General features: G+C 40.3%; 3 protein-coding genes across 14 annotated transcripts; 2 read left to right on the forward strand and 1 right to left on the reverse strand.

The window, feature by feature from the left end:
- Positions 1–12,397: 12,397 nt before the first annotated feature.
- SNRK (SNF related kinase) lies at positions 12,398–54,857 on the forward strand. Of its 3 annotated transcripts, none has more exons than XM_031052362.2 (7): positions 12,398–12,676; positions 23,942–24,040; positions 25,388–26,081; positions 42,237–42,378; positions 44,874–45,086; positions 46,172–46,306; positions 51,024–54,857. In XM_031052362.2, the coding sequence occupies exons 3-7, from the start codon at positions 25,493–25,495 to the stop codon at positions 52,237–52,239; spliced, it is 2,295 nt and encodes a 764-aa protein (XP_030908222.1). In that variant the 5' UTR covers positions 12,398–12,676; positions 23,942–24,040; positions 25,388–25,492; the 3' UTR covers positions 52,240–54,857. The 3 variants fall into 3 exon arrangements, with proteins under 3 accessions (XP_030908222.1, XP_030908224.1, XP_030908223.1); XM_031052363.2 differs by lacking the exon at positions 12,398–12,676 and adding an exon at positions 20,477–20,495; XM_031052364.2 differs by lacking the exons at positions 23,942–24,040; positions 25,388–26,081.
- A 6,048-nt stretch (positions 54,858–60,905) lies between these two features.
- Positions 60,906–200,676, reverse strand: ANO10 (anoctamin 10). Of its 10 annotated transcripts, XR_004081104.1 has the most exons (14): positions 179,864–179,990; positions 176,919–177,071; positions 173,000–173,182; positions 170,913–171,047; positions 169,132–169,251; positions 166,072–166,641; positions 163,768–163,823; positions 163,157–163,231; positions 161,874–162,056; positions 159,418–159,609; positions 156,821–156,949; positions 99,631–99,747; positions 77,312–77,476; positions 60,906–62,127 (listed from the first exon to the last, which is right to left on the reverse strand). XR_004081104.1 is itself a non-coding variant. In XM_005152855.3 (13 exons), the coding sequence occupies exons 2-13, from the start codon at positions 177,055–177,057 to the stop codon at positions 62,092–62,094; spliced, it is 1,935 nt and encodes a 644-aa protein (XP_005152912.1). In that variant the 5' UTR covers positions 177,058–177,071; positions 179,864–179,990; the 3' UTR covers positions 60,906–62,091. The 10 variants fall into 10 exon arrangements, 9 of the variants coding, with proteins under 9 accessions (XP_005152912.1, XP_030908371.1, XP_030908368.1 ...); XM_005152855.3 differs by lacking the exon at positions 77,312–77,476; XM_031052508.2 differs by lacking the exons at positions 60,906–62,127; positions 77,312–77,476; positions 179,864–179,990 and adding exons at positions 96,890–97,846; positions 200,591–200,676.
- Positions 200,677–200,824: 148 nt separating this feature from the next.
- On the forward strand, positions 200,825–231,727 carry ABHD5 (abhydrolase domain containing 5, lysophosphatidic acid acyltransferase). Its single transcript, XM_005152854.3, has 7 exons — positions 200,825–200,985; positions 217,433–217,518; positions 217,824–218,196; positions 220,975–221,129; positions 225,696–225,807; positions 226,346–226,532; positions 228,742–231,727. The coding sequence occupies exons 1-7, from the start codon at positions 200,852–200,854 to the stop codon at positions 228,829–228,831; spliced, it is 1,137 nt and encodes a 378-aa protein (XP_005152911.3). The 5' UTR covers positions 200,825–200,851; the 3' UTR covers positions 228,832–231,727.
- Positions 231,728–288,358: the final 56,631 nt, after the last annotated feature.

The raw sequence follows: 288,358 nt of genomic DNA on the forward strand, positions 1-288,358 counted from the left end.
ACCAGGCAGGGTAGACAGCTGCTCAATTTCCTCAGTCTCCAAAGCAGCAATACCAAAAACCCATCAGTACCCTTTTGGGTCTTTGAAGTACCCTCTCCTGAGGTAGTCTATGCCGAGGATGCATGGAGCCTCTGGACCAGTCACAATGGGGTGTTTTTGCCATTTCCTCCCAGTCAGGCTGATTTCAGCCTCAGGTACAGTCAACTCTTGAGATACTCCTGTCACTCCAGAAATATAGATGGGTCCCACCCCTTGACAGCTTGATGTCATCATGGTACACTGTGCACCGGTATCTACTAGAGCCTTATATTTCTGTGGGACTGATGTGCCAGGCCATCTGATCCACACAGTCCAGTAAATACGATTGTCCCCTACCTCCACCTGGCTGGAGGCAGGGCCCACTTAATAGTCATCGTCATCACAATGTTGGACACTTAAGTTGTGTTGGAAGGGATTATTCTTTCACAGCTGCCAAAAGCCACCTCCAAAGACTGAGGGACTTTTTCTCTCTTGCAATTGCTTTGTCAATTCCCTCTTTTCTAGCAAGTGATCCCAGCTGCTTGGCTTCTGTGCCTTCTAGTTCATGATCATCGGCCCCATTATCCCAGCATCGGAGCAACCAGGTGATGATGTGTTCCCCTGGTTGATGGGTAAAATCTTTTTGCATATTCCATAGCTCAGTTGAGGTCCAAGGTCGAGAAGTCACCTCTTCTTCTTCTTCATCATGTGATGATGACTCCTGATCAAACGCTGGACCAGGTGGTGAATACATTGTTTCTTCATCTTGCCTCACCCTTATTGCCTCTTTTCTGTTTTTTCTCTTGCGTACAGGGGCAACTGATATTGGTATGAATTGGTCCTCTGGTTCAGCTGCAGTGATTATCACTGTGGTTTGAGTAGCGACTGTACTTGTCGCTGGGATAGCTGCGCTGTCTGTTGCAGCCAAAGTCTGGGTAGCGACTGTACTTGTCACTAGGGGTGGTGTAGCCGCTGTGCTTGAGCTGGAGCAGCTGTGCTGACTCTTGCTTTGCTCTCAGATCCAGGGGCATTTTTTTCCTTTTGAAGGTGCTGGATAGTGTTGAACAAGGCTCTGTAGGCATAGGCCAAGGCCCAGCATGTTGCTATGATTTGTCCATCTCCGGTATGGCCAGAATGACAACACACCTCATTTAAGTGTTTTACTAATTCTTCCAGATTTTGCACTTGTTCGGTAGTGAAATTCCAAAGTACTGGGGGGGTGACTGACCTAGATACTTGCCCATACTATCCCACACCATGCCACTCATGGCTGTCCAGCCTCGGGGAAAATCTCTTGGTCCTCCTATATCATCGTTTAACCCCAGAAAAAGCCCAAACCTGACTCCGCTTAACTCTTGAAATCAGACGAAATGGTTGTGGGCAAAACACACTCTGTATGTGTGCTAACATGGTGATCCCCATCACAATCAGCAGACAGGCATCAACAGTATTAAAAGGCCATTCAAAAACTTCAAAGCTCTTAAATGATGCTGTAAACTGTCTGGGGGGGGGGGGGGAGGACAATGACTGGGAAGGTAAAAGAATGTCTGTTTTCACAGTGTCATGGGTTCAGCAGTAGCTCATGCTCTGCCAGGGAGGAGGGAGAGATAGGGCGCCTGGTCTGGGCTAGTCGGGGAGGTATTCCATACCACAGCACGTCCTGCTCGGGGAGGGGACTGGAAGCTGGCCGGGAGGGAAGGAGTTAACACACCGGGCTGGGCTCGGGCAGGCAACGGGAAGCTGGCTAGGAGGGGAGGGGGGAAGCTCTCTCTCTCCTTCCGGGGCTGGCCTCGTGGCGGCGGGTGGTATCGTATTCTCTCTCCCTGTTTGTCTCCTCTAACATTGATTTGTTATTGGTACCGGTAGTTATTTCTGTTATACCTTGACTGCTGGACTGATTTTACCTTGATCCGTGGGAGTTGTATCCCTCTGGCTCTCCTTCCCATCCCTCCAGGAGTGGGAAGGTGAGGGGGGGGGGGAGGGGAAACAAAGGGGGAACTGTGCAGATTTAAACCACGACACACAGGTTGATCACCCAAGAAGGAGAAAAAAGATGTGTAATTGCTAAGCACTTTTATTATATACCTCCCAAAATATAAAGTTGGTGACCACACTGGGAACATAAGCCATATCAGTTTCATGATCAATGATTCTATTGTATTAAAAGTCATTACCATAAAGTAGAATGAGACAAGAACCTTAGCCCAAGCCCCCCAGCTGATTAACATGGCAAATACTGGTTGTAAGGTATGATATACTGAAACTGTGAGATCAAGAGAAACAACTTTGAGAGCCAATAAATCAGCACTGTGCCAAGTGACTATTAATCAGGTCAGACCTGTCATTATCTCAACCCCTTGTGCCCCACGTTGGGCATCACAAAGAACTGTTGTGGTTTAAAACCCAACCCCTGTCTCTCCCTCACCCCCCCATGTCTTTCTTTCTCCACCCCCCACCCCCCCTCCCCACTCCCAGAGGGATGGGGAGGAGAATCGAAAGAATGTAACTCCCATAGGTTGAGATAAGAGCAGTCCAGTAACTAAGATATAACACAAACCACTGCTGCTATCACCAATAATAATAATTACAGAGGAAATAACAAGGGAAGAGAATACGATACCACCCACCAAAAGGAGCCTGACCCAGAAGAGAGAGAGAACCCTTCCAGGCAGCTCCCAGTTACCTCCCCGGGCATGACGTGCTGTGGCATGGAATATCTCTTTGGTCAGTTTGGGTCAGGTGTCCTGTCTCTGCTTTCTCCCGGCCTCCCCTCCTCCCTGGCAGAGCATGAGACTCACAAAGTCCTTGACCAGAGTAAGCATTTGAGCAGTAACTAAAAACATAGGTGCTACCAGCACTGTTCCCAGGCCGAAAGTCAAAACACAGCACTGCACCAGCTACCAAGAAGGAGAAACAATGACTGCTACTGCTGAACCCAGGACAAGGGGAGATTTAGGTTGGATATAAGGAAGAAATTATTTAATGTGAGAGTGGTGAGGCACTGGAAGAGGTTGCCCAAAGAAGCTGTGGATGTCCCATTCCTGGCAGTGTTCAAGGCAACCTGGTCTAGTGGAAGATGTCCCTGCCTGTGGCAGAGGGGTTGGAACTTAATGATCTTAATGACCTTAAAAGGTCACTTCCAATCCAAATCATTCTGTGATTCTATGATTCTATGATCTTTGATGACCAAGATGCAATCAGCTGTTAAATGAAGTAAAATAATCTGTTGGAGCTTGTCAATTTTTCAAATGGCACATTGCGTACATTACAGTGATCAGTGGGAGCAGTGAGCAAGCTGTAACTGCACTAGTCTGTCAAATCCTCAGTTTGACTTATAATCATGGGGTTTAATTAACATGAGAGTAAAACAGAGCAAAACATATGTGCATTGTGAGTAATATAGACTCATTTATAGATGACAGTAGTATTAAATAAACAGTTCTTGATAATCTTCTAAAATAGTTCCCCAGTGAATGTGGTTCTAGTGCCAAGGAACAAATGCTGCTTCACAGGCAGTGATCAAACACAGAGAAAAAAAAATAATTCAACCCTTCTGTTTTTCCCTTGAGTTTCCACTCCTCGTACTGGTGGAGTGAAGAAGGGAGTTTAAACAGATCACATTTTCCTGCTGTAGGCCTAAATAAAGACTAATTTCTCTGGAATGGAGAACAAGCACAACAGTGGTTTCATGACATAACTTGATTAGTTTCAGTCCTCAAAGAATCTGGTCCCTTTGATTCTGGGTTAGACTCTTTGCAGAAAAGGGCTCAGTAGGACTTCAAGAAAACGTCAACATAGTTTCAGAAATGTCAGTGACAAATCCATCTCATTTCTGGTAAAGTTACTGCAGGAACACAGAGAAATCCATGCTTTTGTCTTGAACTCTCACAACCCTTCCATGTGAATGTTCCAATTAGGAACCATGACATCCTATTTCTTTTTTAAATACATTAGTTGTAAAAGGACAACAAATATTATTTACCAGTGGTTAAGCAAGAGAATGTCATTGTTTTAACATGGAAATGGAATTTAAAGTTCTGCATTCAATTATGTTTGGGGTTGCCTCTCATTTGGAGTTAAACGTGGATATTTAAAAAAATGTGGCTCCAGTATTGTTTCTCTTTGTGAAATGGGAAGAATGCTAAAGAGCATATAGAAGGTGCCTGTAACAGCACAAAGATTGCCTAAGCCGTTGTAAACCTCTTAGTTGTTCAAATAATCATACATTGCATAAACATTAGTTATTTTGCATTGTTTGAGTTTCCAACCAATACATTATGTGACAGATCTTATAAACCAAAAGCTTGTGCAGTCTCATTTCTATTTCTTCTCTTGCCTTTTTCTAAAATAGGTTTTCTGTGAAAATTGGTTCTTTATCTATTCCGGAGACCCCAGTTTCTGGTGCACTTATTCAGTTTCAGAAGCAAAATTATTATAAGAAAACCACTTTTTGTATGTGTGTGTGTGTTCCAGACTGAATTGAGAAATTCTATACATCTGCTACTAAATCTTAAATCAGAAATCTGATAATTAAACACACAGCAGTCTTCTCAGGCCATCTAAAGAAAAGGAAGACTGAGCACAGATAGAAAGACTGAGTGAAAGTGAAAAAAAAAAACAACAAAAGAGGTCTCCTGGACTATGAGGCACAAGCCAGATAGAAGATGGGGAGCAGGTGCATATACCATTTCTGCAGCACTGGTAGGGAAGCATGGGCCAGGGCTGGAGCTATGAATTTTTGGCAATGTGCAGCTTAAATCTACTGACCTTGGAAAACTGCCCTGCCCTTCTCTCTTCATTCCAGGGGGTGAATTTAACTACACAGCTTTAACCATTGGCTTTTACTGTGCACACAGAGGTCATTTTGACTGTAATTGCTGCAGTGCTACAAGCAGATGTTCAAGAATTCAGTTTGTCATTCATCAGAATTTAAAAAAAGTCGAACACAAAATCCTACCCCCAAATCCTTTGTTGCCATGGACTTTTAAAATGTTTAATTTCAAAAATAAAATGTTGCACTTGTAAGAATAGCAACATTATAATTTTAGGTGAACATCACTTATTCCAGGGAAATGTATTTTGCTGTGTAAAACATGATTACTACTGTTTCATGACTATAATTGCCCTCACAAGTGCAATTCTCAAGCTTTCCTTCCAATAAATTGCTTATTTTTAAATCCATGGCATTATGTCCTTGAGATGAGGTTTTACAGGTCTCCACATTGCACCTTGCTATTTTCTGCAGTGCACTGGATGCAGTTCTCTTGTAAGTGCATGGAATTTCTGTTAAATCAGGGGTATGTATTAAGGACACTTCATTGGGTAATATATGTTTGAACATACTTAAAAATAAATAATAATAATACTATAAAAAGGTTTTGCATATTTCTTTCTAGAATGTGATGGACTCATTCATTTGAAGTGGCAGGATGGACTACAGGTAATATCCTAGCCATTAGCACTTATGTTTCAGTAGCAAATACTGGGGTTGAGTAATGTCACGTGATCAGAATTCTAATTTTGATTTTAACACAAATTAATTGTGTATTTTTTTCCTGTGGGAGCAAATATATGACTGATTTTCTACACTTCCTACCATGTAGTGTATTCAAACCCCATAAATCCTAGAGAAACTGAAAGAATCCTTTCTACTATTTATTTTTAGAGAGTCTCTCACCATTAGCTTATTCTTCAGAAAGACTATTTTTCTAAATCCTGCCTTCCCTTCTTCCTACCACGTTAATGCTGCATTCTTCTAGCCTGGCAAGGTGATGAGGGATTTCAAGAATCCAGTTCAGGCAACATCTTCCCCACACCCAGAGTGACACTTACATGAGGAAACCTGGCACTCTGTCCAACACAAAGGCCTCCCAGCCTCTCCCAGAACAGAGAGACAGACAGTACTTCTGAGTTAAACTCCTGACTACTATAAAGTATCACGTTAGCACTAAGGAAATTTATTTTCTGGAACTGACTCACTTTTTCCTACCCCAGCTCTCCCACAGGCATTACTCAGAATCCTTAAAGAACTTGGGCCAAGCCCAAAACCATAAATGAAAAGGAATGCAAATCACCAGCCTTAGAACCACTCCTAATTTCACCATGTTTAATTAGTTTATCACCTAAACCACTAATGGCATGTCCACAGATCTTGTGCCTCTATCTTCCGCTCCAGATTCACACATCTTAATCCTTTCGAATCAAGGCATTATTAGGTTATATCACACACGACTTCACCCATCATTTCTATGCTTGATGTTCTTTTAATATCCTGTTCCTGTCAGAGTGCAGCAGGAACTTGTGAACTGTGTCATCAGCTCAAAGAAATGTGTGACAAAGGTACCATAGGAAAGGTGAAGTTTCTGCACTGTTTCTGTGCTAACTAGGACTCAGAGAGACTGCATGCTAGGTCTCAGACTCGTATTTTTGTTCCCCTTGCTTGGGGTAATTCAGGTTGGGCCACATCCCAGGTTTCCTATCAGTATGAGGGTCCCTTACTCTCTTCATCACTGCCCCTGCTATGCATGTCACCAGCTGGACTGGTTGTGTTGACTAAAAAGTGAGTGAGGAGTTAGGGGACATGCTATGTGCTGCCTTCACAGTGGGTAGCAACTCCCTAAATGGTTCTTGGCACCAGTGGAAAATGCTGCTCTCCACCCATAGCAGGAAACACACACCTCCTTCCTCTACAGTGCTAATACAAGCCTCGACTTCCCTTGTGTCTCTCCTCCCCTGCTAGAGGCTGTGGTGGGTGTTGTGCCCCTTTTCCTTCCTGGGGGGAGAACTTTTGGAAAGACCTGCAGCATAGTGCTGCAACTATATGGTGGTGGAAAAGCACAGTATTCCAGATGTGGTCTGAGTACTGCATAGAGAATGCTAATCGCTTCCCTACCTCCTGGCTGTGCTCCTGCTCAGTCCAGTGTGCTGTTAGCCTTCATTGCTGGCTTGGGCTTGCCTAGTTGTCCCCAGGACAGCAGGCCCTTTCCTGCAGAGCTGCTCCCCACACCAGTATCCTGCCTGGTGTTAGTCCGTTCCAGGTACCATTTGCCCTGGTTGAATTTCATGCGGTTCTCGTCATCCCATGTCTCCAGTCTGATTCCCTCTGAATGGCAGCTCTACCCTTGACCATGTTGACCAGTCCCACCAATTTGCTATCATCTGCAAACTTGATGAGAGGGCCCTCTGTTATCACCTCTAGGCATCAATAAAGATGTTTAACAGGTCATGTCCCAGGATAGACCCCTACAGTACTCCACTTCTTACAGGCCTCCAGGTAAGAGTAGAGCCCATTAACTGCTGTCCTCTGAGCCCTATCATCCAAACAGGTTTTTACTCATGTGATTGTCCGTCCATCTATCCATCCAACCAGCCAGCCAGCCCACCATAATGTCCTAATTCAGATACAAGATTGTGGTAGATGGTGTCCAAAGCCTTGCAATTGGTGAGGCATGATTCACCCTTGGTAAATGCATGCTGGCTATTCCTGATCACCTTCTCTTTCCTGTCCCCAGAAACGTGTGCCAAGATGACATAGATTTCCACATGCACTGCAGTGAGGCTGATCAGCCGATAGTTTCCCTTGGGGATTTTTTCAAGATGGGCACAATATCTGCCTTTCTCCAGTCACTGGGGACATCTCCCAGTCTCCATGAGTTTTTGTCGTGGTATAAGCCCAGCTGGCAACCCAGAAACCATGCAGCCATTCGCTCACTCCCCCCCTTTTCTCCCCCTGCTCCTGAGGGGTGGGGAGGAGAAACGAAGAATTTGACTCCCATGGGTTAAGAACAGTCAGTAACTAAGGTATAACACAAACCACTACTGCTACCACCAATAATAATAATTATAAGGGAAATAACAGGGGAAGAGAATACAACTACTCACCACCCGCTGACCCATACCCAGCCTGACCCAAGCAGTGATCTAACCCTTCTAGGTAACTGCCCCCTGTTTATATAGTGGGCACGATGTGCTGTGGTATGGAATACCTCTTTGATCAGTTTGGGTCAGGTGTCCTGTCTCTGCTTCCTCCCAGCTTCCCCTCCTCCTTGGGAGATCATGAGACTCAGAAAGTCCTTGATCAGACTAAACATTACTAAGCAGCAACAAAAACAATCGGTGTTACCAGCACTGTTCCCAGGCTGAAAGTCAAAACCACAGCACTGCACCAGCTTCTAAGAAGGAGAAAAATGACTGCTACTGCTGAACCCAGGACAGCTTTCAAAGACAGAAATGCAGCCTTGCAGTGACAACAGCCACCTGCTTCAGCTTTCTCACATGCAGCTCAGTTGACCCTATGCATGTTTATGGGTCAAGTTCTCCCATGTAATCCCTAACTTGATCCTCACTCACTGATGGCAGTTCTCCTCTTTGAATCCTAAGCACAGAGATCTGGGAGACCCTGATGGCAGATCCGAGGCAAAGATGGCTCTGGGTACCATAGCCTTACCTGTTCCCAAGGTTACTAGGTCATTTGCCTCATTCAGGAACAAGCCCCCAGTTTCCTTTTTCAGTCTTTTCCTCTTGGAGTTGTGGCAGAAGCTCTTCTTGAGAACCCTTCAAAATTCTAGTTGAGCTTTGACCTCAGAAAGAGACTGTATGTGACTCCTTTGGACATATGCAGCAGTTTCTGCATTAGCTCGGAAACCTGAGTTAGCTACTCTGATGGTGGAACTGTACAGAATGACAAGCACCAAGGCTATTAAGAAATGTAGTATCTGAATGCCCTGCATAAGCTTCGGTATAAATTGTTCTCTTCTATATCTGTCTGAAGGCAACTGCTTTGTTCTGCTTTGTCAGGGAAACTGCTAATAATTTAATAATGAAAGGGAACTAATGAGGCCTATGGATTTGAGCCTCATGTTCAGATTATCCAGTGTCTAATGAAGTGTTTTTACTGAAGCTTTTTCCACCCTGAGGGGAAAAAGCCACTCTCATCCATGCGGACTCTCCTGTGACTAATAAAGGGTGTGCTCACACTGCAGTTTTTGCTGTACAGGGCAATACAGGTAAGGTGAATAGCTTACCAGTACCTAGCCCTAGTTTAATGACCTTAGGAAAAAATATAACTCTGGAGATATCTACCCTCTAATTCAGATTTGACCAGAGCGCTTGGGAATTATTAGGGAGAATGGGCAGACTGACAAAGGCTGCTCCAAAGTCATTATTTAAGCCTCATGCACTTTAAAACATCACAACTTTTTTCTGCTTTGCATTTCAAACACATCTCATTGGAAAGGTACACAATAATTTACATTATTAGCCTAATTTTTGAAACAGGTGAACCGTAATGATTCATCTTTTGAAAAACATATTACTCCTCAAGTACTGCAGACTAACAATTTCACATATGTGCCATACTTTTCACAGATGGCTTACATGTTTAGTATCTTATACAAAATAAGGTTGTTTCTAATGTAAGCCAGTAAGACTTCTGTAAAAACAAATTTTATCTACCATTTTCTTTCTATAGTAGACTAAGCTTGGATTTAGCAAAGAGGAATGTTGTCTGGTCTGATTTGGATGTATATATGCCATGAGCAACCTCTTCAATGCATGCATGAGGCTGCTGCTGCCACCTTTTCCAGACAAATACATTCAGGCCAATGACTGATGAATGAGGTGTGTTTTACTGTGGCAAAGCTAACATGTTATCATGTTTTAAACCAACACAAAGGCATTTCTATTGTGAAGTAAACCAGGTGAGGCCAACCAATAGCAGCAGCAGCATAGGGCTGACCTCCTCTAGCAACCCAGCTGCAGCTTTTCTGATTTTACAGACATGTAGCTACCACATTAATTAAGTTTTCACTGTGAAAAACCTCACAAAACCAAAACAAGGCCCTATGCCACTGAAGACAAAGCACAGTGTAAGTGGCTGTATATGTTACAGGAGATTTATGCTGGCCTGGTGGGGAAATGGTATCATTTTCACCCCAGCAGCATGTGGTTTAATGTAAGTAGTAATAAAACTGCCTGAAGAAAGGCAAATAAGCCTGTACTGAATTCCAGCCGACTGAAACTATCAGACTCCTTCTACTACCTGTGGTCTCCCCTTGAGTGCTGCAAGTATCCTTCTTAGTCTCTTTTACCTCTTCTTAGTCTCACATGCATTTGTCTACAAAGACTCATCCTATTGAGTAAAGGAACTATTGAGCAAGTAAAAGAACTAAAGAACAGGTGACCTAAAGTATCATACCTCACATCACCTATATCACAGGTGAGAACAGTCTTCCCCCAAGCCCCCCCCCCCCCCCCCCCCCCCCCGGGAAAAAATGTATCCTTTTCCATCCACCTGTCCTCCCACATAAGCAAAGACACACGCAAGCATCCTAAATGGTTGAGTATGTTTGAGTGTGATGTCCTGTGTGTCACTGCAACAGATGATGTGATCTCTATCAAATATAAAAAGGTCCTTTGCGCCAAAATATTTTGCAAAGGGAGACTTAGTAGCACTGAACTGAAGAGGCACAACATTCATATGTATATAGCCTCTGTAAGATGTGCTGTTTCCAACATGCAAATGAAACCCAAGCAGAAAAGCAAGTGGAAATCATAGCTATTATTAACTAGGAAGTGAGAGACAGAATCTACTCCTAAGTTCCAGCAGACAATAAACATTAGGTGTAATATGACTGCAGTAGTCTCAGGAATTCAAGTGGCACATGCTACACACCAGTACAAACTCAGGCTTGAGAAATCACTGATGACCAGGCAGAGGTGATGGGCAGGTTATTGCAATCTCTTGCATCAGACTCACTTTGTAAATTCACCAATCAGTCATGCTTTATTGGTGTAAATATTGGGAATCAGGCCTACTGAATGGTCCAAATGACAACAAAATGAAGACATTTTCATTCTCATTAGGAAACAGTGATCAGAATCAATACATCCTGAAATCTTGTTTTTTTCTATTTCTCTTTTGAAACCTTAAAATATGAAATCATAAAGTCCTTTCAATTATTTATGATCACACTATATCAGTTATTACCTGAACTGTATTTTCTAGTTTATTCACAAATTATTGGTTTCAACCTAGAAATCATAGAATCATAGAACAGTTAGGGTTGGGAAGGACCTTAAGGTCATCTAGTTCCAACCCCCCTGCCATGGGCAGGGACACCTCACACTAAACCATATCACCCAAGGCTTCATCCAACCTGGTCTTGAACACTGCCAGGGATGGAGCATCCACAACCTCCCTGGGCAACCCATTCCAGTACCTCACCACCCTAACTGTAAAGAATTTCTTCCTTATATCCAATCTAAACCTCTGCTGTTTAAGTTTCAACCCATTACCCCTTGTCCTATCACTACAGTCCCTAATGAATAGTCCCTCACCAGCATCTCTGTATGCCCATTTCAGATACTGGAAGGCTGCTCTGATGTCTCCAGGCAGCCTTCTCTTCTCCAGGCTGAACAGCCCCAACTTTCTCAGCCTGTCTTGATCGTCGGCCATTTCTATTAAAAAGAAAAAAAAAAAAAAGGACTTTGAAAAGCGCTACTTTGAAATATTTCCTTTCCCTGGATATTCAAACATTTTCTTTCCTTGATATCTGGAGGAAAGTCTTGCATTATTTCTGATGCTCCGAGCAACTTCTTTGCTCATACTCCTTAGTACAATAGGAGCCTGAATACTTCTGTGGCACGGTGGTTCAAGGTTTTTCCTTCCCCTTCACTACATGTACGGCTGTTTCCCCCTGAAATACTTGCCAGGCTCATGCCCTGCCCTATTTTCTCCTACTAGTCTCAATGTCACCCTTTTCTCTCACTAGCCCCAGCTGACCCCCTTCCACCACCCGCCTTCGACCCCGTCCCCACCACCACAGCGGAACACAACGCAGCGCACCTCGCTGCCCGCACACCATCGTTACCTGGGAGAGCTGCCCAGGACGCAAAGGGCACCTTCCCTGTACTCTCATTAATAGCCTATTATTTCTACCCCTTTCACTTGCGCACCAGAGGTTGGCCATTTCACTGCGTTTAATTAGCCCACCAGAGGAAGTGGAGCAGACACCACCCAGGCGGCGATCCTGCGAACTTCGCCCTCTCAGACTTCCATCGGTCCTCCCTCCTCCGAGATCTTATTTGTGCCATTTCCAGGCCGAATTGCTCAGGACACAGAGGCAGCCAGAAATCACGCAGTGCCCAGAACTAACCATCTCGCTAACTGCCTCCTGCTTTTCCCTCAGGCTACCGCTCCTCACCCCTCCCGCCGTCATCTAACTCGGCTTCCCCTCCCACACGCCATTGGCCCGCCGTGACGACAATGGCGCGGTATCCCATCCGCGCACGCGCAGCGCTGCCCGGCTCGCGAAGGTGTCCGTTGCCCCGCCTCGCCCCCGCTTCCCCCCCCCCCCCCCCCCCCCCCCGCCGCCTTACAACGTCTCCCCGCGAGCCATCGCGGGTGTTGTTGTCGGTTGCGCCTCATAGCCGCTGCAGCGGCAGGGCCCGGCCTGGCGGAGTGACGGTCAGACAGGCGCGGAGCAGGAACCAACGCGGCACTCCCAAGCTTCCCCACTGCGGTCTTCGACCCTTTCCCTCCCTTCACGCCCCTCTCCCCGTCCCCGCTCCTGAGGGCAGTCGCGGCGGGTGCTGCCCATGCAGGGGGCGGCGCGGGGCGCCGCGGCCAGAGGAGGAGACGCCGCCGCGGCTGCAGGCAGTAAGTTGCGGCGGGATTGGACCGGGTTCAGCTTGGGCCTGGCCGGTGGGGTGTGTTGGGTTGTCTTTCTCCTGGAGCCGACGTCGCCAGCCGAGCTCTTCCTGGCTGGCCCAATGGCGGCCTCGGCCCTCGGCGGTGGGGGGGCGCTTCTTGGTCGCCGAAGGTCGGTGTGTCGGTGCCGCCCAGGGCAGGAGGAGCAGAATTTGAGGGGGAAGAGGGAGGAGAGAAGCGGATGTTACTGCAGTGGGGACGGTAGGATCCTGGCGGGAGCTCCTGGTGCCCCCCACGCGAGCCTTGCCCTCCTCCTCGGCAATAGCGCGTGTGGCCGGGTCCTCGCTCTGCAGCTGAACCTGACTGCCCGCCCTGGAGCAGCGCACCGGGGGTCACCGCTGCACCCCCCGCCCTCCCCCTCGTACTTCCTGTCGCTTGAGTCAGAAAGAGTTAACAAGGGAGGCGAAAGCTCTCCTGTTATGGAGTCGGTCCGGTCACGGGTGCGCTTGCGGGGAATGACTGTGCATCTTGCCCCTCGGAACCAGGTGCGTAGCCAACAGGTTCGCTCTGAATGCAAGGGGGTGGCTGGCTGCGCGGAGCTGGAACGTGTTCCTGATGGAGCAGTTATACCACAAGTATCTTTGTGGATACATGTATTACTTCCGTCAATACACTTATTGTACTGAATTTGCTGCCTTTGGATCCTTATAGAATCGGTGGGATGAGTAGGTGAGCCCTAGACAGAGGTCTTGGTACTTTCTGCTATGTATGTTTTGGCACCCAGATGGTACTGCGCAGGTTAAATTTATGGAAGATGATGTTTGTGGTTGATGTACAGCCTTGGTAATAGCTGAAGGGCAGACGTGTGTGGTTCAGTTTGGTAGGGGATTTTGTTTGGTTTTCTTTATTTTTTTTTTTTTTTTTTTTTTTCCTCTGGTAAGCATGCTGGATGAAGTATTGGAGACTGTCCACCAGGAAAAAGCTTGTACTGACCAGAGGGTGGCTGGAGACAAATGTGACCTATTTTCAAATTGAATAGCTTTATTCGTAAGGGTTTAATTTAAGGCCCCTGCCAACCCAAACCATTCAGTGATATGATTCTATGCTGAAACACCTGTGAAGGAGAACCCTTTACAAAGGCATATGGGCATATAAAAAGCTTTGGGTTTTTGCTTACATGAAGATAGTTTCTTACTGGTCATCTTGCTTTCAAGGGCTTATTTAGAGCAAATATGCAAAGAAGTGGTTTCCTTAATGGTACCATTGCAGTTCCTGGAGCTGAAGTGTATTATATGGTTTACAGCCATCTAGCATGAATGAATTGCATGTTAATCTGCTTACACCGGCCATCAGTAGTGCAGTCACTACTTAGTCATATAGGCTGCTTTTTGAAGTTGTTTATTATGGATATATTTAGATTGTCAGGCTCTGGGGAAGGACCAGTTTAATGAATCTCAGCAAAATGAATTCTGTATAAAAGTGTTTACAGGCAAATATTTATTAGGTTGGAAATAAGCAGGTCTTGCAAGGCATGCACCATTAGGAACTGGGTTAATGAAGGGTTGGGGTTTTTTTGATCGCTGTATATCGCAGGAAGTGGGAATTTGGCTGGTAGTTTTGTGCTGTCCTTAGAACGAATCTTAAATAAACTGCAAGAGTTAACAGCCATTACTACAGAATGTAATCAGATTTTACCTTATGGAATATGTTGAAATGTTAATTTAAATAGGCTAATAGCTGACCCTTTTACTTCTAGTGCATGAAAACATCCAGATTTAAAGACTTAACCATTCAGGTTAAGGAGAATGTCCAGTCTTGTCTTGCATTTTTCCAGAATAGTGTAAATGACCAAGAGAGTGGTAGAATGATTTTTCAAATGTCTGGGAAAAGAAACTAACCTGAATGCTGGCATAATGCCTGGGAGCCCATGTATCATTTAAGACAGCAAATTTATCTGTCTTTTTTAGGAGAATTTTTGTGATCCACACCTGAAGCTTCCAACAGAAACAGGGAAGAGGGAAGATGACATCTTAAGTGGACTTAGTGATAAACTGTTCTTGGGTTATGTGTGGGGTTTTCTGTTTGGCTGTTTTTTTGTTTTTGCACAATTAAGAAGCAAGAAAGTATAGATACTTTTGTACAGGTTATTGCTGTTCTTTGAGTCGTCTGGCTGTGAAAACTAATATTCTTATGTGCTGTGGGTGGTTGCACTGTAGATACATAGTCTGCTCTCTGAATATTCTAAACAAATAGCATGTGAAGAGTATGCGTGTTAATAGGCTACTGCAGATACTTTTCTGCTTATAATAGTCTTCTTCCTTGCGCGGTGTTCTGACCAGCCTGGTCTCTTCTAAAGCTCTAACTTGCTGCCTTCAACATTGTATTTGAATAATTTTGCAGTCTACACCTTCAATGTATAATGGTACTTTTTATTCTACTAGCAACTGTAATGCCAAACCAGTGCCTTTGTCTTGCTTTGCCTGCCTTGCTTTCAAGGGCACAAGATCTTGGTACAGCTAGGTTTTCCTCAGAATCTCTCATGAAAGAATGCATTTTTGCTTGGATTTTCTCTTTCAAAATTCCACTGAAATGCTGTAACTGTATTGATGAACTGTCCATTTCTACTTAATAATGTTTTCTAATTATGTCTTAAAATAAGAAATGGATGAAATGTGGTTCAGATCAGGGACGCTACCTTTTGTATATCGGGTTGAACTGTAGTTTATTATGATATAGTAGTATTAAATTTCATGTGCTCTTCACTTTAGTAACCTGTGAGGTTCTGTGCATCTTTCTTGTCATGCTGTTTTCAAGCACTGAACTGGAATGCTGCAGCTTCTGTAATAATGTAATGCAGCTGTTGTTTTAATACACATAACAGTGTTATGTAAGAGCTTAAGAGGATTTGAAAAACTGTATGTTCACTTGCAATTCTAGGATAACTTACCCTGGCAGAGTTCTAGTATATGTAAGTTGATAAGTCACCAATGTTAAAACTGAATGAGGGAAAAGTGCTGTGTACTTTTTTTTATACTTGTGAAATATAAAACAGAGCATGTTCACTTTCTGAGAAGCTGAATCTCTCAGTTTACAGTGATCTTCAACAGTGTTGGGACACCAGTGCTGCACTGAATTTGACAGCGTGGTTGTTACTCTTAATGTATCATTCTGTGTTTTCTGCAGCAGTCTACTAACTAGTTACTGGCTGGACTTAAAACTAGCTTTACTTGAGAGATAAAAGGATAGCCTGGACTTCTATAATTTTAGTTCATGCTGAATTGTGGTTAATTTCAGGTGTCTGCCAGTTCCTAACTGGCATGGATGCTATAGGATTAGGATGCTATAAATGAGGATGAAGTATTGACTGGAGGTTGGAGTCGATCTGATTCTTAAGGTTTAAGTAGTTTGTATCCTAAATGAAAAATGTCAGTATCTCAGTGGCAAGTTAAGTCAATTCTGTACTTAAGTTTTATGTTACCAAATGTATTGCAAAACAAATGAAGCCATCTTGATACTTGAGCTCAGAAATTGTTCTTAAGAAATTTAATAGGAATTATTATTGCTTGTCATGGGAGGGAGCCCAGCCAGGACAGCTGACCCAAACTAGTCCAAGAGATATTCCATACCATAGAATGTTATTCTCGGTTACAGAAACTTGTGGAGAGTTGGCCAGGAGCCACTGATTGCTACTCAGGGACAGGCAAGGCATTGGTTAGCAGGTGCTGAGCAACTGTATTGTGCATCATTTGGGGTTTTTTGTTTGTTTCTGTCCCCCACACCCCATTTCCTTACATTTTTGTTGTTGAACTTTTATTTCATTTCAGTTATTAAACTGTTGTTACCTCAACCCATGACTTTTTACCTTTTTCCCCAATTCTTCTCCCATCCCATGGAGAGGGGGGAGGAGTGAGTGGCTTCATGGTGCTTAGTTGCTGGCTGGGGTTAAACCATGACATAGTTATTAACAGTATGTATACATGTTTGCATCTGAAAACTCATATTTGACCTAGCATTTGATGCTTTCACCTCCCTTGACACAGAATAAAAACTATGTTTGTGATTCTGAATTGACACACAGATGAAGTTAGGTGTTACAACAGTGTAAGATGCTAAGCCACACTGAAGTTTTCACTGATTAATGTGGAATGTTTAGGGCTTCTGTTAGTGGTCTCTGATGCATTGTCTGGCATGAGAAAACAATGTGGTCATGTCAATAAATAGACATTTGAAAGAGGCGAAACAATTTTGAGGATTCATGAACGTGGAGTAGATGAGGCAATTCCTCTAAGAGAGTCGAGATTGGAGGAATAGGAATCAAGAGTTGTCTGTTTTTTGTGAAGTTCCTGCAGTAGGTTTTCTGGAAATAAAGGTGTAGTGTTCTGTCTAAAAGATGGTGATACTGTCAGGAATCACAATAATGATTTTTGCCTGATACGGAAAGTATTTCAATAGTTTCATGCCCCTAGTATTTGGTTTTGTTGTTGTTTGGGGGGGGTGGGGGGGGGAGAAGAGTGGCATGGTTAGCCCGGCAATGCAGCTCGCTCTCTCACTCCCCTCTTTTCTCCCCCCCCCCCCCCCGGAGGGATGAGGAGGAGAATCAAAAGAATGTAACTCCCATGGGTTGAGATAAGAACAGTCCAGTAACTAAGGTATAACACAAACCACTACTGCTACCACCAATAATAATAATTATAAGGGAAATAACAGGGGAAGAGAATACAACTACTCACCACCCGCTGACCCATACCCAGCCTGACCCAAGCAGTGATCTAACCCTTCTAGGTAACTGCCCCCTGTTTATATAGTGGGCACGATGTGCTGTGGTATGGAATACCTCTTTGATCAGTTTGGGTCAGGTGTCCTGTCTCTGCTTCCTCCCAGCTTCCCCTCCTCCTTGGGAGATCATGAGACTCAGAAAGTCCTTGATCAGACTAAACATTACTAAGCAGCAACAAAAACAATCGGTGTTACCAGCACTGTTCCCAGGCTGAAAGTCAAAACCACAGCACTGCACCAGCTTCTAAGAAGGAGAAAAATGACTGCTACTGCTAAACCCAGGACAAAGAGTATATTCATAAATGAACATTCTTGACTGTTTAAACAGGCTTTGAAGGACTAAGTCAAATCCAGTGGCTTTTTGTACTTGTCTGTATTGAAGATGATTTTCACAGAAATGCCAGCTATCTAGCAAGGCTCTGCAACACAGTTCTCATATTTTGGTTTGCTCTTTGCTGGTGTTCTGCAGACCACTCATGACAGCTTTGTAAACCTGTGTGAAAGAGGAAAGCTTAAACTTTCTGTGCTTGATGTGACTGTACTAATCTTCAAGAAATTAGAATGGTAGACAGCAATCTGTATATCTCAGTGTTTGGAAATTTCTTGTCTAAGAGATAAGTGTATTCTCTAATTGGTGATATCGTGCATTGTAAGTTTAATTTTTCTTGTACATCGGAGCTGCCTCAAAGTCTTGCTCTTAGATCTCAGGTAATGCAGGCTTTCATAATTTTCTGTTACAAAATAACATTAGTAACTTATTTCTTCTCAAATCTATAATGCTACCCCTCTCTCCCGCAGCCTTTTGTTTATAGGTTGAGGAGCAATGTTGTATTAAGTTTATTGACCTGTCAAATATTTCTGATGCTGGCTCTTCACTGCAAAATGGACCTTAAGGGTTGAACATTCTTGTTAGGGCTTTGTTTTTATTTCTGGATTTATTTTTATTTGTTTTTATTTCTGGAAGTGTTAAGGCTAGGCATCAGTAGCTCTCATGCGTGCAATACCTTCTGAAACAGTGAAAAACTGACATTTCACTCCAGGTTTCCCAAATGTTTAATGGCAGAACTTCTGCAATTGGCAGCTCTCATATCATTCAGAGCAAAATTATGAAAGCTATTTAAAAGTAACGAATACAGTTAAATCTTGCAGGTTAATTCTCTCTTTTATGTTTGGAGCATAGAACTACTTGGGAATTCTTCGGCATTTTAGCTGTAGCCATGCTGAATGGTAGAGAGATTTGCTGATAGATACATCTTGTTATTTTAGTAATGTAATATGAGGTGGATGCTGATGCTGTGGCTAATATGAAAAGAAGTGCATGTACACCTTGAAAAGGTCTAGTGTAGTGTTTTATTATGGAACTTGTCAGGAGCAGGAGAGCTTATGGGGTTTGTAATCGGTGAAGGGGAAGATACGTGTGTATGCTTGGTGCAATGTGGTATGTTCTGCACAGTTCAGTCTTGCAACACTTTGTACCAATTTCTAGCATATTGGTTTTCCCTTATATAAAAGTGATCAAAAACCCTCTTGGGGAAAGCCGTTTGACACACTGGCGAAGTCATCATCATATATAAGAGTGGCTCATATAGTAACAAAGATAGACTGTTTTTAAAGGCTCATAGATTAGGTTGTGGAGGTATTTTACAGTAGGATGGCAGATAAAAATTGATAGGAAATATTAGAAAAAATGTGGAAAATTACACTTGCACATTTTATCTACTGAGTTGATATTTGCTTCAGTTTACTTTCACATTCTAGTGGTCTGTACAAATTGTTTTCAAAGTAAAAAATTGCTTCTGGATCTGTGATCAGTTTATGTCAAATTTTGGTTTACTATTTCTAAGATGACTAGCAACATAAGTCTTACTCTTACCATATAATTGTGTAGTAAATGAATAATTGCTATAGGTGCTTTTACTCATCTGGGACAAAAGAGAGCAAAAGGAGAACCAGAGTGAAAATTATTTAATGTCTTATGAATGTGTATAGGGTATGCATCCACTGAACTAGTCATTCTAAACTCCTGTTACAGAAAATGAAACTGTGCTTTTAAGAAATGATTAATTTGATTTATTTAGCTATCTGCGTCAGAATGCAATTTGTTTTATCATCGACTCTTTATCTGTGTTGACTGAATCCCCATTTTTCCTGAAGGGAGACAGGAATGGTTAGCTGTGGACAGATGAGTCCCAGTGAAGATTACTTTACCTTTCATGTCTGTTAGCCTGATAATGCAGGGAAGTTTTTACACTGATAGTATTATAACATTTTGTTGAAATGGCACCCTGAATTTTAATTTCCTAAGGTAAGAAGCTAATACACACATTCAAGTAAGATGCATTAGGCTGGTCTTATATGTAATGTATAATGCAATAAAAATTTTTGGACAGGATGAATTGCTGAAAGAAAAACTAGTGTTTCTGAAACGTGCTGTTTTTCTAAACAGATCCATTAGAGATCTATTCATCCATCTTTTAAAGATGGTTGAGTCACAGTACTGTTAAGCTTCTTAACAGTATGCATGTGATACTACAAAACAGCTTCTGCAGATCTGTTACAGAAGCTGTTTGAAGTATTTTGTGAGATAAGGTATTTGAGTGTCTATGAAAGGAATGATATGTTCTGGAGCTGTTTACTGGCAAATATTGACATTGCATAAAATGAGTATGAAGGGCGTAGCTGCATTCTGGTATATTTAGGGAAAATGACATTAAAAAAAACCAAACCATAACATAATTAACCACATGGATTAAATGCTGCTAACGGTTAGTAATCTCACCAACTAAAAAACCCAGTGCCGAAAAATGAACTCATAAAGGACTTGAGATAATGTGAATAAAAAGAAAGGCAGATATTTTTTGTGATATAACTGTCTCTTAAGTGTTTTTCCTCAGGCTGTAGTTCTGCTTGCTGGCAAAGGATGGCCGATTGAAATTTTGTTGTGTGCTGGAGTTTGCAGCTCCTTCATTTAGTAGAAATGGACATGAGATCAAACTGTAAACTGGATCAATGAAATGATCTGTCATTAAAGCTAGCAGTTTGGAGTGTGATGGTAAGTAGATGTGTTAAATCTGGAAGTTTTGAGTAGTTCCATTTATATTTTGCTCCAAAAGTTTTACTGATGTATCTAAGGAAACAGCTGCAAAGAAAGGGTCTTAAAGAGGCTTCAGCTTGAAAACTGGTACCTTGTGAAACTGCACTCCTGGTTGATCCTTAAGTGCTTTCAAAATTCTGCTTGCTTCTTCCAAAGAGCAACTAAGAAAAAGAAATTACTTCTCTGAAACGTATTTATATTGCAAGTGTGATCCTTTAAGTAGCATACTTAAATTGTGATCAAGCTTGTATCTATGCACTGTGACAGCTTTGCATCCCTTTCCTACTACTGAACTATTCTTAATTTTGTATGTTCCCTTCAAACCATATGTGGGTGTGAGATTTTTGTGTTTAGCTGTGGGAGATTAATTTCTGAAGTTTTATTTTAAACCCACAGAATTAAAGGGTAGTTGGTCTGTTATTGTGGAGACTTTAGCATAAAGAGTTGTCCTGGGTTCAGCAGTAGCAGTCATTTTTTCTTCTTGGTAGCTGGTGCAGTGCTGTGTTTTGACTTTTGGCCCGGGAACAGCGCTGGTAGCACCTATGTTTGTAGTTATTGCTCAAATGTTTACTCTGACCAAGGACTTTCTGAGCCTCATGCTCTCCCAGGGAGGAGGGGAGGCTGGGAGGAGGCAGAGACAGGACACCTGACACAAACTGACCAAAGACATATTCCATACCACAGCACGTCATGGCCGGGAGGTAACGGAGAGTGATCCAGAAGGGCTACTGCTCTGGAGGGTTGGAGGAGGTGCTCAGTCGGGCAGGGTGGGGTGAGTTATTGGTTGGTGGGTGGGGAGGTGTTGTATTCTCTTCACTTGTTATTTCTTTTATCATTATTATTATTGGTAGTAGCAGTAGTGATTTATGTTATACCTTAGTAAACTGTTCTTATCTCAACCTGTGGGAGCTACATTCTTTGGTTTCTCCTCCCCAACTCTCCGGGAGCTGGGGGAGCAAGGGAGTTGGAGTGAGTGAACGAGCTGTGTGGCTGGGTTTAAGCCGCGACAACTGTTGATGAATCTGTATTAACTTTTTTTCTGCTAATGGGGCTGCAACATTAGTGACCATAGTTTTATGTTCCATTTCTGTGAGCTTTTATCCTATTGAGTACTGTATGAAGACAGGCTGAGAAAGTTGGGGCTGTTCAGCCTGGAGAAGAGAAGGCTGCCTGGAGATCTCTGAGCAGCCTTCCAGTATCAGAAGGGGGCCTACAGGGATGCTGGTGAGGGATTATTCATTAGGGACTGTAGTGATAGGACAAGGGGTAATGGGTTGAAACTTAAACAGCAGAGGTTTAGATTGGATATAAGGAAGAAATTCTTTACAGTTAGGGTGGTGAGGTACTGGAATGGGTTGCCCAGGGAGGTTGTGACTGCTCCATCCCTGGCAGTGTTCAAGACCAGGTTGGATGAAGCCTTGGGTGATATGGTTTAGTGTGAGGTGTCCCTGCCCATGGCAGGGGGGTTGGAACTAGATGACCTTAAGGTCCTTCCCAACCCTAACTGTTCTATGATTCTATGTATTGCTCCATGGCTTAAGTGTAACTGATTTTTGCTGGGATTTTGTGCCAGCAGTGTTGCTGTTTATTCTGTCATTTAGAGAGAAATCAGTTGTTGTGCTTGTACAAAGATGGTTGAGAATATGCCAAGTGGACAAAATAATTAGTGTAAATCCTTCCTTACTGCTGAGTATTGTAGTTACTTCTGTTCAGACAAGTTGCATTCTGTTACATCTGTCTGGGTTTACTCTCTCCTTTTTGCTCTGCCAGGGATGGAACCTTCTTGAATTTAAGAAAGAACAGCAAAGTCAAAATTGTTGCTTTTTTACCTGCATCTTCCTTCTCTCTTTCAGTAACTTTTTTTTTTGCCATGCTCTAAAAAAGCTGTCTTGCCTGCAGGTGTTCTTTTTGAATCCAAGACTTAACAGAAAATCTCTCTTAAAGCCATGTCTCCTCAGAGAATAAAGGTGTTTCATGATAACTTGGTAACTTCAATTGCACAGGGATCAAGTGTCTGTTTTTTACACAACTTTAAAGTTGTTTTTTAAATTTTAAGTGATGCTAAATGCTAAACTGGAGTAGTTTAGTATAAGGTATTGAGTATAGAATGCATTATGGGTAAAACAGATTTGTAAGGATGTATGATGTCCTAATGGCAGTTAAAAAAGTTGTCTTTAATTGCTCTTTTTTCTTTCTTTAGAAGCTGTGAAGAATCTGATTAGCATGCTGTGAAGACAGGAGTTTTATAAAGCATGTTTCTGTGGGGGAGAGTGTTTTTGTTATTTTGGGGTTTTTGTTTTTTTTTGTTTTTTTTCCTGTAAATGTTTGCAGTCTTTTCAGGATTGAGACTTGGAGTCACACAACCATATGTGGCACAGCTGATTAATACCTCCCCTATTTCTTCATACAGGTTAAGGTTAGGTGGTTTTTGCGTGTACATAGAATATTTTTCATTAGCCTGCATTTTGGAGGTTAGGTCAGTAGGACAGAATGTTGTAAAACAATAATAAAACATGGAGTGAAAATATCATGTCAGTGCTCAGTAGTAGTAGAAAAAAGAGTAACCTCTGTAAAAGGAGTGACAGACTGGGACTTGAACAAGATTGAACTGAAGCTGGGAAGAGAGGAAGCTAAAACTGAGTTGCTTGAGGCAAGGTAAACAAGAGTAGATAGTTCTTGTTTTGGAACAGACTGTGAATGAGAAGATGCACAAGTTATCAGGGGATTAAAAACAGGAAGTGATTCTTCTCACACCATGTAGTTAAGCTGATAAACTCCTTGTCACAGGATGTTCTTGGTACTGAAAATTCACATGCCTTAATAAAGCACCTGCCCAGTTTCATGAGGGCTGGTGTGGAGTCTGTTGAGCATTATTAAACACAAAGCTACTGTGCTCTGATGTAAAGAAGGTTTTAAATCTTTTACAGATAAGGAGTTTCATTGTTTATCGTGTTTGCCTTTGTACTATGTTCTTCCCTGTGCAACCTCTAATGGATAGGATAGTGTTTGACATGGGTGTTTAGTTTAATGTAGCATGTTCTAAACTAGTTTTGTACTTTCTGAAATAAGGATGGGATGGTATTACATGATTCACTGGGAATGGTAGGGGAAACTTTTTATGATGAGCAGTATGGGATACAATGGGAAGCACATAATGCCAACTCGTTTTGATTCTGTGGCATCTTCCAGTGAAATGGTTTTTGGAAGAGCATCTGAAGCACATAGAGCTTAGTAGCAGAATGAAAGGGTACAGTAACACAAAACCCGGTGACGTTTTTTAAGGCATGATCATAATCTTTAAAGAAAAACTCCACAGCCCAGTGTTTGCAGTTGTTACACTTAGCCTGTTCTTTGCCTAAGTTATGAGGTTTCGGAAGTTGATTGATTTCATTCAAATTTTACAGGGGTGGAGGTCTCAAACTGAATTCCCATGGACTTAATGAAAGTAGAGAGCTGCACAGAAAAGAGGTTACACCATGGCTCCTGCTGAGAGAAGCAGTAAGGTGAGATTGCTGAACATCAGAGAATCCTCATAGGACCCCTAACCTTGTAATTGACCCTATATGGAAACCAGGTTCATTAGTTTCACTGGCTGTGAAATAACTTGTTTAGCAGGGAGTGGTTTTAATCTAATGCTTACATTTTGGCTTGAGAATAACTAATGTAAGGGTCTGTTTGCCAGATTCATTTTCAGATATTTTCTTTCTGAAGTTCTGTTTTGAAATGGAAAATACATGCTAAAGAGCTGTTTTCTGTGTTTTGAGTTGGCAATAAGCCCTCTAATTCTAATATTTCTAGCTACTTTGCACTCAAAGTGGGAGAAATGGTTAGCTTTTTGATAGCTACAGATTTTTATGTAAACCTCAATCTAAGTTAAAGATGCAGGAAAAGTTTTGGGGAAGTTTTGTGTGTGAAAGAAAGAAAAAAAAATGGCAATGGGACATAAGACCTTAAAAAACAGGTTTGAATATGAATGTTTTATAAGTTGGATCTTGTTTGCTTAAATGCCAAATTAACTGGTAAGAGGTAGTTCAGCATAAGTAAGCTGAACCTTTTGAGTTCTCTTCCCTTCCTTCACACTTTTTTCCCCTTATCCTGACTCATACTCTGGAGTGCTCAGCATATGCAGCCTACATGCAAACTTTTTATCACCAGTTCTTATAACTCCAGTCAAAATATTTAACAAGACATTTTTGTTTAGCACTGAGTACATACAACCCTAATGTTTCATTTCAGCTTATAACTCCAGTCAAAATATTTAACAAGACATTTTTGTTTAGCACTAAGAGTACATACAACCCTAATATTTCATTTCAGCCTATAAAGCTTTGTTTGTTGTAATTACAGTATTGATTGGTAATGCTCAAACTAGAGCAACAAAATTAAGCTTTCTGTGTCAGTCTGAGCTTTGCTAAACAAGAAGCTGTTAAAAGGGAAAAAATATTCAAAACTTTGTATTACTGCTGTTTCATGCTACAACATGAAGGAAAATGTCAAAACTAAGTAAATTAAGCATGTTCATCTTGTCAATGTTCTCTGCTGCCTGTCTGGCTTCTGAGGTAGCTGTAAAAGTTACATATTTCAGATTTGCCAGTTTACACAGTCTTCATAATGCTGACTTTTTCAAGTGTTGCTGGCAAGGTTTCTAACTAAAAAGCATGAAGGCCACTGTTTAAGAGAAATTTTAATTGTTGCACTGTTGTGATTTCAGAAATTTGTTGGTTAACACAAACCCCTGAAGAATTTAATAAGTAATCTGTAAAAATGTGCCAGTATAACTTTAGGAGAATTACAGGGTAATAATTTTGCTTATTTTTACACAAACTCATAATCTTATCTTTTATTTTTAGGTATGCTTGGCAGTGACAATGGGCTATTTATTTGCGTCAGATACTCTCGTATGAAAAGATCGCACTTCTAAAGAGCTTAAATATTATATGATTTTCTGAAACAGAATGGCAGGCTTCAAGCGAGGATACGATGGAAAAATTGCAGGATTGTATGACTTGGATAAAACTTTGGGCAGAGGCCATTTTGCTGTGGTCAAACTTGCTCGGCATGTCTTTACAGGTGAAAAAGTAGCGGTAAAAGTAATTGACAAGACCAAACTAGACACTTTAGCCACTGGACATCTTTTTCAAGAGGTTAGATGCATGAAACTAGTGCAACATCCCAATATAGTACGGCTGTATGAAGTGATTGATACCCAGACTAAGCTTTATCTTATCTTAGAGCTAGGTGATGGAGGAGATATGTTTGATTACATCATGAAACATGAAGAAGGCTTGAATGAGGATCTGGCAAAAAAATATTTTGCTCAAATAGTTCATGCTATATCCTACTGCCATAAACTGCATGTAGTTCACAGAGACTTAAAGCCAGAGAATGTGGTCTTCTTTGAAAAACAAGGACTTGTGAAATTGACTGATTTTGGATTCAGCAATAAATTTCAGCCTGGAAAGAAGCTCACCACAAGCTGTGGATCTCTTGCATATTCTGCTCCTGAAATTTTACTTGGGGATGAATACGATGCACCAGCAGTGGGTATGTCCTTTTTGAATTCAACTATTAATCTAAACTTAAGTACTGTGGTGTTGTAGCACTCTGTTTTCTGTTTCAAGATAATGCAATATGTGAAAGTCGGCTAACTGGCAAGAAATAATTTTATCTGGATGAGTTATGGATGAATTAATGTTGGAGCAGCTCCATTCGAAGGAGGTACTCGAACATTTGCAAAAATGCTTAAAAGTTCTTTGTGTATGAAGTGATGCAATTGTATGCATTGTAATTAACTTTGCTACTAAGAATGTGAATGCACTGTATACTTGTACTTGTTAAGAGGACCCATCTCCTTTTCAGAAATGTTCCTGGTTTTGATTTAATGTCCATTGTTCCCCCCCATTGCTGCTGAAAAAAAACCCCAAACACCCAGAGTGATTTTCCTTGCTCATTTCAGCCATATGACAGTGTGAGTCCAGGCTGCTTATGTCTTCTGCTGTGAGGTGGTGGGAATCAATTTCTAATAAATACTAATTTGGCTAAACCTAATCAGAGGAGAAGATGGGGAGTTAAAGAAGGCTTTAACTCCCCCTTCTCTGCCCTTTTCTTGTCTGAGAACTGAAAGCAGAGTTTCTAGTTGCTCCCAGTTGTTTGAAAGGTAGAAGAAATAGTAGTGTGTGAATTTGTCTGTATGTTTCTAGCTGGAAAGTGTGCTAGGCAGACTGCAGATAATTCTCTTGCTCTCTCTGTTAGATCTACTGCATATGATACTAGGATTAACTTAGGGTTTTTTCAAATAGTCATAAGCATTGATAAGAGTCACTAGATAATATTCTGTAGTCATACAGGTTACTCCTGTCTGTTGATTGAAATAGAACTTACCTCTCCAATAAATTCAGTTCCAAATGATGCTTCAGAAATACCTTACTGTAGTCAACATGCCTCTGGTTCTTGGGTGCCCAGTATGTGATACTTATACTATCTTAACACCCATTAAGGTTCTGACACAGCTCTGTGTGTGTTTTGCTATGGTTATAGTAGTAGCTGTGGTGATGGTTTAAATTAAGACTGACTTGTCCATTCTCTTGCCAATCTACTGGAGGTGAACAGTGTGCTAATTTTACATGCTGACAAAGTATTCCTGCAGGCTAGTGACCTAAAATTCTTGCATTTTTTTAATATAAATATTTTTAGCTAGTAGAACTTGTGATTTTTGCTTAAACGTTTGAATGTTACTTCATGGCTTCTGACTTTGAATAGGTGTTTTACCGTGGGCTACTTTCTCAAGTGTGCTATAATTAGGGATTTTAGAGGTCTGTGCTATTTGTGGTTTTGCAAATCCATGGTAATGCTGAAGTGATGCTTGACAAAATGATTTCTATTTAGAGGCCAGTGTTAGATGAGTTAGTTCTGGTTTTATTAGTGGCAAATCAGGGATCCTAACTCCTGAATTTTTCTGTGTTGTTCTTTGTCTTTTTATGTTAAGAATTTCTTGAAGCATGAGCCCTGAAGCATGCAGTGCCCTCCAAAGCTACATGAAACAGTACATTTGTTAAGTATTCTATACAGTGTCTTATGTGAATTATGTTTTGAAAAAGAGTAACAGTCAGATCTTGGATGCTGAACAAAACCTGAAGCTTTGTAATTGCTGCCCAACTGAAGATGCTTGGAATTATGAATAAATTAGACATTTTCAAAGAGGAGAAATTATATCAGTTATATTTTGGTGCTAGTAATTTGCAAGGTGTGTATATATATATCCAGACATTATGGTGAATTGCTGTGAACTCATTCAGTTGTTGGCTGAATAGGGCTATTAAATTTGCAGTAATGACTGGCAATGGCAAAGATTTTTTGCATTAAGATGAAATTACATTATAGCTGAACCAATTTAAAAGTTGCTTATGAGAAAGGAGGTTATGCTTTCTCCAGTGCAACTACATGGTCCTGCCCCTTTATGAGCATCTGGTCACTTGAAAAACAGCTTGATTTACTAAAATGCCAAATTAAAAAGGAATGCCCTGCTTATACGCTGTGCATGTTAAGGTATTCATTAAATATTTTTTAAACCTGCTTATGTTTATCCAAAGTTGTTGCTGTATTTGCAAAAATTAGTGCAAGAAAAACTGATCAAGGTATATGGTGGGTTTTTCTTGCTGAAGATCTTTCCTACAAACATGTCCTCTCTGGTGTCTTATGAATAGTATTAGAATGAGATATAAAGGATACATTTGTTTGCTGCAAAGAGCTGAAATATTCAGGGCAAGTCTTTTATTATGTTTTATGCTTCATAAATATAATGGAAAAGCTTGCTTTATGAAAACATAATTATTTCAGCCAGTTCAGGGATTAATGTCCCCTTTGTGATGCTGCTTTAAAGTTTTTGCACTTGAAGAGAGACTATTTAATTTAGGTCTCTAATTTCCTTTTGTGTTTAAGGCTGTAGTTAAAATGAAGCAAGAGGAATATTAGGCAATGATCATACACTCCCATGCTTTTGAAAAAGCTGAGTTAGATAATAAGTTCTGTTGCCTGTAGTTTCCCATGTTTTTTTCCCCACTCAATTAAGATTTGTTCTGGTCAGAGGGAAGAAAGTGAGAGGACTGTTGTTGCACATAAAGTTCATTTTGTAAATCAAATGGACATATTTTAGATCAGGCTGAGTTCTGTCTAGAACAGTGGTGCAATCCAGTGAGCTCCAGCAGTATTCAGAAGTGCGTAACTAGAGGTGAGAAAAAATAAAGCATGCTTCTGGTAATACTTTTGCTCTACCAGCAACAGAGATTGGATCATTAAATGAATAGAAATCACCTCTTTCCTAGGTGATAAAGTTTAATTACAGTTCTTCCAGATGAATTGGTTCTTTCAGAGGAGAGCAAATTCTATTTTAACTGCTTGGCATCTCTACAAAGTATTAAGTGCTGTGTGGGCTACAATAATTCTGGAAGACAGTGGCACTTCTGATAGGTTTTATTATTATAGTCAGATATTCTGTATGTGGTTTTGTAGCTGCATGGAAACATTTGCAGAGTGAATTCATCCTTCTGGGGATGAGAAATGGGCAAATTCAGGTTCTAAGATTGTGATTGTTTCTTTAGCAGTTGAGTGCAGGCCTGTAGCAAAGTAATGTAATACACAAATAACATTGTGGGTACCATCACAATTACTTAGCACTGTGGTTTGTTGTCACAGCAACACCAAGAGAATGGTGGCAACATATTCCTCATAAAAGACACGACTAACAAGAATATTGTGGTTACTGTGGCTCAGTGATATACTGCAGCTGGCAGTTTGTAGTCTAAATCCAGTTTGCTGCTGCCTCAGTTGCAAAGACCGCCCACTTGGATAACATCCATTGCTTTCGTAGTTAGATGGTGGCTTTTTTGTGCAACCCAGACTTGAGTATCCTGTTAAAGAAAGCAGAAGATTTGTCATACATACCTTTTGCTTTCCTGAGATCATTATACTGCTTTTAGACCCACTGTGTCTTTTGTTGGAATGATCACAAATTCTTTTTTTTTTCTTTTTGCATCAAATTTTTGCATTCTTACTTGAATATAGTGTGGCTGGAATGGGTTTTCAAAGCTTCAGCCACATTTATCTGGTGCTTGAGCCTTATCTGGCCTCTGGAGCTAGTGTTGATGTTTCTGTGTGGGTATAGCATTTTATTCACAAACCAAATGACTAATGTAAGCATAATAGCCGGTGTGTATAGCAGTAACCTTTTGCGCAATAAAAATGCTGAATACAAGATTTCCCAGGCTCGAGTTAAAAAGTCAGTAAAATACTTGCAAACCATATACAGTATTGAATCCTTTAGCATACTTGACAGCATTCTGGAGTTTCAGTATGCTCAAATCAGATTATAACCCAGTTTGACAGAAATGAAAAGCAAAAAGTCCTGCAAAAGCTTTCACTGATTGTTCTGTTTTGAAAATCTCCCTTTTTTATGTTGTAGTGCAACACTGTAAAAGATTTATAGACATACTATAGAAAAAGCTTGAAGATACAAGGGTGCAGAAAGCTAGAAGTTTAATACTTAGCTGCTTCCAGCATGAAAGGTCTTCCTTGTTTTGCTTGCACCAGTGCAGAGCTTACTCCTCATGTGCTGCACTCTATTCCGTGACTGACCATTTGATGAATTGTTTTTATCAGCTCACTGGACAGAAACCTTTTCTGCCTTACCAGAAGGCTTACCTTCTGCCAGGTTAGCAGAACTGGCTGTTCCCTTAGCACTGAGTGGAAGAGCTGGTGCCAATGAAGTGAAGGGAGCATGCAGTTTGGATTAGAGCACTCAAAGAAGATGGTAGGATCTGCCCTTTTTTTGTGCTAGCAAGTTCAGGTTTGATGAACTCAGCCTAGTTTATTTATTTTCAACTTCCATGTAAGAGAATCTCATTAAGTATCCAAAGTGTGGTTTTAGGAGAATTGTGTGCTCTACTTTCCAGCTTCAAATGTTTCTTGAAGCAAAACAGAAGGAATTGGTGTGAGTACACAGTATTTCCATGCTGTGCTTTCCTCCTGTGTCCTTGTGTTAGCAGCCACGCTCTTCTGCCTTCTCCCTGTTGTGCTGTGTTTCTCACTACTGAAAAAAAAAATCAAATTAAAAAAATTGTCAGAAATTGAGCTTTTTATAATTTTTAGAAGAGGCAAATGCAATGAATTGGTTGTTAGATCATGTTTAAGAAGTTCAATCTTGAGGTTATTCATGCCATGTTAACAAAGAATTTAATTCTATGCTGATTCGTATGCAGGTAGGGGAGTCCAATTTTTGTGTAGTATGTTATCCTTTGATTCTGCTTTTTACTCTCAATCCAATTACTTATTAACAAGAAAGTACTCTTAATGCCTCAAATTGATGGTGTTGTGCTACAGGTTTAGGAGCCTTGTATCCAGAAGTGAAGTTATGATGTGATGGAGCTGTAATGAAGGGTGGGAGTCTGTGATCCTAATGACTTCTCAGTAGATCTATGCTGGCTAATATTTGTAAAGTATGATTTATGTTCCGTTCTGGAATACTTTATGCACAACTTTTAATGCATTCACCAGTAAATTACCGAGTGAAGCAAAGAATAATTTATCCAAGTGAAACTACAAGGGAGAACCTGTCTAGACAGTCTTCAGTTACTACCATATCAGCTAAACTGTAACTTAAGTATAGGGATGATTCTTAGTCATCTCACTGTGTTCATGAGGGAACTGTTTTCATAATATTTCAAACTGCTGTTGTGGAACAAGATTTCATTATGACAAATTTCCACAGCCAGGAAGCTTCATGTATCTTGCAAACAAATACTCAGATTACTTATGTTCAGCCCATGGCTGACTAATTTGGCAACATGATATGGTGGGACCTAAGTCAGTGGTGTACTATTTAGTTATAAACCAGATGCTCAAGCTTTGCATTCACCCATGTAAAGCTGTACTAAGACCTAATTTTTTTATAAATAAACTGCTAATTATACATTCTACAGCTTACACCTCTAGGCAGAGATAGTCGATCAGAAAATATTAAGCTTTTTTTAGATACCAGGAGCAAACTCATTTTAGTATTTATATACAAAAGAGACCAAAAACGTTGCAGTGAAACATGCATAAGCTGTATGTGCTCTATAGACTGATATGTCCAGTGATTTTGATAATGTTTTATGTCTAGAGAAAACCTTCCTTTTACGGTTAACTAATTAGTACTTGTGTTTATCCTGGCTAATTATTTCCTGGAGCAGGAGTATTGGAATTCACGCAGAAAATGTTGGTTTTGTTTGTGTTTTTAATGTAGACTCAGTAACTTCTGAAATGTGAATAAGCAACAGAAACCAAAGGAGATAGAATGCACTTCTAAATACAGAATTGATGAGTCAAGCAGGCTATTTTGGAATAAAGGCAGTGGCATGTGTTCAGTAAGTCCTTTCAAGGGTGGTGGTTTTTGTCAAAATATCCTTACTGAAATTTGAGAGGCAGTAATTACTAAAAAAAAGGAAGAACTTTTTTTTTCTATATTTTAATAGTTTTATGCAATCAGCAAAACCCATGCTATTGTCTTCAGGGAAAACTAAGTACTAGTTGCCAGACTGAAAATACGTAACACTTCCAAAGATAATACTGGTTACTGACAATCATGTTTTAGTCAAATAACATCTATAGAGCAGACTGTTTCATCAGACAGATAAGCTAATTATGAAAATAAATTGCTAAATGCCATTTGCTGTTCATGCTCTTTTGGATGGATGGGGGAAGGAAAAGATTTCTCCTAATTCACTTGTCTATGTGCTCTAGTAGCAATTTTAATTGTATTTGTAGTGCTTTAAAACAAGGAGAAAACCCAGTTGTGCCTGTTAATTTTGAAAATGTTAGCATTGATTGCAGATGCTTTCTGCAAGGAAAAAATAAATTACACTTTACAAAGACCAAAAAAATAGCTGAATTTAAGGTGGTGGTATCCCTGAAAACTATAGAGAGGTCACAAGTTTATTCAAAGCCTTTTTCATTAAAAGTTAAAGAATGGAAGAATAGTTCAATCACTTAAAAACTGAATATCTGTGAAAAAGTAATCTTTGTTTTTACCCATACTGTTCAGATTTCACAAGTGGTCCAGTTTGAGCATCTTCCAGCAGTCTGTGCACATGGTAGTGTAAAAATACTTGTGATACACAGAAATGCTGAAATAATTAACAGTTGCTCTATATTATCTTGCTACTGACTTTTTATACAAGACATGCAATTTTTTAAAGCTTTTTAGCTTATATAGGAGTGGAAATATTTTTCTTATTTTCCTTTTGAAGCACAAGTATATCAATAGATGCTATCCAAACAATTCAGTATTATATTAGCTTTTACCCTTTTATACTGTAGGATGTAATTTTTCATCACTTTCTAATAGAGGTTTCATTTTCTGCAATGTTTAACATGTCATATAAATTTTTACTCTTAAACTGTGTTCTGGTTCTTCAGACTATTATGTGAATCTATGCTAAAAATTTGTTCATTCTGTTTTCCATAGCCTATGCTGTGAACAGGATCTTAAATTTCAACTAGCAAAAATCATTCTTACCACTGAATTATGAGCTTGTACCTACTCAGAGCCCAGTGAAGGTTCCACCCCTAAATTACAACCCAAATAAAGCAGGTCATAATAGGGTTTTGTGTCTGGAGTTTAAAACAGCAGTCTTTACATACTGCTCAGTTGCTGCATAGCCCAGAGTGTGCCCAAAGTACAGAGATGCTGATGATCTTTGCATTGGATTTTGCTTTTTAGCTCTACATAGAAGAACTTGATATTTAAAAGCTGATGTGTTGAGTCTTTTAAGTTTCTAGGGATTTGGGCTTTCTTCCATAAACCTGTTTTGAAGCAGTGGTGATGACATTCTTTAATGTCTTAAGATGGCGGTTAGAGTAATTGCCCATGATGCTGGAAATTGGTGTCCATTTCCACCCATCATTTATCCACAGTCTGTTGATACTGCTGCAGTGGCAAACTAAACATGTATGCATTTCTATCATCTCCATAAAAGATTTGTTTTCTTTTTTGCTTCTAGTAGAAGATAACTGTTACCGTAAACATTACAATGAGAAATGCATAAAACCTGACTAAATGTACTCAGTGTTACAAATCACTTTTGAAGAAGCAGACTTTCTGGAGAAAGATCTGTCTTACTAACTGAGAAATATACACTGTATAAACTGTTAAGCAGTTCTACATTTAAGCTAGAAGAAAAAAAAAAAACCTCACCTTTTTCCTGTCAGGGACCAAAATAAACAACTTTAATAAGCAGACTCAGTTAACACTAGGTAGTTAAAAGTGAAATGTGTTTATTTCAAAATGAGTATGTGTTTTAGGCTGCTTAAAATCACAAATTCACATAGCATATACAAAGCATGACACATTTGACTTCTGAGGAATGGTAGAAATTTGAATGAATCTTAAGGTATAAGAATCCCTTATGTCACATAAACTAACTTTCTGAAATCCATAGTGCTTATTTTAGGAGTAAATGAGGAACTTTAGAGAGCAGTCAATACCTAATGAAATGGTGAAGCTCCAGTGGTTAAGCAGAGGAATATGGATATTCTTTGTGCAGTGCACAAACCTGAGCATAACAGATGTTTGACTGCCCTGTATTAAGGCAGGCGTAGCATAGACAGCTAATGATGTAGTTTGGTTTCTATGGCAGTGACTTCATGTTATGTAAGGAAGCTGTGTATACAAAGCCCTGGTTGTCATGGTTCTGGGAATTCTGCTTCAACAGTCCTTTCCTGTTCAGCTTTATTTAATGGCTTTAAAACCAATAAAATATTCTCTACTGCAGCTAGCTACTACTCCTTTTAAAAATCCTAATCTCACTTATTTTATTATTGTTATAGCAATGGCAGTTTCAAGTTACTGTTATGCAGTTTAAAGGCTAAACTGCATCTTGAGGTCTTCACTGTGCTTTTGAAAGAGACCTAGACTTAGACTGCTGCAGTATACCTGTGCCTTCCTTCACCATAGTCCTTGGCAGGTCTAAAGCATGCTCAATGCAGCATGTCACGCCTAAATTCTAAGTTCAGTTTTCTGAAGAGGGCAAATTAGATGACCCTTTAAGGGGAGGAGAGCATTAATCAGTTTCCAGAAAGCCTCCAGCTTCTAAATTACTAAGAATAGTAAAATAACTTGAAATTGTTAAATTCTTTGTTAGATCTGCTCTGCTAAAAGTGCATCTCTGTAGCCCTTGTCTTCCCTGTGCTCCTTCTGTTAAAGAGTCTCAAATCTAGAATTGGCAGTGGCACCTCAGTTCTGAGCTGTGATAAGGGAATATAACTGAAAATGTATGTTGAGTCATTGGCCCAGGGCAAGGAGTTCGGCTTACAAAACCTGCTCCTTTATCTGGTTGCACTATCCAGCAGTACATTTATTACAATATCTAAAAGTTTTGTCTTAAACCTGATTAAATTTTCTTTTTTTTTCAGCATTAGTATAGCATTATAGCTAATACAGTATCTTAAAATGGTATGCAAGGGGAATAAAGTACATCTCTGCAGAGTTTTTTACTGTGTATCCTTTATGTCAAACCATATTTGCATTGAACTGAAGGGAAACAATGCTGTATCCCATTTAACAGGTCTCAAAAAAGCAGTCTTACTCTGCGCTCAGATCCTGCCCATATATTTCTGCACATTCCTTTGTGTTTTTTTGATTTTGGTGCTTGTGTAGCCCTTTAGTGACCTAGTGCCATTTAGTGAACGGGTAAAATGGAAATAGATGTTGTCATCTTTGCTTTCAAATGTGTATCTACAGCTTCTAATGGTGTGTAAAGGCAGAAAACTGTCTCGGCTAGGATTTTTCCCCTGAGTTGACATAATGTGTCAACATACTATAGGGGCTCTCTTCACTTAAAAAAAGCTATGTTTTTGCAACCGTGTGGAGATATAAAGATAAACATCTGTTCCTTAAAATTGAGTATTTATTTTTCTTCCTCCTTTTCCCAGTTATTAGCAGGTTTAATAAGAGACGCTGTTTCTTTCTGAAAGCCTTGCTTTGATGAAATGTCTAGCTTTTCTCTCATTGCTGCTCTGACATCTTTCTAATCTGCTTATGCAACTGTCCTGTCACAGTTGATGCTTTTGACCAAATAAGATCACTAGATCTTGACTGAGGCTTTCACTCAGTTTGAGTGAACTCCCCTGTTTAATAGGGTAAGAACAGTCTTTGGAATTTACAAATGGAAGATCAAGGTGTCATTTTCTGCTGTGGTGGTGGAAGTGGTCTCCCAGCAGGAGGAGTTATTCCCATTTTTGACACCTAGGATGTGAGCAGAAATGGTCAATAGTACAGAACAAGAAGGAGCAGCATGTACTGACCAAGTGTTGGTCAAAGCACCTGATCAGCTGAGTGCAAACCTCCATCTTCTGTCTTCCTTGGGATCCAGAGGACAGATAAGTTTTCTCTGTTAATACGAAAGAATAATAGAGCAGCGCTGATTGTGACAGTGCAAAACTGAATGGCAAAGAATGTTCCTGTTGTGTGGCATTGTGTATTGTTTGGGGAAATAAAAATCTTGTAAAAATGTACTATAATAAAATAATCTGATTCTCCTTTACTAATTTCTCAGACAGCCATGCGTAAAGATCTTGCATCTCTTAGCCAGATGGCACTATCCTGGAAACAAATCTCCAAAATGTACCGTAGTTATTGCATTAAATAGGTGAACAAAAAATTGTGTCTTAGAAACAATTTTCATTTCTTTAAACCTTTTTTTTTGCAGTATTTTTCTGAATTTGACAGAAAAACATGCAGTTATGAATCTCCAGTAGAGAAAGGTGGAAAGCACAGATACAGGATTGATTTTTGCATATATAGAATGGCTTAAAACTAAAAATTTGGGTATAAACCTAGCATTTCTTGAATGTACTATATAGTCATTTAACTGTTGCTCTTTTAACTGTTTCAAAATGTTATGTGGGTATTAACTCATTTTGGAATATCTGCTTTGAAATCTGCAGTCTAAATCTTGGATTTGAGGTTACACTGAAGGCTGGAAAACCAGCATGTTTAAACTTATTTGCATTCTGAGAGTGTAGGTCACCTACGTAAATTAAGAAGAGATGTTTGCAAACAATACTTTTAACCCTCAAATTTATGGATCCTTTTTACAAAGATTATTTTCCCCTTTTTGATAGTACTATCTATGTCAAACTGTGTCTTCAAAACATATAAAATAAAAACTTTATAAAGCAGAACTGGAAAGATATCTGTTGTCCTGGAAACTGAGATAAGGAGGACATGAAGCTATTGGAGCAAGTCCAGAGGAGGGCCATGAGGATGATAAGGGGACTGGAATGCCTCCCAAATGAAGACAGGCTGAGAAAGTTGGAGCTGTTCAGCCTGGAGAAGAGAAGCTGTGTGGAGACCTCATAGCAGCCTTCCAGCATCTTAAAGGGATTACAGGGATGCTGGAGACTCTTCATTAGGGGCTGTGGGGATAAGAAAAGGGATGATGGGTTTAAAGTTAAACTGGGGAGATTTAGGTTAGACGTAAAGAAAGTCTTCCTTGTGAGGGTGGTGAGGCACTGAAACAGGTTGCCTGGAGAAATTGTGGCTGCCCCATCCGTGGCAGTGTTCAAGGCCAGGGTGGACACAGGGGCTTGGAGCAACCTGGTCTAGTGGAAGGTGTCCCTGCCCATGGCAGGGGGTTAGAGCTAGGTGATCTTAAGGTCCTTTCCAATCCAAACCATTCTTTTATCTGCCAGTAAAAATCCAAGTTTTTATTTAATCCAGCGTGTTGTGTGTGTCTTGGAAAAACTGCATATATGAAATTTTGTGGTAGGTTGAGAAGGGCAACATACTATTGTTACTGTTCTTATTTTGTTTAGAGTTGCACACAGCTATTGTCTGAGTAATGGTGGTACTTTGAAATACCGCTGAATAATCCACTTTTAAAATACCAGTTCCATTTTTCCTTTGTTCTTGCTGGGTTTGTATATTTCAAATTAAGGTACTTGAAAATTTGTTTAGTGTTTCCTGCTTCCTGTCAGCTTTTTTTACCACTTCCTTTACACTTACCATGCACTTACTGTACACTTTACACAGTGATGTGAGAAGTGAAGAATAATTGTGTTATAGTGGAGCTGAGATAACGCTGTGCTGCTTTAAATGAAGCATTCAAGTTCTGTGTGTTCACACTATCAATGCTGGTTTCAGTTCTTGCTATGCTGTCATGCTTTCAGTTTCTCAAACACCTAGAATGTGCTGCTTCTCATGGGCAAAATGAAGTACAGTTTTACTCTTGGTGCTGGGAGGGTGTCTCTGAAAGTCATCTGGTGTAATCCCCCTGGTCAAGGAGGAACACCTAGACAGATACTCCAGTCCCTTCATCACTTCCATTGGGCTATCTCCAGTATGTCCGTATCTCTGTTGTACACTGGAGCCCAGAACTGGACACAGTGCTTCAGATGTGGCCTCAGATGTGCTGAGCAGAGGTGAAGGGTCTTCTCACTTGACCTGCTGGCAACACCCCTCATAATTATTGTGATGCATGATTATGATGGTTACTTATGTATTCATCACTCTTTTTAAGCAAACTCTCATAGATCGTTGCCTGAAATGCTGGATGGCAAAACGTAGTGAGCTTTGTCATTATGCAACTTTTGCAGTCAAAGACCATCAAAAACTTTTGCAAACACCTGTAACCAAAGATCTGTAGGCTGATCTCTGGTCACTTGTATATAGGAAAAAAGCTGCTGGAAAATGCACTAAGTTTTGCCACTTTGGGATGGGGGACACAAATGCAAACACTGGGAATTTTCTTTTTACTTAGATGTAGCAACATGTACATTTCTGTTATGCATTTAACAAGGTGGAAACTTGCCATTGACTAGAAAGAGTCTTTTTAAAGATGTTGCATCATTTATCAGGTTGGTTGGTTTTAATGGCACATGGAGTTGCAAACAAGTGATCTAGTTATCAAGTTACCTTGTGATCTAGTTAGACTGTGATAGAGAAAATGGACAAGGAAGCAACTCCTTGATTAGGGAGTCTGCATATGAAGGAGCAAGACAGAACTATTGAATTTGGCCTCTTAATTTACTTGTCTATGCTTCCATAAATGAGAATAGGCTTGCTATAATACGATAATAGGAGTGCTTGTGAAGGTGACCTTGAGATGACATCTGTCTTGTGACATAATAAAGTCTATACTAGGTCTTCCAGTGATTTTTCTGTCTTCAGTCTTAACATGCAGATTAAACTTCCTTAGGCACAGTATTTTCTTGCTTCGTAGTTACTACTGTACTTTCAAGTCTGCTTAGGCTGCTCAGCTGTGTCCTTGACACTCTGAGCCAAGTCATTTTAGCAGCCATGACTGTAGATACAAGGAAGGTGATCTTCAGCCACAGCTATAAAAATATGGTGAGAATAAAAGCAATGCAATTTTTTCTCTCCATTGCTATTTGTTGGTTACATCAGAGTAAGCATCTGCTATACTGGCAGACTAACAGAATACACATTTGTCTGAAAAATGTAATGGTAAGTTTTTTCTGTAGTATGCAAGAATGAGTGTAGTTGCTGCTCTTTGCCAAGAGTGTAAGAAAACATATAGATGATGTGACAAGATCAGAGTCTTTAGCACCATTTCAAGTTTCTAACAAAATTTTTTTCTGCTTTTTCTGCATACACATGATCCCTTTTTAGTGTACACCTTGTGCATTATATAAAATGCATGATATGCGGACATACAGTACCAGTTCAGTGCATAGAATCATAGAATCAACTAGGTTGGAAGGGACCTTTAAGGTCATTAAGTCCAGCCGTTACCATAGGAACCTCATGAGCAGTTCCAACACAATTGATATTTCGCTGTTAACTAGAGTTTGTATTCTATTTTTCGTGCAGTTGTATTTAAAAAAATAAAAAGAGATTAAAAGGGTTGTTTCATTTCATCATTTGCAGCTCTTCTTATCTGGAAAGACCTGTGGATATGGAGTGCAAAATACAGTAGTGAAAGAAAAATACACAGAACTCTGTATTATATGCTGGCTAACCAGTAATTACTATTCTATTTGTCAAAATACAGATATCTAACTGGACACTGCATTATAGCAAACAATAATGGGTTTTGGTTGGTTTTGGTTTTGTGTTCAGAGGATTAGTTGGGTTCTGCTTCTGAAGAGTGTTTTTTATTCCTTTTATAACATAAATATGCATCCAGGTTTATCTAAATAACTTTTGGTAAACTAAAATATCTGTCATCATAAATCCTTCCAAACTGAAATGGAGAAGTGTATGTATATCCAAGATCAGAAGCCATGTGTGTAAAACAGAAAATTGATTAGGAGGCTGCCTGCTAAAAAGAAAGACTTAAGGATGTTTAGTATCTATTCAGTGCAGTTGAAACTTCAAGGTCTGCTAGAGCTTCCTGGATATGATGATTTAATGGAACTTTAATTTCTGTCTTACTGTGATTGCTATCCTTTTCTCAGGACTGTCTTACTGGTTTAAGCTTGATTTCTTAGAATATTGTGGGGATTTTTTCTTCTGTTTATAAACGCTTTACATGCTTATTTTTAGCTTACAACTTAACTATATCACTTCCCTTCCCAATACTTTTCTCTTGGCTTAAATTTACCAATGTCTATTGCTTTATTATTGCAAACATAATTAATCTGTGATTATAAATAGTGTGTGAACTCTTCTAAAATACTTTGTACTTAAAGAAAACAGGGAGAATTCTATTCTATTATGGGGATAGTATCAACCGGTATACTAGGATAGATCTTACCACAAAATAGATCTTTAGGCAAAGATAAGAACCTACGAAGGACATGAATATCCAAAAGATGACTGTAAATAGAAAAGCATAAATTCATGTTTTATGTGCTTGCAAAAATGAGTTCTTGTAACCTGTTGTGTTGTGGGACATCTAAACAGATTTGAATAATGCCCCAAAACCTTTGGCGGCTTTCAAACAGAACAGCAGGAGAAAGATATAAGTAGTTTTACAAAATTAAAGATGTGTCTTTTAGATTAAATCATCTCTCTGTCTTGTGAGGCTTTTTAAAATCCCATATTACAGAACATTTAGCTTTCTGTCATGCGGTTATCAAAGCATTTAAGCACTTACTGAATCTTGAACATGGGAATAGTCATGTTAAATTTGCAGGTATATGTGATACTGTGCACAGGCCTCAAATACTCAGTACCTACAGAATTCAGGCCTTAGTAAGCATAACAGAGATCAAATAATTGTCTGGGTTAATAGGATACACTTACTACAAATTAGAGCTCTAACAAAAATTACCATATAGTTTTTCTGTTCCTCTGTCAGCTAAACCATATGAATGGGTTGTAAGTAGCAAAATGAGTAATTGTTTTAGAGATGAATGTGTGTTATTTACCTTATTAAATAAAATTGTACCCATCCTTCAGTGTTAAATGCATTTCAAGTATTTTGAATAAGCCATATAAAGTAAGATGCAGTTGGGCGGGTAACTTAGTGTAGTTCCCTCCTGCAAGCCCTTCCCAAGAACAAACTGGTGTGCTCTGCTTCCTTGCCCTGTGCCAGCTGCTTTCCTTTCTTTCCTCAGGAGCTGTCAGCCAGTTCAGGTTGATTTCTCTCACTTTATCTGTTGGTTTGGTTTTACTTGGTATGGATCGGTGAAGTGCTAAGATGTAAGACCCAAAATTACAGCTGTAATTTCCAGAGCATGGAGTTGTAGCTTAAGTTTCAGAGCATGGCCTTTTCTCTAAGCATATATTGGAGTTATTTATTTTTCTTCAGTATGATACTTTTCTCAATATTTAAGCTTCTTGTATTGAATGCAGGGAGACTTATGAAATATTTTCTTTTAGGCAAACTCTTTATAAAGATTTGAACTAAATGTTAGCTTTTACAGTAAGTAGAAATCAACTAAAGGGCATCATGCCTGGAAGTGCTTCTTTCTCATATTTTTCTGTGTCATTTCACAGGGGAACAAGAAAGTTAAGTGTTTTTATACTTATGCGGGCAGGAAATAAAAGGGAACAAGAAGACTCCTAGAGTGTAGTAGAGATCACTGTTAATTGTTATGTTGGGATATTTAAAAAAATTCAAGCCAGAACAAATCCAACACCAAAAACACCACCACCACCACCAAAAAATACCAACCACCCCTTCATGCTTTGCAGTATGATTGGTGTAAGAATGTTTTTACATAAATTAATGGGTTACCAGTGGAAGTAGCAAAAATGACTGAAGGAAAAACATGCCTAAATCAGCTTCATTGAAATAAGTGTCTTTCTTTGGGATTTCTTTATTCAGAGTAACACATAAACTGTACTGAGAACAGTTTATGTTAGTCCTTCAGAAAGGAACATGCTTTGAATACAAATCTCCTTAATAACCTGTGCCTACCAGTAAAGAAAAGGGTAATGAATTCTTCTGAGTGACCAGATTATCTTGAGCTTTATCTGACACTTTGTTGTCAAAGGTGTTACACATCTCCCACTGTTGTGCATGACCTGAAGTAATGAATTCTGATATTTTTTTCCTCTCTGAAACTATAAAAGCTGTCAAACAGTGGAACTACTGTATTTTGTACTTCAGTGGAATTGCAAATGCCATAAGCAATGCTCATAATCAAGACTGCAATAATCACCCCAGTATGCATCTCAAGAATATTTTATGGTTTTTATGGTTAGTGTGTCTGTTTCTCAACTGTTATTTTACAGTATGTGCTGTTTATTTACAGATATATGGAGTTTGGGGGTCATCCTCTTTATGCTGGTTTGTGGACAACCACCATTTCAAGAAGCAAATGACAGTGAAACTCTGACTATGATAATGGACTGCAAATACACAGTGCCACCTCATGTGTCCAAAGAATGTAAAGAGTAAGTAGCGTACTAAAGAACCTAGAAGTATTCATAGAAGTGGATTCTCATTACCTTTGGGAGCTGCCCATAGCATATTATCCATGTGTGGAATATTCCTTGCCTGTTTCCTTCTGTTGATTGGGTTAATTTCTTGGCCACCAGTATTGCTTTTCTTATGCTTTGTGTTTACTCTAAAGATTAATCCTGTGATATTTTTTGTCAGTAGTTTTTTTTTCCCCACGCATGTATGACATTTCATGTTGGTTTTACACAATGTATCTTTGTGTGTCTTAGTTGTCATGCATTTTATAAATGATTGAAGAAGTTGCTTACCACTGACTGGCTTTGGCCACTGCTCTTGCTGGACAAATTGCAAGGTGTTGCTGAGTGTATTTTGTGGCAGAGGTTAGAAAGATAATAATTCCTATAGGTTTCTGGTCAAAACCTGAGTTGTCAAAACTCAGACGTATTACAGCAAGTTTTTCTCATCTCCTACAGAAGTTGCAAATTCAAATCAATATTCTAGGCAATCAAGGGAGAAAAATACTGTCTGAAAATACCATATGCCACTTGGGAATTATGACTCATTTTGAGGTAGTTTTTCTGCAGTGTTTACTGGACCTTTCTTGGTTTTTTGATACATTCCAGTATTTCCCTATCAGTTAATGACCTCTTCAGTCCTTTTAATATGTATCCCAGTTGCATCACTTAGACTATTTTACAATGTTTGCATTCTTGAATTTGCAATAGTATACCTTTTAATTTTCAGTAAAAATTAAAAATCCAGGTGCCTTTAGAAATGATTGAAACATGCATTTGGTTCTGTCAAGAGCTAGAGCAGCATCTAGGATTCTGCTGCTTGGCACAGCATGAAATCTGCTATAGCTGTGGTCATAATGACCTTTCCTCTCTTCACCTGTCATCTGTGTGCTCCAGGAGTGTAACACGTAACATGCCATAGCTGTTTTTTTGTCTTGTCATTAGCGTCTGGTATTGGAAAAGCTGCTGTCAGTGCTCTCAGCAGCTTGAAGAGCTTTATGTACAGGAAGAGGCTTAAAATACAATACAGGAAGAGGTTTAAAAGAGCTCTTATCAGTGAATTCTATCAAATAAACCTCTTGAGATGCTGCATGCTCTGCTGAGGCCAGGAAATTTATTTTTGCAGCCTTTTGCTTAATATAGTGGTTAATACTTATTAGCTGAAAGGGCCAAGTAGATGTGCTTTTACTGTGTGATTTATCAACAAGGTACAATCCATTACTCAAGTCTTCCGTAGGTTTTCTTAGGGAAAAGATACTGGGAATGCTTAAACTTCCTGCTTGGAGTGAAAGCATTCTTGGTGTTTTGGGATGCATAAGCAAACTTAAAGCAGGAGGTATATGTGGCACATTTGTGGGGTTTCACTACAGGTGCAGTTTAAAAAAAGTCAAATGAAGTACATAATTTGTTCCCTTTGTCATAATACTAACAAAAGCAAAGAAAACCAAGGCTTCCGTGTCTCACCCCACCTTTCCTTTTTTGGTAAAGGCAGAGATCACAGCTACTAAGTATATATGTGACATTCTTCTTTTACAGTAGAGTTTCAAGAAGCCTGTGTTAACTTCCATTTATAATTCCATGCATCATCTTGCACTAAAAAGAAGTAATAATAAAAGAAAATTGTGATTAGCTTTCTGATTTGTGTGGTCTTACAGTTTAAAGTTGCATGGTGTAGTATATTAGTGCAATAAAAAGCATAATGTGAGAACCACAGAATGTTCCTTCCACATGTTGGAGCAATAAAGTTTCATTAAAACCCTGGTATCAAAACTCTGTATATTCACCTTCTATTTGTCATCCAAAGCCAAAAATACCTCCCCCAAGAATTTTTCACATATAGTAAGTGAACAGGATGTGCTGTGCTAATCAAGTCTTCTTCCATTGTTTATCTGGGGAGTTTATGCACTTCCTTTCCAGTGCTTGTAAACAGTATCAACCCATTAGTAGGTTTGTCACTTCATCATCTCAGACAGTGTTTCGGTTTGTGGGTTTTTTTAATCTTTTGATAGAACAGATCACTGTTCTCTCAAGGATACTGAAGAATCAAATGTCTGATAGCTACTTCAGAATAAAATATTTCTACTTATCTTGCAGTTCCATATTTCTGTGGGAAGCAGCAAAAATAGAAAGTTGTGGTTCTATTACAAAACAACCTGTAGGCTGTCTGTGACAGTTGCCCTATAAGACCTATTAAAACCAAACAAACTGGAAAAATCAGGTTAGGAACCTACGTATAGTAAATGAAAACTGCTGTGTTTGTGACATTTATAGTTTTTAATAAGCCAGTTGTTTGTTTTGGTTCAACAGTATATGGAATGTCTTTGAGCATAAACAATTTCCCATCACATTCTTTACTGTAGATACTTCTAAAGATCTGTGTAGGCCAGCAGCAGAAAATTTCTTCCTAATGTTCTTACAGAGGCTACTTTTTAAACATGAGTGCATTTTGTTTAGATTTATTTTTTTATTCACAGTCTAATTACACGGATGTTGCAGAGAGACCCAAAGCGAAGGGCATCTTTAGAAGAGATTGAAAACCATGCGTGGCTCCAAGGAGTTGACCCTTCTCCTGCAACAAAGTACAATATTCCTCTTGTGTCATATAAAAATCTCTCTGAGGAGGAACACAACAGTATAATACAACGTATGGTCCTTGGGGATATAGCAGACCGAGATACAATAGTGGAGTAAGTTACCAGTTCTATATTACATTATCAGCTTTCTATATGCAGTTTGTTTTGTACATCTGTCACTTACTTAAAGGATGTCATGAAAACCTGGGCACTTCAGTGTTTAAGTATCAAGCTGTTCAGTTTACAGACAAAATATGACAATCTTGCTGTGTAATAAGGTATTGCGGGATGAGAAATACTGAAGCAGTCCCAACCTTAGGAAAAACATTTAGAAAAGTGTGCTTGAGCAGTGTTTAATTTCTGCAGCAGTTTGCCACCTTGAGTAAATGTAAATGCTTTGGAATCCATGCTTCTACTTGTGCTTCATATCTGACACATAGCTGGAGGTGATAGATTCTGGTATTTTTCCATTAGTATGTTACCTGAATCTTCTGTTAACTTAAAATACTATTCCTTTTATCTACATAATGCAAAAGTCGTTGTCATTGAGTGAGCTTGCCAGAAAGCTACAATTTCTTCTAATAGATTAAAACACACAAATTTCTAAAATATTATCAAAATTGAAAGAGGACTTAAAATTGTGTTTTCTATTTGTTTGTGTTTAAGCTGGAAAACCTGTCTGTTGGTGTGTGGGGGGAAGCATTAGTCTTACTTAAGCTTTTAGCTGCATAACAGCTGCATCCTTTCTTGTTAGAATGTCTGAATGATGCTTACTGCTTAATTTTACCACAAGCTTAATGTGGCAGCCCTAAAACAATGAAGGTTTTTCCTCCAGTTGTTGCATTAACAAGTATTAGTGCTTTGCGGTTGTAAGTGCTAGTGGCCATTGCTGGGGTACAGCATCAATTGAAATAAAATTTTATCATTTAAAGAATATTCAGTAAAGGAACTACTCCTTAATTTCTTTTTGGATTATATTCTGAGGATGTCGTCATCCTACTTAAATTGAAATTTCTAGACTTCTTGTCTCTTTATTTTTAATAAAACCAAGACATGCTTGTCAAAACATCAAAAATACACAGATCTGCTTTCAGGCACTCTTCCTGCTCTGAGAAGTACAGCAGGTTGTGTGAGATGCATGTCCAGTTTTGAGAAAACCATTGATGTATGGTTTATTTCATGTCGTGTACTTTCCTCAGGGCATTGGAAACTAACAAATACAATCACATCACTGCTACTTACTTCTTACTAGCTGAACGGATTCTGAGAGAAAAACAAGAGAAAGAAATTCAGACCAGATCTGCAAGCCCCAGCAACATCAAAGCTCAGTTCAGGTGAGAATTCAGGAATCTAAATGGTTTGGGGTTTTTTGGGTTTTTGTTTGGTTTTGGGTTTTTTTTTTTTTTTTTTTACTTGCCTGACTGAGAATATTACTGAATTGCTCAAGTACTAAAATATTTATTCATTGCAAATCTTAAATGTCTTTGAAGTGCTGTAGACACTTCAGAAGCTCTTCAGAAATTAGTTACCAATAGTATCTTCAATTCCTACAATTTTCATGAAATGACTAATCAATTTGAGGTCTCTCTCTGAAGCAGCAAGTTTTCACACCTGCTAGGAAAGGGTGTGTTCATTGACCTCAGACAAACTTGTGTATATAATATGTTTGGAAAAAAATCAGTTGCATAATCCATAAACTTACTGATGGGCAATTAGTTATAAATGAGAAGTCACTCTGAATTTGATGTTATGGTTTAGTTGTTAGCTTTGATTTTTTTCATTAGCTGAACATCCTCTAAATCAAACTTAAGAGTAAACATTGGTAGGTTATTTTATTTCTCATGTCAGTTGATATGCCTGTTGTCTAAGGAAAAATACTGAAATAATTGCTTTATCAGCCATTTAAAGACATTGCAATAGATACTCTTTTAATTATTTATTTAATTGACAAAAACATGATGGAAAAAACCTCACAGCAGTGTTCCCGGAGATTTTCAAAGCTTCAGACACAGGAAAACTAAAGGGGGAAGTGGGGTTTTGGCATGTAGTTGGGCTGGACACATTCAACCAGTCCATTTGATCTGCAGCCACTTACCAGAGCATCCCTTATGTTCGGTTACAGCAGCATATCCTTTAAAAAGAGCAACTCAGAAAAAACAAAACCAACCAACCAAAAAAAACCCAAAAAGCCCACAAGGCAAGTAATATAGTTTCCATCAGCACATTGCTATTGGCGAATACAACTTTTGAGCGGTTACTTTTGTTACACATTCTGGTTTTTCATTTCCTGAGTGAAAATGGTAGACTTTTACCAGGGATCTACTGGTAATAAAAACATAAAACTTTATTAGCCCATCTTGACAACCTTTCCAGTGAAGGTGGATGCTGTGCTGAGGCATTTCCATCAATTTTTCTTCTCTAACCTCCAGCCTCTTCAAAAGTTGCCTTTAGGTAAAATATAACCGGTAACTGTTATTAGCAACAATTGTTAGTAGCTATCTGTTAATGAGAAAACAATGTTAAGTGCTTGTGCTGATGTTCAGAGTTGCTGCCTGCCTTCAGAGATGTTAATCTATTTGTAGGATTTGAAGAAAAAGACAAGACAGCTTGTTTTTTCCAAAGCTTTCTTTGTGTACCTTTCATGCAACACCACATGTGAGACAATTTAATAGGAATGATAAAAGGGACATATATGCTGTGGTGTCCTTCTGGTATGTATGCATGTAGTTTTTGGCCTAATCAATAAAAGTGAAGTACTACTACCCCAAGTTCAATATAGAATAAATGGACATTTGTTATAAATTAGGGACACACAATTTGGAAAATAGGTGAAAGATACATTGTTTCCATTGGTTGTCACCTGGGATTTAGGCTGGGATTTTGGAGGCTTTTAGAGGAGTCTTTTTGGAATACCATTTCATCTACCTGAATAATGAGTTGTTTCTCTCTGAACCTTACTGTGGTTCTCAACACCTTTGTCATCTCCAGATAAAACTGCATTCTGTGGGTTGAACTGGAGCAGACTGAAATTTTGTTGCTGCTCCTGTAAGATCATTCACTCAGTAATCCCTTATGGAGGACATTTTATCTTGTGCTCAGTGGTTAGGAGTACTTTAGAGGAGTTCCTGTTGTAGGCAGCTACTCCGCCTTACAGATTTTTCTTTTCTCACGGGTAATACTCTAACTTTCCCTCTGCAGTTCTCTCTTTAACCTCAGTTTCTTTTAAAAAAAGAAATCCAAGCAGAACATCAAATGTACTTAATACTAAGTATTAGTTGTAAAACAGATTACTTTAGAGGAAAACTTTCGAGTTTACCTTCAAATGCAAATTGCAAAACTACAAAGTCTACTTTGAAATTTTGTGATTTTTTTTTTTTTCTTCTGCATCAGTGTCACTTTCAGTAGAAGAGCTGCTCCAGTTGTATAAGGAACTAGAACAAATAAGTTCATTGAATCTAAATCTTGGTATGGATTTGTAAAGTTGGAGCTGTTGAAACCTGCTTTATGAATATGATTTTTCTTTTCATCATAAGGACTTGCACATGAATTTGGGAACTCTAGCCCTTAATGGTCCCAGGTAGTTTTTCCTTGTCTTCTGGATGGTTCTAAATTCAAAGTGTTTGTATAGAATGACCTTATGGAAAAGACAACAAAATAGTGATTACTTTGATTTTGAGACTTCAGAAGATATTTAAAAAAAAAATTAACTTATGACCTGGAACTTCTCTTCTGCCCCACTCTCCCCCCAGGCCTTCTGAGAATAAGGGGAGAGGGAAGTGAAGGGAAGCAAACATGCATTGCTATGAGAGGTAAACATACTGTAGTGAGGAGTTTTATTGCCTGGAAATAACAGGACTGTTAGATACTATATGACTATACTATGTGACAGCCACAGAACTCTCTTCCTTTTTTTGCTGATAAACCAGTATGTTCTTATAGCATGGTAAATTCTTGGGAGATTTAGATCTTCATTTTCTGTAATTTTTATAGTTATGCTTCTGACTTAAATAAGTCAGTTGTTTGTTTAAAATACCCAGCACAGCGCCAGTAATCAGAAGACTAGATCAGTGGTTCCCAGTGTTTCAGGAGTCACCCTAAGACTGGGCCTAAAGGAGGATGCCAGTGTCTCAAACCAAAGAGGGCCACAGCCAGGGCTCTACTTGTCTGGACAGCTTGGATCAGAGCTGCTGATTGGGTGACCTCTCTCAGGCAGAGCCTCTCCTGGAGGGAAGCTGCTGTGAGGCCACCAGTAGCTCCCAGTGAGACAGGATAGCTCGTGCAGCTCATACCAGGGAACAGACTGTGCAGGCTCACATGGGTGTCAGGGTTCTGGTGAATTTTGTGTCACTGTTTTGAAGTGCAAGCTTCAGTTTTGCTTATCAAACCAAAGTGTGCAAGTAGGCTGGATGAGTTTAATGTTGACTTTTCTCAAGTGTTCTTCTTCACAGCTCATACAACTGGGGAGGTAGTTGTCAGTTGTTACCTGTGTAGACAGGCATCTCACAGTTCAGTATCCTTTTCTATCCAGATTTTATGAGCCTTGAACAAATGCAGGTATTTGAAGGGGCTTCCATTAACTCCGAACACTTAAGAAAACACATTTAGAATAAGAATAGCAAAGAATAGCAAAAAAAAAAAAAAAGGTGTCTGACCTTTCCTTGTTTCTTCTCATAACGTGGCAGAGATCAGGAAGTTGGTATGATCCTTCTGTTTTTGTATGCAGTCTGTCCAGGCAGGTATCTGGGGTCACACTGGGTGTGAAACATTCTCTGTTTCCCCTCCTGCTTTATTCCTATGCCTTCCTTCTGAACTGGGCTACAGAGACAGGCAGCCCTTTCTTTTGGAACACCCAAAATATGGTTGGGAATGTCTTGTGATAATGTTGCCTATATCTCAACAGAAGAGGTGTCTACTACATCTTTTCATGCAGTATGCTGGAGAACTTTAATTATGTAAAGTTAAGTGGCTGGCAAAGTCTTTTACATTAGTGGTAGCTCTTAGTTTGAGAGGATAGAAAACATTTCTTGGTCTCCACAAGAAATATGTGACTTATGCTGAGTGAAGCAGTTGAAGGATTATTCAGTATTAAGGTGTTGGTCTTTTGGATTAGGCTTTCAAAATAGACTGACAGTCTTTGTTCTTAATTTATTCTGTGTGCACTGTAGCAAAATTACAATATATACTATTTAAAGTAGAATACAAGTCATTAGATACTCTCAGATATTGGAGATACGGGTTGCTAACTGTAAAACTGACTTACACTCAGATGTTACTGTAATTTTGATTTGAGCTAATGCTATTACATGGTTGTAAATTTTTAGCTTGGATTTACAGTGTATTCAAATGTCATACTCGTAAGCATTGTGAGTCCTGGATTCATGCAGCTGTATTATTCCAGCTGCTTAGCCAAGGACAAATAAATATATGATCTCAGTTCATGTGTGTTTAAAAATAGAGGGGATTTTGTAGAATAGAGCTTGGTCTGAATAAGATTTATTGAAAATGAGATAATTGTTTCTCCTGACTCAGCTTTTCAGTCTCACTCATGTTAATTCAAACCTAAATTTGTATAGTAAGGATATTGGGGAAAGAAAATAACAGAAGCTTCAGATTAAAAGGTGTTTGCAATACTAAGTTGTGCTTGAATCAGCTCATATCATCCTCTAGGTACTGGTTGTGTTATAATTGTGTCAGATTATTTTATTTGGGACACAAATTTTTGAAGGGGTTTTTTTGTTAGTGTTTTTTTTATTATTGCTTAATTAATTTTCTGAGAACAGTGAAATCTTAAGGTTTCATTTGACAGTAATCAACATAATTTCTAAAGTATGCTTTTGTATATATATTCCTTTCAAATAACAGCATTTCTAAAGGAATGCACATTCTCTAAGAATGTTTCCTTTTCCTCAGTCACTCACTGCTATTATTTACAAGCATGCCATTCTGCAGACTATTTGTGTGGCAGTACTTGGGCTTCTCTTGTTCAGATCTTAAGTTTTCTTATTTGGCACGATCTGACTTCTCTTTCATCCTTTCTAATTGTTTACGTAGGCAGTCATGGCCAACAAAAATTGATGTACCTCAGGATCTGGAGGATGACCTTACAGCTTCTCCTCTCTCCCATGCCACTGTTCCTCAGTCACCAGCTCGCACAGCTGAGAATGTTCTCAATGGCCACAGGAGCAAGGTCCTTGGTGATTCAGCAAAGAAGGAGGATATCCCTGAGTTAGGTGGGCCAGCACTTTCAGCAGTCCCGTCTGTGAGCTTAAAACCCACCACAAGTGGCCGCAAGTGCTTGTTCAGAGTAGAAGAGGATGAAGAGGAGGATGAAGAAGATAAGAAACCTATTTCTCTTTCTACTCAAGTTGTTCTGCGCCGTAAGCCCTCAGTCACAAACCGACTTACTTCAAGAAAGAGTGCACCAGTCCTCAATCAGATCTTTGAGGAGGGCGAGTCAGATGATGAGTTTGACATGGATGAGAACTTGCCCCCAAAGCTCAGCAGGTTAAAAATGAATATTGCTTCACCGAGCACAGTGCATAAACGCTATCACAGGAGGAAAAGCCAGGGCCGGGGCTCTAGCTGCAGTAGCTCAGAAACAAGCGATGATGACTCGGAAAGCAGGAGACGCCTAGACAAAGATAGTGGGTTCACTTACTCATGGCACAGGCGGGATAGTAGCGAAGGGCCACCTGGCAGCCAGGGAGATGGAGGTGGACAAAGCAAACCAGGTAATGCAAACGGAGGAGTAGACAAAACAAGCCCAAGTGATAACAACAAGGGTGGTGGGACCCCCTCTGGTAGCTCTGGCGGTGGCGCCAACAACACTTCAGGTTCCACTCGGCGATGTGCTGGATCTGGAAACTCCCTGCAGCTGTCGTCTAGAAGTGCAGGGGAACTGGTTGAAAGCCTGAAGTTTATGAGCCTTTGCCTAGGCTCGCAGATTCACAGCAGCACTAAATACATTATTGATCCTCAAAACAATCTGTCCTTTTCCAGTGTAAAAGTACAGGAGAAATCAACATGGAAAATGTGTATAAGCTCCAGCGGAAGCTCAAACCAGGCTTCGTCCCTGGGCAGCCTAAAATATTTTTCTGACCAAATGTCAGTCACAGCAAACAAATTTGAACGGATAAAGAACAGGAACTTGAAAAACAATGTGCTACAACTACCTCTCTGTGAAAAGATATCTGTGAATATTCAGCGTAACCCAAAGGAGGGGCTTCTCTGTACCTCCAGTCAAACCAGTTGTTGTCATGTCATTTGACGATGACCTGATTTTAGTAGCTTGATCTATTTGACAGCATCAATCTTCCTGTTCAGAGCTGTGAACACCTTGTCATGGACCCCCTTTTGTTGTCTTAAGATTTTTAAGTGAGCTTTGAGCAGTTATTTATTACAATTTTAATTTTGTGTTTGCTTGATGGTATGACAGTGCATGGTCTTTGCATGCTGCTAGCAGATCTGTTTTTCTTTTTAAACAAAACAATATTTTACTGTGTAATTTTTACATTTATAATTTTACTATGAAAGATCTGGATTAAATTAATACAAATATCTGGATCCTAATGTAAATGGAGCACTTAGAAGTTTCCTGTTCTGCACTTAAACTAGAGAGAGAAGCTTTTGTTTGCTTGTGAAATGTTAATTCTTGTTCTGACCTTCTGTGATAACTAAAATATGTGGTATGTGGCATACTTCTATGTGTCTGAAACAAAACCAAAGCAATAATGTTTTGATGCTGAAAACTCTTCAGGGAGCTTTCAGATGTTCCAAGGCTTGTACAAAGCAAAGGTGCACTGAAAATTAGTGATCTTGATGACAATTGTAAACCCACACCTGTTTGTCTTAAGCTATGATACAGATAAAGTTGTGGCTCAAAAATCAAACTAAAAAGATTTTTTTTGCTAGAGGCAGTTTTCTTTCTTTCTTTCTTTAAAAAAGCAAGTAGATTTGTAAGGCAGCTTTCTTCCATAGAAATGTGTTAATATTACAAGCAGACAATCTTTTTTAATATAACAAAGGTAAACTATTAAGTCTATTTCTGAGTTTTTACATGCTAACTGAAAATAAAAGTATTTATATGAATTACTTTGTTATTAGTATATCACGACACTTAATATTTTAGGGGTTTACCCTTGTGGACCTTTTCCCTTGTCTTCTCCTCCTCTCCCTGTTATTTCAAGAGGCAATAAGGGATGGAAAACCTTTTAGGTAACTGGATTCAAACTTAAGTTTTCTTGTCATTTACATATTTCTCATTATTACTGTTTTTAAGACTTAAGATACTGCTGTTCCCCACATGTGTCCTACTTATTTTCCCTCAGTAATAATGCTTTTTCATACAGTCAGTTTAAAATAGCATATAGGAAAGTATTTATTTTGCAGCAATTAACCTGTCGGATTTCCCATTGCCACGCCAAGGTCTTGATTTAGAGTATTTCTGCTCAAAAGGAGACTTGACCAGATGAACTAACTTTGTGGAATTTCATTATCTAGGATAAAATATATTGCAGTTTCCTAGTTTTGGGAAAGGCAGGAATGTTTATTTTTTTCATGCTGTGCACTAGGTTTTCTAAGCAATGCTGATGAGACTGGTGGTAGTTATGTAGCAGTGCCCTGGGCAGATGATGGGTGTCTGGGAGGAGCTGTCGCTGTTAAGCATCCCCTAATGCTTGCAGAGTGGTCAGATATGAGGCATTTCACATCCACTGCAGAGGGAGCAGAGCACCAGAGAGCAGCGTCATGCCTGGTCACAGTTTTGACAGCCCTTGTTGATCAGACTTTACTGAGGAAGCATGAACGGTGTTGAGTGCTCTGACCCTCACTGGGGATTTTATGTTCTGCTTCCTAAGCAAGGTAAGGACAAGTGTTTTACTCCTTTCTGTTTTGAACTGCAGTTGCAGTTTAGTCAGTATGACACTTGTTAGAAATTAAAAGCTACAAGGATAGATGTGTGGGTGAAGCCATAGAACAGGTTTGCTTGCCATTTTTGAGCAGGGATCTTACCAAGGGCCAGAAATGCGATGTGTGTTTCGCAGACAGTGAGCGTAACATCTGAGTAGGCGATAAGTTTATGAAGGGCATTGGCAATAAACTTATTTCTTGCAGCTTTTTTCCAAGTATTGTAAATACACTTTCCTGATATTATGTACAGCCTTGGAATGGCACCTGTTAACTAACCCCAGGTGTATTTTGTTTCCAATGTTTTTATATACAACTGTATATATGGTGCTCATTTTAGAACAGCTGTGTTGACTATTTATGCTGCATAGTTGTATCATACATAGCCTTAGAGTTGTGTGTGGCTGGTTGAACCTTGGAGTGTACAAATGTTAGTCTGAGTGGTGTCCTTTACCCATTTGTTGATAGGTGAATGATTGTGCATGTGGTGTATGTTGTGTTATGTTCTCATGTAAAAGGAAGGGCAAGAATAAGCACTACAGTAAAGATAATATTGGACCAAACTATTTAGAGCAAGTAAACAGTTTCTTGTAGCCCTTAACATGTCTTTAAAGGTTGCATATAGTTAGAGTAGTGTAAAAATTAAATATTGTGGAAAAACAGTCTTGTATTTTTCTGTATGTGTGTATATAAATATATATATAAAAAATAATGTACCTCTAGCAACTTAATCTGTATTTAAGACATGACAATCTTGACACAGAATTTTAAGAGCAGCAGTCTAAATAAGGAGAATCAATGAACAGAAATAGAAAAAAAATCATCACCAAGAAAGAATCTGTGTGTTAAGAGGGTACAGAAGTATCACCTGATCTGATTGCTTCCAGCAATGTTTGGCTTTTGTCGTTGTATAAACACTCACAGTGTGCGACAGAGATGGAAAATCTGGTTAATAAAAGCAGTATCTTGATTGATGCTTAAGCTGTGGTTTGCACGTCCCTGTTTCTGCTGGGGCTTGGGGTGCAGGGGTGGCACAGGCAGCACATCATCAGTGCTAGCCAGGTTCACAGAGGGTGATAAATTTGAGCAGAAAGCAGTAGATACGTAAGCTCAGCTGTTTTGAAATATAATAAAACCACAGCATGGCTGGGGTTAGACATGACCTTAAGATCATCCAGTTCCAGCCTCTTACCTTGGAGGTTGTGTGGGGATGGATGTAGGTTTGCAAGCCCTGAGTCTTTCTCTTGCACAGATCAAAAGTGTTCATTTGGGTTTAAATGCTGTCACGGCTGGCATCTGCTCAAGCAGCTCTTCAAAGTTCAAAGGCTGAGGTGGCTGCCGCTACTTCAGCAGAACCTTAGGAGGGTTGAAGAGCTTTAGTGAGCTTCACAAGTTGCTATCCTGCTGAAGAATGCTGCTGCACCTGTGCAGCTGCCCTGTGGGCAAACCTAGTGCTGCTTGGGCAGTTCAGCAATGCAGCACACAGCAGGTTTCAACAGTTTCGATACAGCAGTTGCTCTGTGTGTGCCTGCAAGTTGCTCAGTCCTGTCCCAGCCCCACATGCCTGTCATACTCATTGGAGAGGGGGAGCACTTCCACTGCTGCAGCTCCTGGGGAAAGCAGTGTCCTTCATCTGCCTCAGGGTTCCCTTGTTAGATAAAGGGTGGGTTGTACACCCCTTTCTTGATCTGCAGAGGTGCTTCTGTCATCTAGTACTGATTTATTTAGTGTGAAGATGCAAGTTGAAGTTCCAGCAATATAGATTGTTTTTAACCCAAACCTAACCCAGTATTCTTGTTTGCCATGTAAAATGGGTAACAGTAAAAACCCAGATGTAGAACTGGGGCATGCTGACTGCACACCAAATGCTAAGGCTGCACCCAAGATGTAGCACTGCAGTATAAGAGGCAGCTCTGCCTGCATGCACCTGTTGCGCTGCTCCTGCAACAGGTAACACCATCCCTGCAGTTAATTCCACCTCATTAGAGCAACTGCTTCTCAGAGTCCCTCTTACCACAGTGCCCCGTGCTGCATTACGTTTCACGTGCTGGAAAACCTGCTCCTGAGCATTCAATCTCAAGTGGAGTCAGCACAGACTGCAATAAACAACCACAATAAACAACTGCAATGCCGAAGCTCAAGTCCAGGCGTGCACTCTCACCCTCCTCTTTTGTACCCTGCCATGCCTTAATGAGCTGCTCATTCCTGTATTTCTTCCAGGGTCCTGTGAGGAGAGGGCAAGTGCTGGTGTGTGAAGTGCTGGACTGGGCTGGAGGGTTCTGGGACCATCTCCAGTGACCCCATGGAGCCATCTCTGGTGAGATGCAACTGGGATCACTCAACACCACCAGCTCTTCTGCAGGGATATATGACTGCTCAGGAAACAAGCTGTAAACAGCCAGGGATGGCACAGACACCAGGTGCTTGGCATGCTCACTGGGATTAATGGCATTCAGCAGGTTAGGTAATTACACACAACTAATGTGTGATTGCTTTATGATGGGCTGGTTGTGTGAGGCTGTATCCACAGGCTCTTGCAGCTGGGACCTTGGCCACCACTGGTGATTGAGATTCCCAACTTTGGCCAACGTAAATGGGGAGGTGGTGGGAGTGGGCATGAAGCCACCAAGAACCTCACAGGGCCAGGACTTTGCCTGAGCAATAAAATGGGTGACAAATGTTGTACCACCTGCCTTTTTATGACGCCAAGGCCAAGCAGCAGCATCTCAACATCTGGTACATGCAGTAATCTTTCATTAGCCAGCTGGTTATACAGCAGTCCCAGGGTACATGGCCAACAAGAACCAGAGAGCAGGGGCAAACCAGGATGTCCTAAACATGAGTAACAGCCAAGGCACCCTGACAGCCTTTCCCATGTTCAGTTTACGTGGATGAATCAGATCTGTCACTATTTCCCCATTACAACTTGCTGTCAGTAAAAGGTGTTTGAGTAATAACACCTTGACATGACTGTACCTGGGAAAGTGTAACAGTGGCTCACCTGTCAAGTGGGCCCTGGCTGAAGCCAGCCCAGTTCCCTCATGCAGGGACACTGTGGGCTGCACTGCTCTTCTCCAGAGCCATGGCTGCTCTCTGCCGGAAGCACAGCCTCTGGCTACTTTGTTTCTGAGCTTAAAACTGTAATTACTTGTAACAAGGTGACTCAGTTGAGCCTATCTGTGTGCATTACAACTGACGATTTCTGTAAGTCAAGAATCCTGATGTGGTGACAAAACAGTCTATTACACTGACGGAAAAAAAAAATCCAGATGATGTCTGTTTACTTTCCCAGATGGTAGAAAAATTTCACCGCATGAAAAATTTAATGCTTTAGAAGACTGTAAAGCATGGGGTTTTTGTAAGGACTTGACAAGGCTCTCAGATGTGTCATGTCAGATCTTAGCAACTGATTGCAGCAAGCTGTTGTGTAACCTCTTCCTATTCCCTTCCTCTCGCTACTCTGTCTTAAGAAATGCCAGGCTGGGGGAGGCAGAGGGCAAGGATCCGTTTTCCTCTCTGGGCTCTTGCGTGCCACAGGCCTGGGAGAGGTTCAGCTCAGCACTGCAGACGTTGGAGCCAGAAGGAAGGGCGTGCCAGGATTGCCCTCATCACACCACGATGACAGGAGCCATCACTGCTGTGTTTAATATGGAGCAGCAGGTGCAGGGCTGGTAGGCAAGCTGCTGTGCGCTGTTGTCATCCTCCTGGCTGAGGCAGGGGACAGAGATCCTGGGAAAGGCATATGGTGGCATTAGGCATGGCTCCCACTGGCTTTGCTTATTGGTGTAAGGAAGTAAACGATCAGTGCAAGGCTCCCAGTAAGAGTTGAGATCAAATCCCTCAGGCCTAGGTAGGCTAAAGTACTCAGAATTGCTTTCCTGCCTATAGAGGAAACTTTCCTCATGCAATGTTCCCAGTGTTTTCCTCTTCTACTGTCCTCAAGTCCATAGGAGGTTCTACAGGCCAGCAAGTAACAGTAGAGATCTTGAGTCAGCAGATCCCTCTAGGGCACAGGGCAGTTAGACCTGTGGGTGGCTCACAACCAAAGTGCAGAAAACCACCCACCTCAAGGGTGCTGCAGCTTCAACTATTACACACCAACTGCTTGGTACCCCCAGGGAAGAAGACAGAAGACACCAGGAACCAGACACCTCTGACATGGTTGGATTTGTTTCCTTTCATTCCAGTGCCTTTCCCCTGTAGACACCGTGCTCTTTGCTGTTGCACCTTGAGAAAACCAGACCAATGACCTCCTATTCTGTGCCAGCAGGATCTGAGCATGGAACACAGTTACCCAGACTAAGAGCACACATTCAGATGACACAGCTTGTGCATGGCAGTTATGGTAAATCTCTTACCTATTCCTCCTAATATTTTCATCTGAAAACAGATTTTTGTCTGAAAGTTTCATCCCTGGAATCCCACAGTTTTTACAGACTGAAAGAGATCAGCAGAAGGAAAACCAAGCCGAGACAGAAGCACAGTCAGAAACAATTTTTCTCTCAAATGAGAAATGAAAATAGATGATACCATGAATGTAAAACCCAAAAGCCAGGATCAAACCAATAGTAAACAGTATAAAACATGGAAACACACACATGCAGCCCAGTGAAAGGACAGAGTAGTGTACAGAGGAAGATAAATTTCAGTTCAGTGACAAAATGTTATACAGCAATATACAAGTATTCGAGCAAGCTCCCCAGGACAGAAACACCCCTCTGTCATAACTGTAGCATCTGATTTTGCTCTAAACCAAGAAATCTCCCCAAATCCAGTGCAAACTAACAATAAAACAAAGAATTCCCATACTGCTGACTCACGCTGTGGAAGGTCATATTCCTCCATACCCACTAGCTTTAGGAGGAGAATGCACATAAACAACAGTATTATCCCCATTCATAGATAAGGAAACTAAATGTAAGTGAAGGGATTTGCCCCAGGCAAGGGCAACAGCTAATCACAGAAACACAAGGGTTGGAAGGGACCTCGAAAGATCATCTAGTCCAACCCCCCTGCAAGAGCAGGGTAACCTAGAGTACATCACACAGGAACTTGTCCAGGCAGGCCTTGAATATCTCCAACATAGGAGACTCCACCACCCCCCTGGGCAACCTGTTCCAGTGCTCTGTCACTCTTACAGTAAAGAAGCTCTTCCTGATGTTAACGTGGAACCTCCTGTGCTCCAGTTTACACCCATTGCCCCTTGTCCTATCACTGGATATCACTGAAAAATACCTAGCTCCATCATCCTGACACCCACCCTTTACATATTTGTAAACACTGATGAGGTCACCCCTCAGTCTCCTCCAAGCTAAAGAGACCCAGCTCTCTCAGCCTCTCATAAGGTAGGTGTTCCACTCCCTTCATCATCTTTGTGGCTCTGCACTGGACTCTTTCAAGCAATTCCCTGTCCTTCTTGAACTGAGCGGCCCAGAACTGGATGCAATATTCCAGATGCAGCCTCACCAAGGCAGAGTAGAGGGGGAGGAGAACCTCTCTTGCCCTACTAACCACACCCTTTCTAATGCACCCTAGGATGCCATTGGCCTTCTTGGCCACAAGGGCACATTGCTGGCTCATGGTCATCCTCCTATCCACCAGGACCCCCAGGTCCCTTTCACTACTTTCCAGCAGGTCAACCCCCAACCTGTACTGGTACATGGGGTTGTTCTTCCGAGATGCAAGGCTTTACACTTGTCCTTCTTGAATTTAATCAAGTTTCTTCCCGATGAACTCTCCAGCCTGTCCAGGTCTCACTGAATGGCAACACAGCCTTCTGGTGTGTCAGCCACTCCTCCCAGTTTAGTGTCATCAGCGAACTTGCTGAGGGTACACTCAGTTCCCTCATCCAGGTCGTTGATGAAAATATTAAACAGCACTGGTCCCAGCACCGACCCCTGAGGGACTCCACTAGTCACAGATCTCCAGCTAGATTCTGCCCCATTGACCACAACTCTCTGCCTTCTTCCTTTCAACCAGTTCTTGACCCACCTCACTACCTGATCATCAAGCCCACACTCCCTTAGCTTATCTATGAGAATGCTGTGGGAGACAGTATCAAATGCCTTACTGAAATCAAGAAAAACCACACCTACCGCTCTACCATCATCCCTCCACACAGTTACTTCCTCATAGAAGGCTGTAATGTTGGTCCAGCATGACTTCCCCCTGGTAAAACCATGTTGGCTGTTCTTAATGACCCCCTCATCCTTGATATGCCTAGAGATGGAGTCAAGAATAAGTTGTTCCATCACCTTTCCAGGGAGGGAGGTAAGGCTGACCTACCTATAATTACCCGGGTCCTCCTTCTTGCCTTTCTTATAGACTAGTGTGACATTTGCCATCCTCCAGTCCTCAGGCACCTCTCATTATGTCACCAGGTACTTAAACCTTACTAAAGGTTTTCCTGTTAGTCTACAGAAAATAGGAGAAGGACCTCAAGGACAACCACAAAGTCAATTTGCAAAAATCTACCCTTTTTCCTTTTCTAACCCATCTCAGAAAATCATTTCAGACACCCGATACAGCTGCGATCAGCAAAGTACACCAGTTTTACACTCACAAACTGGCACAAATTAGCAGGCCAGCAGAATTCCTTCAGAATGGCTCCACTAAGCTCACAAGAACATATCCCACCAGGAACCCATCCCACAGATTTCTCCTCTCCTGAAGTGTTCACTCAAACACAGACTAAGCAGTACGAGCAAAACTTGAGCAAATGTGAAGCTACTTCAGATCAAGTGGGCGAGAAACTGCAACACTGAGGAGCTTTCATGGAGGACATGCTGGTCCTCTCCTCAGAAAAGCTTCAGGTCTGGGATCTCTACAGTGATGAAGGAAGCGAGATGTGCTCTCCTAGAGATCCCTGCCATGGCTCCAGGAACAGGCTGTGAAAGAGCAGCAGCGCTGAGGTACCCCTGAAATAGCAGCAGTGTGGGGATGCACAGTGGGGAAGCAAGAACAGAGCTGTGGCACGGATTTGCTCCTTTTCCCAAGGGAATGGAGTCATTCTTTACTGGGTCATGCTTACTGAGTCTGAAAAACACTAATTTTAATCTCCAGACAGAATACATTATTCTGGCTTAGATCACTGCTGTGGCAGGAATCTGAAATGTGCAAAGTTGGCAAATACCTTTATTATTGTAACAGCAGATTTTTCCAAACAGAACTCTACTATTGCATAGAGGTAAGTTACATCTACCAAAGCTGAAGGTCGCAGCATTAGAAAATAAACTTTCTCAAGATCACAGGAGCAAACACTGTAGATTTTGGCCCTGCTGCTGTCAGAAAACTATGAAACATTAGGAAAACTACCTCGTGAAAAACAAGGAACAAAGTTAGATATGCACTACTACATACACAAGTACTGGTATATCATGTGCCAAGTTTAACTGATCTGTTACTATCAGTTCATTTAACCAGCAGATGCATTCATACAATACTGCAGTCCAAAATTCAGGGAAATGATATCAAAATGTACTGTAAATTAAAAAATAAATACATTTCATAAATTACTGAACAGCAGTCTGCTTCCTACTGAGTATGTTCCACCCAGCTTCTGAAAAGGTTTTTGCTGAGCCTTATTTAGATAGCTAGCACACAGGGGTGTATAATGCATACTTTATAATAGTTATGTTCAACTATTTCTCATATCATATGAGGAACCAACATGTATTTCATCATGTGATGTAAAAAACATTGAAATTAATTTGCTAGGTGCAAACAGTGGCTAATAAGCAAGTCGGAAATAATACATGACTGATAAGCTATTGTAATAAAGGAACAAAAGGGGCAGTAACCCCAAAAGGACAATAAACTGAATACTAGCCAACCTTCTTGTTTTTTTTTTCTTTTTACAAAGTTGCAGTTGAAAATTCTAGTGAGCTTCTGGATGCTTACTCACAGGATGTGGTTTCAATCACTTGAAGCATGGTAAGCCTGGCAGATCTCAATCAAACGTAGTGTAAGCTGGAGTCCTTTATGTGGTGTTAATTTCACTAATGATAGCATATAAGAAACAAAGGAAGCAGGAGAAAATACCTTTTTTTTACAGTGTCAGGCAAAGAATATTTACAAAGTGTCCTACAGACAGGTGCCACCTACTCATTAGATGGTGAGGGCACACTCTGAGAGCGTCACATCCTCATAAACAAACGCCCAAGTGGTGCTGTGGCATCCACATGTGACTGCTTTAGTCATCCTCATTCCTTCATGTTTACTCCTTCAGTGACTCAACCATGAGCTTCATTTGCTGTGAGAGAAGGGGAGAAAGAAAAGGTAAACCGAGTGCAGGGGCAGCGTGATGAGTTACACACACCAGTAGAATCAGACAGCAGAATGCTTCTGAACCAGCTGAAGCAATAAAACCACACAAAAACATGAACTCCAGATTTGAAACGAAGCTTGCCAGTCTTGTGCCTGACTTTTACAAAAAACACACCTTTAACAGAGGTATTGCTTTTTCCACCAAAAGATTCAGCAACTGCTGATGCAGTTTGTATGTTGTGAATCCATTATTTTTGTGATGAATAATGCCTCATACTGAAAATTGTCCCCTCTCCCTCAGGCTTGTGATGGGGGTAGCTGCTGCAAGAATGGCAAAACGAAAAGCTGGAGGAAATCACTGCTGTGTGTCTTCTGCCCACAGTGCACTGTGCAGACTGGCATCGCCACTGCTGCTCCTGAGACTCCCAGCCTCTATCTCTGGTCAAGCCTGCATGTGCTCAGGGGAACTGCTAGCCACTTTATTTCTCCTTAGGCAGCCTGGCTGTTCCCTAAACAGCAGCAGTAAGCACAGACAGGTAGAGTTGATGGGCTTCACCAGAAATCCACCCTTACATTTAGGAAGACATCTATACCAGGCTGGAATTAAGAACGCTTCTCTCTGAATCACAGTTTTATTAAAATACAGGATACTCCTTTGGGACAAATTCAGATAAGAAAAATGCTCACTATAATGAAGGACTTTGATACCAGACTCTCAGACACAAATGGGATTAAAAATTAAACTGTTGATCATTACTTCTTATAGCAAACATTCATTATGAAGACATGAATACAATTTACTTAGCAGGAGAATCCACCGACTGGGCAAGTGGTATGCACACTTTTAAAGCACATTCTTAGGGATGTAAAATTTAAGTTCACTGTGAAGTTTTCAATGCTGCAGAGGGCTTTTGATTTAAGACAGCCTTAAATATTTAAGTTTTTTGAAGGACCTTAAAAGGTCAGTGAACTACTGACATAACATTGCCCCAACTGTTAAGCTGTAACGCTTATTAGTATTTCTGTATTGCCCTCATACAGAAAAAATCTTCTTTTGCTGTTGAATTCAACAAAAACATCCTGTGATATGAGAGGAAGCAGACTGCTATGGTGATATGTTAACACATACAATCCTGTTGTTAACCATTATTGTTTTCATCACTTTAGGACATCACTAGAGAGATCTCAACGTGAAATCAGAATAACGATTCCAGATGTTGAAAATACTTGCTGAGTAAGAGAAATCAGAGCCACTCTTTGAAGCTTCTTGTTGAAGAGGATGTTTCATAACACAGAATTTAGAGAGGCAATAAAAGCGGAGTTTAAACTGTGCCAAAGGCATTTCTCACACACCACCTGGGCCTATCACCTAAGGCTCATGCAACATCTGGAAGCCTGAAAAGCACCCTGATATGCAAAGAGTAATTACAGTGACTTCAGTCCACAAAGAAAAAGGTAGAGAGACAACAGTCATAGTAAGGACACTTCTTGGAGACCAGCCCAAAGGACAGGATGAGGAGCAGAGGAGCAAAGGAGCAATGGCAAGGAGATGCTGCAATTCAGGAAGCCATAGGCTGGTGTCTAGAACAACTGCCTTCTTCAAGGCAATTTTGGCACATGTGGATAGAAACAGACTGGACATACATAAAAAATGTGAGTGATCATATGAAGAAATAACTTATGCAGCTTTGAACTCCTGTGTAATTTCCATACCATCCACCCAGTGGTGGATGGACACCTGCTTCTGAGTTAAAACTTCTTCACTGGATGCTTGTACTTGATTTTATACGAATGTCCCAATACATATGAGCTATTACAGAATCACAGAATCCCGAGGGTTGGAAGGGACCTCAAAAGATCATCTAGTTCAACCCCCCTGCAAGAGCAGGGTAACCTAGAGTACATCACACACGAACTTGTCCAGGCAGGCTTTGAATATCTCCAACATAGGAGACTCCACCACCCCCCTGGGCAACCTGTTCCAGTGCTCTGTCACTCTTACAGTAAAGAAGCTCTTCCTGATGTTAACGTGGAACCTCCTGTGCTCCAGTTTACACCCATTGCCCCTTGTCCTATCACTGGATATCACTGAAAAATACCTAGCTCCATCATCCTGACACCCACCCTTTACATATTTGTAAACACTGATGAGGTCACCCCTCAGTCTCCTCTTCTCCAAGCTAAAGAGACCCAGCTCTCTCAGCCTCTCCTCATAAGGTAGGTGTTCCACTCCCTTCATCATCTTTGTGGCTCTGCACTGGACTCTTTCAAGCAATTCCCTGTCCTTCTTGAACTGAGCGGCCCAGAACTGGATGCAATATTCCAGATGCGGCCTCACCAAGGCAGAGTAGAGGGGGAGGAGAACCTCTCTTGCCCTACTAATCACGCCCTTTCTAATGCACCCTAGGATGCCATTTGCCTTCTTGGCCACAAGGGCACATTGCTGGCTCATGGTCATCCTCCTATCCACCAGGACCCCCAGGTCCCTTTCACTACTTTCCAGCAGGTCAACCCCCAACCTGTACTGGTACATGGGGTTGTTCTTCCCCAGATGCAAGACTCTACACTTGCCCTTGTTGAATTTCATCAAGTTTCTCCCTGCCCAACTCTCCAGCCTGTCCAGGTCTTGCTGAATGGCAACACAGCCTTCTGGTGTGTCAGCCACTCCTCCCAATTTAGTGTCATCAGCGAACTTGCTGAGGGTACACTCAGTTCCCTCATCCAGGTCGTTGATGAAAATATTAAACAGCACTGGTCCCAGCACCGACCCCTGAGGGACAACACTAGTCACAGACCTCCAGCTAGATTCTGCCCCATTGACCACAACTCTCTGCCTTCTTCCTTTCAACCAGTTCTTGACCCACCTCACTACCTGATCATCAAGCCCACACTCCCTTAGCTTATCTATGAGGATGCTGTGGGAGACAGTATCAAATGCCTTACTGAAATCAAGAAAAACCACACCTACCGCTCTACCATCATCCCTCCACACAGTTACTTCCTCATACAAGGCTGTAATGTTGGTCCAGCATGACTTCCCCCTGGTAAAACCATGTTGGCTGTTCTTAATGACCCTCTCATCCTTGATATGCCTAGAGATGGAGTCAAGAATAAGTTGTTCTATCACCTTTCCGGGGATGGAGGTAAGGCTGACCTACCTATAATTACCCGGGTCCTCCTTCTTGCCTTTCTTATAGACTGGTGTGACATTTGCCATCCTCCAATCCTCAGGCACCTCTCCCGTTTCCCACGATTTACCAAAGATGATGGAGAGTGGCCTAGCAATGACCTCTGCCAGCTCCCTCAGCACCTGTTTGTTTGTTTAATGTTAATTTCTTGCTGAGCCCTGTGTCAAATGCTTAGAACACTGTTGTTTTCCAGTATGCTTGGTCCTGGCATTCTCTAACTACTCTCAATTTTACCATTGTGTGTATTAACACCAAATGCCAATTCAACAACCTGAGGAAAACAATTTGAAAGAATCAAAAGCATTTAGAAGTGAAAATCGATTAAACCAGGAGTTAATGACTCACTGCCTGATGCTTTTCCATATGCATACTGAACATACACATTTGTATATATGAAGAACAGACATGCAAATAGCCACAGTTAAATATAAAGATGATATAAAGGCAGATGTTTCTTATCAGCAACTTAATTTTCTGCTTTCCCTGTATTCACCATGTAGACCAGCTCATCAGCAGTTTACTGTTACTGTTACATAGTTATCTTTCCCACTTTCTCAAATTATTTATAATATGAAAGCATGATGAATATATATGAAAATCATTATTTCCTAATGGTGAACAGTCACATCAAAAGTAGTTAATTGGTGAGCTGTTTGCTGACAACAGCAAGAACTGTATCAGCTTGATCTGTAAGTACCAGCCAGCTATAGTAGTGGCAAATTAACACCCACTTCAAAGCTCAGTTAGTCTTTTCCACATTTAGTATTTCATTCTGTATAAAACTATAAAAACTTATTTAATGGAAATTTGCTCTCACTGATTATAATGGTGGGAAGTTGTGGTAACTTCATATATAGAACCACAAATCTTCCCTCAAGGTTTTTGTGTGGCACTAAATGCTCTTTTCAGAGGATGGAGCTGAAGAACTTTATGTCTGAGGTAAATTTTAGCCTCAATTCTAACTGTGAACAGTTTTTCATCAACCTCTTAGTTGCTATAGCTAGAGATGATAACTAACTGATGCTTGTTTAGAGTAGTGATAAACAGCTTCTAGTATACTCCTGTTTATAAATTCCAGGATTTCTGTGTCATACCACACAGCCACAATATAACACTGAATGCTTACTTTTAGTAACTCATCCAGTACAACCCTCAAGTCTTCTTGAAAGCTATTGATTTCCAGAATGCAGTTGCCCCCCTGCTGAAGTGATATGACAGCGGACTTGTAGGAACATTTTCACAGCTTCCTTACTTATCAGAGCCAAGACCAATGGCCCTGTGATACTGCAAACCAGAAAAAACAACTCTAAGAAAAGCCATGCCCAAGCATTAAACCACCAAAATGCAGATTTTTGATGAAAAGGTGAGAAGAATTTAAACTGAAAATTAAAAAGAAATGCTGAATTGTGTAGCTCTCACGAGAAGGGCTCTGTAAGCAATTACAATAATTTCAAAGACTGAAAAGATATCAAGCACTGCACCTGTTATTCTCCTTACCTATAGGCTGCATCTGGAATACTGTGTCTAGTTTTGAGCCCTCCAGTGAAAGAAGAACACTGATCAGCTTCTCAAAGTCTAGGCATGGAACATAGAGGGGCAGGGAGTTGAAGCACATGCTCTGTGAGAAAAGGCTGAGTCACCTGCCAGTATCTACAATGAGGTTAGCAAGGAGATGGAGCCAGGCTCTTAGCCGAGATGCACAGCAACAAAACCAGAAACAAAGTGGACGAAGAAATAAGCCAAAAAACCTAACAAAACCAAAATTCACAAGGATAACTAAGCACTAAGTGGTGCAGGGAGGTTTTGCAGTATCTATTCTCAGAGGTTTTCAAGACCCAACTGGAAAAAAACCCAAGCAATCTCATGTGAATCTGGTGTTAACCCTGCTTTGAGCAGGGGGTTGGACTAGAGACCTTCTGAGGTCCCTCCCAGGCTGAGAGATTTTTATAGCTGTTCCTATAGAAACTGTGACAGAGAAGTTTGCTTGGACTCTACAGATCTAGAGTGGGAATTTGCTGCAACAAACAGCAGATAACAGCCAATAGCAAAAAAAAGATAATTTTGTTCTTTCCTTTCTTGTATGCTTAATTCATGGCAGAATACTGAGTACAAAAAGCTAGTGTTAATGAAACAGTAAGTTTGCAGAATTGGTAAGTGCAGAGTCAGGAAACTTGCAGATTCACATAATACGTGCCTTGGAGTATTGTGCCTGATTAATAGCGCTGTGAGCCACAGCAGACAAAGCAGCCCCACTTGTAGTACATTTTTTTCCTGATCTACTTCATATTGTCTTTGATTTAAATTGCAAAGTATTAATTCTCACTACAATATTCTTGTGGTATTAGTCACCTTTTGTTGAACCTTATTTTAGTTCAGTAGATAGCACTAAAATGTGGAAATAATAGTAGAAGATGCATGGTATCACAGTATTTTCTTCAGAAGTATAGCTTATGTATTCTGAACTTCAGAACATTTAAATTAATTTTATCTTGTTTTAACCCATACTTTTTAAAATTCACTTCACCATAACTGATCATTTAGTTGCAAATTGAAAGATAAATACACAACATTAAACAATATGTGTGAATGCTTTAATTGCACTCCTGGATGCTGGACCAGCCTAGCAGATGTTCTCTTTAGCTTATACAATTACTTCTCATGCAATAAGCAGCTAGTCCATAGATTTTGGAGTCAGAAATTATTGACTAGCCAGGAAAGAAACAGCGCAAAAGTATCCAAAGTGACATGACCCTGATCCTGTCTCAGAGCAGAGGGATGGGCTGCAGAGTCCTATCAGTCATGTGTTTCTTTGACCTGGGGCAAACAGACTTTACTACAATTTAAGGATGCAGTCTGTCCCTAGGTTAACAGCAAGTTAACAATGTTCTAATGACTTCAGGGTGAGCTATGACAGAATTTATTTTTTCAGGACTTTGGTTAATGCTAATTACCAGCTTGCAGGTACTAGTTACAATCAAGGAAAAATGGGTCAAACAAATTATCCCTCCTCTATGAAGTTTGACAAGCTTACACACTAAGCAGGATGCTCCTGAGTAATCAGTTACCCTTTGGAAGAGAAATACACAACACTTTGAGAGTTTAACTAGACTTCTGGACATTCATATGTATTAGTATGGACGTGCCTGACACCGAAGCACAACTGCACATATAGCTGAGTTAGCCTTACACCAGCTGTAATAGCAGTAGCAGTCCCTGGCTAAGAACCAGGTTGCTCAGTACATTCTAATTTACTCCTTGAGCTCACGTGCTGTGCACTCACCCTGCCTCATGATTCAAGAGGCACAGCTGAGAAATAGCAAAATCAGCAAAGCAGCGTCTGAAGAAATACCAGCACCAGTGGCAAAGGACTGGAATGTGGTCTGCATTGAGATAGCCAGCCCTCCTTTCTCCTCACATTGCAATGATATAGTGCTCAGGTGACATTAAAAACACACACCTCACTACAGCTTCTGAGAGAATATACATTTCCATCTAATGCTTTCAAGACACACAAAGTTACTCAATTTTTTCCATCTTAAGGCCAGAAGAGACGTGCTGGGTTATAGACACAAGCCTCCCGCAAGTGCAGAAACCCACGTCACAGAGACTTAGGCAGAGGAGACCACACAACATCTATTCCAGTATTACATGTGTCGAAACCCATGAGGTTTTCGCCAACATTCTGTCACAAATTCTATTGTACAAAAGTCAGAAGACTAGTTTAAACTGTTTAATGCCGCAAAAAGAACAGAGGAAAAATCAAAGACCACAAACACATCTTCTTGTAACCTGTGCAACAGCAGGCAATAGACTGTGAAAAGCAACTTCTCTCAAAATGAATTATGCCTAACCCTCAAAGAAGACATCCCCCACACCATCTCCCTTCCCCATAATCCCATTACTTTCTGGACACAGAAGTGGCCATCACTGGAACCCAGGCACACAAAGCTCACCATATAAGTACCAAAATCACCAGTGCCCTCTTCACCCTCTGCTCTGCCAGTGGGCACAAATGCATGCCCAGCCCCTCCAAGTTATAACCTGGCTCACAGTTCTCTCCAAATTTGTTAATTTGTGGATCTGTCCAGAGCCCTACTCAGTTTCCAAAAAACAAGTAGTAACAACAACAAACATTACTCCTCTATGCAGGGAATTAATGATGTCGTCTAGATTGAACTTCAGGTATGAAACTAAGAACCCAGCTTCAGAGAATCTCTGGAAATTTCTGTGACCTAAATCCAACATAAATAGCAGATAAACATAGAGGGTACATGGCTGTGTTTTGTCCTGCTACCACACACCAGCCACAGCACTGAAGGCACACCTCTCTTGCAGTAGGCAAGAAGCTCCAGTCTGAAAAATAAATCAGATAACTCCAGAGAAATTACAAAACTGAACACCAAAATTAGAAAATATTAAAATATACTTGAAGTATAAACCACATGCTTAGAAATCAGACTTCCACACTAGGTGCTAGGCAGACACATAGCAAAAGCAACCAACGTTTTGAAAGTTTTTTTCCTAAGAAGGAATTTGCCTCTCCGTTTATCTTCCACATCAGCATGGAAAGCAAGTTTAATTCTGAAGTTATTGTTACCATGGTATTAAAAAAACACATTAAGCTGCATAAAAAACTACTGAATGTTTAAATCATTTGGTGAAGAACTATTCTCAGTTTTACTGAAGAGTTTAACAGGCAAGGAATCCAAGAGCAGCCAAAGGGACGTGCCAGATCATCTTATTTGTTTACCTCTCCTGCCTCAAGTACTTCATTCTCATAATATGATTTCCAGTAGTATTTTCATTCTTCTCTTTCTCTTCAAAGCCAAGCTTTCTTCTACTTCCTCTGGGGGCCCTGCTATTGCCTATTCAAAGCCCAATAAGAAGTAATCAACATAGAGCTGGTAACCAATTACAGTGTTTTTATAAACATTCTGAAGAAACTAGTTCTACCAATTTTAAAGTGTATCAAAGGTCCATATACAGATATTTTCAGAATGTCAGTGACATCAGACAGAATTCCTTCTCCACCAAAGACACCTGTGACAAGGCAAATCCCCTTCCACCAAGTACCCTGCTCCTTGGGAAGACCATGCACACATGAGTTAAACACTGGGCTAAAGTACTGATCAGTTACACATATTGATTTGCTTTAAAAATATAATTAAGTTGATATCTATCTGATCAGATAAGGTCATATACCTATTCAGATAAAGTCAATTACTCAAATTAATTATGGCAGATTTATGGTTTAATCTGACTCAGGGAGTTTATTAACTAAGAACAGAGGATGAGAAAATATTATGGGGAATTACATGTTAGCTCTGCTGTTTGGTTTATCCTTGGTATCTTCTTATCACCACTTTGGGGCTTGGCTTAGAGAAACCCTTGATCTCATAACCCTTATGCAGATGTACACATATACACAAAGGACACGTATGACACAGCTTATTAAACTTGCCATTTTCACTGAAGATACACAACTGGATATGAAGCATTACTCTTAAGAGAACTACAGAAGATTATCTAGTAAGCATGTAGGAGAGTCAGAATTAACTTTGCTTGCACAGATATTTTGAAAATGAGTATAAGGTTGGTTTGGTAGTTTCTAATTTTCTATTTCTTCAAAATGAGTAAGGTTATACCTGCTGACATAGTCCTAAATACAGTTATAACAATATTTATGAATTATTCTCCTATGCCTGTAGTAATTTTAAACAACTTAGCAAAGGGGTAAAGGTCTGGCTTCCTTGAAGGCAGTTGCAAAATTCTTGGTTACTTTTGTGAAGTCAGACTATGTGCTTCCTATGTTATGAGTGAAGAAAACACTTTTCCTTTTTTCCAACAAATCAGTGGAAAGAACACCTTTTTGTTTCAGTTTGTTTGCCACATTTGTTCAGATGTGAAGAGATGTAGTGTTCATTTGGTAAAGCTCCCACCCATCTGCCTGTTTTTCACTACAGCAAGGTACACCAGTGAGAAGCTTACTCATCAGTATCACCATGCCCTAGTGCTCTTCCTCCATAGCCCCATTTTCAGAGCTATCTGTATTGCTATCAGGGACCCAAACAAACTGTTACGGTTTTCTGCCTCTTAATACTATCATCAATTTCTTTGCAAACCTTTATGAAGTTATTTTGCAATGAAGAGCAAGCTATGGAAAATTAAAGCTGTATAATAGCTACTATTTTCAGGCTGAAGACATAATAATTTTTAATCAGCTTTGTAACATAAAGACAAACAGTCTGTAGATATGCTAAATATTATTGTGTCCTCTGTTCCCAAGATCTGATTTAGTGCCTTGTAAGACCCTGCAGACTGGAAAAATGTGGGAATGATTTCTCACTACTTAATTTCATTATTTTCAAGGCTTGACAACCCTATAAATCTCATTTTCTTTCTGCTAACTTAAAACTTTGTGCAAAACAATACATAAAGGTATAAGCAGATTACTTGTATTATATAAAATACATACAAATGTATAAGAATTTAATAACATTGTAATTTACTCCATATTTAATAACATTGTCATTTTTAAACTCCATATTAAAATTGTTGCCTTCTAAACAAAATACTGAAACTATTCTACTATTTCAACCCAAACCTTGGTCTATGCAGCCCTTCCATGCACAGAATTAGTCAATTTTCATATGCCTTGGTAAAACTCCTCATACTTTTTTCCTGCTTTTTCTTTTCTGTCACGTGATTTTGCCTTCTTTATTAAAGCATTTTGCTTCCTTTCCTTTATTTCTTGTTGATTCTCTGTCTTGTGTACTAGTGTCCTAGTTGCATCGTCTCCCTTACTTTTTTTTAACTCCAGTTTCTTCAAGCTGAGAAATCACTCCCTTCTGCATCTAAATTCACTGGTTGGTAAGGGCCAAATCTGCTGGCAGAAAAACCGCCAAGAGGACTGGTCCCTGAGGCTGGCAGCTCCCTGGTGGGAAGAGCCACACTTCTCCTACCACTCCCATCAACCTGCTCTGCTTTTCAGGAGCAGTGGGAAGGAAAGGAGGAAATAAAGTACTGCCAAGCACAGCCCCACTTTGCTGCTCTGCTCTCTGGATAAAGGCTGGCAACAAACTGAAGCCTAGAAATAAATGTGTTGAACAGAAATATACTGCTTCAGTCCAGCCACTCCTCTAGACTGACCTTCTTTTGCTTCAATGGAAATTAAAGCTAATGGTGCCAGCTTCAGAATGCACTGAGGGATTAACTATTGTGATTCATGTTAAATTGCCACACTAATTTAATTCTATCAGACCTCATGGCTTTGCTTTGAAATGGTTCTTACAAACTGCAAAGTGCTTTTATTGGGTATCCTGGGTTACCAGAACCATCATTCTTATTTTTCCGATTTCATCTATCACAGCAATAAATATATTATCTAGCTTCCAACCACAAATATCTAAAATAATGTCTCAGCATACTAGCTGTAGCACATTAAATCTCTGTTCTATTGCTACAGAAATATTGTACAACATTACCATTTGTCAGAAAATACATGTTGTTTTATAAATTTTACAGTAAGACTTTCATAAAAATAGGTTGTTGCATCTGTCAAAAAAACCCCAAATTTTTAAAATCATGCCAGTAAGTGTTGTCCAAGGACTCTAAATAAAGGTTTAAAATATCATATGATTTTGCATCAGTAAAGTGAGTTAATATTACCCCATGAGTCATCTAGTTAATTCAATGGAAATTTATTTGATGGCATAAGATGGAAGGTGAACACACATTTCCACAGATCCTTGAGGGCAAATCTAATACGCAAGGTGGGACAGGACAAATAATTACAAAATATTAACAAGCTGCAAAAAATCCATTTTCTGCACTTTCAGCTTGGTATTATGTCAGTGCTCACATGCTTATGCTTCCTTCCTGGTGCTGGGGACAGCCAGAAAGCAAAGACTGAAAATTCCATGTACTATAATAGTATCAACAGAATTGCAAAAGCCATGGCAGTCAGCTACATCCTCTTCTAAAATAATAACAATAATGCAAAAACATAGCAAAAGATTTCTTCAATAATCTAAAGTAAATAATTCCCACATACTAAAAAAGAGTGCATCATTTTACTTATTAATAGGAAATAAGAGTAATTAGCAGTGTAAGGAAATTAGCATCAAAGGAAAAGAGTACACCCAGTAAAAAGAAACTGAATTGTAGGCTATGATTTACAAGAATGCATCTACAAAAGGAACTCGAGAGCATTCAAACACACAGATTCTTATTTTCTCTCTCTCTACCTTCATACTGCATCCATCCCTATGTAAAAATATATAGAAAAAAATCAAACACATAGAAGAAAAAGACAATTTTAGCAATGTAGTTTCATTGGAATGAGCAGTGCCGGCATAAATATTTGTATATAAAGGGGTATTATCACCAATATTAACAGGAGGCTGTTAGGCTTTGGTTTCCATGTGCTGGTTTTTGATATATGTTACTCTGTATTACTAAGTAGTAATCTCATATATAAATAACATTGAAATAATTATAGTAAACTTTTGCAATCTTAACTTTTGATCAAATAAATGTATTGCATTGAAACTGCCATCTGCTGAACCTGTTTCTCAACTGTGTTTGACCTTTCTGCAACATGGGAATAATCACAAATAATATTGGAGAAAACACATGAATAACACCTTAACAGAATTTTCTCTCTTATGTAATCTGCACAATTTGACTAAAATAAAAGAAGTCTTTGTCCTGTGTTAGTGAATGATTCTCTTTCCTTGATTTCTGCTGATCAGTGAAAAACTAGGAAAGAAAATACAACTCAGAATTACTAAAATCCATATAAATGCTCCTGTATTAGATGTTTATGCAACAAACTGGAACATCCTCAGTGGCATTTAAAATAAAATTGGTTTTGAAGCAGATATGAAAATTATTTTTAATAGTGACATCAGCTTAATACCGATACAGAAAGCAAGCAGCTGCTCCCTTTAACTGTTATTCCAAAGTTTTATGTTAACAACATTTCCGTATACTTCTCAGGGAAACAACAGGACTGAGTACTCCCAGAGAAGTAACTGGATGAACTAATTAACAGTTTGCTCTCATAATTTCAACATCAAGTTAAAAACAAGTAAGGGAAGCTCTGGGTGTGCCCCACCTGCAGAAAAAAAGGTGTCTTCTTACCACATGAGAAACTTTGAACTTCTAAACTTGGCAGACCAACTAAATTCTGGGTTTGCTCAACAATACTTCCATCAACCGAAACCCATCTGTCTGTCACTTCATTAAGACTTTACCTCACCACTGGTTACCAAACGTTACCTAAATCTGGTAAGAACAGACCTTTCCAGCTCCTCAAAGATGACCAAACCTTTTTCAAGAGACAGACTAATTTCATAGCATATCTCAAGTCAGAAACAAAACAGCAACTGTGTTATTCTTTTATATACATCTAGGAGTACCTTCAAACTTCTGAAAAAAATCATCAGCATAAGAAGATGCTGCTAAGAAACCCCATCCTTTCAGTAAAATAGGCTTCCTTAGTTTTTCAATTTATTTAAATCATTCAAGCAAGAGGGCACTAACACAGAGCTTCTTTTCAACAAATATCCAGCAATCCCAGTTTTGTTTCAGGCAGCTCTGCTTCAGTGGCACGTGAAGCTGTCTTTAAACATCCAGGGCTGTGTTGCTGCCCAAGCTTTTTCAATTCTTTTCTTCCTAGGTAACGAAAGGCAGTTGATAGGCAGAACTGTACAAAGCTTTTGGAACATGTATGACCAAGCAGATGGTGGGTGACCTGTATATGTAGCACAGATGTCCAGAAAGACCTCTGGGGCAGGAACTTAACACTTGTGCATTTTTATAGAGAGCTAAAGCAACATAAGTCATAATGTGCATGAGCCCTTGAAGTGCTACAACTATATAAACACTGCAGTATAAATAGTTGCCTACCACACAGTTCTTTTGTTTCAATGTCTGACCTGAATCTTAAAAACCTGGGTTTGGTGAGCCATTCTGGAGGAGGTACCAGCTCCTACATAACAGTTACCAAAATAGCTACGAAGACTTCTAAAATCCTGCAACTTTTTTCTCATTCTTTCCTACCAATGGAGTCAGTATCCACATGCATCTGCTAAACCTTCAAAATATTTTATCTGCAATGAAATTTAAACTCCTTCTAACATGTCTTTCAAGTAACTATGATTGGTCACATCACCAAAAGTTTGATCAACCACTCTGGACATCATTAGAGCAACATCACTCAAAATACCATCACATTTTTTGCCTAGTTTTTTAGTCATGGTTTTATATTATCCCCATTTACCTGCGTATCAAATGTAATCAGCCTTTGTAAAAGGTAGATAGTACCGCTAGGGTTGGGCCAAAAGCAATGAACGCCCATACAGTAATGCCCTACCATGTACTGCTTATTTCTCCAAGCACATTCCAAGGCAATAGAAAAACAAGAGTATGAATTATATTATCATCTAAGAAAGCACATAAAGAGAAAAAAAAGAAAAGATTCTCCTAAGAAAAGAGGGGAATTGGACAAAAAATTCACCTGGGTGGGGAAGGAAGGCAGCAAAGCCTGCAAATGAGGGGAGAAAAACCCCAACAAACAGGACAACTAAACTACTAGATTTCAGATTCTCCAAATGCTTTTTAGGAAGGCAAATCTTTTTCTTTTCAATTTATTTCACAGGATATACATCCATAAGTAGTGCACATTACACCTATTACTATGTGAATAACCTAGCAAACTACACAGGACCATAATGCTCTGAAATGATTTCTGAAGTCTTAGTTGCTGACAACAGAGAAAGGTACTGTAGTACCTTAACTTATAAAATATTCTATTTGTTTCTAGTCCTGCTTTTCCATTTAATTTTAATTTATTTTACTAAAACTTTAAAATACAAGAAAGCTTTAAAAAGTATCTGCCTGAATTTAGTCCTTTTGCCAGACACTTTACTCCAGGTTTCTCTTTTATATGAACTGGAACCTTAAAAAGCATGCTTTGATATTCAGAGCCTAACAGTTCTATTGAAACCTCCTGACAGCCTGCTTCTCAGAAGCAAAAATATATTATCTCACCAAAAGATCTGATCTCTTTTGCATATAGCTACCTAACACCGCATGCCATGTTTCTTGTAATTCACAGAATTGCACATCAGAGAGAACCAGTGCTGAGAGTACATACAGGAGAAGTTATTCTTTTGGTTAAGCATATAGCTATTTATATAATGGTAAGATGCTTTCTATGTACATAAATGAATAGAGTAGCAACACAATATATGCTTCTGAAACAGCAATACCAAGTCTGATACATATGCAATATGCCTGTCTACAGAAAGCTACAGTATATGCCCCATGATTTCAAAACATTTCTAGCAGAATATTATATATTTTTGTCAAGTCAATGTATGTCAGACACTTCAGTTTAATACTTATTTCAGGAAGAGAAGGTAAAGAGATCCCCAGTTTTGTCCACTTCATAAATTACCTCAGAATACATTTTAGACCTTCATAATATGTTAAAGATATAACATCCCGTCCTCTGTATTACTAATAAAAATGGTTACTCTCAGCTTGGCAAATACACATTTCTTGTAGTTTTTACAGCATAGGGTGTAATGAATTAACTACACACTAGGCACTAAACATCTAAAATATTCCCCATGCTAACTGAATAGAATGCTGCATACTAATTAAAGACTGACATGCTCTTTGACCCCAACCATCTTTCCTTGAACACAAAACCTCTTGCATTTCCGAAATGTCAAGTCTCATTGCTTTTCCATAGAAGCATACAAGACTTCAAATGCAGCAGAAATGCTGTGTTTATGATGTACCAGAGGAGAATGAGAGAAAGACAGGAAATGCTTGTATGTTAATTATGGTAGATACTCAGGTTAAAAACCAAACATCCTTCGTGAACATACCCAGTCTCATTTGTTCCACTTAATGTGCTTCCTATTTTGCTTGCATATTGAAAAAAAAATTCACATTACTGAAACTAACCTTCTTTTATTCATTTTTCTTTGTTCAATCACTTCACAATTCAATAATTTCATAGTTCAGCTGCTGTTCCAATAAAAGATGGTCTGTAACAGATTTGCCGGCAGTCTGAACTACACGTAGGTTGTCCAGAATGGCATTTTCCCCAGTCTTGTGCTAGAAACAAATCTGATTTTTAAGAGAAAATGCAATAGTAATTAATGTATTTTATACATCCATTTCAGGTGCTTTGTAATGTATCATCCTACCCTGAGCTTCTCAATTCTCTAAATATCTGCCTTCCCCTCAGGGTTGTTCTGAAGATATTCACATTTTGTACACACGCTAAATGTCACCTTACAGGAAGACTAACATGTGCTATCCTTACGCAGTTTCACACTGTGGGTGCATATTCATAATGAAGTAGATAATGAATACTGTTTTGCTTATCCAGTACCTAAAAAGTTTGTATGTGCCCTGCTCCCTCACACTAGATAAGAAAGGTTTTTGAAGTAGTCAAATGGTAAATTTGTGTATCGACAAAACACTTCTGACAACTCCGATTATTAATGGGGAGCTTACTTCCCTCCCTTCAATGCCTGTCCACACGATCATTCACATTGTCACTGATTCAAAGCAGTATCCTCCCACATATTCAAAGTTGGTTAGGAGTTAGACTTTAGATTCTTTGAGTTGCACAGGTAACAGAGGTCTGCCAAGAACAGCTTTGCTTCTGGATGTCTCTAACAGGGAGCAGTTTGGTAATATGGTAGCAAACAAGGGGATTACTCTTGAGATGCCAGGACCACAGAATCTTCTGTGAGGTCAATGCTTTAATTTGAACACTGATGTGTGTTCCTGGGTAACCGCAGGCAAGTATCTCATTGCAAAATCTGATGACTTCTTACCCTGTTAGCCTCTCCAGTGATAGGCTTATACTGAGTGTAGTCATCTTCAGTAACCAAAATATCAAAATAAAATAAAAATCCCAAGCTCAAATGTTCTAAGCATATGTGCATGCACATTGTAATAGGCATCTGGACAAGCAAACAACAAACATAATCACACAACTTGAACTGACAAATTTAATTACTACAGAATAATCATTATATAATTCCTCTTGAAATGTCAAGCCAGTCTCTGAATTTCAGTGGTGGACAGCAACAGTCTCCTAAAATCTGCAACTTTCACACCTGAATCAGATGTCTAAAGGTGAGGAGAGACGATGGAGTAAGGGACCACATAAATCCTGAGGAAATCAGGCTTCATTAGTTAGGTTACTCATAAGCAGATTGTGTGCACCATGAGAACACACCAACAGACAAGTTTATTGTATAAGAAGTCAGTTCAGTCTCCTTCACAGTATCTGCCTCCGTACAAACATGAGAAAAGTATTTTCTTTCCTTTCCCTGCTTACAGCCTGCATTTATCAGAGTTCTGCCAGTTTCACTAGTCTCTCAGCCTACAGGTACCAAATTTTCTGATTTTTTTAACTAAAAAAGACCATAAAACTCTATATGCCTTTTTTTGTCTCTAAATGAAAGTTACTTTTCTATTTGAAAGTGCAAGCAGATAAAGAAATTTTAGAACATTTTTCTGAAGAATAAAATTAGTGAAAGCATACGACAGAAGGAAATTGTCAACAACAACAATAATCAGAGTAACTACATTTTACTGCTTTGATAAACTTGAAAACACTCACAGTTTATAGAAATTTAGTCCTCCAAGGAGCCTGGAGAATAATATCTACCATGGCAACCAAGCAAGCAGTCTTCTGGCACTTTCCGAATGAACATTTAGGAGGAGATTAATTAAATACTCTGAGTGATGAAAGAGCTCTTGAGATCCATAACTGTCTCCCACAGATTACCCTTATTGTACAACTGGATATTTAGAACAGATTGCACATTATCTATATTGAACTAGAGCATTCACAGCAAGTTTATACAAAACAGATTAAGCCCACTTAGTGTCCCACTACTTTCACCCACTCCTTTCAGGGTGTTTACAAAAATGGGTATTTTATTAAATGTATCATTGGGGTTTTGCAGAATGTATTTTGAAGCTTATTTATATTTAGAAACTACTGTAAGTCTTTGTACTATACAACTTTGAAATTTCTGAAATGTGTAAAAGCATAAAAAGCTTAAAAAACCCGATAAATATAGTATATAACCAGGCAGCAGAAAGACCACCACATAAGTGAGCATTATAGTCTTTTTCATGCATTTCATGCTATTTTGAATTTACTGTGCATTCCAGTGATAACATACCCCAGTAAATAATACTGTGCCTTAACACTTACATGTATCAAACCACTTTTTCCATCATATGCAGCATCTGATGAACACCAAACAGGTCAATGAAGACACGCATCTCATGAAAATATTTTAGAAGAGTGTATTAAATATCTAGCTGCTTCACCAGAATCCAAATTACTATGGAATCTTGCCTCCCAGGATATAAAAGTAATCTGGTATTTTTGCTGAATTCCTTATAGTGCAAACAATCCTATTGTACAACATACATAACAGAGGAAACTCCTAATAAAACAAGATTTATAGTGCAAACACATTTACAAACAATTACAGCATAAAAGAGAGAGTCTTAAGAAAGCAAAAACATACATTGTCTCTGCTGACACCACTGCAAGTTCTTCTCTGCTGACTAGCAATGTCTAAGAAACAGTACTTCACTTGCCAGATCAAGCAACTAGCTTTTACTTGTTTGCAGTAACATCTGGATTGCACAGTTGTTATGGAGCATGTACACCTAAATATTAGTCTTAGCCAGTCTGACAAAAGTTACTTAAGGTTAAAGATTGTCAATTCAGTTTTGTATTTGGCAACTGAAACGAATGTAAGGTCAACTTTTCAAAAATTTCTAAAGGCAAGACAATTTGTAGTGAAAGACAGTGGAAATTAGACACTTAATCCACCACCATTTCTAACCCACTTCAGCTTTTTATTACATTATCATACATTATATCTGCAAAATCTCTACCTTCTTCACATCTCAGAATACACTAAGTAGGCAACAGAGAAACAGAAAGTAGCGAGTATAATTACAATGTTCCTGATACAAGCCTTATGTATGACTCCCACTTATTTGCAGATGAAACAGATCTGAATCTACACTGCTTGAGTATAGATTGTGCTTTACACTGTGTAGAGAGGACCTGTATACCCTGAATAACAGCATGTAAATCAAGAAATAGTGGTTAGGTTCTAAGCAAAGAAGAAAATACCTTGCCACTAACATGAAATGCAAATAAATAAAAATAAATACATATTAATAAATATAAAAAAATAAATAATTAGAAATGCAAATAAAGGTAAGTTTAGGTAAAGCAACCTCCCGCACTGAACATCATCTAACTTACCACAGACTGAGGTAGGACTTCTGGGGTGAACAACCCCCAGAACTCTATTAAAGTACAACCTGGAATAACGAGCCAGAGCACAAGGAACAAAACTGTGGTTTGACAAGTTCCCTTCAGTTCACTACTTCTCAATTTCAGCTGCACTTCACAATCATTAACAAACCTTTAGTCTCCATTTTGGTATTGCTAATTCATGCTGCATTAAGTTTGAGGTCTTTCAAAATACTGGGCATTCTAAGCACCAAACATCACTAAAAAACCCCTCTGGGCTAGATCTCTTCAGAGTGGGAGGCTCTCAGATCTAATGGAGCTGGTCTGATAACTCCAGCTGAAGACTTCCATGCTTCTTGACTCTCGCAAAAAGTAATGAAGTGAAACAGATTTGTATATTTCACCATTTAGACTCAACAGGAAAGCTACACAGGTTTTAATACCTATATTTTAGAAAATAACTGAGGCTTTCAAAACTGTTACAGTGATAGCTCTCAGAGAAGTATATCTGCTGATCGATAAACCTCCAAAATGAAGCAATCTTTTCTGCATAGAGAGAATTAAATAGGTTACAATTTCAAGTTAATATATTTCCATGGAATTAGAAACTGTAATTTAAGAAGTCTGTCCCCAAGGATTTGCAGAAGTACTTACATTATTCAGCAAATCGCTTCTCACCAACAGTACTGCCTCAAGATGATTATTTTCCAAATCTACTCTTCAGTTCACAAGTAAGCTAGACAAATCTCCAAAATGTGTTAAAATTTAAAACTGCACATTCATTAAATAAAACATGTAACTAGAGAGCAAAGAATCATTCACAAATGGGAAATCTGTCTCAACACCAAATTCCTGTCTCCATGTCATGCCTCCACTCATCCAACCCTCTCTTCCATTAAAAAAACCCACCACCATAAACATCACTCTTAAAACAATCTTTGACTTTATTATAATTTTCTTCATCTAACTGTTCATTTGCATGAAATGAACTTCTGCCTTTTAGAAGTCTGACAATCTATTCAGCACTCAGACATGGGAGCTAACTCCCACCGTTTTGTAGAAGAAATGCCATCACTGTTTCCTTGCTAGCATGCTTCTCCTCACAGAATCATCATTCTTTAATGTTGCCACACAGATATGGAAAAGCACTCTGTTGAGCATCTGTAAAGAATTTTCTGAAAAGAAATCACTTCTGCTGTATAAAGAACATTTCATAAATCCATGATCAGGCATTAACAAGCCATCACAATCATGTGTTACTTCAGGGCTAAGAGCTCTTCATTAGATCTCACTATGATTAGATCTGGCAAAATAACATTTTTTTTTACCACATCCTCCAAAATAGCCTAATTTTTGCTATCATTCTAATATTGTAGCTTAATGTAACAGAAAGTATTACATGAACTTAGCTATAAATATAACCATTTGTCTCCTATAACAGTCACAATGACAAATTGGAAATGTAACTGTAACATACTTAGAATATAGTGTTGGAAAGTAATGTATTTTGTAGGAGTGTCTTCTGTCTTTTGTAGTCTTCTTATGACTGAGTAAGGATGTATTGAGAGCTGCATTCCACATTATGAAAGTTTTGTGGTTCCAGAGATTTTGACTGAATGTAGAATTTACATTTAGAAAGATGTGCTCTGAAGCCAACCTTGTCATTTAAACACCCTGTGTGTTCTTAGGAACATGGCTGATTGTTGTCTTGGAAACAAAGACTGCTCTCTAGTGTGCTCATTTCAAGGGATTCAGTCAATCTGAAGTCAAATTTCCAATTGCTAATTTTATACTTGGTGCAGGTGCAAAGGTTCTTAAGATCAGAACAGAAACTGTATGCTTGCAATGCTCTTCTCAGACAACAGTATGCCTCTGGGGTTTTTTTTGCACTGCCCTTGGTGAACTACATCATTCTTACATAACACTGCAGGAAACTCAATTGTATACTGTCCTTCAGTGTAAGACAGTGATTATGATAATGTAGGAAACAATACAAAAAGTGAAAATAGAAAGACCTAAAGGCATAAACAAAGAAACAAGCAGATAGGAATTATTTTGGTCCTAGTGTTCTTCCAACTGATCTAAGATATGTATAAAAAGCATTGACTATCTGACAGCTCTTCCCCTCTCTCTCTCTCTTGCTATCCAGCTTTTGAGGAGATAATTTAAAAACTACTAGCAATCCTTCCTCACCCCCTGCACTCCCTAGATTACAGACACTAATGGCATCACACCAGCTACCAGCAGAAACAGATGAGGTCTCTGTTTTTTTGGATATTTTCACATATATCCCCTGCCAGTAAACATAACTTTAGTGGCACACACTACAGCCACTGTTTCACAGCAGAAGAAACCCCTGTTTTTACAAATGTTTCTCCTCAGTCCTCTATAATGCAATCCTTAGCCGAATGGATGGCAAATACGAGCTGAGGGCATTTGCTGAGGAAAAAGGGAAAGGAAATTTGTTGCGTGTTACTCATTTATTTAACAAAGCTACAACTTTGGAAAATACCTTGTGAAAAAAAAAAAAACAAAACCAAAAATTCTATCAATTGCATTGTTCTTCTTGGCTGATATCAATGCAAAAGCTAAGGTTTTTTTGCTCTTAAGAAAATTAGGTCTATTTGCCTTTTCTAGGACAGTTACAAAGTACAAAATGCCTTTTTTCTTTTTAAGACTATGTTTGCTTCTAATTATTTATGGCTTGCAGGCAACAGCATTTTTAAAATAAAATTTTTCAGAAAACTAAAAATGTAAATGACTTGAACAACAAAGATTAAAGATTTTAACCCCTAGCACACTGTTGTAATGGAGCATCCTCATTTTGCACCAGTATTATTATATTGACACTGGCAGAATACAAAAAGCATGAGTAATATTCTAAGTGCAATTCAACTAGTATTCTTCTTCAGTGCCAGCTGTAAGAAACACTGTCTTGTTCTTGTCGTTGAAGTTGGAACCTTGATTGTAAGATATCCTTGATATCTTACAATTGAATTTTGAAAGTAGCATTTAGCAGTAGCATGCCTAGAAACAGTCAGAGGATACAAGATAGTTTGACCTAAAAAAGATAAGAGGCTTTGGGCATTAAAGCAGACTCTCAAATATTTATCTTAGTGCAACACTTTTGCCCTCAAAGCTCCCCATTATGATGAACGTTTGCTGGAAAATGTTATGCACGCAATGCACGAGAACTGTAACTTTTAAATGCATCTACTCCAAGGAAAGCAGCTGCCTATATTCAACTGAAATTAAAAAAAAAACATGTGTATTGTGACTATAAAGCTGTCTTTAAGAAAATAAATAAAGGCATACAGCAGTTACAAATGAACGATGTAACTCAGCTGTTAGGCAGAAAGGAGGGGCTGCAGAAACCTGGCCGTGCATTACAGTTCTGATGCTGGGCAGAACTCCCCTAAGCAAAGTAACCTTGAAACACAGGGCATCCCAAACAGCAGAAAGATTCAACCTCTTAGTATTTCTGAGCACTTCTGTCATGAAACAAATGCTTGACACTTCACACATAGATGCCTCTGGTAAGAAAGCCAGCATTGCTCATTACAAATTGCTTACTTTAGATTTATACTTATATAAACCTATTCCTCATCAATGCAGTATTTCCTTCTTCTATAATGTTAACTAAGTTTGGAAGATGGACTTTTAAGTGTCTCAGTCCCAAGTGCTAGAAATAATCTTAGCTATTTTAAGAAACTAAACAATGTCACTTGTTATGTTTCAGTATAAACACCAACATACTTCAAACACACACAGGCCATAAGATCAACCACTGGCAACTCTTGCATAGCTCATCTAATGACAACTACAAACTTACAGTTACCAGACTTCTCAGGTTTTGGCAGATTAAATAATTTTCCATGAAAAAAGGACAGGATACTACGCTCAGCGCCTAGTATCTCTGCTATAGTGGCAAAGAACAGATTAGGTAAGTTGGTTCATGTACCATTCCTCAGTGGAAGACCAGAAACTACAGGAACCTTGCCAACTTGAATTTTTCCGAATCTGGTAATCAGTATGGCTTTCACTGTGTTAGCAAAATGTTAACTTGGCCTCCAAGAAAGAGGACTCTGCACCAACTCACATTACACCTATACACAAACAGAGTTAAAAAAGAAGTTAGCTAGAAGCCATAAAGCACATAACTTGATTATACTAATTTTCTTCAAGCAAATTTGCAAGTATCATTAATAAGCTAAAAGCAAATCAGGCCATCATGTTTTCCACAAAGCCATTGTTGTAAAACAAAATTATGGAATCTCAAATTCAGGTTTCAGAAGCCAAAAGGACCTCCATGACAGTTCAGCCGAATACCTCGTCCCATGTGTAAAAGCTAAAGACTTTCCACTAAAACCTGGTTAGAATATATTAAGATATCTGAAAATTATTAACCCATGTTCTTAGTACCAATAATAATGAGCTGTAGCACTTCTTAACGAAGGACACTGTAGACGCTAAAGCTCAAAATGGTTAAAAGGAGACAGTACATCACTATGGAATAGAAAATCACTGGAGATTATTAAATACAAAGAAACTGAATCTGGTTTAGAAAAATCAGAGCTAAAAATTACTGGAAAGTAAGAGAGTTTTAGGAAGAAGCACAGTACCTAGTTGCCATGTTTTCCTGCTCTTTCACAGACATCTTATTGTGGCTGCTATTAGAGGTGGCATGGCATACCATCTTTGATAAAAAATTGTTTTGTTCTCGATATACTCTATTTCTAATCTGGACCAACATTCACCTATTTTTACAGATACAAAATTGTGCCTCCTCTATGCAACATCTAATTTCAGCCACTAGGCCACAATTATGTTTTTAACAAGAAGTTAAAAGGTCTCCCACTATCCTTCCATGCACTAGTAAACATATACCTACACGACAAGGCATCTTTCAGCCCTTCTCTTGACAGGCTAAATAAGACTATTGTAAGACTATAAATTAGGCTCAATTTGTCTTATGAGACTCATGTCAGTAAATAATCTCCCCTATATTATGTTAACAAAGGTTACAAACTGCTGGTTCAGACTGGCACATAACTCAAGGGAATCATTTGTACCTGTATTAAAAGAACTGCTGATACTGGGACAAAACACTTATAAATGTACCTCTGGTAGGTACATATTCCTTCCCACACACATCTTTCATGTGCATTAGCCAGAAAACCTACCAAAGCTTAACTGCTGCAGACCTGCCATATTCATCTTCTGCATTGTTGGTATGGTATCACAGCTCCTTTCTGATTTCCTAATCTTTTATACCAGATTAGGAAAGACCAAAACCAAGTTCCTTTGGAAATACAAGTGCTACCAGTCCCTCCTAAGGAAGTTAGCAGGTTGCTCTGGTGGAGCATATACATGAAAGGGAGAGAAAACAATTTAAAACTTCTTTCTGACTGATACCCCACACCTGATTCTAGCTGACTTAACAAAAGGTCATGGTTCTGTTGTATGATCTGGCATGGGGAGAATATAAGACTCAGTTTTCCTTCCCCTTTACATGCTCCTTTCTCAAACACTGGAGATCCTGCCATGCTCTGTTAAGGGTTCAAAGCTTCAGCAGTCCCTTGTCATTTATCAGTTTTATTTCAGCCAAGAGGCGCCCATCACTGAACAATATATTTGCACCATGATTGTACAATAATTAGTGAAAATATTACTTTCCTCATTTAGAATATCAATGAAATACACAGAGTAAATTTTTCTGGTGCTGTCCTGCCACACATGTATATTTGATTTGGAGTTAGAGGGCCTACATCTCTACTAGTGACGAAGGTAGGTCTTTCTGTTGTTACATATACATAGAATGTTTCCACAAAGAGAAGACTCACACAGTTCAGTGTGTCTCAGAAAACAAAGAATTAGTTTTGATTATTTTAACCTTCCAAAGCAAATAGGAGGAAAACCTAAAAACCTCTCTGACAGTGTCAAACTGGAGGAAGCATTTATCTTAAAAATATGACCTTTTCTAGTCCACAAGCAGCTTTAGCTATATCAGCTAGGCCAACATGAGGGTGCTGGGCTGGATGACCTCTAACCAATCACAAACTCTAGGTCATGTTTAAATATAGTCTAGATATCAGTCTGAATATTGGTAAAGGACAGTATTATTTAAGATACTTTAGCAAAGTTCCTTATATTTTACATATTGCAAGTCTTAGAGAATGGGTGTTAACAAAGAACACATATTTGCTAATTATTTATGAACAAGTGACTGGTGAGTATTCTGATACAATACAGACCCTATGTCAGACATGACTGCTTTTCAGCTAATACAGATGATCATGTGTAGGGTTTGCAGAAGCCTTCTAACGCACTGGAGTTAAAACAAATAAAACCACCTTTGTTGGACCAAGCTGCTTCACATCCATCTGTTCACTTGGAAGGTTTTCCCCAAAACAAATTTTATTACATTCAAATTTGTGAATTATCACAAATATTGAGCAGCAGCAAGAGAGAGAAAGTGGACAAAAGTAAACTGCCAAATTCATGCAAAAATTACAAGAATGTAAATGAAACATGAATTGATAATCTGTTCTAGAAAATGAGTGGCACAAAAACCCCAAACCAAAACCCAAATGCTGACATATGTTGCTCGGCTTGTGGGACCTCAGTGACTTCTAGGGGATACTAATTTGACTAAGAGTCAATCAGTCACAGTGCCTGCCAGGCAGGTGCCCGAGTAAGACACAGGAGATGGGAGGCATTCAAAGCCTGAAACCTCCTCCAATGCAGTCTTTTTCTGTCTAGCTTTAGAAAAAGAAAGAGCATCAATTCCATGTATCCTAAACTACAACCAGATGCAAGGATGCAGAACAGTAGCTGGAGAGCCAACTCCACAAATTGTCACTGCTAGTGTGACAGGGATCCAAGCCATGCAGGATAGGGTCATCCCAGTCTGTGATGGTCAAGGGAATGATCTCTGCAATAAAAGATCCCTTATCAGACTGAATCTCAAGTTATAGTTGCAGCAGAAAGCATCCGAAAAGATGGTACTGGGAGTGAATTCAGTAGGGGATAGATGAAACTGTCTAGAGAATGTTTCCTCTCTTAACTCTGCAACACAGTCTTTAACTGTACTGAGAGATTTTGCTGTCTCTTGTGAATTAAGTGAAAATGTTCTGTACCCATGTATACACTGGTGACACTCTACAACTGGCTTATTTGTACATATCTGTAATAGTAAAAAAGCTGTGGCCTACTCATTAAAATACTTCACCTTTTAAACTTCTATGTTCAGATAACACCACAAAATGAAAAATAGGAAAAATAATACAGTACGAACATAACAAGTGCTAATTTCTGTCTTGCTTTGAAAATCACCCCTCTCAATATGTTTTCTCTTTAGAATCTTTAGACACTGGGGAAGGTACAGAATTCTCTTTAGACATAAACTCTTTAGACACTTGGGAAGGTACAGAATTAGACACAGAGTGCAAAAAGCAATGGTCTACGACGAAAGTCTGAAAAATACCTGCATAAGGACTACTCTAGCATAAAAAAACACACGTGCTACTGTCCTGGGTTCAGCAGTAGCAGTCATTTTTCTCCTTCTTAGTAGCTGGTGCAGGGCTGTGTTTTTGACTTTCAGCCTGGAAACAACATTGATAACACCAATGGTTTTAGTTGTTGCCAAGTAATGTTTACTCTGACCAAGGACTTTCTGAGCCTCATGCTCTGCCAGGGAGGAGGAGAAGCCAGGAGGAAGCAGAGACAGGACACCTGACCCAAACTAGCCAGAGGTATTCCATACCACAGCATATGATGCCCAGTATATAAACTGGGGGGCAGTTACCCACAAGGCCAGACTGCTGCTCGAACTGGGGTGCGTATTGGTCAGCAGGTTCGTGAGTGGTTGTATTCTCTTCCCTTGTTATTCCCTTTATCATTATTATTATTGGTGGTAGCAGCAGTGGTTTTGTGTTATACATTAGTTACTGGACTGTTCCCTCAGCCTGTGGGAGTTGCATTCTTTCCATTCTCCTCCCCATCCCTCCAGGAGTGGGGAGAGGAAGAACGGGGGAGAGGGAGTGAGGAGTTGCATGGTTCCGAGTTACCAGCTGCGCTTAAACCATGAGAATTCTTTGTGATGCCCAATGTGGGGCATGAAGGGTTGAGATAATGACAAATCTGAACATAGTATGCCTAAATGTATTTGTGATAAGCATTCATTGTTTCAGATTAATAGTCACTTGTCACAGTGCTGATTTATTGGTTTTCAAAGTTGTTGATATCAGAGTTTCATCATTCAGTATTTGCTGTTTTAGTGTTTATTGGCTGGGGAGCTTGGGCTAAGATTCTTGTTTCGCTGTACTTTATGGTAATGACTTGTAATATAATAGATCAGGAAATTGATCTAGGTTGCGTTCCCAGTGTGGTCATCACCTCTATACTTTGGGAGGTATACAATGGAAGTGTTTAGCAATTACAGATCTTTTTTTTCCCTCCTCAGGTAGTCAAGCTATGAAGGAGACATTCCCTTACATCCCCAGCTCCCCCACCAGACTATTTACAGCATTATTTGAGAGTTCTGAAGGTTCTGAATGGTCTTCTGAATACCCTCAAGACCTGCCTGCTGATTGTGATGGATTATCAGCATGTTAGCACACATACAAGAGTGTGTTTTACCCACCACCAATTCATCTGATCCTGAAAGATAAGCAGAGTCAAGTTTGGGTCAGTGTTAGATGACGATATAGGAGTACCAAGAGATTTTTCGCGAGTGTCCTGGGTTCAGCAGTAGCAGTCAGTTTTTCTCCTTCTTAGTAGCTGGTGCAGTGCTGTGTTTTTCACTTTCGGCCTGGGAACAGCACTGATAACAGCAATGTTTTTAGTTACTGCTCAAATGTTTAGACTGACCAAGGACTTTCTGAGCCTCATGCTCTGCCAGGGAGAAGGGGAAGCCAGGAGGAAGCAGAGACAGGACAAGTGACCCAAACTGACCAAAGAGGTATTTCATATCACAGCATGTCATGCCCAGGATGTAACACAGTTACCCGGAAGGGATAGTGCACTGCGGGGTTGGATAGGTATCAGTCAGTGCTCAGTTGGGCAGGGTGGGGTGAGTTATGGGTCGGTGGGTGGTGAGGTGTTGTATTCTCTTCACTTGTTATTTCCTTTATCATTATTATTATTATTATTGTTGGTAGCAGCAGTAGGGATTTGTGTTATACCCTAATTATTAAACTGTTATTATCTCAACCCGTGAGAGCTACATTCTTTTCATTCTCCTCCCCATCTCTCCGGGAGTTGGGGGAGGAAGGGAGGGAGTGAGTGAACGAGCTGCATGGCTGGGTTTAAACCACGGCACCGAGGCTGGACAATCATGAGTGGTAGTGTGTGTGTGGGACAGTATGGGCAAGTATCTAGGCCAGCGGGCCCCTCCAGTGCTTTGGAACTTCACCACTGAACAAGTGCAGAATCTGGAAAAACTAGTAAAACACTTAAATGAGGTGTGTTGTAGTCCTGGTCATACCAGAGAGGGAAAAATCATGGCAACGGGGCTTGGGCTACACTTACAGAGCCTTGTTCAACGCTATCCAGCACCTTCAAAGGAAAAAAGATGTCTCTGGATCTGATGGGAAAGCAACAAACAGCACAGCTACTCAAACTCCAAGTACAGCAGCTACACCAACCCCAGTGACAAGTACACCAGCGACTGAAACTCTGACTACACCAGACAACGCAGCTGCTGGCACTACTCAACCCCCAAGCACAGCGGCTACACCAACCCTGGTGGCAGACACTGCAGACACTCCAACCACAGTGATAATCACCACAGCTAAACCGAAGGACCAATTCATGCCAATATTGGTTGCCCCAGTACACTAGGGGAAAAGCATACAAGAGGCACAAAAAGCAACCTGTACAGTGAAGAAAGATTAAGAACCAATGCACTTACTACACAGGACAACATCTGAACAAGAGTTATTATATGGATCAGAGGAAAAATAAGAGGTGACTTCTTGACCCTGGACCTCAACTGAGCTACAGAATATGCAAAAAGATTTCACCCCTCGACCAGGGAAGCACATCATCACCTGGTTGTTCCAATGCTGGGACAATGGGGCCCACAGTCATGAACTATAAGGTAGGGAAGCTAAGCAGCTGGAATCACTTGCTAGGGAAAGGAGAATTGACAAAGGAATTGCAAAAGTAAAACAGTCCCTCAGCCTTTGGAGGCGGCTCTTGGCAGCTGTGAAAGAAAGGTTTCCATACAAGGACAATGTTATGAGTTGTTCAGCCAACTGGACCATGCCAGAGAAAGGCATCCAGTTTCTGAGGGAATCAGCAATTGTAGAGATGACCCATCATAGCCTGGATGCTGGGAATGCATCTGTAGATCTGGATAAGTCAAATGTACATGACCCATGTGGCTGAAATTTACACGGAGCACACCAACCATCATATGCCCACTCACTGGCATCAATAACTTGGCATGATGTAGTACCATCAACAGTGGATTAAGTGATTTGAGAGTTAGAAGACAATCTCACCCCTTCCATCAATTGAGAGATGATCTATCTGATCTACGCAGCTTCCCACATGTACCAGCCCACGTCTCAACTATTAACAAAAGGTATCCTACTGCTCCAGAGAGGAGATACAGGAGGTACGCACCACATGCCACCTATGGTTTTACCTGTAGGATCATGAAGAAGACATGACGAAGTGGGATGGAAAACCTACTTCAGTTCTGGAGGAACAGGTGCATGAATCGAAGAGGAGAACAAAGATCAAGGCTGATCATCCCATGACAGCTGTGGCTTCAGTCTCTGGTGAGCAGGCTCCCAGATGGAATGGAAGAGCTGATTTTACTTCACCTCCTGTGACAAAGAAGACTAATTCTTTTCTACAAAATGTAAGTGACCAGCATTGGGATCACTATTAGAGGGGCCCTGCCTCCATCCAGGAGGAGATAAGAGACAATCGGATTTACTGGACTGTGTGGATCATCAGTCCCACCGAAGTATAAGGCACAGTGCACCCTGATGCCATTAAGTTATCAAGGGGTGGAACCCATTTATATTTCTGGAGTGACAGGAGGATCCCAAGAGTTGACTGTGCTGGAGGCTGAAACCAGCAAAAGCACCCCACTGTGACAGGTCCAAAGGCTCCATGTATCCAGTATAAATATGGGAAGGCCTGGCAGATTGACTATATCACACTCCCACCAACCCATCAAGGCAAGCACCATGTGTTTACCATGGTGGAAGCAACCACCGGATGGCTGGAAACATGCGCTGTGCCCCATGCCACTGCCCAGAACACTATCCTGGGCCTTGAGAAACAAATCTTGTAGCAACATGGCACCCCACAGAGAACTGAGTCAGACAATGGGACTCATTTTCGGAACAACCTTATAGACACTTGGGCCAAAGAGCATGGCATTGAGTGAATATATCACACCCCCTACCTTGCACCAGCCTCTGGGAAAACTGAATGGGACAATGGGCTCTTAAAAACTACACTGAGAGCAGTGGGTGGTGGGGCTTTCAAACATTAGGATACAAGCTTACCAAAAGCCACCTAGTTAGTCAACACCAGAGGATCTGCCAACAGGGCTGGCCCAGCCAAATCAGAACTTTTACATATTGCAGAGGGGAACAAAGTTCCTGTGATGCACATAAAGAATTTGCTGGGTATCCTGGTTTGAGCAGTAGCAGTCATTTTTTCTCCTTCTTGGTAGCTGGTGCAGTGCTGTGTTTTGACTTTCAGCCTGGGAATGGCTGCTGATATGTTTTGAGTTACTGCTCAAATGTTTGGTTTTGTCCAAGGCCTTTTCTGAGCCTCATGCTCTGCCAGGGAGGGGGGGAGGCCGGAAGGAAGGAGAGACAGGACACCTGAACCAGGCTAGCCAAAGAGGTATTCCATACCATAGCACGTCATGGCTGGGATGTAACCGAGAGAAACCCGGAAGGGCTGGAGCTCTGGGGAATGGAGGAGGTATCTGTCAGTGCTCGGTCAGGCAGGGTGGGGTGAGTTATGGGTCGGTGGCTGGTGAGGTGTTGTATTCTCTTCACTTGTTATTGGCTTTATCATTATTGTTTGTAGTAGTAGTAGCAGGAGTGATTTGTGTTATACCTTAGCTATTAAACTGTGCTTATCTCAACCCATGGGCACTACATTCTTTGGGTTCTCCTTCCTAACTCTCCGGGAGTTGGAGGAGGAGGGGGGGAGTGAATGAGCTGTGTGTGGACTTGGTTTAAACCACGACACTGGGAAAGCCAGTCTGGCTTATTCCTGCTTCAGGTAAAGACAAACCCACTCATTGGATTGCTTTTGCTCAGGGATGCAGATACACTTCGTGGATAATGTGGGAATATGGCTAAGTCCAATGTGTAACTCAAGGGGATTTCATTTTAGGGGAAAACAGTCAATGAACTCAGTTACATGCTATTGTCTGCTATATAGCGCTTTCACAGCCCACCAAATAGATGTCTTCAGGTCATCCGCAAATGGCCCTGATTTCTCTCTGATCATCATCCCAGCAAAGAATGAACTTTGATGAAACCAGATGAGCTCTGAAAGAACGAGTTCCGTGGTGTCATCAGCAGGTAACAATCTAACATTGCACATTGTCTCTCCTGTTCTGAAAGACTGTTAAAAGAGATCATAGAATAGCTAGGGTTGGAAAGGACCTTAAGATCATCTAGTTCCAACCCCCCTGCCATGGGCAGGGACACCTCACACTAAACCATATCACCCAAGGCTTCATCCAACCTGGTCTTGAACACTGCCAGGGATGGAGCATCCACAACCTCCCTGGGCAACCCATTCCAGTACCTCACCACCCTAACAGTAAAGAATTTCTTCCTTATACCCAGTCTAAACCTCTGCTGTTTAAATTTCAACCCGTTACCCATTGTCCTGTCACTACAGTCCCTAATGGATAGTCCCTCACCAGCATCCCTGTAGGCCCCCTTTAGATACTGGAAGGCTGCTATGAGGTCTAACAGCTCCATGTCCTTTTTATGTTGAGGACGCCAGAACTGCACACAATACTCCAAGTGAGGTCTCACGAGAGCAGAGTAGAGGGGCAGGATCACCTCCTTTGACCTGCTGGTCATGCTTATTTTGATGCAGCCCAGAATACAGTTGGCTTTCTGGGCTGTAAGCACACACTGCTGGCTCATGTTCATTCTCTCATTGACTAATATCCCCAAGTCCTTCTCTGCAGGACTACCATGAATTTCCTTTTTGCCCAACCTGTAGCTGTGCCTGAGATTGCACTGACCCAGGTGTAGGACCTTGCACTTGGCATGGTTAAACTTCATGAGGTTGGCATCAGCCCACCTCACAAGTGTGTCAAGGTCCCTCTGGATGGCATTCCTTTCCTCTAGCGTATCAACAGAACCACACAGCTTGGTGTCATTGGCAAACTTGCTGAGGGCGCACTCAATTCCATTGTCCATGTCACCGACAAAGATGTTAAACAAGACTGGTCCCAACACTGATCCCTGAGGGACACCACTCGTTACTGTTCTTCAGTCAGACATTGAACCACTGACCACAACTCTTTGCGTGCGGCCATCCAGCCAGTTCTTTATCCACCGAGTGGTCCACCTATCAAATTGATGACACTCCAATTTAGAGACAAGAATGTCATGTGGGACAGTGTTGAATGCTTTGCACAAGTCCAGGTAGATGACATCAACTGCTTCACCCCTGTCCATTGTTTCCGTAGCCCCGTCATAGAAGGCCACCAAAATAGTCAGGCAGGATTTCCCCTCAGTGAAGCCATGCTGGTTCCCATTTCACAAGATAATCACACAGGATGTTAAGAACCAACAACTCTTGCTCTCCCAGTGTTAAATAGTTTTTTTAAAAAAAAAAAAAAGATGCTGTTCTCTTCCTTCCCCCACCAAAAAAGGGAAATGTCTAAGGCTCACTGACAGTTCAAGCAGCTATGGTGGCCCATCATACCCAGAATCATATTCCACGACGCACATCAATGTTAGTATATAGAAAAATCTCTGCAAGAACATCATCTTGACGAGGTACAAGGAGCAATCATGAATGTCACCCAGTGCAGAAGACCCTTAAGTTAGCAGTATCTCTTTGCTTTGACTGAGCTACAGAAAGCTGTTCTCATAGAAGCTAAGCACTCTAACAGGACAGAGGCCGGATGGGCCAGCACTCTCAAACTTAGTGAACTCCTTCTGGAAAGGATGTGATCAGTGGTAGTGGGTAGTACACATGGGGAAATGGCGAAGTATAGCCACTGCAGTCAGAAAACAGAAAACTTCAAAATTGTTAGAGCTGCGGCCGTGCAGTGAATTGCAATGTTAAAGCACTGAAATTACTTGAAGTGGAACTTTTACATGCCAGGATACCTGCAGAAAGAGGAAGAGTTTAAACTTTCCACACGACTACACCTGGACAAACAGACATTGGCCTCCTTCTGTCCCTGTCTTGCCATGCCATGCCTTTCTTAAAGCTGAGCAACATACTATCATGTTTTGAAGAAGCTTTTAATCAATGAAGATGATGCACAGATCAGTCTTCATTTCTTGTGTTTTACAGAGAGGGAACTGAGACACATAAGATCTGTTTTCAGGAAATGGATGACATTGCTAGAGAAATCCTTGTGAATGCTACACCTATCTTTGCTTTGGAAAATTTCTTATTCTGCTGGAAACCATTATGAAGGAGCACTACTGACTTAGAAACACTCAGATCTCATACTAAAGCAATTGAAGCAACTGTTTTTGGATATTCAGACTATACCACAGCCACCAAGCAATTGTATGTAGATGGTACAACCACCATGAGAGATACTGTATGAAAGATCAAAAGGTCTTTTTCCACTTGTCCCAGACTGATTGACTACGTTGCTTTATCTTACTTTTAAGATGTCAGAGAGGATAAAGGAGGAATATTTTCATGGCTGATGTTCAATAGGCTTGACTTTTTTTATTACTGGCAGTTTAGAAAGGATGATAACTGTGAATCCGTTGCTGGGCCCTTAGTCAATGAGCATATTATTTCTCTGGAGTCTTCTTCTGGTGGAACACAAGCATTTTTACAACAGAGCTAATACTGATGCTGTCTAGGTGTTGCACTTTGTGAAAAGGTAAGTCATTCCCCACTGTTTAAAATCTTATTTTTCCTTGAAAAATGGCTACTAGTTATGCGTCACACTGGAGTTGATACTCTCTGTATTTCATGCACAGAAAATAACTGCATGAAGAATTATTTTCTCCCTATTTGTCTCTCATTTGCTTTCCCTGGGTCTAGTTTCAGAGCCAAAAAAAAAAAAAAGGGCATGAATTTGTTGAAGGTAATACTGGGAAGATATCTTAATAACTGAAAACATGACTGTAATCTATTCCAGAAAATGCAAGTTGTGCTACTTAATCTGTGGTTGCCTTGTGTTTCTGGAACTTAGACCTTTTACAAGCATAGACTGCTGACCCATCTCCAGCCACAAGGGCCTTTTGTCTATTCATTAAGCTTTGATCTGTCCAGAAGCTAAAATGTTTATCAGTGTAGCTTTCACTGTCACTGCCCCAAAAATGCTAGACAGTGTTCTCACATTACCTTCCCTGCATTAGCCCTTGCCCATGCCTATGGTAATTCCTGAACCACTGAAAAATTAACTGTTTCCTTGCTGCTTTCAGGCACATTTCTGCTTGGCCTCTCTTCCTTAAAATAAGAACTAGACCAAAGGGCAAGGCATGCTTCTGCACTTGCAAGAAACAGATGCAACACAGGAGAGTACTGCAAAGAAACAAGGGGAGTCTTCGGTAATTCACCCCACTTTTTAGCTAGCTACTTTCCCAGAAGGATCATGATGTTAACCAGAAAAGGGTCCATCACCCTAGTAGCAGACAGTACCAACTTCTAGTTGCCCAAGCATCCAGGTGGCCAAGAACTGACAACGCTTTAATGAGTGTGAATGGAATTACTCCTGTTCTTCTTTCAAAAATCCTGATCCATATTCTCTTTAGCCCTCTTACAGAGTTAACATTCATTTACTTCCTGCTCCCCTTCCCCCAGATAGTCTACCCAGCCTCCTCTAACCCTGAAAGACATCAAGGGAAATGTGAAGCAAAGTCTACAGATGTCGCATATTCCCCAATTTGCATTCAGAAACATTAAAGCATTTTGTCTGGAGTTATGTCAACAAACATTTATTATGATACTTTGAATGTATTTTAACAAAGTGTTTTCAAAATAGATTGAATTATTACAACTCATTCAACAGTCCACACCCTTTCAACAAACTATGTAAAGAAATTATTCAAAGAAACATTTCAGAACTTCCTAAAAACTTTTCCTAAAGTTTGAGAACTTCAAGACTGACATGCCAATATAAATTTATTTTTTTATTATTATGGCATTTTCCACTATATTGGAAGTTTTAACAACCTCTAATGGTGACTGTTCATATCTATTAGGGAGCTGAGACATTGCATTTCCTAAAATCCCTTTTGAATAAACGCTAACACAGTTTTCAAATGGATTGAACACAGAATAGTTACAGTCCCACTGCACCAGGTCAAAAAGCAATTAGTTTAGCATTAATGAAAATGTAAAGGTGCTCACACTGTCTAAAGTTAAGGATCTCAAGCATAATCAATACATCTGTGTATGAGGAGATTTTCTGCCCCTGCACTATATAAGGAGCATAATAATCTATTTTGGCATCTTGGAGGTTGACACATCCCAAGACAACAATACTCTAAAAGCTCATACGGTAAACACAATGGCATACCTGTCTGGATAGCATCAAGAGAGGAATGCAATGCATACTTGCACAAAGGTATATAAATCAGTTTCTCCATAATATGATCTCTCAACATATTTGCCTCAGACTTTTATGACTGTTTTTTAACAGTTGCTTTGGGGGATTTTGTTGCTGTTTTCTGCTTGAAAGCAAGATATACAATATAAATTACCATGATTCTCAGTAACAAGAACTAGAAAACGTGCTTCTAAAACAAATGCTTAAGTCTTTTTACAGTCAATGTATTAATTTTAAATGCTGATCTTCACTCAAAAAACCAAGGCACCAGAAAAAAAAGCCCAATTCTCTACACATCTATGGGATACATAGCACCATATCAACCAGAGGAAATCTAAAAAAAATGACAGTAGACACTTGTGTATGAAGTACCTACCAAGGCACCTGAAAACCAGACGTGTTCTTCCTGGATCCTGTAGGAAGCCTGGAAGTATTAGGGAAGAACTGCTATACTTCTGGTTCTTACTAAAATTCAGACTAACTTTTCACCACTGAATTAATAAAACAACCCTGAAAACTGGGAACCAGGTACATACGACTGTAGGGGACACACAGGTGCAAGAATAGGAGATAAAGTGCTAACTGCTGACATGCACACTCATATTGAAAGATTCCATATATATTTCAGTTCGCACATTATAACCAAAGGTGACTATATTCACTTGACCTTAAGGTTCCAGTGGATGACCTAGCTCTGCCTGTCTACAAACTGAAAAGAATTAACAACTGAAATAGAAATGTAATCCTGTCTCTTTTAATTTTATCTAAAAAATAAATGAGATCCACAACCAGCTCCTGGTAACTCCACATCAACATCTAGAGAAAGGCAAAACAAAACTATGAGGCATTAGATTCAACTGTAATTTGGGTTTTGTTATGGCTGATTGCGACAGACAGTACTGACTTCACTAGTGATGCCCTAGTGTCTCACACAGAACTGGGGGTTTTTAACTATAAAAGGCAGTGTATTGTTTACAGGCTCAGTTTGTCCAAAATGAACAGCTCATTTTCTCACATGTAGCTACGGTAGATGTTTTATAAAGTAACCTCCCAGCCTACATAAAAATCGGTATAGAGGAGTTCACACATCTGCATGTGGAGCACACAGAGAGTATGTTCACATAAAACCATGACTTACAATGTAAAAATATCTGAGCTAACGATAGGTGCACCAGTCAGTGCTGGTTTTGGATGTTTTTTTCTGATGTCTAAGCTACCTTAGAAATCCTATCTAGCATGGTACAGTCAGAAACTCCTAAAGAACGCTGCCATAGCAAAACCTGCTCTGTGAATTTGTCTCCTACTGAAGCTAATTCCATATGATTCTTCATCTCTTATGATCTCTACCACTTTCTATGGAATCATTTGTCCAAACAAATTTTCAGTAGAAAAATCTAGTTCCTTATTTTACTACATAGCTTTGGAATGCTTATTAAGTATACTGTAAAATATACCTTACTTATGCAATAAAATGAGACAATTGTATATGGAAAGTAAAATAAGGCAACATTACTATGCCCTCATACACACTTAGTTCCCAACACTATTATTTCAAACATGTTCAGCCTGTTTACAGTTTCTACCTATATTAGAGCCAAGTTAACTGTTTATTTGTGATGACATTTCAGTAATGAAGGAAATCCAACAGACACCTCCAGGGGATGAAAGGATGTCCTTTAGATGTGACAGTATAAACAAAGTATGTTTGCACACACAAGGACAAAAGACATTACAAGTTGCTGCATTACTAGCTATACCAAGACTTTCATGCTGTCTGAAAAGGAAGACCATTTTTCTGGCTTTGGTTCACATAAACTGGTGGGTTGAAAGGACAAGTGAATCTGTTAAAACTTACAGCTCTCCACTCCACTTCTTAAGCAGTGATGGGTTAACAGAAAATGAAGCAGTACCTGAAATGCTACAGTTTACAACCCAATGTGTACAAGTAAACCAGCATTGTTTTCTATTTATTTAATACCCTATGCTGTACACTGCTACCAATGACTCACCACCCCAGCTCTGCCACTGGAAACTGTGAGGCAGAGGTGGAACAGCTTTAGTTAGCTAATCTTAATACAGTGTAACAGGAATTTCAAAATCCTGGGATTTACCTATTTATCCACCTAAATCCAACACAGAATCCCCCTAGGTTGTCTTTCCTCCAGGCCACCAAAGCTTTTCATAGTTCTATATGTCAGTTGCTCTTACCTGTCGTTTGAGAGCCTCTAGAGATTCAAATTCCAATTTAGCTAGTTTTATCTGGATATCTCTTGGTTTATCCTGAATTACAAATGTGATGGTAAACTTTATTGCCAATAGCAAGTGCTGGAAAAAAAGTAAAAAGAAAAATATTGTTCTGTACAGTTTTAAGCATTGAGAGAACAGCATAATAGTCTTTCCAAATTTTAGTAGTAGAGGTATAAACAATTATTTCTTATGGCATGTACAACATAGCATACTATAATCATATGAAACCTCAGCTACTCCATGGTTTGGCTTATTTTTACAGTAATTCTATTTTTACTATGTACTATACATTTCTAATTTTATTTGTGATTCCAGATAAAATAATAGCTTTTAGAACATTTTACTTGTGCATAGAAGTGGAATTATGGCACCAAGCACATACAGTTTCATAGTAAAATAGTTTCCCAGTAAAATATATGTATGTGTATGTATATATATATATATATACACATGTAACACATGCATGTAATCAGATGCAATTATAACAACATAGGCACGCATACACATGCATACACACGTATACATTTGGAATGATACAAATGAAATAAGCACATTGTAAAAAATATGAACAAACACAGAATTTCTGCATTAGAGAAGTTACTGAAACCTAAAAGCTCCCCTAAGAAAGCCTCAGAAGAGGACAAAATAAAATACTATCTTTAAAGAAGTGGCACACTCATGAACAGAAACCTTCCAGGAAAGAGAGAAACAGTGCATGTGTAAGATGCAAAATTAGTCATAATTTATTACAAAAGATTAAAATTTTATATAAAACAAACATGAAGTTCTGTTGAGCCAAGTCACTGATCAGTTTTTAAATTTCACTTACACATTCCCCTCATCTCACCAAAACTAAGTGCCAAACTGACAGCTCACTGGTTTTATTTCTTTGTTTATATCAACTCTAACCATTATCTAAACAGGAGTCGTTAAACCTTATTCTATCAAGGTCTAAGCTATCAGTATGCTGCATGTCTGCAGGCAGAACTTGCTCCTAGATGAGAAAACCCTGACCAATACAAGGCAACATTTAAATATATATGGCTAACTTCAAGAACGTGTTTAAATTCTACTGACACAACAATACTCATAGACATGCTTCAACTTAGATTGCATGTCCAAGCTAATCCAAATGTTCCTGATTTTTTAATAAAATGAAATGGATCAGTGCTCCTTTCTGAAATATATTTTGCTGGACTAAATGATCTTGATGCGCTTGGGCACATGAGTAACAATATAAAAGACCAAAATCCCTGAGCTTTGGGAATTCTGTGAGCAAGCAGGTAGCAAAAAACCTACAAACTTCACATGAGTGCTAATGAAATTCTAAATAAGCCCATTTCAATACATAAAAGTTACAGTAAGAAATCAGATAACAGTAATAAGAAAGGAACAATAACAAAGAACCCTACAGGTAACCATTTTTAAACATGTATTACAGAAAAATGGTTAGTAGGTCTAGGAAACCAATTGTTAGTGCAATGAATAACACTTTATTTGAAAAGGTCAAAGAAAGGCTGAAAGTTAATGCAACGCTAATACACCATCCATGAAAACCTGAACACAGATTAAGAGGTTTATGATACAAATAGCATACGGGTCATATCACATCACTAAAAATTATTTCAACAGTAAAACATTCTCCCACTTACACAAATATTTTTCCCCACTCAATTCAAGTTTCTGCTACTAAGGAACTTTTCTGGCAAAAAAAAAAAAATTATAGCAAACACTGTTCGTTTATGCTAGAAATAGGTAACAAGCATCAGCTGAGTTATTAACTTCCCCAAAATATTTTAAAGTAGTTCCAAATCCAAACAATTTTTAAGAAAATAAAGTAAAATAATTTAAGGGAAACATACATAATATTATGGAGAAAAGAGACTGACTAGGTTTTTCTCATTTTTTATAGGAGTGAGGAAGGAACAGAAGAGACATCTAGGGCAACCAGAAATAAACCAAACAAAAATGTTGCAGTTAATCCTAGGAAACACTGGTTTTCTAAAATAGATTTAGAAGGGCAGTTTTCATGTTAACACCACTCATAGCCCGTAAACACAAAGATACAGCCTTAAACACAATGGCAGAACCTCCAATTCAAAAAGCCTTAAAGCCGGACAGGACTTGAAAGTTCACAGTACAGATGGGGAGCCACTGCTTTTGCTTGCCCTACTGTTATGTTCTTACACAGGCACCCACTATGGAGCACTGTAAAAATAAATGACTGGGTTAGGCAGACCTTGGGTTTGTCTCTCAGAATTACTTTTAATATTCTTTTCCATCCCATCAAAACACAGCTTTATCGGTCATAAAGTGCTCAGAACTGTATGGGATGTCACTGTGTACAAACACACTGTGACCCAAAACCACACTGAACTTGACAGACTGCAAATTCAGTTCAATTCTACCTCTAAGTTCCCAGTGAACCTAAAACAAAAAAAGACATAACAGCAACAGCCTTCCTTGGACAACTTCTCCAGCTGTTTCTATTTGCAAATTAGGAGTAATATTAATGAAATTGGGAAGGTAGCTGGCAGAAGCGATGAATGTGGGTTATATGGTTCATAAAGCTTCTTAAAAAGAAAAATTACCTAATTTTGTTAACAGTTTACACCACATTTTGTAATTGCCATTTGACTAAGGAAATGCAAGTAGTTATTCAAGAGAATCTGAAGGAAAAACCAGGGAGATAAATTCATTACTACATCCATATTCCACACTGATTTGTTTTAGTATAATTCCTGTGATCCTCAAAAAGGAGACATCTGCTTTCAAAAGTAGAAATGTCCTAAGAGTACAGTATAAATCAACAGAAGAGACAGCAAAATTCTCTTTCATAAAGCTACATTAACACTAGTATGTATGCATTCTAAAAAGAAAATATGAAACCTTATCCAAATTTTCACCACAAGTAGTGCAAATATATTTGTCCAGTACTAGAATTTCTTCATAGAGTTGGGTTTTGTTCCTGGGGTTTTCTTTTTGGTTGTTTGGTTCAGGGCTTTTTTTTTTGAGGGGGGAGAGAGGGGTGGGTTACTTCGCTCTTTTTTTTGTTAAATCAGTTACAAACCCAACCACTGTTTCTAATTACAACTGTTAAACAGCAGTGCTGTTTTCAAGAACATTCCCTTCACGATTACAAGAGGACTATTTCACTGTGAGCAAAACCCAGGATAACAGTCACACAAGCTGTAAGCTCTCCAATGCCAACAGCAAAGTCCCCTCCTATTCTGCAATCTGCCAAGTGGGCAGACAGAAACAGCAGTAAGTCTCCCCTCCTTGATAAATGCAGCGCCATCAAGCTCTTTGTGGTCTTTTGCCATGTGCTTAGAGAGCCAGAACTATTCTGTTGTACAAATCCACCAACAAGAGTGGAAGCAGCAGCTGTGTTTTGCAGCAGTGGGTCCCCAACCTCATCTTTTCTAAAACAGAAAATGCAAATGAGGGTTAAGTACCTAGAATTCTGAGCAGCTAATTTGATTTCTATAACAGCTGTTCTGCTGTGAAATCTAGCCCCACTCAACAGAGTACTTAAGCTTACGTTTAGTTATAAACATATCTATAAGTGTTTATTTATGGTCAGAAAAAAAACATTTAAGCTCAGGCTTAGAATATGTTAAGAAATAAGGGTCATGTCATTTGCTAAATCTGGGTCTTATCTGAAGCACAATTTTTCCTTCCTGGGAGTGGCAGGATGTGATATATACTAAATTCATCTGTCTGAAGAGATGAATGACAGCTTGCAGATACTTCTTACATTTATTTACACTTCTGAAACGGTTTTAATTAGTGCAAAAACCCTGGTCTGTATTTTTATTATGAATCCACTATAAAACCTCACAAATACAAACATACACTGAAAAAGATACCAGGCTTTAATATGCAGTTTTGAGGTATAATTCAATCATGAAAACAAGTATTAAGCTAGAGCATGAGAATAGCGAATTGTTTTATTAGTTACACATACATTAGCAGCACTGGCCTCTAGCAGCACTGAGACACCCTTCTTTCCAGTTAAATTTTGGCTTTATGTCTCAAGACTACTGTTTTTTTTTGAAAGAAATAAATTTATTCTAAATACTACGATTACTTCATATACTACCACTATTGAAAATAAAAAAGCCTATGCCAGACCAGCACTCCTGAGCATAAGACCAGCACAGAAGACAACATGGAAGTTAAAAAAAAAAAAAAAGTCAAGATAATCTTTAAGGAAACAGATTCTGTGCTCATGTTTCCAGAATGTAATTGCAAAAGCAACAGGTTAAGCAAAGCAAAAACGAAAGTAAAACACTGCAAATGCCATCTTCAGTGAGGAAGCTGGTCTCTTCTGCCCTTACATATTTCTGTACTCTTCTTCTGTTTGCAAAAGAGCTCTACAAGACTGGTCGGAAGGCAAGCAAGGCAAGCCAGTCCTACTTCTGAAACTTAGTCCTCCTCTTGGAAAGCCTTAGCATTTAAACCAGCTACAACTTTACACATAGCTCATCAGGGACAATCTGTTAAATAAATATTCTACTAATGCACATGCTTACTTGAAAGAAATTATCTGACCAAATGGCACAGTCATGACATTTTTCATTTATGGCACCACTGTATATTTTAGAAATTCAGTATTTTTTAAAAAGTAAATTTTCTTATTATTTGAAGATTATTTCTGACTAATGTTTAAACCACAGCTGTTATACATCATATTCAGTCCCTAATAAGCTGAAGTATTACCTTGTTTTATTAGTCTTTTTGAAAAGATTTAGATGCCCAACTGTTCTCCATAATTTTCCCCAACAATAAAAGATGTGAGGCAGCCTGGAAACCTACAGAAATTCTGTCACCAACTTATCTGATGCTACAAAATAAAGCCACTGGTTCTTTATTTCTCATCATTTACAAACCTCTTCCAGCCTTTTTATAGGTTGTCTTACACGGGAATTTTTAAGTCTGCTTTCAGATAACTTTTTCAAGACTGAAGTATGGAAAAAAGAGGTGCAAGTGTTGGTAAGGTAGGGTGCTTTATTTACATACACAACAACACTTTCCTCCCTCTTCAGGCAAATAGCCATTTCAGCAAATAGCAGGTTCTAGAAACACCCGCTGAAAGAAAAAAGCTGTAAATAAAAGAACTTCTGGTATCAATCTTGTACAGACTTCTAACTGACTGCAGTTTGGGGAAAAAACCCAAACCCAACAGTTACCCTAATAATCTTGTTTTATAAACACAACATATTCTGTGACACAAAATATTTTATGATAACAGTGCACTTGCAAAACTGTCTCTATAAAACCACAACATACACAAATGAGTGTTTCAGAAATGTTAAGAGACATGATTTTTCTCACATTTGTTTCATCCTGTAGTCAGTTCAAACGACATGAAAAAAGCAGAGTAGGTGTAAATTTGTCTTTTGATAATCCTGAAATGGTTTGGCACAACCTTAACCTGAATTTATGGCTAGAGGTTAATAGGAATGGGGATAAGAATTGCCAAAAGCCAAATTAGCTAATATTGAATGTAATGAACAGCAGAGCTTTGCTCAATGCTCTGAAATAAATTTTAAGTGAAAATGGGAAAGAAGGATGCCCATGGAATGAAAATTGACAGTATAATTAATACCAAGCCATAAGAAGTGCCTCTTAGCTGATTGCTAAAATTACATATTGGTTTCTGTTTTGACAGGTATAGCTTATTGTCAAAATGTCCATATGTTCCTCATCAAGAAAGGAGAGGGAAAAAAATTTTGCTGTTTTCTATTAATCTACAAAAAATATACTTCTTTCCACAGTTAAGTTGTACATTTTTCTCTGTGAAAAAAAAATGAAAGTATGCACTATTGTAACTGTGCTTCCTAAGGAATTCTATTCCGTTTGTCACAATTCAGAAATTCCTCCTTGGTTTACAGGACTGGATGAACCTGGATTAGTAATGAGATACCAAGCATTGTTTCTGCCAGGGGTTTGAAACTACTCAAGTTTCAAGTCAATTCAGTGATAAACAGAAATTGTCACCTATTGTTGGCATCACAGACTTCCAGAATTCTTTGTTCCTGCTTCAACCAAACCTCCTTTGTTTAGTCCAAGCCAAAGCAAACAGGTATAAAACTCCCAACTGAGTACTGCAGAGACTCAGCAAAGATATCAAAGTGTGCACACACAAAAGTGAAACCACTATACTTTTATAAGCCTTACAGATGGTTTTCTCAAAACTTCATGTTGGTTCTTGAGATTCTGAGATATTAGACTTGTCAATCTCAAATTTTTTCTTCAGTTTATGCTAGGAAAAGGCAATGTAGCACCTATATTAGAATTTAAACTATTTTAAACAGCGAAATTTATGTTTTTGTCTGTCACCTTGACAGCAAGTAACGCAAAATGTAACTGGGGTTTAGTTTTAAAAACGAAGCCTCAGCCAGTTATTCTTCAGAGATGATCTACACCTAAGTTTTTAACCTTTAAATGTGAATAACAAGTTTTCTGACTAGATGCATTACATTTCCAGATATCTGCTTATTTCTCTTGTAACTACCTGGCTTTACATACAACTGCCTTATTATGCTTCCAAAGCTGATTCATAAGAACATAACTCTTATTGAAAAATCTGTTCACCTCACAACACCATTATAAGAACTGTATCTGAATAAACACATTTTAAACAAAACATAATATTTCACCACACTGCAAATGCATCGTCATTGAATGATTCAAAGTTTTAGTGGAATATACAGCTTTTGTGTAAGTTCTTCTGTTTGAAGCTATAAATAAATCCTGTAGAACACAGCACATTTTGTAATGTGGACCAAAAAGTGAATCATGCAATGGTAAATAATGAACAAATGCTGCAGCCATGACTCACCAGAGAAGAATAACGATATTGCGATATATCACGTCATAAACTGATTAATTGTTGTTACCATTGCTGTGCAACTTTAATCAAAGCAAATTAATTGAAATGGGTATAATAAAATTAGTTAATCTGAGACAATTCTGTAGGGAAACTAAATAAACAATTTTAATACTGGAAACTCACCACTCGCATTCTTCTTGTAAAAGCTAGAAGGATTTTTCATTAGAACTATGCAGACTTAAATAATCTTTTGCTTTTCAACAAAGGTCAGAAGAAAAGCTTTTCGTTCAGCTGGAGCATTTTAATTAAACATTGCAGCAGGTGTTTAGATACGCTACCAGTTCCTGAAAATCTTGCATAAAAACTGTATCTTTAAAAAAAAATAAAGACCTGTACATCCTCAAGTCATCTTTCTCTGTCTTTTCTGTAAATGGGTATTCATAAAATTACATACAAATTTTCTCTGTTTTGGAACACCAGTATCTGCCCTTGCTACAAGAGTTCTTCATCAGAGCTATTGAAAGCTAGCTATGCAATTCTCACATCAACTGTTATGGCCACAGTAGATCTCTGCAACAGAGCACAGCCCAGAGTTTATCCTTGGCTGCTGACCTGTTTTAGGTTGCTGGGAACATACTTGATTTGTTCAAGCTGACAAAAAAGAGAATCTTTAACTTCACTTTTGGACAAAATACTGCAGTAAATTCAGATTCCTTTGTAGGCCATAGGCATGTAATAAGACCTTTTCAGCAATAACACACCCCCCAGCTTTAACTCTCCATACACTCAGAGAAAAGGAGCCTATGAAAGGCTACCAGAACTGCTTACATTCTTAATGAAGACAAAACCCATTGAAAAGTGCAGACTCCAGAAGAGAGGTGGGAGGAAACAGAGTGGAAAATAAGAACAAGCTGTGTTCTCCACAGTGGCAGTGATTCTATCAAGTTGTTCTATCAGCTGAGAATGAGAGTCAGAATGTGAGTCCCAACATAAAGACTAGAAAGCAGTAACACTCCTCAACACTGGGATACACATAGCTGCATCTGTGCAGTACTGTTCTTCAAAACTAGATAGACTTTTGTCAGCATAATCCAGTCCTTACATCTTGACAGATTAATGGGCATCTGGCACATCTCAAAACCCATCACGTCTCAATCAGGAAGAGTTTCTCAGTTGAATTCTGATGTATGATGAGGAGAAAGGAATACCAGCAGATAAGATAATACAACAACAAAGACTGTTATTCACTTAGGATTTTTTTCTGAGACTTGGTAGTTTGGCCTTTGGAACTACAGACAGAACGTAAACCCTACAGTTTACTCTCGGCAATGTAGCAGCTTTGGCAACATGCAGCAAGCAAAAGTTCTCATCTCCCAGTAAATAGCAAGGCAGAAACAAAGAAAAAGAAAAAAAGAGGGGAAAAAAGCACTACTTACAGATTCAATTATAATTTTAAAACCATTTGGGAATCAACTTGCAGCAAGGGCTCAGCACCACTTTGTTGCTATGAAACATTATCACATAGGAATAATCATCCACAAAAACCTGCAGCTGCCTCCTCCTCTGAATTAAATGATCTCAGCTGAGAAGGCCAGGTTCAATTTGAAATTAATTAAGGACCAATTCTGAACATGGTTCTGAAAGATGCCTCAAGCATCTCAAATGGGCAATGCTGAGATGTCAGACAAGATCTTGGACCAGTGACTAAATCTGAAAAGGTCCTTAAGTAACTGTAACATGCAAGCAGAGATAGGTGGGAAGCAGAGAGTTTCACACATGAATCTCAACAGGGCTGATCAGTGCTATCACAGGAATCTGGAAAGTCCAGGGACTGAAGAAGACATTTGTGCCTGTGGCTGGTCTGCTACTCATAATTAAAACAGATAACATGGTAGCAAAATCAACTGTGTCTCAGCTTCAAAACTCATTCTGGCAAGAAGAAAAACCTATGAAGAACCACTACCTCATGACAGGAGTAACTCTAGCACTAGTGATTTGGCCCTGCTGTGAACCAGGAGGGTATCTTTACAGAAGTATCCCGCACACCTTGAGTCTTGAACCAGTCCTGGGTCTGCACAGATAGACTGATGAAAAGCAGATATGCATTTCCTGAATCTGAGCACTATTTGTACCTATTATTTTTCTTTATGACCAGGCTGAAAAATTATTCTCTCTTCTGTAAGTTAAGGAAATGCTGGAAATTTCAATATTCTACAGTGCCTTTCCTTCAGCTTTCTAGATGAAGCAAACTGCCACTCTTTTTTCTTCCAACATAGGTAAAGAGAGTTCAGGAAAAAATGAAAGAAGCATACAGAGATAGACAAAAGGATGTACATGTACAGGACTGCACAAACTTGGCACACAAAAGCAAGGCTGTTGCTGCAAACAGAGCATGCCTTGGAATCAGCTGCAACACACCACCACTGTCAGCTCTACTGCCCCTGAACAGGAACATGAACCAGCTTACCATCTGTAAGACTTTTTGTCTCCAGAAGTGAGAATATGACTCCTGGGGTGCAGAGGTAAGTGATCACCTCTAAAAATGGCAGTCCCAATAAATGAATGCAATTTCTGTCTTTAAAAATATACACTGAAGATCACAGCATTTCAAATCTTTTATACAAACTCCTTCAACAGTCATATGAGTCTTAACCAGAAACAAACAAACAGCACAGTGAACACAGCAAAACATGAACAAAATTATCACGATTCAATATGTTACTTTGCTGCAACCCTGCCTTTTTCCCCTTACACATCCTTTAACAGCTGTTACTTGAGAGGAGATATCCCTAGAACTTGTCAGCCAAGATTCTAACTTTAATTTCTTTTTTATATTCTTGACCAAGTGTTCTTTGACAACCTAAACACACACAACCTTATGTATAAGAGAAATATGCCCCATATAGTCAAAAAGGATAAAAAAAACCCCAATACAGTGGGAGAACTTACCCTAGAATGTTTAAAAGATCTAGCAGCACTTAAAGCTGTGTGGGGTTTTGTGACATAACAATTGAAGAATTATATTTTAATGTAGTAAGTTACCACATAAAAATCCTAAAAGGCTAAAGTCATGTTAGATAACAGGCTCATAAATCAGTTTTGCTACTTCACACTCTTTTCCTAACATCTCATCTAGTATTTTACTGGAAGAAGTAACAGTGTATGTCAAATATGGGAAAAAAAATAAAAATAGCAATAAAAAGAAAATAAAATCAGTCAAACAGTATTCAAAAGTAAGACCTTCCAGCATGACAGAAAAGTATTATGAGAAAAAAAATCAACTACATTTTTATTTAAACCCACAAGAACATTACCTTTCCTTGATAGTACTGAATGGTTCTGGATTAGACAAGATGAATTTGCTGTATATATCAATTTAAAACCCATTTCTATGATGAATCATTTTAGCATCACAGATAGCTTCTGTTTCTAGCTTTCTCAAGCCACAAAGCCTTTACTAGTCAGCATACATATATGATGAAATTATATTGTTTTGCTCACTTCAATGGGAACAAGCACATTACCCTGCCATCTGAAACCTGAACAGCATCTGGGTCCTTTTCAGAATGTTCAGGGATGCCCAATGTAGACCAGAGAAGTATCAAATTCATTAGATAATATGGTTCAAAACAAAAACCGCTGGGAACCCCTGACACTCAAGATTCACCTGAAGATAAAAGGCAGGTTTTGGCACCATTATTCTTCCAGGATGAACACTTAAGACTTTGAAATCAGATAAACTGTGAGCATTTCTTTGTCACCTTGGGTTGCCTGAAGCTAATATAAAGTATGCTTTGGGATTCTAACATATGCTTTCTAAAGAAAAGAATGTCATTATGGAAAAGTTTATTGCTCTAACACCAAAGGAGATACTTGAAAGATTAGTTTTACAAAACAAACAAGATACACTTGCATTGATGAGGGAGGTGCTTTGTTACCCTGTTCTGTCACAGGTTTGATTCCTTGATCTCATTAAGGACATGCTTGGCTGTTAGTAGGGCAATGCTTTCTTTTTGAGGGACACAAATTTCATGTATTATGGTTGGGTTAAAAGTTCACCCCTCTCTTTCTTTCCCTTCTTTATATTCCCCACCATACCAGCAACCTTATCTTCACATGGCCTATTCAATTTTTTTGTCCTTTGAGTATTTTTTAATGCTCAAATATATACAGCTGACCTTTATTTTAAATTCTCCTTCATAATTTTGTCAAAGTTGTTATCTTCAAACGAACTGTTGCTGCACAGTAAAATTAGTCTTTTTTTGCACTGTCAGCAACAGAATATGCTTAATAAGATGAATTACTGGGCTTCTCTGATGAAGCTGTAACTTGTACAGCCGGTTGTCAACATACTGCATTTAAAAATGCACTCTAATGACTTTTTTTGTGGACCAAAGCACCTAATGTGTTATGCCTCTGGAACCCTCATCTCTATTCTCTGTACCTGATGTTACAGTGAGAATATAGCCATTCACATAATTAATCTGCTGCCTCTATGTAATTCAAAAGACTAATGTACAAGACCACTCATTTGCATCCAACACAGCAATCCTGGCCCATTCCAAACAGGAGATGGTAACAGTTTAGGTATCTAAGGTTATTACAAGAATGATAAAGATTCAACTATAAAGGAATTTCTATAAATACGAAACCTAGGGTGACAGCTCAAATTTTGATTGTTATGCATGTCTTCTCTTTCTAGATATTTGCACAGAAACAGCATATTAAAAATGATACGCTTTTTTAAACATACAATGCTGCTTGTAAATTTACACGTGGATCTGTTTTTCAGAATACATACTCGCCTCTCTTAAATGAAGAGAAGGAATAAAGGAAAGACAACCATTACTTCAAATCTAATACACATTTTCTTTACATACACCATTTATGTATGCTTTCTGAAAGACTGGTTAGACTTTGTCACTGGGAGAGAACTGGTGTTAAGATCAGGGACCTCTTGCTTTTCTCCATAAGGCAACAAGGATTTGCAAAATCTGATTTTGCCAATAAAAACTTCCAACTAAACATGAATGATTAGGAATCATGATGCTGATCAAAGCTTTGGACTTGTTTTAATGTTCTTTCTTTTCCTGAGCTACAAGACTATGTTCAAGAGCTTCACAGCTAACAGGTCAGAATGCCAAGCAGGTTGCTATCTGATACAGACATGTTCTTACCCTCAGTGTATAACAAGTCTAGGAGAGATGACTACACAAATTGCATTACCTCTGTAATGCACTTACTTCTTACATGCAATTAGATGCTTTCCAGTGAACAATCTATTCTTCAATGACCTATATTAACTTTGTTACAATTTTCTAAATAACAGATTTTCTTTACAAAGTGAGGTTGCTTTACGAATTCTGGTTTTAAGTATGCTCACTTGCAAAGAAAAATAACCCTTGTCTCCAAAAATGCTTACAAGTGAACAGCACTCCATTATAAAACCAAGGGTTTTTTAAACAGACTAAAAGCATTTTCAGGAATACTAGCTTTGTTTTTATCTTTAATGATTACCAACACAGTTTCCAATCACAAGGTGGTAGATTTGCATTCTCTTGCTCACTAACTCTACTTAAGCTTAACTAGTGCAAATAGCCTTTGCTGCTTATAGTCCATCGGCAGAGCTTTCCCTCTGTGCAGAAGAAAGGCAGCTGAGAGCAGCAGCTTTCCCACTAAGCATACAAAAGGGCCACATGCTGCATCGAGACGAGCACAAGCATAAGGCATTTCCTTTCCTGACATAAAATTCCTGATCTGATTCTGGACAAGGCTATCTCAGGTCAGGCCAGCTAGGTACCTGCATGTTCCTTAGTCCCACACACTCCACATACAGTGATGACACAGACCCAAGAGCTCCTGCTGCAAACACATGGTTTTGATCAACCACAAAGCTGTCAACTCCAAACAAGCATGACGGCACAAATTTATGATTAGAAAGGATTACTGCTTAACAGTGAAACTCATCTTGATGGCTTCTTTTTAAAACTTTAACATTAATAGTAATCTTCCTTTTTTCCTGCAAATCTCATCCAACTATGTTGTTCACAGGACAAAAAAAAAACTGTATGTCACACAGCATAGAGGCAGAACAAGACGAAAAGTGGAACACGTCTCTTCCTCCATAAAACAGAATATCAAAATATTACCAAGTTTGGACAGTAACTTTGTAAATCAAAAATGAAAAACAAACCCCTATCACCACATACCTCAGAGCATGATTTCAGAGATCACATGCAGAAAAAGTTTCTGAGAAAGCATCATATCCTCTGTTTTTGTTTGTACAACAAGCAATGCTCTATTTCTGAAAACCAGGCCAATGCTACTTTGGTACCTATATGCAGACACCTGAATTTTTTAAAGTCCTGTCTTACAATACAATATTTACAGTTTGTCCAAGTATTTGGGTCACTGAAACAGACATGCACCATTACTATATTATTATCCTGAAATGAAAAGCTAGGCATGGAATATTGGATCAAGACCTTTTTTTTTGTTGAGCAAAAGTAAATAAAAATTAAGCATGAGATTTTCTTTCATATAAGTTTAATCATCTAATAAATCGAGCATAGCCAAAGCTAACAGACTACGTATCTCCAGACCGCAAGTCTTCCAAACAGAGGCAGGAATGACTCTCTGCAGGTGTCTATATATCTCCCTTACCCACACAATAGCCTAGACAACTGGCTTCAGACTGATGTTAGCTTGCACATAGTTAAAGGTTAGGCAAGTGTTATGTTTTCCAGTTTATATAAATTTAAAAGTAAATGGCATAAAAATCTCACTCAGTGAGTACAACAGTCTTTGAGCAGAATTAAATACTCCAAAACCAAAACTATGTTTCTGCAGAAAAGTCACTTTATAACATTAAAAAATATCTAAGTGTAACTTATGCAACATGAAATACAAGGTAATCTGTAATCTTGGTAACCTCCATTTGGCTCAATGCAGTAAAATTCAGCCTTTCTGTTCCTGATACTACTTTGGTGATGTTAACTAGACACAAGTGGTTAACTGTAAAGTCTTTATATGAATTCATGTTATTTTGACAGTTTCATTCACGTGTCTGGTAAGCCAAGATCCTAGCTCACTGCCTGGTATATCCTAAACATTTCCACATGCACCTCAAAAGAAAATCAGGAAGGATACATCATTTGCAAGTTTATGGGATGAAATGATGAAACACTTCTTCATGTACAATAGAATTAATGACTTAATTCACTTCCCCAAAATATAAAGATCAGTTGGCTTACTGGATCTCCCTTGTAACCTTCCCGCTATGCAGCGTACTCTGTTGCCGAGGAAATAATCATAGAATTATTTATGTTGAAAAAGACCTGTAAGATCATTGAATCCAACTGTTAACCTAACACTGCCAAGTCCACCACTAAACCATGTCCCTAAGCATCACTCCTACACATCTTTACATACTCCCAGGGATGGGAACTCAATCACTTCCCTGGGTGTAGCTGTTCCAAAGCCTGATAACTCCTTTGATGAAGAAATTCGTAGTGAGGGGCTCAGAACTGAACACAGTATTCAAGGTGCGGCCTCACCAGTGCCCAGTACAAGGGGAACAATCACAACCCTGCTGGCTATTCTATTTCTAATACAGGCCAGAATGCTGTCTAGTTGGGCACACTGCTGGCTCATAGAATCATAGAATAGTTAGGATTGGAAAGGACTTCAAGATCATCTAGTTCCAATCCGCTTGCCGTGGGCAGGGACACCTTACGCTAAACCATATCACCCAAGGCTTCATCCAACCTGGTCTTGAACACTGCCAGGGATGGAGCATTCACAACCTCCCTGGGCAACCCATTCCAGTACCTCACCACCCTAACAGTAAAGAATTTCTTCCTTATATCCAGTCTAAACCTCTGCTGTTTAAGTTTCAACCCGTTACCCCTTGTCCTATCACTACAGTCCCTAATGAATAGTCCCTCCCCAGCATCCCTGTAGGCCCCCTTCAGATACTGGAAGGCTGCTGCTATGAGGTCTCCACGCAGCCTTCTCTTCTCCAGGCTGAACAGCCCCAACTTTCTCAGCCTGTCTTCATATGGGAGGTGCTCCAGTCCCCTGATCATCCTCATGGCCTCCTCTGGACTTGTTCTAACAGTACCATGTCCTTTTTACGTTGAGGACGCCAGAACTGCACACAATACTCCAAGTGAGGTCTCACAAGAGCAGAGTAGAGGGGCAGGATCACCTCCTTCGACCTGCTGGTCACGCTTCTTTTGATGCAGCCCAGGATACAGTTGGCTTTCTGGGCTGTGAGTGCACACTGCTGGCTCATGTTCATTTTCTCATTGAACAACACCCCCAAGTCCTTCTCCGCAGGACTACCATGAATTTCCTTTTTGCCCAACCTGTAGCTGTGCCTGAGATTGCACCGACCCAGGTGTAGGACCTTGCACTTGGCATGGTTAAACTTCATGAGGTTGGCATCAGCCCACCTCACAAGCGTGTCAAGGTCCTTCTGAATGGCATTCCTTCCCTCTAGCGTATCAACAGAACCACACAGCTTGGTGTCATCGGCAAACTTGCTGAGGGCACACTCAATTCCATTGTCCGTGTCAGCAACAAAGATGTTAAACAAGACTGGCCCCAACACTGATCCCTGAGGGACACCACTCGTTACTGGTCTCTAGCTGGACATTGAACCGTTGACCACAACTCTTTGAGTGCGACCATCCAGCCAGTTCTTTTTTTCAAATATGATGGCCAGTGGCTTTGCGACTTGATTCGCCAGCTCCTTCAGGACCTGCAAATGGATTTCATCAGGGCCCATGGACTTGTGTACATTCAGGTTCTTAAGATGGTCTCAAACCAGATCCTCTCGTACAGTGGGCCCAAGGTCTAGGTTTTCACAGTCCCTGCGTCCACCTTCCAAGACTCGGGTGCTGCGGTCAGAACCTTTGCCAGTGAAGACCGAGGCAAAGAAGCCATTCAGAACCTCAGCCTTCTCCAAGTCCTGTGTAGCCAGTTCTCCTGAAAGTTTCTGGAGGGGGCCTACGTTGTCCTCAGTCTGTTTTTTAGCCGCTACATACCTATAAAATCCCTTCCTATTATCTTTAACATCCCTTGCCAAGTTTAGCTCCAATTGGGCCTTAGCTTTCCTAACATGGTCCATAACTACCCTGACAACATCCCTGTATTCATCCCAGGCCACCTGTCCTTGCTTCCACCTTTTATAAGCCTCTTTTTTCCTGTGAATTTTTCTCAGCAGATCCTTATCTATTCTCCTGGCCCTCCTGCTGCACTTCCTTGTAGTTGGGATGCAACACTCCTGAGCTTGTAGCAGGTGATCCTTGAATGTTAATCAAGAGTCTTGGGCCCCTTGCCCTTTAGGGCTATATCCCATGGAACCATGCTAAGCAGGTTCCTGAAGAGGCCAAAGTCTGCTCTCTTGAAGTCCAGGGCAGTGAGCTTGCTGCACGCTCTTCTCACTGTCTTGAGGACCTCGAATTTGCCCATCTCGTGATCACTGCATCCAAGACTTCCCTGGAGAGTCACATTTCCAACGAGCCCTTCCCTGTTGGTGAGCATGAGGTCAAGCAGGGCACCTCTCTTCATCAGCTCCTTTATTGCTTGCAGAAGGAAGTTGTCTTCCACGCAATCGAGAAACCTCCTGGATTGCTTGTGCCGGGCCGTACCATCACTCCACATGTTCCTCTTGATCAGGCGGTCTGTAACATATCCCCACAGTAATGTGTCCCATCACCAATTTCCCCTTAACCCTGACCCACAAACTTTCTGTTAACTGATCACCTGTCCCCAGAGAGAGTTCCATACTCTCCAGCCTATCCCTAACATAAAGGGCAACTCCCCCTCCTCTCCTAGCGGGCCTGTCTTTTGTAAAAAGCCTATAACCTTCCATTCCAACACTCCAGTCACAGGAGCCATCCCACCATCTTTCTGTGATGCCTATATTATATCATAGCCCCATAGATGTGCCCACATCTCTAATTCCTCTTGTTTATTCCCCATGCTACGGGCATTTGTATAGAGGCACCTGATCCGAGCTCCAAATGAAGCCAGCTCAGTGGCTGGAGCGGCTAGAATATTACTACATTGCTCAGAGTATTTATTATAGGTGCTGGCAACTGACTGGGTGTGTTGGGATGGAATGATGCTCCCCTCCCCCAACACAACTAGTTTAAAGCATCCTTGACAAGTCTGGCAAGCCTCCCAGCAAAGCCACTCTTCTCTTTCTTTATCAGAGCAGCTCCACCAGACCCCAGTAGGTCTGGCCTATAAATGTGGGCCCCATGTCCAAGACACCCAAACCCTTGGCTATGACACCACCCTTTTAACCATTTATTAACCTGTCCAATCCTCCTTGTCTTTGGAAGGTCCTCCCCTGTGCCTTGGAGAATTGTCGAAAAGACTATCTGAGCTCCAGAACCCCTGACCACCTCTCCCAGGGCTCTGTAGTCCTTCTTTATACTCCTCAGGCTACTACTATCTATATCCCTAGCACTCACATGTATCACTAGAAGCAGGTAATAGTCCATAGGCCTTACTAGAGCAGGCAGCCTCTCCGCAACATTCCTGATCAGTGCCCCAGGTAGGCAACACACCTCCCTTGCAACCGGGTCAGGCCAACAGATGAGCGCTTCTGTCCCTTTCAAGGCAGAGTCCCCCACTACTACAACCCGCCGCTTTTTCCTGGCGGCACCAGTAGAGATCTTCTGTGCCACTGCACCAGCAGACTGTTTCTGATGCAAGTGCATTTCCTCATCAGCGCCTTGCAGGAGAGCAAAGCAGTTCTGGGTGGGTACACCAGATTTAGGAGGAAGCCCCTTGCTTTTAATTGCTCTCTTCCTCCTTTTGTTGTTTTTTTTTTTTTTGTTACTAATTCCCAGCTTCCCTGGTCAACAGCCCCCTTCTTTCCTTCATGAGTTAGAGAGGAATCTTGAGGCCCCTGCACTGTTTGGTCCTGGAGCAAGCAGTCCAGCTTCCTCTCAGCTTCCCTGACATCTTGCAGCTTACTGACAGCATCCCGTAGCTCAGCCACCTGCTGGAGGAGGACCTCCATCAGGGAGCAGCAAGCACAGCCCTGCCCATTCTGCACCTTTCCCTCACAAGACCAGTGCAGGCACTCTCTACACTCCAAGCTCTGCACCGCTACCTCCCCACTTACCAGCTCTGTCTGGGTGCCTACACTGGCCACCACTGGGGCGGCTGGGGCAGAGCTCCTAGACCGGACCCTGGTTGTACGGCGAATGCTCACCATCCCGCTTGCCTGCCCACGTGAACTACCGCACAAACTGCCTCGACCCGCTCTGTTTGCCCGCTCTGTTCACCACGCTCCTGGTCGCCGCGCTCCCTGGGTAGATTCAGCTGGCTGTCAACCAACACCCCCAACACCGTCTCTCCTTGCTGAAAATTGACCTTTCATCACGCTAGTTTGAGTCTCTCATCAACAAACATTTAATCTTGCATTTACTGGCTCAGGAGCATCTCAATCACATAGCTAAAGAAAATTAACTCAAATTATGGAAAAGCAAGCACACAAACAAGATTCCACCTTTGCAGGAACAAGGCCCAGATAACAAAGAAATTAACTCTAATTAAAACCAATGAAGAGATGAAAGCATAAAAGTAGTATTCTTAAATTGCTGAGTAGGTGTTCAGAGATAATTTTTTTCTCAGATGTGGTCCAGGAATTCCAAATGAGAACAGGTACCTTGCAGTATCCCCACACATTTCCACCTATCCTCCTCCCTTTAGTCTACCTACTCTATGAGCTCCCAGTGTGAACAATTGCAGTGAAATGTGCATTTAACTGACATATTAAATTGGAAGACTCATACCTTTTCCGAAAATTTAGGTCAATTTGCCAATAAAGCCCACTGGACATTAGTATTCCCATTTCAGTATTTCCCATCAACAAGCCAAATGCAAACGTTTTAAGCTTCACTAGCCTTCAGCAATCCCAAATGCCAGTTTCTTGTTTACCTACTAGGTTGTTGTATACTATTCCATCTCTTAAGCTGGAAGAGGGATTACAGTATTACAAAATCACTTAGAATTTGCATCATAAAATAAACCTTTCATACCATCTGTTACAAAAGAGCGAATTTGTTCTCCCTGCAATACTGCTGAAAAAAAGATTGAGGTTAATCCACTTCCCCAGTGCTATGTAGGAAATTGGAAGAGCGGGCTACATTAAATGGCTAAAATCTAAGGTTCCCCATTTCATGACAACTCTATATTATCTTTTCAAGAACCTGGATGCACAACTACCCCAGCATATCAGTCTAAGAATTCTAGGACTACTCCTTGAGATTGCAAATCACCTTTTTGGTTTTGTTATGTTATTAGTTATAACATTATAACATCCGTGCATAAGTAGCTCAGCTAGAGAACCCAGCCTCTGTCTCTGTGTGGTTATTTCAAGTGCTTAGGGTCAATAAGCCAATACTACTGTACCCCCTGTAAATGAGGTCAGGATATTCCTTTTATGCTGTCTTACCTAACACTACAGATCCCCCTAAAAAAAAATATTATGTTCTAAGAAACTTTATGCAAATAAAAGTCTGAACCCACATCCAGCTGGAAAATGAAATTCCTACATTGCTATCTTATTTATTGTTTCAGAATGCAACAATTAGGATTTAGAAATAAATTATTTTTCATATAAAAATTAAAAGCAGCAAACTCACTACATTTTCTCATGCAAGTTTTTGGACAATGTGTTTAGACCAAACTCACTTTCCCTCCGTTACAGCTCAATTTCTGGTAATGAGTACTGAGGTCATAAGCACTGCATCAAAAAGCAAGCCTAGGATTTTTCTTATAAAAATGCATCATATTTGAGCTCAGACAAAAATACCTAAAAATATGAAAAGAAATACTGAAGAACAAGATGAAGGTAAATAAAAATATTGCCTATGTTCAAGTTCAATAGAGAGTGGAAATTCCTTTTTGAGTAGTTCCAGTCAGGTACTCTGGTGGACACATATTATGATGGAGGGGGAAAGTATGATCCTACAGTCTAAGCAAAGACTTAATCTGAGCTCAGGCCTGCTCATCCGTTTCCACAAAATCTGTAAATACTACACATACTTTTCTTCTGTAAATGGAGCTCTTAAGCTAGGTTATGTGATACTGCAGTTATTTATTGTTTGCAAAGTAAAATTCATGGATGAAGAAAATTTGTAAATAAGATGGAAAAACTGGAAGATTTCATGGGTCAGAAAAGCTGAACAGAAAAAAAAAAGCTAAAAACCAAAAGCTAAAAAACCCAAATTACAGTTCTCCATTAAATTATCAGAAGAAAAAAGCATCACAGCTTTTCTTTTAACACACAACTAAAGAACGAAATTCTAGTTAATTTACTTTAAGAGTTCAGGATGCATTTTTCAGTATGATGAAAGCCAAAAAGAGCTAATTAAAATATTTAATTTTTCAATTATAGGCACATAAAAAATATGCAAGGTAAAGTTCAGAGAAGCAAAAATCTCATTATTCACTCACTGAATATAACAGAAGCATTTTAAAAAGATCTACCTAATCTACCATAACAAAAGTTAATGTAACCATAGCTGTAACCATGCCATAGATGCATACAAGCACTCAGTGCAAGCTTCAATTGAAGGACATAAAATCCAGAAGGCATCTTTGTACTTAAAAGTACAAAGCCACTTCAAAATCTCGTTCTTTACAATTCAGGTTGTCTACACACAGAGCAAGATGAGCACACCATCAGGTGGTGATAAAACACACAATTGTAATAGCGTTTACAGTGACTATGTATGAACAAAACCATAGCTTTACCACATGCAACAGAATTCCTATGAGACAGAAGAAGCTCAGTGAACCATCACACTCTTTTAATGAATAAACACCTTTCTGTCTGTCTTAATCTCCACAATAAACACCAATCAATAACTCTAGGATCTCCTTTTCCTGCAGTATGACACTTAATTCCAAAAAGGTAACTGTGATCCTTTTGACAACAAAAAAGATGATGCAAAGCAAATGGCTAATACCAGCCTTCCAGGGTGATCAAGCCAGAATGCTCCCATATTGCAAATTACATTTATTTTCCAGTCTAAACTCACAGCTGGCTACATACCAAGCCTGAAACACATAAACTCTATCCTGAAAGATATTTTTGTTGTTATCCATCACACTTACCTATTGTTGAATAAACATCAGTCAAGGATAAAATAAAATAACTTATCCAGGTATATACAAATTAAGATTGAAAATATGCAGATTTAAGACACAGCCCTTCTGGTTTACTAGAACTATAGCGATGTGCAGCATTCTGTCTTATTCACTGTGCTGCTTACGAAGTGTTTTAATAAGGGGGTTTCATGTAGTTTAAAAACACAAATTAATAGATATGAGTATTTTTACTTGAAAATTTAATGGTTCTCCCAAGATTTCTGCTTGCTTTAACATCTTTAAAAGCTCCCTTCCTTGTTAAAATTCTAAGACAATTTTGATGAGTGTATGAAGTACATGTCTACTGAAATTCATAACTGTGAGAGACTGATCTGAAATCACATTTCACTGTCCAGCTTATTGGGCTGGAGGACTTAACCCTCTGGAAAGAGGTGGTCCCCTCACCATCACAGGGACAGTCAACCAGTTGGTAGAAAATGTACAGAAAGCAGCATGCTTGCAAATGATGTATGATCAGGAACTTAGACTCAAACAGAAGTCCCCAAAAATGATACTGGTTGATCCCGAATGTATGACTCCCCTCATTCGGGGTCTTCTCAACTCCCTGAAAGCTGTGGTGATCCAATTGCAGGGATCTGCAACATCCCAAAGTGAAAGGGGCATTGCTGCCCTGGAAGGACTACTGTCACCTGATCCAAAGACAGAGAAGAAAGTATGGACGTGGGAGGAAGCTGCCCACGAATTAATTAATTATGGGAGAAAGTATGGTCTCATGAATATTTTTAGTAAAACTGATACTAATTAACTGAGGCTAACAGAGGTAAAAACCACTCCTTGTCCGACTAACTGGAAACACCAGACTCCCTCTACTTGCCCAGGAGGTAGAAATATTTCTAATAAAAGGCAAGGGTTGTGGACATTGGGGTGGTAAAAGGGTGTTCCTAAAGATTTAATGGATGGATTACCCACTGAAAAATTGGAAAAGCTGGTGTCAGAGTGGCCCAAAATAAACCCATGGGCCCTAGAGAAAAGAAAAAATGTGGAAGGCCCCAGTGCTCCCACCACTAACTAGCTCTGCCCCTTCATTGTGAACCAGGGGGTGGAGAGTGGCTGTATATTTGACAGTTCACTGAAAATAATTAAGGCAAATTACTTGTTTTGTGGGACCTGGTCTGGTGCCACATTTTTCACTTGCTTTGTATGTTTTGTATGACCTCCTAGAGAACTCATAGTGCTATTGTCAACTGTCCCACAAGATTTCACAGGATTTTACAATTTTTTTAGATAGTTTCTCCCTTGGTTGGGAGTGAGTGAATTAGAAAAGACTGTATATATATCTGCAGTAATCAAAAACATTGAAAAGAAATTATAGATGCTACACAGGCATTACAGATTGAGGTATCCAGCCTATCCCAGGTGACATTGCAAAACTGTATGGTCCGCGACTTGTTATTAGCTTCCCAAGGAGGCATTTGTGCAATTATAAACACAAGCTGCTCCAGTGGAGAGTTTAATTACAATCATTATCATGTGTTACCAGCAAACCAGAATACTCCTTAGAAGAATTAGCATTTGCCATCTTCTTTTACTTCATTATTTTCTAATGAAGAAGTAGATATAGTATATGTATTTACTTACTAGGGCTTTCTGAAAATAAATCCTTGACATGCTATCAACAAAGAATAGTCTTTATGAATTATTACACAGTGTTACGTATTGTTGCTACAGATGCTTCACAGCACAAGTCTTATTAAAAAGGGGGGAACAAACAACTACAGAAATGAAATACATGTTGTATATATGTATATATGTAATACAACCCACGGAGTTCTTTTGGAATTTTTTGTGCATACAGGTGTCAGTGACCTGAAACTGCTTTAGAAGTTCGGATTTTGAAATACTTTCAGTTTTATTTCCTCTCACAGTGAATGGTATTAATGCTACTGAGACTCTATTTTTAAGTGTTTCAGGCTGGCATCAGAAGGTACTTCAAATTTGTAGGATTGCCTCCTGCAAACCCACGTCTATCATGTCTAAGAAGAAATATTGTCTGACTAGCAGCCACACAGGTAATGAAAGGAGTTGCATAATCAAAGTGTGGACAGTTATTGTATGCAGAAAATAATGCAGTGCAGCAGGTTTTAAAACAACAAAGCAAGTGAGGTGTGTGTAAAATCCTAAATGGAAACATATCAGACTGAAGGAGAACAGAAACATCTACATACTTTAATCTTGGAAAAATGTCTAAGAAGCTGAAGATCCTTTTTTTCCTTCATAAAGACAAAAGAAACCCAGTACAATATGGAATGATGGTTTATTTTGTTTTGCTGTTCAGGTACTTATAATTGCCATGTCTAAGGCACTGCTGCTGTCACTTTGTTGCTGTGAAATGACAGCTGAGAAAAATGATGATGACAGAGATATGTTTTATGAATATACAAATAGGTGAGAGCCAATTGATTCCTGCAGACAAGAGTCTAGACATTTCATTTAACAAGTGCTTCCCCCCTCCCCTTTCCTTAAATTCAGCAGCCCACCAAAGGTATGGTCTTACCACATAATACCTCATACAGTGTGCTTCTGGAATTTTTTTGGTAAATAATGGTGCAGACCTGAGCACACTTTAGCAGCAACATTGATTTCACTGTCATAAAAGAGGCCAGTCCAAGATCGCTGAGCCTACTGGGACACTGAATAGTCACCTCCAGACAGTCCTGCTTTGTGTGCACAGAATAAACTAAACTATTGACAATGTCATACTTGTTACCCTTCTAACAAGAAAAGCTAGTGAAGAAACCTAGCGAAAGAGACAGCAAACACAGGTACCATACAATACATAAAGAGTAACTTGCTTAGGAAGTTACCTATTAAAGTAGTTCTAAAAGTTTTACCGGTTTTAAAATACTATCTAAGAGCTTCTGAACAATGCTGTAATACTTGCTGCATTCCTAGGAACCCAGTTTTGTTGGCACATAAACCTGCTACTGCAAAAATAAAATCATCATGCAACAAAGGAAAAGGGCTTAAGCTATTTTTTAAAAGAGAAAACAAAATCCTAGTTTTTCTTCTAAAAAAAAAAAAGGCCTACAATTTACCTGTGTATTACAAAGCCACTTACTTAACTCATACCCAAAGGACACAGTTTCACATCTGTAAATAATGGGTTCTTGCAGTGTGTTACATTAAACTAAACTGAAAATATTTAGCATGATACAGAAATACAGTATCAAAACTATGGCTCATTGAAGCTGTGAGCATTCTGGCAGCTGGACACAATAACACTACACTGTTTTTTTTGTTTGCTTTCTGGGGCTTTGGTGTAAGCTTTCCCTGCCCCACACCCTAGGATAATTGTTTCAATTGCTGCAGAGAAAATAAGAGGATCTCAATGACTGATATATTTATGCTGACAATTTTCAGCCATTTCAGTTTATGCTGTGTTTCAATTGACTTTCTAATAATCCACTTCAATACAAATATAGTTTTTTTTAAGCACCTTTCCAAATTAAGTATAAAATTATAAACCAAAAATGCCACAGATTATACCATGGCACATTAAAAGAGGCTGAACTATTTGAACTAAAATCAAGGACTGCTTGTTGACAGTACACTTCATTCAATAACTACATCAGTAAATTGAGAGTCCTACAGTCACTGGAGAGCAGTTATATTGTACAGGTAAACTCAGTGTGGCCATCACAACAGTAAGTACGTATAATGAAGAGTCCCACTCTACATGCCACAGCCCGTCTCAGAGCCCTCTTGTGCGTAAATTTGTAAACTCCAAAAGGAATGATGAGAAGAGTGTGTCTATTAGGCCAGGACTTATTTCTACAACAGAGCTGTTTCGGTTTTCATGTATTCACAATCACAGCTAAGTTTCCTGAATGTCATCTTTCCTGAGTAATGTGGCTGTTTTTATGACACATCACACTAACTATAAAGATCAGAAAGAAAGAGTATACAAATAAAACTACCCCAAGAAGGACTGGATATAAATACACAGAGCAAACAATGCAGAAAGTTTACAGCATCACTGAGTCATAAGTTGTTGGCACCACTAACAATAACTAGTGCCAATCAACTTGCTCTAGCATAAAAAAGTATCTAGGTATCTATCAAATTAAGTGGATACTTGTTCCTGAGGACATTGTAATACTTGGTTGACAACAAGCAACAATTTTGATGTTGTATACTTACAGCTTCTGAAAACATGTGATATGAATTTACAAAACAATTTGATTAAATACACTAGCATGATTAAAGGGGCTTAAAAATGAGAGGTGATAGAGCTCAAGGATACCACATTAGTATGGTTGTACCTTTTCTGCAGCAGCACATGAAGCATCTCATAAGGATGCAATACTGATCAGAATATTCAGCTGCTGGTGACTTGGAAGAAAAGTGAAATAATTTCAGGGAAAAACTTGCAGCGCATAAGCAGTGATAAAATCTGAAGAAACCAAAGTGCTGATGAAAAGGTACTAGGTCTCTTTGCTGACTGCATACAACCAAGAAATAAACTTTCCAAAGCAACCAAATAAAATGCTGTACCTACAGCTGGTCAGAAAGATGACATAAAGAATGTGGGAATCACTATCTCAGAAGCTCCTCAAAAGAAGTAACTTAAAAGTTTAACCACGCCAAGTGCAAGGTCCTACACCTGGGTCGGTGCAATCTCAGGCACAGCTACAGGTTGGGCAAAAAGGAAATTCAGTGCAGCCCTGCAGAGAAGGACTTGGGGGTGTTAGTCAATGAGAAAATGAACATGAGCCAGCAGTGTGTGCTTACAGCCCAGAAAGCCAACCGTATCCTGGGCTGCATCAAAATAAGCATGACCAGCAGGTCAAAGGAGGTGATCCTGCCCCTCTACTCTGCTCTCGTGAGACCTCACTCGAAGTATTGTGTGCAGTTCTGGCGTCCTCAACATAAAAAGGACATGGAGCTGTTAGAACAAGTCCAGAGGAGGGCCACGAGGATGATCAGGGGACTGGAGCACCTCCCATATGAAGACAGGCTGAGAAAGTTGGGGCTGTTCAGCCTGGAGAAGACTCGTGGAGACCTCATAGCAGCCTTCCAGTATCTGAAGGGGGCCTACAGGGATGCTGGGGAGGGACTATTCATTAGGGACTGTAGTGATAGGACAAGGGGTAACGGGTTGAAACTTAAACAGCAGAGGTTTAGACTGGATATAAGGAAGAAATTCTTTACTGTTAGGGTGGTGAGGTACTGGAATGGGTTGCCTAGGGAGGTTGTGAATGCTCCATCCCTGGCAGTGTTCAAGACCAGGTTGGATGAAGCCTTGGGTGATATGGTTCAGTGTGAGGTGGCCCTGCCCACGGCAAGGGGGTTGGAACTAGATGATCTTAAGGTCCTTTCCAACCCTAACTATTCTATGATTCTATGATTCTAAAAGCAGAAGTAACTCAACAAAAGAAATGGATCTCAGTACTGATTAATGATCATTGAACATTATTCCTTGGACAGCCTGGCAATATACTACTTGACCTGGTAAAGGAATCTAGAGAAGACAGGAAGTGAAATTACTTGGCATCTGGTACTGATTAGACTAGTAGCAGAAAAACATAGGAAATCTAGTGTTTGCCACTCTGAAAACAGTGCTGAAAAAATGGGAAAAGCTCAAACATGAATGATTAAAGAATCACAGTGGCCAGGACCCTTTATTTACCAAGAAGGAAATAAGTGCAATTTGATTAAAGTATGCAAATGAGATATCAAGGGAACAGATGAGACAGTGGCACAGGTTGTCCAGAGAAGCTGTGGCTGCCCCATCTCTGGCAGTGTTCGGGGCCACGTTGGACGGGGCTTTGAGCAGCCTGGTCTAGTGAAAAGTGCTCCTGCTTATGGCAGGGGGTTGATGCACTTTAAGGTCCCTTCCAACCCAAACCATTTTGCAATTCTATAGGAAGAATGAATGACAAGAAACTGAAGGTAATCAAGAGAAAGGCCATTCTTCTTAAATGGCAAAGATGATTTATGCTTGAAACAGTATCAAGGGTCAAAATTTTTGCAGTTTGTATGCAAAAATGCAAAATTTTCAGCAATTACTTGTTTTTTTAAAAAATATACTATAAACTCCATTTTTTAAAAAGCCAAAACTGAAAACATATAACAGAAGTCATGCCAGTAGTAGGACAACTTGAGTGATTTTCTGCTTTAAAGCCTAGCATCTTTAGAAATGCTCAATACAAATAAACTACAGGTACCTCAACAGTAATTTCCTATGTGCATGAAGCATTCTCTGGAAAATACCCACTTTCAAGGTACACCTATACCCTCAAGCACAGTACTTTCACAAGTGCAAATGTAATTCTCAGCCTTGTAGCTTATAAAAAAACCTGATATCATGCAAGATGTTTTTATTATCGCTAGTCTTACAGTCCCAGTTTATACTGGGATAACCAGTTCAAACAGCTAAGTTTTAGACTGCTTTATAAATAATACTTGTAAAATATGTTCTGCATAAGCTGGACAACATAAGGCAAAGGCTCATTTTAATCCAACACAAGTAACTTGAAAAGCAACACCTTTTATAGCAGAACTTGAATGAACATCTTGAAAAACACACAGTAAAGTGTTCATCTATGTATCACATACTCACCAAACTTCTGTTTAGCTCTGTTTAGTCAGATTTAAGAGATCCTGTTACACACAAAATTGAGTCCCAAAAGACTAAACCAATTAGAGCACTGATCAGTCAATTGCCTTTCCAGCCATCTCATTTTACTTCTGACTTACTTGAAATATACTGCAACTCCATTAGGTCAACATACCAAATACTGCATACTCATTCACTACGTACACTCTACAAACAGCAGCAACAGAAAATTAAAACTTCAAAGCTCCATAATTCCTTTTTTTCAGGCAAGTTTTTTCTATTATAGTGGAAAAATCTTTGTAATTTTACAGTAGTAGTGAAGGAACTTTCTTTCATTTTATGAGCAGAAAGTGTCTCAACAGATCCCCATGTTGGTACTAAGTAAAGAATTACCAAATGTATAAAGCTTATGCCTCTTTACATATAATTATTATTATAAAATAACAAAAAAGCCCCCTTAGAAACCAGGCTGCTTACATTTTAAAAGCTACACAAATCATCTAATTAACACTGAAATAAATTGTCTTTTCTCCAGCATAGGGAGCAGTAAGAACAGACTGAAAACAATGGCAGCAGAAAGGAACCACTGGGACAGTAGCAGAATAAACAAACAAGACAAGAATTCAGAGGCTCTCCTAGTAAATGACTCCAAAGCAAATTTAGTAGTTCACTTACATTTTACAATCAGTTTTCCAATAACATACAGGACCTAGCAATCCTGTTGTCACAAAGTCTGATAATGCAGAATTCTGCTGTTTAAAGAAGAGAAACAGCTAACCCTGTGATGCACCAATTTGAGAAAAGCCAGTTCTTCACATGAAGTATATTTTTAGCCAAATCTTGAGAATGTTTTAGCACCAACAGCAACATTTCAGTGATGCATTTTGAAATACACAGCTGTTGAGTAACGAAAGTGGTGGGATTATTTTATTGTCCAGTTTAGCTTCTGCTTATCATTCCCTAAAAGGAACTAAGCTTCTCGATGCATTTGAAAAGAGGAACTTCAAAGAAAGGACATAAAATCTCCAGAGAGCACTCAGAGAGAAGATAAAACACTTTGTATGATGAACTGTGAACTTGAGCATAGGTAACCACCTTTTACTGAGGGAATGAATACCAAGAAATATAACAAAGGAAGACATATTTATCAAATCATTCAAGATGTCAATCTCCTTCAGGTATCATATAGCCCTTGTAAAATGTAGTTACTTTGGAAGGCTTAGAAAATAGACTAAACTCAAATTCCAGCTTTTCATATAACATTAACATAAATTTTTTAAAAAATAAAATCAAGGATTGCTTATGTGGGGTTTAGGGGGCTCACAGAAGAAAACAATTAATATATCATATAGCTTAATGAAGTTAATAGGCTGTTATATAATATTTAGATGTACCCTAACATTATTTTAGCAAGTAAAGGGATCTGACATATCACAATATTCTTCTGAACTTCTGTTAATATGCAATAAAGGATGTTTTCAAGGAGGAAGAAAATGGGAGTGGATAAGCACCTAGGATGCTTTAAAAGACATGAGATTAATGGAAAATCCTTTGTCCTGTCAGTTCCCAAATGAAGGGAAGTGATACACTCCCATTCTAGGATTAACTGGCAAGCAGGTCAAGCTAGTTGCCAGACAGACCTAAGAAGAAAAATAATGGAAATGTATCAGTTAGAAGAAAAGGATGCTAGCATCTCCCTACTCTGGAATGAGAGCATTTCATGAGGCAGACATCAGTGTGTTTCAATATGCAATCAGAGAGGAAAAAAGGAAAGTGAAAAGCCTGGAAATCCCTACCAGAATTCAGGCAGTATGGCATGCAGCTATAGTTGGTGAAGGTATTTTATTTTTAACTTCAGAAATGTGACTTTGTTTTCATAGATGAATTGAAGATCCTGACAGCAATCAAGAATAGGAAATACAACATCTGTGAATGACAATTACAATTTGTAAAGACTGGTTCCATGAACAGCTTATTCTGTAGATAGAAACTTTCTGTGAAAGATTTAGAATTTGCATAAAGCCATCAAGGTCCCTCCCTAAAATGTCTATCGGAAACTGAGCTATCTTTTCCTTTCAGAAGTGGGTGATAACTTTGAGTCATCCATTCTGTTCTATATTAACAGTGGCATAACACAACTGCAAAAGGCTTGCCATGTTGTCCTGGTTTCGGCTGGGATAGAGTTTATTTTCTTCCTAGTAGCTGGTACAGTGTTGTGTTTTGGTTTTAGTCTTGAGAATACTGTTGCTAGCACAACAATGGTTTAGTTGTTCCTGAGTAGCACTTACTCTGATCAGGGACTTTTTCAGTTTATCATGTTCTGGTAGAGAGCACTCGCCAGGACAGCTGACCTGAACTAACTAGCCAAAGGGGTATTTCATGCCACAGTACATCATGCCCAGTATATAAACTGGGGAGAGCTGGCCCAGAGAGGCCAATTGCTGCTCAGTGATGGGTTGGGATCAGTAAGCAGATGGTGAGCAGTTGTACTGTGCACCACCTGAGTTTCCTGAAATACATTACTCCTCCTGTCTTCCCACCCCCCCCCCCTTATTACAATTATTGTATTTTATTTTGGGGTTAAGCTATGACACATGTTTGAGAACAGAAAAGAGAACAACCTTCATGGGAGTAAAATAATATGTACAAGCATAGCTTTAGCCTTTCTTTTCAATTCTTCTTGGTTTAGTGGAAGGAGGATCATTCAAACAGTACCCCTATGAGGTAAGTAAAGATAATTGCCCAATAAGAAAATTGAACCACAGAGGTAAGCTTTGGGAACTCTGGAGTGCTCCACTTTCAAGTTCATACCATTCTGTGCTATTCCTCATCTATGTTTCTCTCAGAACTCAATAAGAGGTTTATGGAATAAAGCAGTCACAGACACAACAACGTAAAAGGAGACATGCACAGAATTATTTAACACCTGAAACTGTTCAATCCTTTGGAGACACTTACTGCAAATTTCCAGAGGTTGGCCCATGTAATCAATTATGCAGTACCAAAACAGACTAGTAGCATTCCTTTTCCATCTGGATTAAAACTCAGTCTCACTTTCTTACACAGCTATAAAAATTTGTGAAATATCTACTCAGCTTTTTCTTGCAAGTATTTTCCACATCCTTGACCAATTTTATGTTGTTTCATTAACATTTCCTAAAATGTAACTACTGTCAATGCAGGAGATCAAGCTAACACATGCATAAGTTACTTGTTACATAGCCCCAACAGTTTACACTGGACTATCTGGATGAGCAGTGCAATGTAAAGTTGCACCAAAGTCACAGAACATAAATGTCTTCAGTATTTTCTGCAATATTTCCTTCCAAGAAACCACCAACCTGCAGATCCAGATGTGGAACTGTACTTATTTTGATAAGCAACATTTTTTTATTAATTGCTTTCTCTTGGCAAATTTAAACAATGCTTGCACTCCAGTGCATCTTTGATTTCTGAGGCCATATAAAGGCTCTCAGTCTGGATACAGATTTTCTAGTAACCATTTATCCTCTTTCCTAAGCCATGAACTTACGGTATCTATAGGGAACCTAAGACCTCACATACACGTTATGCTTACTGTTTAACAGTCAGACACAAAACAAGGAAGTTACTGCCTCTATCAACATCAATTTCAAATAAATTTTGAGACCTCCCTCAGCAACATCTTTTTTACAGCAACCCTTACAACTAACATACTGAGATTTTATTAGCTACCAAAGTATAGGGAAAAAAAAGCAAGGACATTTAATTTATCTGCTCAACTATGCTATGAATGTCACATAGCACTGCAGAGTTGTCCAGAAATAAAAATACAGGTTTCAAAAGTCTCACTTTCGTACGTTTAATCAAACTATTTTTCTGTTGAAGGACCTGATTTTCAAATAAGCAATCCATACATTTGTTCATACTCCCCCATTCTTTCTTTAAAACTTATCGAAAAAACAGTAGTTGAACTTTCCTGGAATAACTTCCTTAAATTCACAGCTAACAATACATAGTAACAAAAATGGATGTATGACACAGCCAAGTGCAGCAAGCACATAGCCTTGATTTAAATATATTCCTTTTCCAAACTTCTAACCTATTATCTATCTTTAAACATCCTGATTAACACAAACTGTTCTGCAATAGAAGTATGAACTCACCAAGAGGAGCAATGGGCATAAATGTTGAATATATGCAATTCTTGCTGCAGTGCTGGGTGATGCAGTGATTACCATCTCTCAGGCTCAAGCCATAGGCAGAGCCTTCCAACACCACACACAAAGGAGGCTATCTACGCATGGTCACTAAAGTGCACTCATTTTAACCCTCATCATTTGAGACATTTAGAATGTGAAAAACTGTTTATAGTTCCTTTATCAACTGCTAAGATTTTAAATCGCAGCAACTGTATTTGTGTGTGTATGGGACAGAGATGCTTGGATCTTTAATAAAGACTGACAGGTTCAATGCTGGTCTGCTTTTGAAAGCAAAGCACAATCCATAAAAAAAAAAAAAAATCCATGAAGTTCCTGTCACCTCCACTAGTCACTTTTTCCTAGTGAAATAAGATCCATCTGTAAATTATCAGTATGGAAAAGGGGTAATATTGAAGTGGCAAAATGCACTTAATTCTTTTAATTTAATTAAAATCAACTAAATTTCTATTAAGCTCCAAAGCAGCCCTTACACTGTCTCATCAGAAGTTTAAATTGTCCTCCTTCTATCTTCAGCCAGGAGAGATGACAGAGTTTTAGATACAGAAAGAAGGTAATCTTCTTATACAGGATGCAGCAATCATACTTAGCCGTAAAATAACCATGCAGCTTTTAATATGGCACACATTAGCTCTTATGCCAAATTACTTCCTATTTTAATAAGCACTGAGGCATATTTCTATAAGAATGTTAAATCAATTGACCTCATGCTAACGATACACAGCTTGCAATAAACTATTTTCTTGATTTTTCATGAGTTAATGCATAATTAATGCATAAAGTTAAAGCAAAAGACAATCATCTGCAAAGACAAAACTCACGTGAAGCCCAACAAGAGATCATCCCAACACACAGAATGAAGTTTATAGTGTAATTACTGAAACTCAAGTTTTAGTGCTGTTTTAGTAGAATAAGTTTAACTAAAAAAATCCACATCTATCAATCCAGCAATTTCATAGCAGTTGCAAAAGGTGAAATATATCTTAAATGTAGAAAAGTTCCAGGCTGACAGTGCAGGCTGTATTATGCAAGAAGCATATAAACACTTCCACAAATTAAAATAAACAAATGTCTTTGATTTCATTAAACTTTTTGCCTGGTTACTCCCTTTTTTAAAACAAAACCCCAAATACTGCATGTCAGGACATGGTACATCAAGTAGACAAGGAAATTAAAATGTTATTTTTGTATTTAAGAAAGAAACAATGAAATATTAAACTCAAAGTTTCTTATTCGTGAAAACTACTTATTTCACAGTCATATGAAATACATAGCTTAGAGAGTGAGCAATTTTAAGAGACTGCCCCCTGCATTGCTCACAAGACACAGACACTAAACAATTCATTTTGTTCTCTGTTACTCCAAGCATTACACAAGCACCTCCACCAGATATCCTGTCTGTTTACTTGAGCAACAGATACATAATTTAGATCTTAATTTTTAACTTCCAAAGAAAAAAGGCCATACAGTTCTGAAGCAAAAATCATCCACTGAAAAGTCACGCATGTAACAAAAGCACGAGCTTTCAAGATGAACAGAACTACTCTGAATGTGGAAAATGCGTACAACAGTACCATATGGCCCCCCAAAAGTCATTAATGTACTTTAAAGCAGTAAGTTATGCCACCTTGCTCCTTCTTGCTATTCACCACAGACAGCATAAGCTACCACTCCAAAAGCTATTTCTCCACTGTTTTTCACTGAACACAACATGGCAATACCCAGTACTGCTGTTGCAGAGCCCTGAAAACTACCAGATTCTTTATTGTAGCACTGTTGCATAGAACAAGTGTTAACCATAAAGCAGTGTTATAACTAAGTGTGATGTTATAACTAAGAAAGCAGTATATAAAATCACCCACCATGGATTTAATGAAAGTAAACTTGTGCATCAGATAAGGTATGAAGGCTGAGACACACAAGTAGCCACAGAAACAAAGGCAGCTGTCACTTGGGGAACAGAAGGAAAAAGGGAAGTAAGAGATGGGTTTGAAGTCCCAATAATAATAAAGGAAGAAGGGAACAAAGAAGTTCAACAAAAATCATGAACAAAATTAGAGGGAATTATAGTAAATAGAGTTTTTATAAGAGCAAACAAGCATGAAATTAATTTTAGGACTGTCCACATGGGAGGCAGAAACTCTAATACTAGAAATTTTCAGGTTATATATGAAAGCACCATAGATTTCTATTTAACATTCATATCTATCCTAAAAGAAAATATATTTTAAGTAACTGAGAGGTTAAAGATTTCTTTTTGGAATTAACATCAATGTATTTACCTGAGTGAAGTCTTAGCAATATCAGTCTCACTTTCCAGTCCTTACAGAAGGCTACCATGTTTCTGGCTAAAGGATATCTTATAGCACCCTCCACAGCCCTAGCAATAGCCTGGCAATACACCTTGATAGGGATCCAGCCCTCTCTCTGAACTGCATTCCCAGGAAAGCCATATATATTTTCTTACCTTACATTTCACTACATGCTACAGAAACCACAGGAGCAGGTACAGGAGGAATGATCAGGGATTTTAAAAGACAGGTTTTTAACACTGCTATCTGTGGATTTTTTCCTTACCAAACCAAGATTTGCCAATATACTTAAAGACTCCTCATTAACTGATAAGCTTATGTTATTAGCAACAAGAGAAAAACACAGGAACATCATTTATTACAGAGTAACACATGAAGAGGAATAACTTCACTGTAATTATTTATCATTTTTCATGTCCTTCCATACATAAACTATCAAACAGGGCTACAGTAAGCATTTCCTCACTATTTAAGAAAGGTTTTCTTAGTAACTATGTAGTAGTACAAAAGCTTTTTGTCAAAAGATTATTGTCAAATACAGGAGAAAAATATCCTGTAAAGCAGCAGACATGTCACAGTTATGTAGCATAATTATAATTTATTCAAAATACTTGCCTTTTAAAAAAAAAAACCACTTTGAGATGTGGGAGAAAATTGTTATTACATGTGATTTTTCTGTTACTGTTTCTTCAGCAGTCAATGCATACTGTTGATCATATACTGAATCAATAAACGATATTCTTTTTTGAGCAGTTCCTCTACACACTTTGTGTAGCTCCTACAACAAGCTATTCTTGAATCTTTGTCTGCATAGACAGGGTTGATAACCACCAACAGTTTGTCACTACCTGGCAAGAAACAGTAGCAGAGCCGTCCAATGAAGTTCAAAAATTAGAAAGATACCAGAGACCAAGAAAATGGCTTGAAAGCCTGTTTTCTGAGATCAGGAGGAACCTAATGCATTTCAAGGAATACAGCATTAAATATACAAAAATGGAAACAAACTCCACACTTTGAGAGAACACCTACCGAACACTTCTGCCACCCTTCTCACTCTACAGTCTCCAAGCATCCCCAGCTAATCCCCAGAGAGCCTAAATTTTCTTTTGTCCTCAGATGCATCTCAATGTATACTCTGCCATTCTCCCCTTCCCACCATGCACTCTGCACCACTGCTCAGGCCTTCTCAGACATACAGTGCTCAGTCTCTGCTCTTTCTTGGGGAAAAGCAGTCACTCCTGCAGCAGTACAACAGCCACTCCCCTGGCTTCCTGTCCTTCACTCCAAGTTCATTCTTCCTTTGTCTGTGTTTCTGCTCACTGAAACAAGTGTAACTTTTCAGTTTTGCCTGCACAGCTCTCAATGAAAAAATAACCAGCTGCCCTGCCTAAGACAATGCACTCTGAAGTCACTGCTGACAGCAGTTTCACACTATAGATTACATACAAAACATGTACTGGAGAAACTGTATCTTCGCCATCACCTTCTGAGTCTCCTCAAACTTTATGGATCCTTTTCCTTCTTCCTTTGCCCTACCGTTTGACAGTAATTTTAAAATTGAAGAATGTGAAAGATGCTTTTAGAAGGTTACAAAAATAAATGCTATTGTGTTACCCAAGAACAGAACGTACAAATACCCGACATCCTGCCCCTAGAAGAAAGTGCAGAAGAAAAGACAAGTGGATAATGACAGCTTCCTACAGTGCACCTCTAAGCAAACCACTGCTTTAGGACTCCTCGTGCCAGAGTTTGTATCTTGTTTTTTGCTCATAAAACACCTGAAAAATGTAATTAAAATCACATCGATTATTTCCCACAGCCTGATCACTGTGCAGCTCTGCTAAAGGTAAACAAATCAAATAAGCTGTTTTCATCAACAGACTATTTTTATCCCTAACATTTACCCCATACATGGATGAAGGGCATTCCTGACATGGCATCCATCCTAACAACATCTTTTAAAAAATACGTATATTACATTCAAGCAAGTATTGCAAAACAACTCTGAGAGCAGTGATCAAAGCTAGCATTTCTGTTTCATCATTAGCTTCCTTTAAAAGGAGATGGACTTGCACAACAATGACTTCATTCTCAAAGTATCTTCTAGATGTTCAGAAGACAAATCTGTGCTTTAATAAATAAATACATTACATCTGAACTGCAGAGGAAGAAAGCAGCTAAATTAACCCCATTGGGGCTCCTGGCTCTGTTGTTTTGCCTGTTTTCTTTGGTTTTATTTGCTTGTGTGTGATATAAATGTTGAAACATTTGGCTCAAAATACCCCTGAGTATACACAAGAGACTTGCAGGGCCAGTTCAGTGTCAAGCAGAGGAAAAGGAGAGCAAATGACATCCCGTCTGCTTATGTAATAGTTTGCTTTCCACAGCTGGGATTTAAAATAGCATCATAGCTGCACTATAAAAGCAGGGTTGTATGTTCACAAGAACCTTATCATTTACCACAAAATGAGTAGATATATCAGATAATTAGACAATAAATTAATTGCCCTGTATCAAATTCTAACCCCATTATTACACATTTTCCCACATACTTTAAATCAACATAAGAATACATGCCTAAAATGGGGTATGAAACAGAATATTGGTCTTTGTCAGACTATTTGTTTGTGCTTAGATAATTTTCCCAACTGCTGAGATAATAGGGCAACATATGTGGGATCACTACCTACTCTGACCCAGGATTAAAACGCTTTTCTTTACTTAAAACACGATATTGTTCCAAGGGTCAGCAGCCCAGTTCTGCTGTACTGCAAAACAGTGTTTCTGTGTAACAATGAAACAGATCTTGTTCTGTATGCACAGTTCATAAAGCTTGCAATATTGAGTGAAAAAGGGTTTAAGTGCCCAAATAACTCTCATTTCAAGTCATTATGGACTCACTCTTCTCCATCGAGCAAAATCATTATTTTGCTTATTCTGGCCTCACACCTATGTTATCACTGATCATAAAGAGATACCAGCTAAAGCTATTGTAAGCCAACTTTCATTTGGTTTATTTTCTGCAGCCCAAACATCCTGTCACTAGGGAAACATCTGTGGGCAGGAATGAAAATTATCACTTACATCTGGGGAGGCATAAAAGAAAAAAAAATGTAAGCATTGCCTTTGTTCTTCAAAATATTTCCTAAAACTGCTTCCATAGCTCTGCTAGACTGAAAGAGGTTTGGAGTGTTGTTTTGTATTGTCTTTATCCTGATTCAGTGTGTTTGGTAAAACCATCCAAAAATTACCTTTTATCAGAATTCAAATACATTTTCCAGTTTAGTGCTGATCCAGACAGAAATCTCCAACTTCTAAACAATACTAAGGAATTTCTAAAACCCATCAAGTTCCTTAATACAGTTAAAATGCTAGCGCAGACAGATTTAAAGCTCTAGGAAAAACAAGCAGAAACTGTTCTGAGTTCCAAGTACCTTATTAAATTGTCAGGGAGAAACAGCAACTTCTAAAACAACAGAATGCATATTGCCTGTGTTTACAGCTTGCCTAATCAAGAAATTACACCAATATGAGATAACATGTACACTCATACTACTAGTGATATTTCAGTATAATTCCTTGCAGATATTTTTATTCTGGTACAAGAACAGATTAGATCACCTTGGGGGCCTGTTAGAACTTGAGCTCATGCAGTATACTGGTATAATTAATGCACCAAATAATTATACTAGTACCACTTTAACTTCTCAGGCTAAAAGTAAAAAAAAAAAAAAAAAAAAAATAACCCCCCCCCCCCAAAAAACAACAGATCAACAAAAAAGAAAAATGAAACAGCTGTCTAATTTTATTTTGTCCAGGCAAACTTTTTCTCTATCAAGATTATTTTTGGAGCTACAGACAGATGCAACATTTGGATTTATTCAATATTAAAAGCTATCTAAAAAGAAGTAACAAACTACTTAACTATATATTTTTTACTCATCCTGCCTTTCAAAGTTATTTTGGAGGCAACTAACTGAAAGGAAAAATAACCCTCCACTGACCAAAGATTATGAACAATCATATGCAGCATAACATTTTAAGTGAAGATAATGATATTGTCTTCCTGGATGCATCCAGTAAAACTGTATAACATAAGTTTCTAACTTCTTGATACATACTCTAATATTCTAATGGGGATCACAGTTGTAAGTATATACGGTTATTCAAAAAGAACCAGAAGTATTCAAGGAAGGCGGAAGTCAAGAGTTCCTCATAGAAGAGAAACAGTTCAGGAAAAATTCCTACCACAAGAAAACATATGAATATACTTTTAATAAAATATGTGAAGAGTCCCACTCAAAGCCTGACTCATTTTTTCATGCAGGAACACACCTTATTAGTTATCAATGTGAAATGACAGACTAGAAATTCAAAAACTTATTAAAAAACTTCCTTTGAATTATGCCTGTTCAGTAACCCAAAAAGAACATGCTACTATTGAGAACGTGTTGACTATTTTTATTCTTTTAAACCTATGAGCAATGCAGTGATATTCTAGCATCCCAGCCAATGAACTGCCTTCATTTGGAGCTCAGATCAGATGCCTCTATACAAATGCCCGTAGCATGGGGAACAAACAAGAGGAATTAGAGATGTGGGCACGTCTACAGGGCTATGATATAATACGCATCACAGAAACATGGTGGGATGGCTCCTTTGACTGGAGTGTTGGAATGGAAGGTTACAGGCTTTTTAGAAAAGACAGGCCCACTAGGAAGGGAGGGGGCGTTACCCTTTATGTTAGGGATAGGCTGGAGAGTATGGAACTCTCTCTGGGGACAAGTGATCAGTTTGTGGGTCAGGGTTAAGGGGAAATTGGTGATGGGACACATTACTGTGGGGATATGTTACAGACTGCCTGATCAAGAGGAACCTGTGGATGAAGAACTCTACAGACAAATAGGAAAAGCCTCACACTCGCAGGCCCTTGTTCTCATGGGGCACTTCAAACACCCTGACATATGTTGGAGTGATAGTACGGCCCGGCACAAGCAATCCAGGAGGTTTCTCGATTGCGTGGAAGACAACTTCCTTCTGCAAGCAATAGAGGAGCCGATGAGGAGAGGTGCCCTGCTTGACCTCATTCTCACCAACAGGGAAGGGCTCGTTGGAAATGTGACTCTCCAGGGAAGTCTTGGATGCAGTGATCACGAGATGGGCAAATTCGAGGTCCTCAAGACAGTGAGAAGAGCGTGCAGCAAGCTCACTGCCCTGGACTTCAAGAGAGCAGACTTTGGCCTCTTCAGGAACCTGCTTAGCATGGTTCCATGGGATATAGCCCTAAAGGGCAAGGGGCCCAAGACTCTTGATTAATATTCAAGGATCACCTGCTACAAGCTCAGGAGTGTTGCATCCCAATTACAAGGAAGTGCAGCAGGAGGGCCAGGAGAATAGATAAGGATCTGCTGAGAAAAATTCACAGGAAAAAAGAGGCTTATAAAAGGTGGAAGCAAGAACAGGTGGCCTGGGATGAATACAGGGATGTTGTCAGGGTAGTTATGGACCATGTTAGGAAAGCTAAGGCCCAATTGGAGCTAAACTTGGCAAAGGATGTTAAAGATAATAGGAAGGGATTTTATAGGTATGTAGCGGCTAAAAAACAGACTGAGGACAACGTAGGCCCCCTCCAGAAACTTTCAGGAGAACTGGCTACACAGGACTTGGAGAAGGCTGAGGTTCTGAATGGCTTCTTTGCCTCGGTCTTCACTGGCAAAGGTTCTGACCGCAGCACCCGAGTCTTGGAAGGTGGACGCAGGGACTGTGAAAACCTAGACCTTGGGCCCACTGTACGAGAGGATCTGGTTTGAGACCATCTTAAGAACCTGAATGTACACAAGTCCATGGGCCCTGATGAAATCCATTTGCAGGTCCTGAAGGAGCTGGCGAATCAAGTCGCAAAGCCACTGGCCATCATATTTGAAAAATCATGGCAGTCAGGTGAAGTTCCTGATGACTGGAAAAAGGAAAATATAATCCCCATTTTCAAGAAGGGGAAAATGGATGACCCAGGAAATTACAGACCAGTCAGTCTCACCTCTGTGCCTGGCAAAATCTGGGAGCAGATTCTCTTGGAAGGCACTGTCCCACACGACATCCTTGTCTCTAAATTGGAGTGTCATCAATTTGATAGGTGGACCACTTGGTAGATAAAGAACTGGCCGATGGCCGCATGCAAAGAATTGTGGTCAACGGCTCAATGTCCATCTGGAGACCAATAGCGAGTGGTGACCCTCAGGGATCGGTGTTGGAACCGGTCTTGTTCAACATCTTTGTCTTTGACATGGACAATGGGATTGAGTGCACCCTCAGCAAGTTTGGCAATGACACCAAGCTGTGTGGTTCTGTTGATATGCTAGAGGGAAGGAATGCCATCCAGAGGGACCTTGACACACTTGTGAGGTGGGCTGATGCCAACCTCATGAAGTTTAACCATGCCAAGTGCAAGGTCCTACACCTGGGTCAGTGCAATCTCAGGCACAGCTACAGGTTGGGCAAAAAGGAAATTCAGTGCAGCCCTGCAGAGAAGGACTTGGGGGTGTTAGTCAATGAGAAAATGAACATGAGCCAGCAGTGTGCACTCACAGCCCAGAAAGCCAACTGTATTCTGGGCTGCATCAAAATAAGCATGACCAGCAGGTCAAAGGAGGTGATCCTGCCCCTCTCCTCTGCTCTCGTGAGACCTCACTCGAAGTATTGTGTGCAGTTCTGGCGTCCTCAACATAAAAAGGACATGGAGCTGTTAGAACAAGTCCAGAGGAGGGCCACGAGGATGATCAGGGGACTGGAGCACCTCCCATATGAAGACAGGCTGAGAAAGTTGGGGCTGTTCAGCCTGGAGAAGACTCGTGGAGACCTCATAGCAGCCTTCCAGTATCTGAAGGGGGCCTACAGGGATGCTGGGGAGGGACTATTCATTAGGGACTGTAGTGATAGGACAAGGGGTAACGGGTTGAAACTTAAACAGCAGAGGTTTAGACTGGATATAAGGAAGAAATTCTTTACTGTTAGGGTGGTGAGGTACTGGAATGGGTTGCCCAGGGAGGTTGTGAATGCTCCATCCCTGGCAGTGTTCAAGACCAGGTTGGATGAAGCCTTGGGTGATATGGTTCAGTGTGAGGTGGCCCTGCCCACGGCAAGGGGGTTGGAACTAGATGATCTTAAGGTCCTTTCCAACCCTAACTATTCTATGATTCTATTGCTGAGATGTTCTGTGGTTGTGCAGGCAATCACCACTCAGCACAAGTGTTAAATGCAATAATGGATGTGCATTATTCATGTAGAAAATTTTAAGCACATACACAAAACTTTACAGAGTCAACACATTCAGAAAACACAGGATGAAAGATACAGTTAAAAAAATACTGCAAATTTATATTTTAGAGCCTATTTATATTTTAACTCACATACGGACCATAAAATTATCTTTCCAATTATAAACTCCATTTTCATAATTAGCTCTGTCCCATAAAGAGGCTCTTCAATCCCACGGGCTATATTTTCCACTTTGCTAACAGGCTGGAAACATACTACCTCTCCTTTTTATTAAACTTGTCTAATTAACCATCAGCTAGAAAATATACACATCTGTCTTACAGATGTTCTTCTGCACTTTTAACAAACTCTGGAATAATAACATTGTAATGCAACTGAGTTAACCAGATTTTTAACATAATGTGCACAATTTTAAACAGAAAATAAAAGCTTATCAGTTTGAAAAAAATAACTTCAAAAAATTAATGTAGGAAATTGTATGAATTTTTTTTTTTTATTTTGTTCCCCACAAACATGATCCTGTTCTGTCTTTTCACAAACAGGCTTTTATCAATGTCAATATCATCACAATACTGAAGTGGAAATACAGAATGCTTTAGTGACTGAGTATTGATTCAACCCAATATTTGGAATATTTTGTCATGAATGCACTGAGGTTTCCATTCCATGTATATCATAGAATAGTTAGGATTGCAAAGGACCTTAAGATCATCTAGTTATAACCCCTCTGCCATGGGCAGAGACACCTCACACTAAACCATGTCACCCAAGGCTCTGGCCAACCTGGCCTTGAACACTGCCAGGGATGAAGCATTCTCAACTTCCTTGGGCAACCCATTCCAGTGTCTCACTAACCTTAAAGATAGATATATGTATCTATCTATAGATCTCAGAGTGCATCCCTAATAAATACATTGTCAAAGTGCTACATTATGAAGATATGATGCAAATTACACAATGTTATATATGAAAGGGTACTGTAATAAATTATTTCCATCCAACATCAAAATTCAACTCTCAGGATTAATTTAAAAGATACATCAGCTACCTAAACGCACTATACTGCTTCTATGCAGTAACTCCTGCAGTCATTAGCATTATGCAAATTACCTGAATCATGCTACATAATGCCTCATTTGATAATAAATATACATTTTCCATTAATTCCAGCATTCTAAGCTGCTCCAACTTTTCCTTTTAGTAATTTTCTGAGAGTACTGGGCTATTTTTAAGCCAGTTATTTCAAGATGACCGTTGCAGAATTTGAAACTTGTGGGCCCCCATAAATTTCATTTAAATAATCAAATATATGTATGATTTACAATGATTACTTTTGACTGATATGGATATAGTAGTACTCTCAAAGTAGACAAACAGGGATATTGCCTCTGTCAAAGGAGTAGAAATCATAAGTGGAAAGAAATCTGACTACAGACTTATTGCTAGGGGAAAGAAGCCTGAACTACAAGTCAATAACTTCAATCACTTTGGGCAGGGGATCCATTCTATGGGAAGAAGATGGCATTAGCTGCACTAAACTGACCAAATCCAAATAAGATATTTATATTTATTCCATTATATAAGTCAGATAAATGAGGAATTTCAATTCCTCATTTTCCTTCCACCAATATATGGACTAACACTTAGCTCTGCTAAAAACAACCTCATCTCTCAACTCCAGCTTCCAAACCCACAAATACCAAAATTCAATTTTGGCTTACAACAATTTTAAGAATAATCCTCATATATCAATTGGTTGGTTTTGTGTAAAACAATAGAGAGATACTTATAGTGCACATTCTCCTCTGCATGTACACAAGAAAGTGTATTGTAATTAATTATCAAACTCTGTGACTATAAAATTCAGAGTGTCTACATTAATTCATTTCCTTTAGTTAAACTTTAGTTGATTCAAGGTATCTTCAGCTAATATTCTATAATAAATAAGTTTTACCAAGCAACATGTCAACTAACCAGGAAACAAAAACATCATGCAGGGACAAGGGAGATCAGTACCTTCATTTACAATGTGTGAATCCCTCAGGCAGAAAAACCAATCCTCAGATAAAAACAGATCAGCACACAGCTTCATGCTCACTGAGGGCTTGACTCCAAAAAAACTCCAGAAAACACACACACACACACACAGAGTGGCAGAAGAAGCTACATAAAGTTAGGGAAGCATACATTTCGAAGTGCCTACCAGTGCTCTCTGGCAGGCATCAGGAAGCAATAAATCTGGGATGAAAAAGCGCAAATATAAGACAATCTTTTAAGCAAAGTATAACATCCCCCTCGTATCTTAGATACGAGAGAAGTCTTCAAAGAATGTCCAGCATTCACAGCATCTAACATTAAAAAGGCCTCTCCTGCACAAAACAAAGGCAGTGTTCTGCTACATGCCTTCATCGACAAGAGCTGAAACCTTGATTCAGTATGTACTACATTAAAAGATTTCCAGAAGTCAAAGGATGAAGATTTAGGCTATTAATGGAACTGCTTGATTCTGGCAGAGGGTCTGGACAGAATTTTAATTTGGGAACATGTACGTATAACTGGCTAATAAAAAGAAAACCATGTGTTAGAAGTTCACACATTGATCAAGATTTTGCAAAACTATACTCATTAAGAGACACAAATCAGCAATGCTAAGTCAGTTCTGGATTTACTTTGCACTTGGAATAAAATCTTGGCATTTACACCTACAATACCAAATTTATTCTTATTTTTGTTACTCATGTTTAAAATGTAAACAGTAAAAAATTGCAAACTGGCTACAGTATGGAGTTAATTTAGTTGTGTAAACTACAGTGTGTATTTCTGGAAAGCTTTAGAAATTTAATATACGCCTTACAATTATGTCAAATTATTAACTGATATGCAAATATGTTTTAATAATTCCAATTAACTGATATGCAAATATGTTTTAATAATTCCAACCAGAAGAGCTTTGGTCTAGTCCTTCCTTTTGCCTGTTCTTTGCACAGTTATGCACCTGATGTTCAGTATCTACAAAAAGCTTTCGAGTGCTGAAATAACACATGCACACATATCATTTTGAACTTCTCTTTTTTAATTCCCTCTTTCTCCAAACAGCTGAGGCTGAAAGTGTGACATACTCTGTCTCTCTCCAGTTCATGGAAGCAAGGAGTGTTAACTCAATATACAGTAGTGTCAGGAACTGTTGTGAGAATGAACCCCTCAACAGATTCTGGTTCTTCCTAAGCTTCTATTTCTGCAGACTGCAGCTGGTTTGGATTTTTATTCCTACAGTTCTACCTTTTTCTCCTGTAAGACACTATGCCTTTCTTCTACTTTTCTCTGACAATAGATAAGCATTCACATGGGCAACTCCTTTCAGGAATCAAGTCAGATTCATAAACAATGGTAGCCAAACCTGTGGGATGCAAACTGGCAACGAGACAGAAGGATTTGGCATTTTATATCTTCTGGTGGCTGCACTCAATCCCTAACTACCTCAAAATGCCGTGAGTCCCTAAAATACTCAGCCACATGGAATTTCCAAAATCCAGCTTGTAATCAGAACCCAAACTGTCATTTATATGGATGATCCTTGGTATACAGAATAACTCTTCTTTCCGTTTCCTCCAGCAGGATGGGATATTGGCTTTTCTGTATCTGTTTATTTCACTGCTATTCTGGACTGGTTTCAGAAAGAATGTTTATGGTATAATAAACTGAGTAGTTAGGGTCAAACCTGTTTTTTTCCCCCCATCATCTTTAATACTGAAATGCTCAGAAACAGTTTACATTCCTTTATTCACTGTTTGTAACTGTCTCTTCTGCTCCAAAATACAATCACAGGCTGTGTGATAAACATACTGAGAGTATGTTTAGTTACTAGATAGTTACAGTTTTCTTAAAACCGTGCATATCCACTGCCAGTGTGCAACTGCGTAATCCTAAAAGGGCTGATTTTGGTCCTGCTGTGTAGTTTTGTTAAAGACGTGGATAGTGCTTCACCTCTAACCTCATATTTATATTCAGACTGGCTTTAATCCCAAGTAAAGTAGAACAATACAGTTTCCACTAATAGTAGGAAAAATTTTAAAAAATCAGTATTTGTAATCAGAGCAATTTGAGAATTTTAAGAATACTCACTCTCAGAATATATTAAAAACAGATGGATAATTCTCACTGATCTAAGAGAATTAGCATCACCAACAAGTAGGCAAAATTCGAACAACCCAGCTTTGCATCAGTCAGCTCCAGAGATGATTCCACAGCTGCCACAGCAACAACCAAAGGAGCCAGCTGAGCGATCAGAAAAGAAGCCAAAGACGTCAAGGCTTGGGAGCCAGAACTTGGCATCCGGATATACAGCTGTCAGGGACACCCATGACAGAAGTCGCAGTTGTCTGCAGATTTTGGAAACAGTTGGGAAACAGGAAGAGGGTTAAAATAAAAACCAAACCCAAATCTTTATGTACAACTATAAAGAGTCACATCAGTGCAGAAAGGAGATACGTGCCACCATTTGCTTTGTTACAGCATTGCGATTCCAAGACACTACCCAAAATACAAAAACTATTGTCTACACTGAAATACTGTTTTGCAGAGGTGTCAAACTTCCAAAGAGATAGTTTCTTTCAGAAAAGACGTATCAGTGAACAAGACAGAAATAAAAACTAGACAACCAGTATTTTGTGTTTCAAAATACAAAATTTGCCTTTTTTTTTCTTAAAGGGAACATTCTGTCAAACTTTCCTTTAAACTCTCCATTGTATAATCACTACCAGCACCAACAAGAACTCTAACTATAGTCTATAGTATAACTAAGCTATAATCAATAGTTTTGTTGCCAAGTTGAATGAACTTTTTATTAAAAAAGCAGAACAACTTATCTAGAGATCATTGAGAAAATAAGAAGCTGCACTGTCTATATTAGGGACTCCATACTTGCTAATGACAGATAAAACTCAGAATGACAACTGCACATTTTAAGACTCATTGAATAGAATTTGCAGGATCTCTTAACAAAATAACAGAATCAAACCAACAACTCTAGTTTTGCAAAAATTAATTTTAAGTGCATATGCATGTGAAACCCAACAGCTATTGGCAGTTTTCAGGAAAGCTGTCTCCACAGATGCTGTGCTGTCAAGCCAAGCAACTGCCAAACAATGTTTCAAAACAAAAGAGAGGCTCCTGGTAAGTGCCAAAGGAGATGTTACAATCTGCCATTACAACTCAGGCTTTATGACCAGGAAAGAGAGGATACTTATACTGCAATTCTCATTGGCACTGTGAATGAGACATCTTACTTACTAAGCAGAGTGCCAAGGAAATTTCTCATGTGCTAATGTGGGCTGTAAAAGTTAATACATATTCGTTGTGATGAAAAGCGAAGTAGGAAAACAAAACAATGCAACTGATGTAAAAAAAAAATGCACGGCTCTGTCAGAGAGGTGCTTAAAGCACAGGGCAAATAAAATATCCCATTATATATTTTAAGAGTTTTGCTGTTTATTTTCTTCAATCTTTTCTAACTCCTAATCAGCCTCTATATCTGATTTTAGAAGAACTACCTACTTCATATTATTCTTAATTTTGTAGTCCAATATCCATCTCCTCCACATCACACTTCCATGTGTAGAGTTTTTCCTGTTTTTCTTGGATGATATGAAGCACCAGAAATCCGTCTCAAGGCAACCTGCTCAAGCATACTTTTCATTGCTATACAAATAAGCCCTCTAGTGGTAAAATAACCGTGATACTTATCATATGCAGAGTTTCTATGCACCTCCTCTCTACGATAAAAGTTTTACTCTCCTAATACCTTCTAACCAAAGTTGAGCCACTAACAACCTATCTACATACTCTTTTGAAAGCTAGTCATTGAAGATGACAAGCTTACTTTATCTGAAGTATGAGTGCGTAGCTTGGTTATTAAATTCAGGGATAAACCCATAATAATCAGAGAACAGAACTGTCAACAAATGAACAAAACTAACTTAGCTTGTCATAGAGGTCTCCACATTTTAAGAATTTTTATGAATACTAATACACAAACTCCACCACACACTTAGCATTTAATGAAACTCTTTGATTACCTGAATCCTGAGTGCTTGTTCTTTCCGTTCAAGCTACTCCACTTCCTTTCCCTTTTTTAAGCACGTTTATCCACTAGTTTTAAATACTAGTCAGTGAATGGAACACAGAAACATGCCCAATTCTGACCTATGTTTGTAGACATGATTTGCATTATGACTTGCAAAATGTTGCCAATGCATTAGATATTTCACCTGTTAACAACTCAACTTCAAACAACAAAACTCCAAACTGCCAGACTTAACACTGACAAATACTCCTCAATATCATGTCACCACCTTCTAATGAAAGACTAGCACACTGACTAGTTTTAAAATAAAATTGCTGTATTTTAGATTAGCAAGTGTGGGTCCCATCTACATACTTGTCCTCTTTCTTTAAATGCAGCAATGCAGCATATTATTATATGAGAAATGGTCCAAAGGGATAATCATTCTTAAGTGGTACATATTTCAGCAGTTCTAATGAAATAGAATTACCTGGTGTTTGGCCAGATCAGAGCTTTCACTGACAGTATGTTGGTGTATCTGCAGTCTCACATGCTGTTATAATGAAGGAGACTATGCTGGTAGAGGTCATTAATCACCTTCCACAAAACACTGCATATCTAAGATTATCTGAGTTGTTCTGCTCTGAGCAGAGGTGAGCACAGGAAAACTTGGCACACCATCAGCTCACAGAGTAGACCCTTATCATTTTGCAGCCTGCCAGGAGGAATTAACAACTAAGACTTCTTTGGAAACACAAGTGACAACAAAACTCTATCAACCCAAAAAAAACAATTTCTTGGCCTACATAAACCTTTTGTGTGCAATTTTTGCCTATTGTGCACATGTCTTAACATAGACATGCCCATGGCTTGATATAACACTAATTGGTTATAATTCACAGAACAGCAGCAGAGGATGAATTCTGGTATAATTTGCTTGATAGCAAATTTCTGAAAATCAGTGTCTATCTCAAATTCCTTACAAAAACATTCAAAAATGAAACCAGAGTGCAGAAATTCAATGTAACCTCAAACGTGGTTTCAGAAGCCACAATAAAAGTAAACGTAACCACTCTGACAAGATTGACAGTAGTTGTGTCCCTCTCAAAACACTCTAAATCAAATAACTGAATAGAGAAGCACACAGCTGACTGAAAAAGAAAAGTCCTCTAAGAATAATCATTAGCAACTGTCAAGCTGGAAAGACTATTCCATGGGGGCCTACAAAGATCTGTGGTGGATCAGACCCTGGTTCAACGGTTTCAATAGTGATTTTGCCAACTGAACAGGAAAATCTGCGTAAGAACTTAACATATGATATCAAGTAAGATAAAATCCAAGTGTTCTCAAGAGTGGGATGAGAAATCAGCAATCCTGAAAAACTGGAGAAACTATCCTAATGAACAGGATGAGATTCAGTAAAAACAAACAGCTACACTGGAAGATGGATAGCACCAATTCAGGGAAGACGAGATTCAGTACAAGGTTACTGCAGAGAAAACAAAAAACTTGATGTGTCAGAAAGAGCAACACATACAACAAAGGATGCACCTGAACTTCTTTTATACTCAGAAGTAGTAAAACTTACACATTTGTACCTGGTTTCAGGTATCACCATTTTAAAAGTAGAGACAATCCTGGAAAGAACAAAACCAAGTATTTTGAAACAACTTACCTGCAAAGATATGAATTCATGCAGTTTGGAAAATAGATGACAGTTATAGCACTTGGAAAGTCATCTTGAAGGGAACAGTGATCAATAACTTTTCTGTAGTGCAAGCAGTAGTCAGGTTAACCTGAACACTTCAGAGACTTTGGTTAAAAGCTTTCTAACTACACGAACAGAAAGCTCATAAATAAGCTACTTTGGAAAGCTGAAAAGCTTCATGCCAAGAACCTCACATCTCCTGGGTTTGGTCACAATTATGTGATCCTGGTTCAGAGCAGGGAGAGGAAAGTCAGACAAGCCAAATAAACATAAAGGCAGGGTCCACAAAACACTTTGAATCTTCATTCCCCAATCAGCCAGACTGGAGGAGCTGTTACACTGCACTGCAGCTTCTCCACCCATGAACAGCCCACCCACGTCTTCCCTGATAAACAGGATAGCAGGAGAGGAGAGAGAACTACACATGAGTCCCATCCTGACAAAGTCAATGTTTGCCAGACGTAGACACCCAAACACTAGGTAGCCTTCTCAGGCTCTCCACAGTTTTGACAGATTTTCCAGATGTAGCTCATTATATTTCTCCTGCCTGGTCCTGCAGTTTCTGTAATTACACAGGAAATAAAGCAGGACTACCAAATGCAACCAGTGTTAGAATAAACTAATACTTAATTTTTTCCCAACATACTGTTCTTCAAGGCACATTAATAATTTATCTGTTACAAACTACTCCTAGCATAGCCATCTTCTTTTTTTAAAATTAAGCCTTTTAGAAGCTAGAATAAGAAAGTACTTGAACTCAGAAACTTTATTTGCTAAACTACGAGTTTAACCATTTCCTTCAGTAAACTGTTTATGCACACTTCACTCTATTTGCAATGGTTATGGACTTCTGAAACAAATACACTGAGATGCAGATAAACTCAAGTATCACAAACTATATATTTCAAATTGAATAAAAGATACTCATATTTGATATTGGCTTATCTGTAATCCCTATAACATGTACACACACACACTTTTTATCTTACAACAAATCCTCTGACTAAAACTAACCTTGATCAAACATATTATGGTTTATCAATTCTCAGCAGCTTCTCACTGTTCCACTTCACTCATGAGAATAACTTAGCTAAAATATTTCATAACTTTATATTCAAACTAAATCTACGGTTACAGGAATCTTTTGGAAAGTGCAATGTGTGTAAAATGCACAGGAACTGGAGTTCTTCCTTAAAATGCTGTCAAACAGTAAACTAAAGAGTTCATAGATTTTGTTATGTCCTTATACTACAGTAACCTTTAGAAACTTCCTCTAAGTGTTATACCAACTCTATCCAGGGTTTCAGCTTGAAATTAAAAGATCAAACTATTTTTATGACTCACAATTGCAAATCTAAGAATAAACCAAACAACAGTGATTTACCTGCCTAGCATAGAACATGAAATAAAAGCACTGTTTTGTACAATATTAAAAATTAAAACATACACATCAGATTTTTAAAGGACTTTCAGATATGATTTCTTCTGTATACACATACACATTACACGTTTTCAGCTGATGAACAGAAACAGTATGTTAACTGAAATCGCCAGTGAATTAACCTTTAACATTCAAAATCTGTAATACTGAAAAACTATTTTATGTATGTACACATCAATTAATGACATAATTACACAATTCATATAAAGTGCATTTTTCCATTTATCTTTCTATATTTTTCCATTTTCATCACAAGTACAAGCATAGACAAGTCTCAGCTAGGATATCTTTCCCTAAAATAAAACACCTGATGAGGATGCTTGCTAAGTATTCCTTAAAAGGGAACTGTAAAGCTGTCAGTAAGGTTTGTGCCTTACCGTGAAGTTACGAAAGATATGAGGGGATCAGCCCACATGAAAAGCACTCCTCTTTTCTTTAAAAGTGGCCCTGGCAACTTGTTAAACAGACATTTAAAATTTGGAGGGAGCCTCTCAGAGGGTCACCAAGACTACAGGGTTGAAGAACATGACATAAGAAGAAAGGATGAAAGAATGAGGATCTGATCATAGCCAATGCCAAATGGGCAGTTTTTGAGAAGACAACTTGAAGGTTGCCCTTTTCACAAGGATACACAGTGAAAGGACAAAAGGCCATGAGCTACAAGCTGCTTTGGGGAAATTTTCTTTTGCCATAAGAAAAAACATAATTCTTTGCCATGAGAACAATTAAACAATGGAACAGGCTACCCAGAGAAGTGGTGGACTTCCCCTCACTACAGGTATTCATGTCTTAACTTAGCTTGGCAAGGACATGGACAACCCAATCTAAGGTGCTGCTTTCAGTAGAAGGTTGGCCCAAGTTATCTCCAAAGGTCTCTTACTAATCTCTGATTCGGTATGTGAAAATCTGCTGCTACTGCATTTTAAAACATTACCTGTCAGAAACATAGAAATCATTTAGAAAAAAAGAAAAAAATAACATCAGTTTATGCACAGCTGATTTGCTTCAACTCTGCACTGTTTCAATGTTAATGGAATTATATATGTATGTATGTTTATGCAGACTATTTTTCTGCATTTTTTCCTATGACGTAAAGTTGGCCAATATGTAAGTATACTTTGTGTATCTGCTAAAGTTAAGGAAATAAGGGGAAAATACTTTAAGTTTTATGTAACAAGCCATCTAAAATTGCCTTTCCTCAGGAAGTGGATTCAAAAGATCTTCAACTGCACTCAGGATGCAATGCTTACTAATTCCCAAATTTATCTAGAAAGCAAAGTATTATGATGCCTAGAACCTTCTCATCTATTAAAATCCAAACTGCTTGGCTCTGGTGGTAGTTCCCAGTTTCTCTGCTACAGAATTTCAGAAACAACTGCTGATCTGAGTGTCGGGACCACTACATTAAGAGTGCTCAACAAAAGCTTGATGTGCTTCTACTGTACACCAGGAGGCCTTTGATGAAGAAATAAAATGGAACTCCAGATAAAACTAGATGTACCAAGCAACTTTAAACCACTTTGATTTTTGATCTGCTAACACTTCGAAAAATAACACAACTAACTTTTCAGCTTTATTAACAAGCTATGATTCCTGCTTTTTAGCTTTTGATAAAGGGACTGTCAGCTCCCCCTCACCAAGGAAAAAGCTTAAAGGGTTACTTCCCTTATTCCACTCCATACACCTTATAGAGCTGACTTTTAAATATATATATTTTTATGAAGCTCATAAAAGATCTATTTCAAATCCTGATGAAGACTCCACAAAATCAAATCCACACAGCCCAACTGTTAAATAAGCCATGTTTATTACAAATATATTAATCTTGTCTTTACGCTAAGGTCCTCATTTTCATCTATACCAGAACCAATTACATTCTTCCCAAAATCATACTTGTAGGTTGTAAGGTCAGTTTTTGTACTACAGCTGTCGTAAGGGCCCTTCATTATTACTTAGTATTTCCAAGCTAATTCCCAAGTGCCTCAATGTCAGGTAAAACACCTACAGTAAGTGCAGCTCTACACAAAATCTATCCATTAGTTTACTACCTTTGAATGCTGGCTACCCAGGTTACTTTTGGAGATTAGGATACACTCCTGTTAGCCTGTACTTTGCAACTACCGATTCAAAATACCCCTACCAATTTGTTCTTTGAAAAGAATCACTACTAAGAGCTGTACATACAACTGACTCAACTTTCAGAGGGATCCTGAAATGGATTTAATCTGCATTCTTTGGATTTATGAGTCTACATTAAGAAACAGTCATCAGGAACAAAACCCTTTGCCAACAATTTAAAAAAATGAAAATAAAAAAGCACTACAGAACTAAGGTTACACCTTGTTTTAACCCACTTCCCAGCTATTCACCAAATAAAAGTAATTCCCTCTTTTTATTCAAATCAGCATAAAAAAGAGGGGATTTGGAAGTTTCACACAAGCACAGACACTTGCTTGGAATATCCTGCTTTCCACCTGTGGTTTATATCACAGGTATGTGTCTATGGTAAAGCCTGAAGTACTAAACACACTATGGGATATAACTGTTTTAAAATTATGTTAATAAGGACTTACTGTTTCCTGCTTTAAGGACATTCACCTACTTCTTTTTGTTTCAAAACTGCACTTGCTGCACTTAGTCAGCACCCATCCATAAGTAAAAGAGGGCAATTTCATGATTCTGCTCCCAGTTCAAATCATGTTGGCATGGAAGTGGATGCTGGACTGATAAAAACAGATCAGCTGTTCATAACCAAAAATCACTGGTTTAATACTTTAAAATAATTGTTAAATATTATTTTGATGCTTCCCATTATTTACTGTGAAATACTTATTATTCTATTTAGTTAGCATTTACTTTGCTCATACAATAGGTATTGTCACCAAAAGGGTAGACAGCAGTAGAGTTAGTGCTGTTAATAAAAAACAAAAAAAAAAAAAGAACCAAGCCAAACCAAACAAAAAAAACCCAAAAAAAACCCACCAGAAACATTATTTTGCATAAAGCTGTAGGGGCTGGGTGCAGAAAGCTTACAAGAGTATCATGTACAGTTCTTCATTATGTCCGCACTGACTTATGTCAAAAGTTGTTATATAAACGTGTCTATTCAAAGAGCATCAGTATTATTATTACAAAGCACTGTTTTTTTGGTTGAAAAATAAAGAAAAAAAATCAGGATATTGCTAATACCCATGCTCAGCCTTCGTAAGAACAGTGCTTCTTCTGTTTAGCTTTGCAACAAATAGATATATAAATGTCCAACTGGAGTCTCAATTACTTAAACCTGATAAAAACATCTAATGGCCGCTAAGATTTAAGTTGGTTACCCTATCAATTGAACATGTGAAAGCATATGTAGACTCTATAATAAATTTCTTGTGCTCCTTAACATTTTCATACTGCCTACCAAATTGCTGTCAAAACAGCACAAACACACCATAATATTCTCATCTTCACCTGCAGCAAACATCAGAAAGTAAAGTAACTCACTTGTACCATATGTTTCTGAGTATCTACTAAGCAATCTAAAATGCTTTTCTATCAACACCCTGACACATCCAACAGAACTTTTTCCTGCCTTGACACTAACACACTTTATACACACAAGGTCTGTCCTAGAGACTTAAAATGATATATTCTGCTCCTGAATTTTTCTTTACAACTGAAATGCACAGTTTAATCATTAACAAATTTAGCAGAGGTACATGGGAATACTGCCAATATGTGGGATTTGTACTCCTCTTGTAGTTCAGGCATCTTCCTGTAGCTGAAGTAATAATTACAGGAGAAAGACTCAGCGGTACAGAAGTCCAGCATATTTAATCCAACATAAACCTACAGCATTACTGTGTGTTTTCCACACACAGTTGCTTTCGCCCTGCTCTCTTTCAGTAGTGAACTGGGTCAGACAGCTTCTCCCAGATCAGTTCCCTAATCTGATTCATCATGCACCAAATAAAAGAAAGTGCCAGTGTAACAGATAAGAAAGGAATAAATGCCCAGGAAGCAAAGGCAAAAATAGCCCCATCTCTTTAAGCTGCCATAAATCCATACTTCCACTGTTCATAGCCCCACAGCATCTAGTAATTCTCCCTTCTTTCTACCTTTTTAAACTCAATGTTTTAACCTGAAATATGGACAATATAACTACTGTTGAAAAAATAATTTCTGTAACTGAGAACATATTTAACTGTCAACACAAATGGAAACTACCTTCCACAGGAATGAAATCATGTGTTCATCTTTATATATTTTTTTTAAATAAAATTTCTATGTAAAATGTGTTTCACTCTGGAGAACTCTTCTGAACTCCAGAAGCTTTGTAACTTGTGTTTCAAAACTTCCTGCAAGATAGTACAACCTGAGCTATTCACTGACACTTTAAACAAACCAACTAAATCCACACCCATGAAATTCTTAAATATTGTTTAAGATGTACTGAAAGACTGTCCTTTATGAGACTGCAGAAGTTTTAAACTTGACATTAAGCAGTTCTGGAATTGTTTATAACCAACAACATTCCTAAAATCACATGGCTTGTTATGCTGCAGAAAAGTATTATATGACTCATATGTTTGTTTTGTGTCTTTGCTTTTTCCCAGACAATAAACAGTTTGTAGTAACACAAAACAAACAAAAATCAGAGCAGCATACTTAAAAGTATCCTGCATACTGGATGCTTGTGATTAAAACTGGGTTTTAAATATTCCTTTTCTGACCAGTGCATTATGTCCCTATGGTTGTTCACGGGGTTGCTTTTAACTAAGAAAAGCAGTAACAGAAAACTTGGCTTTTCTATATATGAAATGGCTGCCTTTCCTCTCTTTTGGCTCATCTGCCATTAGCCTCCACTAGTCTCTTCATACAATGTTCATTACAAATCAGTGGTCATTACCAAAATTGCTGAGTACAAAACAAAACAGCCCCATCCCTTTAAGCTGCTGTAAGTCCATACTGCTTACATTTAGTGATACAGTTTTCATAAAACAATCACTCTGGATATATTGTCCAGTAATGAACTACAGCATTATGCTTAAACTGCCAAATCAGTTTTATATTAAGGTTAATGCAAATCTTCACACATGCATAACACAATACATCAGGGTGTCTGCAGACTCAAACTTCAGTAAATCAGTTGACATTATTCCTATTTAGGAGTTAACTCTGCAAACACTAAGATATGGTAAAAAACCCTTAAAGCAAGCTCATAATTCACTACATAATGCTTTAACACCCATAAAAATAACACAGTATGTGCACTTGCTGTACCTCTATAAGGTAATGCACCTTAATAACTATACACAAAGAAACCAGATGTTCGGCCACAGGAAAAGTAATCAAATTCCTAAAATCCAAAATAGTGCAATGACAAAAGTCAAGGCAATGAAATAAAAGAAAGCTCTGAAAGAAAGTACTAAGGACAAAGTCCTACAATCTCAGTTATTATACGAAATGAACAGCAATCCCCCTCCTTGTCTGAAAATGAATGATACTCAAGTGTTTACTACACAGAATTATTAGAAAATGAAATTCAAACACTGTTACAACCACTAGTATTTATAGTCATCATACACACTTGTTTTGGATAAGCCTTACAGGAAACACCCATAAAGATTATGTAGGAGGTTTTCATAGGATATGCTGGGGTCACAAACCGAGCAGAGAAACAACTAGCTGTCCTGGGTTCAGCAGCAGCAGTCATTTTTCTCCTTCTTAGAGGCTGAGAGTGCTGTGGTTTTGACTTTCAGCCTAGAAACAACACTGATAACACTGATGTTTTTAGTTGTTGCTAATGTTTGTTGCCAATGTTTTTGTTCTTGTAACGCTTACTCTGACCAAGGACTTTGAGTCTCATGCTCTGCCAGGGAGGAGGGGAAGCCGGAAGGAAGGAGAGACAGGACACCTGACCCAAACTAGCCAAGGAGGCATTCCATACCACAGCACATAATGCCCAGTATATAAACTGGGGGCAGTTACCCAGAAGGGCTAGATTGCTGCTCGGGTCAGGCTGGGTATTGGTCGGTGCATGGTGAGCAGTTGTATTCTCTTCCCTTCTTATTCTGCTTATCATTATTACTACTGGTGGTAGCAGCAGTGGTTTTGTGTTATACCTTAGTTACTGGACTGTTCTTATCTCAACCTGTGGAAGTTACATTCTTTTGATCTTCCTCCCCATCCCTCCGGGAGTGGGGGGAGGAAGGGGGAGAGTGAGCAAGTGGCTGCATGGTTCTGAGTTACCAGCTGGGCTTAAACTATGACACCACTTCACAAAAAAGTGGTTATTTTGCTTCTTGAAATAGCACTATTAAATTCTTGAAATACTCAAAGCAACAAATACAGGGCATCTTGCGAATGTATAGAGAAGTATGGCAACAACATTCACAGCACACAAAAACATAGAAAGGAATCAAAAAGTAAGAGTTTTGAACACTACTTTGATAGGGAAGTCTTAATTTCCTTTTAATATAAGGCTGGGAGGAGCCTACTTTCAGGAATAATTTCCACTGTTTGTATTTTATGCTACTAAAGCACATGCAGTGTTTGAAGGCAGACTTACCTCTACCAATGCCACAGTCAGAATATGTTCCATTTTTGAGTCTGAGAAAAGGGCATTCACTTGCGGAGACATTCCAATCAGTATGCAATTAGTAACAACAGATATTACGCTCATAATTTCAAAAGCCAGCTGAAAGAAAACACAAATATATTTCTACTTATGACATTATCTCTAATTTACCAGTCTTCAAATTGCTCTGGACAGCACTTCCCTCTTTGTTAAATCTTCAGAACTTCTATTATTTGAACTTTTTTATTTTCCTTCATCTTTTGAATTCTACAACTTAAGACTTAGCACTTAAGACTGGCAACTTAAGACTGGTTGCTTGGCAAGCAGTCCAGATTTCATCAGATTTAAGAACAGGAAAAGACAAGACCACAAGAAGGTCTGCAATGCCACAAAGATCACCTAGTAACCCTGAATTTCTCTCTAGCCTGATTTCTGCATGTTATAGTTTGCTGTAAAGAAGTTAAACCCTATTCTTCCACAATTCCCTAGGACTGTGAAGACCTTGAGAAGTTATTAAGAGACCATTAACACTTTACATGTAGGTAATGCCAAATCACCACCTGAATAATACGTAAAAATCTTAATGGAAAAAAAGGGGAGAGGAAAGCAGCCTTGTTCCCGATATCTTCATGACTCATAACCTCAACACATAGAAGTGTGTTACATGTTCTCATCTCACACTCATCTACATAATACTTGTAACACTTATCTAAAGTTGTATTACTGAACATGTATTTCCTCCAGGATGAAGGAAAAAATGCTAAATTCCTAGCAGGACTGTCAGTCCAAACACTCTCATTTTGGAGGCTTTGTCTGAAGGTTAAGTAATAGGAAAACGTAAGGATCAGACAGAATAACTTTTTAAAAAATCAATTACACAAGCTGAAATTTGTTATAAGACATATTTAAACACATGCAATTAAACACATCTAAGAAGCTCTTGCCTGAAGAGCTCCCACAGAATGTCAGAAAACATTACTACAGCATGACAATTACTTTTGCGGTATCACGGTTACTTATTCCAACATCTCCTCTGGAACAAGAAAGCCTGACACTGAATTGCAGCAATTTTCACAGCAAATTAGCAGAAGTAACCTTCTCCTTGACAACAAGCTGGTGACTCAGCTCACCTGATTCGAACAATTCCAGTACTCCCATAAAACTTTCAGCCAATGCTCTAACTTCCCACTTGAATCAAGTAACAAAATGTTTAAGTCATTATTTTTAATACAAAGTAATTATTTTCATACAAAACAAATGCACTTCTATTATTAAAAATCTACACTATAAAAAACCCAACATGACTGTAGAATCAATATTATAGCTTTTCAGTCTACTCCCTAGAATGAAATAAACTATACTTGTAAAACCAAATGCTATTACCACACCTGCAGCTACACCTGGGACTTATGACCACAGCCTCATTTATCTGATGGTCACATCACTGGTCAATTCCACTATGCCATCAAGATGCCGGCAATATAAATTCAGACTAAAAAAATGCATCAAATGTTTAAACACAGATTATAATTTATACACTTTAATGACTTGATAATAAAAGTTTTGTCCCGTAAGCTCCCTTCATTAAAACCTATGTATGTGTATAACGATTGCACAGAATATTCAGTCTGCATATTTTTGCAGTATATTTTATTTGAGGTTTCCCAATTTCATTTCTTCCATCTCCCATTCGTTTCATTTGGAACCAACATTTAAAACCCCACCAAATTATATGATCCACTTGTTTATTCCTCTGTCTCCATTACATACTAAAGCTGCTAACTAGAATATGGATTGTCTCCTAGAAATTTCCTCCAACCAACTTTGCACTCATTATGCCTGCTATTACAGAATGCTGAAATCTCTGGATGTGACTTGACACTATTCTTTTTGGAAAAAACTTTGGGTTTGGAGGAGTTTTACAGGGTTATTTTCATTCAGAATCAGGTTACTGACACAGCAGGCTTCAAACTAGCTGGTGCTAGCACGATTGCATAGGCAAGCAACCGACGACAGGAAATCCCTAACCTACTACTACTAGTGTGAAATGTTTAGATAAGCTACAGAGCTCAGGGTGTGCAGAAAGATCCAGACCCTGCTCACAGATCCAGGTTATTTTAAAATTAGTCTGCTTGAGTACAAGTAATCACAAAGGCATACAGCCAAGTATGGCTTAGGAATCCACATACTTACCTACCATTCTTCAATGTTTTTTAAACCCTTGTTCAGCTCCATGCTTCTGAGATTGCATCAAATGTTACCATTTCTAAAATATGTTGGCCGTAAATAGTACTAGGCAGTATCTGGATGCTTTGCTTTGTTGCAGTTGCAACAGGAGTACAATACACATACATACACAAACACTAAAGGCTTTGTTTTCTTTTCAAAGGCAACTGGAAGACATCTGGTCAAAAATCCTACCAAAAAAAAAAAAATCACTTGGACATACAGTTGGATAGATACTATCCTAAGGCATTGAAGAGAGCAAAGTACCTGCTAAACTTTAAAGTGGCAGAAAGGTCAAAAAGCTTAAACATGTTTCCTGAAACCTCTTTCAAATTATATGAATAGACAGACACAGAAATTACCTGCCAAACACCAATATTTGCTGTGGGCTCTGCAAATGGACGCTTGTAAACATTACACATCTTTAAGGCATCAGAATATATCTCGGTGATGTTGTTTAACACTGCAAAGACAGCTGCCAGTGGATAAACACATGAAAAAAGACTCACATAGCCAAACTGTAAGAACAACTCCAGGTAGTCATCAAAAGTTCCCTGAAAAACAAAGCAAAAATAAGAACAACTTTTATCCACAAAAAAACTGTGAAGAAACACAGAATTAGCAATATAGTTGTAAATGTGCTGCCTCATCCCAAATTAGTTGCTTGGAATAACTTAAAACTATTGAGATTGAGATTTTTTCTACGGAAACATTTTGTACAAACATTGAATTTTAGTAAGGTCACCTTTAGGGACACTTGTCCAGGATCACTCACTGGAGTAGCAGTCACACATTTGTTCCTGCTATCACTTTCTCAGACAACTGTTGCAAGCAGGGAGCAATCCTTCTGTGTTCCTCCTGCTGGTAACTGCACAATATTCCTTTCTTATTTCTTTGCCCAGTACCTACTGACTTTTAGAGTATGAAAATGAGTATTTCTTTTTCTCCTACTCAATTTATGATACTTTGCACAGAAAAAGGAGTCTGATGTGATGTTAAAGCAATTTCCAAGTCTGCCATTGTCAGCCACAGGAGCAGCACATGAACTATTTCATCAAGGGAACAAAATCAACAAAGAAATTCAGGGAGAAAATAAACTAGAAAAGAGAAGCAGAAAGTTTTAAAATATATATATTGCAAGATGGTTTTACAGTTTTAACTCAGTTAAAGACTAGAGATTTGAAAAGTGAGAGAGAAAGAGGACAAACAGCAGAATTAAATGTTAAAGGGAAGGAAAGAAAACAGAAGAGCCCGAAACACAGAATTCTGTCAAGACTCTTGCTCAACTCCTAATTTATTAAACATAGTCAAATGCTTTCCCCTTGTGACAAATTTAATTTTAGAAATACTCTTGGTTGCTGGCAGCTCACAGCTTGTAGACAGATCAGTGGTCTAATATCGTATATTCACAAGCACAGCACAATTAAAATCTTTAGACTGAAAGTAACACTAAGGCCTTGAGTACACAGTATCTTGAACTGAAACTGGGGCTAGCAGTGGACAACTCCAAGGCAAAGCTGTAACTCTACAACTGACCTGTTGGGTCCCAGGGGTAAACTATACAGGGCAGAACAGTTCAACAGGTGCAGATATATTGATCCAGCCCTGCACAAGAAGCACTGCACAATGTGACTTGGAGACAATGCACTGGCTTTTCATGTGCCAGCTGAGAATGAGAAGTCAGTTCAGGTGTGAGAGGTAGAACATACATTGTCAAGTACATCCATGCTTCATGCCAACACACAACTTTTGGAGCTCTCCTGGCCTATTTGCAGGCACAGTGCTAGATTGTGCTGACTTACCAGTTCAGACACTAACATGGGGATTTCTGCTGTGCTCTCCCTTGACAGACAGACATACTCTCTAAATCTATTTTCCTCCATCTAAAATGTTGGAAATACCAACCTTCCCTGAGGAAGGCAAGTGTTAGCATTTGTACAGTTTTCCAGTTGCAAAGGTAGTATTTCTTTTTCCTCTTCCCACTTCATGGCACTTTATGCAGGAAGAGAGGAATCTGATTTAGTAACACATTTCAAACTGCCTTACACAAAAGGTTCACTATCTACATATAATTCTTACTGTGTGAAAGTATAACTCATACAGTACTAAGACTCTTGTGACCATGCTTGCAGCATCTGATCAAGCAAGCTGTCAGTCAGTCTGTAAGGCCTTAGCATATACACTGATGTCTACTTTGTCAATTCCTTTAGAACTGCATGTAGTACATTGCAAAAATTTGTTAAATACTATTAAAATTAAGAGGTGGTTAGGAATGGAACTAGGAAGACAGCAAATGCCAAAGCTGTAGTTTCAAGAAGCAAGAGCTTCCAGCAGTAGTACTGGTTTGAAGAATTAGTCTCTTCTACCCCTCCGTTTCTGGCACCAACCAGGCGTAAGTGCACTCTCTCGGGCTATATTAATTGACAGTTTAAACTAGTATTACTGAAAAACCAAACTAAAGCAGACACAGTCTCCCCCTTCCCTATGCCAGGCTACTCATCATTGTAGCTTTCAAGCTACCCTTGGATATTAAAGGCATATTACGTAAGTACTTCTTCCAGTGATACAGGGTTAGGTAGTTCCAGATTCAGCTGTTCATTCCTATCCTTTATTCCAGTGTAACTGGAATCCTGCACTGTTTCGCTTGCTTGATCCGGCGCATCACAGAGCTGTATAAACAACACTACCAGCAAAACTGATGAAGCTGGAAATAAGCTGCCAGGCCAGACAGCCAGAAATATTTCAGGTTGCACTGGCTCATATCTTCGTCAACCACAACCCAGAAAAGTCTGAACTCTTTTACAGTAATAAAACATACACAATAGGTGCCCATTTCTTTCTCCAAGTTGACTTGTTCCGCTAATGACAGGTCTTTATCAATTTTCGGAGAACACAGGCGTTTCTTCATCCTCTTGTTATACCTCTTTTGGAGCCAGTAAGGAAGCAAGGACTCTGCCAACTGATTGAGGATCTGCGACGTTATCAGCAAAGTGGCCAAGCTCTTAAATTACAAACAAAAAACAAAACAAAAGATATTAAAATTAATAGAACTGTGATAAACCTATGATCATTTCTAATTTTGTGCATTTTAGTAACACTAAGTTGTTATACTGTGACAAAAGAGGGCCAGCCTAACAAAATTAGCAATGGCATATAAGAAGTATAGGTGTTCTAGACCCCATCAGAATCACAGAATAGTTAGTGTTGGAAACGACCTTCAGATAATCTAGTTCTAACCCCCCTGCCATGGGCAGGGACACCTCACACTAGACCATGTCGCTCAAGGCTCTGTCCAACCTGGCCTTGAACACTGCCAAGGATGGAGCATTTACCACTTCTTTGGGCAACCTGTTCCAGTGCCTCACTACCCTTATAGTAAAGAACTTCTTCCATTCATTGTTCTGTGCTGAAAACAACAACATAGAGTTAGATGTCCAAGCACTTCATGGATCTGGATATGTCTTGGAGACAGTACAGTATACCTTGAGGCATATTAAATGTCACAAATGTCATGTCTGGTACAGGTATGTCAATTGTTTTGCTAAAGCTCTCTTTAGAGAAGAGAGACGTTGAGTTAAAGATCTGCTGTTTTGTTCACTACATTTAAAGAAAAAAATGTCTTTTTCTTATACTTTATTTTCATGCATTTGAGTGCAAAAGATATTAACAAAGGAAAGCTGATGTAAAATACCAACTACAAATTATTTTTGGTTTTATTTACTCTCAGCTCCTCAAAGTAGTCATAAACTTGATCCTCAAGAGTACCTCATTAAGAGCACTAGAGAAAAAAAATGTTTTCTAACAAAAAGGGAAAGAAGGAGGAAATAAAAATTTTCCAGCCTCATCTGTGTGAGGGAATAATGAATTTTTTAGAAAACAGTTCCTCATTTAAACAAAGGGAAAAATTGCTCCATTCCAATTATGATTCTGCAACTGTGCCTGAGGAACTGAAATATGAAAGTTGGCTTTCTAAGAAAATACATATTAAATATATTGATTGTCAAGTTAATATTTTAGAAAAGCAATTAAAAACTGAAGTCCTGTTTCAGTCCTTTATTTTTCTAAATCTGTCAACATTCTGAAGATGTTCCTGAAACTCACCTGCCTCAAAAGATGCATATCAAACAGCACAAAGGCAATGTAGAAGAGAGATGCAAAACAATTTAAGAAGTTGAACTGCAAACAAAAATCTGTTATTAGTACTTAAGCAAAAGTTCAAATGCAGAATATCATCTAACTTAACCTGACTAACAGTTTCCATGCACACATTCATTAAAATTTTCAATTATGGTCTTATTCAGATTTTCATTTGACAAGCTTAATGCTTTTCTAAAGCACGGTGTACAAAGACAATTAAAATTCAATTCTGAAATGTGGACATTAAAAAAACACGTCATCTTCTACTTAACTTCCATCTTTTGGCAGTTTCCTCACAGATAATACAATAAAAGGGATGCGCTAATCTTTATTTAGGATAAAGATTTTTTTTCAGACAAATATTTTATTAAAATATGTGTTGGATGACAGATCTCTCAACACATACAACTGTTCTTCAATATATATTAGTTAAGCTTTATATTTAATTGCTTCAAGAGGATTTATGACCAAGAGATATTTCCCTGCTTCTAAAATGAGACATAATCACAATATTGTACATCTGACAAATCATAATCAAGCTCCGAAGTTTATATATACTTATACTGCATACTTACCACTAAAACTTTCAGAATTAAATGATTTTGATATGAAGATTCCAGCCTGTGATTTTCTAAAATACCAACAAGATTATTGGTTAGTAAACAGCAGAAGCACTTACCATATACCAGACATTGTTATACAAAGAGTAAACAGACACTTTTCCTCTATCTCAAAATCACTTAACTAAGAGTTTTTGGGGAATAGTTCCTCAAGCACTTTGTGGCAGAAAGAATTTATACCATATCAGTATCTCTCTTGACATGTCAAGCTTATCTGATGCACAATATTCATATTTTTAGATACAACTTCAGTCCTTTTTCTACTGCAAAGGTTTTTCCTTTTATATCTTTCTTCCTCAGAAGAGCTGTTTTATAACAGAAAAAACATCCATCATTCTCAATACTTAATAAAATGTGCCTAGTTATTGATTGTTCTCTGGCTGAAAATCAACACAAAACTAATTGAAATACATTGAATCAAATCTGGTATTGATTTTCATAAACCCAGTAAATGCTCACAGAAATACTCCCTTCCATCTCCAAGGGATTCAGATCAGACCCTAAGCTCTAAAGCAAAACTAGAGTACATGAAGTTCAACAGCTGCATTATTCATTCTAAATCCAAGATTTTTCAGTTCATTTCAAATAAACTATTGGCAGCTAATGTTTGAGGAAGGCTGGTTACTAGGGGGGAAGAAAGGGAAGAGAATGGGAGATTTCCCATTTCTCTTTGCTATTTTGTCAGACTGTACCTTTAAAGCTTTGGCTGAGCAGTAACTGAGAAGGCAGCACACAAGCAAGAGCTGTGTCAACAAGGCGAAAGGAGACATCTTCACCTCCAGACCTTCCTCAGGACACAACAGCAGAGTTCTACTCTGACAGGGGCATGAAGGTGGACCCGACACATGGAAGATGCACTCAAGTGACTAAATGCAATTTTTACTTTCAGCTTTCACTAAATGACCAGGTCTCATGATAAACAAGTATGCTTAAAATTACCCCACACAGTTTCCTACGCTTTGTCAGTCTAGCTGTTTTAAGTCAGATATTAGCTGCCAGGTAACAGGGGAGGTAGGACAGCCAGGTAAGCTCTTCATCCTATTTGCAGCATGGCAGCATAAACACATTGGATAGTTGTCAGTGTACTGAGTTACATAAATACTGTTGCTACTGAATATGAAATATCAGCTTAAACTCCAAAAATCTAGGTTAAAAAAATCCTTGGGTTACCTCTTAAAAACATTTTAGCCTACCTGGTCAACACAACTGGGCATTTTGCATAAAGCCTTTTTCTTCCAGTATAGTGGAAGAAAAAAAAAATAAACTACATCAACTGAAACCTAGATATGAATTTAAAAGTCCTTACTTAAATATAAACCTTGAACAGTCATAAACAAATCAAGAGATTACTTGCTTTTTGCTGCTGTCAAGTATAACTTGCTGAGCAAATAATTTCCGTGTGCAAAAACAATTCACAGTTTAACACCTCTTTTTATTCTGACTTCTGCATAAATCTCCCTTTTGCTTAATCTTTCTTAGGTTAATTTTCTGGGTGTCCAGCTTTAGTAACCTGGATTCTGTACTGTAAACGTATGACACACTGAGCTACACAAACCAGTTAATTCCCTATTAGCCTCACCTATTACCTATGTGACTGCACATGCCTATAGAAGTGCTAAAATTCAAAGTAAACACTAACATTTCATTACCCTTATGTTAGGTTACAAAACATAACACCCAATCTGTTAAGTCACACACACAAGGGAAAAAAAGCAATCTATTATAACACTCCATCTCTTCTGAGTGCCCAGAGGAAACACTCTCATATGACATTTAGTTGGTGGTTTTAGACTTCATTCCACTATCTCAATGCCTCCATTCTCTGGACAGATAAATCAGTAGACTAAGATGTACTCAGCAAACCCAGGCTACAGGTGCAACTGCCAGTCCTCTGGTCATCCACCTCTGAGCTCATCTCAGTAAAACTGATATTTAATTTTGCTATCAATACAGCCAAATAAAGAGCTAAATGGAAAGGGGATTTCTGCAGCAAAGACAGAGAGAGGCTGAGGAGGAAGGCAGAATCACTTCTGATGGCATGCTAGGCTTAAACCAAATTAAACCAAACGTGAAACTACAGTTTCAGAACACTCAATTATAAGTTAAAATGGCCATCTCTTCTACCCCACAGCAAAAAATCTACTTCTGAAAATTTCATTAGCATCCCATTGAACAAGAACTCAAAGTAATGTATTCTACAAAGAAACTAATTCTAAACATCTGTGATTCCAACTTTAAGGAAGAAAACAACTTTCTTACCCCACGATGTTAAGAATTCAGCAGCATACCGATAGATACGGTTCATAATTTCAATCACAACAGCATATATGATACTTGGCACAAAGAGCATCAAGCTGCTGAAGTTAGAGTCATTCTCCTCATGATAATCCAGAGCCCACTCTTCCAAATCAAAGTAAATCATCATCACATACAGTGAGAAGTAGAGGCAAAAGCACACAAATGGTAAGGACACCAGATAAATCCGTAGCTGTCTCTTAATACTTGAGTACACTGGCTCCTCCCTCCCAGTGATGGGATTAATACCCAGGACGCCATGGAAGCCTGGTCTTGGTTCTTCAAACTGGCGTTTCATCAGCAGCGTCCCCCAGCGGTATGTCATGGTGGCACAAATCCGCTTCCAAACTTCCAGCATCACAGTGGACCAGAGCAGGTTGAATATGGCAAACATCACGTATTTGTCAAAGTCTTCCCATGCAAACACATAATAAGGAATCCCAATAACAGCCATTGGAATCAAAGCAAATGTGAAATACTCTAAGAAGGCAAAGTAGAGTGCAATGGTTTCACCGAAGTAGCTGCGTATCTCATCTGCAGAGAAAAATGAATCAATCAAGACTACATTTAACATAGATGTCAGTATAATATAAAACTTGACTTTACATGAACCCCTTGGCACATTTTTTTTCTAAATAACACAGTGTACATTATATACCTTTTTATTCTGCCTTCTCCCCTGTTCCAAAACCTCAGAAGGTTATCTGAATTATTATTTTTTTGTTACATATACACACATACAGAAACATATATGTACATATAATCACATGGCAGGGAATTCAGGCATCTCAGTACTTACCATATCAACATCAAATATATGAGGCAGGGAGAGAAACCAAAAGCAGTCTTGCAAATAGCACCTACCACTGAATTGCTAGGATGTCACAGAAAACATTTTGGTATCACGAAAACCAAACTTTACAACAAGTGACATCTAACTTCTGAAGCTTGTCACTGGCATATATATACTTGGGAAACAAATTTGTTCCAGCCCACTCATGGCCAAAAAGGACTAGTTGTGCTTTGCCAGCTCTCAAGGAACTAAAGGAATAGCTGGAAAAGTATACTGAAATCTTAAACATGTCAGATAGTAGAGCCAGGCTGAGACATTCCCTTCAGCAGACAACTGATACATGAAATACACACTGGTTGTACTCACCAAGGTTGTCTGCCTAGTCATTACAAAGACTTGAAAAGTGGATGCTAATGGATACATTTCACAACAGATGTATTACCTCCAAGGAGGCCAAGATGTCATCTATCTTACTACTAATAAAAAAATGTAGGAGTATTATCCAACACAATCTAGACATGGCATCACACAATAAGATCTAGAAATTCCTAGCAAACCAAGTTTAGAACACTGAAATCTGCTTTATCTTTGCCCACCTGGAAGACCAGTTTGCTTGTAAGCCACTGCTATGTATTCACCAGCTTAAGGGAACAGTCATGACATCATGACCTTTGAACTGACACTGTAAATGTCATCTCCATAATAGACCAGCACATCAAAACCTCATGTGCAATACCAGAATATTCTTACAGCTTATAGTTCACAAAACACTAGAGCAGAAGTTCACAATTGCCAATCAGTCACTGAAAGCAAGAAGGAAAGGCAAACAGAATCAGCACTCCAACATCCCTCTTAATACAAAATTTACTGACAAGTTCAAGTGTAGGTCATTAGTACTATTTCACACTCTAAACACACAGAAAGAAAAACAGCCCTAAATTATTACACGCATAACAGGGTTCCTGGTATTTACTTTGAAATTTTGTGTGTATTCAGTGTCAGTCAAAAAACACATATATCTTACATGAACAAAAGACAAGCACACAGTAAGACCCCTAACACAATACTCTGCAGGCAGGCATTATCAAGCCAGATCTTTAACTTACTGTAGCTCAAAAAAAAATAATCAAGCAACTTCAAGGTGCAGAGATTAATAATTAGGCAAACTCTCAAATGTTTATTTTCTTATTTTTAAGTAAGGTTTACAGGTTTAGAATCCAGAACTTAACTTTCCACATTACCAGGCTAGAAAATCATTTTCATTTTAAGTTTATTTAATGTGGAAAATATATTCAGTGAAGCTGGCTTGCAACAACATGTAGTCTTCATAGAGATAATAAATTTAAAACAAACAGTTGCAAACACATTTTTGACATGCCTACGACTCAAAATAGTTTTGGGAATTCCAAGACATTGAGGAACTTTCCTGTCAAGAGAAAACAGTCTTGACTTCATCCATTACTGCTTTACAGATCAGGACCACTTGTGATGTGCAGACTTTGTTATATGGAAGCTTACAGACACTGAATCTGCAGACTCTGAACTACCAGTTTCACAAGTCTTGAACCATTTTGGGAGGTTACATAGGGAACATTAGAGTAAGAAAAAACTTGCCCATCTGGTAAAAGAACAATGGTCCAACTTCAAGATGCTATGCTAGACGATCACAGTGCAAAAGTTAAGCTTTTGAACTTTCCCCCCAGCTCCATCTTGGAAACCATGACCAAAAGCCTCTGTACAGAACTAATACAGCAATGAGAAAGAAAATAAAGTGCACATCCAGTGCTTCACTCCAGAGCAGTTGTGCTGCAAGTTGTTACACCAAAAGATTATCCTATGGCCATCTTTGAATCATGCAGAATTTGATGTAGAGACCTCAACTGTGCATGTCAACAAATCTGGAAACATGGATCCTTCCTTAACCAGAGCCCAAGCCACTCTGTTGATTCCAAGATCAGTAAAAGCAAAGATGGGTAAAAAAAGGACTTTGGTTCACAGCAAAGCAACTTGGGCACAAAGGTAGTGCTAGAAGAGGTGAACTGCAGTGGTAACTGGGTATGTGAAAAGGTAAACAGTTACTGAAAAAAACAGACTTCTTGGTATAATACTTACCTTTCACACAGGAGTTTCACTTTTAGGAAGGACCCTTGGTCTTCTCACACAAACTGAAGAGAAAACTTCTCCAAAAGAAACCCTGCACTTTATCTGTAGTGGAGTAAGTAGTCACATACCTAAAGGTTGACAGCCAACTTTCACTCGACCATACCAGCTGTGACAGAGCTTTTTCAACTCTTCTCTATCCTGCAGTGGGAAAATCTGAACTAGAATACCACTGGTCAATAATCTTCTCACTAGAAGGAAAAATTAAAAAAAAAAAAATGGTATCTAGTACTCTTTCAAAGACAGTGAAGTTGAGATAAGCAGACAGGTTACATGATGTACTTAGCAAGTTTACAGTTCCTTTGAAATAAATCTAGCAGTTAAATCCTAAACACAAATACATTATCTGCATGTTAGTTGAAAATTATTCATTATAGAGAGCAGTTGGACTGCTTCCTCCTACAAGGACTGTGCAGTCCACTGGAAGAGAAATAGCAATCTTTTTGTATCAATTAATAATTCCGTAGGTTTTTAATATAATCAGTTGCAGCTTGAAAAGCAAAAAGTGCTATAGGTCAGAACTGAAATGCCATGTGTAGCTTTGTGGGGAAGGGTCTAGCTCTTGCATGTGAGCAAAGGAGGACATAACAAACCAAACTGACATAGGAAACCCAAACCAAAACACTAAATTGAAGAACCATTTTTGTATTATGGAAAAGATACTAAAAACTTTTTTGAATTACCAATGTGAAATATCAGTTTACACTAATTCATAAGTTACAACACATCTTCATTACAAAAGAACCAAATATTCCACAATTTGTATTTAACTTTGTTATGGAAAACAATACTATCTGTATGGATAAACAATTAACAAACTGGAAGTTACAACCATATAAATATTAAAAAGAAAATAAATGCAAAACAAGGAGAGAGTAGGCACTGGAAGCTGTATGATAGTTATTTACCACTTCCACTCAGCATTTACTTGACATAACTAGAAAAATACCTTAGCTATATAAACAATTCAGTGTAAATTCATCTGACATTTACATTCATTCACATTTCTTGAGCTACTAATATGCACATACTTCTTTCTTTGATGATCAATACTAGTGAATAAAGACACTACTATTAAAGGACACACAAGTATAAAGAGAAATTCTCCTAAGAAACTGCAGCATCTCTGCCAATCAATTAGTTTCAGCTATCATAAATACAGCACTAGCTCTCATTGCTGCTTTCTCCCATGAAAAGGAAGCTCTTGAAGCAAAGAGGAGAATAAATGAATTCTAATAATTGAAAAAAAAAATCTGTCCTTTCATATTGTTAAATTTATAGCTCTGGAATGCTGTTATTCATTCCAGCCATTTTATACAAAACCAATCCAAGTGTATTATTATGTAATTTTTTAAAAACCAAATATTTTGGGTACTAATTATAAAATTAATGGATGACATCAGTACATATGACAATTATCCAACTGAAAAGAACATAAGGCCAGAGTCTCATCCTCACAGAAAACTGAGGATGGAAACCTCTCTAGGAGTTATCTGGTCCAACTTGCTGCTCAAAGTAGCTCCAGCTTGCACCAGGCTGCTAAAGGCCTTGTCTAGAAAAGATCTGAAAGTCTCACAGGACAGTTACCACAATCTCTCTAAACCCCTGTTTCAATGTTTGATTACCCTCATTGTGAAAAACATGTTCTCAATATCCATTCAGAATTTCTCTGGTTGCACTGTGCATCCATTACTTCTTGCCCTGTTGCTGTAGAGCAATGAGAAAAAGTTGATCAAATAGTGGGATTTCAGTGTCTGGCCCTTCACTGCAGGACATTTCCTTTTTTTCCACCAGGATGAATGCTGCCCTACATCAACACAGTGAATTACAAGGGACAAAATATTTGGCTTACCAATTGATTTTCCTGGATACAGCTTTGCCTGAGGATATCCCGGGATCATTTTTTCATCTTTAGCTCTCAAATTTTCAAGTTCATGTTTGATGATATACTGACATTCTGCCATTGTAAGAAAATCATGATTGTCATCTAAATCAAAAAGAAGGTAGTATGAAACTCTGCAGGACTGAAAGACAGCCTTGGCAGCAAGTAACAATCAAAAACAACCAGAAACAGGAAAAAAAAGTGACAATTACTGCCAATCAATATCCATTAGCAAAAAGTCCACTATTTAAAATACACATCTTGGGAAAATGTTTTCGCTAACTGGCACATGTTGGCCATTACAGTTTTGACTGCCCGAGTGAACTAAGAGAATGAATCACTCAAGAAACAAGAACAGCCTTGAAGTGCTAATTGCTGGAGGCTGGGATAGTATACCAGCAAATACTGCATACTGTTGCCCTACTGAAAGGCTATTACTCAGGCATCCACTATTTGTCAATCCCAGAATCTTCATACATCTTTCTGCCATTCAGTTACTGAAGTATTTTCATAGCAAAATACAGCAAGATGTCAGGACAAATCTCCTTTCCAATAACCATTTCACACCAAATATCACAGTATCTTGCTCTTTATTGCCCATACAACCCAATTACATGCTACTTGAGACAATGAGTTCTTATAAAAATAGATAAATAACATAAAACAAAGTAAGAAACATCTCAAAAAATTCTGAATTTTTAAGAGCTACAGCAACAAAACTATTGTCAACACCATCAATTTACCATCAAGGAAACTGTAATTTCCTTGAGATAATGACCAATTGATTATTTTTTCTTCCTCAGGAATAAGGGGATGGCCCTGAATATACTAAGTAAGAAGCTAAACCAGCAACAAATCTCTTAAGTTGAAAAATAAAGTATCAGGTAAATTGGTGAACTATAAATCCTAGTAAGAAACACAGGCTGCAGGGTTTCTTTTTCAGATGACACGTTTTTTTCACCTCATGTAAGCATGGTCAATTACTTTATCCTCTGATCAGATCTGGATAAAACTAAAATTATGTTAGTGTTTAAAAAAAAGACAAAAAATTATCTTTCAGGTTTACAGTAGTTGGAGTTCCTGCTGCTACTACAAAATCTATAGCAATGGCAGTCAGATTAGTAATAAGGATATAAACACATGAAAGAAATAGAAATGATCTTTGCAACTGACAATTCTTCTCCAGGCTTTCCAATTACAGAAAAGTATGGTTGGAAGAGAAGAGACACTGCAACAGTTATTGTGCACAGCAGCAGTGTTAAATAAACAGACACCAAACAACAAAACTCAACTTAATTACTGTTTCAGACAGACCCAAGCAGCCTTTTATTGAAAATGTGGTAAAGTCATCACTCAAACAGGCACAGGAAAAGCATTCACAAGCTTAAGGTCGAATTCAAATATTTACCTGGAGAGGAAAATAAGTTTTGCCACTGTAGGGGGCTTAAATACCTTACAGGTAGCACATTTAAGAGAGAATGTTACTGTGTTAGCACCCCCACAAAACAAAAAAGGAAAAGGAGTGATTTCACTAATCATGCCCAAATTTCACTGCATGGCTCTGTAGTGTTATTTATTTTTGTTTGATATGTAAATACAGTAGAAAACTGATTTTCAAATGTATTTCAAAATGTTTGTTTTCTCCAGCTAATTCTAAGATAAGCCTCAAAACTGACTCACGGAAACTAAACTGTTACTTTAATTTCTTAATTCATTATGTAGATCGTTAATCCTGCACTCACATTTCTCAACTTTTTTTTTTGTCTTAATTTCAACAAAATACTTTCATACAAGTAAGAGAATACTTGGAGCACACAAAAGCATGAAGTAAAACTCAAGCAAAAAGTGAAAGCCATGTGAAAGGAAAAACAATTTTAATTTCATTATATGATCTGAATTCCCGTAAGTAAAAATTAGTATTTTTTCATGGCTTGTTCTTTCCATTTTTGCTCACTGTTACCATCCCAAGGAATAAAAAGACCATAAAAGATTTAGCAGCATATTTGCTTATCTTTAGCCATAGCTTTCCAATGCCAAAGACCCCTAAAATTCCTTACCTGCAAAACCTTTGAAAGTTTTTCTGCTGCTATATGTAAAAGTTCTCATCGAGTTATCATTACATTCCTTCACCAAACCCACAGTTTCAGCTCCCAGCAACAGCCTTAAGTGGGAAGCTCCAACTAGATAAATATTTTCACCTTCTTTTTCTGTGAGCAACGGTTTAACCAGCAGTTGTGCACCTTTAAAGAAAGGCAAAATAAGGAAGAAAATAAATTAAAATTAAGTCTCAAGCCCCTCATATTTTAGCATCCATCATACTGGACCTAGTTATCAGGAGTGCTGAAGCTGCATAAGGGCACAATGAATTAAAGCTTTAACAGCACCTGAAGTGTGCTGCACAGTCTTGCAAGGGTCATCCCCTTATTTAGCATGGATCTTTTCCCCTAGTGGTCACATCATGTAAGCAACCGATGCTTCTACGAATGGCCTCACTCTTTTTAAGGAAACTAGGCTTTTGAAGTAGAAACATCCCTGACTTACATAACTGAAGCCTGAATGCAAGGTTTTGGCCGCAAACCCCACAGCCACAGAAATATTACTGACCATAAGATACAAGCTACAACAGCCATAAATAATGTCTTCCTAAAAAATGTAAAAAAAAAAACCCACCCTAGTCAGTCTATGGAATTACAAAATAAATTAGCCTAACTTCAAATCCGGGAATTGAATAATACACTAAACTGAGTAATGAAATATTATCTTTGTAAGAGCCTACAAGCTACCAAAACAAAAATTAAAATCCAACATAAATTTATCATGATTAACTTGCTTACTGCTATCTCAACTTCATTCTACAAAACAGTACTAGAACTTTCCTAGCTTGGTCCCTAACTACCCGGACAACATCCCTGTATTCATCCCAGGCCACCTGTCCTTGCTTCCACCTTTTATAAGCCTCTTTTTTCCTGTGAATTTTTCTCAGCAGACCCTTATCCATCCAAGGAGGTCTCCTGGCCCTCCTGCTGCACTTCCTTCTAGTTGGGATGCAACACTCCTGAGCTTGTAGCAGGTGATCCTTGAATGTTAAACAAGAGTCTTGGGCCCCCTTGCCCTTTAGGGCTATATCCCATGGAACCATACTAAACAGGTTCCTGAAGAGGCCAAAGTCTGCTCTCTTGAAGTCCAAGGCAGTGAGCTTGCTGCACGCTCTTCTCACTGTCTTGAGGACCTCGAATTTGCCCATCTCGTGATCACTGCATCCAAGACTTCCCTGGAGAGTCACATTTCCAACGAGCCCTTCCCTGTTGGTGAGAATGAGGTCAAGCAGGGCACCTCTCTTCATTGGCTCCTCTATTGCTTGCAGAAGGAAGTTGTCTTCCACGCAATCGAGAAACCTCCTGGATTGCTTGTGCCAGGCCGTACCATCACTCCAACATATGTCAGGGTGGTTGAAGTGCCCCATGAGAACAAGGGCCTGCGAGTGTGAGGCTTTTCCTATTTGTCTGTAGAGTTCTTCATCCACAGGTTCCTCTTGATCAGGCGGTCTGTGACAGATCCCCACAGTAATGTGTCCCATCACCGATTTCCCCTTAACCCTGACCCACAAACTTTCCGTTAACTGATCACCTGTCCCCAGAGAGAGTTCCATACTCTCCAGCCTATCCCTAACATAAAGGGCAACTCCCCCTCCTCTCCTAGCGGGCCTGTCTTTTCTAAAAAGCCTGTAATCTTCCAATCCAACACTTCAGTCAAAGGAGCCATCCCACCATGTTTCTGTGATGCCTATTATATCATAGCCCTGTAGACGTGCCCACATCTCTAATTCCTCTTGTTTCTTCCCCATGCTACGGGCATTTGTATAGAGGCATCTGATCTGACCTCCAAATGAAGCTGGCTCATTGCCTGGAGTGGCTAGAATATCACTGCATTGCTCAGAGTATTTATTATAGGTGCTGGCAACTGACTGGGTGTGTTGGGATGGAATGATGCTCCCCTCCCCCAACACAACTAGTTTAAAGCATCCTTGACAAGTCTGGCAAGCCTCCCAGCAAAACCACTCTTCCCTTTCTTTATCAGAGCAGCTCCACCAGCCCCCAGTAGGTCTGGCCTACAAATGTGGGCCCCATGTTCAAGACACCCAAACCCTTGACTATGACACCACCCTTTTAACCATTTATTAACCTGTCCAATCCTCCTTGCCTTCGGAAGGTCCTCCCCTGTGCCTTGGAGAATTGTCGAAAAGACTATCTGAGCTCCAGAACCCCTGACCACCTCTCCCAGAGCTCTGTAGTCCTTCTTTATACTCCTCAGGCTACTACTATCTATATCCCTAGCACCCACATGTATCACTAGAAGCAGGTAATAGTCCGTGGGACTTACTAGAGCAGGCAGCCTCTCCGCAACATCTGTGATCCATGCCCCAGGTAGGCAACACATCTCCCTTGCAACCGGGTCAGGCCAACAGATGAGCGCTTCTGTCCCTTTCAAGGCAGAGTCCCCCACTACTACAACCCGCCACTTTTTCCTGGCGGCACCAGTAGAGATCTTCTGTGCCACTGCACCAGCCGACTGTTTCTGATGCAAGTGCATTTCCTCATCAGCGCCTTGCAGGAGAGCAAAGCAGTTCTGGGTGGGTACACCAGATTTAGGAGGAAGCCCCTTGCTTTTAATTGCTCTCTTCCTCCTTTTGTTGTTTTTTTTTTTTTTTTGTTACTAATTCCCAGCTTCCCTGGTCAACAGCCCCCTTCTTTCCTTCATGAGTTAGAGGGGAATCTTGAGGCCCCTGCGCTGTCTGGGCCTGGAGCAAGCAGTCCAGCTTCCTCTCAGCTTCCCTGATATCTTGCAGCTTACTGACAGCATCCTGTAGCTCAGCCACCTGCTGGAGGAGGACCTCCATCAGGGAGCTGCAAGCACAGCCCTGCCCATTCTGCACCTTTCCCTCACAAGACCAGTGCAGGCACTCTCCACACTCCGAGCTCTGTACCGCAGCCTCCCCTCTTACTGGCTCTGTCTGGGTGCCTACACTGGCCACCACCAGGGCAGCCAAGGCAGAGCTCCCAGACCAGACCCTGGTCATATGGCAAATGCTCATCATCCCGCTCGCCTGCCCACACGAACTGCCGCGCATCGACCCGCTGTTTGCCCGCTCTGGTCACAGTGCTCCTGGTCATCACACTCCTGGTCGCCATGCTCCCTGGGCAGGTTTTTAACTACTCATAGTTGGTGCCACTCCTCCTGCCTCTGCCCCTGGTGAGTCACCTCGTCACAGGAGCTGAGCTCTTGGGCAAGTCCTGTCAAGGACTTGAGGCTCCCTCCTCAGTGACTCTTGTTGCTCTGTGGTGAGGCTCCTGGACGCTGATCTCCCCCGGCTCCGCTCCGGTGTTACAGGCGTCCTCTCTCAAGCTACTCCCCTCAGCAACTGACTGAGAATGGCTGCTGATGGCCGGTTTGAATCTTCCACCGAGCCTCCTGGCTCCGCTCCCGGTGAGTCACCTCCTCACGGGAGCTGAGCTGCCGGCTCTTGGGCAAGTCCTGTTGAGGACTTGAGGCTCCCTCCTCAGTGGCTCTTGTCGCTCTGTGGTGAGGCTCCTGGATGCTGATTTTGGCAAGGCTTAGAATGTTCTCATAAGAAACAACAGATGCTCTAGACAATTACTATAAAAACTGATATCAAAACTATGCTGAAAGACAGGTTATCACTGTTTCACCAGAAAAAAATTGAAGGATTCTAGAGCTTAAGACATGTGACCTTGAACTGATATTTTCATTAATAACTGAGTTCAGTTATTACATTTTCATCATATCAGCATGAAGCTCTACTCTTATATACAATTAAAGAACTTCAAAAATGCAAAATGAAAGAATAGCTAAAGAATAATTACTGCAAACTACCTGAAAACTGGTTTTCTATGTCTTCATACTATGAAAACAGCCAATTTGATTTCAAAGTGTTACAGAAGGTCATACTGTACTCACCTCCCTTTGCTTTTTTGTCCACAATTCTTTTAGTGAACCATTCTATGGTTTCCGCTTTGGCACTTTTGGCAAGCTCAATTACTACCAGAGGCCTGAAGTCAGACTCACAAATATCCAGGAAAGACCAGCTTTGTGCCATCTTTTGAGAGCTTGCTAAGTACAAAAACAAAACAAAAATGCCAATGTTAAATAAATATTTGGTATCAATCTAAACCCCATAAAACTTTATTATTGCAAGTTATGTATGTCTGTGCTTCGCAAAGCAGCAGGTGCCCATTTCTGTGGGCCTACTATAAAAAGCAACCTTTCCAACTGCCACTTGACAAGATTATACCAGTCTTTGGTGGCATTTATGTCCTACTCTCTAAGTAGGGAAATTGTTCTGCTATGTATAGCAAAGCAGTAGTGATAAGAAAGCCAATAAATAAATTAAAATAAAGTAACAAAGAGATGCTATCATCAAAAACAACAGTTTGCAACTTCCTACAGTGTATTTGTCTGCAAATGACAACAAAACAGAACAACAGTCAAAGAGATATCTAAAACTTGTAAGATTCTCCTGGTAAAAGAGGGCAAATTTATTACACATTTAAGGAGACCCCTTCTCAGTTAATCTAGTGAAGCTTTAAACATATCAAGGAAGCTCACACTAACTTGGGTAAGTGAGTGGGATATTTACCACACAGATAGGCAAATTATGCACTAAGAACTTATATGACATGTTTAAAGATATGAACCAAGTGTTTTGTGATGAAGTCCAGTTACAAAGTTACTATGCATCAGCATAGTTTTATATGTAAATATCCAAATGATCTATGTCAACCTTCACAGAATCACAGAACCATTCAGATTGGAAAAGACCTTTAAGTCTGACTGTTAACCTAACACTGCCACGTCCACAACTAAACCATGTTCCTAAAAAACACATTACAGGTCTTTTAAATACCTCCAAGGATGGCAACTCAACCACTTCCCTGAGCAGCCTTTTACAATGCTTGACAACCCTTCCACTGAAGAATTTTTCCTAATAGTCAACCTCCCCTGATGCAACCTGAAGCTATTTTCTCTTGTCCTTGTGCGGTACTTGGGAGAAGAGACCGACACCGTCCTTGCTCCAACCTCCTTTCAGGTAGCTGTACAGAGCAATAAGGTCCCACCCTGAGCCTTCTCTTCTCCAGACTAACCAACCCCAGTGCTCTCAGCTGTTCCTTGTGAGTCTTGTTGACACTGTGTCTTCAGTTTTTACATATATGATTCTACAGAGATCACTGTATCATTATCAACACCTCTAAGATGCTTCATACATCATCTCAAAGGTGTTAATTATAAGAAAAATATGGTAACTAAGCTACTCAGTTAAAAATAAACTAAAAAAAGGAAAAACAATAACAAAAAAACCTACTACAGACTGAATTTAAAACTATGGGGAAGGTTTGGTGGGCTTAGCACTTGTTTTTTTCTTGCTATTAAATTCACTGAAGATTTTATCTACTGTCTTTAAGCAGCTTTCCCCTCTCCTGTTCAAAGACTGAAATTACTTAATTTCTAAGTAAGTTGCTCTAAGGATGCAGTTTACCTTTTATGACAGTTATACTTGTGTGATTCACAGAGAAATCACTATCTTCAGTATTTCATGTAAATTGTCCTATAAAGTACAGCAATACTGCAAACAGATGTATATCATAATAAACATGATCTATTTGCTTTTACCTGGCAAAAAAAAAATAAATCTTTCAAGACAGATTTCAATGGGGTCTTCAGTTAGTTTCACTTACCAGTTCCCACCAACACAATTTAGCAGCATTCAGATTTACAGCTCTGAACCCAAGTATGTATGTCTTTAAAAGAAATACACTATATTAATAAAGTATTTCAAATCATTTTAGATACAAATCTGCACAAGCAGGATGAACCAAAGGAAAACATCAGGGATAAGGCACTGTGATCGTCAATAATTGACTATGGGGTCTTGATGAATCACTCCACCTCATTGATTCACTTTCCATAATTAGTTTTATTTTTTTAGGATAATGCCACATTGTGTATGGTGAAATCTCTAGATTATTTAAAAAATGAAATGCACTAGATAATTATTAAATATTTCTAGTATCACTTTCCAGAACAGTTACCTTCTGCAAACAGCCTTTGTATAAAGAGTATGCTACTCATTAAACTTTGGTGCTATCAGAAGACAGGTTTAGAGCAACCTGCTTTAGTGGAAAGTGTCCCTGCCCGTGGCAGGGTCTTGGAACTGGATAAGCTTTAAGGTCCCTTCCAACCCAAACCAGTCCGTGATTCTGTAATTTCTTCAGAATCTTTGTGCCTTAAGTGGTGACTAAGATCTGTTATTTTTAGGTTTATTACAACTGAAACCTAGAGCAGGGCTTAAGCACCCTTCCCACATGGGTTTGTGATTTACTATACCCATTTTGAATGCCTGCCACTGACCCCACCAGATACAACCTGGCCTCTCATACCTACGCTCAGCTTAACTTGTGACAGACCCAGAGCCGTGAAGAACATAAACAAAAGCACTTCTAACCCCCAGTCCCCCTTCCCAGCCACGAAGCCTGGGAAGGGCTCCCAAGCCCCCTCACGACAGGATCTCCCCAGACGACCAGCGAGAAGAGGCCCAGCCGCCCCACCGCCACCAGCACGCCAGCCGACTCACTTCGTCTCTCCCTCCCGCCAGGCCGCGGGCCGCCAGCGGGCACCGCCCTGGCTCTGGCTCTCGCCCTGTTCCCCCCACATCCCCCCACGCTCCACCTCGGAGTCTCCGGCCGAGCAGACAGGCCGGGGCAGTAAGGAGCGGCTCAACACCGCCTACGCTCCAAGGCGGGGAAGGCGAGGCTGGGCTGGAAGGCAGGAGACTCCTTCCCTCACGGCAGCGAGGACCCCTTCCCGCTGGGAGGACAGCTGATCACCCTCCCATACCCCTAACTCACAGCCGGCTGCCAGCTCCACATCCGCAGGGCCGGGCCAAGCTGGGCGGGAATCTCGCTGCGGCCGCTAACGGGAGCTCCGGCAGGGCGGCCCCACTTTGACACCGCGCTCCGCCCCGAGGTCTCCTCCTCCCACTGGGCGGAGGCGGTGCTGCTCCGCCTCGTTCTCGTGCTCAAGGAGCAAGTGGTGGAATGTTGGGGGGACTGAGGTTTGGCTGGTGCTGTGGTCCCCGGCGGTGTTAGTTGGCGGCGGCCCTATCCCGGTGCCGTAATACTGTCAGAATGCTTTTTCACAGTATTTTACCAGCGCTCCTATGGACAATGAGCCCTCTTTTCTTCATCCTCTGGTTTTTGCTCATTTCCCTTCCCATGGTGTCTCTCTTGCCAGGCCAAGTTTCTATCTGGAGCTGAAGCTAAAAGCCCTGCTCTTCAACTGTGTTAGTTTTGTTTGTAAACATATTTTCTACGGGGAAAAGAGGAAAATTTTGCCTTTTTGATAAAAGACTTCTATAGAAATGCCACACATCCACGTGTAGCTGAGAAGAGCAAAGTGTGCCTTGAAGAGCAGGAAAGGCAGAGGGAGAAGCTGGCTGGCAAAACGCACTCTGCTGCTGGGTTTGTGGAAGCTTTTGTAAACCTGGTTCTCCGAGTATTGTTTTGGACAATACTAGGGCATTCGGTGTCTCTTGCAAATAGGTCAGCCTACAGATGTAACCAGTGCATGCTGATCTAGAATGATCACAGAAACTGTCCCTCACAGCTGGGAGTTGCACTGCGCATCTCTGGTTTGTGCCAAATAGGCACACACTATTGCTTAACTTAAGCTACTGAAAGCAAATTCATAACAGCTTTTCAGGTAAGATTGAACTGCTGTAAACTAATTATCCATCAAGCAACTTCATTTTGGCTTATCCAGTGAAATTAGGGACTGCCCCAGGAAAAAGACCCATGTGGTAGAGGTTTTTTAGAGCCAATGTATAGATCCCATGCAGAGCACAACTGCCAGAAGGTAAGCTTTATCCTTCCTCTAGCATCTCGCTATTATTCAACACATACTTTTCAGTGTACTTGGAAATACAGAGAAAAGTTGGGTTTGTACTCAGTAGCCAGTATAAAATACCAGTTTCTGATTATTTTTTTTTGTTATTTATAGCCAATGAAGCAGTGAGGGACTAGAGCACGTGGGAAAATGGAGGTATATGAGTACTTGAAATTCAGGCTCTACAGACTGCAGTAGGGAGTTTCAGATAATCACAGTCTGTATCAGCTAGTTTGGGCAGAATGTTAGTCATACTTCTTAAACTGTGTCTCAGTTTCATCCAGCTCCCAGGGGCCTACCCGTATAGTTACTCACCAGTGAGTATTTCTGATTGTGAAAACTCACTTCCGGAAGATATAGCATGGCAACAACAGACACGGGTTTAACAAAAGTGGGGTTTTAGACATGCTTTATTCTTGTGTTTTGGGTGTTGTAAATCTCCAGTTATGATGCATCTCTTGAATCTGTTTTTTAAAAGCTCTCTGGCCTTCTTGGCCTGACATCTTTATTCTGCTAGTGGCTTACAAAAAATCCTTCTAAACCAATCTCTTACCACCTTCACTTCTGAGCTTTCAGGGGGGACTTGCCATTACACAATTACTTTGGCCCTGTGTAAACAGTCATTCAAGATCAGTGTCTTTTTTGGTATCAACTTTGTTGTTCTACTGGATAGGGTCATTTAATGTCAATATTCCTTGATGGAACCATCACATTTCCTCAAGATCATCTATCCACTAGGTGTCACATTCTTGCTATGCAATGAATTCTTAACTGCTAACACTCCTTTCTAAAAGGTTCTCCTTTTGCTATCCATACATAAAGGTTAGCACATAACTCCATGTTCACAAGAGAAAACTAGGATTCATAAGTAGATGGTGGACGTGTCTAAAACATAATCTGCATACACATACAGTGCTAGCACAGTGGAAACAGTACAATGGCAAAAGCAAATTACCTTGTGCTGAGCACAGTGTTGCAGTGATTAGAAATTTTCCATTAGGAGGATTAGTTAATTTAAAGATGGATCAGGTATGCCCAGGCTAAATTGCAAACTGCACTATCACCATAGCTAAATATAAATTCCAAGCTTGTATCCATTTATGACCATAGTCTAGTCCTGTGATTCTGTTAGCTGATTATAGCATTTTAATGGTCTGTCTCTGTCACAATGCAGACTGTAGCCAGAGTATAATGGATATGCTGTAGAAAACAAAAAAGAATCCATCAGAATTTCAAGAGCAGTGGATTTTTCTTTCTGTGGTTAAACCTCTTCTCCCTGGACTAATAACTACCACAATACTTACCTAATTAACAATCTGTTAACCTACTGTGAAGTGAAATTCTCTTTTACACCTGGTTGAAACTCTGCTCACATAGCTAAGTCCATCCAGCATCTCACTGCTACTAAAGGGTGAGATCTCACTTCCAGTCCACCATTACCCTGTGCCCTCCTTGCCAGCTCTAAGGCTCTGTGCCATTTTATCACTGCCTTTGGCACTTACCAGATCTTTTCCTGAGCCCATGCAATTTATTAGCTCCACAGAAATGTACCCCCTTTTGACTGGTTTTGCTTTGTCCTATTTTTAGTGATCGAATAAACTTGGAGAAAGACTAGATAAGATCAAGATCTGGCTCAAGGTAAGCACGTTTCCATACAGTAAACTTTATTAAGTCAAATGCATATAGATAGATGTATGGTATGACAACCATACCCTGTATAGTCACATAAATGAGATTAATATTGGCTCTTATCTGAAGTTACACATAATAGCAATCAATCATTCTCTTCAGATTTACCTTTACCTAGGTTTTGAGGTATACTGAAACACTGTGTTTTCATAAAAGTAAGGAGCAATTAACAGTAAAATATACTTTTCATTCACAAGCTAATGACATACTGTAAAATGGATGATGGGACACCTAAAGTTAAAGGCTGTCATGGTAATTACATGAAAATTTTAGTAACTAAATTCAAATTTATGTATTTGTCAGAGTAAAATAACTAGAAACTATATTGTGCAGCCAATTGTGTATCTATATAACACATATAATTGGTATGTGTTACTAGACAGCAGAATTTACACATTCTAACCAAATGGGCAGACACTGGACTCATTAGTAGCCATGGTGCTGTGGCTGATGCTGTGCCTCACATCTGGTACAGACTTTCAGTAGATTGTGGTTTTCGAATAGCTGTTTTAACAATATCTCTGCCTGGATTTAGGAACCAAAGGAAGATTTTGCTAATACTTTGGTAGGCTGCTAAATTATGATTGTAGCAGAAAGAGCTTAACTAAGGTTTGGGAGAGGCAAGTTCAGGAATTTAGTATTCAGTAAAAGTCCTTCCAGCCACTACCTTCGAAGTAACTCTGAAAGTAACACCATGACAAACCTCCTTACAGTCCTACTCTGAGAGCTCTGAATTACAAATGGGAATGGCCATAGGATGGCTGATGAAGTTAATGATTCCAGTTGTCTTTCACCCTTTGTGACTCAATTCAGGTGCCATTCAGCTGCTGGATAAGCACAGCATGAATGAGGCTTTAAGGCCTACCCAAATCAGAGAGCAGGAATACCATCAGCCAATCCAAACTACATCAGATGTGCACATAGTGGTTTTTGTTGTGCTTCATGAAATATTTCATGTGTTCTTACAGACAACTTCATAAAAGTATCTATATAAAATGAAAATACCACATCTCTACTTCATGTGGTCCGTTTTACTCTTACTTAGAAGTAACTTGAAGCATAACTTGGGGGCTTGTCTTTTATGGAGTTCTCAATTATGAGAAGTTTTTCTAGCTGATTCTTCATACTGTCATAAATTGATTTCTCTAAGGAAATAATGCTGGCAAAACAATCAGAGATTTGACAGCTGTCCAACAGTTTTAAATCTGAAGACTCTCAGATCTGTTTTCATTTCATTCAGTATACACTGTTGTGTTGTATGATACATTTGGAAGTCTGCATATAATTTCTTTGTTTACTTACTATGCCTTAGTATGAGCTGTACATCTGTTCATTTGACTGTTCTCACCACTGCTTGCAAAATGACAAAACTAGTTAAATCCATTGAACTACAGGTACCTACTTCTGTTAATTTCTGGTCTATTTCTAAAGACCCAAGCTTGTCATAATTACTGCTTTCAGTCTAGTTTACATACTACATCTACATACTCAGAAACGTAGCATCCTCTTCATTTTCAGATAGCCCCCAACTGATGCATATGGGTATCTACTCATCCAAGACTCCAAACCAGAAATTAAAATCACAAGCCTTGAATAAATCACTCTTATTTTTTTTTGACAAAAATAAAAATGGGATAACTGGATTTCGCAAAATTATGGAACTTGTCCCCTTAGAAACCAACACCACCAGGAACACAATATTGAACGAATGAAAATAGTACCATTTGAAATAATCAGTGAAACACTGCAAAGAAGTCACTGAAGTAATACTAGCTCTTAAAGAAAAACTGGATGAGTCAAAAGAGAAAGTTGTTTGCTATGCTCTCTACAGGGCTAGTGAACAAAGCACTGACAGTACAAGGAGGTGTGCATATGCTGTTGTTAAAAGACTGCATGTGCTGATCTAGTTCAACATGTACTTTCCTATATCTAGTTAGTTCCTTGAATGTAAAGTCTGATACAGTTTTTCACCATCTGAGTCCCCCTGGGTCGCAAGTGCTGTTAGAAGTGTTCAGAGCATGGAGTAATAAAGATACATGGTGTATTCTGTCAGGTCTGGGAAACAGGAGGCACTCTGCATGCCTTAAAACACTTAAACATCTTTTTTTCCTGGGGGATCTAGTTATCTACTGCAGAGTTTGGAATGCATTTATTTTTTTCAAGAAATATAAAGTTGTATTTTGGTAATGTGATATAACGAAGTCTGTGTTCAGTTCAGATGTAACGAGAGTGACTGGTGTCTGGGTACAGGCAATCTCAGTTAGTCCATCCTAGGTGTGAGGAGGTGTATGTAAAGCTGTTATGTGAGTCACAGGGGGCTCCCTTAGTATTCATGTAAGGCCCTAGAGCTCATGGGAACACAACGCTTAATATATTACTGCAGTATTGGGGTGGGGGGAGGCTCTACATAAGGATGACAGATGAAGGCTTCTCTTTTCTGTGTAGGGCCACGTATTGGAGGTGTGCACCCTTGCCTTATCAGGCTGTGTGGCAAAACACACTCCCCCAGAGGTCACCTAAGGTAGGCAGGCCCCCTGGGCTAGGATGCAGAATGGCATGGACCAGCACTGCAGGCAGGGCTTACTTGGCTGTTAGAGACAGCCACAGCTTCTTCCCAGGCACATGGGACTGAAGACTCTGAGAGAAGCTGCAGTGCTATAGTAAGCACCAGTTCCATGTACTAGAGAAGGGAACTGCATGGTGAAGGATAATGTTGAGGTGTGGGAGGATTAAATCTTATATTGCTTTATTAAATCCACACCTGCAACAGTATCTATGTCTTTCTCACTTAACTGAAACAGAACTTGTCTGCTCTTCTGGACACTCTGGAAATACTGGTAAATACTTGGTAGCTATCAGCACTCATGTTGTCACTCTGAAGCTTACTAACAAAAGTGAGAGTAAGAAGCAGGGTTGGTCCTGGGTCCCAGCTGAGACACCTTGTCTGAAATCCGAGCTCCAGACTAAATGAAATGGTTTCAGGTGTCCATAAGTAGTCACCACGGCTGTGTAACTGCACAAGAAACACAGTCAAGAGATTCCCTCAAGCACAGGTGGCTGGTGGTAAGGGCTGAAAGACTGCCCTTAGTGGCATATGATGACCATCTGTAGAGAGATGGGTTTCCACATGCCAGATAGATAGGACCTGTTGGAAATTTGTGTCTCTGGAAATATGGATCTGTGCAACAACTGATTAACTATTCTGGGACTGTTCCTGCTTAATATGATTGTGTACTCTGAAACTACTGATCTGCAGTGCTTTATGAATTCAGAGAAGTTTGAAACTCATACTAACCTAGGTTTGAAACACTCCAATATAAAACATTCTGGGCACTTAACATTCTTAAACGCAGGTAGATAGGTAAGTGGCAGAATTAGGATAAGTACTGGCAATATGAGATGGTGTAATAACAGTAGCTCACACTGAAGGTAATGATTAACTTGGCAACACTGACATAGCATGCTGTAAGACTACAGATACCAGCATCATCTATCCAGAAGAAGGATACACTGTGAATGTGTTTGGGTTTTCCATATCCCTTGCTTACACAACTGTTAATGAGAAGCAATATTGAGTTATCAGATACTTTGGATTTGTTCCTTAATCATTAGTGAAGTAATCACACACCCTTTTCTGACATTTTTAAAGAGGACTTCAAGATTCAAAGGTGAATGGAATTTTGCCTTCAACAGACAACAGGTGTGCCTCAATTAGTTAAATGGTCTTTCAGGAGGCCTTAATATATTTTTTGGATTTTGTTGTATGACCAAAGTAATGTTGTGTGATAAATACTAAGGAAAACAACATAAGTTTGCCATAATCATTGATTACAAAAATGCAGAGCTCTTATGGTAGATGTAGTATTATTTGTGTAATATTATTTATTGTAGATATTAACATCTTCCTGGATTTTGTTATCTAGATCTGTAATTGTTTTATGGGCTTTTGTGGGTTTTTTTTCCCTTGTTTTGTTTTGGTTTTGTTTGGTTGTTTTTTTTAATTTGTTTGTCATGGGGCAGTTACATTTAATTGTTGATTTCTTCACTATGTCTCATTATTCCACTCTCTGAGGGATGCAGTGGATAATAAAGTTAGTACACCAATATGTTTTCCTAATTTCAAAACCCCATACATTTATTTGTTATTTAAAATATACATAGACTCATCAAATCATAGAATAGTTTAGGTTGGAAGGACTTTCAAAGGTTATCTAGTTCAGCCCCCTGCAGTTTCATGTTTGGTACAGGAAATTTCAACAGCATCTGAATATACTTGAATAAGGAGGAAAATCATAAAGAAATTATAGTTCTTTAAAAGACCAGAAGAAACAATACCTGAGCATTTAACTGGAACCTTTATTAAAGTTTCTTCCTTCCTAGGTACCAAATCAAGTAAAAATCTAATCAAAGTCAGGTACCCAGTACTGTATAGTATGGAATCTGCTCTTGCATAACTCACACATACATGATTTTTTAATTTGATTTATTTGTATTGGCTCCACTAAGTTTAGTTGATGTAACTGAAGTATAAACTTTTGGGAGCTGTACATCAATGCTCTGACACATTTAGGTGAGGAATTGATTCCCCAGAGAGGTTCCTCCACATGTCTCTTACCTGATAGAGTGTCAGCTGGAGCCCCTTGCGTGACCTTTCAGCTGCCACTCACAGAATTCATCTGCATCATCTAGTGCCACTTGACACACCCAGCAGAGGTCTGGCAGATACACCACAAGACTGATGGTGGGTCTGCAGCTTTCTGAAACAGCTGGAGGACAGGAGAGACATACTACATAGCAACTAAAATGATACTAGACAGCTATGCTTAAGCAGTTTATTTAGTTTTTTGCTTTTCCAGTGAGGTGGGCACTTTAGTCTTTTGCTTGAGAGAGCAGTGTTCTGCATCAACCTCACAAGCCAGCACTTCACAAGGCAGAAGTTTCCCATCAAGAACACGATTATATAAGTTATTCTCATTAGGACTGTCAATAAGCATATGCATTAATTTTGTTTCACACAGCCCCCAGTAACATCTTCACAGAAATAATATTTGGTAATACTGTTAATAAATTGAATGTCTAGGTACTTATTTCAGGCATGTGCTTCTACATCATATAACCATCAATTACTTCTGTCTTCACAGAATTCTAATTCCTTGATTTCTATTATTGCTCCAGCAGTACAAACCATAATGGAATTTTGGGTGCACCTACAAAGAAAATACATGCTATTAAACACTCACATGTGTGTTTACTCAGACACGTACCAGTAAGCATATGGAATGTTTTGACAAGAGTAGACTTCAGAAGTTTCCCCTTCTTCCTCAGACTTATTCTACATGTCCAAAATACCTACACAGCAAAATCAAGATGTGCCTGTAGCATGAGGAAGTGTATGTGTGCTATCTTGAATCCAGTTAACATAGTTACAAGCAGCAGTAAAGATACAGCAACACAGGCCAGACAACACATTGTATAAATTGTAAAACCCATGCAAAAATCTAGCAACATGCTCTGAACCTTCCTGTTGTACTTTTTTTTCCAGCTTCTAGCAATCAGTGGCCAAAGGTTTGAGGTGAGGTTTGTATCTGGCTGCTATCTTCAATGGCAACCAACAGATGTCTTCCATTACCCCACCTATTGCCTTTTTCCTAGTACTGACTCCTCAGACTGTAACAGCATCACATTCCACTATTTCTGTCACATATAAATGTTAATTCCTTATGATTTTTATTCATCCATTATATGATTCACAGGATGCTCCTAAATCTGTGCTGCTTTCCATTGGCACTCCTCTAGGCCAAGAATTCTAACCTGTTTAACCTCTCCACACATGCTAGCTATTCACTGCCTCTGAGAGTCTCTGCCACCCTTCCTTCAGCTTTTTCTTGTTCTAGTCTACTATACCTTTTTCAAAATGATACAAGCAAAACTCCATACAGGAGTAAGAATACATCAGCTTAAATTAAAATGCTTTAATTTATTCCTGTTGTATACTTTTACTAGTCTAGAACTAAACCAAAAAGATTAATTCATGTAAGGAATTAACTTGCAGCTATAGTATACAGATAAAAAGGAGATTGAGTATCTCCCTGTTTATCTATAAATATTGGTATTCCCATAAATTTGGTAGTGATTGGCCTCTCCTCTGAATAATGGTGCCATTTTTGTAACTGACTAAAGAAAAGCAAGAATAGGGAGCTACTCAATATTACACAGGATTCACTATACATAAAACAACACATCTGTAATGAAACACAAAAGTTCTGCTGAAACCAAGGTGCCAGACAAACCACATACATTTAAAAAACTGAAAAAATATTCAATAGCAAGCTATTTGTATTGACCAAAGCATAGCGAAAAGCAAGATAAGACCAAGCAACTGACTTAGAAGCGTATCCAAGCAACAGCAGTAAGACTCAAAAGAAATAGGTCATGTGAAGAGAAGCAGCAAATTTAGTAATCAAATGTATATTCAGTAGCAAAGATGAAGAACGGTTAGTGAAACAACATCAAGAAAAATAAGAGAAATTAAAAGATTCCTGATGAGAACAGTTTCTGCTCTGTGATACAGTTGTGGGGATCTATTATAGACCTCCTGATTAGGATGAAGGAGTTGATGAGGCTTTCTACAGGCAACTGAAAGCAGCCTTGCGACTACATGCCTTGGTCCTCATGGGGGATTTTAACTACCCCGATATTTGCTTGAAGACTCACACAGCCAATCATTCACAGTCTAGGAGGTTCCTCCAGTGTATTGATGATAACTTCTTAATGCAGATGGTGGACAAACCAACTAGGAGAGGAGTGCTGCTAGATTTAGTACTCACCAACAAGGAGGGTCTGATTGAAGTGGTGATGGTCAATAGCAGCCTTGGCTGCAGAGACCATGAGATGGTGGAGTTTAGGATCCTGTGTGGGAGGAACAGAATACCTAGCAAGGCCACAGTTCTGGATTTCTGAAGGGCCAACTTTGGCCTCTTCAATCAACTGCTAAGGGAAGTCTCATGGGAAAGGGTACTAGGCAGTAAAGGGGCTCAAGATAGTTGGTTAGCATTCAAGGACCACTTCTTCCAAGCTCAAGATCAGAGCATCCCAATGGGTAAGAAATCAAGTAAGAGAGCTAGGAGACCAGAGTGGTTAAACAAGGAACAGCTGGGCAAACTCATGTGGAAAAAGAGAATCTATGGATTATGGAAGGAGGGGCTGGCCACTTGGGAGGAATATAGGACAGTTGTTAGAGGATGTAGGGAGGCAATTAGGACAGCTAAGGACTCCTTGGAACTGAATCTTGATAGTCTGGTTAGGACAATAGAAAGGGCTTCTTCGAATACATAGTGAATAAAATAACACAAGAGGCAATATAGGCCCACTGCTGAATGAAGTGGGTGCCCTGGAGACAGAGGATATAAAGAAGGCAGAGATGCTGAATGCCTTCTTTGCCTCTGTCTTTACTCCTGTAGACTCTCCCCAGGGCCCCAGATTCCTATAGCCCCAGAAGGAGTCAGGACAAAGTCTTCTTTGGTAGATGAGGATTGGGTTAGGGATCAGCTAAGCAATCTGGACATCTATAAATCAATGGGTCCGGATGGAATACACCCACGGGTGCTGAGGGAGCTGGCGGAGGTCATTGCTAGGCCACTCTCCATCATCTTTGATAAGTTGTGGGAAACGGGAGAGATGCCTGAGGACTGGAGGATGGCAAATGTCACGCCAGTCTATAAGAAGGGCAAGAAGGAGGACCTGGACAATTAGAGATCGGTCAGCCTTACCTCCATCCCTGGAAAGATGATGGAACAGCTTATTCTTGATGCCATCTCTAGACATATCAAGGATGAGGGGGTCATTAAGAACAGCCAACATGGTTTTACCAGGGGGAAGTAATGTTTGACCAACCTTACAGCCTTGTATGAGGAAGTAACGAGGTGGAGGGATGATGGTAGAGTGGTAGATGTGGTTTTTCTTGATTTCAGTAAGGCATTTGATACTGTCTCCCATAGTATCCTCATAGATAAGCTAAGGGAGTGTGGGCTTGATGATCAGGTAGTGAGGTGGGTCAAGAACTGGTTGAAAGGAAGAAGGCAGAGAGTTGTGGTCAATGGCACAGAATCTAGCTGGAGGTCTGTGACTAGTGGAGTCCCTCAGGGGTCGGTGCTGGGACCAGTGCTGTTTAATATTTTCATCAACGACCTGGATGAGGGAACTGAGTGTACCCTCAGCAAGTTTGCTGATGACACTAAACTGGGAGGAGTGGCTGACACACCAGAAGGCTGTGTTGCCATTCAGCGAGACCTGGACAGGCTGGAGAGTTGGGCAGGGAGAAACTTGATGAAATTCAACAAGGGCAAGTGTAGAGTCTTGCATCTGGGGAAGAACAACCCCATGTACCAGTACAGGTTGGGGGTTGACCTGCTGGAAAGGAGTGAAGGGGAAAGGGACCTGGGGGTCCTGGTGGATAGGAGGATGACCATGAGCCAGCAATGTGCCCTAGTGGCCAAGAAGGCCAATGGCATCCTAGGGTGCATTAGAAAGGGTGTGGTTAGTAGGGCAAGAGAGGTTCTCCTCCCCCTCTACTCTGCCTTGGTGAGGCCGCATCTGGAATATTGCATCCAGTTCTGGGCCGCTCAGTTCAAGAAGGACAGGGAATTGCTTGAAAGAGTCCAGCGCAGAGCCACAAAGATGATGAAGGGAGTGGAACACCTCCCTTATGAGGAGAGGCTGAGGGAGCTGGGTCTCTTTAGCTTGGAGGAGACTGAGGGGTGACCTCATCAGTGTTTACAAATATGTAAAGGGTGGGTGTCAGGATGATGGAGCTAGGCTTTTTTCAGTGATATCCAGTGATAGGACAAGGGGCAATGGGTGTAAACTGGAGCATAGGAGGTTCCATGTTAACATGAGGAAGAACTTCTTTACTGTAAGAGTGACAGAGCACTGGAACAGGTTGCCCAGGGGGGTTGTGGAGTCTCCTATGTTGGAGATATTTAAGGCCCGCCTGGACGAGTTCGTGTGTGATGTACTCTAGGTTACCCTGCTCTTGCAGGGGGGTTGAACTAGATGATCTTTCGAGGTCCCTTCCAACCCTTGGGATTCTGTGAAGCTGGGAAACACCTGGGGCAAAAGCTCTTCACTTGGTTGCAACAGTGCAACTGAAAAGAGAATCTGTGACAATTAATGGAGTTAAATTGGTATGAAACATAAAATAACTCAAAGCAGATTTTGGTCCACTATTCTATTTTTGATCAGCGTGATCCCAAACGCTTGCTAAGAGCTCTGGTTGATTTGGTCTCTGGGCACATGCAGATGGAAGCCATGATGTGTTAAGAAGTTGGTACACAAGTAAAATGGCACAACTTTTACTGACATCACAGGGTCTTGCAGGCAGACATTGGGATTTGGTTTTGATCCTAGTTAGGTCAATGACAAAAGTCCCCTACATCACACAGAATCAGAGGCTTGATTTAATGAAAAGGTGTGACCACAGCTGCTGTTGGTATCCCATCTGGATCTAGTCAGTTCAGCTGAAGAACTTGTTCACCAAGGAGCTTACCTGGAAGCATGAACATCTAGCTGCCTTGAGGCACAGATGTGGTAACACTGTTCCACAACCAGTTAGGAAAAAAATTATACTCTCTTTCTCTCTGTAAAACTTCTACTCAGTTTCAGAGGCTGTCTTGGTAAATCCTTGAATGCTCATGGAGGGTTATAAATACTGGAGTTTCTGCCACTTCAGATGCACCAACTCTGCCATTCACAAGAGCCATTTCTTCCGCTGCTGAATTGCAGATTTTCCCCCCTTTGGACAAGCTCTGAGCAATGTGAGCTCTCCCTGCCCAACACAGAGGCAGATCATGCAACCATGACAGATAATAGCTGTGGGACAGCTGAATTAGGACCTCAGCTGGAACTGAGACACACAGCATCCAGGAAAGGAAAGGGCTGCCTCCATGAACAGCAGGGTTGCTTGTCTTCTCCTTCTACTTGGCTCAAGATTCAGCAGGAGCTGTGCTCTGGAGGTCCCTGCCTCTCACAACAACAGTTTAGCACCATTCTATTGCTGTGGGAAGGATTAGTTCCAAAGCCAGCCCTCTTCTGAAGTCCTGTGGAAAATACCAGTGGGAGAAAGAACCCTTTTCCCTCAGAATTAACAGCGTATTTTCATCCAGAAGGAAAAACCACATACATACTGCCATATACCACAGCACTTTGAACAGTAAGATTACCTAAATATGTATTTAATTTTAAATGCAAATTAATCCTGTAGATTTGCTGTCTCTGAAAACAGTCATTGACTTTGCTCTGTGAGCACTACTGAAAACAGTGGGCAGAACAGAATTATCTAATCATGCTACATTCACCTTTATTTATCAGTAAAAAATACTGACTGAAATCCAGACAAGCATGACAAGGCTGGGGTAAGAACTAAGATAATGTTGTATAAAGGGTAGCACTGTGGTTTGAATGCGGATGCAAAGGTTGAGTATAGTTTGGAAGCACAGTTTGTGTGATGCACCCATCAAACAAATAGAAAAAAAGCCAGAGAGCAAGAGAAGCAACAGTTGTATGTTACCAAGAGAAAGTCAAAAGAACAAACTGTTAGCAATTCGCCTCATGTTGCTTGATTCTTCCCCTTTTCAGAGCAATAAAGGCTTTCCATACATTTCTTGTAAATAAAAACAGTGTACCACAGATATCCGGGTTCTCTGTCACCTCATTACCTCATTTAAAAACAAACAAAAAACCAACAAAACTTACAAGGCTGAATTAGGCCAGTGGCAGAGGCTACAAATGGGAAAAAATACTTCTGAGTTTAAGCAGTTACTCGTCTTGACATTGCCTTATAAAAGTTATCTTTATGTTAAAAAGGGCAAACTCCAAGGAGAGAAGTATTTTCCACTCCACTACTACATACTACTATTTTTTTCTACCAGCTAGAATCAGTACAAATAATAAAATTCCTTTTTGCCTTATTAAGCCCTAATGATTTATTAAAAGATAACAAAAGAAGGAACAATTTATTTCAAAAGAAGAAACAACAGTTAAAAAACTGTAACCAAACAGGTTTACTGACTTTAAATACTGCTTTAAGTATTCTCTTCACACACACAAAAAAATTTTACTAGTCAAGGTAATTATTGTTTACTTGTGTTGTATACATAAATAACTGGGACTCAACATGCATGGAAAACTATTAGTTATTTTTATTAATCTGGTTAAAAATATTCAGAATTTATTATTTTATGTCAGGAATAAAATAATATTTTTAACAAAAAAAAGCCTGCAGTAGGAAATTATTTCTCAAGAGTAATGACTGGAAATTCTCAGGTTCAGAGCTTACCAGATACCAAATACAATACCCACAAGACACTTCTTGTGTTTACCCATGGCAGATGTTTGAAGATTGTGGAATAGTTGTGTATTACAACACACATTTTAAGGTTAGAAAAAGAGATGTAGTTTTATGTAAGAAGATATCTCCAAAACATTGCACGAGTTTGTACTTACAAGCAACAGGGTTAATGTGAGATCAGGATTACAACAGAGAAGTTGCACTGTATTTCACAGGCAAACTAACTTAATTAGAAGGAGGATTATGAGGAGGATTTTTCAGGTTGGAACCTTCAAGTAGTATCAAGTGGAGTGTCATGGACATCAGGACATGAGATGGGGAAATCGGTCCAGTGGTGGACAGGATCCACTTTTTACCAAGGCCTGTAGTGATAGGACAAGGGGAAAAGGTTTCAAACTGAAAAAGGGTAGATTTAGATTTTGTATAAGACAGATATTTTTTACAATTGAGTTTGGTAAGACACTGAAAAAGTTACCCAGAAAAGATGTGGATGCTCTGTCACTGGAAGTGTTGAAGGTCAGATTTCATGGGGTTTTGAGCAACCTGGTCTAGTGGAAGGTGTTTCTGCCCACGGCAGGTGGGTTGGACTAGATGAGCTTTAACCGTCCCCTCCAGCCCAAACCATTTTACAATCCTATGACATTAACAGTAGAAACATAGGGCTCAGAAGGGTCCGTAGATGGTCATACTGATAGGCAGTTCCACTATACCAATAAAATATCTGTTTATGGAAAATATGTACGTAGTCAGTTCTTAAAGACCCCATAGCCTGTTCTTGACAGACCCTGACCAATCACTGATTGCCTGACACTGGCAATCTTTTTTCCAATAGCTCTAGTCTTGAAAAATGTTTGTCCTAATGTTTAACCTAAAATACCCTGCTTACGATTTCTGCCCCTGGTGGGCGTAGAAAACAGGTTATTCCCATCTCATCAGTAACTTCTCACATGTTTGTGGACTGTTTATGTTGTCATTCTTTCCTAATTAAACATTCTGAAATAATTCACTATTTCCCTTAGACCCCTTCACATTCTGCTTACTCTGCAGGTGGTCCACATCTTTCATGTGCAACATCCAAAACTAGCTTTACAACTGCTAAGCAAAACAGAATTCATTGCCAAGTCTTTCAGACTCTAATCCTCATAATTCATCCCAGCAGGTCGCTTATCTTTTTTCATTGCAATAACAAGCCATGGTTGACTCACACCAGTCTGTGACCACTCAAAGCTGTTTGTACAGAATTGCTATCTACTTAGTTTTCCCAACTGGTTGATTATTCCTACTGTTTTGGTTGACTAGATCTTTTTTTTTTTTTCTGTCCCTGTTCTACAGCATACTTACTCCTTCCCAGCCTGATATGTGAACTCAGTAAGCATTTTCCCTTTTCATTTTCCCTTTTAAGAGTATTCATCCAGGTCATCAGATTCAGGATATGTGCAATCCAACTTGATACACATTTCCATTGTAACAGAGAACCACCCCCTATTCTGGTTTTCCAACAAACTTTGCATGCACCTAGCTGCAGATCAATGCAGAACACTTCATTTATTTGCTTATGGGAATCTCATAAAAAGTTGCCTGAAAATCAAGACATATTGCACATACAGTTTTTCTCTATCCATAAGATATATCAAGCTGTCATAATGGCAATCAGATTTTTGAGACGTGATTTCCTGTTGACAGTTACTCATACTATGTTATTTTTCAGAGATGTACAAATATATTTTTCATTATTTTTCTAGGAACTGGAATAAATTTGCTTAATCAATATTTTTCTCTTTTTTTTCTCCTTCCTCCCCTCTACCATGCTTGTCACTTTACAGCCTCCCTCTTTCCTACCTAACATCCATAATTTCTAAAAGCATTGATTATTGAATCTGAGATTCCAATAGCAAAATTTTTAAATATGCTGGGACAGCTAAAGAGAGACTTTAGGTAAATTCAAAAATGCCTGACTTAAATGTACCCTTTTCTTAAGTGAGGCTAATGCATTAGTTTCCTTATTTTACTGATCTTTTGTAGTGAAGTCTAAAAGGTACTGCCTTCCTGACATCTTTTAGTTTCCTCACTTTAGTGTTAGACAGCCCTTTCTATCTCATACAGTTAGTGGGCTTCTAGAGTGATGTGTTAGGGTTTTGTTTGGGTTTTTTTGCATTTCATTTCATACTTGTCTTTCTGTAATCAAAACTAGAATAGCCTATTCTATGTACGACTTCTCCAGAAAGCCTAGAAGGTTCAGCTGTCTCCATCTTGCGTGTTCATATAGGTATTCACATTCACAGCTGAGGACGAGAAAACAGCAGGTTGTAGCACAGGGACATTGCTTTAGATTACACATCCTGTCTCATGCAGCTAAACATCTCATGGGCAGGGGTTCTCACAGCCAGCTCATCTGACCCAGGCAAACAGAGTCACAGCACCCTTCCACCCACCTGAAAACATGAGAAACCTGAAAACTGTCACTCCCTAGCCACTCCTGGATCCATGAGGGAATTTCAGGTTAATCACATGTGAGTCAGGTACTCTGGAATAGCCGAGTATGACAAAATGGAGGTCTGGGCTAGCAACACAGCCTGTCACAGCCTCAGCTGTTGCTGAAACTGGTGTATTAATAAAGATGTATTTAAGCAGCCCTCCTTGCAGTTCACTCACTTCTTGGAGCACTTAAACTTGGGCTCCCCAGAGCTGACTCTTAAAGGCAGTTGCTCAACTTCCTACTGCAACTGCTGTAGACATGGTTTCAAAATAATGCTATTTGGGCTCTGAGTGCAAGCCCACTCTGAGATGTTCTAAATAGCAATGCAGTCAGGACTGATACTTTGATTGCATGACACGACCCTGGTGATGTAACCAGCAAAACTCTTCTTACAACTCTCCTCAATTACACCTCTTTTGTTGCAGTGCCAGGCTCACAGAGACTCTCCTTTGCTCCAGCTATTCACTCCACAACCATCCCCTCACAGTCATGGCCACAATGTCATTGGTTTTCCAGACCACAGCCTGCTCCCAGAGCAGAATCTGACATGAGTCTTGGAAGGGGCACAAGAAAACTATCCCTTCTGCACAGAAAAGAACCTAGAAAGGATGAGAGGCTGGGACAGATGGTTTCCCTTGTGCAGGGCAGGCCTCATGCACACAGACCACAGCAATACACTAGCCTTGCTTTTAAGGAGGGTGTCCCATGTCATCAGCATCCCTCACAGCTTCCAGGAGTTTGGGCATCTGTAGAAATAGCCTCCTTGTACTCACCAGAGACAGAGACATACTGTTGTGAGTTGTTGGCCGAATTAATGTGAAGGAGGACTTCCAAGAGTTGAACAATTCCTGGTCAGCCTACACTGGTTTTAATTTTTTTTTCCCACACCCAGATATGTCTAGGAAACAGGGTAACACAGAGCAATCACACTAGGATATTCAAAACAAGCATGCTGCCACTGCTCTCAAACTCTAGTCTGCAAGGGGGCACCATGACAATCTACAAAGCAACAAGAGAGAGACAAAGTTGAATAAGCTGCTTGTGGGCTCAGTGCCCCTGTAGACCACTGGTGTCTTAGGCTGCCCAATAACATGAATCTCTACACTCTACCCAAGACTAACATGATTATGACTTTCTTCACTGACTTATCCAATGCTGAAACATCCATGGTCAGATTGCCATCATACTGAGGTCCAGAACCAGGCAGCAGAGGCTCAGCTGATGTGAGGATTCCTCACCCACCTAAGCAACACCAAGAGCTCTTCCCAGAGAAACATAGACAACGTGGTGCCAGACAGACTTCCTCATTAACACATACTGAAAGCTGGTAAATCTTCAGTCCTCAAGCCCTGTTTGGGCTTCTGCTCAGGCTAGCTCCAATGCCTGCAGATCCAGGCCCTCTCAGGCACTTGACAAATGTCAGGTTTCTTCTCTGAAGCATGGCAGATAGATTAAGTCCTCCAGTGACAGGCACGGATCTGAGCTCCCAGGGACATCCTATGACAGCTTCAAGTTCCTCTTGCCATCATGAACAGGTTTATTTGCAAAAACCAGTCACATTTATTCTGCTTTCTCCTTGTTATCCTGAGTCCTTGCAAAATGTCAAATAAGGTGGCTCTCCTTTTCAACCTGAGATATAAGGGTCAAGTTTTCAGCTGGAAATTATGGCCAAATTTGTGGAGCAGACACTCAGAGAAGGAGGATCTGTGGGAGCAAGAAACGAAGGGCCTGCAGAGTCTGTATGATATTAAAAACATGCTTGCTGAAACACCACAGGGATGCAACTGGTGTGAGCCCCTTTGCTCATGAGCTGGGGTGCCACCTTAGTTATTGCTGCCAAATCAGAATACACACAGTATATGATGTCACTTTCATCAAACTGCTGGTTTTATCATTTTAATATAAATAGCAAGCATAAACAATCTTTTCCCCTCAGTCTGTACATACTGGGCCAGGTCAACATTCTCTATAGTTTTTGCTTAGATTTATTTTAGCAAGCTATTTGGGATGCAGTTTGGAGAAGTAGCTTCCTAAGTGAATTGTTATAAAAAATGTGGGTGATAAACACTATTGGTCTCTTCTTGTGCTTTATTAAATCACAAGCTCTTGCTGACAAGCAGCTGCTTCTGTTGGGTTGAAAGTCAGATTGCAAGCATACTACATATAATATAGAAATTCTCTACATTTGAAGAATATTGGCATAGACACTAGTAGAACCCCAAATGTTAAGCAGTTAAGAACAATGACAGTTACCATGAACTGGCCTCTGACATAAACAGTCTCAAAGTTACTATGTGAAATCCAGAGTAAGCAAGATCGCTTTGACATTCCAGTTTCTGTAATGTCATCTGGAGTCTCTCTCCAGTGTAGAGATTGACATTTTTTCTCTCAGTGCAGGAGAAGGGGGATTAATGAGGTCAGTTGTACTGCTTTCCCAGCAAAGGGACCTTGCTTTTTCTTCTGTTGCTAGCAGGAAAGATGTTTGTCCTGAAAATATCTAATAAAGGAAGCTATAAGGATAGCAACAAAGCAAGCAGATATCTGCTGGGTTATTTTAGATTTTATTTTATTACTGAAAGAGGAAAGTCTATTTTAACCTTATCTACGTTAGGCAATAGGATCTGAAAATAAAATTCTGGCTTATAATAGCAACATTGGGTGACTACCTATTAAACTAATTCAATAAAGAAGGGCAGATACAACTCCCACTAAAAATCAACATAGAGAAGTGAGAGATCAAATAGTTGCAGGGACCATTCCTTTAGAGTCACAGATATTTTCAGTGTCCTGAAATTTCTCTGAAATATCAAAATGGAAAAACTCATCTGAACTATTTGCTTCTTATTACGATACAGCAGTCTTTCATTCATCTACACCACATCAGCCAACTGATGCATGAACCTTTTGTATCAGCATTATTAGTCATTTCTTCATGCACATAAATACAGCTGATTTACGCACATAACCCAATCAGTTCTAAAGAAACTGAGTAATTTCTCAGTAAAAGAAAGGGCTGCTTAAACAAGTGCAACTTAAACCAAGTGCTTGTGTGAATAGAGAAAATTGTGTCTGAACACTTGAATGTTCCACAAGCAGGGTGTAAATCTTGTTTATGATGTTTTAATCTTACTATTCTGTTGAAATTAAGGAAAAAACCTTTAGCATTCAGAGCTATTGTTTCAGGCTGTTTTGCAAATGTTTGCCCGTGGTCATGTACATCTGCACTTACTGATATTCACACTTTTGGTAAATAAAATCTTTCAGAGCAATAATAAAAAATAAATACACTCTCCAGAGAAACATGTCAAATTGCCTAAGCATTGTGACACAGACAAACTTTAGCTGAGATTGTGTAATCTCAACAATCACTGTTGTTAAAACTGCAGAATGGTTTTAGCTCAGAATAATTTCAGCTATTGCGAAATTAACCTTATGCCTTTTGTCAAAAGATTTCAGAAATGGTAAGCAATCATCCCTCTGTTTTTCTAAATTGCTTCAGCTCAGTGGCAAAATTCAGAAGAAATGGCAGAAACTTCCTGCCACTCCTTCCACTGACTGCACCTTGCTGTTCTGTTTCAGTTAAGGTTTGGCAGCTGTTCAATACGAATGCAGTTCTTCCGCAGCTCAGTAGTAACACAACCTATATTGTGAAGCTAAATACTTTCTAAAACTAGCACATCCCTTTCCCCCAGCATTCTTCTCCCCATAGACACGGTTGCACTTAAGTTTTTCAAAATGCTTGAAAATGAAAATCGCATCAGTTATTCTACTTGTCCCAGAGCCAGATAATGCCTAACTTACATCCAGAGCTCCTAATTTGTTTCTTACATGTTAAAACAAACACAAATTACAAAAGTACTTTACATTGAGGGTGGCAGAGCCCTGGAAAAGGCTGCCCAAGGGAGGGTTGTGGAATCTCAGTCTCTGGAGACATTAAACACCCACCGAGACGCGTTCCTGTGTGACTTGCTCTGGTGTCCCTGCTTGGGACTTCGACTTTGGCTTGGCTTTACTGTCAGCTGTGTGCCGGCACGCGGGCCTCACTGCTCGCTCAGTGTAACCGCCCGGTGTTCGGTCCCGCTCAGTTACACGCACCTCCTACAGCGGGGAGGCAGTGAGCTGGAGATGCACTCGGTCATTAGATAAACACACCTGGCACATCGGAGCCCTCACAGCACTTACCCCTCCCCCCGCCGGCCGCTCCGGGCCTCTGCTGCTACCTGGGTGTCAGGCGGAGAGTTCAGGCCCCACAGGCCGCGCCTTTGGAACGCCGCTCCAGAGAAGCCCGGCAACACCTCCCCTCCCTTCGCCCCATCCCCTCGCCGCAAGCCTCCCTGCCCGGTGAGCCGGCGGCTGCGCTCTGGGCGCCTCATTCTGTGGTGTGGGTGGCCGCCGTGGGGATGACGCAGCCGCGGGCGGGCAGGAAGGAGGGAGGAGCGCGTGATGGCTGGTGCCGTCGCGGTCGCGCTGTCCCTCACTGCGCTGCCAGCCGTTGCCGCCACTGCCGCTTCTCCTTCGCTGCCAGCTCCGGGCCGCCGCGCCGCCGCCATGGCCGAGGAGGAGACTTCCAGCGAAGGGTGAGTCCTCGCCGCGGCTGTCCGCCGCGCGGAAACCCGGAAGGGCGGCCCGGCTGTGCCCGCCGCTCCACGCATCGTTCGCCTCTTCCTCCCGCCGCAGCCCGCAACACCAGCTTGAGGTGCCGGCGGTGGCTGATGAAGGCTCCGGGTTCTTCCTCCCACCCGAGCCGCCCGAGGGTTCCCACCCCGCAGCGCCTGGCGAACTGGTTTGCTGCCTGCCATTTTTGTCCTACAGCACAGACCATTCTCCTGCCTGCTTCGGCTTCCTCCTGCCTGTGCCCATAGGGTTGTCCTCGCCCGGGCAGGCTGCTGGCGGCTTTGGCACCAGCTCCATTTTCCTCGTCTCAGCTTCGCGGGTCCTGGTCCAACTCCTGCAGTCTCACACCTGCCCGCAGGTGTACATACGCATTTCACTGTCTCCTTTGCTTCGGTGTATGTACGTGCTGTTATGGTCATCCACCTTTCCTCTGTACCCATCTCTACATACTGCTGACCTTTACCTTGCAACTTTACCTGTACATACAACTATCCTATCTTCTCATTCCACCTGCTGTATACATTCACTTAGATGTAAACAGTAAGGCCTCTGTGTCATCATTCTATCCCACCTGCACAGGGTGTTGAGACATCCTGCCTAAAAAGCTTGGACCAGATGATCCTTGATGTTTCTTCCAACCTGGGATTCTATGGTTCTGTGTAATATTTGATAGAAGTCAGATATGAGAGCACATCTCTAAATTCCAAACCTATGAGCTGTTGCTCAGACTTTTCCCTCTTCTAGTAATGTGTGCCTACCTTATCTCCAGCTATCTCTGCTAACTTTTCCTTTCATTATCCCGAGGTGTTCACATCTACCAGAATGGTAACTCTGGCATAAATTATCATGCTACTGGTCTTAACATATATCCCTAAAACTTGTTTGTAACTACTTACTCATGTCCTCAATATATGACATTGTCATAGCTATTAATCACTCTTTTGTCTGAAAATGTAGTGTTGCTCTATATATTTGTCTGTGCACATTCAAAGAGTACTGTAATAATCAAGTTTTAATTGGTGGTCTGCTCTTCACCCATTCACATGTTCTTTATCCATGTGTGTCTTCTCATACCTTGTCTTTCAGTGCATGTTTTACTTCTTGTTGTACACTGCAGCTTCCAGTATAAACCTGCTCTTATACCCTTCTACTTCCTTCACTACTTCCTGTTCTACTTCCTATGGTCTGCCCTCCTTTATCCCACTATGGAATAATGCAGTCATCCCGTCTCTTGAGTCTGTTTACCAAATGTACTTAGTACGTCTACTGGTGCCTTATCTCCCAGTGTATCCTATCATATTTTATGGTTCTAGTCCAAAAAGTATCAGAAGCTCTCTAGCTGTGCTCATGTATATTTGCTTTATCCCCTCTGTCAGATGTGTAAATGTGCTTTGTGTGCACTGTTGACATGAAATTTTACTATTTCTCCATCTTGTATCTGGTGGTGTATTTCATTGCTGACTGCCTTGCCCTCAGAAATTAATTTCTTGCCTTTTCTTCTCCATCTCCTTTTTCTTATTATTAAGTCTCATGTTATTTTGAGAAATTGCACTTAAAATTCTTTAGCCACCTGCATGAAAATCATGCTGTGCATTCATGATTTCCTATCAAAGATGTTGCTATTTACATGTTGTTAATGTTATATTTGTCTTTTCTGTTATCTTTCAAAACTACCTGCATTCTCAGCTTTGTTCTCTTTTTTAGTTCTTTTTCTGACTTCTGGCTTTGGTATTTCCTCTTATATTTAGCTGCTCTCCCAGCTCAACCTGACCAGAACTGGACTATCCAGCTTTTCCAAACTCCCTGTTATGCCTTTGTCACCATGTATACACATTTTCTTTTCAGGTATAAACTTCAAGGGCCTTCCCTTTGAAAGCACTCTGCAGTTTCATCCACTCTCTAACAAGGTGCTCTCCTCCCTTCCTCAAACTTAAAATAGCTTTTCAAGCTATTTTAAGCTACTTTTCAAGCCCCAACCCTGCCTTTTGCAGCGTTACCCATTTCAAGCTACAGTTGCCTTCTCAGTCTGGTGTTCTTTCCCACCCATTCACATTCCTGAGCCACATGTCATTTGTAAAGCCTCTTATTGATGGTTTACTGGTTTTCTAAGTAAGAGTCTTAAAATAACTCTGCCTCAACCTGTTTTGTTTGTATGCTCATTCAGCGCATTAGCCTGAACTGTATTAGCTGTCGAGTTTGATCACACGGAGCGCCGAGCACTGCTGACACGATGCCAAGTGCGCTCAACTTCATCAGCCTGTCAGGATTACAGGATCATAACACTAGATGATCTGGGCATAGGATTAGGCTAAATTTTCAAATATATGGGGAAAAGTTCCTCATGATTTTCTCAGCTGGAGAGCTTTTAAAGGGAGTTGATTTTCAGGATGTTGTCAGTGTCCTACTTTGGAACAGTTAGTCCGTTTGATATGGAAACTGTGAGAGTACGATTCACTAAAGAGTTCTGTGAACAAAATCTCATCTTTCTTTTCCATGGGTTCAGAAGGTGCATTAGCTTTGATGAAATGTTAGTGCTCCAAATTGCTGGTGCTTTTATCAGTCTAACAGAAGTCAAAATAAGCATTTCTTCGTCTTTGGAAACTGAGCAAACCGCTACACCGAGAGGAAATTTATAAACAAGTGAAATATATTAAATATTCGTTGATTTCAAATTCCATGGCAGTGACAGGACGAATTACAATATACCATCACAACCCTGGATTAACTTGTTAGTGACAGGTGTATATGAAAAATAAACATTATATTTACTTGATCTACATTGAAGAAAATAGCATGGGTCAACTTGTTATGCAACACACTCAGTTTGTTACAGTCTGGTAACTGTGCAAGGCATGGTGAAAACCCAGTAGTGGCTGTGTTACTTTCTAGAAGATCTGAACTGAAAGATGCCTATGACGTTGTCCTGATTTTGAATGCGGAGTTTAGCTGAATAGATGTTTTAGTAGTCATCACAGAAGACCTTGCTTGGTTAAGATGTCACTTGCTAATGATTTCCAAACCTCTTCACAGTGTTGGACCTTCTCTGTATAGGTTCTAGATGTGAACTTTTGCCTGTGAGGCTAACAGCATCGCATAATCCTTTACCAGTATTGAATTCACTTATACTCTCTCTGGATTCAGCAGGACTGCTTATGGCTTATAATTGGGAATAGCAGCTACTAAATGTATGTGTATATATATGAAAAAAAAACCACACCAAACCAGAATGCTTGTTTTTTTTCCCCACTCTGAGATAAGTGAAGTAGCTTTCCTTAAAACAAAGATTTAAAGGGATCTGCACTTACAAGCCAATGTCAAATTGCTTGTAAGTGGCCTGTAGTCTTATAAAAAATGGCTTGGAGTAGTAGGTAAAAATGTACACTGCAACACCAGCAATCACAGTTATTTTCATACTATCCTTCAAGCTTGTTTGTATTACAGAATTCTTTATATAATTTCAAAGTGAGCTGTTTGATTAATAAAAGAGGAATAGTTTATTAGGCTTAATAGAGCCTATGCCTACCTCTTAGTAGGATGGTTCATGGGGATACCACAGGGGTGTGTTAAAAGCATGATACTATGGCATGAAGGGACACTTGCAACTCAGAATTTGTGCTTGATTTTGCTCATATCATCATCTAGGTTTTAAAGCAAACTGAGTTGGTAGGCTGCTGAAAGCAGGTTTCTGCTTGTTTTCCTTTCCTTTGAAAGGAGACTATTTTTAAGGGCATTCCCTATAGCACAGGCGGCTGACTGCAGGCATAGTACCTACAACTTGCATTTTCAAAAAGCGAGTGAGACATAAGTGCAGTGTGGAAAGCACATGTGGATATAGTTAAAGGATGTTTCCTTTCTCTTTTTGCAAGCAGGGTAGTGTCAGTCATAGCTTCAGTGCTTACTGCCTTTTGCATTACATCTGTGCGCTCATCTAAAAATACATGTGTGAGCAGGTTTTCAGGACTTTATAGGGTAGTTTCTAATGGTTTTCCTGACCTTGTATGAATCTGGGGAGAGGAAGTCTGTGTTATTCTCTTCTGCCCCTTGCAGACTCAAGAGAGGGAAAGGTGGCAAAATCTAATAGGGTTTATCTCTCATTCCAGTGGCAGAAAAAAAATGGTCATGTTTCTGGCCCTGGAGAATGAAGAATCTCATCTAACTGCCCTCGTGAGAGGCTTGTTTAAGCACTATAAGGGATAGAACAGTAACGCTCAGCTTTTCCCAGCTGGCAACTGTAGCCAAATATGGAAAAAAATAATTGCAGTGAGTGCAAAGTAGATTATCTGTTCATCTCTTGTTACTCAGTTTTGGCTCCTTTTTGAATTCCCTTCTTTATTAGATATTCTTTGAACTCATGTTTAGGGCAGAGATTTAAAAAAGAGCTTTCTATATTTCTCTATTTGTTGCTTCACCCATTTCACACTGGTCCTCCATGGTTATACCTGATATACCTTTGTGTAGGGGATTTCTAGATTTTAGTTAGACTCATGTATACATTTACTTACCACATTTTAAATTCCCTCAGATTAGCAGGATATTATGAGCTGATGGCAAAGAATTGCTGAACAACCACTGCCTTGGTCAAGATCTGTTCCTGAGGCAACAGTGAGGCCCCTTGGGCTTTATTTCACAGGTTAAAACCAACATAAGTAAAATTGGGCCATCCCATACATTTCACTTATGATTCAGGAGACATGTTTGTGATTTTTTTTTTTCTGAGAGTTCTTTAGTTCTTCATAGTTCTTTATGGTTGCTAAAGGAGACTGCCTTAGGTAATACCAGCTAGGAGTTTGAATGCTACAGGCTGGACATGACTAGGCTGAAGGATTTTCTCCTCCCTCTTTCTGCAACTTGTTTTTATAGGATAGACTAGAAGGATTAAACCAGTATGTACGCAGTAGCTGGGCATCAATTTTTATGGATACTGTCACTAGAGAATAGACACTTTCAGTGTCTGGCCTGATGGTTTTCACTGCCTCCCATAGAAGATGCTACTCTCCTTCAGTGATTACCTGGCCAAGACATCTCCTGTGACAGAAATCTCCCCTAAAAATAAAATATCTCACTAGAATTATCAGCCATTCAGCTCAGATCTTTAAAGAAAAGTATGAGAAGTGGAGGGAGGAAGATAGTAATTGTGTAGTAGCTTTTAATTTATGCTTAGGATGTTACTGGTGGGAAGTAAGCCAGGTTAAAGAGGCAGCATTAGGAAGTCTGCTACTAACTGTGTGAGTCAAGTGGAAACTTTCCAAGTATCAACAAAGGACTCTACTGCTTATTGCATGGATTTGTGTATATTTGAAGTTTTTGAGAGCCTGCTAGGGGTCTGGTAGTCCCAGTTAAAGACCTACTGCTCCAAAAGGAGCAGTGTTTCTGCCAGGAGGATCTTTGACTTTTCTGAAGTTTTATGGGAGAATCCGAACAACTTCCCAACTGATAAATTATTAAAGCACCTTTTATCTTCCTCTTATATAGTAGTTTATTAAGATCACGTACTTATTAAAAACAATTACTTGTTGAGGAAATTTTGATCTCATGTTTCATAACTTCTGAATTATTTTTTGAATACTTGCAATTCTGACCTTTCAGAATAGGATTTTGTACATGATTTGTATTGACAGAGAAAAGAGGGCATGGGAGGAAAGGTGAGTGTCTGTGTTTGCATTGAAAGATCCATATGAGAGCCTGAACAGCAGGAGAGAGGTCAGTGGAGAAGAGAGATTTGTGAGTCAGTGAGGCTGGGTAAGGGAATGAGGTCAGTCTGGAATAAGGTTAAGAGGGTAAAAGGAAAGGATTTTAAGCAACACCAAGGAAACATGGTGAGGAGTAGCAGAGAAGGAAAGTGCTCCAAATGAGTTGTAATAGAAGACTCTGGATTGTGGGAAACTACAGAAAGGAGGCATGAAAATGCATTCTGTAGCAAAGATGCAGAAGCACCTCAAATACTGAAGTGAGAAAGAGAAAGGTATTTCAGTAAGGGGGGAAAAAAAGCAATGCAGACTATAGTAGAAGTTTTCTCTTGACTACATTTATCAAGTGTCTCAAGGCTTACACTAAAGGCTTATTAATAGTATCACATCTTTCCATAAGGGGACATTTGATACAATGGCTTTTTAGACCCATTTCACTTCTTACCTACTTTTAAGACTACTTATGCTTCGTTGACGTCTAAAGTATTTGTAGTGTAGGCATGTAAACAAAACAGTCTGTTTTGAAAAGGATTGTGCACTTAGTTATTCCAAGAAGTGGAATTGAGGTTGGGTAGCACAAAACATTGAATACCAGTTCTGTTTGACATAGATAACAGTTACTGTAAGGAAAAAATGTAGAAGCTGTTCTCATGATCTGCAGTGAAACAACTCATTGTCAGTGTATATTCACGCTTGAGTATGAGTTGGGTTTGTATATGACATATTTGGAACTAAGGGAAATAATAATGTGTTTTAGGTAGTCTTTCAGCTGTGCTCTTATATGGCTCCTTATGGTAAAATGAAAACATCCATCTCCTATTTAAGTTGTTATCTAAATTGCGCATAATACATAAGGGAATATAAACAAAGATAAAAGGGGTGGACCAGTGGGTGGGCAGTGGGGCTGATGTATGAGAGGTGCTTTGTTTTGTTCTTGTTTCCATCTTGTTTGATGGAACTCACGGACAGTCTGAAATGCAAGGCCTCTGTCATGGTACATATGAAAAGGCTGACAAAGTATAAGCAGTGTTGAGGTTATGCAATGTTTGATGGACATCAGTAGGTAGATGGATAAAATGAAAGTAGTAGAAAGTTATGTAACATCTGAAGGACACAAATAGGAAATTTTAATTTTCTTTATTTTAATTATTCTTTTCTTAACAAGGTCTTTATGCAGTGTGTTATTTGTAGAAATAGCTGTGGCAATGCCAAGTTCTATCAGATGTGAGTTTACTGTGGAGGAGGCAGAGGGATGCAGCTTCTCAGTGGTGCTGAACATGTGACACATGTGATCTCTGTCACAAGGTTTATCAGTTTTAGTGGGACTGTGCAGCTCCCTCCCCACTTTCCTCTCCTCTGCATCTTTATCTCTATATTCTGTATTCTTCCATATGTGGTATGTAGTTGCCAGTATGATTTTTTTTCTCTAGACTGTGTTTTATTTTAGCTTTTAAATCAAAATATAAAATAATGCATCTGTAGAAGAGATGGAAGGAAATAACAGCTTACTTAGCTGGTTTCTGTAAGCAGTTAGTGGACTCTAAAGTTTTTAAGGGGAAATGCCTATATGTTAAAGAGTGTGTTGTAAGTTAGGGAAGAGCAGTATATCTGAAAGCTTGTTAGAATTAATCTCTGCTCTGTAGTGTGTTTGTGTCCTGACTTTAACCTTTTCATGGAGAAGACTTTATGATGATGAAGGACAGTAGGGCATTGTTTTTGTCTGTAGATTTGTTGCAGTGAACAGTGATAGGAATAAGTAATAGCTGTATGACCACACATTACTTCATTATTGCACACGTGCTTAATGGTTTCTTGTGTTGTGTGCTAAGACAGCTATTTTGTAAGCAGTATGAGCAATACAGGTTGCAGGCTTGGGTGACTGTCCATGGATAAACATTCGTGGGGCACCTTCTGACGAAGTGTATGCCTGAAATTGGACACCTTTGTGTATAGCTAGAAAGGGATTGGAGTAAATGACGAAAATGTGTTAAAAGCATACATATGGATAACAGAAAACATTAAAGGCACTACTGGGAGACAGAAAAGAAAATGGGGAGAGGGTGGCAGTGATGCGCTGTATACAGCAAGTTGTTCCTGTGGCCGAAGGTCAGCATGGGAGGGAGGAAAGTTGTAGGTTTTCTCTGTGTGAATGCTCAGGTTGCTCAAATGAATTTAAGTTAACACAGTAAGCTTCAGTATCACTAAAATAGCCAGAAAATGCTCATTTGTTATGGATAAGGTCCTTTCCAATGCTAACTATTCTACGATTCTATGATTTATATTCATTATTTACATTCTCTGGTTAACTTCGCTAGTTCTGTGGTAGTTCTGTGTAGCACTGTGAATATAAAAACAATAAAATTTGCTTCTGAATTTTTACATTAATTCTCATGTTGACTGTTCTGAATACAGAGTTCAAGATGCAGTAAGTACATGAGGAACGCATGGTTTTTACCTCTGACCTAATGTAGCAATATTCTGCAATAACCTATTTTGTTGTAATGGTTTCCTGTTGGAATGGGGCTGATGTACCTTACACTTCCTAGAAATATTATGCAGAGGTTTTCAAAACATTCTATTTTAATGTTATTGAAGTATCCAAGAGTTTCACAACATGTAATTGCATGGAACATCTTGGCTCTTAAACTCATCTAAACAGATTGTAGGCAGGGTTATAATGTCATCTGGGGGGGGAGGGGGAAGTGTTCCCTTTTTAACCCATTCACAGCAATTTTGTACATTTTTTTTCACCTCATGAAAATGGTAAATAGAAATTTGTTAAAGGATTGAGGCTTTTTGTTGCCATACCATATTCTTCATTATTGCTTCTGGATCTTGCCTCCTTAGTGTGCTCCTCAGGGTGCTTCTCTGAGGATTACAACATTTTGGTCTTTTTATGCAATGGTTATGAAGTGAAACACAGAATATTTTCTTCTCCAGATGTTTGCCTGAAACTACCAGAGCCTAATTTTGGTCCTCAGAAGATCTCATTCAAACTGTTGTTGTGGTGGTGGTTACTACATCTGACTCCTACTGCACATGCAGAAGCTCTGCCTCTGATTATACGGCCTTTGCAATAATGGTTACTGTACATAATCATCTATGCTTGAATCATTTCCACTGTACTCATCATTCCTGGAAAACTGATGTGCTAAAGAGCATGCTGCTCTTTGGATGCAGGGATGAAGTACTAAAAGGATTCCTAAAATTGGTTATGCTCTTAAAGTTCTCATGAAACCATATCCTGAGAGATCTGTGCCCAGTTTAACCTAGAGTGACTGAGGTCATGATTGTATGTTACTGTCTGTCAGTGGCAGCAGTGATTTAAAAGCTTGTCATCCTTCACCTTTATTTTTCTACTTCATTAGCCCACAGGTCTGCTCATTAACTGGGTTCTCTCTAGCTGGGTCTCCATAATTACCATGTTTAAAACATAGTTTCTTTTAAAGCTGAGTCATTTCACAAAACTGATAGAGAAAGCAACTGCAAAAAAGTTGACTTGGCAGAATGGAGTAAGCTTTTTAGATCTGATCTGTTGGTAGTGAGGATGGCCTGGGATTCAGGCATTGCATCACCCAGTTTACTGCACCCTGACACTAACAGGAATGAAAACAAAGAAGTTGTGTGCTTCTCGGAGTTTGACTAATACATGGACTTCTATGTGTTTTACCTTTCTCATTTTATAAATTGGATTACCTTGACTTAACAGACTAACACTGAATGTTAACTGCAGTCAGCTACTTCTGTCAAAGGCTTAAGTCTAATATGTATTTATTTGCTGCATCTTTTCTCACTTTCATGCCAAGCATGTTGCTTTCACATGATAAACATAGTTTTCTAATTTCCTAAACTTTCCAAATTCAATTAGGAAATTTGAGTCCTCTTTCATGCTAATCAGTAATGCATTCTGTCATATTCAATTAAATGTGCTTTGCTTTATAGTTTTCACTTCATGTTATAATTAATAAAATCTCAGTGTTATATTCTTACAAATTATTTGAACAGGAGGAGCATTTATCTTTGTTTTTAAGAACGTATTTTATTTACTTCTTCCCATTGATACTTTCTCCACACCAACATTCCTTCTCATAGCAAGATTCCTGCTTTAAAATAGTACCAAGCTTGAATGTATAATTTTCTTGGAGTTTAGATTACTACAGCTATTGAATTGCTAAAGAGCCTGCTGGCTTGGCTGAAACCACGCAGGAGAACTTGAACCTGTTCATAAAATTAAATCCTGAATGATTAAGTGACATCCTACTTTTAGTATTACTATCTTATGCATTTTAAATTTCTCATCACTATCAGTCATTTAATACTGTGTTAGCAAACAGAAGAATGTTATCAAGTTTGAATCAGAGATACGCAGTAACAATATATAATAATTTTAAAACTTTTTTGAATGGAAAATAGTTGCCACTTCTGCAAATCATCAGGTTTACTTTTCAATTTACTGAATTTTGGAAACATGTTTTCTTGTTCTTTCACAGACTGGTTTGAAATTGGTTTATTGCATTTTTTCTCCAAAGTATTTCTTTCCCAGTGACTTGATAAACAATCTACATTCAAGAGGAGTTCTCCTAGGAGTAAATTGGGAACAAGATGGAACTTGGATATAGTGAATGCTGGAAAGAAAGATATTTTTCTTTACTTAAAGAGTGAGGGTTTTGTAATGGTGGTGTTGCTGGTACATGTTAGTAAAAAAGCATTAATTTTTGCCATAGATACGTAAACAGTCAGTATTCTGGTCTTGCAGGCTTAACCCTATTCTTGGCCTAAATCAGCCAGATGTAAACATGCTCTTTTCTCTAACATTTTGACACATAAAGTTCTATTTGTCTGTGTCATGCTTGACTGTTTCTTTTGCTTAGTGTCGTTTCAGGTTATTACCTGTAAACTTGAAGTGCAGTAACCAGAATTAGAATTTGCTCTGAAAACCAAATCCCACTTGCCTGTTAGGCTTTGTGTAGACTATTGCTGCTGCTGAGGAAAATGGGTAAAACATTCAGTAAACAGACTTGTTTCATCTGTTCCTCTTAAAAATAAATAATTAATAAATAAAGGGTATCTGTAATTATTTTGCTTAAGCATCCATCCGTACAAAATGCTGTTAACTACAGACTTTACTTAGAGCATTATAGTAAACAGATTTAATGTTGGCACTTTGCTCTTAAATTTAGTATGTCGACCTTTTGCCCCATTATAAATATCTGATGGTCCTTTTCACTCCTTCTGTTTTGCCCATTCTTGTTATTTCTGTAACAATTGAAAGGGTTGAGTTGCTTTTCCCTGTAGGTGGTTGCTCCATTCTTGTAATTACTGATCTCCTCTAAGTGTTACTTAGAAATTAATGATAATGTGTAAGTATTGAGGGTTGATTGTTGTTTGTTTTGGGGTTTTTTTGTAAAATTCTGAGCATTATAACCACAATTCAGTAGAGCTGTTAAATATATGACAAGTTTCATTGAAGTAAATTGCATAAGTGTTTTTATGTGATAGTGTTACGTGTGACCTTAGCAGAGTAAGCCTTATGATGTCTATATTTAGATTTCAACATAGTGGCAGCTCTGAATTCCTTTGCTGACACAGTACTTCAAAAATACTTTAAGCGGAAACAAGAGTGGAGAGTCTGAGAAGGCTTTATATTAGCTTATCCTTGTTTGGTTTTTTTCTGTTATAGTGCAAAGATTCTCTTAATTTAGTGCTAGCTCTAACTGATTGACGTTCATAACTGCCATGCCAGCTGGATTGCCCTGAAAATCACAATGCTATTCCTCTTGGTGCTGGGCAGAAACACTAAAACAAATTTTCTCCATCAAATTTATTTTATTTCTTTTCTTTATAAATGGCTGAATTACTTCTGAGAGTCAGTAGGGGAGGTGATTAGGGTTCTTGAAAGATTAGCTTGATTCTAACAAGATTTCAGGGTAAAAGGTAAAGTTTGAAATGGTTTACAAGTGAGTTCATCCAGTGTTTCAGCTTTTTAAGTTTTGGAGCGTGTTCTCTAGCTAAAACCTAGCTAAAACCTTGGTAGTTTGCAACACTGCAAAAATTCAGTTAAAAATATGAAATATGTTTACTGAGAGCCAGACAGCAATAGACATGCAGCTCTGTTGCTTGCGCAGTCAGTTACATTCCTGTAATCCTCTGTGAGTTACTGTGTAGTTGTATACCCTGAACTCTGCCTTCCTTACTGATGTCATTGTAAGTCCAGATAATCTTCATGACAGGAGGGTCTGTTCTCCACATTCCTGTCATTGGTGCTCCTTTCAACACCTGTTTTCTGGCCTATACTAGGAGTTTTGGTTACCATACTAACTTCAAAATTCTTAGTGAAAAGCCAGTTTTATACTCAGCACTGTAGAAAGATATCTGCACATCCTGTCTCAGTGGGTCAGCAATTCTTGACCAATCATCATGTAACAAATGGTGTTGGTTGCTTTTATTTGCTCTGATTTAGGAGAGTGTTGTTGCTTACAGGTTATTTTGGTTTGTTTTTTTGCCAAGCACTGTTTCCATGGATTATTACAGCTAGTTCTACACTGGTGGTGTACATGGGAAGATGCCTCTGTTGAGTGACTTTAAGCTTACTAATTATCTTGTAAGCCATGCACTCATATAATTCTAATGTAAGTAAATTGTAAGCTTGAGAAGTAAGAGAGTGAGCTCCATGTATGTACATTTATATCTCCTAGATAGAGTTACAAGCAACTTCTGCTGAACCTCTTTTATGGTAAAGTTTCATTTTTAAAATAGACATAACAAGCCAGATACCAGATAGAATCACAGAATGTTTTGTGTTGGAAGGGACCTTAGAGCTCATCCAGTTCCAGCCCTCTGCCATAGGTAGGGACACCTTCTGCTAGACCAGGTTGCTCCAAGTCCCTTCCAGCCTGGCCTTGAACACTGCCAAGGATAGCGTAGCCACAGGTTCTCTGGGCAACCTGTGTTTTGATGTAGCCCAGCATATGGTTGGCTTTCTGGGCTGCAAGCGTACACTGCCAGGTCGTATCGATAGACTGTTCCGCTATTTGAGCGTATACCTCAGTGTTACAATGGATGTTTTCAGTTCATTATTATCTAAGCTTTCATGCGGTTTTTGTGGATTATGTCAAATTTGTAACTGGCTACAGAGCAGTCAGTTGTCTTATATTTTACAAAGTCTCACCAAGATAAGTAGGATTAATCTAGCTGGCAGAACAGTAGTTTTTGAATTATCTATTTGCCACATTCTTTGTCCAGTTTCACCTAGTTAGTGGAGGTGGATGGGTGAGTCAGATTCACTAGGTCTCTGCCTCTACTTGATTCTCGGTTCTTTTGAAAGGTACCCTTGAGCAATTTAAGCTGTGCTGTTACAGCAAACTCTTGATTCAAGTTAACAATGAGGCAGCTAAGGAAAAGCAGTATTTTCTTTAGTTACATTTTACATTATATTCAGTTGTCCTTCACTTTTTAGCTGTCTAAAGATAGTAATCATTATTTATTTTTAAATACTGATTTATAAATATTTATTTTTATCCTTTCTTATTCTTGGACCCAGGGAAACAGGCCACTTGGCCCAGCCAGCCTACATGTTAGGTCCTGGCTGATGGCTTGGTCCCTACACATAGTGGTTACAGCTCCACACTGCCAGATGTCTGTGCCTGTGCCTCTTTTGTTTTCATTATTTATTACTTTGTTGGTTGCCGGCATAGGTTATTGGTGGTCTCACTGCTAGCCTCACACCAATGACCTTGACTTTCTCCATATCCAAGGCTGTTCAGTGGGTGTTTCTGGGGCTTTTCCTCACCTTCTGGTCTCCTGCCCCAGGCATGTAACATGAAGTGTTGAGATCTGTTGGCAGAGAGAATGACTTCTTTGAGCGCTTGGCAGGTCAGCAGCCTCCAGTATTCCAAACTTCTTCAGGGGATGTGGAAAAGTGTAGCTGACTCCAGAGAGAAGATGCAAGGAAACGTTCTATGGCATACTCTGCTCTACTGATTATAGCTTAATTTAGCATGGATGTTTGCACTGGTTTATGTTACTGCATGCCCACAGACAGATATGCAGGTTAAATTCCACTAGTAATTCGATGTGTAACAGCCACATGTGCACTCAGTACAAAAATGAAAGAAATTTAGGCTGTCAGTTGCCAGATCTATTTCACACTTTCTGATACAACAAGCAGCTAAGCCCTCAAAATACAAGATTCCACTACTGAAATTTCTTACATAAAAAGAAAGATGGAAATGAAGCATCTGGGAAGTGGTGGGTGATGAGGACAGCAATGGGGTCTTTATCTTCTTGCAGTGGGTAGCTCCCTTACAGTGTGAAACTACTGCTGAAATCTTTAGTTTTCTTTCATACATTGTGCTATCTGTGTTGCTGGTGAGCACACTGTCTTGAAAGGTCCATTGCTTCTTTTTGACATTACATAGCTGTTTTAACTTTACATCACAGAAATAAAAATGACAGGCCATGTAAGCAATTGACATTCTTCTGTGCATTTCGAAGACACATTTAGCAAAGATACATGAAAAAAATGATACAGCCACACTCAAGTCTTCCAAACCTGTCAGAGAAAAGATTCAAATAGGTTGAAGAGTTGGCTGTTCTCCACAAGTAGAAAACAGTGTGGTAAATCATTTTTTGAAGGAGGAGAGGAAAAAAGGATCAAGCCTTGAATATAGGGAACTAAACATTTTCTTTCATAAAATATGTTTCTAGAGAGTGACCATTTTTTTGACAGAAAGCTTTCTTCACTTGCTCTTTTAGTTCAGCGAGTACAAAATGTCTCAGTTGCAAACGTAATTTTTATTTTAGGCATTTCAGCTTGCTGACTGTATTTGTCAAGCTATATGTATACATGATGATTCAGTATTTATAAACAGAACTGATAACTAACAAGAAAGAATGGCATCTGTTCCAGCTTTCCCATTTTTATACAACTTTCTATATATTTTTCCTCAGTATCCAGGTCTCTCCCTAAGACTTGGAAATAAAGTTTGGGACTGAACTATAGATTTTATTTTTATTTCATTGTGCATTGTCTTGCTGGCGTGTTGCAGCTGTACATTTCTTTAAAGAAGTTTCTTTGCTAAATCAGTGGTTTTGCCAAGAAGAAACATTTTATATAGTTTTTGACTTAGATGAAACAGTGACTGTCTTCTATGCTTCTAACCCAAAAGTTAAGAATGAAAATGCCTAGTTAAGTGTAGAACTAGCAGAAAGTTCACCTCAGAAGGATTTTGACATATCTGTTGTTTAAAAATTTACCAGAGTAATTCATAACATTGGCCATACCTAGTAATACTGTTAAACTCAGATTTCACAGTTACTTGCTGGTGAAATTGCTTTTGGCTGCTGCCAGCTTTAACCTCTTAAAAATCTTACCTTCAAATGTGGAGATTAATGTGGAAGCAAAACACTTGAATACCCATTTCTGTAAGATGCCAAGTTACTTCCTTCTTAGATTGCACAAGGTTGTGGCATGGAAGGACATACATCCCTTCCCAGTCTTGATATCCACTAATATGTTTCTATGAACCTGAACAGTGCTGCTTGTTGTTGCATTGTACATCCCTGGAAAAACTCCCTTGTTGTATCATAAACTTCAGTAGCTATGCAGCTGGAGTAGCTCAGCCCAAAAAAATATGGGGAGAAGGTCCTTTGGGTAAGGAACTTGGTGGCCAGATCTGGAATTTGTTATTGGTGTGTTGTTTAGGCTCTAAAAACTTGAAGTTTATAGTAATTTAACATTAATTGGTGTACAACTAATACAGCATTCAGTCCTGAAAATACTGTAACTAGCTGAAAAGCTGTTCAGTGTAGGAAAAAAGTGCTAAAGAAAGAACGTTCTTAAATGAATTTAGTGACCTTATTCTCTTCCCTGTGAGGAATAGTCTGAGGTCCTGCAGTAGCAGCCTTTGCACTAATAGTCTGAGCCACTTCAAAAACAGGCAAGACCGGGAAAAAGAGGATTCTGTCTTGAAAACAAGGGGTAAATTAGCACCAAGGACACGTTTGCTGTGTCCTTTGAGGCACTGTCAGGGTGGCAATGCTGCTAGCTGAGTCATTCCACTTGCTTTCATGGTCAAGCTAATGCTACCAAGATAGTAACCGACACCTGGAAAAACAGCCTCTTGTTGGGGGAATTGATACTGCTGTGCTGTTTTCGTGTGGTAGTTTGTTTCTAAGTTAGTAACAAAGACCATTGGTTTTTGCTTTGCTAGAATAAACCTGCTTATTTTTCACCTTTTAAATTTACCTTGCAAATAAGTCAGTTGAGGTTAGGCTGGCGAGTGCATTAGTTAATGCTTTTCTGGAAATAATAGGTTCATGTAAGGTAACATACAGGCAGACTTCCAAGGGAACTTGAGAGGAGGCTGGAAACCCCCTATGATTGTGTTGTATATCCTGCCAGGCTTGTTGGGTCAGTGTGAGGGGTCATGTCTCCAGGTTCTCAGAAGAATCCTGGTCTGACTGAGATAGATGAAGTACACTCTGATAAGGAACACACAGTGGAGAAACAGCAGGCTGTTCAGAGAACTCCTCTGAGCCTGACACTACCTTATAAAAGTCAGGAGAAAGTAAACCCCCTCTCACTGCATTCTTGTCCTGCAAGGCGTGTGATTCAAATGGGTACTTTTAAGAAGAGCAGCAGGAGAAATATCTGCAAAGCATCATATGATGCAAAAAACTACCAGCTTGCTCAGGAATTTCTTATTATGTATTCCTATTGCAGGTTAGGATGGTTATTCAGCTGGCTTCCTGCCTGGTGTCCCACATCACTACAACACCTTAAAGAAGCTGAGGACAAAATGCTGAAATGTAAGTCTTTAGTTTTTAATAAGATTTATAAATATACATCTTATATATATATATAAATCTTAAATCTAGATTTTCTATGAATTTACAGTAAGTACTCTCAGAGAAGTTTTTAAATACAGTTTTTACACTGTGGTGAAATAAACAGGTTTAGAATTAGATTTTTGTTGTTCACTTATTTAGAGATTTGATTGTAGGCTCTCTCATTTGAAAGAGAAATTCTATTTAAAACAATGATTTCCATGCAAGTACTTTGTATTTTATTTGGCATGTCTAGCAACATCTATTTTTTTCTACTTTTTCTTCAGGTATTGCAAGCACATATGATAAACGATATGTGTATCTACCTAATGGAAATAAAATATGGACACTGTCGTTCTCTCCGGAGCTCTCACATAGAACTCCACTTGTTCTCCTGCATGGGTTTGGAGGAGGTGTTGGACTATGGGCTCTCAATTTTGAAGACCTCTGTGAGAACAGGACCGTTCATGCTTTTGACCTCTTGGGATTTGGACGGAGCAGTAGACCACACTTTGACACTGATGCTCAGGAAGCAGAAAATCAGTTTGTGGAATCCATAGAAGAATGGAGAAAGGAGGTGGGGTTAGAAAAAATTATCTTGCTTGGACACAACCTTGGTGGATTCCTGGCTGCTGCTTACTCATTAAAATACCCATCAAGGTATGTGAAAATAAAGGAATGAAAGAATTCCTTTTCTGTATTTGGCTAGTGATTTCAACACAGATTTTATTTCATCAGCCTCTTTATAGATTATCTTCTAGTAAATTTTATCTTTAAGTTAAAGAAACTTAATAGTGCATTTTAAGCCTGAAACGTTTGTTGTATGTTTTTTTCCCAGGTGAATACAAATGAGTACATATGGTAAACATGCTTTCCTGAGTATTTTTCTGTACCTCTTTGGGTGTGTTAAGTATCCCCTTGCTATGTTAGAAGGGGAAATAGCAAAATTTGTATTTATGAGTGAATGCTTGTGACATCTCTGATCAAACATAGGCCTGTGAAGGGAAAATAGGCCAGTTTCTGCCAAACTTTCCTTTACTATGGATTACATTGAAACTTTTGAAAGTAATTCCCCTAGGTAATTTATGCCTATATGCTAGCAGTTGGCCTGGTGCTGGCATGATGATGTAAAAATTATTTTAGTGACTGTTTCATTTAAATTGTCTGTATGCCACTTCATATTTCTTCTTTGCAGAACAACCCAGCTGCAGCAGTCTTATATAGCCCCTGATGAGCTAGGATCCCACCAACTGAACTGAGGTCCTACAGTATCAAAAAGAGACATTGCTTTTGTTTAGGTACACTTGTGAAAAACTGTGAACATGTTTAGCTTTCCACATTGTATGGCAGATTCTATATTATACAAAACCTATCTTATACTTCTATATTCACATAAGTTGTTTTTTTTTCCTTAATTGGAGATTTTGAAAGAAATTTATACACCATTTTTTAGTAAAACACTTTAACTCTTCCTTTCCAAGTGGATGACAGCTGGTACATGTGGCTGGAAATGATGGGTTAAAGTACATGTGTGTCTAAATCCAGAAGTGCAATGAAGAAATGCAGTCCTCTGCTTTAGGGATGTAAGCCTGTTATCCTTTGGAGCATAAACCAACTTTCAGTTAACTGTAGTTAGTTTCTTGCAGGAACCACTTCCAAGTTTGTTAGCCCTCTCTCTGAAGTATCTATAAATGGTGCTATTCTATCCCTGTGGGATGGGATAGTGTTTCTGCCCTGTGCTGACTTAAATCAAATGTGACCCTTTTTCATGTCTCACTGTGCTTATGTTGGGGTTACTTAATTTAGGGGTGTTTCAGATTGTGTTCTTCCATTACTAATGTTTCTCTGAAATTAAAATACCATCAAAATAGTAAACTGACTCGTAGGATCCTAAGACAACATTGAATCAAGTGTTAAATATAGAACAGCTTTCATGCACATTATCTAACAATGCAACTTCAGACTATTACTTTTGGAATTATTCTCATGATTGACTTCCTGTTATCCTGGGTTATGTGTTAGGCTTGGTTACCAAAATGAGAAATGCCAAACAGGAAGGAAAGTATTAAGAAAGGAAATGTTGCGGGGGGGGGAAAGCTGTGTTTGCTGTAGTATGTTTAATGCTGTAGTTTGTGCACAGAATATGTGAATTTCCTGAATGGCTCCTTGGTGCTTGCTCTAACTTGGTTTTGTAGTTAAATTGGTTAGGTTTATAGTTAAATATATATACTATATATATCCCTGTTGGTTTTATAGTTAAATTCTACCCTGTCCTCTCTTAACCACTGCTGTTTGCTGCTGTGTGCAGACACACTCGTGTCTGAGCTGGCAGCCAAGAAGCATCTTTGAGAGGTTAATCCTTTTCCGCTCTTCATTTCAGGCCAGACGTTTGGTTTCCCAACTGATTATAGCCCAGAAATAGCCGTTGGAATCACTTCTCACATAATTTCAGGCACTAAGAGCTCTGCTGTAGTAAATATCTAATCTCACGGTTTTGACAGAAGAAGAAGTTGTGAAGAAGAAAGTAAACCTGATGAAGCTTTCATGGAAAATTGCCTTAAATGTGCTAAACTCTAGCTAAGAGTCACTTTTTCAGAAATCAGCAGTATCTAGGACAGTAGGTGTTATTATGGGATTAAACAGACCAGATTGGCCTTTTTAGCCATCAGCACGCTTGTAGTAAGCGTGGGTGAAACCCTTCCCAAATCTTCATTTGTGAAGTCAAGCCATGATGATGAAATAGACGATTCTAATCTATCAAGATAAAATAGAAGTTTTGCTTGAGAGGGACTTGCATTCATAGTCGTGTGTGCTTGGAGACTCCTATTATGCTCTCTGTAGCGAGATTCCTTTGAGTGATAATTTTATAAATTGGCTCTCTGACATTTCTTTAATGACCTAAAATCAGTAAATTTAAAACCATCTAATTTTGCTCTCCCTCTCTCATTTCAAATTTTACTTTGTTAAGATGATTTTTCAGATAAATTGCCTTACTTCTTAGAAAAAAGATTGTACATGGCTTACAGAAGAAAGACACTTAGCAAGTTTACTTAAATGAAACAGATGCAGTTATTTTCTTTCTTCCCAAATTAAACTGCTCCTGCAAATAATATTGACTGAGCATATAGTTTAGGTGATTTTTAAAAGTAGAAACAAGACTGGTCTTTTTCTCAAATGTATGTGACAGTTGGTATCCATTGAATACTGAGTTTATGTGTGACATGAGCTTCTAAGTTTCTGCTGTTCTTACATATGATTAGTTACAATTCAATCACTCTAGTGAATGAAAGCAAAACCACTGATGAATCGGAAACATTGGTAATAAGCCACTATGATAGAATTGACTAAGGTTGCAAAGTCCACAGATAATACATTTTTGTTGTACTTAGTTGAAGAAAAATAATGTACTCTAAACCTTTGAACTTTTTCTGCCAACAGGGTCAAACATCTTATCTTAGTGGAGCCATGGGGTTTTCCAGAGAGGCCTGACAATGCTGAACACGAAAGACCAATTCCAATCTGGATCAAAGCACTAGGAGCTATATTGAGTCCATTTAATCCATTAGCTGGGCTGAGGATAGCAGGACCCTTTGGTGAGTTTTAGCTACTCTTAAATATGATTTTTGTTTTCTTTAAACATAAACAGGAGGCAGATACCACAGGAAGATAAGCTTTGTTGCAAGCCCATATAGAAAAATGCTGGAGGAGAAAGTGAGAGGGGTTGAAAAAAGATGAACTCTAGGACAAGAGTTCTTTCTATTAGATATACTAGTATGATAGTTTATAGCAAGCTACAATATATTATTCTAGACTGCAGTTATAGTGAGACAAATCACATGGACATCTGTTGGGAAAGACTGACAAAGAGACATGAATGTGAAAAGGTTGTTTTTCTGGTTGCTTCCAGTCACAGCCCATTTAGTTTCCTTTCCAACTGCAGCTTGATGGACAAACAGAATTTCCAGGTTTGGGTAATGTTGTAAGTCTTCCATAAACTCATTTGTCTTTGGCCTGAGTTTAAAGGAGTTAAATTGAAACTGGGTTCTTTCCTTTAGCCATTTTCTTGTTATTTGTTCTCTTAACAAATTTTGTGGGACTCATTGGTGTTCAGTATTACTGTAGCAATCTAGTCTGCATATTTTTACTTTTCTTTAACAGCAGTGAAGAGATGTTAGGTAAATTCTGTATATCCTAATACTAGGACTAGGTAGGGGTGGCCAATGACTGCTGTTCTAGTTTATGTGGGGAAAAGGGTATGATCAAATTTTAAAGTCATCACATTTGATGGGGAGATTATGTATTACTCTCTGTACTACAGGGGTATCTGCTAGAGAGGCTTGGAAGAAGATACCCTTTAGACCCCTCACACATTACAATTAGCTTGCCTCTTCATAATTTTTAGTATTCAGTCTGAAGATAGACTAGTCACATTTCTAGACTTCGTTTACTTTTAAACCATATCTATGTCCTAAATCTCTTTCTATAGAATATATATTTTAATATGCTGATCTGTTTGATTGTTTTGGGGGGTGTGACAAAATCAGCTTCTCAGACAAGCAGCATGTTTTCTACAAACCATTTTTTTTTAAAGTAAAATGATAAAATAACCTGAAGCATATTAGTAAGATACATTGATGTAATGTCTTTTATCCAGTAAAAAGAAATGCATGCACACATCAATGCATGTGGAAGAGTTCAAAGCTGAGGTTGTCTCCCTTAGCAAGCAAATGCAGCTAAAACCGTGCTGCAGAAACAGACGCCATCTTGGCAAGGTATTCGCAACCTAGCCTCACTTATAGGTTGATGTGGAGGGCAATGCTTCTCAAAATTTTTCATCTGTTTCTCACTCCATGTGTTTAAAAAAAGTTTTCCATCATCAACTTAATGTGCAATTCTTGGCAAATGAAACATTGTTCTTAGAGAAGGGTAAGTTTAAACACTGCTGCAAGGTAGGCATCAAACCCAGCCTGATGAAGGCCACTGAGTCAAACCCAGGTTTTCTTCTGCTTGCACATGTGCTTAAGCTGCTGGGCAGGTGTGGCTGTCTGATCCACATTATAAAGCCAATTGCTGTTGTTCAGAGGTATGAGTTAGTCACTTAAATGAGAGCTAGTTTTTTTGGGATATCACAATGCTATCACATGGATATTTAATCAGACCCTCAGGCAGATACTTAAACCTTGGAGAGAGACTGAATCCAAGGAGATCTTTCTCTTTGAGTGGTTTCCAGTGAATTGATTTGCATGTTTTCCTTCACTTCACTGAAAGAGTCACCCACGAGGCTCACAGTAGAGGGGCTTTGGTGCTTAGGTTGGATTTGTGAATTCCATGCCTAGAGCTGAATATGTGAAAACGCCTCAGGACAAGAGTAATGTCACTGTGACTACACCTGTCTCATGGAACTCAAGAGTCTTCAGTGTTAATATTTTTTTTAGCATTTCCATAATCACTATGTAAAACATCAACCTCACAATTGACAGTGTCTTCAGTAAACATTACAAGAATAACTAAGTGTGATTTCATTCCAGAATTTGTTCCAATGTGCCTTGACTCCATGTTTTGTTCTCCCCTGTGAATTCCCACAGGAGGAGAATGGTTTTGTCATTGGACCCACAAGCAAAACACTTCTCACCAAAATGGAAAGTGAATTCTAAAGTTTGATAACTTTCAGTCCCATAGTTACTGGAAATGGGAATGTTGTGACTTTTATGCTCATGGCAGCGAAAGACATAGAATTAGTCTCTTCAAGTACTCTTAGTCCAATCCAGCTGTATTGTTTGTGTTCTAATAACCTCCAAAACTAAACAACAAACAGACAGAAAAAGACAGAATTCCTACAATTTAACTTTCTATAGAGAATATAAAAGCAACAACAAATTTCATAATGTTTGCAAAATCTTCATTGCTTCAGGACTTATATCACTGTTTCATTAGGGAATTATTTTCTCTTGCGCTGTATTAGTTTTCTAAATGGATTTAAAGCATACATAAGGGTGCGTTGCAACAGTCTAATCTCAAGGTTACAAAAGCATAGATCACTGTGACAAGGTCTACATAAATAGTACCAGGCCTTTGGCCAGGGAGAGGTGGAAAAAAGTGACATCACCATAATTGCACAGATTAGCAACAGCGTGAAGTTCCCACTCACTGGAAAAGGGGAAATATGACCCCCATTTTTAAAAGGTGAGAAAAGAAGACTGGGGAACTACAGGCCAGTCTCACTTCTGTGCCCAGCAAGGTCATGGAGCAAATCTTGGAAACTGTGCCAAGGGACATGGACAGCAAGGAGGTAACTGATGACGGCCAATGTGGCTTTACGAAGGGCAAATCATGCATCCTTCTACAATGGGGTTACAGCATTGTTGAATAAGGGAAGAGTGACTGACATTATCTGCCTGGACTTGTGCAAGGCATTTGACATTGTCCTGCATGGCATCCTTGTCTCTAAACTGGAGACATGGATTTCACCACTCAGTGGATAAGGAATTGACCAATGGTCACAGAGAGTTGTGGTCAACAGCTCAGTGTCCAAGGGGAGACCAGTGATGAGTGATGTCCTTCAGGGGTCAATGTTGGGACCAGTGCTGTTCAACATCATTGTTGGTGACATGGACAGTGGGATTGATGCACCCTCAGCAAGTCTGACAATGCCTCCAAACTGTGTGGTGTGGTTGACAAACTGGAGGGAAGGAATACCATCCAGAGGGACCCTGACAGGCATGAGAGCTGGGCTGATGCCAACCATATGAAGTTCAACAAGGTCAAGTGCAAGATCCTACACCTGGGTTGGGGCAATCCCAAGCACAGATACAGTCTGGGCAGAAAACTCATTCAGAGCAGACCTGAGGAGAAGGACTTGGGGTGTTGACTGATGAGAAGCTCAACACAACGCAGCAGGGTGCGCTCACAGCCCAGAAAACCAACCATGTCCTGAGCTGCATCGCAAGAAGTGTGTCTAGCAGGTTGAGGGAGGGAATCTCCCTCTTTACTCCACTCTCATGAGATCCCACCTGCAGTCCTATGTCAGCTCTGAGAACCCCAACACAAGAGGGACATGGAGCTGTTGGAGCAAGTCCAGAGGAGGGCCACAAGGAAGATGCTCAGAGTGCTGGAGCACCGCTCCTATGGAGACAGGCTGAGAGAGTTGGGCTTGTTCACCTGGAGAAGAGAAAGTTCTGGGGGGATCTTAGAGCCAGCCTTTCAGTGCCTGGTGCCCCTGACCATGGCAGGGGGGTTGGAAATTTAAGGTTGGGATGGTCTTTAAGGTACCTTCCAATCCAAATCATTCTGTAATTCTATTTTCGGTTGATAAACCCAAGTGGTAAGATGTGAGCCTGTCTCTTCAGGGATGAATAATATTCTTAGATTAGGCTTGTGGTGAGGTGCTTGTCCCAAAGATCTGTCTGGTCAAATAGGAGAGGCTTCTTCCTTAAACAGATGATTCAGAATAGATCTTAACTTTAGAAAGCCTGAACTGGCCATTGAAGGGACCTACTTCTCTAATTTGGCTGTTAAGAGAGCATGGGGATAATGGCTTTCCGAGGTTAAATCTCTTGATTTATACCAGTTCTTGTGTCTTACGCTAATGTCAAGATTTCTACACCTGTTTTTCAGCATAGATTTGTGTTCTTTTAACTAAACACTAGTTAGAGGAGCTAGCTCCAAAATAAGACTGTTCTGTAAAAGGAGAGCACAGACTCACTAAGGAATTAAAACAGGACAGCTTTTTGAGCAGTGGCTTCTGGTTCTGAAAAGTGGCATGCTTTTGGCCCTCCCAGTTCTCCCAGAACAAGGAGAAAGATGGTATCATGTGAGAATAAACTGATGGCAGAAGAATACTCTGCTTAGCTCTTTTGCTGGACCATTTGCATATTTCTTGTATTGCTGCAATGACTCTTCTCAAACATTCCCTGTATGTGTTCAGCAGGATTTAATTGCCTGTCATCTGGTGCAGCATAAAATCCTTAAGAATATTTATGTTTTATTCCTGTTGGGTGCAATGCCATCATGTTTTCCTAAGACATGCAAGTGGTGAAAGAAAACATAGGTTTAAAAGTCATCAACATTAGCCTTGAGTTTGAAGGATTGTAATGAAAAGTTGGCAATCTGATAAAGTTGTCTATACTAATTCCTACTAATAATGTTTTTTGATTTAACAGGATTAAGCCTTGTTCAGCGCTTACGGCCAGATTTCAAACGAAAGTATTCATCGATGTTTGATGATAACACTGTTGCTGAGTATATCTATCACTGCAATGTACAGACACCCAGGTGAGTATAAATTTCTCAGTGTATGTTTTGAAGTATGTCTTTCATTTACAGTGTGCCTGCTACTCCCTCCAATGGCCATGGCAACTGTGTGCATGCTATTTTTTCTTGAAACTGTAACACTTAACTGTATTCATTGAAAAAAAATAGCAGAGCACTTTTTCTGGATTGCAGAAACAGGTAAGTGTAAAATTTATTCTAATTCTGTATTTCTTTAGACTACCTGTGTGTTAATTCTGAGAGTTTGGACACTAATTTTGAATTAAAAAAAAAAGTTACAGTTGTTTAACTTGTAAGGAATTTCTTAAAAAAAACCACAACCTTACAAAAACAAGGACTTTCATTCTTTTAAGTGTTATCAGTCACTGTAAAAACATAGGGGCTTTCTGTTGAAAATTACATGCAAACTTTGAGAATGTGTATTTCTTAATAGTAAAAAATTACAGCCTCTTGTACTGTTGCACTCTGTGTTACCAAAAAGCAGAGAAAAGGTATATCCAATGGAAATTTAATTGTTTTTACCCTTTTGAATGCCTTGAAGTGGTGAAACAGCTTTCAAGAATATGACAATCCCTTACGGATGGGCAAAAAGGCCGATGCTGCAACGAATTCCACAAATGGATCAAGACATTCCTATCACTGTGGTATATGGAGCACGTTCATGTATAGATGGCAATTCTGGCAGCACTGTCCAGTCTCTGAGACCAAATTCATATGTGAAGACAATAGTAAGTTGATTTTTAAAGCAGTTGGGTTTTGTTGTGTAGATTTCTTTAAATCGGTATCTTTGTGGCTTTATACCAGCTGTGGAAGCTCGGCCCTTTGATTTAAAGCCTGTAGTAGTAACTTCTGTTTTCTGTAACAGAAAAAGAAAGAAAACAAGTGTTAGATCAAAGAAAGCCTTGACAGAAGAGTATTGAGTTTCCAGAGTAAGAAGGAAACTTACTGTAGTACTAGAAGCTAAATTATATCTTTGAGCAAGGTCATTTTTCTGCTCTATATGAAATATTTTGCTCTACAGTGTGCTAATACAAGTAGTTTTTGTGGTCACTGGTAAGTATCTGGGGGCTTGTCTGTGTTTGAAACCACAGCAGTCCTAATATCTGCATATATGCATGACATAGTGAGGAGGCTCTCCGAAACTGTTCTGATCTGTCTGTATAGTGCTTTTATTTCTCAGAGAGTGATTTGTACCTGGTGCTTAGTTTCTTGTGTGTTTCTTTAAGTCATTAAAAAAATCCTTAATGTTGTCTTCCTAGCTAATACATTCTTGTTTAGAGGTATGGCATTATCATTTAAAATGTGTGTACTTGCAATGATTAGAATGTGCACACTGCATTTTTTTGTTGATTTCCATAAAAACAAATGCATCTAAAAGTGTTCTTCACACATGTCACATCAGTCAGACATGGTAATTGAATATGCCTATACATTGCTCTATGAGGTGATAAAATGTTTGAATACACCAGTTGTCTTCTTACTGATGTCTAGATCTACCTAAACAGAAATGTACATTATATGATGTTGATAGTATACTACAACAAATCATTCAAATAAAATTTTATTTCCTTGATATAGCATTATTGAACTATATACACGTGTTAAAGAGCTCAGGTGTTGACATCCAGACTGAAAATCTCTTAACTGCTTAACCAGAGAGAAAGTTGTAACAAAAGTCAATGTAAAGGAGTGACTTTTTCTAGGAAAACCATGTACCATTCAGGCAGTTTTTTCCACTCTGGTCAGTAGTTTTTAGAAGGGACTGTGGAAAACTTCATTGTATTCCAGGTTAAAATTTTCTCAAGCTAAATACAAATTCTAAAAGGTAAATTGTAGTGGTAGAAATTCTGTAGGAGGAATAGGATTCTCATGATGCTGAGGTACTAGCAGTGCCGTCCTTGGCACAATGCACAGATTCTGGTGGTTTACTATGTGTGTTTATTTGTATTTGAGTTTGTGGGTGCTTTTAACACAATAACCTACCTATACTTCTGTGGGCTTCAGTTAGAGACTTAAGAGGGAGTGTTTTAATTGAGGGAGGGGAAAAATAGATTTGAATACAAATACTTGGACTGAATATAAAATAGAAACAAAATAGGTGAAGTACCTTCGCCGTACATTATGGTGAAGGTTTGCTTCATACCAGTTTTGGCAAAGAATGGTAAATGATAGAAATAGTGAAACGTGTTTGTGTGGTTACTTAAGCCTTTAACCTTTACATGGTTGCTGTGAAATAATTCAGGTCACAAATGTGAGGTTTTCCTCCCCCATATGGCATCATTTGGATTTTACTTTTCCCTATATAACATAGTAGTCATTAATTCAGAGGGCTGAATCTGCTTCCACATACCTAGAAGATCCCCAGCAATTTAAGCTTCTGAGTTCTTAATTTTTTCCTAGCAGGCCCTTCTTTAGTTTCTTCCATATAATTTTTGTAGTAAGAGAATACAAATGATTTGATGTTCTAATGCAAACACAGAACCAGAGAGCAACCTGGCGGAACTCTTTGAGTGCAGAATAAAGGGGGTGAAGATGAATCAGTAGTTTGATATGTAAAGCATGTTCTCCTGGGTTTGTTTTGCACGTTGAATAGTGTTGGGTTTTTTCAACAGGGTGTTATGTGCAGTTCAATAAGCAGTAGTTTTGCCCTCTCTTCCTGTGTAGAAAAGTTCCTTCAGCAGAACTTGAAAAGCTTTTTCCTTATGTTTACAGTCCTTTTTAGGCTGTAAATACCACCTCCTGGCAGCAGTTGTGCTAACGGCATTAACACAGGGTGGGTGCAGGAAATCAGTACCAGTTGTGACATTTATGGTTTTAAGCAATACCATATCAAGTAGGTAATGTGTAAAAGTCAGGTTCTTCACATATGTCAGTATTTATTTATTTCCATATTCCATTCTTGTGAGTTTGATGTGTTTCTTCACCTTTATCCTCTAGGCTATCCTTGGTGCAGGTCATTACGTGTATGCTGATCAACCTGAAGACTTCAATCAGAAAGTGAAAGATATCTGTGATTCTGTGGACTGACTGTCTCCTGTTCTTTAGAAAGTCATGCCATAGATAACATTTGATAACAATACTGTCTAGGAAATCACTAAAGAATATGGAGCTAACAGAACAGGTTCTGTTTGCACACTGTTTCTTCTAAGAAGCCATTTGCCCACTTAAACCACTGAGTGCCTTGGGAGGGGGGAGATGGGAAGATTTGAAGCAAACTTAGAATCGTAATAGTTGGAATCACAAAACAGTTAGGTTTGTAAAGGACCTTAAGATCATCTAGTTCCAACCCTCCTGCCATGGGTAGGGACACCTCACACTAAACCGTGCCACCCAAGGCTCTGTCCAACCTGACCTTGAACACCACCAGGGATGGAGCATGAGCAAACTTTGTACAGCTTTGTTTGGGATTTGTTTAGATTATTGGCCTGTCATATATGAAATTATGTGTAACTTTTTAAAACTTAATTTTCTTCCAAATTCAATTGAATTGACCTCTAAAAATGCGCAGAGAACTGTATCAATGTAGATGCAATATATAAAATGCAGTTTTGTTTCTCTATAAATATTCATGGGGTTTAGTTGATGTTTCATAGCAAGAATATGAAATTGCTTATATATCCTATTTTTGGAATCCAGAACTCCATATACCATATTTTAAGAGGGTGGGTTGTTTCTTTTTTATTATTATTGGAGTGCTAACAGCTTATGAAGCTGATTTGGGGAGGACAGGGCCAAAATAATGAGCAGGGTCCGTCACTGAAATAAGTGTGTTAGCTTGTAAGGAATTGAGGCTCAGGATTAGAAATTTTTTTTCTGTTGGATTTTATTTCCATTTATCTCAAGGCATCTTTTCCATATGTGCAGCTTTCACAAAAGGCTCAGTTTGTAAGAGTCAGTGATGTCAACAGCACTCATGCTTCCCTAAATATTTTTATATACAGATTTCAGTGATTTAAAACACAAAAGATGGCTTATTAGTTTCTCCAACTATTTTTAATGCTTTACTGCAGGATTTGTTACTAGCCTAAACCTAACAGTTTTAGATAAGTTGAGAAGATTTTGATTAGAGCTAGAGGAAGGTCATCTGGATAGTGAGCAGAATTCCCTTTTTCTTTAATTAGAAAACCTAGTCTGCTTTTTAGTAAATTTGGGGCAGAGAAGAAGCAGAGGGAGAATATTGATGTTCTCTGATTGGGAGCTACAATAGGTTAGTGTATTTTAGTTAACATGCAACCTCCTTATAGGAAGGATTGTTACTGGAATGAACAATATAACACTGTAACAGATTATAATTACATATTTTGGAGATTATTTAATTGTTTTGAGTATTTCAGTATCAGAGATAATCCAGTCTCTGCATCTTTTTGAAACTGTAGTTTGATGTTAGTTCTTCACATGCTTAGTAAATTATATTAAGCAAAATACTTGTCACTTTAAAGCCAAATTATGTGGTGGTTTATTTTTTAACAAGTTTACATAAAACTATTGATCTGCTTTTGAATATTAAATTGACTACTGAAGAGTCCTTGATACTTTTGTACATAAAGAATTAATAATTGCACCGTCTTAAAACTTGAGTGGAACTCTGCATTTTTTTTCTCTCAAAGTAATGAATTATTGCACATATTTATGACTTGGAAGGCAAAGATACGTAAAATATTCAGAATATACTCTGATTATGTTCCCAGCCAAATGCAGTATTTCTGAAGGAGATATTCATCTATATGTTGCTATGTAAACATCAGACAGTCTTTGTGACTGCCTTGACTGGTAGCACTTAATACCTGACAAGCTAAAGATTTTAATTAAAATTAATTCTTGAATTAAATTATGTTTTCAATTAGAAGACACCAGAATTTTTAAACAAAATGTTGAGTTATTTGCTAAAATCTTGAGTTCAAAATGGAAGATCAGAGTATCAATGATACTTTTTAATATAAGCTATAAATTATGACCATTTAGGTGAATGCCTTCAGTATGTGTTTTTTCACCCTTTTCAGTGTCTTAATTTGTATTTATCAACTTAGCTGTTTTAACTGTATAGAAGAATATTCTGAATTCCCTCCAAATAACAAAAGGTGAAACAAACTATTGGTATTTTCAGATAGCACTTACTGATGGGAATTCTAGATTCCACATCAAAAGATGGAAGCAAGGGTAAAAATTGTACACTGAATGAGAATATTGTTTTAAATATCCCTTCCTTTTTCAGCCCATTGTACTAAGACGATTTATTGCTTAAGTTTTGCCCAGTAAAAAAAATCCTAAATGTTATCCTCAATTAATGTTAAAACATGATGCTTTTGTAAAAGTTGTGTGTAATGAAGCCCTGGAAGTCAAGAGTAATTAATAAGTTGAGCTAAACCATCCAAAATACACTAAAAATAAGGCTTATTTCCAGATGTCTTAATGTTTTTAGGTTTTCATGTATGTAATTGAAACTGGTAAGCATTTGTCAACAAGTAGGTACAAGCTTGGAATGCTGATTGTATATACAAAGAAAATGTTTGTTGGTTATCTTCCAGGCAGTATTAGATACTGCTGCAAAGATCAGGATGGAATTTATTGATAATAATAAAACATTCACCACCATCACAAGAAAGTCCCCATTTGTTATCTGATTGAGAAATGGAAATGTGAATTTGTAGGCGTCAAGATTGGCTAAATGGGTCCAAACTGAAGAAATGTTGTCATCTGGTTTCACTTGGATTAAACCAGTACTGGCATTTCTTTTGAAACTGTATCTTTTTAATATTGCTGCAACTATTGGTGCTGAACTGATGTGACGGTCCCTGTGTACAATGTTCTCTGTGGTCCATTGTGGTTCCTCAAATTCCCAGCCCTTCCAGATCACAGTTATTCAGCTTTTTGTATACAAGATTAAATACAATAAAAACATCTGGAATGAGCGTATGAGAAGATATATTCAGAAATGCCTGTTTGGCTAGCATTCATTATTATGTGAGCCTTCAGAAGCCTAAGGCTAATAGTCAATAGTTTAAATGGGTAACTTCTTGTGGTGGCTATGTTTATCTGTCATTTTGTCAGGTTCTCTTACGTTGGGCTCACGGTGAACTGGCCATCATGTGAAGTCTAAGCATGACAGCAAACCCAGGTTGCCAGAAGCCTTCATCCAGAGATTCATTTTGTAGGAAAAACTAATGAAGCTTGTCAAAGGGCGAGTCAATAAAGACAGCAGGAGAGAGGTACATTATAGTGGGACTAGAAAGATCGTATCAGGACACAGGTGTGTGCTGTAACTGCTTCCTGGTATTGGTGCCAGTAGATGAAAATGGATGGAGACTTCATGTTTTCAGACAGGTGAGGATGGACCACTGCGCAGAGCAGAGGCACATAACTGGAGTGACAACATATACCACAGAGAACAGGAAAAGCTAGAAAGAAATGAGGCAGCTGAAATAATTCAGCTGAAGAGCGTGGGGTGGGCTGTGATGGTTTGTTTCTAGAGCTGGTTTAGCTCTGGATGAGGATAAGGGAATGATTTGGGACGTTAAGGGCATGAGAGGTAGGACTGGCAAACAAGGCAAATAAGGAGGGAGAATAACCTGGCTGATGTGCCTAGGGGAGCTGGGAAGTTTGAGCTGGAGCAGAAGTAGGCTGTTGCCAAAGAAGCACTTGCAAGGACACAGCAAAGCCCCAGACAACCAGCAACTGGGTAAATGCTGTTAAATGCTAACCTGAAATATCTTCTTGTATAATTAGTTCCTCATTGCCTCCCTAACACACTGAATCTTTGTCTCAACAACAGCTTTCTCTTCAGGTGCTGGAACTAGGCAGCAAGCTAGTGTTTCCATTTTTGAGCTCCCTTCTTTTCAGTTTTATTTGGGCTAGCTAAGGCTACCACAGGATAACATGGCTTACCAAGGTAAGGAGGGTGCCTGCAGCACCAACTAGAGGAAAATGTGGCTGGAGAGCTTGGATCTACATTATGTGGGGCACTGTAAAGTTCTGATATTCCTACTTCAACTAAAGCTTGTCCTGTGAATGCAAGTGCTATTTCACAAGCTGGACACCGTTGCCTCAGACTGCTACTTAGATGGGAAGCATTTAAAGAATGGCTGTCTCCTTCAGCGCTTAAGAAATCATGAGAAACAGTATTCTTACAAGTCAAAAATGAGCTGATGGTGAAGTGTGAGGGAGGGGGGACACTGGACTGGCCAAGGTAAGATGAAAAATCAAGATGTACAATAAGACTTGTCACTAAAGGTCACAAGGTTCTTTACAAGGAGTGGAGGGCCTTGGCTCTGTTCCAGTTTGCTTCATTGCATTTTGGTCACAGGAATATCCTACTTTAAGATTTATAGTGGGCAGTAGAATGTAGAAATAGAAAACATGGAAGTATTTTTCACATATAACTTAAACACAAGTAGCAAGAACATGCTGTGCTGAAAGGTAGACATTTGGGAGTATGTACATAGTTCACAATAGTAATTAGCAAGATGAAAGTGGTGTCAACACTGAAAGTTAGGTGTTTACTTGTCTTCCTCACTTGCAGAGAAAAGCTAGAAAGCTGAAACAGCTGGTTTTGGAAAGCAAGGCAGAGGCTGTGAGATGGAGTGTGACCCCAAATGTACATTGCAAAGTGATGTGCTTTGCAAATGGACTACTGCAAAAGCAGAATCTCCATATATTTACAGGTCTGTTTCTGCACTCTTGAATTCACCTGCTTGATGTGTAAATGACAAGCTGTATGCAGAGCCAAGTGACACTATCATTTGTAGCTTCGTGATGTTTAAATGCTTGCCTGATGCCCAGCAGCCTTCTGCTTTGACTTTATATAAAGGTATTTGCATTCACTCAGCACCCAAAACTGACACGAGGGCTTGAACAGATCAGTGGATGCAAATCACACAGCTAGAGCACCCCTCTGAAAAGAGGATTATTGCTCATGTTCATCTGAGGTTCATGTTCTACTCTGCTCCTGCCAGAAATGACACTGATCTTCCCCAGCTCGTCCTGCTGGATGCTGAGCCCCTGTGTCTGACCACATGCTGGATGCTGGTTTTGCTCCATGAGTGCCCCCATAGATGCTTTGATAAATGCAGGGTTAAGGAATATAACCTGCAAACACTCTGCTTAGTGAGGGCGTGTGGTGGAACAAAGACTCCTGTAGCAGGGATGTGCATGAGGTGAAGGACCAGCACATTATGATTCCTGAGAGCAGTGGGATGGTGAGCCCCATCTAGCCCTTGGCTGTGGCTTGTTTCCAAGCTTGCAGGGCCTGAGCACTGTGCCATGCACCCCTGATACAGTTCCTGCATCCAGCTGCCTAAGTTGCAGGATGAAACCTTTGTGCCTAATTTCTCCTAATACCTAATCCAAATCTACCCTCTCAGTTTAAAGCCACTCCACTTTTTCCTGTCGCTACATGGCCTTGCAAAAAGCCCCTCTCCAGCTTTCTTGTAGAGTCCCTTTAGGTACTGGAAAATTGTTAAAAGGTCTCCCCTGACCCTTCTCAGGGAAAAGGAAGTAGATTTAGATTAGATATAAGGAAGAAATTCTTCCCTGTGAGGGTGTTGAGGTGCTGGCACAGGCTGCCCAGTGAAGCTGTGGTTGCCCCATCCCTGGCAGTGTTCAAGGCCAGATTGGACAGGACTTGGAGCAGCCTGGTCTAGTGGAAGGTGTCCCTGCCCATGATGGGGTTGGAATTGGGTGAGCTTTAAGGTCCCTTCCAACACAAACCTGTCAGGGATTCTATAATTATATTAAATTATTAAGAAAGTATTTCCCCAGTTCCTTCAGTGCAAGCCAAATCCTGGATGGGGCCAGCATCTTCACCACCTCAATATGTTCACACCTGCACTTGCATATGGGGAGGGATAGTAGAAGCAGGGAAGTAACAGGAAAGCTCTCACCTCATTTCTTCCATCAGTTCTGCACAGACCCCACTAGAGGGGAAATAGCACTCTCAAGCTCCCCCAGTGCCTCCTCCAGGCTCTTGCTTCTGCCAGGCTTTGCCTTGAAGGAAAGAGCTTCACTGCAGTTTCTGATAGGTATGGACAGGGATGAAAAAGGAATTTTATCTGTGTAATTTACCATTTTTATATGAGAAAGGAAGAGTTGTGCAAGGGATGAGTGTGGTGTGGTCTCATTAACCTAGACCTTTAGTACTGCATCATTGTTTTATTTATCCTATTGTCTTTCCACAAGGCAGAGATGAAATGCACACAGAAAGACTAGACTTTGGAAAGAAGAGGAGCACAAATGAGCCTTCTCTGTTATTACAAACTGGCCTCAGAATGACAATAAATGGTGATAAGAGGAAAAATTGCTGCGACCGAATTATTAAATAAAGGGCAAATTTTAAAGTGGCTCCAGTCTGGCTTCTAATTTTGTTCCTGTAATTTGATTGTGGGTTTAAATGGGACTGCTTAGACATTAGCTACTTGATCTGGAAGCAGCAGCAGGTAAGCAGTGCAGAAGTATGTGCTGGGGCACAGAGAGAGAAGCAGCTGCCTTTATTTCGTGTAATCTGTCACAGGTGGGTGTTGAGGCCCCCAGAGATGGGAAGCTGGTGGGGGCTGTGTGGGGCATGGAGTATTGGTGCTTAGCCAGATCTCTGCAAAAAATGATGTAGTAGGTCTGGATGTGTGCATGCATGGGTGTAGCAAAAAGGACTTGAAGAAATCAGTACTCTACAAAGCAAAAGCAGAATTCATTATTGAGATGTAAAATAAAAACCAGAATAGTAAAATACAAATAGAATGAAGATATGGCTGCAGAAACCTACTAGGTGCTCTATGTAACTGGCAGGAGCTGGGGTTGTGCACAGGGTACCTCCAGTCTCCATTGCAGTGTGCCACCACTGCATGTCACTATTAGAGCAACACGGGAAGGGCTGGTAGAGGTTGCTGCAGCTCTGGTAGGGACAGATCCCGCGGGAAGGACCACTCCTGTGAGATGGGCTGTGGGAACCCAGCATCCAAGGCCCCTTGCCCAAGGAAGGGACAAAGCAGCCAAAAGGTTTAGCATGCCCTGTGAAAATAGGTTGTCCCCAAAGTGTATGAGCTACATGTTTAAGTAATGAGACACTGAAATAGCATCTGATGTTGATAACTGGGGACAGAAGAGTAGGGAAATGCACCCATGGCCATTCCCAGTCAGCCCAGTTCCTCAATGGAGCAACTGGGGCTGCAGCAGCTGCTGCCAAGGGAAAAGGACAGTTCACCTGGTGGGGCTGGTGACCATAGGAACTGCTCAAAGAAATTCTGCAACATGTGAGCATCTTTCAGGCTGAGATGCTCCAAGACACTCAGCTACTTGGCAGGATCCCCCAGCACAAGTGCACAGGCTGTTTGTCTCAACAGGATATTAAAAAGAAGAGGTTAAAAAGCAAGGCATGATGTGAGGTGAGGCTTAGTTCATAGCACTGACATTTATCCTCTCCTCAGCCTGCGCTCAGCATGCAGGAAACATTTGCAGCCCCTCTGCTCCCTCCCCATGCCCTCAGGAGCATTGGTGCTACTGATACAGGTTGAGTACCCTGGTCAGACCATGTTGTTTTCCCATGGTGGACCAGAAGACTTGGCATGTATCCTGCCCACACTACGCTGCCTTTGGTTCTACCTCCAGCCCTGTACTGCTGGTGGCTTCCCCCCAGCATGGATGCCTTGCTCATACATTGTTGCTTGTCTCCATTCCTGTCTCCTTTTGCTCCCGGCTGGATTTCCTGGTGGTGCCTTGGACCTGGCTACCCATCCCAGAGGCTGTCAATGGTCTTCAGGTCCACCTCTGCTATACCAAATCACTGGCTGAGTTGTGTTTACTCAGTTTCCCAAAGCTCTGGAAAAAAATCCCCTTTGCTATTTGATTCCCAGCAGGAAAACCAAGACACACTGTTCAGCTCCTGATCCCAGCAATCACTCACACACACAGTCAAGATTTCTCTTTGTTATTACTGTCCCCTCTAATAATTGTTTATTCCTATTTCCCTGCAGTCATCTTTTTCTCCTTTCTCCTCCCTTCTGGTTTTACAGCCACTGGATAGACATGTTCATGGGCTATTTTTAGATCTTTAAATTACTTTTCAGATCTATGCTAAATTTATCTCCCAGTAATCTGAAGTCTTGTCATCACAGGAGAGGGAAGCCAGTCTGCAAAAGAAGAAGGAAAAAGTTTAAAGCCTGGCTTACTGCTCTGGACCCCTTCACTAGGAGGAAGCCTCTTCATCTTTCTCTTCCTCAGCCTTCACCTCTCCCACTACATGTCCCCAGGCTGTCCTGGCCCACCTCTGCCACCTGGGTGATTATTCTCGGTTGGATGTTTATTCCCACCTAAGCAGTGACAGGGGGACAGGGGTGCCCCAGAGAGGTGGAGGCACTGAGGAGCCATGGGGCAGAGCAGGGATGGAGGCAGCACCACACGGTCCCATGTTAACTGAGTGCAAAACAGGGTCCCCCATCACTGGGGTCACAGCTACATTGAGCCCAATGGGTTTTGTACCTGCAAAGCTCCCTGAGGGCAGGGGGGTGTAGAACAATGTCACACAAAAAGTGATATTTTTGAAAATGAACCAAGGAATCAGGTGTTCTTGAAGAAGACTATGGTGCAAGCCCCAGGCAAAACTAGGGAGAGGAGGTGAGTGTCCTGGATCCTGCTGCATGATTGCTGCAGTTTGCTCTTACACAGAGCTGGAAATTAGGAAAACTTTCAAACACTCCTTCAGGGCTGGGAACCCTTTGAGCTGCTGCCAGCTCCTCCTGCAATGCCTGAAGGGTATTTCCTTCCCATTTCTAAACATGTCCCACACATGATCAACCGACCCCCAAGTCCTCAATGATTGCCCCTTTCAAGACTCACGTGCAGCGATCATATCTCATGGCCTCAGATGAATGAAACCTCAGGCTGTAGGTGCAAGGCTGTGTTCCTGTCACCCTGAGCCACAGAGCTGTTTGGGCTAAATAGAAATAAATCGTTTCCTCCTCTGTCATTCCTCCCATCCAGTTCCCAGCAGGAAGATGCACTGGACAGTGGGAAGGAGAGAAAAGAAGAAAAGGAGGGAAGGGGTTAACCCACTTCCCATAGCAAAGCACAAAGGCTGCCTGCCAGCTTTCAGAAAAGCTGCAAGTCATTCTGCCAGGACAAGGAGATTTTGAAGTCTCTGGGATGGATGCTCTCAGGAAAGTGTCGCAGTACAACCCCAGCCAAGCTGGCAACAGCATGCGAGGGGGGCACCTGCTCAAGCTGGGGAGAGGGAAAGAAATCCCACACATGAGCATCCTGGCAGGACTGGAAAAGCACTGCTGTCTTCAGGTTTTCCTCCTCACCTTTTCCTCTTCTTTGGCCCTCATCCTTCACATGTCCCAGCCCTTGCAGCCCTGGCTCCCTCATGCACAGCTCCTGCAGGGAGCATTGGAAAACAGTGCAGCTTTTGGATACCCTCTGATAGGAGCAGAGGTCTGCCAGATGTGCACCAAACACTGACTACCTGCCCATCCTGAAGGGAATAGTGGTGCTTGTGCCTGGCTTCCTCCTCCACTGTGGCACTCCCAGGCATCCTTCACCAGTTTCCAGAGAGGAATGTGCTGGAAGTGATGAGATGTAAGTAAACACCTTGCTGTCAACATCTGTTTTCTCGAAATATTTTGTTGAAAACCTAACAGTCTATAAAAAATTATAGGTAGAAAGAAAATAAACCCACGAAGGTAAAACACCATTGGCAAAATACAGACCTGCCCCAGGTACATCACAGTTTCACGAAAGAGCTGGTGGATGCCCAGCGGCATGAGGTTAGATTAAGCAGAACATAAATGCCTACCAAGAGGTGCTGCTTTGGAGCCCAAATTTACAACTTTGGGAATCAGAGGTGGAGGGACAGGGGGACAGCATTGAACTGCAGAGTTCCTGGTTTGGGGAAAAAAATCTCCTTCACAGCCGGATCCCACCTTGATTTTGTAGCTTGGCAGCGTAAAACCTGCCTGATTAAAAGCACGCAAAGCTGCCAGTCATTTCCTGACTCTTTTTCCTGATTTTTATGTTTAGAGCATACTACATCCAGCACAACCCAGGCTTTTGAGGGAAGCTTTGGTCAGTTAAGATTAGCTGTCAGTTTGCATTTATTACTGTCATTTATGAATTCTCCTTGTTGCCAACAGGCAGAAGGAGAAGATGGTGCACAAAATAAATAGGTAATTGATGCTCATCAGGGCTCTGAGTTCTATCCCCCTGTCATCTCTGGCTCAGCTCTGTCCAATGAGTCAGCTCTGGAGGGCTCTGGAAAGCCATTGCTGTTTTGGCACTGCTATTAACACTCACATAGATTCTCCTGTTGGCATTTGGGGTGAGTCGGAGGGGCAAGAACTAGGGGTGCCACTGCCCCTGATCACTGCCCCTAACCCAGAAGCCACAAAAATATACTGAGCCTCTACTGTACTGAGCATTGCTAGAGAAAGGGGACTAGGCTGGAGGGACCACAGGGTTTATGGCTATTACTGCTGAGGGTGGGATGGAAGCAGATGCCCTGTGCTACAGATGGGTGAGAAGGAAGTGGAAGTACTTGCACAGCACCCTCCCTGCACAGCTCCATCTTGGCACAGGGAGACCAGGATCCCAACACTCCCGAGGTATAGGAAATGGTGGCATTTCTGTGCCCCAGACTGCAGAGGGGCTTCACAAAACAGCCAACAGGAGTATTTGAAACACACATACTTAAACAGGCAGTCCTAAAGGCCATGTACTCCTGGGAGTGCTCCAAAACCTTATCATTTTACCCCTTTAGTCCCTGCCCTGCCTGTGCAATTGCATAATAACAGAATGACCTTGAGAGAGAAAAATGAGCAATTCCGGATGCTGGTTCAAATGATGAGAGCTTGTGTAACACTGTATTTCTGGCAGACTGTCACTCCAGAAATGTATGTCCCTAATCAAAGGTAGGTTTGGGAAAAATATCTCTCCCTTCTGCTACCACAATACTATTTCTAAAGCATGTTATTGTCAGCTGGGAAAAGGGGTTAAATCTATATGTCTTTTACATCACATCATGTGTACCTATCATCTCTGCATAGATCTGGAGTGAAGATGAAATAGATCATTACTTATCTGCAGCAAACAAAAAGTACCGTGAATCAAACTAATGGTCAAGGGAGGAAAAGAAGATTATTGGGTTCCCATTGTTCAATGTCTTTCTTATCTTACAGGAGAGCCAAGGAGTAAACAAGCCTCCTGGTTTGCACAGAGCACCTTCCCCCAGGGAGGTGCTCTGCAATAATCCATGCAGTAAAACCCCAAGTGTTTCTGAAGGGTTAATAATTAGAGAGCCTGCTGAAAGCAAAAGAAAGTAAACACTTTCATTTGGTACCTAGGGTGGAGGTTAGGGACACTCTTTATGTTCCCAGACAATGGGTCTTGCAAAGCTCACAGAGGTGGTGCCAGTCAGGGTGAAGGATGTAAAGAGTAACTACCAAGGATGAAGATACAAAGAGCCACTATCAGCCCACCTTATCAGGTAACCCACCTTGGAGCTGGGCAAGGCTTCTCCCTACCTGTTTGCAAAGGGCTGCTGCAGCCTGCCTGAGTGCAGCCTCATCGATGAACTGCGTAACAAAGGGGCAAGAAGACAAATCCCCTGAGGTCATGTCCTTCCCATATATCTGAATGTGGATCGGACTTTCATCAGACCATCTTCAGGTGTGCATGTGGCCACCACACTGTTTCTCACTTCTCTTAACTGTGAGGCCCACTCCTCACTGGGGCAGCCACAATCTCCCTCTCCCCACAGCAACAAGCATTCATGCCAAAGGACTTAATTTCTCTTTGCATCATTACCTTTCCATGTCCTTTAGACGTTAATCCAAAACTGTGGACTTTAAAGCAGCTGACAACAAGACAGACCAAACTTGGAATTCCACTAGCCCTTCTATGAATTCTTTTATGCAATGTCACCTCTTTGGGGTCATAAGAGATCTTCAGTCATGCAAAGAAGGACTCTTGCCCTTGCTTTGATTTGCTGTCATCACTGATGAGAAGCCCCCACACTCTTTTCTTGGACTAAGAATTCCCACAAAGTACAGGTCAAGAAAGAAAACTTTCCCCTTGTTATAGCTGATGATTACATGTGTATCTTATATGGTGATTGCCTGTGATTTCATGGGGTATGATGACTCCTAATAGTAATATCCCCTGTGGGAAGTTGTGGAAATTCAGTCAATTCAAACACCGTCTTGCCTGGGACTCTGTCTCACTCTGTGGCCCACAAAACACAGGTTCTGTGGAGCTACTGAGGGGACATGGGACAGCTGATGCTTGGGGGAGGTCTCTCCACTACCTCCTGTATTTCCTCCATCATGGTATGTGGCCTATGGTTGGAGTTACACATTATTTTCAAATCAAAAGCAAACTGCCTTCTACCATTATTCCCTCCCAGAAATACCTCTTTTTCTTCCCACCCTCCCAGGAGGACCTTGACCTCACTAGGAAGCTCCACCAGCAACAGTTTCCCTGTCCTTAGAGTTGAGCTGTCCTTTGATTTCTTCTTGAAGCCCCTCTGCTCTGGATGACCAAGAAAACATTTTGATTGCAATGCTGGGAAAGTTCATACCAAACCAGTGTGTTCTGCATGATGAGGATGCTGCTGAGAATTGCATTTACTCGTGCTTGGAGAAGGTGGTGAGTGACTGTTGCAGATGCAGTGGATCTCTGGCACAATTACAGCACTTACTCTTCTGAGTAGAGGATGGATTTTCAAATAATTTGCAAATATATTGGATCATTTGCCTGAGTTAGAAGTACTTTGGAAAATACGTCCTTGGACAAATTTAGCAGCAGTCTTCAGGCTTCTGCCTTATCATGAATGCACCAGAGGAGATGTGTACATGTTTCTCCAGCCTTCAAGGTGCAAAGTATTTTGCACAGGTGGCATTCATGGGCTCCCAAAGGTGAGTCCTCCTGCCATTGTGCACTAAAGCTTTGTCACCTTTGGGAAAGGAAAAGGCAATAATGGCTGTCCCAGAGATAACCCATTTCTCCTGGGATAACAAGGGTCATGGGCTGGCACAATTTATCCATTCCTCTAGAGAAGAGGAAGGTGTAAGTACATGTCTGCTCAGAATTGGGATATCTGCTGTGGCAGGAATGGTCTTAGTGCAACCAAAAACATTGAAGCTGGCACATGTTTTGGAAAACCACAATGACTCTGAAAGGAGCAGGAGGATGGAGTAAGGGAGAGCAACCCCTGCATAGGGCTTGTGTGCACAAGAGTTATGGGAAGAGGATGTGGGCAGGAGGAACTTGTCTGTGGGGCATGCTGGGTTACTTGCTTTGGCAGCTCTGCTTTACAAACCTAGCTTAGCTTTTCTGTATCCCTGCAACAAAGACAGAGCTTACAGAAGAGCATGCTCATGAAAGACCAGAAATTAAAATGAATCCGGTATTTTCTAGATTTAAGTCATTACCTTTCCTGCAGGTATCAGTGTTCTCTCCACATTTCGCAGTCACTGTACCAGTCTAATGTTATCAATCTGTGCAAAAGAGGAAACTCCTTAAATTGATACATACACATTAATGCTAAATGCATCCATGGTTGCATGGTTAAAAGAATACCCAAATTGCACATACTGCCATCTTCCTCTCCCCAACCCCTGCCATTATAAACTGATGAAGCAAAAAAGATTAAAAAAAAAACACTTAAGAAGTTGGAAAGTCAGTTAAGACATCCCCAAATCCCTGGCTCTGTCCAGTGTTATTAGCATTGGAAAATAAAAAGGGATTAAGCAGATTGTATTTTGGATAGGTCCATCTAGTGCTGGAGTGAAAATTCAGTTGAAATGTCATTGCTTCACAGTGTCATTAACAGGCAGAGTTAAGATTTGTCTCAGTCTACATAATATACAGCTCCTTACTCTGAATAAGTTTGGTTTTGTCTTTAAATTCATCAATTATTTGTGTTTTCAGGGTTTGCAAGAATTTGTTTTGGCAGAATCAAAACATGTCAATGATGGACTTCTCCTTAACTATGGCTGCTCTACCTTATCCTCCTCATGGTCACAGACTTTTTAGTTTTCCCCTGTAGGAAATAGAAACAAGGAAATCTGAAGGTGTGGTTAGGGAGTTAATTAAGACTACATACATTTTTTTCACTCTTTTTAAGGTTTCCCTAGCGCAAATTGCCTCCCACACAGGGAGGGCAGTTGGCTGAGAAGCAGCCCCAAAGCTCTTGTTCTTCTTGCTCTCAGTCATAGCTCTCCATTTCCCAGGGAACTGGGGTAGGAGTAGATGGACTAGATATGTGCTGGCAGGCAGACTTGTGTCCTCGTGCCTCTCATTTATGGCTGCATGTGCAAATGCACATATATTTATCTGCATGGCAGCATGAATGAAAAAGCCTTGTTACCTTTTCCTTTTCCATCTCTCACCTCCTCCTTGAGACTGCTGCTGTTATGTGGGAGCGCATAAAAACAACACATGGGAGGAAAATGGGATGATCTGCCTGGAGGCTGTCTAGATTTAAAAGGGAACACTATACAGGGAACCAGCCCACCTCTGGCTTTCACAGCCCTTTGTGTGCAATGGTGGTTTCAGTCTGGTCCCTGCTCCCTCAGGCGAATGGTCCTTGCCTCTGCCTGTAAGACATGAGTGTGGTCTCTGTACATCAGCTCTACAGGGATGTGGTGTCGTGGTGAGATAGCCCCACAGCCGGTCCTCACCACTCCTCTCCTACTGCAGTCCCTGCAGACTGCAATACATCCCACTGCACCATCATTTCCTTTAAGGTAAGAAACCACCCAGCTGCTTTTTGGTGGTCTTTCTCCTCTGGGCTTGGGTAGAAGGTTTTGAAGCTGCACCTGGTCAGGGAGGTGGACCTGGGCATGGGGCTGGGGCAAGGAGAAAGGACCCCACATTCCTGCTCTTTGCATGTTGGAGCTGACCTCCCAAGAAGACAAAGTGCTGACCACAGACCTTCTCTTCCTCCGCCTCCGTTTGCTCTCCAGCAGTAATGCACATGTGCTTTGTCCATAAATATATTATTTTGTGTTCCTGCCAGCCCAGACTAATAGGGCTAATGTTTCCTGAGGAGCAGCCCAAAGCTACATTAGCCGCAGATGTTTGATTGATTTAAAACAAAGATCCCGACCGCCAAACTGCTCCATATGGTTTCTTTTCCTGTCACTTTGCCTCCAGGGTTATCTCTGAAATGCAATTAAGGTGCTTAAAAGTACATTTTCAGGAAGATGAAGAATTGATGAGGGTGGGTTTGCCGACGGGTGCCTCCAAATTGTTTGAGCAAGAGTGAGGAAAGTCATTCCCTACTCTTTGCAGTTGCACAGATGGTTTTTCCAATATACATGGGGATCTTAAATAGAGGGGCAGGCCAAGAAATGCCCCATCATAAAGACTTTGCTGTAGATGTACTTTGCCAGTACTCGTGTCTCCTGATATTCTGCTCATTTATTATTGAAGTGAAACATGTCTCTAATTAGATATTTGCTTGGGAACTTAAGTGCTGCAGAGATTTCATTCAACCCCACCTCTGCCCTGCTTCTGCTGCCTGGGCACCAGAGACAAAACCCCTCTCTTGAGGGGTTGAAGACCTGGCAATGTTGTTGTGGGTGAACAGGGCTTTGCCATAAAGAGGGTGCTGGTCCTGCCTGAGCATTGGGTGACCAACGCTGTACCCAGGGACACTCACAGAGCTGCTGCAGAGCCAGCACACTGCCTGATAAAACCATCCCCTGGTCGCATGTAGGGCTAAGACCTTTTCTACATCCAGCTCCCACTAGGGTCACAGCCTTGTACACCCTGGAGATGCTGAGGCTAGCAAAGGAAAGTTATGGCCTCTTTGGTTTTAATGCACAAAGTAGATGTTTATAGATGAAAAGTATGCTCCTGTATGCCAACCCTCAATCTTCTCCTTAGTTTAGTTGACACAGACAAGCAGAGGCCCCTACACCTCATTCTTGGAGAATGTAAATGCTTTGATTTCTGAAAGCAGAATTTTTTAAATCCTTTTCCATGGAAATTCCCCCAAAAGGTGCCCAACATACGGCATCTTAATCCATGTCTTGTTACATAAGGAAAAGAGAGTGGGATGAGTCACCTGCAGTGACCTAAGGGACTGCCAGGTTCCCACTCTGGACCACTGACAAAATACTGTCTATGGATTTGAGCAAGGAACCCCTAGCCATGATGCAGAATTAATTTAATGTTATGTAAAACAGGTCTGAAGATTCAGGGCTGTATATTTACGTGCTGTAAATATACAGCAGTGTGGGATAATTATCTGGTGCTCAACTGTCTTCAAGCTAGACCTCTGTTAACCTTGTCCTTGCCACTTTTGAAAGTAAAATCCTATGGTAATTCATCATAGAAATTCTTGGTAACTTCAAGTATAATTGCTAAGTAATCTTCAAGCACATGTAATTACCATGCCAAATTAATCTCATCATGAGTCTTAAAGCCAGGTTGTTTAATGGGCCTTAGATCTAAATAAACTCGTGTATATATATGCATATGCATGCATCTGTGTGACCTGTTCATATCACAGAGAAGGAGGGGAGCCCTCAGAAATGCATCTTTCTCTGTAGTCTGCTTTATTCCCTAACTAGGCATTAGTCAAAATATTACCCTGAGTACTACATACATAGTCCTTAAATTCACATGTGTGATCACCACTCTCCAGATCTCCATAACCATTTAAAGTGAAGTTTTTCACAGAAAACGGCTTGTACAAACACCACCATGTTGCATTATTTTTATTTTCTTTCAAGGGCTTCCAGAGCAAATGTTCTTCAGCTCCAAACAAGAGGAGAAGCTTGCTTTCTTTTTCTGCCCATGCTGCAAAACCAATCTGAGATCTGAAACCTCAGCTATTTTCTTCTCTTGGCTTTCATACCCCCTCAGGGAAGGGAAACATGGATTAGAAGAGCCTACCCATTTTTTGCTACCCTGGAAGATCTAGCAAATGAACTTAGCTGCTTTCTGATTCATCACTACACCACTGATCATCAGTAATAAAACAGCAGAAAGGCTCATCCCTTAATGTGTTAAGAGGTTAAACAAGATGTGTTGGTTCCCAGTACTTGGTGAAGCCCTGGTCCTTGCACCTTCATGGCAAGCACTGTGTGTTTGCTGTGTGGGAAGTTCATCGGCAGGAAGTTCATCCACATCCCTTATGTGGACTCAGACCTACCCCACACACAGCCAGCCTTCTCAGGGTGGCAAATTGATTGGGTCCACCTGCATCTGCTATTCCCAAGGGACAAGGTCATTGCCAGGGCCACTGCTAATAATGACATGGCCATTAGAAACTGCTTGAGAATAATATTCAACATGCATTTTATAAATTAAGAGAAGTTTTGCTGAACAAAATGCCTTTATTTGGTTACTGTCACATTATAGCACAGAGATTAAGCTCCTAAGTAAACTCCTATGTGGTGCATGAGGAAGGCATTAGAATAACAAGATGGGTAACTGGGTAACTGCAACACAGATTTCCCCCCAGCAAATTGCCATAGCTATAATGTGAAGATATTTCCTTTGAACTGAAGACCCCCACCAGGACCCAAACACATGACTTGGTGTCGTGGTTTAAACCCAGCCACACAGCTCGTTCACTCACTCCCCCACTTCGTCCCCCAACTCCTGGAGAGTTGGGGAGGAGAATCAAAAGAATGCAGCTCCCACGGGTTGAGATAAGAACAGTTTAATAACTAAGGTATAACACAGATCACTACTGCTACTACCAGTAATAATAATAATGATAACGGAAATAACAAGTGAAGAGAATACGATACCTTACCACCCACCAACCAATAACTCACCCCACACTGCCCGACCGAGCACTGACTGATACCTCCTCCAACCCCCCCAGAGCACTAACCCTTCCGGGTAACTCTCTGTTACATCCCGGGCATGACGTGCTGTGGTATGGAATACCTCTTTGGCTAGTTGGGTCAGGTTTCCTGTCTCTGCTTCCTCCTGGCCTCCCCTCCTCCCTGGCAGAGCATGAGGCTCAGAAAGTCCTTGGACAAACCAAACAATTGAGCAGTAACTAAAAACATTGGTGCTATCAGCACCGTTTCCAGGCCGAAAGTCAAAACACAGCACTGCATCAGCTACCAAAAAGGAGAAAAAATGACTGCTACTGCTGAACCCAGGACACTCAGAAACCTGAAAGCAAGAGAAGTGCTGCTGACCTGTGGTCCTCAGAACTGAACAAATCCTTCAGGCTCTTATAGAAATTATTCCAAAACAATTTGCTAAAAAGGGAGAGAGATACGTTGTATGAAATCTTAGAAAGATATCTAAAGGCTTCTAGAAAGAGAGAGATTATATATTTTTCTCCTGCATTCTGCAGCTTCACATTTCCTACAAGGTTGAATCTGCAGCTTCCTGATTTTTCTCCTTTCTACTGAGAAATACTCTTAAAATTGAAGTGCCAGGAGCATTGCCAGCCAGGCAAACATAGCACAATGCATCATTTGCAATGCACCTCCTCAATCCCTGCAAACAGCTTTGTCCCTGGCCTTCTTGCTCTTGCACATTGAGTTTGAGTAATATATGTCCTTGAATTTCACTGCCCTCAGTGCCTGCTGTGCCTGATGCCAGGATCCCTGACTGTGGGACAGCCCTGTGCCTGCTAAGTACAGAAACAAAGCCTGATCCTCCCTTGCATCTCCAGGAAAGCATTGCAGAAAACTCTGTATGAGCATCTCCTTCCCACCCAGAGGAGAGAATGCAGCCCTGGGACCAGATGGCTGTGAGCAGCAGCATAGTGGGAGGCTTGTTAACAGGAGATAGACATGGCACTGAGCCATTGCCTGCTTTTGACCCTTTCAAAGCTACAGCAAAATCAGCTGGTTCTCAGAGCTACGCTGTATCTACCTCCCCTCTGGGAGGTTTCTGGGTCAGCTGTATTAAAATGCATTTATTCTTAAGAGGGTCAGTAATCTGACACAACAGTGACGTATGAGTGAATGGGGATAATACATAAATTTCTAACAATGCAGAAAGAAGAATCCCAGAGTTTTGCTGTCTGTAACAACAAAGCATGGGATCTGTCACTTCGTATCACAACAACCAAATTTAAAAAATGCAAGCTGACAGGAGGAAAAGAAACAAAACACTTCTATCCAATTACCTCCAGAAGGATATTAAATTATGGAGGTACTTGCTTTTGTGTTGGAAAATAAGTATTTAAATGGACCTAAAGTCCTTCATATTCTGAAAGTTGGGTTTATCTGCATAGAAGAAATGGATGCTGTGGACACTTGCTCCCAAAAGGGAAATGGAGGACAGACAGCACCATTACTGGAGGCTGGAACCTGACTTGGCTGGGAACAGTCTTTCTATGGCTGTAGAGATGAGGCAAGAGGCATTGAGAACACATGGGCATCTCAATTCGGAAGCCTCCATCACCACTGCTGGAGCAATGACTTCAGGGTTCCTCTGTCCTTGAGACAGATGCTGTTGCAAGCAATAGCTCAACCTCTTCTGTATCATACAGCCAGCTGACTTTGGCAACCAATACCATGAAGAAAAGGTTGAACCTATCACCCTTGTTGCATGTCTTAGCCTGTCTGGCAGGAGGCTTCAGGCACTCTTGCCAAGCACTGAGTAGGGTTGACTTGAAAGTGGTGCATTACTGATGTCCAGACTGCAAGAACCAAGTGTCTTGTGCTACCTCCACCATCAGAAAACAAGGAGCAGTGCACACAGAGGGGAGGGGATGACTTATTTAAAGCAGGCAGCAAGCAAACATAGAGCTGGCAGCATGAAGAGTTAAATCTCACACTCCTGGAGACAGATCAGTCACAGAGGATATTTCCTGCAAATATCTCACTGGGGGGGGGGGAGGGTGAGATATCTACAAAGAGTACATCAAGGGACAGAAGAACCCCAGGTTTAATATATTTGAATATCCATCCTGAAGCTAGGAAAAGGTGAGTGTTGTGGACCCGCAACTTCGTGATGATGACAAGATCAAAGTGATCTGTTTGACCAATTCTGGGACAGGCAGACTATGCAAAGGTTCCTCTCATAAGAAATATGGTTAGTAGAGACAAATCTTGGCAATCTCTGTTGTATGTGATGTGCTACACACATCAGGCGAGTCATCAGAGCAGGCTGCAGCAGGACTGAAATGCGTCATGGTAGAATGGGAATATGAGTCAAAGACACTTTCTCTTGGGTACACACTGGGAAGAGGAAGGTGAAAGTGTCAGGAAACATCAAGAAACTCACAAGAGACAGAAAACAGACACTGAAAGACAGCTGTGAGCAGTGACAGGTGATGACCACATGCTTTCCCAGGGTGCAGGGGCCCAGGATGTGCCTGTGTAACCCATGAAGGCATCTGGCAGGAGGTGGGCATGGACAAGCCTTGGGAGCGCCAGGGTGAAGATCAATACCCAGGACAGAGGGGAATTTTGCCAGGACAGGGGTGCAATGCTGGTACACGGTGTCGAGAGGCATGTGGCTGGAGATGCAGGACAGCACTGACACAGCTTCTTAGCCTGTGCAGGAGCTGTCCTCATCACATCTCTGCCCAGAAACAGCCTTGGCCAAACTTTAGTCTTATTTATATATTTTTGTGTATATTACCTCCGTTTGTGCAAGGACAGCTGTGTCCCTGTTGAACGAGAAGCTGCAGAGAGCCACTTTGGATCAAGGATCCTTATATGCTTGAAAACTAAAGCAGGGAGGAGGGAAAAAAAGGGAGATGGCCAAATTCCTTTGTTGCACACCCTGCTGTAAGTCCAGGATAATTAGATTAAATACAATGAGCCTCCACACTTCCTTCCCTACTCGGGAGCAGTTATTTGCTGCTGGCCAATGCCTGCAGCAGATGATGCCCTTACCTACCAAGCTGGCAAAAGTCTCCTGGCCAGCACATTGCAGAGAGGAGCAAAAACTGCTGCTCTGCGCTCCTCTTCCTCCTTCCCCAGGGAGAGATGAAACTGCCCCTCTACTAAGACATTTAGACAGCAAATCTCAGTTTTAAGTACGCTCGGGTTTTATATGCCTTTCGCCAATGCTGCCAGTCGCAGCTTCCACACTGATACCACTCTGCACTGTTTTCCCCTCCACATACCTGGGGGATGTTCTGACCTGCTCAGTAGGTGCTTCAGAAGGACACCAGTGGGTCTCCTGCAGGCTGGTGGTGCCCAGCAGCATTCAGCTCTCCTACATGATGAGAAGGGAAGATGGGAAAGCCAGGGGAGTCTCTGGTTTGGCTGAGAGGAGGTGGTGAAATGAAGACATGCAGGAGCAGGGAGCACCCTGACATCCCTGAGGACAGGAGTAAATGGGCTGTGCTTCAGGCAACCTGCAGTTTTCTAGTCCCTAGGCAAGGGCTCTCCTGCTGGTCCGGGCATAGATCCCTGCAGCCCATTCAGTGAGATGCTGAGCACAATGAAAGCATCCTGCCAGCCTAGCAGGTCTGCTCCAGGCATGAACAGGGAAGACCATGAGCAGCTGATAGAAGTGTTTTAACCCTCCTGCTCTGTGCCCTGTAGGTCTGGTCCATATGGGGTCAGTCACTGCAATCCTCCATTATCTAGGGAGTCCTTGTTACTGCTTTCTCCAGCCAGGAAGTCTGTTACAGGGAGCTGTGGAGCTATATATAATAACTGCATTTTCCCATATATTAATTTGAGGACCTGGAGGAGATGACAGCAGAAGTCCTATGGGGGTGATGAATACCTGTATTTAAGCCTACTGGTTTCACCAGAGAAAGTTTCAGGATCTTAGTGTTTAGCAGGCAAAGCTGCTGTCAGCAGTTAGGCCTCCTCTGCTTTCTTTCCCTGTGCAGGGAAAAGTTTTCAGGCACGTAAATAAATTCTTTTGTGCACATTTAAAGTGCTGGGGTTGGGATGCATCCACGCTCTGCACAAAGCAAAGGGAGGAGTTTTGATTCCCCCCTGAGACTGGTGTCTGGGGAAGAAAATCCTCCAGAAAAAAACAGCTCACACTGCTTTCTTCTGGTGGTGCAGGCTGATTTGTGCTGTCTGTAATTGTAATCAAAGTTAATTTAATCCTGGTGTGGAGGTTGCTGAGCAACTGAAGACATTTATCCAGAGAAGACAGGGAGTATAATCACATCACCTTAAGTAAAACTGGGAGGGCAACCATGTAACCCTGTTAATGCTTGGAGCAGAGAGCTGCAGGGAAAAGCACAGGTAATCGTGGTAGGGAGGCCATGGGGAAAGCATTAGGGTTGTGCCAAAGGTGTGTTTTCTACTGTAATCCAGAAAGACTGGCTGACATTTGGAACAGGGCCCTGTATGGGCACCATACATGGAAACACATCTTCCCAGAGCATGAGCTCTGAGTACCTGCCTGGCCATGTGGCTGTAAGCAAAAGGAAGTGCAACACCAGGAAGATGGTCAGTCAAGTTAGTTAGCGTCACAGGTAGCCCCTCAATACCTCCTTCCCTCTTATATACTGGTGTTTCCTCACTGTCCCAGGAGCTATGAGCCCTCCTGCTCAAAATTGGGCCGTGCTGGGCTGTGCCACCACCACCAGTACCAGGGCTCAGGGCTGAGCATCCTCAGCATCAGTCTTGCCCCTGCCAACACTGAAGAAAGATGGGAAACCCCAGTACTGCCAGTGAAGCTGCTCTGCTCTCGCTAAGAGCCAGCCTTGCTGGGCGCCTGCTGTGCCATCATCAGGGCCATTTGCTGGTGATGAGAGATCTCGGCGGTGGCTAGATGGGCACACGCCGCTGCAGGGGGGCTGCTGCTGAAGGCAGCAGGGATGGCCTGATTAAGTGCTTCAGCAGGGGAAGAGGGGCCCTGCCATCAGCGCCTCCGCAATCAAGGAGAAATTTTCCTCTGCTTTTTCTCTTTTTTTCTTTTTAATTATTATTTTCTTCAAAACCAAAGAGCTTTCGTGGAATTTAAAGGCCTATGGGTGCACAGAGGGGGGCACCAGCCTGCCAGGGAAAGGAACTGAAGCACTATGGCATCTCAAGCAAGACAAGTGGCTCCTCACCCCAGATGCCTCCTCCTGTCAGGTCTCTTCCAGCACAGCATCTTTTGGGGAGAAGTAGATACCACAGAGATGGCAGAGTCCAGCTCCTTCTGCACTTGCCAGGCTGACTATGAAATAGCACTTGCAGGGAAAAAAAAGGGATTATTTTGGCTTTATAAAGAGGCATGTAAATTTCCCATCTGAAACAAGCAAGTTTATGACTTAGGAGCCTGGCTTTCCAAAGCAGAGCTGTGCTTCAGTATGCTCAAGTGACCAAGAAGTTGGACAGATGGCAGGAAAACCATCAGATCTGCTTTACATCAAAGCTCATGAACCAGTGACAGCTCAGCCCATCAGAGCCAGGAGAACTGAGGCACGTGAAGCCAGGTGAAGTTTAAGAATATCTCCCAAATGCAGGCTTTGGGAAAAAGCAAAAAGGCCATAGGATTTTCTTTTTTTTCCCCTTGTACTGAAAATTTTGCTATGTTTTTCATAATTTTGTTTTTCTTCCTTTGTGTGTTGTGCCCCAAATGGGCAAAGCTGGGTCATTTTTTTCCACTGCAAAACGGCCATCTCTACCTCCTTCATCCTGCAGTTCTTGAACGGGTAAAGAGAGTAAATACAAGACACATGAGGTATTCACCTGCCCACTACGTGCACTAGTGTCATGGTTTAAGTGCAGTCAGTAACCCACGCAGCCTGCTCACTCACTCCCCTCCTTTCTTCCTGCCCCCCCACCCCCCCGCTCCTGAAGTGATGGGAAGGAGAATCAAAAGAATGGAACTCCCACAGGTTAAGATAAGAACAGTCCAGTAACTAAGGTATAACATAAATCACTACTGCTACCACCAATAATAATAATGATAAGGGAAATAACAAGGGAAGAGAATACAATACCACCCATCGATACCCAGCCTAACCAAGCAGTGAACCAGCCTTTCTGGATAACTCTCAGTTACATCCTGGGCATGACGTGCTGTGGTATGGAACACCTCTTTGGCTAGTTTGGGTCAGGTGCCCTGTCTCTGCTTCCTCCCGGCTTCCCGTCCTCCCTGGCAGAGCATGAGACTCAGAAAGTCCTTGGTCAGAGTAAACATTTGAGCAGTAACTAAAAACATCGGTGTTATCAGCACTGTCCCGAGGCTGAAAGTCAAAACCACAGCACTGCACCAGCTACTAAGAAAGAGAAAAACTGACTGCTACTGCTGAACCCAGGACAATCAGCACCCTCCAGAACATGCCCATCCCTGGAGAATGCTCACTTGCTTTGCTTCAGCTACTTGGTGGTGACAGCAAAGCCAAGAGTTTGCCTTCCCTGGGGAGCATCAGTGATGCTGTGGGGATCTCCACTTCTGTGCCAAGCTGGCCACACTGGGCTGCATTAAGAGATGGGGAGCTCCTCCCCAGGAAACTACAGATGGGAGTGAAGGGAAGGGCAGTGCTGAGATGTGGTTGTCAAAAAAGAAAAAGGTGGGGAGAAAAAAAATAAAGTAAAATAAAATAAAATTTCCTGAGAAATTTTCATTTGGGAAAATGGGAGGATTGAATTTTTAATCAAGATGCAGTTTTGATTAAATCCCATAACTCTCAGGTTGCCTGGGCTTTAGTTTGACACCCTGGTTTTGGTCAGTCCCAGCACCAATGATTCCAAACACAAGCTGTTTTGGAGCATTTGATTCCTTGAAGGAAATGGAGGGATGAAGAAATACAAATTACTTCATGAAACCCAATCATGGAAGCAAAAATGCCCATCAATGCACAATCCTGCACAGCACTGCTGCCATTTCATCAGTGTGAAAGCCCTTCTGAAGCCCCACCAGCTTTCTGCAGTGTTTTTGGCAGCTGGTAGCCCAGCAAGTGGTGCTGAATGCTGGGAGAAGGAGCCAATCCATCCCTGCAGCAGTGGGGCTGAAGACCTGCAGGGGCCCTGTGTATACCTTACGCGTGAGATTTTCCCAAGGGGGCTGAGAATACAAGACCTACAGGACTTTCACCTTGGCAGCAGGCTGGGTATCAGGATCTAACTGTGCAGCTTGTTCTAGACCACTTCAGCACCATCCTGCTAAACAGTGAGACAAGAACCAGTCACAGCATTTCCCTTCTTGCAAGAAGATTTGGAGCCTCAAGTTTACATTTACTCCTATGACACAGGCTTGCTTTTCTCTTTTTTCTCTTTTTTCTCTTTTTTTAACTGTAAAGGAAATAATAATTTCATGCTTGGCTTCATTCCTCAAGCAGATGCCTTCTCCCTCTTGCATCATGATGTGGGTTTTTCATTCTGTGTCAGGAACTGCTGAGCGATTTCCTGCCTTTCCCTGGGAATGATGGCATGGGCTGCAGGCCATGGGATTTCATGGCCATCATGAGGCTGTTTAATATCAGCAGGGAGGCAGCAACCCACCTCCACCTTGAAAGCTGACCCAGTGTGCTGACTGGAGACATCTCCATGCTGGAGCCCCAGTGCTATGTGCAGTGTCATGGAGCAAGGCAGCATGTCTCAGCGTTACTTTAACTATTACTTGATTGTGCTCAAATCTGCCTACATTATTTGCTTTTTCTTTTGTCCTGAACACTTGCCTCAAAATCTGCAAACATTTAATGTGCTTACAGAGCCTCAGATGGTCCATTTGCAAAAATAAATCTATGTTATATATATGCTCAAAAAAATATCTGATTTAGCTTTTTCTTATTTTTTCTGAATGGCTTTTGTTCCTAACACCTTTATCACCCTCTGATTTTATCAGATTTCTTTATATTGATAAGTGACTACAGAGAAAGCAAATGCAGAAGTAGCAGTTTCAGTAGCTGGCCGGGCTACTGGAGATTTATGCTGACATACATATATGCTGTGCCTATGGCTGAATTAATAGAGTCACTGAAGAATTTGCATTTTCTGCATTTTTTCACTCTGACTTTGGAAATGGAAACAGAGCCACACCTGCACATAGGGAGTATGGGTGGCATGAGCATGGAGTTCACCTGCAATTGTGACTTGCTCTCTAAAATAGGGCATTGTTGAGGTTACTGGTCCACAAATATCATCCAGCTCCTCTGTGTTTCCTACATAGGTGAAGATTTGTCTGTTTGTGGAACTGGTTTTCAGACCAGTTTTATGCCAAGATAATTTCATTGCCTTCAGTAAAGTTTATCTTTATTGATATCAATGTAACTAAGAACAGAATCTAGCCCAGATTAAGGAACTTCCTAGTTCTTCTAAGCAAATATTTCTGTCACTTGTTATTTTAATAATAACTAAACCAGAAATACTGTGTCCCAATAATGAAAAAAAAACCCAAAGCATTCTTCACCTCCATAATTAAGCATCTTTCAGAGCCAGAAATCCAGCTTCCCACACAGCTACATGAAACTACTCAAGACATCAAGCAGTCTATTCATTGCTCAGACAGTGTTTTGGTGCTGCTCAGTGTTCCCGGGTAAGAAAATACACTCCAGCACTTATAGCTGTGAACCACAGCAAAAGACCAGTGCCTTAAAGGGGAAAGAAAGAGGGAAAGAAGAGATGTAGGCTGTTAAGTGAAGGTGGGGAGCAAACCAGATGAAATTGATAAAGTGAAAAGCTATATTACTCACTCCAAGGCTCCATTTAGTCCTTCTGCCCTGGTAGTTTCAGCAAAGTGAAACTGTTGCTGGAATCAATACTGCTATTATTTCACAAAATTACAGGGGTTTGAACAGAAAACTAGTCATAAATCAACTTCATGCATGGACACCTGGAGGAAATATTTCTTGCTTAAAAGATTTAGGTGCTGCAGAACTAGTGAAGAGAAATTTGGCACTCCAAGAATCCACGTTTACTGTATTTCTTGGAAATAAGAGCATGGTGTTGCATATTTAAATATGTCAGGAGTCAAAATAGCAATGTGGAAAAAAAAAAAAGGCAGTACCTCTATTTTAATCAGAGGAGGAAAGAGTGTGTGTGATTTTGGTGAGAATATGTCCTTGTTGCCTAGATTGTTTATATCTGAGGGATTTTTACAGCCCACAACTTTCAGCTTAGGAACTTAATAGATGTATGGATGGAGCCTTTCAAGTCATTGCCCCTGAAAGATGTCCAGCCCTTGACTTCCAGGGAAGCGATCTGGGCTTGGAGACTGACTTAGTCTTCAGTATTTTAGGAACACATCCTTGAACATCCTTCAAATGGAAAGCATGAAAAGCACGGCTGCTGCCCATTTTGGGAACATCTCACTGTTCTCATCCATGTTTTATTGAATAGCTCTGAAATTAAACATTTGCTGGTAGTTCTCGTGCAGTTTTTCCAACAAAGCTGTATCAGGTATCAAGAAATCATTTTTGCAGATGCTGGAAGTTTCACAGATGTAATGCACAGCAGAAAAGAAAGTAGAGAAGGATAGTGTCCCCCTATTCACTTCCTTGATATGGAAAGAATAAACATCAGACACAACTCCATGCCCAGAGCTGGTGAGATGATACGTTAAACCTGAGGGACTTAGGTGCTAGTTGCTGTCAGATCCTCTTTCCTCTTTCCCCAGAGAAAGTGCCAGGGCTGTGGGGCAGGGCTGGGAAACCTGCAGGGACAAGGCAGCTGTGCTTGTGAAACCATCTTCTACCATGGAAACAGCTCATCTTCTATCATGGCTTCGTCTTGAAGCAACAGACCTTTGGATGTGGTCATCTTTGTTCAGCTCTGCCTGCAAGTGACAAGGCTGGTTCACTGCCTCCAGACTCCAAATTGAGGAAGTGGACATTTAGTATTTGCTAATTTGTTATTGTATCCGTGGTAACTCTGTGCTTGTTCTTCCTCCAAGGTGCTTGTGAAACTCACATTTTGCTGTATCTAAGTACCATGTCCCTACAATTATTTATAATAGTTTCCCCTATCTTGTGCATTTAGTGAACTGGAATTTTCTTTTAATTTTGACAGATATTTCTGGAAATTACTTAGTTAAAATTGAATTCATTGAAGAGAGCAATCATAATTATTTCATAAATAGCATCATTAAATCCATTATACAATAAAATATTGCAAATAAGAGCACAAGTAAATATTTGCAAGAGCATTCACACTGTATTTCCTCTCCTGGCATTTTCAAAAGCTCTTTTATAGATTCACAACAGAATTGCCAAGTAGCTGCAAATGTTCATGCATCATCTGCAAACAAGACAGAAAGAAAGCTGCTCTTTAACAACATTTAATTCATCCAATCAGGGAAGGGAGTGAATAACATATGATGGAAACGGCCAGTTAGATGGCATGTGCTTCGACTACTAACATCAGCCCGTTTGCTAATGAGACACAAATAATAATCCCTAATCAAAACTAATTCAAGTGACTAAGTCTAACTGACACACTCAAACCTGTTCCTTATTCCACTGACATAACATAAGGCTGATGGGTGGGTTACTCATTGTGAAGGACTTGGTTGGCTCTGTTTCCAGATGAGCAGGCTGGAAAGTGCCCCAGGAGAGGAAGGGTGGCTCTGGGCAAATATGGGAAGGAACCTTGCCCAAAAGCCATGGGGTCATTTGGAGAGGACATCATGGAACCATTGCAGCGGTTGATCCTCACCTCCAGAGTGCTCTTCTACTTCCAGCTTCCCATTGTCCCCTCAGAAAAGGAGGCAAAGAAGAGCAAAAGTGCCTACAAAGAGGGTCCAAGGCTGGTGGTGGCCCCACAGGATCAGCATCTATCTCCACATCCAGCCATCCGTGTGTGGTGCCCCTTGTCCCATATGGTCTTTTGCTGCTGTCCCAGGCATGAGCACCCACCAGGACAGATGTCTGGCTGCCTGCAAAGAGGGGTGGGAAGGCAAAGACAGGTTTTATAGTTTATTTCAGTCAGTCACACTTTGGGGCTGAGGCATTAGTAACAGTGAGCAGCCAGGATGCTTCCCTAATGCTGAACTAGTCAAGCTCCACTGCACTGGAACCGAGTCAAGGAGGCAGGAGCTATTTAATTAAATCAGTTTAATTAGACAAAATCAACTGACAGCCACTCTGCTGTAAGTCTTCCCTCTCTGCCTTTGAGGTCTCTGGTCTTCTGTGTCTTAATGTCATATGATATCTCAGTGATGGGAGAGCAGGGAACAAACATGCTCCACATGTTCCTTTCATGAAGCAGGACAAGAGGGTTTGTAAGGGGTCAGCTCATAAGCTAGACAACAATGTGGGGCTCCTTTCCTTCCAACAATCAAGTTTTCTGCAGAGCTACAAGACAATGCTTTAATCAGAGTCAGTTCCAGACTTTACATGTTTGCAAAACCTTTCTGCTGACCTGAACCCGTCCTTTTCATAGGTTGCTCCAGCAACACTAGTGCTGGCACAAGTGCTGAAGGAGAAAAATATTTGGATGATAAATATGGCAGTCTGGAATAGCACTGGTATCTAACCTGATAGTAATGTGGGATTTCTTTTCCCGGTCTACATTTCCTCTGTGCCTGCAAAGGATAGGAGTATGAGTACTCTGATGAAACTTCCTGAATATCGATGTAAGGACTATTCTCCCCTACATTAAACCAAACTCCCCCTCAGCATCATTTCTACCTGCACACTCCCCTCCATGCCATGGAAGGACCAAGCCATGCAAACAATAGAGGGATGTGTGCCCAGTTTCCTTCCAGATCCTTTCTCTTCCATAAGGCTTTTTCTCTTCATTGGTCCATCTCTCCCTGTGGTTGACAGCAGTGTAGATACCCCCCACGCCACGGCAGGCTGCTGTATGGGTCACCTCCCATCTGCCTCCAGGCAGACCCTGAGCAGCTGAGCTGGGTAAGGCATCATCTTTAGCAGTGGTTGGGACCAAAGGCTTTGCGTTGCCCATTTTAATAAATCAGCTTCTTACCTATGCTGACACCCTCCCATCTCTAGATCAGCTTTACTGAAGTTCTTATTTCGAGCTCAGGCTAACTCCACAGGATGTGTAAGTGCATTTCCAGGTCTGGGCTCTCTATTGCCTTCTTTTTTTATCCTTATCTTACCACAACAGCAGCCAGATTGTTCCCAGGACACTGTTTCACAGCAGTCCAGCCTTGGAAAAGCACCACCTTCCCCTCCCCTATTCATGGATGATTCAAACCTCTGGCAAGGGAGCAAGTGGCATTGATGCCATCACACATGATGCTTGAGGGATGCCACACCAGGAGCCTGCAGGCATGGCATGGATCTGGTCCCTGTTATGCTCTTCCTACCATGTGACACCTCCACCAATGCAATCAACCTACAACACCCTATATTTGGCTCCTTCCCAGGACCAGGACTTCTCTCCATACAATTGATTTCTGCTTTGTTCCCAGAATAATTCCCTGAATTTTAGGAACTCATGAGAGCTTCCATCAGCTGAGGACAGGAGATCTCATCACCCACTGCCATGGCCACTGACACTCATCTACCCCTCAGCTCTTTCCCACAGAACCCTTACATCCCACAGAGCTTTCCAAGGGCTTGTTCCTCATGCCCTCCTGCCCTCAAAGCACCCCTCTCCCAGCCTTGTCCTCTTTGCTGTTCCCATCCCTCAGTGCCCTTCCCCACACCTCTGAGTCACACTCAGTCCCACCTTGGTGCTTACCGGAACTTATCTCTGTAAGTCACTGAGTCACTGTTTAAACGTGATATTAAATTTTCCTTTCAACCTTTAGCCTGTGCATTTCTCACCCCATGAAGCATTCAGTAGATACAATGCATTCAGGCTGCTATATATATGTATATGAAGGAGGTGTATGACATTGCAGTGCATAAACCATCACCTCTTGCCATCTCACAGCATTTTTTGTTTGTTCACCATTGGCATTATATAAAATGATTTGCAATCAGTGTATGGGTTAAATTATAACCTTTCAAGGCAACCTTCCTTAGGAGGATGCAGAAAGATCAAGCCCTCTGCTTTGGCAAGGTCCCTTTTTGAATTCCAGAGGTAGTATGTGCTTAATGCCACTATACCCAGCCATGCAGGAGACATCACCCTAGTACCTGCTGGTCACACAGGGAAATAGGAAAACCGGCCTTGGCCTTGGCTGAAAAAACATATCCTGCCTGAGACTGGCCAGTGCAGGTTAGCACAGTCCCCAGGGTGTGAAACATTGCACGAAGGCAAGGAGATGGGTGGAGGGAGCCAGAGGAAGGCCTGCCAAGATCTGGCTCAACAAGCAGGACCCCTCCAACCCTATTGCAAAAGGTAGCAGTGGAGCAGCAACAGGGGCTGCAGGAGGTTGCAAAGGGTAAGGCACGGGGAGTCAGGCAATCCTTACACTGCTGCTTCCTAATGATTTTAGGGCATTTCCCTGCCATGGTAAAGCCCCTGAGGCACCTGAACAACCCAGGCCTGAGGCCAGCTCTGTGATGCAGTTTCTGGAGTGGCAACCATTTGCTCCAGCATTCCATTAAAATATCCCATGTAAAGCAGTGGTGAAGGCAGCCTGCTGCTAAAATCACCACGAAAGACGCTGCATCAAAATCTTTAGGGGGATGGTTATTTGCAACTGTTTTCTATAGCTCACCCCATACAGACAGCTTTACAGTGACAAACTGTTTTCCCTGTAAATGGCAATACATAGCCAGGCTTTCAAGTGCAGACAGACATCTTGCCAGGCTATTTATCCAGAGACAGAGAGAGGCAGGGTTCTGCTAGCTCCAACCCAGCAAGGCATTGCCAGTAGACCACACCACAGTGTTCCAGATGGCCTCAGCCCTCTCCCAACACCAAAGTGTAATAGGGCAATCATCATGGCTGTGGTGGCTAACCTACATCTCTTGAGGACACTGTCAGCATTTCCTGAAAGCACAATGGAGATGGTCCAAGGAATTTCACAGCAGACAAGCCATTTAGAGATGAATTTGGAATACAACAGCCATAATTTCCAGACCTATTTTCCTTCAGTGAGAAGAAGGGCATCATCCAAATTTTCTCCTGGCTATCCCCACCTCCATCAGCCCTCTGAAAGAATGGCCCAAGCAGCTGTACTCACCCATTTTGCTCTGTTAGGGCACAAAGCTTCCATCCTTTGCACAAAGTACTACATAGTCAAAGCATGGCCCCAGCAGGCATGAATAGTTATTTTTGGTGCTGAGCCTCCGTGGGGGACCTGCAAACCTCTCTTGCTGTGGTGCAGAAAGTGGTAAACAGGCGAGGAAAGCCTAGGCAAGCAGGTGCTTTTCTCTTGTCTGATGATTTGAAATAGTATAGGCAGCGCTGGCATGTATCTGAAGCACAATCATTATATTTCCATAACTTTATCTGCAGAAGGCATAGAAGTTACAATGCAATCAGTGCTATACAGCTTAAAGTGTAGCTAAGATGTATTATAAAGTCAGCTGCAGCAAAGAACATATGGAACAACTTGCCACCCCACTATATTATTTCTTCAAAAGACATTTTTCTTACAAAAAAGAAGACATTATCAGTCAAATCGTAAGTAACCCATTTCCATTTATAGCATACAGTCTACCCTCTGAGTCACAAACATGACTGGCAGCAGCTGTGAGACTTCAAAAAGTTTGGGTTTTTTTTTTTTCTTTTCCTTTTATATTCTTCATTCCATAAAGGTTTCTGCTTGAGTGGGCCTCTTCCTCCTTTCTGTTGTGGTAGCTAAGCTAAGCCTTTATCTTGCCTTGCCTGGATGGGCACACATGGTCCAGCTGCTTGTGATGCTCCATGCCCAGAAGAGCATGTGGGATATCCCTAAACTGGGGCGTGTGATGGATACCATGCTACCTAGTGCAACTCAGAAAGTGTTTCTGCTGTAGTTTTGTTGATTTAGCACATAAAGCCCCTCAGACATTGGGGGGAAGTTGCCTGAAACCACAAATTATTTGCCACTGTTACTGAATCCTTCTTCCCACCATCTGCATCACCTAGAACAAAGTCTCCTTTTCCTCTCAGAAGCAAAGTACTCTTTGCAGTGCTTAGCAAGACTATGGCTCCTCTTGACATGGAATTGCTTTCATTTATAGCATGTTCAGTGTTTGCTCTTATTCCAATGTGTTTTCATTCAGAAACCACTCTTCAGGATTTATCTGCAAAGGAAAAAGGTCAAGGGTATTTCCTTGGTGAAGGTGGGCAAGAAGAAGGTCAGAAAATGATTTAACCAGATAAATAATGTGCTGAATTGTCAGAAAAGTATTGAAGCAAAGCAGATGGGCTGTGTTTGCAAGCTTATTTTCATCAAGAATACTTTGGCACAGCCCAGATTTTACACAAGCTTTCTCCTTTCATATATTTCACATATTTTATAATATTTTGCTACTTTACAATTGTCTTTGTGCTCACTTACACACACATGCTTTTCAAACAGCTCAAATTCAGAATTAATGAAAGACGCCAAAACTACAGTAAAGAAAGATTGAGCATTTAAGGGGCTTGAGACTGCCTGTGATTGTCACTCATAGCCCTAGACCCCACAGTGAGTATTTATCTGAAGCTTGTTTATTTTTATCTTATCTTAAGCAAAACTGGGATCTGAGGCTTTAGCCACACCTCATTTGAAGTGCCTGTCTACTCTTTCCACAAAAAAAAAAACCACATTATTTCTTATATAAGATATTGAAATAAGATTTGGCCTAAGGAAAAGTGTTATGGAGTCCATGATACTTCATGGTGGAGATAAAAACCATGAAGAAACATCTGAAAGAAGATTTCAAATCCATGCTGCAACATTTTGCAGACCTCATCCTTGTCCTCTTCTCAGGTTGAATATGCACAATGAGGTTTTTGAATAATACTGGAGTGTCCATGGAGGGATGTCCAACACTTGAAACTGAGAGGCACACTCTGACCTCACTGAAGACCTCCATGCTGCAAACACTTTCCCAGTAAGTACCATATTCTTCCACAATGGATAACTGACAAGTACACAGGGATCGAGCTGTGGGGACTGGCAAGAGAGCCACAGTCTTTCAGGTTGTTTGTAATGCCTATCAGCCCTTGCATAAGGAGAGCAGAGAAAGAGAATCCTATGACTGCATGTTGTATGCTATGCCTGTGTCCATGCTTTATACTGCTGCAAGGTACCTGGGCAGGGAACAGTGCCACATTCTCTGCTCAAGAATAATGTCTGCAACACACTTTGCTGCAGCCATTCATTTATTTTTTTTGTCAAGAAAGTACTTAATGGCAAGCTTGGCTACTTTTCAGTGCAAAAGATTTCAATGTATAATTCACTGATTCAATGGGATCCCAAATAAAATTAATCTTTCTTTACTGGGGAGAAGGATGTCCAGTCTTTTTCTTAGCAGGCTTTTAACTTCTTTAGAGGTAGTTGCAGTTGGAGCTGGGAAACTGTTTTTTCACTTGTTTGTGAGAATAACAGCACAGAGTTTAGGTTAATGTCCTCACATGAGCTACATTTATTAAGAAAAAAAAATATGGTTGGATTCAAAGCTCTATGTCCTGGGTTTAAGACCACAAATCTCAAATGAGACCATATCAATTTTGTAGAAATGAACCAGCACCCAAATTTGTTTCCAGAGCAGTAAACAAACTGCAGAAGGTACCATAACCTGAGCTGTGTGCATGGGCTGGTAGAGAAAATAGAGCCTAAACCAAGAGTGTTTCCCTTGCCTCCCTTTGTGGGCTGATGAGCAGTGCCCTGAGGCTCCAGTGGCAAAGCAAAGGGACAAGCTGGACTGTACAGACCCACCTACTCATGACAACTTGGTAGTAACAGAGTGAACCGTCTCCTCCTCAGCCCGCAGCACCAAAACCTCTCAGAAGGGTGAAGAACTTACCTGGAACAGATTCAAGGACAGTTCAGGACACTGGGCTGAAGCTTTTCACTCCTGGCACACTTGTTTCCTATTCACCTGTTTTCTGTCCTGGTTGTTTGCTCTAATAGCTCATGCAGTTGCCTTTCCTGGCTAGAAGAGTAATCAGCATATTTCTGTTTGTGGATTTCTGGATGTAAGTCCTTCACATGGCTGTTCTCCATTAGTTCTTCTCTTGCAGAGGAAAGGAGACAATATAATGAATAAAGCCCTTTTGGGGAAGGCAGTTTTAATTGAAATATTCACTGCTGTCGTCACCACAGGATTGAGACAGCAGACCTCCATTAGCAAAGAGGTTAAGTTAGTTTATATCTGCAGAATGGATGTGAGAGGAGTCATTGGAAACTATAGAGATCCCAACTCCAGCATCATGAATAGGGAGAAAGGTTTGCACTGCTATTGGAACATTTAAGTTTGTGCATGAAATGAAAGCAGCCCTCCCTGCAAATGCTACTGTCTTGCACTAAGAATTGTAATTGTGCATTCTCCTCTGATCTGGAAACAAACAAACAAAAAAAACCAACAAAAAAAAAACCCCACACTTGCAAAAAGTTGCTTTTCATATTGGAGAAACAAATTTGTTGTTTGTGTCTACTGACATAAAACTAAAACACATGCAAAGGAAAACCTTTTAATGCCTTCCTCCAAAGAGAAATCTCTACCCTAAGCTTGCTAGCTTGTGACTGGTATAAGTTCTTTCAGCTGAATAGACTTTGGGGGACTTAACACCCCATGAGAACCTGAGCCTGTGAGCTCTCCCTTGGTTGTAGTGATCATTACGGAGAGGTGGAGTTTATTCAACTTTGCAGTGTTTTGTAACTAGGTATGGTGCAGCCACACCAAAGCTGCTCACGATGCTGTGTTGCTATCTTACAGATCCAGGCTGTACTGTCATTTGTGAGTTGAAGCCCAATCTCAGAGGCAGCTGCCTCACTCATGCAGGAGATGTCTTTCCTTCTCTTTGTCTTTGGTCTCCTTTTAATTCCCTTTAGCAGACAGAGGACTTGTTAATTTCCCATCTCTGTCTACTGAATTATTAATTTAAAATATTCAACTGGTATCTTCTTGTCTGCCAGGGAGCTCATCATCCAACAATTCCTCTTCAGCCTTGACTTGTAATCAGAGCAATTAGCAATCCATTAAAGGTCTCAGCACACCCTTGCCTTTGGAAGGATAGAGTGCAATTCAAGAGCAGGCCCATGGCAACTCATAAACTCAGGCAGAAGACCACCTGGCTACAAACTGCTGTGCAGGAAAACTAGCCCACAGAGAGAAGGGGTCAGGTGCTTGGAATAGGAGTTTTCAGTTGATATGGCAATATCATGGAAATTGGCACATTGGTTTGGAATGATGTCAGGTGTGAGAGGACAAGGTCCCAGCTGCTGCCATGGTCTGGCTGCAGGTGTGATAAACTTCTCCTGTGGGCAGTCATCCTGCTCCAAACAAGGTTGTTCAACTCCCAAATGCATGGGACTCTCTCCCCACACATAACAAACCTTCTTTTGCTGGAAGGAGCATGAAAGGGAACATGAAGAGCTGTCACTGATTCCCTCTGATGCTCTGAAAATTGTAAAAATTGGTAACCAGATGACAGATGAAGGCAGGGTAATAGGGCTGGGCTGTTCATCCTTTTTGTGGATTGGGTGAGTCAGATCTGGGGAAGCCACTTTTCTGCCTCTAGAAAATCAGTCTACACTGACTCAGAAAGGGGTGCATGATTCCTCCTTGTCCATGAGCTTGCCAGCTCCCATGGGAAGAAGGTGGTGAGCCATGATCTCTTCCTACCTGCTGTCTGCACCCTTGATTGACTAACCAATATGTAACTGGAACAGGTTGCCCAGGGGGGCTGTGGAGTCTCCTACGTTGGAGATATTCAAGGCCTGCCTGGACAAGTTCCTGTGTGATGTACTCTAGGTTACCCTGCTCTTGCAGGGGGGGTTGGACTAGATGATCTTTTGAGGTCCCTTCCAACCCTTGACATTCTGTGATTCTGTGATACGAAGTGGTGCACAACCTCGGTGTGAAAGGTCAATGTAAGCAGCATCCTTATAAACATTCCCTTTAGAAAATAGGTACATGGATTTCCTATTCTATCTTCCAGTCTGCATCAGGGCCTTAATAGGTCAGGACCAGAGCAATTCATCACCTTTCCCTCCTGTCGTTTGCCTTCCTAGCATAGCAGAGATGCTCTCCTGCACTTCTGGGCTCTGCATCTACTAATGTCTTTGGAAAGATAATCCGTCAAAAACATTGTGAGAATTATTAAATCAATAAACACTGATAACCTTTCAACTGTGCCTGTCCAAGGAGATCTAACCTCTGTAGCAATCACTGGCTTTAGCAAATTGAAAGCAAAGTGTTCTTATTCCATATGTCAAATGAGACAGGAAAACCATGATCTTTCTCTGTCAGGAAAGTGGAGGTGTCCATGAGGGCTCACAGCATGTTCCCCCTATGCCCCAAGTCTGAAGGGTTGAAAAGTGTTTCGGGGAAACAGAACCCTAAACACTATATGAAATTATCACATTTATACCCATTATGTTGTTACTGGGGGAAACCCAAATACGTCTACATATAGGCAGATCAACATACGTGAATAACACCTAAAAGATTTTAATGTCTTTTAGTAGATTTGGTGGTGAGTTCTTGAGCAGGAAACTTATGCATTTTTTTAATTCAAATCTTCTTCTGGAAGTCAAATTACAGAACTGCAGCATGTGCTTGAGCCTGCCAGGAGGAGCAGAGAGCTGCAGGGGCACCTTTCAGCTGCTTAACAGTGAGAGGATGACTAAACATTTTGCTGTTCCTGTGAAGGCCAAGGTCTCCGATAAGCACACAGTGCCTTGGCTTGTTGGGAATATCAGCAGGAATTGCATGAGCTTATCTCATTATACAGCTTTAGTGAGTTTGTTTCTTTGGTCTGCACAAGAGGTATCTGTTCTCAAAGCCAAATTTGCAGTGTGGCTCTGTAATAATGACTAGAGAGAAGAATTTTGCTCATTCAGGAAATTTCTCCCTCCTCCAAATATCAACAGGATTCCTCAGCTCCCTGGAAACCACATGAATAAACTGTTAACAGGTCTTGTTTCTTGTGTTAGAAAAACACAGTATAATTTGTACTTGAGGATCATCCCTGTTTACATGGATGCAGGTATTGAAACTACTTTCCAGAAGCTATTTCCAGATAATACCAGTGCACATTCCCCTGACTTAAAAACAATCAACTCATTGTTCAAAGTGCAGAGTGAAAAAACTTTCTGTCTGTAAAAGAGATCCCAGAAACATTGCTTTTAAGCTGCTGTAAGATCCTCCTAAAGGCTGTCATATTTATGTTTTCTGTAGCAGTGTGGCTCTGAACCACCTTTATCTCGCAGTGTGAATGGGCAGGCTGCCAATGCCAATGAGCTTCCCAGAGACTGCAGGAGAGGGATTTTCAGAAACAGTTATTATCAAACCTAATCCTTTCATGGAAAAAGTACACCAAAATCCACTGTAACTCTAAATTATATAAGTTGTAGCAAGAAGTGTTTGGGGTTTTTTTCCCTTCACACACTATGAGGAGCAGGGAAAAAAGCTCCCCTCTGTGGTTATATACAGTTATGTATGGTTAGGTACCACGAGAGTAACATGCACAGTGAACAAAGCAACACAAAATATTATTTCCATGTCACAGAGTCCATTCCCAGCATCTGCAGCTACTGACTCATTTTCCCTTCCTCAGCCTGTCTGTGGGAACACATTGATATGACTTAGCATCATAACTGCTCAAGATACTTTAATACTGGAAAGATGTATCAAGTCCTTAATCATATCCTGTGCACAACACAGCACTGGAGTTCCACAGGCCAGGCCAAAGAAGCAGTAATTTGTTAAACTGGTGAAACATCAACAAAATGGATTAGCATGCCAGCAGGAATGTTAGGATGCCAGCAGGAATGTTAGTATGCCTGCAGGAATGTAAGCATGCCAGATATCTTTCAGGCTTGCTAAGGACAAGTTGATAGAGAAAGCTGCACTGAGCCAGTGCTCAGCCTTGGTGGGACTTACCCAAGCCCCCAGGATAGCCACATGTCCTGGGTTCAGCAGTAGCAGTCATTTTTTCTTCTTCTTGGTAGCTGGTGCAGTGCTGTGTTTTTGACTTTCGGGCTGGGAACGTTGTGATAGCACGTATATTTTGAGTTACTGCTCAAATGTTTTGGTTTGTCCAAGGACTTTGTGAGTCTCATGCTCTGCCATGGAAGGAGGGGAGGCCGGGAGGAAGCAGAGATAGGTCACCCCACCCAAGCTGGCCAAAGAGGTGTTCCATATCACAGCACCTCATGCTCGGGGAGGTAACTGGGAGTTGGCCGGAAGGGCGGGAGCGAGCTCTCTTCCGGGTTGGGCTTGTTTCAGCGGGTGGTATCGTATTCTCTCTCCTTGTTTATTTCCTCTACCATTGTTTTTATTGGTGGTAGCAGTAGTGATTTGTGTTATATCTTAGTTACTGGACTGTTCTTATCTCAACCCGTGGTAGTTGCATTCCTTGGGTTCTCCTCCCCATCCCTCTGGGAGTGGGGGCGGGGGGGTGCTGTGGAAGACTGAGGTGGGGTTTTAAACCACAACACCACACAAAGTGCCTTCCTCTTCACTAAATGCAAGCACATTTAATAACTGCAAGATGCCAATGCTGCTGTGCACTTGAGCATCTTCTAAGCAAGCAGCAATGCCAGTACACTCTGTCCTTCCTCTCCCTATGATCCATAGGAGACACCACCTGATGCTGGCACCCACCTCACTGGGGCAGATCCAGCTCAGCCCCTGGGACTCTAGGCAGTGATGTTGGAACTTGGGAAAACATCCCCTGCCACCCGCTTCTGTCCCTGCTGGGATGCTAGCTGAGAGCACAGTTTGGGGGTGATGGACATTGGTGTTGCAGCAGTGTCAGTCACAGTCATATCAGGATGGGCTTCTCTGATAAACCAGGCATCCTTGCCACCATAATATTAATTGGTTAGTTGTTCCAGCAGTGCGGTATGGAGGTAAGGGGGAGCCATGGGCTGGCGCAGCTCACATTGAAACCTTTCAAAATCCACCACCTTGCAGTGGCACCTGCAGAGACTCCCCTTCAAACAGGAGATACACCAGAGCTATGTGCCAAGCTGCAATGAGAACTGGAGGCTGTGAATTGTATAATATTTACATTTAATACAATCCACTGACATCTGACATTTTTCTGGTAAATTTTACATGGGCCATAAACACTTCTGGAGCACTGAGTAAATTTTAACTCCTATGAAGGTCTTTTCCACTAGTGGTATCTGCAATGAAATATTTCACTGCCTTTCCCCCCAAAAGCTCGACCACTCACATCTAACCCAGCATCATGACCTGTCATTAGACTACTTAAACATCCTCAGTGTACTGATGCTGCAGAAGTGTCCCCCCCTTTTTGTGCTTTTTGGTGTGATATTCCCCACTACTGGTTGCTTCTGCAGCTGCAAAACACATGGCAAACTCAGCTTTCCTGTGCCTCAGATATCAGAGCAAGTGCCATCCTCCCTCAGAGGGCTTTGCACAGGCCATCCCCTTGGCTCCAACAGTGCTTTGCTTTCCCCTGGTGATTTGCACACAGCTGTCCTGCTGATGCAATGGTGTCACAGAGAGACACTTCTTTAAAAGCAGTAAAACTTCAAAAAGGAGGGAAAGAAAATTAATATCTGAGCAACCAGCCCATCTCTGGTAATGAAACAGTGGATAGACAAGGGGAACCGAGTCAAATGCATTGGCTCCAGGCTCCTTCTCCAATCCCTTCCCCTCAGACCTTGGAAGGAGGCCAGCAGAGCATCCCAGTATCTGAAACAGTATCCAACCCTGCAGTTGGGATAAATCTGTGCTCTAAAGCCTATTAAATTTTTGTTAATCCTGCCCACATTGTTTTACATCTTGCCTTCCATCACAGAGAAGGAGGGCTCGTGGCAATGCCAGGGTGACTGATGGTAAGTCCCCCTCAAAACCAGGGGAATGTTCAAGTTACAGCCAGGTGCAAGGCTTAATGGGCTTTGGTGATGCTGCCAAGCCGTAATTGCCATAAATCAGTCTGAGCCCTATGGAGACAGTTTCCTGTGTTTGAAGTCCATTTGCCCTTATTGTTTGTTCAGCTCCTTAATGCATTAATGATAAGACAGCATGGGGAATAAATACCTGATACAGCCACTCCCCCCAGCCCCAGAAACTGAAGTAGTGAATCAATACTGCACCTATCTGGTCTGACTGGGGAGGAGAGGAATGTAGACAGTGCGGGATGCAGGGGAGAACTCTTTTTCCACAGATTTCCTTGCCAATCCCAGTGGGGGGCAGTTAAGCACCTTTAAGGACAGTGGAGGCTGGTTTGCATAAGTATCCCTCAACTTTACCCATTACTGCAGCAGTCCTTCCCTTGCTGCCTCCCCACATGATTTTTATTTGTGCCTATCAATGCTTTATAAGTGCCTTTCTTGACTGAAAATGCTGCATTAACCAAAAAAACCCACAAAAAAAAACCACAACCCCCCCAAAAAAAACCCAGGAAGAATGCCACAGAAAGACTGGGATGATTTTTCTTATGTCAGGCAAGCTCTGGAAATCAGGTGCTGTGTGGTCTTTCATGGCAAATAACCCAGCTCTAAGTGGATCCAAGTCTTTTGACCTTCTAGGAGGTGAGGTTATTGGGTCTTGGAGGTGAGTCCAGACTGCAAGCGTGCTGTTTACTCACCAGCATCATTCCCTGCTGCTAGGGCACCCAGGGGCTGGGACATCCCTTGGAAGCATAGCATGGATATGGGGAGGGGGCAGAGGGTCTTAAGTAGCCATGAGCCAGCAGTGAAGCCAGGGTATCCAGCACTGCCTCATTATTGAGCAACTCCTGGTGAGTTATTTGGTTTGCCCACAGATGAAAGAGCCCCGGCATTACGCACTAGCAGTAGATCCCTTTGAGCTGTCTGAGTCTTGGCAGGGCTTTCTCTCCTCCACCCCCCTGATTAATGCGTTATAACAGCCTGACAAATTGCTAGTGCTCTATTGACATGTTTATGCTGCTGCTTCCTTCTCAGCAGTCCAGAGGATCCTAGCTGCTGGTAATGGGTGCTCTTGGGCATTGCAAACACCGATGCAAGCATCATCCCCTAAAAGGGGAAAAAGTAGATGTCCATGCAGAGACACTCACCTTTTGATGCTGCTGACACTGTTTTCATTCCGCCCCATTTCCTTTCCGTCATGGAAAAAATTTAGAAGCAGGGAAACCCAGAGGGAAAGGGCAAAAGAGGTAAAAATCACTGCCTGGTTGCTCTTAATCACCTAGAGTAGATTAAGACATTGAACAGCTCCTACCCACCTAACAATTAAAGCAGTGAACAGCTTCTGCCTACTTCAGTCTGATGGCACATCTTGTTCCTGTCCTTTTCACAAACACAAGGTAAGGGCTGGCCTGACCTGCATAGCCAGCACAGTCCCAGCAGGAGAGCCAGGATTGACTTCATCATGGGTGCAGTCTATTTCACCCCTTAACCCCTTCCCTAGCACCTACCCCTAGCTGGTGGGATGTGTGGTGGGCTTGGGAACTAGCAGTCCTCAGGTAACAGCTGTCAAGCTGTCTCTGTGGGGTATCTTAGCCTCCCAGGGAGAACGATGACCAGTCTAGCTCTGCTTAGTTGCCATCAAAAAACCAGATGAATAATGGGACAAAGTCTGGACCCCTGTATTTTTTCTCCAGTGCAAAAGGCAGCCTTGATACACTTATTCTGGTTTGATTTTGAAAGATTTTTTAACCATTGCCTGTCAAGAAACTTTATGCCCTGGATCAATTTGTGCTCTGAGTATTACAAGGTACCTGAAATGACTGCAGTCTGGTGTCACTGATAATAAAACTTACTTATTTGCTATGCTAACCTTTACTGAATTGCATACATTAACCCATAAAAACACTGTGGACTAGCTAACCAGGCAGGTCCTTCAGCAGAGGTCCATGTCTTTGGAAGCAAAGGTCAAGAGTTTTGCTCCTGTTGCTGCATGTGTACAGCTGGCTGTCACCCAGGGCTGGTTCCACTGGTGTGTGCCAACAGACCGTTATATCTTCTGCTGCTGCCAGCAGAACTACATGAAAGACAAGAGATGTTATACAATTATCAACTGACACTTCTTGCAGGGTACAAAGTAGAGAAATCATCATCGGCTCCCTTTGAGGTGTGACTCAGCTCAGAGAATTTGCTGTGTCATAGCACAGGGCTTGGCAGGGCTGAGGCCATGCATGATGTTGATGGCAGAGGACCAAAGGGTTGCATTATGGGCAGATGTTACAGAAGAGGGACAAATAACTCAGCTTTGTTTAACAAATAAAACCATACTAGTTATACATAGAAAAGAGCTCTTGCTTATCCAGTGCACCCACTGTGAATGAAGATTTGTGCCTTCTAGTGTATTTCCAAGTGCCTTTCTAGTCTAGTGCTAAATAACCCAGGATTTCACTGGTTCCCTTAGGAAAGGATTTCACACTTCAAGAAATCTCTTCATCAGGAACAATTTGTCATGCCTCCACCTGAATTTTCATTAGTCCAGTTTCACCCATTTCTCCCCATTATATAGCTCCCAGCCTTGCATGACTCTGGGGATTCTTCTCACTCCTTGATGCCTCATCCTTCAAGTCCTTGGAGTTTGCAATTTTGTTCCCCAAGATGTCATTTAGCTGAGTGATGTGTGTTTAGTTACTTTAATCTTTCCCCATAAATCAGTTTGCTCAACCTTCTCTCTGCTTCTCATTTACAAGTTTCCCTCTCTGCCATCTTTCCATGATTACTGTGGAATCTATAAGTGTATATAGCATCATATTTTCAGCCTTGAGGGGCAGGACCATCATTTTCTTGAGCAATGAGATGACATTTACTATTATCATAGGTATTTTCTGAGCTATATGACTCTCTACTACCATACTTCTTACATCCAGTACCATAGCTGGGTTTCTTTCTGCAGTACAGGTTTCCTATTAATTACCCCCCACCATCGACTTTTGCTCCTTAAATTGGACAACAGGTTTTGGAATAGGTACTAAACTGTTTTTTGTGTCCTGCACCAGACTGAGTACTGGAAAACTATGAGTAGCAGCAGGAAATCATTCAACATCTGCTTGGTTTTCTTGTGCCTTTCTTTGAGGCATCTAATGCCCGGCTTGCCCAGTATCACATCTCTAATGAGGCTGAAAAAATTGACAGTTCCTGTGATCTTAACTGAACTGGTTCTTTCCACAGATAAATCCACACTTGTGTTATTTTATTTTTTACTAAGCTCAGAACTGAGACGTGCAAAAAGGTCCTCAGGTCACCATTCCCCTCAGTTATAGGCAGCTGCTTGAAATAAATGCTTCATTTGAAAGGGTTCACCAAACTTGTAATATATATTCACACAGGACAAAGCTCACTCCATCACCGTCGCAAGCGTAAGACTTGTAGTATAGAAGACCAAAAGCTATACAAATAGCAATACGCTTCAAGTAAAGAGCAATGAAGGACACTACTTGTGTCCTAAATCCCCACACCAGCAAGAAATTTGTCAGCTCAAAATGTCCAAATGAAAGATGGATCTCCATCCTTATAGTATTTCTAACTGATATTCATTGTGTTTTGCCCAGATGACTTCAGTTATTTCATAAATCACTGCAGCTCCACTGAAGATAAGCAAGGCACCAAGACATGCCCTTGTGCTGAGATGAGCGATACTGAGTTGTCACTGATGGTGCAGAGAAAGAGGAAAAGACTTTTTTGATACCCTGTTCAGGTTGGGAAGTCTAGATCTATGCACTCAAATCCCTGCAAAGGCATCAGAATAAGTGACCTACTCTTAACCTGGGCAACTGTAACTCCCACTTTTAATGCCCTTCTCTAGCAAAGCACATAAACACTACACATAAGCACAATGAAACAGAAGCAGATTAATAAACATCCATAGATATGAGTCTACCTGTCAAAATTCAGCTGTAAATTTGTTCCTTAACTTGCTACATTGCAATTGACTTCATGTCCCATAACTTATTTCTTCTGGTCTGAAGTTCTATACGGAGCATCACCATCTATGCAGCAGCAAGCCCTGTGTTTAAGCAAAGTGGTTTAAATTTTACACAGACCAAATAGTTGCAAATAAGTATGATGGAAAATGTAGCTTATACCATGAAATCCTGGTGCATAGGCAAAAATGCAGCCCTTTGGAAATATGGAATCGTGGTTCATATACACATTGTATCGTAGTTCAGGTTTCAATAAGCCCAAAAGACATGGACTAACGGCCTGTGTCCCCTGTTACAAAAAGGACCCATTTCTTTCCCCAGGAACACAATCAGTAGAACAATGAAAATAATTCATCAGATTAAAGTACAAATAAATCCTGCCCTGGCAACTGGATGTTATCATGTTCAATTTCAACTTAATTATTTTTGTATTTAATTACAAAATGGTTAATTGCTTAATTTTAATTATGTATCTCTTTTAATTAAATTGAGGCTCAAGAAACTCAATAAGGCTGCTGCTACCTCACAGCCCTTCCATTCTTTGTATCTCACACCGCATCAGTTGCATTTCCTTGCTCTGCTGTTAGTTTCCTGCGACAAGCCTCTTGCAAATGCCCTGCTCTGTATTTATCTTCACTTCAGCAATACCCCAGAATACATGCACTGTATGTGGCAGAAGCCTGCCTGCTAGCTGCAGCAGGGTGGTGGGCCCATGCTTGTATAGAAGCATGTGCTGGTCACAGGGGCTTTACTTCTTTCCTCATCATGGGGCCAGACCCATTTTCCAGCCCCAGAGGTCTGCACAGCTGTGGGGATGGGTGTCAACGAAGCAGCCCAATTAATTAACCCTCCTTCAAAAAGGAGGAGCACATCAGAAATTCCCTGGGAGTATGTATGTAGGGGAGATGCAGTTTGTCTTTGCTCAGGCTAATTTCCAAATGCCTGTATCCAAATGCTCTGTGAGGCGTGAGGCCATGAAGGTGTAAGTAGGGGGTAAGTTGCCTATGTCATATATAGAAGACTGGCATTTGTATTAGTGACTAGTCCATCTCCAAGCAGTAAATTGGCCTGCTCAGGGTGCCTTGCTCCCAGGATGGACAAGGATGAACCGAGCTGAAAGCCACGTCTGCAGGACATGGGTGAGTGGTACCCACAGGGGACAGTGGTGGCCACATTGCTTGCCCCTAGAGCAACGATAACTGGCTTTGGAATCCATCAGTCTTGTTCTGGCTTTTATAGCAGCTTCTATGCCAGCACTGACTTTAACTTTTGCATTAGCCTCTCTTTATAGTTGTTGACTTTTCAGTACAGGCAGTGAAAACAAAACCTCAGCATGAATGCCAAAGGGGAGAAATGTGGATAGTAGAAAGAAAAGCCCCTTTTTAGCATGCGTTTCAGCAACACTTTTCTGCTTGTCAGCAAAAAAAAGGCATTCCTGAATTTCTTGCACTACAGAGCAAAGTCATAAAAGCTTCTGAAGACACCTTCAAACTGAAACACAGCAGGAGGGTGCTCACCTCTCACCTCAAAATTTGCTACATGAACTCCAGCAATTCATGTTACTCCTACAAAAATAAACAAAATAAATTGGACAAGGTTACTAAGACTCACCTTGGTAAGATGTCTTAGACACAGTCTCAGGCCCATCACCAGTTTTCTAAGATTAATGTCTAGGATCCAGGCAAAATCCTGTCTATTTGCCATACTACTAAATAAGCAAACATTTTGGCCTGCTTAATTCTATTAAAACTAAATACTAACAAAAAAAACTGCCTGACTCAGGAAGAAGTAGCCAGGACAGTAGGTAGAGCATCCCACTGTGTGCCTGCCAGTGGCTACTCATCCTACCAGGAGCTCTGAGACCCAGCAAAGCCATGTCAGCCTGGGATTTTAGAAAACATGGCTTTATAGGACTATGGGATAGAATCACAGAAACAACTAGGTTGGAAAAGAGCTTTAAAATCATCAAGTCTAATCTTTACCCCAGGACTGCCAAGCCTGTCACTAAACCAGGGCCTCGTCTACACTGTTTTCATCAAAAGGTAGTGGATGATCATGAAAGTATTCATGGTAAAGAGAACCCACTTTTCTTACAGGACATTCCCCCTTTCCTCTGAAGTAATAAAAGAGCTTTCAGGTTTTATATAAAAAACCCAAAATACCTCAGGTGTCACTAGTTAAAGCTTTCAGAGAGGACCTTGGGCTGGGAAGGAGGAGAAGGCCTCTGGTGTTGAGCCAAGAGGTGGATGTTTTTGTACAAACACAGCAAACTTGCAAGGTGTTGAGTTTTCTCTCCTCCTTACAGAGGCTCCTGATCTGGTGACACTTTCCAGCTAAGTCCTGCTGGAATTTCTTGTCTCCAGAGATAAGGTTACACCTTTTTTGAATAAACCTGGACTTGAGTAATATGCCTGCCTCTGTCCTGCTGGTGAAACCTGTCCATATAAGTGCAAAACAGCCAGCTGTGCTGGTGGTTCTCCTCGGGTGCAGTGAAAAGCGGAACTGGGACAGTGCTGGTGGCATTGGTGGCAGAAGTTCAGCTCCTGAGCTCTAGCAAAGGGTCCCTGAGCTTCCTGCATGCATAAGTGAACAATGATGAACACAAAAGCCAAGCTTGAGCCAGCTCCCCACCTCCATGCTGGAATAAGCAGACAGTCCAACTGCCCCAGCCCATCACCACCGTTTTGGGTCAGCCCATCCAGGAATGAAGGAGATAAAGCTCTCAACTGTTGCCAGATTAGTGCCATAATTCAATATTCAAGCACCCTTCCCTGCTGGCTTAACATTCCTCACTTTTGACATAAACCTTATTGTGACAGGCAGTTCAGCATGGGGTCAGGGACCAGCAAGCTGGTTTCGGGGACCAAAGGTCAGAATAACCTGGAGATTCTCCTTCCCACATAGCCTGAAACTGCCTATGCTCAGCAGCACCACATCTGCAGCTGGGCTGGAGTCACCAACACCTGTAATTCATTTAATTGATGTGAAATGAGAAGGAAACGTGGGAAGGGGGGAATACAGTGGTGTCATGAGAGAGTTTCAGTGAAACACTTTTTAGCCACCCTTTCAAAGAGCTCCTATCAAGTGCTTCATTTTTAATGCTTCAATTTGCTCTCCTCTTCTTGATTGTAATACTCTTCTTGAACTTTGCAAATAAGATGTGCTTTCCCTTTTGATTTTTGTCATCATCTCCCTCGCAAGTTATCAGACTTTTAATTCCAGACATCCATTTCTGCCCCCAGACTACAAGCAGAGCAAGAAGTTAATAAAGTATTCCTCCCAGATTCCCTGCTCTCCAACGAGTCAGTTCTGTGCCTGCAGCCCTGAGCAAGGTGTATTAGATCATCTGTACTGTCTCTTCTCTTCAGAAGAGGAATGAGATGTTAACTAAGGTCCAGGACTGGATTATGCTAACCTCTCCTCCATCAAAAGTTTTCTTCAGTTGAAGAAAGATCATAACCCAGGGTCTGCAAATGCAAAATACTCCTTTTCCCCAGGTGACTTAAATGACTGGAAGGAAAAGAGGTGCCATTGGGAGAAAATAGGCAGTGCTAGAAACTAATACACAGTCCTTAATGACAATCTACAAGGAAGTCATAAGTGCCTAAAAGCTATCTATATAGAAACCACAATCTAAATCAGAATGAAGGGTGCCAAATTCCTATCACTAAAGAGAACTGCAATAAACAAGGTGCTCCAGAATAAGACTGGCCAGCAGAGAAACAAAGGCAAACTGGGCAGTTTTTCTCCAGGTCATGGTACTGAGAGGACAGCTCTTCCTCAAGTCTTAGCCACCATGCCTGCCCTGCCTCTGGGCAGACCAAGCCATCAGGAAGGATCCCTGCCCAGGCAGCCCTATCAAAGACACTTCTGAGCAAGGCTATGACAACCACTTAACAAGAGGAAAACAATCACAGGATATAGCCTGCTGGGAATACCAGACCAGAGGTTTCATTTGGTGATGGTGAAACTCAGATGTGGTGCTGAGGATTGTACAGGCACCTGGTACCCACATCTTTTGAGGTCAGCAAGAAATAGGAAATAATGGAGCTACCACACAACACATCAGCCAGACACCTCCACAACATGTCAAAGGGAGCAAAGCTGACCCCAGCTAGAGATAGCTTGCCCAGGACTGGAAAATGAACCTTCATTCTTGGGAGCATGAAGACAGGGCAATTAACAGAACCACTGTCAATGAAAATGATGTGAGTAATGACAGGCAGTAACAGCTTGTGCTGCTGTTTCAGTTACTGTAACAAATGAGAAGATTGCAGAAATAGAAAGAAATGCAGGAGAAATTTCTATCACATGTTAGGAAAAGGGTTTTATTTTTATCTCTCCACCTTTCTTCATTCAGAGAATAAGCTGCCTGTGCCACCAGAAGGAACATGAACAGACACACTGCATTGCTATGCTGCTGGCACTATGCTCAGGCCCTGGAAATCCTGGTGCAGTGTGTTAAACACTAGCCATTGCTTGCCTGGAGCCTTCCTCTTCATCCCATACTGAGCTGAATGGCAAGCAGATGTCATGTGCAGGCTGCCTGAGCAGTGGGGCAGCACCAAGGGATCCCTCAGAGAAGCAGCACCAAGCGCCAGCCTTGGTATGCCAGCACAACACTTGCATCTGATGAGGAAAATGGGGTGAAGCTTCATGTCTTCTCCAACCACTGACTAAAATTCCCAGGACCAGGGGATTTCTGAAGGACCAGGATTTTACTCCAGGGATGTTGCATTTCCTTGGCTGATTCTCCTTCCAGAGATGCTTTCATTTGCCACAGCCATCCCTACTCCTTGGGAAAGGATTTTGACTGCTGCAGCCTGGGTGTTATCCTATTGTACCTCCACATGAAATATTTAAGTCTGACCTGCTGAAAGGGAGCATAGAATACAAACAACTGAGGACTCTGACTGTCTCACTCTTACTTGCTGGCTGTGATTTTCCCGGCAGCCAACTAAAAGGAGCCTTGGTAGGAGCATGACACTCCTGATTCATGCTCCTGAGATGTCTGAGGCCTGAAATGGGGGCATGTATGGGAATAAGAGAAAAGATCTCCCCTGGGGTGGCTTTCCTGTGCATGGCAGAGGACAAGCCAGACATCCAGGATGGAGACTGGGCCACAGCATGGCTTGGTGTCTGGCAGCTACCACTGAGACCAAACAAAAGAGTGTCGAGAGCATCTGACTGAAGGATCTCTGTGCTCTAGCTGGTGTTGGGGGTTAGCCTATTTCTGTCTCATTCTGTGATAATGCAGCTTGTGTTTTGGATGCTTGCTTGCACTTAAGCCTTTTAATCACTTGTTCATTAAGAAAAGGTTTTCAGGACACCTTGCTGAGAGGCAGCATCTCATATACCTCTGAGGAGAAAAAACAGCCACTTAGTCAAACACTCAAACCACTCAGATCCTAATGATAGAATAGTAATGAGGTGAAGTGTATTATCAACTTAATGATAAACTAAGTGATTTGGCACCCATAACATGGGTTCACTCTTTAAGCCCCATAGCTGGTTCCTGAAGGATAAGTGGGATGCAATTGGTAGGGGCTGGAAATTGGTTGTTTGGTTTTGATTTTTTTTTTTCCTGCTGGGAACTGGACCAACTAAATTGCATTTTTTAAATGGTTTAGTGGTACATTGGAGGAGTGGTGCAAGGTGGTGGAAAAAAAAAACCTAGACCTTCCTTGTGGTGACTTGTGACATAACAGGATCAGAAATCAAATTTACAGAGGCAAAAATCCTTACAAGGTGCTTATTATTTCCTGTTTACCTCTCTGCACATCCACCTTGGTGTGTAAATTGACATTTCATAACTTATGTGCTGAAAGAACCAATAGTTTCAGGTGGACATGGAAGTGATTAAACCCACTTTTTTAGGCAGTGATTAAACCCACTTTTCCCTAGTTTTCCAGGACTCATACTTAGGGCTGAAGCTTTCCCCCGGAAGCCTCTACTTGCCATTATTAAATGCCACCACTGGCAAAGCTGGTAAAAAGCTCTTCTGTAAGAGTCAGACCACTGGTCTAACTGGAATATGTAGCAATTACTACCTTTTTTTTTGCTGCCAAACCATCAGAAATTGCATTTACTAGTCTTTTGCTGTTCTGTTCCTGCCTCACTACAGGGTGGCAAGGTATGCATTTACCACAGAGTCTGCTCTGGCTATGGTGAGATGGAAAGAGATGCCCACGACACCACACCTCCATGAATATTGCATTTACTAGGAACTGATGCAGCTTTACATACTTATATACACAAACACATTGATCGGTCACACATAAAGCACAGTCTAATGCAATGATGTAACAGGCATTACCCACAAGCAATTTGCAACTGCTTTCAAAGATTCCTTTCCTGACAGAGTGAATAATTGCTAATCCACTTAGACATGCGCCATTTAGCATGGTTTACCTTAAAAAGTGCTCCTCAGCTTGGCCAAAAGTCAAACCAGCTCTGCTGGACGCTCTGGGAGCCCAGAGACAGCTAGCAGCAAATCTGGGCTTTAAAGTTCCCATGTCCTCAAATACAGTACTATTATTGAGTTATGTTTATCTCAGGTACTTAGAAGTCTGGTCCAACAATTTCTGGGCCATCCAGGCAGATAACATGCTGTGAAAATAAACCAAGGCATGTACTGCACCTTCTTGCACGCTATTGCATGAGCATGTATGTGACTGTTGAGGACTGAGGAGGAGAGTCAGGAGGGGGTAGGCTCAACTGAAATGCTCCTTAAAATTCAGACAGAATTGAAACAAACTCCCAGTATGAGTCTAAAATTCTTAGCATAACTCTGAAATGCTCAGATAACTACTTTTTTTTCCAGAGAGAGTGTTTAATTTTTGCTTGGACTGTGTGATTTCAAAACAAAAACAGACTTCATGAAACTTCTCTGATTAGGGGAAAAAAAACACATTTCAGTCAGACCCAGCTTGCTGCACCTACAGACATGGGCAGATTTGGAGGAGCTGGTTTAAAGATGAAGCTTCAACCCAGCATCCCTGATTTTCAGTCCTGAAGAAGCAGACATATAAATATACCCCTCAGGCTTGCACACCTCATCGCAGGGCATCAGCAGTGGCTCTTGGCAGCTGGGCATGGGCTTGATGACACAAATGCTGCTGTTTATGGCAAAGCTATGAGGGATACAGGAAGCCCAGGGAGCCAGAGGCATGGCCAACATCCTCACTGAGAAATGCTCTGCATGGTACTCGAGCTACTGGGGCATTGCTGACAGCAGGGGTTGAGCACGTTGGTGCTGTCATGCCAATATTTGTTTACTGAGACATCTTCCCAGAAAGTGTTGATGCCTCACAGCACCCTGTCATCTCTCATCTCTGTGATCTACATCTTGCAAAACCCTGTCTGGTAGAAGAGGGATGATGTTTGTGCACACACTATCAGGTATCACAGGGGACTTTTGTCTAGGCAGTGGGCTTCCTTCCTTGGTGTGCTGTTCCAAACCGGCCCCTGGCACTGCCTTTCCTTTTCTGAGCTCAGGTAGATACAATGCTAGCATGGCATGGCTCTGGGGTACCTCATTGCTTATTTTGAACGTCTGGAACCAAATTCGTCAGATAAACAAAACATTGCTGTCAGCAATAAATTATTACTAATGTCATTAGTAATAAATAAAATAGATTACTATTTCATTTTTTGAAAATTAAAAGGCATCAGTCTTTAATAAGGTTGGATTCTTTTTTCCCCCTTTTACATGTCTAAATTTTTCCCATCTCTTACATGTCTAAATTCAGCTGTATCTATTATGTAAATCACTTAAATAGAAGGGTTAAAAATGCTTCCCACCATCACGAACTAGGGGCTAAGGCATACTTGTGAGAATTCTTGTTAAGGCATTCTTGTGAGAATAAGTTATTGATTTGTTATAAGTATATTTTATTTTGTGTACTAAACAGTTTTTTTTCCTGGCCCGTAATATTCAGAAGAGATAATTTTTCCCTACAGCACATTTCACACTTTCCTAGTTTTCAACAGATTAGCATAAATGACATATCAACCTCAACACATCTCATTTTAGAAAGCACTCCTCCATCAAGTTACCCTACGTACAGATAATTATTCTATAAAAATATTCTTAAAGTAATTGTATGAATGGAGCAAAAATGTGGTTATAACACCTACACACTCTCTCTGTGTCCAGCAGAAGATGTAGAGCACAGGAGATGACTGGGTTTTTCCACCAGTGAAGGGAGCAGATATGTGACAAGGTCAGTATTTATGTATGGTTCACATGTAAGATCACATATAATCATCAAAATCAAGGTAATAGAAATAAAAATAGGTGTTAATGTTTCAAAAATCTTGAAGGAGACCCATAAATCCATTAATTTTTCAGTAAGACTGAATCCATCAGAACCCAGATCCTTCTTTCTAATAAATTCAGTTGTCAGACTCTGAGTCATTTACTGCAGATGCTGATAGTGCTCTATCAGTACCCAGGTTAGGCTCTGCTTTGGTAGGCTTTTCTTTCTTTGTCTTTAAATTGATTTTGTGATGAAGCCTGCTGCTTGAGCAATGGGCCTTATACCAATTAAACCACTCAGTTTATCATTTTTTTTTCTTTTGTGGCTGAAAATAATAAATGGCTGCAGGTAGCACTTTGCTGTCTTCAGAGCTTATCTGGAGTCAGTTCTCCTATGAGAAAAACACTGCCTTAAGTGAGATGTGAGCTCTGCCTTGCTACACTCCAAAGCACAGAGAAGCATAGTAGTGCTCCAGAGAGCCATTTTTCAAAACTGTTTCCTCAAAAGTATAATGTTGGTATCTTGGGCAAAAAGAAACGTAGAAACATCTTTGTGAAGTTGTCAGTGAACTTCACCTTCAAACACCAAGTTCCTGTCTCTATTTCACGGGATGTTCTCACAACCTTTAGGTTAAGTCCCACATCAAGGTCCCCGGTAGTGCTTATCCTGGCTGATGTTGTATTAAATCCTTCTCTAAAAGCTTCCTTGTAAGATGTCCTTGCAGTTCTGAGTTTCTCACTTCTCTGATGGTATCATTTAGATATTGGTGGAAAAGTCGCAAAGATACTGTTGGTATTGATACTTGCCCTTCACTGGGTTTGTAACCTAAGGGGCACAGTAGTTTCCACAAGTTAACATAATTGCTCAGCAGCCATTAGCAGTCAGTACAGCTTTCCATTCTCCAGACTGTGAATAGGCAGGAGGTTGTGACCATTCCTTTTCTGTTCCATGACTGTGGCTCCTTGCTGCTGCATGGGCTACTATACTTCATGTGACGGTTCGTCTTAAATCTGATTAGCTGGTGCAATACTTGGTGGCAGGTGTCCCTTACAACATATATATAATAAGTATTTATACAGAATACATATTTTCTGTCAAATCTTTAACCGAAAGAATGCAAAAACAAAGCTTGGTTAACTGCCTTAAGGGCACATGGGAGGTCTGTGGCAGGGCTGGTTTTGAGTTTAACTGTGCCTCCTGTTAGTTTTAATTTGACTGTTCACAGTGCCTTGGCAAAGCACAGCAGAGGTGGCTTTGTAGATCCATGTCCCTCAAATCCACAGCTCAGACCAGCCCTAACTCAGGCAGTCTGGATAGAGATACAGCCTTGTTCCACTTGCTCTTGCCTGCTGCCAAGGTGCAGCCACCCTCCACCCTCTCGTGGGTCTAGAGGTCTCTGGCTTCCCACAGCCACTACTGCAGTGGTCTCTGGCCCCATGAGAAGGTGCAGTCCTCCCCACCCCTCTTCCCAGGCTGTGCAGGGATTGAGTTTGCTGGCCTTTTCACCAGGAGTACACTCTTCTTGTAACAGAGCCCACATTTTCTGCAGGGAATACTCACACAGGTGAAAATGTAAATAGCAAAAAAAAATCCCCCAAACAAAAAATAGCAAGAGTAGAAAAGAGAAAATGAGGTTTTGAGGAGGTATTTTCAACATGTCCCAGTGGATCGCTTCACTGCAGGTAACGAATTTGTGGGATTTTATGCTAGAGGGCATGTCAAGTGTCACTGAGTTTCATACAGGTCCAGAAAAACTTAGTCCTGCATTTTAAATTATGGCAGTATGAAGAATGACATTGTTTGCTTTAATCACCAATCAACCTGCTCTGGCAAGGTAAACCCTTGTGCTGCAGGACCTGCCTCTCAACAGCCAAAGGTTGGTCTACCAGGAAATGTGCTTGGTGAGAGGGAAAGATATTTCTATGTTGCCTAGATGCAGTACTGTCTAATTTCATCTAACAGCCTGGACTTGGGCGCTGTCAAGTGTTGGGAGGTAATGCAACGAACGGAGCTGGTGTGCTCCAGCCTTGGCAACCACTCCTACTCCTCACCTGCTGGCCATTTCTCACCTTTTCTACCCTCATGTTGCCAGCCTTTTTCGTCACAGGTATATGTGAGCAGCAGCCAGTTTACATGTTATATTCCCAGTTACACAGCTATAGAGTGTGAAGACTATTTGGGTAATAAATATTGAGATGCTATGTATATGTATATAATACATCTGAAGTAGTAACTAAGATACACTTCTATGATTCTATGTGTAGACTATTCATATTCTTCAGCTGTTTCTGAAAATGTATAGAGAATAACCCAATAAAAGCCATATTGAATAAAGATGGGAGTGATAAAAATCCCTGTAAATTTTTGATCTAAGAAATAAAGAACATACTGTTAATACAGCATAATTGTTTCATAAAATATTTAAAATATACCTTCCATGCTAAATTTGCATTTTTACAAACATTTTTCTATTTATAAACTTGTAACACATTTTATGAATATTGCATACAGTCAGAAGAAACTTCCTCAATAAAAATAACTTAATACTTACACATTCAGCCTCTTGATCAAACATTTCCATTTTATAACAGGATACATTTGTATTATTCATTATAATTTATAAATTTTCTACTTAGAGATAATGCAATTACAAATGTTTCTTGCAAATACTTCTTACTTCCCCTACATACCATTTCATTTAAATATCATTCTGCTATTTACAGTTGCTTCATTTTAATAAGAAAAGATGCTCCCAACTGATTATTTAATTGAATGGTGCTTCTCAACACAGTATTCATCTCTTTAGAATAATTTGCATTTTGTGTATTTGGAGCAGATATTGGACAACATTATTGTTATTTTGTTAGATAACATTTCTGCATGCTCTGCCACTATTTGGGGCAAGAGCTGATACAAGAATGGAAATCAGCAGCCTCATCAGCCATAGCAGGCTTGTATCCTCCTTTACTAGCTGGAATAAATATCCTGATGGAGGCAGACCTTCAGCTGACAATTACTTTATGCTCATGAAAACTGAGCTGAAAATGTTTATTTGGTAGAGGCTCTTACATGTGTCCCATTTTTCCATGTTCTCAAACAAGTCCACCAGAAACTGGCTGAGAAAGAAAGTTTCTCAGCCCCACTGCATCTCAGTAAAGACATGTGCAAGGTGCTCCTATTTATTATGTCTCTCTTTACTTTCCTTTCCTTTTTTTACTTTTTTCATATACATTTAATGAAAGTCTAAGTTGTATGAGGAGAACAAAAGGAGGTGAATAATGAATTAAAATTGTCTACAGGCAAACAGTAGTTCTGTAGTACAGCAACACCCTTCCACAGAGTTTTGATGTGGTTTTTATGGTGTGCTTTAGGTTTTCCCCATTTCCACATCATTAAACTATGTATGAAATAGTAGTTGCAGAAGCCTATCTAGTATTGGCTGGGAGAGGCAGTATCTGTGCCTTGTCGCTTTCAAAATACAAATGTCAGACTTTCATCTGACATCAAATATCAACATTGATGTAATCATATTATCTTAGACCGAGGAGATGCACTTAGACCTCAATTCTGCAAATACCAAAACAATTGGTGAAGTGTATTATGTAAGATCTCCTAAATGAGTGCTTAATTGTACATGGTTGTCTGAGCAATTGTTACCTCTTCCTATGGGCATGTGGATTATGAAATATCTTTAATTATCTCACTATACTTCTGGGGTTTTCTTCTAGTTCACCCCTCCTTCCCTAATTGTACCTCAAAATCCTGCTTGTCCTCATCATCAGTGCACACCTGCCTCATTTAGAGCACATGACTGTCTCATTTAGAGCACATGGTTCCTATCCTGCTCTGAAAGCAGAATTATTCATACCTTCCTGCACCACACTGCAGTGAGCTGGATCAGTGTTTCACAAATATTTAACTTATTATCACAGTGCTTCTGGTGAGATGAATTGTCAGTGGAGATGGTTACACATAGAGAACCAAGACAGACTGAGCATATGAACCAAACTACCCACTAATTCAGGGTGGAAGGCATCCACCTAGGGCTTAGCATTTCACAGTACATCATATTTTCTACAGTACTTCATATGCTCAGAAAATAGCTTCTATTGATTTCAGATACAACCGTGCATGCCAAGTGTTCCTGCAAACCCAATCTTGAGATTTCAAGCTGGACACTGCAACATGCAAATTGCCATCTCTGATAAGCCTTGTTCCTGTGGCTTTCCACCATAACAAAGGGATTTTGTGGCAGAGAAAAAGGCTAGGGTGAGATCCGAGGTAAGGATTTGGCTGCAATGTAGGAGACCTTTCCCTGTCCACAGCGCCATGTCCCATGTGCAGCCTATACTACAGCTAATTAAAGAAACAAGATACGCAGAGGACTGCTCAGCTTGCTCCACTTGATTCAGTCCAGAAGCAAACCCAGGCTGTGCACAGTGCTGACACATTGCATTCAACAGCTAGGTGTCCTTTAGAGAACAGTTTGGCTGTAAGATGCTGTGGGTGTACAACAGTCAAAGGAGAGTTGTCTGGACTGCCTTAGTTCTGTCTGGTTTCAATGCCTGAGACATTTCCTCTATCAGCATTAAAACAGCAGCTTTTTCCATGTAGTCTTCTGCATTCTTTTTTCTAAGAATGTTAAAAAATGTTAAAAAATTAGTCTTACCATTTAGCATCAGACAACATCCATGTGGTTCATTTGGGTTGGTGGGAACTTTGATATTCACAGCACAAACCTACAATGCTGGCACCAGCCAAGTAACTGTTATGAGTGGTAAGCTTTTGTGGACTAGAAGTAAAAGGGAATGAGACAGGTGAGGTTCATAGACAATGCACATAGCTGGGGAACAACGGAAGTCGTAGATTTGGAAGTCCATTGCAAGCTCTGGATGCCTGTTCCTCTTTCTTGTGGGCTAGAAATGGGAGCAAAGGTGCTGAGAGCACTGCAGAAAGACTATCCCCTTTTGCTCCATTTATACAGGCACCACAGTAAGTGCTGGGTGAAGTCCATCACTATCAGCAGCCCTGGGCTTGTACATGCTCAGGTGTTCTGTATGCATGTACTGCAGTCACTGAGGTCCTGGAGATGGGAGGTGGCATTGCAGTATTTTGTGTGAGGTTGGTCCCCAGGGAGATCTTTAGCTGTTCAGTAAGATAAATATTTATTACTTTTCTATGTTCACAAAGGAATGTTTCATCACAGAAAATATCAGATCTTCTCAGTAGAAGGTAATGACCCCCATGCCTTCTGTAATTAGAATAACTTCTAAAGTCCTAAATGGTCATTTTAATTACTAATATTTTCCAAACAATTTTGATTGATTAAATAATGAGCCACAAGCAGGAATCTAGAAAAATCAATTAAATAGTTGTCAATTATTTGATATACAATCCTGAGCCTGTGAGCGAGTGTGTCCTGTTTTGCAGCAGGAGGCCAATGCCTTCTAGGAGCATTGCCTCAAAGTAATCATTGACATCCTTTTAATCTAATATTTCATCTTATACATTTCTTTTTACCAGTGACCAATAGTGTTAAGGTGGATTTCCTGCAGACAGAAGGCACAGGAAGATACTAGCTTCATTGACAGGATTCCTCTTCCTTTCCTACTTCCCTATTCCCATGCAGATTCATAAAATTTGCCTGCAAGATCTGTGGCAGATGTTGCTGGAAATGGTTCAAAAGTTAGCAGAGGGCAAATTGACACAATACAGTCATGTACACTTTTATTAAGGATATGGAGCTAGGACAGCGTGTGCATATATAATCACTGTATAGAGAAAGGCACCGTATACAGAGCAGAGGTGAAAGAGCTGAAACTGCACTAGCTGACATGAGCCAGAGATTTTGCACATACTGTGCACATTAGCCTTTCATGGAGAGTCTGAATGGTTTGCTTTTCTTAAAGCTGTGCACCACTTGAAGTAGATTTCTAGAACATAATTGCTGTAGCTACTCCATGTATTTATTATCTTCACACAATAGCTGACTCCAAAGCTTAACAGAATGGGATATCATTTCTCAAACAGTAGTGATGCCTTGTTAAATTATTCACATTATTTATTTGACAGATACTAATAACTGTTATTTGGTATTCAAGAGAGGGACAAAAATTACTATTTGTTACATTCCTCCATTATCTAATATTCATAAAACTTTTGTGAAGTAAGACATCTTTCTGACGGATGACCGTCTAGGATGCATTTACATATTTTCCTTTACAAACAGAGAAAACAACTACTGAAATTTATTTACAACTGTGCCCTGGTACCCAGTCCAACCAACCTCATTCTAATCATTGAACCTCCCTCTTCCACATTCAGAAAGTATCCAATTTGGACCACATCCCACACGCACACTCCTTGGCCTTTCTCTGTGCTGTCTCTCATGACAGCTGACTCTCATGTCTGCTGAAACGTGGGCAACAGATTCATGCTGTGACCCCTCCGCACAGGGTTGAGATCCCTCAGGAGGTCCCACTTACCCTGGAGGTAAATGGATGTTGACATTTGCCTTCAGAGATGAAAACCTATTATATGAACGTTGGCTGTGTTTCCCACCCCAGATGATACCCCACCAAGAAACCATTCATAGACTAGATTATACGACAGAATGTGCAGCAG

Source organism: Melopsittacus undulatus, chromosome 1 (genome assembly GCF_012275295.1).
Source record: "Melopsittacus undulatus isolate bMelUnd1 chromosome 1, bMelUnd1.mat.Z, whole genome shotgun sequence".
NCBI classification, from domain to species: domain Eukaryota; kingdom Metazoa; phylum Chordata; class Aves; order Psittaciformes; family Psittaculidae; genus Melopsittacus; species Melopsittacus undulatus.

Excerpts from the sequence above, each read along its gene's own strand:
- ANO10 (XM_031052508.2), bottom strand. The coding sequence starts at position 177,057 with ATGGCACAAAGCTGGTCTTTCCTGGATATTTGTGAGTCTGACTTCAGG. Across the intron at positions 159,610-161,873 it reads AAGAAATGGGCACCTATTGT|GGAACTTTTGATGACTACCT; the intron begins GTATGTTTTATT and ends TTTGTTTTTCAG. Across the intron at positions 156,950-159,417 it reads CAAATATTGGTGTTTGGCAG|CTGGCTTTTGAAATTATGAG; the intron begins GTAATTTCTGTG and ends GTTTTCTTTCAG.
- ABHD5 (XM_005152854.3), top strand. The coding sequence starts at position 200,852 with ATGGCTGGTGCCGTCGCGGTCGCGCTGTCCCTCACTGCGCTGCCAGCC. Across the intron at positions 218,197-220,974 it reads TCATTAAAATACCCATCAAG|GGTCAAACATCTTATCTTAG; the intron begins GTATGTGAAAAT and ends TTCTGCCAACAG. Across the intron at positions 225,808-226,345 it reads TGCAATGTACAGACACCCAG|TGGTGAAACAGCTTTCAAGA; the intron begins GTGAGTATAAAT and ends AATGCCTTGAAG.
- SNRK (XM_031052362.2), top strand. The coding sequence starts at position 25,493 with ATGGCAGGCTTCAAGCGAGGATACGATGGAAAAATTGCAGGATTGTAT. Across the intron at positions 42,379-44,873 it reads GTGTCCAAAGAATGTAAAGA|TCTAATTACACGGATGTTGC; the intron begins GTAAGTAGCGTA and ends TTTTATTCACAG. Across the intron at positions 46,307-51,023 it reads AACATCAAAGCTCAGTTCAG|GCAGTCATGGCCAACAAAAA; the intron begins GTGAGAATTCAG and ends TTGTTTACGTAG.